The following is a 288358-nucleotide window of genomic DNA, read 5'->3' as shown; positions in this document are numbered from 1 at the left end:
ATACTCAAGATCTAACACCCAAGGGGGCATCAAGTTTTGAATCACTCTTAAAAACATCATTATGGTATTTGCTAAATAATTATCATGCATGTCAACAAAGGTTGAAATCACTAAAGGAAAGGTTTCCATGACAATATGGGGGATAATGTGCAGATGACTTCCCACCACACCATGTTACTTGACCCTCTTACATTATTCTCTTTGAAGATGTGATGTTCACTAACTGTATTAACCCTGAGGCACCTGATGTACAGTCACGGACACTTCTGGCTTGTAATGATCCCATTGAAAGTCAATAGGGTTGTTACAATCCAGAAGTGTCCGTGACTGTACATGCTTGGAAGTTCTCTGGATAAATTCAGGATAGGAACTAAATGGATCCATAATCAGAACCCAAGGACTGATATAAGATATGTGGTTTCGTAGTGCATTATTCCAATTGCCGGAAATTTAGGAACTTTGGACTTTTTACCCCCAAACTGTCACCAAGCACACTAGAATTGCCTTTTGTGCATTGTGCCATTATCAATTTTATAAAGGCAACTTGAAAGGAATGGCAAATTTTCATAATAAGTCTTGATATCAGTTTAAAGTACCTGTCCCCTATTTACTATAAACTAGTAGAAACCACATCACCTGTTTGAGGATTTTCTTTTGTATTGAATTTTTGATTGCTAAGCCTCATACAAGATATCAACTAGTGCGTTGTCTCTCTGACATAATTGACTTTCTTACACGAGTATATAGGAAAATCTCTGTGAAATTCAAGTGCCATAACAGGAGGACTTTTTAATATGAAAACTAATACTAAACACTGAGGTGCAACAGGGCCAGGGCCTGCCAAAGTGGCTTTTCATTGGGTTATGCGTGGTCAGTGCATCAGATACCATCACCCCTGTTTTTCTGGCTTTCGTGACCGGTTTATAAGAAAACTATCTTTACTATATTAATGCATAATCAAGGCACAATCAACTGAATGAAGTGTTCATATCATCTCCATCTCTGCACTGCAGTATAAGAAGGAAACTGTTCAAGGATTCCAATTGTACGTCTTACTAGCCAAGACAACTTATTTGCTGTGACGATCGACTTTGCTTTGTGAGGTGGTAATTCAGAAGGTCATAGTGAAAATATCTTCACAATCACAAAACGCTCTACAGTGCCCAAAATGAACGTTGATTGATATCACCAAAATAAAACAAGCAAAACTATTTCTCTCTTGACTCTCAGTTTCTACTGCTTGCATGACCCATAGTAGCTATTAAACTTCTCCTTTCCCTATTACAGCACCACCTATTAAAATATGTTGCATAACAATATCTTACGATTCAGTAAAACAATGAGTTAAATCATTCTGTGACCATTCACAAGCCACGATATTGAGTGCATATAAATGTCAAATGAGAAACTTGCAAGTATAGTTTGGGGGAAAAAATGGGATTGTTGTACTATAAATAACTTACTATATATTAAGCACGCTATCATTATTCTATAAACTCAAACATATAAGATTGAGTTTACAAATGAATGCCTATATGACGTAGGAATCTGACTTCTATTTTTAACACAATTGAATTATCACTAAGCATTCTGATTCAAAATTTTATGCATCAAATAATAAGTAGTAAGAACCAGAAGATCTTGCTCAGGATAGGGACATAAACCTTCAGGTTTAAGAAGGATAGAGAGTTAATTAGTTAGAACCAGAAGGTTCTGAAACTCTACATAAAAGTAACTACATAATGCATGAATAGCAACTTTTTATGTCTATGGTTTGTGCTTTGGTATTACATGTGATAATAGAAAAGGGATAATTTTCTAGTACAACAGGACCATCCTGAAACAATTGATGATTACATTATTGATATACTTTTTAGATATTTGTCACTTCTATAAAGGGTGGTCCAAAAGTAGGTATACCATATATACCACTGTCGACCTGGCATTGTTGTTTGTAAGTTCATTATCCTTTTCAGATATCTTGATACTGTGAATGATGGCTGGTAATTTGAAAGTACACAGTCGTAGTACTACCATAACTTCTTGTTGTTGTTCATTAATTGTTGATGAATAAAGTCACTGGTACTGTACACCTACTTTTTTAAGCCACCCTGTATAATTTGCCCTTGCCTACTGGTGGCTGAATTGTTACACACTGTGTAAGTGGATATTGTTGATATCTTTGTCATTGAAAAGTCTTGTTGTCTTATTGTTGCAAAATTGTGATTAAGAATTCTATTGAGTGCACTCATTGATTGTTGTTGCAGACAATGAAATTGAAATGCTAATCAATCGATGTTTTTTTTTTTTGTGTGTGTTATGGCTCATGGTCTTGAGACCAAATTAACTGTGCATTCAATTGTTATATTTGTCGATGCTCATGCAGATGCATCTGTAGCGGAAAGTATCGGTTCGAATTTATTTACCGAAAACAGGCCATACTTTTCCGGCATTTTGGTATTTTGCAAGGTCCGCAAAAATGCCAAGCAGCACTTTCTTGGAGTATCATTATCTTCAAAGTCATGCAAAATTGGAAGTTTATTTTATTTTGCACTAGTTTTGTTTGAAAAAACTGAATTTTGTAATAACATGTAATTTTATATGATCCTTGAATATTTTAAAATCTTGGTAAATTGATGCACATAATTAGAAGAAACAAAAGAAAAAAGGGGATAAAGATGTGAATTCTTTTGAATATAATACTGTGTAAATTAGCAGCTACTCAACAGGTTCATCTAAAAAAAAAAAAAAACGGCCAACGTTTCATTTTTGAAAAGTCTGCACATGCAAGCAATTGTGTGCCCTTTGTTTTGGTTTCTATACCTCTGGTTAGTATTCCTGTTGAACAAATAATACATTTACATATTTGTGAGTACGTCAATTATGAGCCTATTCTATTATCTTTTCAATGACTTGCACATATCGGTAATTTGTTAGAAAATGTAACTACATTTCACTCTTGTATTATTTTTCTTTCAGATACCTGAACAAGAACTATGTGGAAGGACAGATCCAAAATGTCCCAAGGTCAGTTATGTATTTGCTAGTATCTACAGGACAGTTAAGTGAAAAAGAGCAGCCAAAAGATGATACAGAATGTGTCAATAGAGAAGGAAATTTCGAGACTGAACCTTCACCAAAAATCACTGACTCCACAGCAGATATTGATGAGCAATATATATCCTCCATCTCCAACGAAGATTTCCCTGGCAAAGGACATTTCATGGCCCAACCACACTCCATGAGGGTTCACACCAAAGAGAAATCTTTCAATTGTTCTGTTTGCAACAAGGATTTTGCCCATAAACGTAATCTCAACGTTCATATGAAGCTTCACAGCACACAGAAGGCATTTAAGTGTTCATTTTGCAACAAAGGTTTTAATAAAAACTGGAATCTTAAAGTACATATGATGCTTCACACCAAGCAGAAACCTTATAATTGTTCAGTTTGCAAGAAAATTTTTGTCTTTGAAGAAGACCTTAATATGCATATGAGGATTCACACCAAAGAGAAACCTTTTAGTTGTTCAATTTGCAACAAAGAGTTTGCATATAAATATCGATTAAATATGCATATGAGTGTTCACACCAATGAGAAACCTTTTAAGTGTTCAGTTTGCAACAAAGATTTTAAACAAAAATGGGATCTCAAGATACATATGAGGTTTCACACCAATGAGAAGCCATTTAAATGTTTCATTTGCAACAAACAGTTTGCCCGGAAAGATAACTTTAATATACACATGAGGCTTCACATGAACGTGAAACCCTTCAATTGTTCAATTTGTGACAAGAATTTTGCCCGTAAAGTAGATCTTAGTATGCATATGAGAGTTCATACCAAGGAGAAGCCTTTTGTTTGTTCAATTTGCAAAAAAGATTTTGCACGTAAAGGAGATCTTAATGCACATGTTAGAATTCACACCGATGAAAAGCCTTTCAGTTGTTCAATTTGCAACAGAGATTTTGCTCGGCAAAATTACCTTAATACACATATGTTGCTTCATAGCAAAGAGAAACCTTTTAATTGTTCAATTTGCAACAAAGAATTTACCCGGAAATATAACCGTAATATACATATGAGAATTCATGACAATGAAAATCCTTGTTGAATTTGTGACAAAGATTTTGCATGTACAACATAAACTTACATGATGAGATTACAAAGAGAAACCATTGAAGCTATCTACACAGGATATACCCAGGCAATGATCTCTTGATCATTCTTGAAGTGTTTAGAAATCAAATGTTCAGTGCTTCTCAATGAAATTGCTTGGAAATCTTTTGAGTCTGTGCACATCTCACTCGCAGTAGGATCTTGGCATCTGTGTTGTAAAAATTAGTTGTTTAGTCTACAAGTCTGTAGCAATGTTTTCATTGTCCGGCAGGAATCTCACTCTTGCTTTCAAATGACAAATGTGTCAGCAGTAGTTCCAACAGAAGCCATAAATTACATAATGCTGATTTTATATATCTCCTATGTACACATGGCTTTTGATATGATTTGTATGGCAAAACATTCACACAACATTGAAAAATATTGGTCCTGCAAAAGATGTGTGTCAAACGAAATTCCTCCACCGAGAAAAATGGATAAGTAATATTTTACTCAAACATAAAGTTGATAATTATTAGTTTCATCTATTTTTATTATGTTGTCAGGTGTACCTGAGAAAATGGTGTCCACATGTTTACAACATAAACATGTTTATGTTTTCTGTTGTTCAGTAAAATTAGACTTTTTAACCAAAAAAATGAACAATTAAGGTTTCTGACTGTAATATCATACCTACTTTACTAAATGTCCACTAAAATCAAGTCCATGCTTTAGCCACAATACTAAAAACTTGTGGCCACTTTTAACATGGTGACCTGAAGATTTTAGTTTACATTTTTTTTTCTAATATTCCTAATCCCTTACATTTTGTGAGGCATATTATGTCAATTCATCTAGAGTAGAGGGCAAATATAATATATTGTTAGTGAATGACTACCATATGAAATGTGACCATATTGGCTTCACTCATTTGAAACTTGTAGACACTTCTTTGCCCTTTTTAGTAGTTTTCTTAGCTCAATGTGCATTGACAGAAATGATATAAACACTTTTGGTACTGTCCCATTTTTGCTTTAATTTAATTTGTATGGCTATATGAAATTACAATGTTTACGTTAATTTACTTTGGCTTTCATAGAAAAGTATATGGTGGTATCCTGATTTTTGATTTTCAGAATTTAGTTTTTTCCCAATATATATTCACTTTGAATGGTCCCAATGTAGCTGAATATCCCAAAATTTTCCTACAATTTTTTTTTTCACTTTGGTACCCAGGAAAGGTAATATCGAAGTTCCTCTGTATTATTCACAGTTCTAACATTATAATTTTAATGGACTAACTTTCTAGCCAAATTCCCTGCATGCTTGAATTCTTTAGATTTTTAAATAAAATTAGCTAATTTTACTGTACTGCTTATAGCCAGTTTGTAATGATTAAGATTAGTTTCTTGCTTTTGAAAATTATATTTTTTGTTCAAGTTTGGGTTGCTTGTAGATTTACTTTTTGTGTATCATAAAATAATGGTTTGTACTGGTTGAAGAATTCTGAAAGAAAATATATTTAAAATATTTTCCTTTTGAGAAATCAGAATTCAATTTCAATGAACTGGCAGAAACTTAAAAATATGTTCTTGTTTTTTTTTCTCTTCTGTGTGTAATATCATGTCTTTTTAATAAAACACTGTATGTAACTTCATTGTGTATTTTATTGTGGATGTACCCATCACAGAAGATTGGTGTTGAAACCCACATCTAAGCTGAGTAGCCTTTTGAATGCACACATTAAAACTTCCATGTATTGTGTGTGCATATGCATGGACGTCCGCAGGATATTTTCTAGGGAGGGGCAAGGAAGGTATTTTTTTTTTCCAGGGGGGCAAACAAGGCACAGTTTCCCCAATAATAGTGTTGTTTTCTCTAAACAACATTGCTTAAATTTGAATTTATCATATTCATGCAATAATTCACACATATTATTGTGACTGAAATGAAATTATATGTGTGAAATATATAATTTTAGGTTGACTTTCGTTTACCAGGGGGTGGGCACTGCCCCCCCCCCTTTCGGGACACCCATGTGCATATGATGTTTCACACTAAACAGATTTTACCCATGAAGGAACTTAATATGCATATAAGAATTCATAACAGAAAACAAATAATATGGACAAAATATGACCAGAATATAGAAAGGAGAGCATGAAACCACAATGGTGAACTTTATCTTCATAAAGGATTCATATTTTCTTCTTGAATATGTGGAATACTTGAGAATTGTTTTTTTGTGAGTACAGATACTTGGCAACATTGCTGTTCATTCTTTGTTTCATGCTGCTTCAGTAACATTGCGCCATGGGGGATGGGTAGAGTTGAATTCTTGTTAAATAAACATTTTCATCTTTTTCTACTTGATAGAGCAAAATTTGTTTTTGTAACCCTATCCTCGACTCATATCCCAGTCTTGTAATGGGGGTTCTTTGTGAGTGTTCCTTTCACATTTTCATCAATTTATCACTCATCCTCATCTACAAGATTAGCCAAAATTGGCATAAAAGCTAAGTGATACAAATCAATCAATTATTCTTCTGAAGCATTTCACTAGGTAGTCACAACAAATTCTCATCGATTTTCATTTGGATATTTTTGTATTTTTGTTTGATATGTTTAGATGCTCAGAAATTGGTTAATTTTATTTTTATATTTTTTGTTTGTCAGTCTGTCTTGTGTTGATCATTACAACACCAAAAGCATCCTTATTCCAGCAAGGGGCACAATATCTACGAAAGTCATTTTAGTCCATGTCTCGGGCAATGTAAACCCCAAAATCATATTTCAGATTCGTATTGTCCTGGCGAAACAGGCATAAAAGATTAACATTTTCGTGAAGTAGTTTTTGGGAAGCTTTGAAAATGTTTGAGCCAGATAAAAGAAGCCGATGCTCTGTGAGAAAGTTATGAATTTCATTTTGGATTTCTAAAATCAATGTGTAAAATATCACAACGGAGTTTACAACACATTTGTGGAGTGGTTTTACTTTGGACAAAGGTGGCATGCGTAATCCTTCATACAGTCTCATGTATTGGTGGTATTTGCATTGCTCTAAACTTCTTGAAAATACATACAGATGCCTGTTCTTCCAGTCGAGGAGCAAGTAGGAAGTTATTGATCAGCATTGTGGTTTTACCACAGCATGATGGACCAACAGTGAGGCAACAAATATGAAAAAAAAATACAGGAAGAGAATGAGGAAGAGTGACAGAAGGGCGAATAAACAAAAATGGTGTAAGAAACAGTAAACACTTACCACAAACAAAAGGATATGTCTATATTTCAAGGCTAGTACCTCATTATCACAGCAGAGTGGCCATATATATAATACACACACATACTTTTTATGTTAAGATTGGTGTTCTGCGCCTGGCATTCTGTTCATATGATCACGCTTCTGGCATCAATTGAACTGTCTGCCATGCTTGGCAAACACAACCAGTTAACTAACAACTTGCCTTTACTTTTACGCGAAACTTTTTCAATGAGTATGTCTGAATGTATACTTTTACTGGGCTCTTCTTCATAGAAGCCACCTTTCATCACATGTGCCTGCCACCATGTAGCAGGTAGAACTGTAGCCATAGTAAAAAGTTCAGCTGCAGCTTTTAGTTTCAAATATGCTTTGAAATTTGCTGATTCTTACTTGGTCACCTATTTTAAAATTTGTTTTTTGATATTTAGGACAGTATATGATGAATCAATCTCTGCTCATTGGAGGCTTTGTGAATATTGTCCTGTGAAGGGTGGTGTTGTAGGAATCTATCAAATTAGATAACACACTTGTAATTGCCTTGGAGCGTAAATTGTTTCCACATGCAATTTTTTTTAGAATACAGTTAAACATTCCATGATGTTACTGTAAGTTACTTAGTGGTTGATGTACTGATGCATCAAAAGTTGTAATGTCGAGTCTGCCTTGCTTAAAAATATGAATGTTTCAACTACCAGAGTGTCAGATTTAGCTTTTAAAGAAGCTGTCCAAGCATTTTTGCTAGAATTATCAATTACAGTAAGCAGGTGATTGTATCCTGCACTGTTCAGATTTTGCAAGTATGTGTTCGTAATAATGGCAAGCTCCTTTATGAAGTTCATATCTAAACCCTTGCCTAGGCATTGAGTAATAAATCATGCTTAAACAGGATCACCAATGCAATAGGGTTCTTTGCATGTAGTTCTTTTTTCTTGTTTTGTGAAAACATCTTGTGTCCACCCTCCACATCACAAACAGTCAACCTTTCATTACAAACCTTTTATATTGACATGTGGCATTGTCCCAATAAGCCACTGGAATAGTCTGAGCTTTGCTTGTTAATCAGACTCATAGTCAAGACTCATGGAGGTGAATCATAACACAGTATGAACCGTTGATAAGGTGAGGATGCAGTATTTAAAGTAATATGCTCTTAACAAAGATTGAATTTATGATGCTCTTGAGTTCAAAAGCTTTGAGTGTAAGTAATCTAATAAATCTCAAATCTATAGCTATCACTGCATGTCATTTCTGAAATCAATAAGATCCTTCACCATTTCCTGCCTCTGGCTGGGTCGGCATAGAAGTCAAGCCTCTTCATTTTTCCTGGTCTGCCATCACTCCTCCCTTTCCACGGTGTTCCAATATTGTCCTCTTCTCCTAACACTCTCTGCTATCTGCTCTTTCCACCAACTTCGTCTCCCCATGGCCTTATTCCCACTCCTTGTGAATTGTAAGCTCGGTAACATTATCTCAAATTTCAGAATGGGAGGGTTTTATCCGAACAGAGCAGTTTGTACTTATGTTTAAAGTTTGCAATTTTGTACTAAAAGCTGCTAGACTAGGCACATGAGTGGTGGTGTTTTCTTCATATAGTCCAGGAAATGAAGGCAAAAAATGGGGGGTTGTCGGAAATAATTAGGGGAAAGCTGAATTTTGGTGCATTGTTAGACCATCATAAGAGATGTATTTTCCCAAAAGTCCCTGCCCCTCACCCCATAGCTTCCCCCCCCCTGAACATTCAATATGCAGTTTTATGAAAACGTCCATATCTCGGAAACTAGTGGACATATTGGGATGTTCATTTTGTAATTCAGTGCCAACATTACTCCCCTACTCTCGCTGCATTCCGCAAAAGTGCGCACATTTTGATGTTTTTCGTTCATATGTGTTACATTTAAACAATATTTTTAATATTTTGTAACATTTTGAAGTAGCCCGTATGCTGTAGATGGATAGAATATGCAATTTTAATTGTCCTATTTTGAAAATATTAAAATGACCTGCATGCAAATATTTGTATTAGTTACCTCAGAAAAATATCATTGTTGTCTGTCATTCTCATATTGTTGAACTCTACACATGGCTGTTTCAAGTACTTTTTCGTAGCCTAGTTACACTCTGTACATTGAATCTGCAGAGCAGCACTACACAAGAAAGCGAGTGGACGGAACAAAGCAGTGCCCACTGCTGCAAACAGTTGGTAGCTGCAGCCACATTTCCCCTCCATGCACTCACGCACTCATTGGTCGAACCCTCTCAAGTCCTACTTGTGCAGAGGACTTGTTTTTGTTCAGTCTATTTGGCACTCAAAGCTCAAATTAGTACATTTGTGATAACAGGATAGAAGGTATGACCCTATTGTAGAACGGTTGTGGATTGCATCGGCTGCTGATGTAATAATAATCAAAGACACCCAAAAGATGGTCCATAGATCTGATTAACTCGCTTCACATGAATCAATAAGGTGTGGAGGAAAGAGAGCAGAGAAGAAAATTGGTTATGACTCTGTGTAGATCAATAGCAATAACTAATGTGATAATATCAGTTGTTAGGCAATGGCCATTTCAATCACCAATTGAAATTTCACTGACATTACCGTTCCATTGGCTGTATGGAGTTGGATGGCGTAGTGTAAACACTGTCGACTTATTCCAAGGAGGTCTAAGCCACGTGACAGGTTAAGTTTGCAGCAACTTTTCTCATCGTATAGACCCAAACGTACGCGCAGAATTTAGTTCCTCTACAATTTGCCTATTTTCTAACTGTCTATGATATGAACACCTCGACGGTTGAGGCAAGACTGGCACAGGATATGCTGAGTGCCGCTCTTGCGTGGAGTAATACATAAAACCTGCTGCAAACTTAATCTGTTAGGATCCTTCTTGAAACTGTAGTTCAGTCTCGAGTAGCCTTTCTGCGTATAAAGTACCCTTAAAACCAAACTCAAATAAAAACTCCAGTTGTCAAAAAGAAACAAAGAAAGCAGGATTTAAACGTGAATGAATCAAGAACTATAGAAATCTTGAAGGCATTGCTTGAGGTGAAAAATGTTATCTGGGGGAGCCATGGGGTTAGCTGGGGGGTGGGGGTGCTCCTATGATTTAACACTGTAACAATTAGATAGTTTTGAAGTTTGTAACTGTAGCTTCATAATTCAAACAAGCAAATCGTATTAGAAAGCTCATTCCAGATTTGGATGAACTGCTTCCAAGTGCATCAGCAGCATGTCAACATATTTTCAGGGCTCACATACAAATCAAGACATGGTTTGGAAACAAACTTCAACATACTTACTGGGGATTAAACGTGGTTTGAAACCAATAACAACCACCCAATCTGTTGCTATGACAGTCTTCGTCTAATTTCATGTGGCTGCAGGACACTTTGTGGATACTTCCGTGGTTGGCGGAGATCAGGATATAACTGCACTGCTATGTGCGAGCACTGCAACAGACTTTCCTGCCACAATTCTCTAATGTTTGCTCAAGAAAATTAACTACATTTTCAACATTAGTTATAGAATATCATAGATCCCTCTAAATATCGTATGTTTGTGTACATAAAATGAAGAATATTTTCAAAGAGGACTAGATATGTTGCATTCTGTCTCAGGAAACTCTGGAGAAAGAAAAACAAAAACAAGTCCTCTGCGCAAGTTGTACTCGAGAGGGTTCGACCAGTGAGTGCATGGAGGGGAAATTTGGCTGCAGCTACCAACTGTTTGCAGCAGCGTGCACTGATTTGTTCAATCCACTCGCTTTCTCCCCTTCTCTACTCATGTGTGCAGTGCTGCTCTGCAGATTCAATGTACAGAGTGTAACTAGGCTACGAAAAAGTACTTGATACAGCCATGTGTAGAGTTCAACAATATGAGAATGACAGACAACAATGATATTTTTCTGAGGTAACTAATACAAATATTTGCATGCAGGTCATTTTAATATTTTCAAAATAGGACAATTAAAATTGTATATTCTATCCATCTACAGCATACGGGCTACTTCAAAATGTTACAAAATATTAAAAATATTGTTTAAATGTAACACATATGAACAAAAAACATCAAAATGTGTGCATTTTTTGCAGAATGCAGCGAGAGTAGGGGGGCGGACACAGCGAGTGAAAGTGTGTGTGTGCGTTCAAACTTTACTCACTGCAGTGCAAATCTTAGTAGCAAGCTTGTCTTTATTACTATCAAATTAAAGATAATTTTATACTCTACAACTTTTGTCTCGATAATTTTCCAATATTATTGTTGGATCGAGAAATAAAAGACTCGCTGCTAATATCCTTTTGACTATATTCTCAAGAACATGTACACAACACAGTAAAAAACATGACAATCTTCATACTTTTTCTGCCCGGGAATGACAGTAATGTAACACAGCATAGAACAAACAAAATACATCACAGGCTTATTGTCCAGAAAAAGAGTAAACAATATTGCCAGGTGCCAACTCACATAATATCTAACAATTATCATTCATAAAAAAAATATAGTGCCAAGAAGAAAAAGCAAGTATAGAAATTTACATTTTTTTCATTTTGCCTTAGAATTACTCAAAAACCATTTGGAATATTTAAAACATGAAGAGGACCAAATTTATAGAGAGTAATGTTGGCACTGAAATTAAAAAAAAAAGCGTCCCTTTATGTCCAAGATATAGACGTTTTCATAAAACACTGCATATTGAATGTTCAGGGGGGGAGGTAAGGGTGAAGCTACAGGAGGGAAGGAGGAGGGACTTTTGGAAAAATACATCTCTTATGATAGTCTACTATCAATACGCTAAAATTCAGCTTTCCCCTAATTATTTCTGTCAAAAATCCTTTGTTTACTGGGCTATTAGCATGAGCGTCCGCAGAATTTTTTCCAGGGAGGGGCAAGTAAGGCAATTTTTTTCCATGGGGGGGGCAAAGGAGGCATATTTTCCCCCATAATAGTGATGTCCCTTCAAAAAACACTGCTTCAGTCTGAAATTATCATGTTCCTTCAACGTCCTTATAATAATTAACATAAATTACTGACAACTGAAATTATGTGCGAAATATATATTTTTTGTTGGACATTAATTTTCCTTGCCCCCCCCCCCTTTCATGGCTATTAGGTCCCAACTTCATCTTTAATGTTAATGAGAATTTGCTGAATGCTTTCGAACGTAAGTTACAAACTTTTCAATGTAAAATAATTTACTTGAGTTCTCAACTCTGTGAAGAGCATGTGTAGTTTTGTTAGACTCTGATTTGTAGATAGGACAGTTGAAGTTTCTTATAATTTTGCACACAAAAGGTTATCTACTACATATAAATTTCAATGGAAAATGCAACTCAATCAGGACTCAAACCCAAGATTCTGGCATAACCTGTCATTGCTCTACCAACTGAGCTACTGAGCCAGGCAGACATGCTCGAGCCTGACTTTCTCGCTGAAATTTCTACATACAGTGGGCACCCTCTTAAGCAGCCTCGGTTCAACTGGAGAAGGAACCTGTCACGACGTGTTGTCTATAGCCTCCAATTTTTTGTTAAATTCTCTATAAAATTCTCTATTCAGTTGTTATTGTTTTGTTCTAGCAGCGTACTGTACCAAATGTGGTTATTTTTACTCAGTTACTGTACAACAATTTTTGTTCGCAGAATGAGTGAGAAACGAAAATGCAATGTAGTGACAATGGAACAAAAATTAAATGCTCTAGAACATTTAGACTAAGACAGACCAGTGAAATGTATCTGTAATGAACTCTGTGTAGTAAAGAGTATGGCCAACAACTGGTGCCGGAATCGTAAATCCATTCAAGATTTTTGTGTACATGTTGAATCAGTGAGTTTTCTGCTCATTTTGTGAAGTGATGTACAGGAGTGATGTTTACTGTATGTATTCCATAGTATTGTATGTATTTTTAAAGATGTAGTCTACAATTGTTTAGTTTAAAAATATATACTGTGCAGTAGTTTTCTGTGTTAAATTTTTTTCTGCTCATCTTGTGAAGTAGTGATGTTTATTGTATTCCACCATAATTTGGTTTAACCTGCCATTTCATTATTCGGCCAAGGGTCCCGTCCTGTGGTGGCCAGTTAAGAAGGCACCCAGTGTCAGTGGTGCAGGAACGGGGGGGTACAGGGGTACATTGTACCCCCGCAAATTTTTGAAGGGGGGTACTGTACCCCCTAAATCCGTAAATCGAGTTGTACCCCCTGTACCCCCCTTTGGTAATTTGACAGCAGACGGAAGGTGCTACTGTTAAAATTACCTATTATCAATTCGCCCAATAAAAAAGTATTATTGTTTATAAATTTTAAGCATTATAGTCCTTACCACAGAAATTCAAAACATTTAATTGTAAACTTATTATACTACATTGTGCTTGCTACTAGTTAGTTCATTGAACTAAGTTCTTGGAAACCTCTTTAAGGAGATGAAAATTGTTTAAAATGTGTGTGGAACGAGGGAATCAGATTGACTCTCAGACAATTACGCTGCAGACGATTGCTGCTTTGCGTAAGGGGGGGGTACACATTTCTAAAGCAGTGGTCGCGTCGGTTCGAAGATAAGGTACAAATCTTCATCAGAAGAGTATATGACTGGCCCCATTTTCTTTTGAATATTTATAATGGAATTTTCCGAAACGGAACACTTACACGAACGAGACGAGACACGACAGACCAACTGGGGGAGTGTTACAATGCACTCCTGCACCTCACCCATATTTTTCATAAATTTGTAAGAGGGTGTTGGGAAAACTATACTTAAACCTATATATTAAGATATATATATATATATATATATATATATATTTAAAAAATAGAGTGCCGATTGGCCTATCTGAGAATGAGGTGAATTTGGAATAAGTTTTCATAACTTCAGAGTGGAAATCGAAAGAAAAATAAGCACAAACAAGAACGAGAAGGACCTCACCACACAGGAGACGAGATGAGGCTGTGACAATTCTCGACTCATCACATCGCGATATCATTCCTAGGTGAAATGAAATCTTTCCTAGACATTTAAACAGGGTGCAATTTGCGATTTTATCAGAGGGGGGACTATTTTTTACCTATGTATTAGGTATACTTATAATTGGACATAAATTGCTTAAAATCTAATTGTGATATCGAATGCAACACAAACACAACGCCATTTTATGTTAAACTCTAAAGTCAAATTGTAAGAAAATTACATTAGTCAGATGAATGCACGAGATAAATGAGACTCACTGCAGGTTCTATTGGTAGATTTTGGATTGGATTTACAAGGTCTCTGGGAGTAAGATGGGAATATTTGATTGATTGATTTGGTTTATTTTACTTCGCATTTCTGCCACTTTTGGCTAATCGCGAAGATGAGGATGAGTGATGATGATATGATGAAATTGATGGACACTAAAAAATAACACCCATGGGCAGGCCAGGATTCGAAACGGGGATCTCAGGCGTCATAGCGCGCTATGCTAACCCCTCCGCCACGGAGTACGGCGAGGTGGGAATGTGTTTTGGATTTTCTTTGTAGATGTGAAAATCTTTAACTGTGACGCGCACATGCTTCTGCTTACATTAAAGTTTACATTTTCACATGAACGAGAAATTGACATGTCATCCTAAAACACACGCATGTATCTGCATTTAATACCACTACATACAAAAATAAATCTTGGCCGGCTCTTCACATTGTCCACCAAAAATTGAAAAGAGAAAATAAACTTTTGAGCGTATGGCTTTCCTTGCTACTTCTGAGAGCTGAAGGATTTCGGTTTTGTAAATGTACCGAATGATACGTATTACTTTCAGTACTTGAAGAGCGTCATTAGGTACAGCTAATTATATTACAAATAATGATTTGTCAAATTTTTCACAAATATTTCAAAGTTAGACTTCTTACGAGTTGATTGGGAACCATCTGAACTCATTTTTTTCTTTTTTAATACAACACCCTATAGATGTCTGAGAAAATACCAAATACATGGCTTCTAAAAGGCATTGGATGTGGTACACATCTGCCATAAATTGTTTAGATATTTTTATGCGTAGCTATGGGACTTTTAAAATTAGAATGAACGGAACTGAAGTGGAACTCTATATAATGTAGTTTCTATATCCAGTGGGTGGGAGATGATTATTCCTGGTTGGGGTGGCTCAAGATCCCCCTCACTCCTGATTTTCCGTTCAGACCCACCGGAGCAGCCAGTGTTGTCACATCGGATTGGCAGAAAAGAGCTAAATCCCGCCTAAATAGGAATACAATTTCTGCGAAGCAAATAGAGGCAGAGCCAAGGCTGGATTGAACTACAACTGAGACCAGTTAGGTAATAGACGAAAGTATAGTTCCTTTGTGTGATTCGTGATTTGGACAAACCTTGCTCCAAAATACTAAGTTGGCAACAGTAGTACGTACAGCTGGGCTTGCCTTCCACAAAGGAGCGGAGTTCTGTCGTCTGCTCAGTGCTCACCACACAAACGTCAAACTGACCCGAGAAAAGTGTGGATCTTCTTCTTCCCCTTCGCAGCTCATTGCAAAGAAACGGAGACAGATGAACAATTGACAAGGGTCTACCACTATTCATTGGATTTTCGTGGTAACTGTCTCATGAGTGGTAGTTCTTTCTAGGAGTGTTTGTAGCTAAATCAATGTGCTGATAGCAAAACAAGAACGAAATGAACAAATATCTAGCTCGGAGAAATGGTTTCTTTACCGAAGGGGGGGGGGGGGGGTTGTAATAACGTCTAGCAGGTATAAATGTCGTACTGATAGCCGGCAACACTTTTTAAAAAGTCACGCCACGCCACTGGCCTTATATGTTTCAGAATTGTTATCTGATTTTAAAATCTGTTTTTTTTAAAACTTAAATTCTAACAAAACAATTAAAAATATTTATGCATATTTTGCATTAAATAACAGGACATTCGTGTGTGCTGTTCTAAAAGAGAATATTTCTCATGGCTTCACATTATACCTAGGTATCAAGGACGTTTTTGTGGGGGTCCAGGGGGTCCGGACCCCTTCCCCCAAAAAGACTTACCAAGTAGTAAAAGTAATTTATCAAAATATAATTGTTTAGCATTTGTTATACTCAATTTCCATCAATGCCAATACCATGCTTGAACAGCGTAACAATTAAAAGTTAGGGTGCGGCAGAAATATCTCCCGGATTTCATTTGTGAATAACAAAGCAACGATAGATGTTATGCAAAACTTTATTGCACAGTTAGAAAGAACAAGGTTTACCATTTTATTGCACATTAGCAAAGAACAAAATGTTCCAATTATTTTTTACAAAATTGCCACAAGTCACCATTTTGGGTGACATAGTTGACTTTGTTTTAAAATGATATCATCCAAATGCCGATCTGCACAGTGTACGCATTTCTGAAGTCTCGCCCTGAAGTTCTGCATTACCCTCCTAGTCATGTCTGGTCGGTATTGCCGCTCTTTCTTGTCTGGTACCATCTTTCAGATCATTGGCTGTCCTCGGCCTTCCTTGGTAAACTTCAGGTACTCCCACAGAAAGAAGTCGCAGGGTGCGAGCTCGGGGGAACGAGTTGGACATGGAAGGTCACTTCGAAGTGAGATCAGACGCCCTGGAAACATTTCACGTAGCACGTTCATCGATACGCGTGCTGTGGCACCATCCTGTTGGAACCACACAACCAATTTTCCACGTTCGTTCGATTGCGGCTGCAGGAAGTTGCGTAACATCCATACATAACGGTCAGACGTTACATTAACTGCGTGCCGTCTTCCTCAAAAAACTAGGGGCGTTCATGGAGTTGTCTTGGTACATATGGGAAACAAAATGGTAATCCTTGTTCTTTCCAACTGTGGAATAAAATTTTGCATAACATCTATCGTTGCTTTGTTATTCAAATCAATGAAATCCGGGAGTTATTTCTGCTGCACCCTGTATACTCGATGTTTTTTACCGCTGAACTTATTGGAAGGCAAGGAATTTGGCTCATACGGCTTTGAAGGATTCCAAAGATTTATGCACACTACTAATGATAATATCCATAAAATATTAATCAGGAACTTTACTTTTCGTTAATTGGATCTAACTCCTTTTTTGTTATTCAATAAATATTCAATTCTTTTTCTATCTGACATTAAATTCCTTGCCAGGGCAGTTGTTTCTATGCAAATCTTGGCGATTTTAACTACACGTAAGCTAGATAATGAATACTTGCTATTATATTTCTATTCTTTTACTATCTTTTACCTATTCATGTAATAATAACAATACAATATTAATTAAAGTACATATTTAATTAATTAATATATTAATTTAATTAAATATAATTATCCTAATTATTATTATTGCGACACTTGATTGGACATATATATATATATGGGAGGCTGAATTTTGTACCCCCCCAAATGAAAAACGTTCCTGCGCCACTGCCCAGTGTAGTAAATAACCCTCTGCCACATTATATGGCAATTTACAGACTAGTCACCGTTGACGTCAGCAATGTTTCTAAGGCAACAGATCCTGTTGCAGTATCCTTACAGGGACAATGTCAACATATGTAAAAACAGTGGAAGTGAAACCAGGACTGGGTCATTAGCCAAGTTCCTAGAGCAATGGCAAAGACCTTGGTTCTAGTCCTGGTTGTGCCTGCATTTTTTTTCTGTATTTTAATAATCTGCACTTGTGCTGAATTTTCCTTAGTTTGGCCACACTGCTTTCTGCACATGCATTCTTATCCATTTCAGAAACAGGGTACAAAGTTGGTCAATATTAATGGATGTGTCGTGTGTAGGCGTGTCATGCTGCTGCACATTTGTGCATAACACTTGTTTGACTTTTTGAATATCAATGCACATCCTCATGGAATAGCAAATTGTGAGGGAAGCCCTTGGAGAATTTCACCACTGATACACCTTCAGACCACAAAAACTAATCACTGCTCACTCTTCTTCTATGGTGCAAATGAAGAAAGGTATGTCCATGTATACCATGCAACATCAACAAAACATAAAAAAAGCAGTGATGAAGTGTTACGTTATGCCATTCACCAACTTAACTGCTTGGCTGCAAAAGTGTTTTAAATGTGAGGAGGCATAATAATAGAGGTTCTTGTTGCCCCTAACCAATATTTATTTAGGATTCACAGAAATCATGGGAGGGGGGGGGGGGTGGTATGTCCGAGCCAGATCAGAAGAAAATTAAACACTGAAAAAGCACTAAAATGTCTTTCTTACAGCTACCTCCTTAGGATTATATCTCTTTACTACCATTTTTACAGGATCCTCTTGGAGTTTGTGTAGATAGTGTTTGGTTTCCTTCTCTGAAGTTGTAGTTCACGAATATCTTACCAACTAACAAGAAATTCCACAACAATGTATTCACGAAATGAACTCTCTTTCTGTACCTGCGATACATGTGGATTCAACCAAAAATCACTGTACCTGTTGATGTTTCTGTGGTGCTAGCCCAGGGTTGGTGGGCATGGCCAAACCTCCTTGTGGACTCTACAGTGAACATACTAAGGTTGGTCACTTCCGACGACTCTCACCACTAACCCCTGACTGTCCTGGTGAACTCTCATCACCAGGGATGTGGTTGGTGTTTGCTGATTTACCACTCAAGGTCTGGCTCGTGATAGAAGATCAAATATGCACTAGAACAATGACAAATTCACACAATGTTGACATATGAATTCAGAAAGCATTATGGCCAACCTAAAGTAAATTACAGCAAAAATGCAGTTAATTATTGACTGACCCTAATATATTTGGTCTAAGTGGTAATAAAGTATTAATATTTATTCTTGTATAAATAGTATATTTACATTTTTACAAGTATGTCCCAATTAACAGTCCATTCTATCATCATTTCTTGTATGATTTGCACATATCAGTCATACCACTTTAGGAAGTGAAACTACATTTGCATCTTATATTGTTTTTTCAGATACCTGAACAGCAGCTATGTGGAAGGACAGATGCAAGATGTTCCAAGGTCAGTTACACATTTCCTAGTATCTGCAGCAAAGTTAGGTGAACAAGATCAGCCTATAGAGAATACAGAATGTCTCAGTGGAGAAGGAAATTTTGAGGCTGAAGTTTACAAGATAATTCCTGTCCATGAAGATGATCTTGATATCAATATGAGGATTCATACCAAAGAGAAACCTTTTACTTGTTCAATTTGTAACAAAGGTTTTACCCGGAAAACTAACCTTAATACACACATGTGGCATCACAACAGAGATAAACCTTTTAATTGTTCAATTTGTAATAAAGGTTTTGTCCGGAAACTAGATCTTACACTGCATGTAGGAGTTCACACTAAGGAGAAACCATTTAATTGTTCAATTTGCAACAAGGATTTTGGCCATAAATGTCAATTAAATAAGCATATGAGGGTTCACACCAAAGGGAAAACTTTTAATTGTTCAATTTGCAACAAGGATTTTGCCCATAAATATGATCTTGATATGCATGTGAGGGTTCACACCAAGGAGAAACCATTTAATTGTTCAATTTGCAACAAAGAGTTTGCCTATAAATGTAATCTCAATATGCATATGAACCTTCACAGGGAAGAGAAGCCATTTAAGTGTTCAATTTGCAACAAGGATTTTACTCGGAAAGATAAACTTAACATGCATATGAGGCTTCACAGCAGAGAGAAGCTCTTTAATTGTTCAATTTGCAACAAGGATTTTGTCAATAAATATCGATTAAATAATCATATGAGGATTCATACCAAAGGTGAAACTTTTAATTGTTCATTTTGCAACAAGGAGTTTGCCCATAAATATGATCTTGATGTACATGTGAGGGTTCACACTAAGGAGAAACCATTTAATTGTCCAATTTGCAACAAAGAGTTTGCCTATAAATGTAATCTCAATATGCATATGAAGCTTCACAGCAAAGAGAAGCCATTTAAGTGTTCAATTTGCAACGTAGATTTTACTCGGAAAGATAAAATTTACATGCATATGAGGCTTCACAGCAGAGAGAAAAGCCTTTAATTGTTCAATTTGCAACCGAGGTTTTGCCTATAAAGAACAGCTTAGTGTACATGTAGGAGTTTACTTTAAGGAGAAACCATTTAATTTTTTATTTGCAACAAAGATTTTAAATAGTTACACTGTTAAGCCTTGTTTCCATGTTAACAAATAATAAAACATTCAAATGCTGACTAAGGCAAAATTTATTGTATAAAAAATATACACTAAAAATATAACGTTTCCACCCTCTAACCAATAAATTGCACCTTGGTCAGCATTTGAATGTTTTATTTTAAATAGGGCTGAGCTGATACTGATGTATTGGTATTGGCTGATACCAGTAGTATAGGTATCGATAAATATTGGTTGAAATTTTCCCACTGATACCATTGTTTTTGAGTCATTAGAACCAAGGCCAAGAGCAACATTATATGTGCTTTTCAAAAGTTCATTCAACCTTCCTTGTGGCAGATTGGAAGAATTTTCGTATGTAGTTTTTTCAAAGAAATGCTGATCGCACCCCCACCCTCCTGAGAAGCAGATGATTGACAAGATCAAAGGCATGGGTAAAGGGAAAGCTGCAACCAAACTTCTTGAAGCCATGTACGAGGGTGGTTTGAAAAGTTCTCGGAATCACCACCAGATGTCAGTGCTAGGACAACGAGGTTCCTGCATAGTAATAGGCCATCCTTTATTAATAAACACGTGGCACTTCAGTGTTCTGGGTAGAGATCTGTGGTGCGGACGTCACTTTGTAGTTGTTCCCGTGCAGTGCTTTGTGAAGATGGAAAAAATCGAGATTCGAGCGGTGATTAAGTACTTCGTAAAGAAAGGTATGAAAGCAAAGGAAATTCATGCCGATTTTCTGAACACACTGGGGGAATCTGCTCCTTCATATTCAACTGTTGCAAAGTGGACAAACGAGTTTAAATTTGGTCGGGACAGCTTAGAAGATGATCCACGTAGTGGTTGCCCAAAATGTGCTACTACCCCAGAAATTATTGAAAAAGTGCATAAATTGGTCATGGAGGAGGCAAGTTCGTAAAGCCTGTCATTGTAATATATCTAACGAGTTCAGGGTTTTTGTATTTGCCCCACCATATACTGGGGCTGCGTAATCGTATAATGATCTAAAATAATTTTTATAAAATAAGAGCATAATGTATGTGTGACATCCCCACTTAGTGGTGGATATGCTTCGTAATATGTTAATATTTTTTTTTCTCTTTTACTTTGAGGTATTCAATGTGGGGTCGCCACATAAGTTTTCTGTCAAAAAAAACTCCGAGATATTTATAGGAGTCTACAAGAGGTATATTTTGGATACTTGGGATATTGTTTGGATAAGTTAAGGGTTGTCGGTAATTAAAAATTAAGATTTTTGATTTGGAGGGTGAGAAGGTTATTCCTATACTCCAGAGGTTATCCCAAAGTACAGCCCTTTTTAGAGCAAGGATGCCTTGAGTGGCATCAGAAGTTTGTTTATAACAGCATAAATCGTCGGCATATTGTAATACTTTAAAGTCAGCGAGATCTAATTGGTGGATGTGGTGGGTATATATATTGAATAGTAGGGGGCAAGGGGGGACCCCTGTGGTATTCCGGTTCGTACTTTTCTGGCCCCGTCCACTCGATCATCAACCAAAATACAAGATTTCGTTCATTATATAAATTCCAGATAATATTAGCAACGGAAGGGTGTATTGATAATTTGTCTAATACATTGCTTAGTATTGGGATGTAAACCGAATCATAGGCTTTCCCAATGTCTGTAAACAGGCTAAAACAATAGTCCTCAGTAATCTGACTATTTTGTATTGCTACTGTGAGAGTGGATACGGCATCTTGGCTGCCGTGATTGAGCCTGAATCCCATTTGTGTTGGGGGGAAAAATTGTTTCTTTTCCAGGGTCCAGTTTATTCGATGTTGTAATGTTTTTTTCAAAAAGTTTGGTGAGTACCGGAATTAATATTATGGGTTGATACGATTGGTCTTCATAAATATATTCTTGTTTTTCCATACTGGATAGAGCCTCACAAAGGTACCATTTGCTTTTTGGATTCGTTGAGAAACATCCTGTGCAGCCCTTTCCGTATTTTGCCACCACAGTACCCAGGTAAGTAAAGCTATCCACATTTTCAATAATCTCTTCACCAATATTAAACGGGTCTGTTTTTGTGGAGAACTTCTTGGAGTTAATCACAAGTCCTGCTTTTTTTGCACTTTCTATCAGATCTGCTAGTTTTGTTTGCATATCACCATGTGCTTCAGATAAGAAGCACAAATCGTCTGCAAAATCAAGGTCTTCTAGTCTGTTATTCAATCCTCATTGGATACCACGTCTTTTTCCTCCTATTACATTTCGCATCAGTGCATCGATCACGATCAAGAACAATGTAGGTGATAATATACAACCTTGCCTTACTCCAGACTGCACATCTATTGGTTCAGATACATGGCCTTCATGTATAACTCTACATGTATAATCATGATAAGTTTCTCGGATAAGATGAAGAATATTTGTGGGCACTCCATATCGTTTCACTTCCTTCCACATTGCATTTCTGTTGACCGAGTCAAATGCTTTCTCGAAGTCAACGAAAACTGTATAGAGACGAGATGACCAGTGCTGTGAGCATGTGATCAAAGTTATGCAAGACTTGCACGACTCCTGCCGCAACAAGGACAACCTCCCACTGAGATTCATCCTGTCCAATGACATTATCGTGAATAATTGACTTCCTTGTGTGTTTGATGACCCTATATAATGTTGTATATATGTGACTCTAAAGCTTGTTTTCAATTTTATATCTGCTTTGAGTGACTTCAAAAAATGGGCAAAAAAACTGATAAATAATTTTTTTTAAATCATTTTGTGCGTGAGTTTTTTTTTTTATCTAATCACCTTGAAAGTAAGATTTTATGTAATCTTTAATGAAAGCTCATCAAATTATGATACAGGGAAATGAGGTTGTAAAAAAGTCATCACCCTACTGTTCACGCTGAGGCCTTGGAGGAAGGAAACAGCTGGAATGCAGTGAAGAGAATTGCCGTCAGTAGGACCAGGTGGAGATGCTTTGTTGATGCCCTATGTTCCACAGGGAACAACAGGAATTAAGTCAAGTCGATACGATTGTGCGTTGTTGCAAGGTTTGGATGGTTTGAGGATAGGAATTACGATATGATTGTTCCAGGTTATGGGGATAATACCGGTGCGATATATTTCATTGTAAATTTGTACAATGAGGTGGATACCTTCATCCGGCAAGTAGCGAAGTACGTCATATGTAATGCCGTCATATCCTGGTGCGGTATTTTTGAGGGAGTCCAAGGTATTTGTGAGTTCTAATGCGGTTACTGCAGGAAAGTCATCTGTGAATGTTGTGTTTAATCTTTCGTCGTGTTTATAACCCGAGCTAACCGAAGGGGGTGTTAATAAAGATATGAAGTCGTTTTCCCAGGTTCTGTCTAGCATTTTCACCTTACTTTGGGTGGGTTTCTGACTAGAGTTAAATTTGTGCCAGATGGAACTTATGCCATTGCTGCGATCTAATGTATTGCAAAAGTTTTGCCATGCTGCTCTCTTCGCCTGGAGGTATTTTTTTTTTTGCTTTCGCTTGTAGGTGTTTTAGTTCAATCATGTTTTCTCGGTTGTGGTGTTGTTCATATTTTCGGAGTTGTTCTCGTTTTCTGATTTTAATGGTTTCGCAGTCTCTCGTCCACCAACTTATGGATGGGAATCTGGCCGGGGTATAAAAGTGGGTACGAGTAGCATTGTTGTCCAGCAACCATAATCATTTCGATGAGGTTGGAGTAAAGTAGGTTGATATTTCGGAATGATAGAATTGGCATGTATATCCATGAGAACATGGCTTTGAACGCATCCCAGTTGATGGAAACTTTATTTCTTCGCCATACTGCCATTCTGGCTGTTAGCCAAGCCTGGGGGTCGGAGATTGTGACGACATCTGATCAAGAGAATGGGTGTGTGATCGCTGCACCGTGGGTCTGAGTCTTTATGCCATGAACTGAGGGAATATTTCCGGAGACGTTATCGTCAGGTCTATGCAGGATGGGTTATTTCCGTTGAGAGGGTAATGGGTGGGGGTGCCATCGTTACAGAGAATGAGGTTATTCTCAGTGATCCATGTGTCAATTACGTTACCTAGTCTGTCATTATGTCTGTCCCCCCACGTTGAGTGGTGTCCATTAAAGCCACCTAAATGGGCAATAGGACCGGGAACGTGTTGTACCATTTCTTGAAGGTCTCGTGCTTGTATGCATTGGGAGTTAGTATTGGAAGGGATGTATATCGATATGACTGTGAATGTTCGTAGGAAGATAGAAACGCGGATAGCTACTATTTCTGCTTGGAAATCTTGTTTTAATCTTATGTCATTCGGAATCCGGACTTCTGTATGTTGAATTTTTTCGTGTACGAATATTACCATTCCCCTATTAGTTGTTGGTGTACCGTATATATTATAATGCGCAATACGATATGTTTCGCGTTTGGTACCTTTAACTTCCTGTAAACAGAGTATTTGGTGTTGATATTCGGCAATTAAGTCTAATAATTCAAGTTTTCTCGCAGAGAAGCTATTGACATTCCATTGTACTATTATTTCCATTTCCGGTATCTATCGGAAACCTTGTTCTGTCAATGCGTGGATTCTATGATAGCCAGGAGATTAGATGTTAAAGATCGGATTTGTTTGATGAGTTGAATGCGACGATTTTTGTTTTCTGTTTCCCGCACCGCGTCCCATAAATTGGGAATCATGTCTAGGATCGAGTTGTAGATAAGATTGTGCTCTATTGGTATATGAGCTGGGGTTGAGTTATTCGAGAACACATTTGTTGGTGGCCGAACAGGATTCACTCTATCTATCTCCCTCTTACTTGTCAAAGCAGCGGGCCGGGCATTTTGTCCTATCGGTTTGGAATAATTGCTTTCTGTGTCGGAGGTGGGGCTGGAGGTCATGATTAACACTTCATCATCGTCATGCCAGTTCCTGCTAGTGTACGTTTTGCGGGGTTGATGGTCGTCTTTTCTTTTTGTTTTGGATGAACGATGTCTATTGCGTCGCCTCGGCGGTTTAATGGCATCAGTAGGGGAAGTATTTTCTGATACTGGTTCTTCCCTTGTGAGCACCGATTGCGTATGATTCAATATCTGATAGTTATTGACCGTTTGTGTCGAATGGGGCAAGTCAAGTCTAGTGTTGTCCACCGAACGTTCCGACCTTGGAAGACGTAATGGGAGGAAATTAGCACCTGTGAATCTTGGGCGGAGAACTTCCTTCCTGGTGGGGCTGGGAATAAAAATCCCTTGTAGTTTGTTTTTTGCCTCGTGGTGTGAAATGTTTTCTTCAGCCATTTTGTTTTGTATGGCTGATTCAAGTCTACGTCGGGGGCAATATTTTGATAAAGAGGAATGGGGTTCCTTGCAGTTAATACATGAGGCTGAACTGTCGCACTGGTCTTCATGTTTATCTTTGGCACAATTGGCACACATGGGTTTCGAACGGCACTGTTTATGGTGGTGCGAATAACGCCAACATTGGGAACATTGCAAAACTGCTCTTGTTCGAGGTGTTACTTCGTGTATTTGGCTATTAATGATGATTTTATCAGGTATTTGGTTCCCGCGGAAGGTAACACAAAAAACTTTTGTTGGAACGAGGTCGAAAGTCCCATCTTCTCGCCAGATCTTTTTCGGCAAGCGTTTGACTGTGAGAACCCTAGTGGGGCATTCTATACCTTCCAATACGTCTTGTTCGGAGGTATCATGTTCGATACCAAATACCAGACCCTCCCTTTGAACTAATGAAAGTGGCACCCGCGATTGAACCAGCATTTCCCGATGTAAAGCAGTCTGCAGCATGAAATTATTAGCAGCCCTTGCTGTTTTGAATGTAACCCGGACCCGATTGATACCACATTGTTCTACCAAGTTCACGGTCACATTTTTTTTTCCTGAGAATGTTTCCGACGCTACCTGCGGCAAGTCTTTTCGCGTTTTTCTCAATGCCGTCCAGGAGGACGACATATGGTCCCGGCATGTCTTTGTCGTACCAGTATTCGGGAAGAGTGGGTTGAAGTTCGGAAATAGAGTCTCCGCGGGGAACTTTGTCGGGCTGGATCGATTCCTCCATTTCATCCCGGTGGCGCTTTTGGGTGTTTTTGTCTGCACTTATCTGAGAGGGTGGTATGTGGTTAGTCTTGGTTGTCGATGAGCGTTGTTTAATTGTGTCCATGTCGGTGTCTGGGGATTCGTTCCCATCCATGGCTGTTCGGGCCAGCTACCCAGGTGAAGGTATATGTATCACTGTTCTATTAAACCACGCTGTATGTGTTCCTATACAATACATGTTCACTACACTATCACCTGGTAGCAAAATCGCGAGAACTAGTTGAACGAGTAACCACTGCACGAGGATCTTCGTACGTACGTCTTGATCCTGTCAAGGTTCCAGTTGAATTCCCCCCTACTTGTAGCATGACGCTAAAATCTGTATTGTAAAAATTAGTTGTTGATGTCTACAAGCCTGTAGCAATGTTTTCATTATCCAGCAGGGATCCCCTCTTGCTTTGAAATGGCACTCTCCAACGGGTAAGCAGAGTTGTAAGATACACTATATTGCCAATAATGACTGGACACCTATAGGAATGTGCTTACCTGGAGCTGGTGTGGTGCCAGTATGTTGTAGGTCTCTCCTTCACTGCTGTCATAGCTTCTGCTCTTTGAGGAAGTTTTTCCACCAGGTTGCAGTAAATGTCGGCCGGTAGTCACTTCCATTCCCCCTGCAAAACTTGGTTGTGGTGTTTGAGTTGTTCGGCCTGGATTGCAACGGTGCTCTAACTCATCCCACAGATGTTCAGTGGGGTTGAGATCAGGGCTCTGAGGTGGCCAGTCGAGTTCAATCACTTCCATGTCATCAGACCACTTGCTTACGGCCCTTGGTTTATGAACAGGTGCATTGTCTTACTTGGAAATGAAAAGTGCCACATCTGAACTGTTGTCACAAGGTGAAGATCACAGAGTTGTCTAATATTGCATGATGGGCAGCAGCATTCAGGGTTCTGGGCATGAAAACCAGGTGCTGAACACCATGCCAGAAGAAACAGTCCCATACCATGATTCCACCCAAGCTGAACTTTATGGTGCGAACAATACACTCCAGTAAGAACAGCTCCCCAAGTATTCACCATGTCCACATTGCCACAACATGTAGCATGGTTTGTCACTTCACAGGATGTTTTTCCATTGTTCTAGGGACCACTGGCGACACTTTTTGCACCACTGTAATCAATGTGCCATGTTCTGGGTAGAAATAATCATTGGCTTATGTGCTGCAGCTCTCTCATGTCATGCCTCCCACCAAATATTACGAGCACTGGCATCGCTTCCCGATGCAATTTGAAAATCTGTGACCGCAACGTTCAATGATGTCCGCTGGTTTTACTTCACCGAACATCGGAGCACTTGCCAATCCCTCTCGGTCAAATTTCTTTGCTTCCCAGATCATGGTTGTGGTATTATCACACCCTCACGTTTCCATTTCACCATTACATCTCTGACTTGCACGTGGTATCTGGAACCTGTCTGAAATCTTATGGGTGGAATGCCCGAGTTGGTGGGTGCCGAATCATAACCTCCCGTTCAGCCTCATTCAGCTCACATCATTTGCTCATTTTGACTGCTAGCAGCAGTATGCACGTCTACAGGAGAGTGTTCACTGTCCTTCATGTGTCACTCTAGCGGCGTGTATTGGTACTGTATGGGGAATCCTTCTTACAGTTCAGGGAGTGTTCAATCATTATTGACATAAATTGCACAATGTGTAGCTCCTGCAAGAGATGTTTCTCTTAAGGGAAATAACTCCTTCTGTAATCCTTACTCTACTAATGCACTGAGAAAAATTAATATAAACCTAACACTAACTTAAAATTTATAATTATTATTTTCATCTGTTTTGATTTTTTTCTCAGGTGTACATATAATTATCAACAAAATCAGCACTGCCCAGAACTTAGTAGACAGTGTATGTTGTAAGAGAAACAAATCATTAAATTAAGTTGGTTTTCTTGGTGTTACTTGGAAAATTTTAACGAGATATAATAAACATTTGTACACACAATTTTTTTGGTAGTTTATTGATATTCAGGGTTAACCATTTGGGTATGGATAAAATAAAACATTAATAGAAACATAAATGTGATAGTAGGAAAATTTTCGTGTTGGTGTTTTCGTGCATGAAACATGGGAGTTTTGCTGTAGTGTGTTGGCAACAATCAAGTTTGAACTGATTCGTTATTGTTAAAATGGCGTTTACGAACCAGCAACAGGCTAAATGTGTGAGGACCAATTGCGTGGCCTCCCAACTCTCCAGATTGAACCCCTCCAGATTTCTTCGTCACTGTCTATTCACAGAAACCCAGACATTGATGATTTGAAACTCAAAATCACACAGGCTTTCGTCAGAATCACCCCAGAGATTTTACACCAGCCGTGGAATAAATTAAATCACCATTATGAGTTGTGCAGAGTTCGTAATGGAGGCCATGTAGAAAACTTAAAACTGTACTAAACTGTTAGTCGTGTATAAAAATAAAAACTCCCACCTTTCAGTCTTTTGTATACAATATTTCAGGTAATTACATTCGATGAAAAAAAAATCACATGCATTTTATTTTATCCATGCCCAAATGGATCACCCTGTATATTTTTAATGTTGACAAAGTTTAATAAGCTGATACATTGGTTCTTATCCATTGTTTACAGATAGTTTCCATATTATAGTTTATGTAATGTACTGCTGTAAAATTATACTGTTTAAAAAATAGGACAATGAAGGTATTCGGCTGTAATATTGTATTTACTTTACTAGTGAGCACATTTAAGTTCTCTAAAATCAAATTTGTGCTTCAGTCATATTGTTGGAAATTTGAGGCCAATTTTAGGTTCTTATCTCATAGTTTTAACCGTTGAAGATATTGAAAAAAGTTTGAAACAATTCTTGAAGCAGCAAATAATAAATAGGTTTTCTCAGGATGTCAGCCAGGTGATAGAATAGGTTTACGAGCTTTCAAGAGCTAACACCACCCTCATCATCAGGGATTGAAGATAAGAGTGACATTAGCTCTTGAAAGCTTCGAAGCCTATCCTGAAATCAACTGGCTGATATCCCAAGAAATTTATTTATTATAATGTTTTCATTGGTGTACTACATGTCTTCCTTTTGTACTAAAACCTTAATGAAATTTTAAACTGTAGTGACTTGATAACCTAAAGTGCTGAATAAGATAGGAATCAGGGAAGAAAACCTAGCCTTCACATCAGAAAATATAATTTGTTCAATAGTTATGAAGTGCTAATGCCCAAGAAAGGATTTCATAACTGTGTTATGTTGTTGGTTCAAAAATGGTTATTACTAAGTTGGGGAAAATTAATGCAAAAAATATGATATATTTAAATCAACTGAAAAAAAAGTGTCATCTTACTGGAAAGTCACCATACCGAACAAATACAATAACCCCTCCCCCACAAAATAATTCTCTCTAATGACCAATTTTATTTTTTAAAAAATCTGAAATTACTCACCATTCTTCACCCCTTTGTCATTGAATATAAGTTTGGGAATTTTGTATTTAATAATTAATTAATTTTGAGATGAAAATGTGCCAATGTTGCATTATTTGCAAGCAGTTTCAAAGGAAACTATAGGAAGATAATAATTAACTCTTTTTTTTTGTTAAATGTTCAATAATATTTCTTCACCCCCCTCGATGCTTTTAGAATTATTAATCCATCGGTGATTTACAAGACCACATTTTTCTTAAACTATAAAAATATATTTTATGTTCCCAGATTTTTAGAATTTTTACAATATACAAACTTTTCCCACATTCTAATTTCTTTTTCAAATTTGTACCCAGAAAAAGTAAAATTGAGAGTCCACTGTATTATTTGCTAATGTAACTATTCTAATTTTACTGGACTAACATTTCTTCTAGAATTCTTGCATGTTTGAATTTCTTTACATTTATTAAAATGTGAGCTAATTTTAATGTAATCATGATATGCCAGTTTATCAAGATTGAAATTGGTTTCTTTTCTTTGAAAATTATATTTTGTGTTCAAGTTCAGGTTTCTTGTAGAGTTACACTTTGTGTGTCACATTGGTTTATACAGGTTGAAGAATCCTTTAAGTAACTAAATATAATATATTTTCAAGCATTTCCATTCTTGAGAAATCAGCAATCACACTGGTTAATGTGAACTGGCAGTGTTGTGTTTTTTTTATCCTCTTTATGTAAAATCATGTATTTAATAATAAAGCACTATATATGACTGTATTATATATATTTTATTATACATATATCAGAAGATTGGTGTTCAGAAGCATTTTAAATGTACACATTAAGACTCTCGTATTATGTGCATATGAGGTTTCACATGAATAAGAAGGATTTTAATTGTTTGATATTCAAACATAGATATGATATGAGAATTAATAGCAAAATACAATTAACACAGGCAAAATATGACCAGAACACAAAAAGAAAGGAGAGCATGGTACAATGATGTTATCATCATAAAGCATTCATATGTTTTTTTCAAAAAGATGTTTCAATAAAATTAATGAATATATTATAACTTTATACTTGAACCTCATATTTATTGAATATCATAATTAGGGCAGAGTTGAGACAACTTCCATTAATCTTATTGTCTCCCACAGATCCTGATAGTTCAATACTGTAACAATTATACTTGTTCTGAATATTTATAAACACATGTGTTCTGTTGCAACTATACTATATCAACCTAAGTTTCTACTTCAAATCTTATATACGCCCAGATCTGTATCGCCAGATGTTTTTGCCAATGCCTGACATACATATTTTGCAGCAATAAGCACTGTTGTTTAGTATGAGACTTTAGGAATTAACTTTGACTCAGATAATGTCTTGAGATATATTTTTATTGCTAAATGAGCCTTGAAGTGTCATTAGTATTATTGGATATTAACTTGTTTCTGGCTATATTTGTGAGGGGGGGGTCATATTAGATGTGCACTTCTTTGTGTTTTTGTAATGGATTTTCAGAACACCACTCCTGTTCTTCCATTCTGTAGCCTAAACATGTGTTTTCCAATGGTAAAGTGATCTGTTCTTGTATGCAGACAAATGGGATGAGTGTCCTTTTCAAAGAAGATGAGTCCTAATGGAATGGAAAGAGATGGTCGGCATCATGTTTCAGCCATTGCAATAGAGTGTTACAGAATACAGCATGTTTTCACAGCACAGCTTGTCAGTATGGTAAGAGCATGTGACTAATGAGAAACAGAGAGGGGGGGGGGGGATGGAGCAGAGTAGAAAGTTCATTCTAGTTGCTTGGTTGAGGTCATTAACCAAACGGGACCAGTTCTTTCTGAAAGGTGTAAACACTTGAGAATTAGTTTTCTGTGAGTACTGGCATTTTGCGACATTCACTGCTTCATTGCTTCTTTGTTGTGTGCTGCATCCAGGGGAAATGGCCAAAAAAGTTGATATTTTTTTAAAAAAAAAAAAAATATTTGCATCATCTTGTACTTAATAAAGCATTTTTTTATGACTATAGGCTTATAGTCGAAGCTGTACTGAACAAAGAAGGTAAAACTTGTTACCATATTCTTATTAGTTTCTTATTATATGTATAAATACTTTCTTCTGGTTACTTTGGGGATATACTATGTTCCTTTACTTCGGAAAAAAAAATCCTCTGAAAGTATCAACAAGAAGTGTACAATTCATATGAAAATAGCAGTGTTGCCTCGATGGGCACTGGCATAGGCAGGGGCTTATCTGGATACAGCGCCTCCAAAAATATATTTGAATAACTTTTAAGAACAAAGAGGGGGAGAATTTCATGAACAAACAAGAGGGTATCTCCAAAATGAATTTATAGTGATGTTCCAAGCAGAGATTAATGCACTAGAGTGGTAAACAACATTGTTAATGTGTTCAGCATATAATGTTGATACAATTGGTTCCTTTCAACAATGAGTTCTGGCAAATTATTTTTGTTAATATTAAAAGAAGAACGTGTCAGTGTTGATGCTTACAATACAATAGTACCTTTACAGCTAAAAAGAGAATGCACTTTTTCTCATTGTATGGTGAGAGAATAAAGGACTGAAGTTAGATTGCTTCAGTGCATATCATATGGAATGTGAAGGAAGTGCCACTCATGGGCTTAACTTGGGAACTAACTTTGGGAGGAAGGAGGGGAGAATCATAAAGTTTTCTGTTTCATAAAAATAGCATCCAGGACTATTTTGCTGAATAACTGTTATATTTGCAAAATCATCAAAGTTGTTGTTCATTACTCTGCTCCTCAGGCCTCAGGAGGTTAACAAAAGTTGCATAATTTGCTCTTGCCAAAAAAATAAGAGAAATAACACCAATTTGGGAGAAAAATAATACTGAAAAATTGAAGCCCCTAATTATAACATGGGTCTCACCGATGGCACAGTGGTTGCATCGTTGCCTTGTAATCAAGGAGTCCCAGGTTCGATACCTGATGGAGGCACATAGTGGTTCAGATTCCATTTTAAACTGTAGGTCCAGTCCTGTTAGCCTTAATGAGCATAAAGTGGACTTAAAACTCCAACTCAATCCATGCATCAAACCTGATCAGAACATATTTGAGTTCCTGCATATCCTAATGGTTAGCACTCACCTTTGGAGCAAATAGTCCTGCATTTGCTCCCTGGTGGAACTCCAAAATTTCAATGTTGGCTCAGCACAATGGGAGAGCTACTTGAAAGCAAGAGAACGTCGGTGATTGTACAGTCACAGACACTTCTGGCTTGTAATGACCCCATTGAAAGTCAATGGCATTGTTACAATCCAGAAATGTCCGTGACTGTACATTGATGCACTGACCACATTTCAACCAATGAAAACCTGTTTACCAGACCTTGGCCTTCTACAACCTGATTGCACCATAGATTTTAGTTTGAATTGCAATATATTTTATATAGTTGTAAAGCTACATATTTCCTGTTCCCTTTGATACACTTAACTCTATAGCACATCAATTATATGGTGTTAGACATTTAATTGAATAGTCAAATAAGTCTCATTATTTCTAGTGAAATCATAGTCAATGCAATTTTCATTTTTCGAAAATCAAAATTTAAAATTCTTCACAAAAGAGAAAATTTAGTGAGAAATATATATAAAAAAACTAAACAGCAGGAACGAAATTCTTGTAACTATTCTCATTGCTTTCTCGGTTGTGTTATTCATTTTGAATGTGTCTCAACTCTTCAGCACAGCTGTATTTCTGATCCAGAATTTGCTAAACTTCCTATGTCTGTCTTCATAGATTTAGTATTAACTTGTGGTTATATGTTTGTCATGATAGTCATACAAGCCCAGTATGCTTAGAAATGGTTACATCTAATGTTCCTTTGTTTCCAAACTGAGCTATTGTATGTAAAAGCATTGAGATTGTGAGTGCTCGCAAACATTCAAGGAATTACAATTTCTCACAGGTGGAGATTTAAGAGAGACCTCATAGGTAAGAATTTCTTCAATGTTGAAGCACTGTGTGAGCTCTATTGTGCAGATTCATGAGGCGAGCACAAAAATTAGCAACAAGGCACACATTAAAGTACAGTTTGTTTCCTCTTAGCACCAAAAATTAATGCTATTCGCTTAATGTTCCATATACTGAAGATCTAACATGTAATGCAAACAAAAGAATATGTTATAGTTTGGATCGCTCTTAAAAAGCATCAGTATTTGCTCAAATTGCACATTTCATTTGGCTTAAGCAGTAAGAAAAAAATATTAGTATTTATGTGTTACCCTAGTCAACAACTCACTTGGTAATCATGGCTTGAATCATCTGAAGACATGATCTGTGGTCAACTCCACTACTTGAGATGTTTAAAATAGTTTATTTTTATCATAAATTTAAAGTTTTTTCCAGGCGATATCTTTGATATCTTGTTAAAAAAAAATAATAGAAGATAATTTGGCTTTTTGCATTATACAAAGAAATTGTAAAATATCGTATATGTTCTGTAACTATGTAAAAATAAACAAACTTGGTGTTGTCCAGGTTACATGTAAACAAATTTGGTGTGTAAAAGGGGCAATTTTTGTTATCTTGGGGGACAAACAAGGCTTGTAATTCAGATGATCAACAGGTAAGCACTTTAGCCGTTACTCTTAGGAGTAGGTTTGTTGCAAACCAAGGTGGATATTTCAAACCAGTTGCAGTATGGTGTGGTCTTTTGCATTGCCAAAATACTAGGGTTTTAAACTTCGATATAGCTAATAAGTCTCAGCCTACAAGCCAAATTGGATGAAACGTCTGAAAGTTTCCGTATGTCGTCAAAGCTTTAAAATAAGAAAAACTAATATTCTTCCATTCCCAGAAATTAAATATCAAACAAATTGTGCATGACAAACCGACCATGCAGAGGCTTGGTCCTACAAAACTTTCCCCTGAGAAGTCCAATAAGAAGTGATTTACAAACTAACCAAGGGGCTCAAAAGGCAGAAGGGACATGTTATTTAGTGTTGACCTAATAACAGTTATATATTTTTCTGTCTATTTTACTATCCTTTCCTTGTCAATGATATGCAAGTGTCACTTATTATTTAAGAGGCAAAACTACATTTGAATCTTATTCTAATTTTTTTCCCTCAGCTACCTGAATAAGAACTGTATGGAAGAACAGTTCCAAGATGTTCCAAAGTTATTTTTCTATTTGCCAATATCTGCAGGAAATTTAAGTGAACAAGAGCAACCAAGAGATGATCCAGAATATCTACATAAGTGAAGAAAGAATACTAGAGGCTGAACCTTCACCAAAAGCCTCTCAAACCAAGGGAGATATTGAAATGCCAAGGGTGATAACAGGTGAAAGCAATACATATGTTTCTTGTGCACCAAAAGTTTATCCAAAAAATAACTTTTCAATAAACATATAAGATTTAATCCAAAAGAAAAACCTTTTAAGTGTTCAGTTTGCAACAAAGATTTTGCTCGTAAAGATTGCCTTAACCCTAGAATGGACAGGCTGGGTCTGTGAGGTTATTTCTCTCAATCCCCGATAAAGTTCTCTGTACTGTCACTCACAGTACCTTCGGCCTACATTCTGTAGGTGTCACTAGTTGTATCATCGAGACCGCTATTGCATCAGCCATTCTGCTACACACGTTGAAACTCTGTCTGGGTCTATGATACCCAGCCTGTTTTGTTTTGTTTTGCAAAATAGACAATGTTCTCAACCCATTTGTTTCGTATGTTTTGTTAGTGGTATTTTGTAACATTGTGTGCTATAATTGGTGTTTACGAGAAAAGTTTTCTCCACAATGGCACGTCACCTGAAAGAAGAAGACAGGTAGAGTCTGACAGACCCAAAATTAAATTTTCGGTTCAGAGGTTCTAAAAACTTTTATTTTATTAAAACATATTCTAAAACAATATTATGCTCTATTTTATACACTTGTAGTACTAAAATTGAAATAAAGTTTTTTATAACCTCTGAACCAAATATTTCTCATTGGGTCTGAGAGACCTAACCTGTCTTCTTATGCTACTTTCTTTTACCTGTCCATTCGGGGTTAATATTCATATGAGGGTACACACAAAAGAGAAACCTTTTAAGTGTTAAATTTGCAACAAAGGTTTTGGTTATAAAATATTTATTTTGCATATGAGAGGTCACACCTAAGAGAAACCTGTTCATTGTTCAATTTGCAGGAAAGAATTTGTCTGAGAATTTTAAATGAGAACACATACAAAAGAAAAACCTTTCACGTGTACAATTTGCAATAAAGATTTTAACCGTAAAGATAGCCTTAATGTACACATGAAAGAGAAACCTTTTATTTGTTCAATTAGCAACAAATAATTTTACCCATACAGTTAAACTTACTAGGCATGTGAAAATGGTACACACCAAATAGAAACTATGAGAGCTATGAGCACATAGGGAATATGGTTTGGCACAAATAGAATTTACTTGGAATTCTCTTCAGGCTATGCACATCTAATGTGGGATAGGATTGCAATATCAGCATTATACATCATCAATATAATTTGTTCATGTTTATAACTCTGGTGCAATGGTTTTATTATTTGACAGGGATTTCATCCATGCTTTCAAATTAAGCCACAAATTGGGACAGTACCAAGAGCGCTTATGACATAATAGTTAATGAAATGTGAGGAACTTAAAATTATCTGCCACACTGCAGATGCAGACTTCAGTTAGAACTACCAGACATCCTCTTTCTTCCAAAAAAGTCCTACATTTAAGTTGTACATCCAGCACAGAAAGAAACGTCATCATACAATTTGCATCAAAAAAATTAACACATTCATGCCCAGCTCTGGTAGGGAGATTTAAATGGCCAGCCCAGGCATTTTCTGATTCAAAACTTACTTTAAAAAATATGGCCGCCATATTAAATTTTCAAGTTTTTCAAAATGTCACCATGGAGGATGCAAATTGCCCTTTTTCATTGACTTTTTCAGCCTGGCAGATAGGAGCCCAAACTTTTCGAGGGTTCCTGCTGGTGTCCACAACCATTGGTCCTCCAAGGATCCGAACGTGTTGGGCCCCCTGGAGTCCTTGGTGATTTGGCTCTCAGGGACCACATCGGACCTCCCCCCAGTCACATGGTGCACTCCTTGTTGTTTGCTAATCAACATGGGGAGGGGGGGGGGTGGAGATTCGAAAAAAAATGAAAAAATGTAAACGCAAGCACATACCTTAAACTGACCTTGGTCGTTTACAGGCGGTAATCTGTTAATATCAGTTTTATTCATTGATTGAATGATTTACTTTTTTTGCATCATTTTTGGCCAATTTCCGAAGATGAGCATGAGCGATATGATGGAATTGATGAATGGACACTCACAAACAACCATGCCCAGGCTGGGATTCGAACCCGGGACCCCTAGTGTTGTAGCACAATGTGCTAACCACTCTGCCATGGGGGGCTGGCAATATCAGTTTGAGAAACAGAAAAATCGTAGGGAAATTGTTTATTTTGTGAGTTAATTTATTACCCTACTGCTTGGCACCTGGTCCCCTTAAGGCAATTCACAAGTTCTGAGTGTTGTGTACAAACCTTACATGACGTATGCAACTGCTCTTATCTGTGAATCGCTTGGAGCAAATTATACAAGCAAAAGGTTTTTCACCACTGTGTATTATCAAATGTCTTTGCAAATGTGACTTAGATCTAAAGGATTTACTGCATGCTTTGCAAACATATTTCTTCACTTGTTGTCCATCATATACGAGAACACCTGGGGATCGGTTCAGGAGAAGATGTGTGGATTCAGTTGCATTCAGAATGCTTGATTGCAACAGTTTCCTGGCATTGGTTGTTCTGGTTGGGAATCTGCAAGATAAATAAATTAAGGTTGGTAAGTTATGACCTGTGTAAATTTTTTTCATAGATGTGTTCAAAATTAATGTCATAACTTAAAATAAACTATGAAATCAGTTACCCAATACCTAGAAAGCTTAACCTAGAGAACATTCACAACATGTACTTTGATTCTACTTGAATTTTGAGCACAACAAAAATTAAAATGTTATAAAAAAATTGTTAGTTCATTATTTCCCTGGATCTTTTTCAGCAACCTGCACAGAAAAACATTTCAGGATGGGTTTTGATGGGCTTGTATTTCACAAACATGATTTGTGTTTATGTGTGAGAGAGAGAGAGGGGGGAGGGAGGGAGGGAGGAAAGGAGAAAATAATATAAAAGGACAAGAAAAATAATTTTTCACATTTCCTATTAACATTATAATTTCAAAAGTATTTCAGGGACTTAAACTAGTTGTGTCAAACCCTTTAAAAAAACAACTGAAATTCCGTTTTTGCAGTTTTTGATAAAAATTGGCATGACATAAAACTGGTTTCCAGTTTTCGCAACCATTTTGTAGGTTTTTTTTTAAAATCAATTTGTGTTCTTTTTGTTTAAGCTTCATCCCCTCGTGCACCCGGCAGATTATTATTATTATTATTATTTTTATAAATATAAAGCTTGACTTGTCCTCAACGATTAGGCGTGGGCCACGGCAGTGGATGTATTCTCTAATTAGGCATTGTTCTGCAAGGTGTCGTCGAGCGAATTGCATTTTTTCGATGAGCCCTGAGGGTTCAGCACATTGCTAAAATTTGATCTGTCCAGTTCGAACGGCAGATTGCCGTCCGCGAGCGTAAGTGTAAACTTTTCTTCGGTCACTTGATAAAAATGTAAGTAAATATTTCAGTTTTTTCATATATATATCATTCTTTTTTAATTATTTTTGTGGTATAACTATGATGTTGTCATTTCATTATAGCTTTTGTATTCTGATACCTACCTATTTTGTACCAATTATTTATTTTTATGACAAATTGCTTTTTATCACAATTACGATGGATTTCCTATTCTTTTTTCAGGGAGTGGGGAAAATATGTTTGCAAATACCACTGTTCTATTACGTGCAACACATGCACGGAATGTTCCGATCCTGATGAAGAATGTACAGATACGGAATAGGTCTCAATTATGATCTCAATCCTCTCACGAGATCTCAATTATCTCAATTACGAGTACTTTCCTTCCAAAATGCATTTTTTTTTGTAGTGCCAAATGAAGTGATTTTTCCTAGACATCTTCCGAAGTTTTTCTAGTTTTTTTTTTTTTGGGCCAAAGTGAATTTGTATACTTCTTCTACTTTAAATTGTTTTGGAGTTTATATAATAAAGTTGTTTTTTTATAAAAAAAATGTCCTTTTGAAATTACTTTTGAAACCACTAAATCTAAATGCAGGCATAAAAAAAATTTCTATGTGCGAAAAACTCATGGAAATAAACAAATAAGTGACAAATGGCAGATAGCCGTAGTGCGAGAACAAATGAGATGGCAAACCACGCGAGTGGATAAAGGTTAAAAAAAAAAAACTTTTTGAGTTTGTTTTCAAAACAATTTTTCAGTTTTAATTTTCAAAAACTGATTTTTATGTTTTGAAAAATTCTTGAAAACTGAACACCAGAAATATCATATAATTTCAATAATACAAGTCTGAACTACAAAAATCCATCACTTGGAACATACCCTTGATCCTTGATGTAAAGGCTTATAAAGAAGATTTCAGGCGAAAACATTATAAGAATTTATTAAAAATAGTAATTTAATAAAACCGATTTGAATTTGCCAATAATATTTGCAACTAAGATAAAAGTGAGTACTAGTTTCTCCATATTTATATACTACCACGTCTCTCTTTTCCCAATTATGAAATAAGTAGTTTCAATGTCAATATTTAACCACACTTCAATGTGTTAATATTTAAATGAAGATGCAAATGGAGAATAACCTTTTTATTATTAGTGTTATGTATTGAATCTTATCACAAACACACTGAAATGATACGAGCAGTTCTGGTAACTACTATTACTCTTGATTATACTCATTCTCCAAAACTTTTAACCAAAATTTGCAATGTTAAGGAAGCAAACAATGAAATACAACACTTATGGGTTGTAACAAGCCCACTAAGAGTCGAGGAAGTTGTTACAAGCCAGAAGTGTCCATGACTGTATGGTGTAAACATACTCAGTTTCGTGATTATGTCTTTTACACGTTGAGAAATGATAAAGAAATTAAGGTGGGCACATGCATGGTATTCCAACACAAGTATACTTTGTATTGAGGCAAAGCTAGCTCGAGAAAGATTACAAAAAATGTCTGTCTGCATGCAGTTACATCTAGAACAGCAGTTCTTAAAAGGTGTGTGCCATAAACTTTCATGAATGTGCAGCAAAACTACAGCATTTTTTTTTTAAAATGGGAAGGCATGAACATATTCAAAACAGACATATACACATGAAATATTTTTAAAATGTTATTTATTAACCTTAGAGAACTATAAAAGTGTGACAAACTGCAGTAGGACAGGCACATGTATTACATATCTTATTAATATTGTTATTTATTAAGCCTTCAATTTGTTGTTAACTTTTACACAATTGTTCAATATGGAAGGAATCACAGGGAAACACACCCATAATTCTGGGTCCAGTGAAAGAAATCTGTCGTTTTTTAAGCTGGTAAATGTGGGGAATCCCAGTTTTCACAAGTAGGTTGTAGAAAACTCCAGGAGGACATGTTCTGTAAACACAGAAAACTTTTATTTTGCCAAAATTCAGAACTGAAGTACTGATATAAAATTATAAATGTTCCATGAAAAACCAAAATGGTTCATTCACCTCCTTAACCTCTTAAGTGTGGAATTTTCTAGGCAAGTCACTACTAGAAAATTGTTTTTTTTTTTAAATATATATATACAAATGATGAAGGAGACAGTAAACACTTACCACTTCTCTTTGTGTGGTAAGTGTTTACTGTCTCCTTCATCATTTGTATTAATCCGCCCTTCTGGCACCTTTTCTGATCCTATTCCTACAATATATATATATATATACAGTGGTCAGAAGTAGCGAGCTACTTGTAGCGTCGCTACTGTAGCTAGCTACAAAATTTGTAGTTGTAGCTGTAGCGACGCTACATTTTGAAAATTGTAGTTGTAGCGGTAGCGAAGCTACAAAATTCCTGTAGTTGTAGCGAAAATTTCGCTGTTTCGCTACAGCTACATTTTTTCTCAGCATTTTGAGGTGAATTTTGAATGTGACAACAGCGTCAGAAAAAAATCGACAATAACCCTTAATTTTGCATGAGGTTCATAAAGACAGTTTATTACATGGAGATACAGATTATCTAGATTGTAGATTAAAGATATCTGCTTAATTTATTTAATTAGTGTCTGAATAATTCAGATATCCAGATAACTAACTGATATATATTAATATATTTCTGCTAACAGCTACATTTTTTAATCTGCATCGCTATTTTGGGGAGAAACATGCCTCGCTAGCTGCACCACTGGAGAAAAGTGCCTCGTTTGCGTCACCCCCGGAACAAATCCTGTGGATATTCATGGTGTAAGAGACACCAAAATGTCATTAATTGCTGTGTAAGACGCAACTTGCAGTGCAAAAACGAGCGATGGATTTTCCACTGCACTGACAAGGGAATAGTGCCAGCAATAAATGGCTCAGTACGTTAACAGCATTGATAATCGTCAGTATATAGGATCTCGCCAGCAAGAAATTATTGTTACTAGAATGATAGAGTTTCTGGAATTACAATTATTTTCGCGATAGTATTTGTTCACAAATTTTAAAATTACAATACGTTTAGAACACTCAGGTTTACACGACAGTTTCCTCAATAATTTTATCATATTGCAGAAAGTATGTACGATTTATTGACTTTCCTGCAGAAACGACAATTTTCTTTAGTTTTCAAATTTATCTATTTCTCCTACTTTTGTGTCCCTTTTCTGTAACTTTTGCTAATCATGACATCATCATTATCATCCTTTGCTGTTTCCTGCCTCTGGCTGGGTCGGCATAGAAGTCAAGCCTCTCCATTTTTTCCTGGTCTTCCACCACTCCTCTCTTTCCACGGTGTTCCAATCTTGTCCTCTTTTCTTAACACTCTCCACTATCTGCTCTTTCCACCGACATCTTGTTCTCCTCTTTCACCTTATTCCCACTCCTTGTGCATTGTAAGCTCTTACTGGTAGTCTTTCTGCATCCATCCTCTTCATGTGTCCGAACCATCTCATCTGTGCCTTATCTATTCTGTCCTGAAGCTTCACTACACCCACTGTCTGTCGGATCTCCTCATTCCTTATTCTATCCCTTCTAGTCTTCCCCAATATACTCCTTAAAAATTTTATCTCCACTGCCTGCATTTTTCTTTTATCTCTCTCTGTCATTGTCAAAGTCTGCTCCTTACGTAATTATTGGCACATAGTATGTGTTTCATAGGTACATCCCTGTTCCATATTAATCTTCGAACGCTTTGATATAGTCCACCACCCATTTGTCCTCTTCTGTTTACTTCCTCATCTATTCTTCCACTTCTCTCAATCATGACAATGAGGATGAATGGTTTATTTAAATATTCTATTATATATAGTCACTTTCTACCACTTTCAGCTAATTGTGAGAACGAGGAAGAATGATGAATGATGAGCAGAGTGGGGAATGGAGGAGCAGGGGAATCTCATCCTTCTAACTTGGCGTCTTTCCTAGTTTTTGTTTTGAGTCCTTTTTATGCATAGATAAGCTGATCGAGACTGGATCCTAACCACTATGTGCCTCCGTTGGGTATCAAACCTGGGGCCCTTTTGTAGTCAAAGGGCTCCAGGTACTTTTCATCCAAAATGCTGACTTCATATGAGTCTATAAAAATGAAATATTTATTCTCAAGAAAAATATGTTGATGTGAACATAAATATTTAATCCTACCAAAATTTATTTGTGTATAGTTGTAATAATTAATTTGCGTAACACCCTAATTGCAATATTCATATATCAAATTTGAATTGATATGGCACTTGCATAGCTATGGTATTCTTAAAAACTATAGTAAAAATAAGTAACTGAAGTAACACTGCTATCAAAATTATGGAATGACTGGAATCATGATAATTAATAACAGAATCTATTTACCAGTAGTAGGGGATTTTTTAATACCCATATGGTTGTTTTCATTTTTTTATGCAGAAGTAGCGCAAAAAGTAGCGAAGTAGCGAGTAGCGAACAGGAGTAGCGTAGCGAGCTACTTTTTGGTAAATGTAGTTGTAGCTGTAGCGAAGCTACATTTTGGAAGAGTAGCTGTAGCTGTAGCGAAGCTACTTTTAAAATGTAGCGTTCTGATCACTATATATATATATATATATATATATATATATATATATATATATATATATATATATATATATATCACCCTGTTGCCTTCTGCACTGCAACAGCACATTGCAGATAAGTTATAACAATTTAACCACATGCCAGCTTGGCGGCTGAGTGCTTTGTCAAGTTGTCAACTTTTGATCTTGTCACCGAAATTCCCAGGTTCAAATTCCAGAGTGGTTGTTCTTTTTGCAAGTGGCCTTCAGCAATTTCATCATATCATCACTTATCCTAATGATTATCATTAGCCAAAAGTGGCATAAGGGACGCTAAATAATAGAAATACAAATACAATAAGTAACCAGGCAAATGTGATAGTCTGCAAACAACAGACGTTATATTCCAGAATTTTATAAGTGTATGTGTTGATTTATATAAAATATAAGATCCATTATTTTACCTCCTAAATTTCAAGATGTTCTGTATGAACAGAGAAATGATTTTGAAGTGGATGTTAATTATTAGTATGCAAGATGCATTTATTAACAAAATTTCATGAAGTTGACATTTTCAATCAAAATACTGATTGTCTTATGTTCCAAACATTTCAATAATACAATTTTTGAAATAATAAATATCAAAATTTTTACAAAACAAATACACCGCCACATAAAATAATGTTTATTATCGAAGTAACCAAAAACATTTTCACTCTTTCAAAATTAAAAGTGCATACATTGTTTCATGTTCTATGCTTGAATTTTATTGATGTTTTTTGTTGCTGTTTTAAACAAAATAAAATATTTTTTGTTCATGACTGAACACAGAAATTACCAATCATTTTGCTAGTGTATACAAATAATCTGAATTGAATTTTACTGCTTAAAATGATAATCAACTAGTATATAAAATAAACTTGTAATTAATATTAAATATTGGCAGTATTGAAAATGCTTATAAAACAATTTTTTTGTACAAATCTTGTTTCTGATACTTTTAATTAAACATCTGAAAAGTGTTATAAATATTTATATTTTTACCAACAAGACATGCTTTAAAAACAAAACATTTTTGTTGCTGTATTATATCTAGTGCAAATCTAAGGATCCATGTCCATTTGGGATTGATGAAACAAGGAGAAACAGGTTCTGGATTTTCAGTACACAATTTTATCTGCACAGATAGGAATTACTACAATTTTCTCAATTAATAAACAAATTAAATGAAATTTTCTTTCTGGAGAAATGTTCTTTCAAATATGATTAGCTCTTTTATATTGAATTAGAATAACAACAAATACATAAGTAGGTCCTTAATTTTAGGACAGAGCTTAAAATAACTTTTTGTGTGTTAGGTGTTTTGTTTGCAGTCAGCCATATGCCCTGAGAGAAACAAATTTTGCACACTCTCCACATGTAAGACTTCTTAACATGTATTTGGCTGTGAGCAGCTAAATTGAACTCATGGGTGAACATTTTCTCGCAGGACGAGCAAACATATCAGTTATCTTCAGAGTGAACTTTCAAGTGACGGTGAAGAGTTCCTCTCTGGGTGAAACGTTTACTACAGACTGAACATGCAAATGGCTTCACTTTGGAGTGAACTGTGCTATGTTGAACAAGGCGAGATGGGAAAGGGAAGACTTTCCGACACACTAAACATTGGAATGAACTCTTATGCTTAGGATGTGTTTCTTCTCTTGAAATACAGATGTCATTGGGGTTCCCTTGTTTCTCTTCAGAACTAGTTGGTCTCGTTGTTTCTGAACAAGATGGCTGCTCTTCACTCAACATTGATGCATCTACATTTTTAACCCATGCTGCATCATTTTGCATGATTTCAAACTTCTTCCTGTAACTTATGTTGAGGTGCCTGAAAAACAGAATAAAATTCATATGTAATCATAATTCTCAAGAGGCAACTAGTCACTACAAAGTTGACACTGAGATAATTCACTGACAGAAGTGAATTACACTTAATCTATAGTGAATTAATATACATGGAATCATCATGTGAAGAAATACTTTGCTAATGATTGTGGAATTTGACCTTATTTGTTTCTCACTATTATAAAAATGAGTAGTGGGTGACATTAGAATTGGTCATTATCATCTGGCATTCCAACTAATCACTTTTAAAACTAACAATAAAATGACATCTTCACTCACATTCATAAATAAAAGTGTATCTGTGAACTTCTCGGAACCAGTTTCCTTTTTTCAAAAATATAAAATCCAGATGAAAAATTTAGTACTCTTCTTCCTAAAGTAAAAGGGTAAGACAGATAGCAACTGTTCAGATATGTCTACCTTTGATGCATTGCTTGCGTGTGTGTAAAAAAAAATAACTCCTCTCCTTTATGCTAAAGTGCAGTGCCCGAGATGAGCAGGTTCAGGAGAATGGTATCTCCTCCAGCCAAGAAAATCTTTGCACAGCAACACCCTAATTAAGAATTTGCACTTCAAGGTCGGGTTTAGTTCTCATAGTGTTTTAGTGTTTTGTCACGTGGTGCATTGAAAAGTTATTTGTAGCCAAACAGTTGATCAATATGTGCAAAAACTAAATTAAACTCTGTGGGGGAACAGCCCTTTGAGGGCAGGCCCTTTTCATTGGATAAGCATAGTCAACACAAGTCCCATCACAGCTGTTTTATGAGTTGTCAGCCAGACGATAAGCGATAAATTAAAATTACGTTCATTCTGATTACATTCATTGCTTGTGCATATACTTCATATTGTCTTGTACCCCAATTACATTGCACTTTATGAAAATATTCAGCTATGTGCTGCTACATAATGTGCAGGTCTATCTGCAGTGAATGATTTTACCGGTATCCTTCTGTACATTTCATGAAAGTTCAGCTCCATTCAGTTCATGGAATGTGACTTCTGAAATACCATAATGAAATTCACATGCTCCATGAGAGGACTTTTCATATGACCTGTCTTACAACTGAATATTGCAACATTCATCTATAATATTTTTGCTAAATTTTCAGAGGTTATACCTTCAATCCTGAGCTAATCTTCATGAATAGATTTTTAATCTTGAAATGAATGGTGGTGCACACACGTTATTGACATATAAATTGTTTATTATGAAAGTTACTAAAATTCCATACAGAAATTATTTTCAATACAATACAGATTATTTCATGCCTCATATCGCTGGTGGCTTGTGGTCTGGCTCTATGGGTGTGCACTTTAGTGTCGCGTCTAGAAGTGTCATACCACCCCTGTCAAATACTCGCACCTGTTTTTGCTTACATAATGATGCTTAATATATTAGCAACCCAAGTTTTGATAACCTTTCACTGAAAATGAGGCTATGACAGAGTTATATTTCATGATTTTTTAACACTGATTTTTTACAAATTTCAAATATTTCAGAAATTATCCAGCCAATCATGAGAAGAGTGATGTTATTGTGCAATATGTAATTCAGCATCGATAATCTGACAAAATCACTTAAAGCATAGAAATACTGATCTATAATATCAATACCATTGTCGATTTGCAAAATATTTTATAAAAACTTCCTCCTCCGCTCCGCTGATATTAATGAACAAGGAGAATAATAACATTGGCGTACACCAAAGAAGCCGATCCAACTACCAGATGGAGGAAATCAATTGTAATCTATGTCGTTTATTTCTAATGACAGACTGATTGAACCAAGCAAATGAAGCGAAATCAAGAGAATAATAAATCTTAAAGAAAATTACAGTACTCACTCAGTTCACACTGCCCTGCTTTGTACTTCAGAATTTTTCCTTCCTTCCGCCAAATCCATATATTGCTGCAGTTGCTACAGGCTTTGTAGCTAACTTCCCTTAAATTCAACAACTTTAAGTATTAAGTCTCTGCTTTTGCTATGTACAGTTTCTCTATGCATCATGAAATCAAACACTTTGCACTGAAACAGGAACAACCTTTTGACAGTGCTAAACAATTTTGCAACTCAGTAACAGACACACACAATGCAAAAAAGCTGGCTGAATGATGTACACTCCCTCTGCGTTGATAATTCGGCTACTGCACCACAGAGACCATTTATTTTGGCCAAGATGCACTAAGCAAAGGCAATATCAGGCATGTTTAAAACACCCATCTCTCTTTTAGTTGCCCTCCTCCCCTTCCCTCTTTTCTTCCCCTGTCATGCTCGGGACAGAATCAGAGGGACAATATACCATCGAAATTTCCCTTTTCTAAAAAAAATCCCTCAATTTGCAATGATGTACAGGTTGCCTCAACTCTTTCACACGATCTCTAATGGAATGGGTTTGCAACACTACATTTGCTAGCATACCGATCGCTGCGTTCACAGCCTTCCTAATGATGCAACCTCCCCTCACACGGCTCTCAAACCAAAAAACCCAATCGGCGTCCTCTATGCGACTGCTGCAACAGCATCATAGGGAGTGAAACAAACATTGTATTTAAGCCCCGAGCGTGGCTCGGTCTACGCGGGTTGATATCACTGATCGCAGACTTCTCCACCATCCTTGCTGGAGCGGCATGGGAACACTTGATGTTTTGAAGGAGACAGAGTTCAATAAATAAATATAATAATAATGATTTGCATTACAGATTTATTTGGGTGTGCACGTGCAAATGTGCGAATAGGCAGAAGCCGCTACTGCCTCATATATGATTTGAAATGATACTTTTTGAAACAGTTGTTCATATATAAAATATAGTGTTCTTGCATACAAAATTATGCTATAAAAATAATTCAAACAATAACGTAAGCAAGAAGACATTCCTTCTCATAATTCAAACACAGACTCTAAGCTTTATTATACATTTAACTGTTGATAATGAAGAAAATTAAAACACTCATTACTATTTATGAGTCATCAATGGGACAAATACTTATACCAGGTGTTTCATAAATAATTGAGGAGTTACAAAAACTTATTGCAAGTAAAGTATTAAACTTACGTTAATGAAACCAGTCCAGAACGAACGAGAAACTCAAACATTTTTCTATTACACCTACAAATGTTCAGTGTGTGCACCATGGGCAACTTGGCACACATCGACACAATAGTCTAGTTTTTGTCACACTCGCATCAACATGTGCCTGTCGATCGCTGTGATGATATGCTTCCTTAGGGCTGCAATATCATGCGGCATCGGTGAGACAAATACCCTGTCTCTCATGAAACCCCACATAAAGAAGTCGCACGGTGTAAGGTCCGGTGATCTTTGGGACCAAAACATTGCACAAAACACTGTGAGTGATGTGGGTGTGATTGTGTTGCCTAGCAGCAGGGATGTGAACTCTGAGCTTAAAACATACATGCACAAACTGTTTGCATTCTTCGGTCATTCTGGACTGATTTCATTAACGTAAATTCTATAGTTTACTTGCAATAAATTTGTGTAACCCCTCGATTATGGTTTATCAAATTTTACAAAAATTCAGTGATGTTTTCTTTTCAAAAGAAAACATATTAGTACAGAGCAGCTGTGTACAAGGGTAGTTCAAGGTTGACTGAGACTTTTTTGTGTAAATAACTGATGAATAACTAGCACATTAAAATGTGTGTTTATCTGGGTTTATTATTACTCCTGTAAACAGTGGAAATCAATGTACCAGTCCTGCTATAATAGCAAATACTGCTCCCATGGATAGTACATGGTTTCATTAACGTAAGTTCTATAGTTTACTTGCAATAAATTTTTGTAACCCCTCAATTATTTATGAAATACCTGGTATAGTAACATATGAAGATATTTCAAATTTTACAAAAACTCAGTGATGTATTATTTTCAAAAGAAAACTTCATATTAGTACAGAGCAGCTTTGTACAAGGGTAGTTCAAGGTTGACTGAGACTTTTGTGTGTAAATAACTTATGAATAACTAGCACATTAAAATGTGTGGAGGGTGTAACATAATCCTTCATGAGTATCGAATGCCCAACGTAATGTATTTTGTGCTGAGACAAGCAGTGTGTATGTACCTGTGGTATAGCAGTGCATAATCAAACTTCTTGTGAAGGAAAACATTACACCAGCTGAAATTCTAAGATTGCAGATGTCATGGGTAAGAGTGTACAAATGGTATTAACATTGACAAAGGATGAGAGTTGGTGACAAATGAACTGCATGGATACATTCATCTGACTGCAGTCATGCCAGAGAATATTACACATATTGAACAAGTGATTCTTGAAAAGTTGCAGCCGAGGTGAATATCAGTACTATTGGCAATGTAGAGAACACCATTCACACACATTTAATCTTCTGCAAAATATGTGCAAGATGGGTCACACGACAGCTGACATTAGATCAGAATAGGACACAACTGACAATTTGTGAAGAGTTCCTGGAGCAGTTTTGAGCCAAAGGTGATGAATTTTTGCAGCCAGTCATCACACGTGATGAAACATAAAAACATAATTTCATCCACAAGACCAAAAGAAGCAACATAAGGGTTCCCTACCACCCAAGAAAAGCAATGTGCAGTTGCATGCAGAGATCTTGTAAACTGTCTTATGGGTTCATATTTTGTGCATGTGCGAATTACTCAATTTGTAGAACATTAAGTATTTAATAATATACCAAAAGTGTTTACTTACGATTTGTGAGTATATACAGTTTATCAAACAATGTTTCGGGAGTCGACTGCTCTCTTCTTCAGGTTACTTCCTTGGTTCGTGTTATCGCTTCTTGCCGTGTCAAATTGGTGTGGAACAAGGAGTAAGGTGATAGGTATCACTATGGTAAAAAAGGTTTGCTAAAAACTTGCCCATATCTTGATAAAACTTCCATGCCTCTTTCTTTCATTGTAAAACCCCAAAAATGTTAAAAGTCAAACTTTAAAAAACTTTAAAACTTAAAACGGTAAAAACAGCTCTCCTCCTTCACCCGTGTAGTGTCCGGTTTGCTTTCTTGCCAAAGGAATAGGGGCAATGTTGGACGATAAGAAAGACAAAAGTGAAGTAAAACAAAGAATTCATGATATAATTGAAGAACAGGTTAGGAAAGAAAATGTTAAGGAAATGGGAAATAAAATAGGAAGTAAAGGGGATAATAGGCATAAGAACTATAAAAGAAAGATAAATAATGTTAAGAAATGAGTAAAAGACAGTAATGTATTTTTGATCCCATCTGACAAAGATAATAAAATGGTGGTTATGGATAGGGATGAATATAAAAGAAAAATGGAAGAATGTTTTTGCAGTAAAGATTTTGAGGTGGTAAAGGAAAATCCAATTAACAAAATTAAGAAGGAAAGGAGTGGAAACAAGTATCACCCTAGCGGGAACAGTGAAAAAGAAATTAATTGAGGGTTGTAAGAAAGGTAGTATCCCAATAGCGTTTGGGATTCCTAAAACACATAAAGAAGGAACCCCCTAAGGCCTATAATCCCAATGTATTTGCATCCAGGGTATAATTTAGCTAAAACACTCGTAACACAAATTAAAGAAGTAGGGGAAAACACCGAATATAATGTTAGGAACTCATGGGAGGTGAAAAAAGAAATAGAGAAACTTGAAATATCAACTAAAGATAGGATCACGAGCTTCGACGTGGTTGCAAAGATGGCTAATGGAAAAAGGGTTAAACATTATAATTGCATGGGAGTATGTCAGGTGGTTTCATTTGTGCACCGGATATAACTACTTTAGCTTTAACGGCAAGATATACATACAAAAGGGAGGGTTAGCTATGGGGAACCCGATTTCCGGGATCATATCCAGTACATTCTTCCATTATATTGAGAAGGCAGCTGTGGAAAGGGGAGGTCAAATATTTTGGGAGGTATGTTGACGACACACTGATAATAGGTGAGGAAAAAGGTTTAAATAGTATGTTTAAAATTTTGGGGGAACAGGAAGATCACATTAAGTTCACAAAGGAGGAAATGAAAAATGATGAAATTAGTTTTTTAGACCTTAGGATTATAAACACTGGAATAGGAATTAGAACAGGTGTTTTCCATAAAGCATTAGCAGGGGACCTATACATAAATAAAGAATCTGAACGTGCAAGGCGAACCAAAAACAATGTATTTTTAAACTTCTATATAAGAGCAAAAAGGTTATGTAATCAGATAGAGGAATTGAAAAAGAGGAAAAATGGATTATGAGCATTGGTAAATGGAACAGGTATAAGGAGAACGAAATGGGGAGCATGCAAAATTTGCGAGAGAGAGAGAGAGAGAGAGAGAGAGGAACAGAATAAGGAGGGGGAAATAGTAGAAGATGGGGTAGATGTAGGGGAAGAGAAAATGAAGTATAGATATATATGGGGATCCCGTATTTTAAACGGGTTTCTGAAAAGATTGAAAAAGTAGTAAAGGATTATGGTATTAAATATGGGACGAGGGCTCCGCACAATATTGAAAAACATTTCACAGAATACAAGAAGGATGGAAAGGTAAAGGAAAATGACGGGGGGAGAAAAAGGGGTGTGTAGGATTAGGTGTGAATGTAATAAGGAATATATTGGGCAAACAGGAAGAAGCATGGAGAGAACACGATAAAGATATTAGGGAGGAAGTACCAAGAATGGGTTTATCCAAACACATTATTGAAGAACAACATAAAATTAAGAAAAGGGAGGTAATTAGAATTGAAAACAAACAAATACACAGAAATGTATATGAGACCGCTGCTTATATATGCAAAGATAATCCACGCTGTTCAGGAGTCTCGTGATTTCGAGTTGGAAATGATGGAGGGGAGGGGAACCATGCAGGAGGGGAATGGAATCAGGGAACTTCCTGCATTCTGCAAGAAAGCAAACCAGATACTACACGGGTGAACAAGGAGAGCGTGTTTCTACAGTTGTAAGTTTTAAAGTTTTTTAAAGTTTGACTTTTAACATTTTTGGTGTTTTACAATGAAAGAAAGTGGAATGGAAGTTCTATCAAGATATGAGCAAGTTTTTAGCAAACCTTTTTTACCATAGTGATACTTATCACCCAGTGGCGGAGCGTGACCTTTCCAACAGTGTAAGCCTATCATGATGAAGGTTATTTCCCGTTGTGCTTATTTTTGGGCTGACATGGTTAGTGATCTATCCACACACATCGACCCCCCATTTTTTCAGAACACTTCCCTGGGATTTTTCACCAAATTAAAAATTCTGGATAAATCCCTGGGATTGGTGTTTTCTTTGCTAGGCTGTGTACCTCCTACATTTCAACTGATAATGAAGTCAGTCTTATTGCTATCACAATGACTAACGTAACAATAAAAAATATGCAAAGTTAGATAAAATGAATAATAATAATAATAATAATAATAATAATAATAAAGAAATGAAAACAGAAGGAAACAGAAAAGTGCTGAATACTTTTTACAACCGCATAACCAAGTATCAGCTTCGTACCCTGAATCACAAAATTGGCACACTTTATTTTTTGTTTCTATTACTATGCCTGCTAGAGAAGGAAGGGGTGGGCCTACCTACATCCACAAGTTTCTTCTTGGCAGCAAAATCCTTGCTGGATAATGGTGTCTTCAACAAGTTATCCACCCCACCGCACAATCACACTCATTTTATTCCATAATGCACTTCACTATCACACCACAGCACAGGGCCAACAGTCCGCTTTCAATAGATGGAATTCACAATAGCATTACCTCAACAAGATCGGGGAAACAAAAAAAAAAAAAAAAAAAAACAGATCCAAAATTGGTCACTGCTCAAAGCAGTGATCTTTCGGACTGTGAGAGGAATATCCCTTTCGATATAAATAAATTCCCCCTCTAGCCTTAAAATTCTCTATATTTAGTAAAAAAAAAAAATACAATATTAATTATAAAAGAAATGCTCACTAATTGTAGGGACATATCCAGAAATTTATATCAAAGGACATGGACATGTAAGTGCTTTCCTAGGATACTGTAAAAGCAAATCTAGTACCTAAAAGATCTTAAACAGGCTTTTCGAACACTGTTCGAAGAGTGTTTGAATCACAGACTACGTAATTAATAATATTTGGTTCACATTTGACATGAGATTTGTCAATCTTCAGCTTTCATTAACATTTATTTATTTACTTATTTTTGCACTTTTTAGCTCAATTATTACCATCTGAGTTCATACATAAACGGAAAACAGATATCTTAATATTTCTGATGTTTATGTTCTCCTACAAGCTAAAAACAGAAACAAGAATTTAGCACATCAATGTGTATCTAGTTTTCCCGTATCCCACTCATTTATAGGTTTCTCCTTTTCCCCCTTCCTATTAGATTTTTGCTTCAGAATTCCTTGTTCCTGGAAAAAACCTCCTTGAAGCTCCACCGGCTCAAATTTCCTTTGCAGTCAACCATTCATACACAACAACGCTGGAGTCCCTCCTCTTGCAGGACCTGTGTCTCGCTGGCGCGCATTCAGTGAAGCCAACCCAAGCATAATGGTGCTAAATCTTGCACAAGTTTAAAAAGTCGTTTGTAAGTTGGGGATATAAATAAAACAAGAGGGCCACTTTTCGTTGTGGTTGAATTTTCACAAACTTTTCATGTATAACGTCGAACCCATGCTGTTGGTTGAACCATTCGAATTTATATGTATGTTTTTTGTTATAAATTAATATTAATAATATGAAAATCATAGAACAATTTAGTAGTATGTAGCATAATTTCGGAGTTTAAACGACACCATGGATGTCCAGAAGAGGCAAGGCAAGGAGACACTTCCTGAAAAATGAATGTCAACCATTTTCACACGCTGCTGTAAGCCGGTGGCCATAGGTTTACAAACCTAGGGTTTGGCCCGCTCTTCTCCCTGTATTCCTTGCTCTTCTCCATCCAGATACAGTAGGCACTGCTCCTTCGCGGTCAGAAATTTATAAGGCAACATTCAGACGGCTTACAACTTTCCGCAAGTAGAAGGTGGGAGTTCCCATGTGCCCCCTGGTGCTGAAGTGTTGCAATCTAACAAACAGGATCTCGAAGACTGGTATCGGGCCGAGTTGAACTTTGAAGTTTTTACGAATTTTGCCATATAATTACATACATTTTACTAGAACTAATAAAGTGTAAGCCCGGCTTACACGGCTTACATGGACGCTCCATGCCTGCTATCACCTTATTCCTAGTTCCATACCAATTTGATGTGGCAAGAAGAGATAACGCGAGCCAAGGAAGTAACCTGAAGAAGGAAACAGTCGACTCCCGAAACGTTGTTTGATAAACTGTATATACTCACAAATCGTAACTTCTGGTATTTTATTAAATACTTATTGTTCTGACTTGTGGGACATACATGATGTTACTCATGTGGATTTTTTGGAGAAAGGCATTATTGCACTTTGATTGAGCACTGTATGAAATCCCATTCGGAAGAAGATACCTGGGATGTAGCCTGAAAATGCAATTCTTCTCCATGACAACACCTGGCCCCACATGACCAATTTGACAGCAACAACTCTGGTTGATATGTCTGGAAGGTTTTTGTCGTTTGCCCCATAGCTTCTCTTTGGTGTGAATCCTCATATGCACACTAAGAGTTCTTTTTATGGCAAAACTTTTGTTACAAACTGAACAATTAAAAGGCTTCTCTTTTGTGTGAATCCTTGAGTGATCTGCGAGATGTCCTTTCTAGGTGGAAGCATTGTTGCAGATCATACATACTTATCGCTTCTTCTTATTATCACAGCTGGCAAGGTGAGTCTTAAAGGATTTTGATGAAGTTTCAGCCTCGAATTTTTCCTGTTCTGTGTTATCTTTTGGGTGCACCTTTTCACTGAACTTTTCTGCAGCTAATGACAGATGTGCATTTGGACCTGATATGTTTTGTATCTGTTGTTCCCAGGAGCTTTGGTATCTGAAAAATAATAAAATAAATGGCAAATGTAGTCTTCCTTCCTAAATAATGACTAAATGCTTAGATTTACTTTAAAGTTCCCATTTTAAACATTACCAGATTACATTAGCCATGGTGGTGACCTGACTTCAATTCCCAGGGTAGGTGATCTCAGATGGGAATTTGTCTGAAAATATCCTTGCATAGAGGAGCTCTCAAGCTTACCCACCCCTAATCAATGACTACATGGGAGCAAAGGCAGTGGTGTGTATGTGGTGCTGATCACGTCACCTGCAATATGGCTGATATTGAAAATCTGTGGGCCCTACCTCCACATTTCTATCTGCTTTCATGGAATGGTACTATGCACAAGGGGTAACTTTACCAACGCCATGCTTTATTGGCATATTTTTTGTAAGTATTGGGATCATTGAGTCCTTGACTTACTATCATGTTCTTACAGAGTAATGTTTGTGCAACACTGATCTTGTTGTTGACCAGGATTTGGACAATACTCTGTTTCCATTATTTCAATAGTTCAAAATTATTTAATTTCTTGTTTTCATTTTACATTGACTCAGGCAGAAGATAGTCACTGATGTTTTACAAGAAATACAATATGCCTGTGCACTAATGACATGTTCTAATCACAATCTGCATTAATTTGCACTTCACTTTAAGAATGTATTATACATACAGTAACTTCAAATAATAATAATAATAATAATAACACTGTTAAGCCTTGTTTCCATGTTAATAAAGCAATAAAATGCTGACATTACGTTTTTGTGTATATTTTTTTTTCTACAATAAATTTTGCCTTGGTCAGTATTTAATCGCTTTATTAACAATAATAAGTAAATTAATGAATAAAATCACATCCTGTGCTTACATAGGTGCACTAGTAATTCACACTAATCTGCCCCATTCGAAACAGTACTTTGGAATTACTCATGAATGGGGAGTAAAAGAAACACATAACATAAATATAGAGGAACATTTTCTTGAATTTAGTTTCGTTAAAATTTTGGAGCAAGAAATGGGACATTTGGGCCTGTGGTCAAGTCGCAGTGCCCTGAACCATGGATTGGGATGGTATTGAATCACGTTGTAATACAACTTTACCTTTATCTTTAATTTATTATGAGGCCTCCCCAATGGCACAGTGGTACCATCATCACCTTGTAATCAAGGAGTCCCAGGTTTGATACCCAGTGGAGGCACATAGTCTTTTGGATACCACTTTAAAATGTAGGTCCAGTCCTGATTAACCTTTCTGTGCATAAAGTGGACTTAAAAAAACTCACTCACTTTACCTTTATTAGATCATGCTGTTTCAAAATTGATGCAAAATATGACACATTATTTTCTTCTTCACATCCTATCTTATTTCAGAGTCACATCCTATATTATTTCAGTGTTCCCAGAAGTTAACTTTCATTTTGTATGAGTGTAAAAGCAGTGGCATATGCTGAGTTTGGTGAGTAGAGATTTTCTGACCAATAAGTAAACTGCATTCATTTTATACCATTTTCAAACATTGATTTAGCTTTATGGGGAAAATGTTCTTTAACATTGTTCAAGGGCCTCCCCGTCATCGCCTTGTATTCAAGGGGTCCCGGGTTCGATACCCGGTGGTGGCACAAGTGGTTCGGATCCCACTTTAAACTGTAGGTCCAGTCCTGATTAGCCTTAACGTGCATAAAGTGCATAAGTGGACTTAAAACACCAAATAAAAAAATAATAATAATAAACATTGTTCAAAAGAGGCTTTACATGATAAAAAAAACATTTATATTTCATATATATATATACAGGGTGTTGCAAAATACCTGTTACAACGCTTGGGAGGTGGTTCGACAAGTAAAAACGAGGAAAAAATGTCATGTGAAAAAATGTCGAAATCGGCACCGTTTGCGAGTGACAGGCGTGCGAAAATCGCCTCACACCATGCGTAAAGTACAATAACTCAAGAAGGAAGAAAGATATCAATGTCAGAATAAAAGAATACAAACAAAATCGTGCCTGACGAATACAATGGTGCAGCAATTGAGGCCCAGTGTAAATTGCGCAAGGTGACTCTCAAAGAAAGTGGGGAATCCCGATGGAAAATATAGGAAATTTACTACTATTTTCTACATAATGTTGAGATCGGAATGTAGGCAGTAAAAAATGACGACGTATGTCCACATGTCCCACTACTGCTGGGACACCGTCCCACACTCGGGAAATAGGAAATTCACTCGAAAATGATGCTATGCCGTCAAATTACGCTCAGATTGATTTCAGCTAATTGGTACAGAAAGCTCCACTAGAGGCGCTGTGAGTGTAGGTCACCTGTTACGTATTAGTGTTGGTGGATACTACGTAGAGACTGTAGTCGACCGTTGTTTTTCCTGTCTTGTTCTGCGTCTCGCAGCGTGGAGTTTAGTCTGGCGTGTGTGTATGGTTGAATTGCGCTAAGGAATACTGTACGTAGAGTACGTATTCCCGTGTTCTTTCTCGGTTTGCAACAACTGCGTGGACACCTGTGTGACATTACGTGGGTGCTAATCACGGTAGTTGTGATCCGTCACTCGGAGGGAAAGTGCCCCTGTTTCTGGGCAGTTCTCGAACAAGACAATGGTGGAGTACTCTACCCACGAGCTTGCTGATATGCATCTCGTTTATGGAGAGGCAAACCGAAACAGCCGTGAAGCACGTCGTTTGTATCACGAACGTTTTCCCAATAGGCGATTACCAGCACATGCACTCTTTCAAAGACTTGATGCTCGACTGCGTGAAACTGGATCTCTACTACCCCGTAGGTGGGATTGTGGAAGACCCCGCACTGTGCGCACTGTGCAATTTGAAGAGGACGTGTTGGACGCGATACGAGACCGTCCTGACACCAGCACACGTGTCATTGCTCGTACTCAACAAACCCACCATAGCAATGTGTTCCGCGTTCTTCAAGAGGAGGGATTGCACCCATACAAATTGCATAAGGTGCACCACATACTGCCCACGGACTTTCCCCTACGCATGGATTTCTGCCAATGGTACGTGCAACAAACTCTTTCCATTCCAGAGTTCCCAACAATAGTTTTGTGGACCGATGAGGCAATGTTCACCAGGGACGGCATGTTCAATAGCCACAACAGCCACGTCTGGGATATGGACAATCCGCATGCAATCATTGTGCGCCATCATCAACATAGGTTCGCAGTGAATGTGTGGTGTGGCGTAGTAGGTGACCACTTGATAGGCCCGTACATTTTGCCATCTACTTTGTGTGGTGGGAATTATCGGGTGTTTCTACATGACGTATTACCTGAACTTTTGGAAAACGTGCCACTGGCAGGTAGACAACGTATCTGGTTTCAACACGACGGCACCCCCGCACATTTCGACCGGGGAGCCAGAGCCTTACTCAACGATATTTTCGGCGATCGTTGGATTGGCAGGGGTGGACCTTTACCGTGGCCACCTCGTTCCCCCGACCTCACACCACTGGATTTCTTTGTGTGGGGAGAAATGAAAAGGCTCGTGTATGAAACCCCTGTGGAAAGTGCTGAGGATCTCGTTGCTCGTGTTAGTGCCACTGCTGGGACAATTGGTGACATGCCAGAGGTATTTGCACGTACCAGACAATCAGTGCTTCGCCGATGCCATCTTTGTCTTGAAGTCAATGGCGGACATTTTCAACAACGTCTCTGAGTATACCGGTGTTTGTGTGAGCCCCTATCAGCACCACATAGTGTCCTTTAGTGAAAGGTACGAGTGAAGATGCTGGATATCGCTGTACTTCATACCGTCGATCTGCATGTGCGGAGGTTGTGCGCTTCTCAGTGGAATCCCTTCCAGATGTGCTGTGCCTGGAAATGTTACATGCCATTGTGTGCGTTTTCTCGCCATTCTCCGTCTTCATTCCTTCGAGGATTACCCACTTTCTTTGGGGAGCTCTCTTGTAGTATATGTACAGCCTAACGACATGTGGCCATTGTTTAACTTTTGTTTTTCGTACTGCAAAGTAGTGTGTCAACATTAAGGGATTGAAAACTTTTTTTTATGATTTTCCAGTATTTTTTTCCATTTGGGATGGTGTCCCAGCAGTAGTGAGACATGCGACAAATTGGTTTCTTTTCTTCGAACCGCAATGTGAACCGTGTACAACAGGAGATTTGCAGTTATTTTCCTATTTCCCGGGTGTGGGACGGTGTCCCAGCAGTAGTGGGACATGTGGACATACGTCGCCATTTTTTACTGGCTACATTCCGATCTCAACATTATGTAGAAGATAGTAGTAAATTTCTTGTATTTTCCATCAGGGGATTCCCCACTTTCTTTGAGAGTCCCCTTGCGCAATTTACACTGGGCCTCAATTGATGCACCATTGTATTCACCAGGTACGATTTTGTTTGTATTATTTTATTCCGACATTGATATATTTCTTCCTTCTTGAGTTATTGTACTTTACACATGGTGTGAGGCGATTTTCGCACACCTGTCACTCGAAAACGGTGCCGATTTCGACATTTTTTCACATGACATTTTTTCCTTGTTTTTACTTGTAGAATCACCTCCCAAGCGTTGTAACAGGTATTTTGCAACACCCTGTATATATATATATATTTTAATGAGAACTGAAATTTGAACAAGGTATAATTAGAGTATGTTTATCTTCAAGCCCTGTAAAACATGATGTGTTAGAGTAATTTACTAAAGAAAATGCTTCATGTATACACACTCCAATTTTATCTGTTTAGATTGAAGAACAGATCTAATCACAATAATAGCACCAAGGTTTTTCTTCAAACTCCCACAACTGCCATAAGTTCCGCATGCATTGTTCTGTTCATCTTCTATGTTTAATAACAGTAATGAACATATGCACTGTATTAGGGAAGAGAAAATGGAGTGTTGGAAATGGCAATGATCGTCTACTGCAGGAAATGCAAAAAACTTGGGCTATCTATTCTGGAAGAGATTTCTCCGGCTTTTGAATGTGTATACTTGTAACATGGACAATAGATTTTAATGAAGCAACAGCAAAAGGAATTATTTAGATTCACAGTTGGGCTATGTCTGCTCAGTTTCTGTTTTGGCTATTTTATGTTGATTTTCTACCTCTCTGGGTTATTTATGACAGTGATGAGGAATAATGAAGTTATGAAATAGATGATGCAATAAACACAATCACATGCATGCCTTACCTGCAATTTAAAGCTAGAAGACCCAGCTTCATGTTATGCTAACCACTCAGCCACAGGACTAGTACATGATTCCAACTGATATGTATTTGCACTTCCTGAATGGCATAATGTTAACATTGTCACCTTGCAAACAAAGGGTCCACGGTTTTACCAGGTGGAGACACGTAGTGGTTCAGATCCCACTTTAAACTGCAGGTCCAGTCTCAATTAGCCTCTCTGCACAAAATTGACTTAAAACAAAAACAAACTTATTTGTATTTATATATTTGTTATTTTACATCTATTACACTGCTCTGCAGCAAAAATGAGGTTTTGAAATGAAAGAGTGTTCCTAAATGGAATTTTCACGCTGAGTTCAACGGTGCAATCCGTTTTTTCCTATCACGCCAGGTTTTCGAGGAAATCAGGAATTTGTGTTTCATAAAAGTCCCGTTTATATACCATAGGAGGACATGGAGAGTATTTAGAGTTAAATTGTGATTACACCTTTGTATGTGGTCTGGAAACACTAATTCAACTTTTTTTTGTTTCACGGGTGGTTGAGTGTGTTGTATTTCTAGTGCTGAACGGTTGCGTGAAGTGACAAATTGTGTATATTCGGACAACAATGTCTTCACGTGGCTGCAAAAACGACCCGAACACTTTCTGTTACATATGTGGGAAGTACATGTTGTGTATAAACAAAGACAAAAGATAACGCCATTCGTCAAAGAAGCCTACCTTGCATATTTTGGACTTGTGCTTGGTGATGAAAATAAACCATGGGCACCCCAGAAAGTATGTAAGACTTGTGTGGAAGGTTTGAGGTTCTGGATGAACGGACAAAGAGAGAAATTCTATTTTGCTCTGCCAATGGTATGGAGGGAACAATTAAACCATACTGATGACTGTTATTTTTGTCAGGTTCAAGTGCTAGGTTTTAGTGCCAAGAACAAAAATGACATAGTGTATCCACATTTGCGATCTGCAATGAGACCAATCAAACATGACGAAAGTCTACCTATTCCTTCTCGTCCATCTTCAAACTGTACATCGCCTCGAAAGGAAGTTGTAAGCGATACAATGGACATCAGTGTATCAGAAGTTTGCATTGTAAGTGGTGACTTCAAAATTATCAACCTTTTACTGGGACTACAAATGGGATACACAAAAATACCCTGTTTCCTGTGCGAGTGGGATAGTCGAGACGGACAAAATCACTGGCAAAGAAATGGCCAACCAGAGGACCCTTGACACCCGGAACAAAGAATGTTATGCATGCGCCCCTTGTGGAACCCACAAAAGTTCTTATCCCTCCTCTACACATTAAATTGGGTATCATGAGCCAATTTGTACATGCCATAGATAAGGACAGTGAGTGTTTTAAGAACGTATGTAGTGTTTATCAGACAATGACCCTAGATAAGCTGAAAGCAGGTGTTTTTACTAGACCTCAGATTAGGAAATTAATGTGTGACCCCAATTTTGAGGATACAATGAGCCAAACAGAAAAGCAAGCATGGGAGAGCTACAAAGATGTTGTAAAAACTTCCTAGGAAACTGAAGGAGTCCAGCTTAGAAAACCATTGTAAACACCATGTTGGAAAATTTGAGAAAACTAGGTTGTAACATGCGCTTTAAGTTACACTTCCTACATGCTCACATTGACTATTTTCCAGATACTTGTCTTGGACTTTACAGCGAGGAACAGGGTGAACGTTTCCATCAGGATTTGAAAGACATGGAAAGAAGATGCCATGGTGGTTGGACTGTGAACATAATGGCTGACTACTGTTGCTCCCTGAAAAGTCAAAGTACTTCTCATGCATATGGAAAAAGTTCAAAATGACGAAAATTCCTGCCTGTAAAATAAGTGAGGTCACTGTAAATAATATCACTTGTTGGTAGTTCTTGTGAACTGTACGTACATTGTGTTTACAATTACATAATTATAATATACACCACATTTTTAAGCATGGAAATTATCTTGTATAAGGGTATAAATATATGTCGGTAATGGTTCAATATGCAAATTTTGTTTTCATTTTTTTCAACAATCTGGACGTGATAGAAGAAAACTGCTTACATATTTGGAATCAGCGCCCCAAAATTAGGGGGAAACGACATTCGAAACCAAAACATCAAAAAAAAAAATTCAAATTGCAGATAATTATCTGCCATTTTTGGGTAATTGTAACAATGAAATTGAGTGGTGACTAGTTTTCACAATTAGCCAAAAGTGGCAGAAAAGCAAAGTAAAATAAACTAAATCAATCAATCAATTGGTGATTAGATGTACTTCAAGAAAGAACACTTGCAAAGAACATGCTTGGCCAGGCTGGGACTTGAACCTAGAAACTTCGGTTGATCATTTAACACACACAGCGACTGAGTTGTCTATACTCAAACTTAACCAAATATTAGTTCCATTGTGTGCCCTGTAACTATAGTGCATGAAAGAACAAAACTGCATTGAAAGTGTCTGACAGAACAGACAATATGATTTTTTTACATATATTTATGGGAAGAGGTATAACTTATCATCATATTTGGTCTTGGAATTAATTCGTGCGGTTGTTACGCACACAATGAAGCTGTAGTTCAAACACAAAATACATAAATACCTTAAGAAAAATATTGTCCATCGTGAGCCACCACTTTTGCCCATCTGTCAGGCAAGTTACGGATTCCGTGGCGAAAGAAGTCCTCATCCTTTGAAGCGATCCAGTCAGAGACCCATTTTTCGATATCTTCTGAAAAAGTGAACCGCTGTCCAATCACATCGTTATTCATGCAATCGAACAAGTAGTAGTCCGAAGGAGCAACATCTGGTGAATACGGCGGGTGGGGTAAAACTTCCCATCCGACATTTTCTAAATAGGTTTTGACTGGTTTTGCGACATGTGGGCGAGCGTTATCATGTTGAAAAATAAGTTTATGATGTCTGTTCTCCCATTCTGGTCATTTCCTGGCCAGAGCTTGCTTCAAACGCATTAATTGTCATCGATAACGTTCTCCATTAATAGTTTCACCCAGTTGCAGCAGCTCATAGTACACAACACCTTTCATATCCCACCATATGCACAGCATAACCTTTGCACAGTGAATATCTCATTTCGGTTGTGATGGACCTGGTTCACCTGGCTTCACCCAGGCCTTTTTTCGTTTCGGGTTCTCGTAATGGATCCACTTCTCATCGCCAGTAACAATGCGATGCAAAAACCCTTTCTTTTCTGTCTTTGAAGCAGCAATTCGCAAATGGTTTTTCGTCTTTCAACGTCTCTGTCTTTCAATTCATGTGGAACCCAATGTGACATCTTTTGAATCATTCCCATGGCTTTGAGGCGTTTGGAAACTGTTGTTTGCTCAACGCCTAATGCTTCTGCAAGTTCTTCCTGCGTTTGACACGAATCCTGAGCGAGCAATGCTCTCAATTCTTCGTCTTCAAATTTTTATGGCTGTCCAGGTCGCTCTTGGTCTTCCAGGCCGAAATCAACACTTCTAAACCGTGCAAACCACTTCTGACACATTTGCTCAGCTAGGGCATGGCCACCATACACTTCCACCAAAATACGATGACTTTCGGTAGCACTTTTCTGCATGTTAAAGTAATGAAGCAGAACACCCCGCAAAAACACTTTATCAGGCACGAACTGCTCCATGTTCAGTTGACTACAAAATGCTGTTGTTGACGCATCAATCAACTGCCCTATAGTACGAACGATGCGCGCTGACAGGAGTTTTCAACGCATGTGTGGATACATGGAACTGTGGGACGATACGCTCGCTACGCCATCTCTTGTCCAGGCACACGAATTAATTCCTAGACCAAATACATATTTACATACATACATACAAAGTTCTTCAATAAACACTTGCCATATATCTAGGCAAAATGTAGGTAAATAATTTCTAACAACTATGACACCAATCTCACATGAGTTCAGCAGCTACACAAAACTTTTCCATTGAATAAAACATACTGTGAAATGTATAAACTTTATTATTTATCATTCATATAATAATTTTCACATTAATTATAAAATTTATATTCACTGAATGTAACATATACAACTAAATGAATTGTAAAAACCATAGTAACTCTGGCTATCATGTGGTTTGAGGTTAATTTTCTGTACTTATACAACTTTGCCATACAAGTGAACAGCTTACAAAATATCTGTTGTTCAGTTTTGACATATTACTGAATGTTAACTAACACATAGTTCTCCATTAAGTTGTCAACACTGATAAGTAAATGTTAACTTATTTACTGAGTTTTAATAATCTGTTCACTGTTGTATAACAATTTAAATTCTCTAATTTAATGTCAAATTTGCAACTTTTATCCAATTTCAGTTGCCCGTGCAAGTTTCCCTTACAAAAATGTAGTTGCCTATTTTGCACATAAAATGATAAAAACTATTTAATAAACATTTTTGTTCATTAAACATATTCCCTACATTCATTTATGTTGTGCAAATATGACTGGAACAACATTTATAAACAAACAAAATAAATATATGTAAGAGTTATGTATTGACACTAAACATTACAGAACTGAACTGATACAGATGTAATACTGATAGCAATAACAGTACCTGACACTGTAACAATTGAAAGCTGTTCAGAATATTAATATAGGAATATTCTATTTGAAATAAATCTATTGGTTTCGTTTTACAATATTAATAATTTGACAAATGGGTTAATCAGAATGTTGATATTGCAGTCACTTAAACGCAAAATCTATTTTTTCACACAATATTTGAAAAAGTTTAATGTAATTATGCATATATCATAATTTCCATAACATTGTGTCACTCGACATTTTGTGGACTACACAAGATGGCTGGACTCTGGAAAAGTATTTGCTAGTATTATATAAGTGATTAAAATAGAATCAATACTTTCTGATACCTCTATGAGTATTGATACCATTCCAGCAAATCATTACTATCTTGTTCACAATATTTTGGACAATGTTAGCCAGTCATTATTGGGTGTTTTAAACATGGCTGCCCATCATAAGATGCAAATAACCTCAGGTGTCAGAAGTGAGCTAGTTGACTCCCAATTGAAAGCTCATATTAATCACAGATAATATCTTTAAAAATTCAATAATTATTCCAGTGCAAAAATCTGTGGAAAATTGACTGTAAAATGCAGGACCCATGCCAGAATTTAATGTTTTCACATTCTGCTCCTTGATTCAAAGAGTAAATCGTTCAATGATAGAGTTTTCTAAATCCCAAGATATTGTACAACCTTGGTGACAATGAAGTTCGACCAGAAAGGAATACGTGATTAAATGCACAGAGGCATAGGTGGTGGAATGGGTGACCAGCAGAAGTGACGCATGTGTGTAAGAGGAGGCGTGTGAGCAGGCAAGAATCGTGATCCCAGCATGTTGCACCCAAGGTCACGTAAAGAACGAAAACGGGGAACTATACGTGTGACATTGAACTTCGACCAGGCACCAGACACATACGAAAAATTCCAGATAGTGGCGCATTCGACGGAAGCATGACGTCACGGACACGATAAGGGAGTCCGCCGTATATAAGCGCGTGCTGTGCACCGAGGAACCGCAGTGCATCATCATCATGGCCAGGGGCAAACCTATTGACAACACCGTGAGGAGAAGAGTGGTGGAGTTGCAACAGGATGGACTCAGTGAACGGGAAATAGGGCGCCAACTGAACTTACCCAAGTCAACCGTCCACTGCATCATCAAACACCACCAAAATACAGGTACTACAGAGCCAGGTAAGGCCCCCGGTCGAAAACGCCTGCTGAGCGTGCTTGACCTACGGATATTTAGGTGCTATATCCACACCAATAATCATGTTTCTGTGGCCGAATTACGACTGTGGACTCGAGAACGCTTTCACATTGAAGTGTCAACCAGAACCATTTGCTGTTACCTACAGCGATGCGGTTACCGAGTGTACAAGGCGAAACGTAAACCCTTCCTTTCCATGTTGAACAAAGGCAATCGACTACGGTGGGCACGAATGTACCGGGGATGGACATTTCGGCAGTGGAACAGGGTTTTGTGAACGGAAGAATCCATTTTCAATGTTGTGTACGGGAAAATACGGAAAACAGTCATTTGTCGGAAGGAGGAACAGAATGAAGCAAAATGTTATGCACGTCGGGTACAGAAACCTGCGTCATTGATGGTATGGGGATGCATGACGGCATCTGGGGTTGGCCCACTACACGTCTGTGAGGGCATTGTGAATGCACACGCCTATACACGCATACTGGAGCGGCATCTTCCCACAGTGCGAAGGCACCTGTTCCACAGGCGGCGTCTCATCTTTCAACACGACAATGCCAGGCCTCATACAGCGCGGCTGACAAGAGAATGGTTGACTCGCCATCACGTGCAAACTCTGCCATGGCCACCATCGAGTCCGGACCTCTCGCCCATTGAGAATGTGTGGCGTGTTCTTAAGCGACGTGTGCAACAGAGGGGACCCACGACAGTGACTGCTCTTATCGCCTGCCTGCAGGAGGAATGGCACTGCATCGATGTGGAATACCTTGAACGACTCGTCCGCAGCATGCCCCGACGCATTGCCACAGTTATTCGCCGACGGGGCGGCGTCACACCATGGTAACAGGATCCCCTCTAACAGTGGTCGAACTTCAATGTCACGTGTAGATGGACAAAAATGTTTTATTTTGTGTGGACACCATACATTGCTGCGTTGCAGCGGAAATTTATGTTTTCCTTTGTTCCATGTAGCCTGCTGAATGAAATATGTTCAGCATATGCATGTGTTCTCCTTCTTTCACAACGCACTCCTATATTTGTGACTGGTCGAACTTCATTGTCACTAAGGTTATAATATAAGAGGGCACACAGCATAAACTTCATGACTAAAATACAACCCTATCTTAAAAGTTACAACAAAATATGAGAACTATTGTGTATTTCACTGTTTTAAGAATTTGAAATCCGAAAAGAAAATAAGAAAAACCAGTTACACCAGATATTCACTCATCTGGCATATTGAGCTCAAGGATCATCCTAAGAATGCAATAATATATTATTAGTAGCATTAATGTTTTGTTTTTGAGAAAAAAACTAAATGAGAAATAACACATTGTAATGTTAATTTTTCAGGTAGGTTTGTGAAAGGTGTGAGGTGCATTTACTTTTGTCACGAAATGATGTGAATTGAACTGCAAAATGCCAAATAGAGACTTAAACACGAAATTTAGAGTTTATTTACAGATGTGATACTTTCTGAAGTTTGAAGTATCCTGTGAGTTATGCAATTCATGGAAAATAGATTAATTCTGCTGTAAATATTTGAGAGGCAAAAATGGACGCCCTTATACAAGAATAAACTTAATACTCTGGTAACTACATAAATGTGCTATTAGAAAGGATATATTTATTTTGTATAATAAGTGCAGTTTTTAAATCAAATTTAGGGTTAGATTCACAATTTTAAAACCAAAATGTCATTTTATATAATGCTTTTGATCCGATTTTTCACCGCTACAACACCAAAATTTTATTTTACTTACCACTTTTGAACCCAAAATTTTGTTTTTTTAGTTACTAAAAATATGTGCCTCTATGTATTATTTAATTAGTGCATCCTTTCTTAAATCATCTCATGATGACAACCATGGTCAATACAATGTCAATAATGTCATGATATAGCCTAATTATATGTTCAGTTTCTGTATAGTTAGTACTAGAAAAGGCATGTCTGTGAGGTTGAGATGCCAGAGAAGGTGTTAACACACATGCTGATTTGGATGAAGCAGACGAGTGTGTTCACGCAATTCATTTTCTTCAGAAAAATTTTTCTTACAGACCTTACACAAATAAGGATGTGTATAATGAACCCTCTGGTGGACATTTAAATTTCCACGGTGGAGGAAAGTCTTGTCGCAAATGGGGCACTGGTAAGATTTCTCGCCTCTGTGACCTTTCAAATGTACCAGCAGGCTCCCCTTCTGAGAAAATCCTTTGTTGCAGACAGAGCATACAAAAGGCTTCTCTTTAGTGTGCACTCGCATGTGTATGGTAAGGAAAGACTTATACATGAAATATTTTCCACACTCAGGGCAAGAATATAGAACTTTTCTTCCAAACGATTCTGAAGACAATATGTTTCCCACAGTATTATGGTCTGCTGCTCGAATGTCTGTACTGTTGTCTGTTGTCTGTGTAGGCTGACTAGCAGATCTTCTAGAATTGACATTGGTTAAACACTGCCCAGTTGTTCCTGCATCTTCATTCCATGAATGCACAGTACTATTCACGTTTCTGAAAAAGAAAAGAAAAAAATATTGAGGTAAAAATTCACCTGCAGAATAAAATCCTTTATAATTTAATATGGTCATAACATAATAGAATGTTCTTTAAAATTTGCCAAAAAAAAACCTGTTGTAATTACACCTAACGTGACACCAGCTGACATTTTAATTTTTTTTTTGTATAGCACAGAGTGGCAAAATGCATCACACTTTTGCAGAGTAAATATCCTAAAAGTTATGCAAAATATATCATTTTCATTCATTTTGCACTAGTGATATCCACTTTAATATTTTGATTAAGTCATATGTGAAGTCATGAGTCATAAATAAAACTACCAGATAGTTATGTTACAGTTCCCAATGGGATGTGTACATATTAAAATTTCTGAACTACTTTTAGTTGTTACGATGTTTTAAGTGTCAACATTGGTGGGAATTGATAAGAATAACAGAATCAGTTGAAAGTGATCTTGAGCCATAAAAATAATACAATGAATCTTGTTTTGAAAGTTAGTTTTTTATTCCAGTTCCCCAGAACTGTTTTTGCTAGTTTGAGAGGATTAGGAAACTGTTACAAAACATGACTATGGGAATGAAATCCCTTTGAAAATAGGGAATGTTTATATTATTCTGTTGAATAAGAACAAAATGCAAAACTATTGCTCTCAATTATAGTCCCATCTATGAAAATTTTGAATCAGTGTTGGCATTTTTAGTGGTGTATCGGTGTAACTATCACCCCTGTGTGTTCCTACTATGCATATTGCACTGACATACTATCAGTCATTAGAATTCATATTTTATATTAATACTTCATCAGTATTGATGAAAATTTCATAATATATAAACATACTATGTGCCGATAATTATGTATGGAGCAGAGACTTGGACAATGAACACACAAGGAACACACAGAGAGACGAAAGAAAGATGCAGGCAGTGGAAGACTAGAAGGGATAGAATAAGGAATGAGGAGATCTGACAGCCAGTGGGTGTGGTGAAGCTTCAGCACAGGATAGATCAGGCACAGATGAGATGGTTCAGACACATGAAGAGGATGGATACAGAAAGACTACCAGTGAGAGCTTAGAATGCACAAGGAGTGGGAATAAGGCCAAGGGGGAGACCTAGATGCCGGTGGAAAGAGCAGATAGCGGAGAGTGTTAGGAGAAGAGGACAAGATTGGAACACTGTGGAAAGAGAGGAGTGATGGAAGACCAGGGAAAATTGGAAAGGCTTGACTTCTATGCTGGCCCAGCCAGAGGCAGGAAACGGCAAAGGATGATGATGATGATGGTTTGAAACTTCAGTAGACATCTTCCATGGTTTGAAACCTTAGTAGATATCTTCTATCTCCACAAAAAAAATAAAGAATTGAGCTAAAAAAAATGGAAAAGGAAACTCAAACTAAATTAATTAACAATACAAATTTATTTTCTACAAGTACTGGGCAAAGTAGTCTTGAACTTCTGACTGTACGGTGATCAGATAGTGTCCATTATCCAAGAATATTGTATGTCTCTTATCTTCTTTAAGCTCACCTTACATCATGATGTCTTTTATTAATTTACATTTTGGTGAAGTTCTTTTTTTGAGTAATTCCAAATGAGTAGATACCTAAGATATGTCGGTTGTTATTATAGGTATTGATCACACAGTCTATAATATGGTAATTCATGCAACTGAGCAATTGCCACTACTGAATGTGGTATCAATCACTTGGATGCTGTTGCCACTGTATCCACGTCATCTGGAAAATAAAGTTAAATACACCTTGCATAGCAGCCAAAGCAAAGAGTTTTCACACGATGATGCCTATTTATTTGCATTACATCAATTCAATGTTCATATACATTTGGAGCCACGTGATCTAGTTGGTAGGCTAGTCAAGAGACCTGGGTTTGATTTCCATGGTGGTGCAACAGCCCATGAGGGCCAGGGCCTACTTACTGACTATTGGCCTCACTCCCACCTCGGCAGGTGGGAGATCATCCTACCAGTTAGGGGGTGCTGTGTGGTCAGCATGACGAACCCCCAGTCATTATTGTAGCTCCCAATTTCCTCATGATGGTGGATGGTCACCGGTCCCATACACAAGTATGCTTCCCCAAGGAGACTTGACATGTGCGCATTCTGTAGCCGGAGCCCAAAGCATGATGCCATAGACCATACAGCCATGGTGCTGATCACATCACATTCAAAATAACCGAGATTGAAGAATGTGTGAGGCCGTACCCCCACATGCCCCTATATATGCCTGTGCAAAGTGCATTGGGTACTTTACCTTTACTAATACCCGTTCAGAACTATCTTCCTCGTCTGAACACAACCTGTGACAATCCTCACAGATGCTAATGAAAACAATAAAAACATCAGTGTCCAGAGCATTCGAAAAGTTCCTGCACTCAAAGTTTGAGAATTTTATGCTTATAATTTATTAAACTTGTCAATGTAATGAATACATACATTTGTTAACTATATCTTGAAATACACAAAAAAAATATTAGTAAACTGAATGTGAGTAATGCTGCAACCTCTGAGGTTGATAACACACTGACAAAATGGCAAACCACTTCCCGCACATTGAAACACACAAAAATAGTATTGATTCTAAATTTGAAACAATCAAACACTGTGCTTTTATCTGGTGCTGGGTCATCGGCAAATAGACTTCTCCATTTTTCCATACATCTTTCATATGACTTAGACTCAAAATATACTACCAACAAAGCGATTCGCTGTTCGTGCGTAAAAGGCATTGTTGACAAACTGTGATTGTATGTCTCACACCGAGGACTGTAACAGTGGCACTGCTTTAAACATAATAAACTCATTCTTCAAGGTCATACAAATCCCTACTGACAGGCTTGCCAACTCATCCAGTTTATTTGAAAGTATGAGTGCGGAGACTTTTCAAACGCTCTGTATTTTTTAGCAAGTGAATGCTGTTGGAGAACAACCATGGGCATGCAGCTTTCAATGGCCCTGCCAAGGGATGGTTTAGTAACTGTGGTGGCTTATCCACTGACCTTCTAAAGTTTTCATCTTCTAAAGTTTTCATGGGCACACCTCCTGTAAAGACACCTACAGTTTTGGCACAAAGGACAGAGTTAATCTCCATGGACTCTACTTCATTTAAAAGGATCTACATACTTGTATTTTGCTTACTTTACATCATTTTTCTACCTCTGTTGATTAATCATGGCAATGTGAATGAAGGATGATTACATGAAACTGTGAAAGACAAAGATATAAGAAAAATACACATTATTGGCACTGAAAGTTTTTATTTTTTACAATTATCACATTCGTCAACCTAAGATATGAAAAGCATCACTTCCATCTACTCCAAACCTCATTAGAAGTTTCCACTTTATGCACAAATAGGCTGATTAGGACTGGGCCTACCATTTAAAGTGGAAATGAAACCACAGTGAAGGTACATAGTGGTTCAGATCCCATTTCAAACTATGCATAAAGTGTACTTAAAAGAAAAACTCAGCCCATTAAAAGTTTCCTAATCTGATATGCAATTAGGAGAATGAAATTAATAACCTGAGGTGCAACAGCTCAAGAGGGCCAGTGTCTCCCTTACTGACTGCCGGCCTTTACGGGGTCATGTGCAGTCAGCACGATGAACCCCCCAGTTGTCGTTGTGGGTTTCCAAGACCGGGTTAAGCTACTCGTGATGGTGAGTGGCCACCCATTCCACATTAAATTTAAAGTGGTTTTCTGCAACTGACTCATTCTGATTACACCTGTTAGTAGTGCAGGTGTCCCGGATCACCAACCGAAAATGGGGCTCGGTGGGGCTCGCCTTAATGGATTTCTCTTGTAAGGCATGAGCCCCTATTTCTTGCAGTGTTGCCAACTCCTCACTCGAAAAAAATCACCAAGGGTTTTTTTTTGGTGTAACCTAACCTAAAGCAAGGAGCTGGCAACCTTGCTTGAGGCTTCTTAATGGTTTGCTCTTGTAAGGCATAAGCCTTATTTTCTCGCAGTATTGCCAACACCTTACTCGAAAAAAATCACCAAGGTTTTTTTTTCGGTCTAACCACCTAAAGCAAGGAGCTGGCAACTTTGCTTGAGGCTTGTCTTACAGTGCATAAAGCAAGGTTGCCAACCTACTGGTTTTGCCATAGCTTTTTACAAAAAAAAGAGAGGAGAGAAAGAGAGGGAAGAGTTAAACAACCGACAGCCTACCTACAACTTTTTTTTGGTCTAACCTAACCTAAAGCAAGGAGCTGGCAACTTTGCTTGAGGCTTGCCTTACAGTACATAAAACAATTTTTGCCAACCTACACACACTGGGCAAGGAGAGTTGGTACTGCCGTAAAAGAGAGAGAGGTGGGCGGATGGCAACACAGTATGTGTGTGCGTGCGTGTGTATAATATGTAGCATTATTAACTAGAGTGTGTTGGCAAACCACCCGCAACTAAAAAATAGAGATGCCAACGTTGCTGTAAGATGAAGAGAGAGAGAGACCTACAGCTGGCAACAGTAATAAGCGAATGCGCCATATCGTAATTTTCCAACTCCGTATATCGTGATTTTTGTAAACCTCTCTCGGGGGAACGATGTGCCACACACGCACGCACACACACGCGCGCGCACACACACTTATATTATAACAAGAACAAACAAACAAAATAATAATAATTGTTGTTTTTTAGGATTCCTGGCCCCCATAACCCCGCCAGGAGTGCGTGGTGCCCAACCAAAAAAGTAAAGGTTTACAAATAGGAATTGGCAACACTGACGAGGCTCGAATTATTATTTGAGGCTCGAAATCATTATTTGATGCTCGTCGGTGTTGCCTACCCACTCTACAAAAATTCTACTATATGATCTTTCACAGGCTAAGCTAACCTACAAATAGGAGTTGGCAGCACTGACTTATAAACCCACTGGGTCCTCTTGGCATGTTTTTTCATGATGTGTTGCTAGGCTATTGAGCATCTTGGCGTATACAATGTATATATTTTGAGAGGGGGGGTTATAGCTTTTTATGCTGTACGAATACTGGAAGCTTGACAGTGACAACCAACAGAGTAGGTAAACCTACATCCAGGAACTGGCAACACTAGTTTCTGACAGTGAATTTGAAATAAAATATTAAACAAATAGTACCAGTGTTATGCCCCCAACTCCAACTGGGCAACTGGGGGAAATAATTGTACAACAATTTGTACCTAATTGTACAATACTTGTACCTAATTGTACAACATACATATACACAGACATAAAAGAAAGAGCCTTCCCGTAACTTACTTCATGTACAATTTATATGATTTTACAACTGTGAAAAGAAAGCATATGTGTTCTGTATGCACATATTTATTCTTATTTTTCGAAGTTGAATGAAAGCACATGTTTTTACGTTCTCGTAATACTAACCTTGCTCCACTGATTTTAAATTGCTTCCATCCGCTTTTTTTTTCTGTGTTATTTCCGTATGCACGCAACATTCACTTTCAATAGTATAATGAAACACAGAAGGAGTGTTAGTATAGCAGGCTTCGAGTTTACAATTTATTAAATTAAACAATAATTTATGTAAGAATATACTTGTACTTACCGAACACAAAATAATAAAAGCACATGTGAATGTTTGCGTATGTTCATGTTATATGACGACTGAGTAAAAAAATAATGTTGACTCCCCGAAAGATAAAGTTCCTAGTTCGACATCAGATGCATGCAAATTTTATGGTTTGCTCTCCAAAATCTTGATTTTATGTTTGTGCTATTTGTCATACAGCAGAGGAGGAGGAGAAAGAGGGGGAGAGGAGAAGAGGGGGGGAGAGAGAGAGGAGGTACTATCAGCGCCATCTATTAGCAAACAATAGAAATAAAAAATAGGTCAAACTTTTTCAACACCCTAACATTTTAAACGTCTTCACGTAGTAATACGATTTGGCTGAAGACGTTTAAAAGAGTACTCTTAGTCGACGAAGCTAATTGCTAGGGCCCTTATATTACTAAAATATTCTTTAATTTGCATATTTCTCATACCGCCATATGTTGTTCTAGTTGACTTCTTCCAAAAAAAATGCTAATTAGCGAGAGTTAATTAAGCAAGGCAAGTAAAAGAAGCAAAATAGAACAACATATGTGCCGGCGTGAAAATATGTAAAAATTCGATTCAGAGGTGGATCGAATTAAAATTGGGGATATTTTGCATTTTTTCCCTATAATGTACAAAACATTTACCGTACATAATCTTTTCCATTTACAGTAGTATAAAATAAGAGGAATGTGTGACAATATCCATATTAATTAGGAAAGTATGTTGTATGCTAGGTTAGCTAATTGTGTCTTCTACAGCTTCACTGTATAGAGGGAAGATGGAAAAAGAGAGCTCTACGGAAACTGACGCTCTTAACAATATTGTATGCCCCGTGAAAATTATATATAAATAAGACTTAAGCGTATTATCTGCTTTCATGTCAGATTTTGCCAACCTGTGAGCTGTAGTGTTTAGGTGACAAGCGACCTGCTCAAATATGATACTGTTGACAATATTGTACGCCCGTGAAAATTATATATAAATAAGACTTAAGCGTATTATCTGCTTTCATGTCAGATTTTGCCAACCTGTGAGCTGTAGTGTTTAGGTGACAAGCGACCTGCTCAAATATGATACTGTTGACAATATTGTATGCCCCGTGAAAATTATATATAAATAAGACTTAAGCGTATTATCTGCTTTCATGTCAGATTTTGCCAACCTGTGAGCTGTAGTGTTTAGGTGACAAGCGACCTGCTCAAATATGATACTGTTGACAATATTGTACGCTCGTGAAAATTATATATAAATAAGACTTAAGCGTATTATCTGCTTTCATGTCAGATTTTGCCAACCTGTGAGCTGTAGTGTTTAGGTGACAAGCGACCTGCTCAAATATGATACTGTTGACAATATTGTACGCCCGTGAAAATTATATATAAATAAGACTTAAGCGTATTATCTGCTTTCATGTCAGATTTTGCCAACCTGTGAGCTGTAGTGTTTAGGTGACAAGCGACCTGCTCAAATATGATACTGTTGACAATATTGTACGCCCGTGAAAATTACATATAAATAAGACTTAAGCGTATTATCTGCTTTCATGTCAGATTTTACCAACCTGTGAGCTGTAGTGTTTAGGTGACAAGCGACCTGCTCAAATATGATACTGTTGACAATATTGTACGTATATTGTATTGTATAGGAGACTAGAAGCATATAATTTGGCGAAAAAAAACAAAAAAACCCAAGTAAGGTCATAGAGAATAGTTAAAAAAAAAGTGAACAATTATATTTTGCATTGCACAGCATTGGATATTAAATAACATACCCTCAAAAAATCTCTGCATTATACGTTCTGTAAAAAATTGCCCTACGTACCAAACTGCTGTGTCAAGTAAACATTTTCAAAGGCACTGTCATACTTGTGTGCCGGGAAAACAAATATGTGCGACCAAACTGTGCTCTAAGTGTGGAAAAAATATTTCTATTGCCAACTTCAAGCGACACCAGCTTACTTGCCACTTACACTTACTTGTAGCAAAAATAAGCACCACCCATATATAAATAAACCCCCCAAACTAACGCTAATTAGAATTAGCTTACAAAATTTTTCTCATAAGATATTTTTTCGTAAACACTCTACCACCAACAGATCACATATAAATAAACATACCCCAAAAAAAATGCGCTCCATGAAAAGTTGCCCTGTGTGCAAAACAACCATATCAAGCAAACATTTTGCAAGACATTGTCGCACCTGCGTGCCAGGCAAGCATTTGGCTGCCACCGAACTCTGTTCCGGATGCAATAAACGCATCACAATTGCGTATGCCAAGAAGCATAAGCTTACTTGTCTAAGCGAAAGTACATCTGGGGCTCAGTCTTCGACCTCCACCAAGAGGAAGGCAGAAGCAGCCTCCATCAATGCACCACCTACGAAACGCGTCAAGCCTGCGATGAAAGCGAACCAATCTGCTTTCGAGCGTTTGTTGGAGGATTTTGTCCTCACTTCGGAGGGCTTATGCGACGTTCGTAGCTTTTTAGAGGAGAAGCGAGCAGAGATAATTTCCATCCTCGGCGATGCGCTTGCAACGCACTCCACCAAATTCTACGCATCGCTACGTTGCCAGTACAAGAAGCCGTCCGATGAAATTTACAGCTTCTGCCACAACACCAAGGCGAAGACGCTGCATCTGGCGGATGTCGAAAACCTAGAGGTCATCTACAACCAGTTTGCCGAGGAGCTGGTGGTTAAACAAGAAGAACATGAAGCTGAGGGCTCGGGGGGTTCGCTGTGTGGGGGGCCTCACGAACTGTGCGTCAAACTTTGCAAGTTTACGCCTCTCTCCGCCTCCAGCTACGTCCTCTTACCACCTTCCATCGCGGCAAAGAAGGCCGTCCTGAACATTCAGAACAGTGACGCCAAGTGCTTCGTATGGTGTGTGCTTGCAGCGTTGCACCCTGTCCACTGGAAAAACCAACCACATCGAGTTAACCACTACCTACCCTACGAGTCGGAACTGGAAGATGCTATGGCTGGGATCGACTACCCGGTGGCGCTTTCGGACATTCGCAAGTTCGAGGCCCGTACACACAACCCTCGGTTGGCCATCAACGTTTACGGCCTCACTGACAAAAATGTGGTGTACCCTATCCGGGTGAGCGACGTAGACGACGATGGTGTGCAGGAAATTCACCTTCTGCTAATCAAGGACGAAACTCATCACCACTACACCCTCATTCGCTCCCTCTCTAGACTTGTTTCGAGTCAACGGAGCAGTGATAGTCACCACGTCGAGGTGTGTCGCAGGTGCTTGTCAACTTTTGATAATCGAGAACAGCAAGATTACCAGCGCATCAGAGGTCCCAACATCGCTGCAGAGAAGCTCGCTCGCCACAAACTTTATTGCGATGCCAACGAGCCTGGGGTGGCAGTCTTGCCCAAACCTGGCACCGTGGAGCGTTTCCACATGCACAGTGCCATGGTGGAGCACCCCGCTATCATCATCGCGGACTTCGAGGCCTTCCTCAAACCCCTGTCCACTTGCGATCCCGATCCCGAAGTTTCCTCCACCACCCCTTACCAACTCCACGAGGCATCCAGTTTTGCCTACGTTGTGGTGCGACGAGACCAGCACATCGCCCCCGAGCCCTACGTGTATCGCGGTCCCGACGCAGTTAAACACTTCCTCGAGAGGATGGTTGTCGAGGCCATCGAGATAGGGGAGGTACTGTTGGCCCCCAAGTCTATGCTCCCACTGTCCCCCGACGATCAACGTAGACACGACGAGGCCATCGCTTGCCCTGTCTGCGTCGAGGAGTACACTGCCAACAACCGTAAAGTCCAACACCACGATCACTTTAACGGTAGGTATGTTGGTCCTTGGTGCAACGATTGCAACCTAATGGCCCGGGACCCGCGCTTCATCCCTGTGTTTTTTCACAATGGCTCGGGGTACGACTTCCACCATCTGGTGCTTCACTTGGGGTACGACGACATGCGAATCAACGTCCTGGCGCAGAACGAGGAGCGTTACATTAGCTTGAGCAAACGAGTGTCGATCCCGGGATCACGCTCTACCGTCGAGCTTCGCTTCCTCGACTCCCTGAGGTTCCTCCCGGCCAGCCTCGATGCTCTCGCGGGGAAACTCAGCGACGAGCAAACACTCATCACCTCTGCGAATTTTCCGAACTTGGACGCCGGTCTCTTCAGGCGTAAGGGGGTCTACCCCTACGAATACGTCACGGACCCTACCAAGTTCGCGGAGACGTCGCTACCTCCTCGAGCAAACTTCTATAGCAAGCTGCGAGGCTCGGACATATCTGAGGATGACTATAACCATGCTCAGTCCATGTGGCGCGAGCTGGATTGCCAAAATCTTGGGGACTACCACGATGCGTACCTCAAACTTGATGTGACGCTCCTCGCCGACGTGTTCCAGGCGTTTCGTGCAACTGCGAAGACCATCTACAAGCTGGACCCTGCATACTTCTACAGTCTTCCCGGACTGGCTTGGTCGGCCATGCTTCTTCTTACGAAAATCAGGCTTGAGCTTCTTTCGGACGTGGACATGATGTTGTTCGTGGAACGTGCCGTGCGGGGTGGAATGGTCCAGGTGCCGCTGCGATACGCACGCGCCAACAATCACCACATGGCCACCGGTTACGACCCTTCGCAACCGTCCAGCTACATCATGCACACGGACGTCAACAACCTCTACGGATACTGCATGATGCGGCCGCTCCCCTTTGGAGGCTTCGAGTGGGCCGACCCCTCCAACTTCGACGTTGAAGGTTTCGACGATTCGGAGCGTGGATTTTTTGCCGAGGTGGGCATCGAGTTCTCCGAGAAGGTGCAGGATTTGTTCTGCGATCTTCCGCCAGTCCCGGAATTCAAATGCCCACCCGGCTCGAACCAAGCAAAGCTCATCATGGACTTTGCGCCCAAAGAGCGTTATGTCCTACACTACCAAAACCTCCGGTGGCTGATGAAGCGGGGGGTTACCGTCCGCACGGTACATCGAGTTTTGATGTTCGAGCATTCTCCATGGATGAGGCCATACATCGAGCTCAACACCGAACATCGCACAGTCGCCACTTCTGATTTCGATCGCGATTTCTTCAAGTTAATGAACAATGCGGTGTTCGGGAAAACTATGGAGAATGTGCGAAATCGTGTAGATGTGAGGTTAATATCAAACAAAGCACAATGTCGCAGGCTCGTAGCAAACCCGTTATTCAAATCAAGCACCATTTACAATGAGCAGCTGGCTCTGATTCACATGAAGCGAGGTGAGGTGAGGCTCAACAAGCCCATCTACGTTGGAGTCGCGGTTCTGGATCTGAGCAAGCTACACATGTTCGAGACGTACTACGACATATTACGTGCACACTACGGCCACAACATCTCGCTTCTCTACATAGACACGGACAGTTTAATATACCAGGTTCACACAGCCGACGCGTACAAGGATATGGCCACGGTTCCATCTTTGGTTGACCTCTTCGACACCTCGGGTTATCCCCAGCCGAACCGATACGGCATCCTGGCTCGCAACAAGATGGTGGCCGGCAAACTCAAAGACGAGAAGAAAGGTGATGTGGGTCTCGAGGATGTCGGTCTTCGCTCCAAAACCTATGCTATTCAGGCAGAAGGATCCATCACGAAAAAAGCTAAGGGTGTGGACAGGCGGGTCGTCCGAGAGTTACTCGAGATAGTGCATTACCGCGAAGCCCTTATAAATGGGACGTCAATTGCAGGAGTGGAGCAGCGCATCCAGAGCGTCGACCATGTGTTGACAACCAACCAGGTGAGAAAGGTTGCCCTGGACGCACGCGACGACAAGAGGTGCGTTCTGAAATGTGGGATTCACACGCTCCCATGGTGCCACCATCGTCTAAAAATTAGTTTCGAATGTGGTAAATGGCATGTATGTATGTATGTATGAAAAAAAACAATTTATGTAACAGAAGTTCTAATTTAATATAGCCAAGATATTAGAACAATAGTGTTTATCTTCAAATGCGAAAAAAAAAATAGGTGGAGATTTGGGATTTTTAGCGGGACTAACTCCCTGCCGCGCCCTACGGGGTGAATATGGGGCACACGCAGGGCCAAAGGGGAAGTTCCTTTGTGCGTTCAAGTGTGATTTATTATAAATGCATCAAAATTAATTTTTTATTATTATTATTTTTTTATTCCAGAATATTCTCACAAATGTAAGAAGGTGTTCCTCGCAGTACATCCTAAACATTGCGTTGCAAGTTAATCTAATATTTGAACCTACGGTCAGTATAATTTTTTGAGAATTATGTGATTTTTTTTACTTAAAACTGTTCGGTCACTCTTTCATTTTTGACATCATACACAAAAGACTTCTCTGCAATCAGGATGACGCTGCACAGAGTATCGGCAGGCAGCGCGTCGTGGAACTCGCACACGACCTTGATGTTGGTTCGATCGTTGACCACCACCTGCTTTCTCTTAGATGTGTTAATGACGAACATCGGCCTGCGTGTTTTGAATTCGCTGGGCGCGTAGTACACGTCCACGCTTCCCTCGGTCACGCGTTTGTAAGCCGTGTAAGCTTCGTAAAGTTTGAGGTAATCGTTTTTGGTCATGTCGAGGTTGTAATTCTCGCGCGGGCACACTTCGTTCCTACCGTTCTTCAGATAAACGTTCTTGATCTTGCAGTCGTCGAATTTGCTGGAATCTTTTTCCTGATCGTTATTGCGTCCGGTCTGAAAGAGCACCACGACGAAATCTGGCATGTCGAACTGTATGTTGTTGAACTGCGTCGTCACGTCGAATTCCATGTGACTTCCCGACGCCATCTTCTGCACGCACTGGTAACCGTGAAAGTGAATCGGCACCTGCGGACTTTTCAAGATCTCCGCTTTGTACTTGAGGGCGTAATTCGTTTCGTATTCCACCACCGGCATTCTCAATTCCATGCTCCGGATGACGCATTTCGCTGCTTCGGGTAAAGTGTTGGGCAGCGGCGTGGTGCCGTCCGGACCCAAAGTAGCGTATCGCATCAGTGCGTCGTTGTCGTTGGCCGCTCTTCGAAACGTGACGCGCAGTCCCCCCTTCCACATGATCTCCTTGTAGTCCGAGAAGAAACCAGGCAGCAGACGCATGGGAAAGAGCACCGTGTGACTTGTCGTCGATATTTTGGTACCGGCTTCGAATCCTCCCGCCTGATAGTACGCCGCATCCGTTTTGGATAATTTCAACGTTCCCACTGCCGTCGACGTGATGCCTGGATAATCTATTCTGTCGATGACGGTGTTGTGTTTCCTCACCTCCACCTGCGAGAACAGGTGAGGCACGAAGTTGTCCACGAGTATCAAGTTTGCTGCTGCGGGAAACGCGTCTCCGCTTTCCTTCTTCACCACGTCGAATTGAAGGTAGAGGTCCGCTCTGTGAGGATGAACAAACCCGTCGCCTACGTCCACGTCGTATTCAATCTCCCTGTTCGCTTCGTTGAGATTGGCGAACGTGCGACGGTTGGGAGGGAAAGATTGCAATTCGTAACTTTCGATTTGCTCCATTTTACATGTATGTTATTTATTATACGTTGATCTCCACGATGGCCGTCGTAGTGGCACCTGCGAAATCCACCACGTCTCCTTTCTCGTTCGTCACCACCAACTCTATGTCGTCTATGCGGTTGCGACATACTGGAAAATAGATCGGCGAAGAGGGCGTGTAGATGATCGGTTCCATGAACTCGGAACTTGGTTTGAAAGTGGCTATGATTCCCGTCTGCTTGTGACTTCCTAATAATCCGTCCGAAGATTTCGTGATCATGCCTTCCGCCACGTTGCAGTGTACGTTCAGAGTCTCTATGGCCAAGAATTTAGGAATGTTGGTTGCTACGTGCTTGATGCCAGCTTCGAGTTTTGGGTGGTTGTTCTCGAAACCTAAAAGTTCTCCCATGGTGCCCAGGTCCACGGTCTCCGTCGCGGATAGGATTTCCACTCTGTGCGTGACCGAATTTTGAGAAAAGTACGTGCCTTTGGGTAATTGAGCTTGCAAAGTGGAAAGATTGTATTGGCCTGGCGTGACGTTAGGTATGAGGTACATGCTGTAGAATGCACGCAGAGCCACGGATTTAGGATAGACGATGTCGTCGTGCAGCGTGAGTTTCAAGATTGAAGATTCGCTCGTGAGATGGAACACGCCCATCCTAGTGATGCTGTTTGAGGTTCCACAATGCTTTCTGGAAATCTTCGATCGTAGGGTTATTTATTTTAGAGAGAAACGCGAGCACGGAGAGGCAGAGATGACCGCAGTTCACGTCTCCGAAATTTTGAATGCGTTCGTCGTTGTAGTATATAGAGGTTTTGTTCGTTTTCAGATAATGAATTAAATTTGTAGGCGGAACACCTCCGAAAGAATCGAAAACGAATGCTTTATCATTATTTTTGTGGTAACATATCCAATGCGTGCCTGGATTTTCTTGACCGTCCAAGTTGACTACTCCGCATTCTCTTCTTTTAACGCTTGAAGGTAACGAGTCGGACATGAAAACTCCTCTGAAGTGTTTGATTTGTAACGGCTCGATCAGAGATTCAATATCTCGGTTGGTGAGTGCTGTTGTTTCTTTTTTTTAAACTTTTTCATCACGCCCTTGCCTCCTTTTTTCTCCATGGCCAGGTTGTGACGTTTCTGTTCTTCCAATTCCGCCTTGTTCTTCTTCGAGTCGATGACGGTTTTCGCGATGGCGGCGCTACCGCCGGCTAAACTTCCAACGGCCCCCAATGCTGCCAGGATGGCCGGGATGCTGAATATGAAACCTCCGACCTTTTGCTGTTTCCGCGAACGCTGCAAGCGTCTCAATTGAGGTGTGCTGAGAAGTAATTTCATTCCGTGTCCTTTGCTCAAGCAAGAACGTTTCTTCTCGCGTTGTTTCTTGGTGAGTAACCCATCGAGGGCACCTAGATTTTTAAGATTGGAGTATGGTATCTGGTACACAACACCCTTGGGCTTCATGTTGATGCTCTATGTGTTATTTTTACGGTATGTTATTTATATATATATTCTGAGATTTTTCTCGTGTAGTTTTTTTACGGTATGTTATTTATATATAAATGTTCTGAGATTTTTTTTCACGGCCTCGCAGTCGTTACACAAATTCTATTACGTGCTTCGTTTTCTTGCCAAGAAGTTCCTTTGTCCCCTTGTACACGATTCGAGTTTTGTTCTCGATTAAAATAGATAGCTTCTCGTCGGATAACATGTTAGCGTATCGATCTGGTAAAAATAGACTGTATTGTGCGTTGAGCAACAGGCGTACCTTGGGACCATACTGGGTAGAAACGATTGAACCGGAAGTTATCGTGTAAGGTTTGTCGACTTCCAATTCCTGAATTTTTACATACTCGACTGACAAATTTAGCATTTGTTTTAATGCTTGGAGATCACTCATTTTTTCAGTCGTCATATCAAAACATTTCAGAGTGTTAGAGAGAAATTTAATTGTTTTTCACGATGTGTGTTATTTATATATACCGAAGATTATTTTTTTATGATGTGTGTTATTTATATATCAAGTTTTTTTTGACACGTATATATATATTATTATTTTTTAACAGCGGAAGAAAATCCGTGCTTCGGAAACGCGATGATGTACGTAATGATATCTTCCGTCTCCTGCTTAGACTTGCGCCTACATCCTCACAATCGCCGTTTACTGCATGTTTAAATATTTTACATAGTAGCTCTGGCGGCAAATCAGTTATGCAAGCCATGTTGTTTTTTACTCTATGTTATTTATATACCCCACCCCAATTTTTGTTTCGTGTTCATGGCGATGGTGGTACCCAGTGCTGCAACTCTTTCACCCAACGAAGCGTCTCTGCTCACGAACCTTTCGAAAGCTGCGTGCTCCAATTTTCTGTCTGCTTCGTGACGTGCATCCAGATCCGTCTGCGTGGTGTTGTAGGCGATGTCGTGATCTTTGCATGCGGCGTCCAACGGATTCACACCCTTGTCTCCTCTCTCCAATCTTTTCTCGAGTTTGGTACCCGGTCCGCAGTACTGGTAGCCAGGTAGAAGCATCTCGAAAGGTAACTTGTTGATGATGTCGTTCACGAGCCCCTTTCCTTCGGCCACGTTCCAAAATTTCGGAGGCAGCGTGTTGATGATTTTGATCAGGTAATCTATGCCCTTGTCGTCGTTCACGATGAAGTTGGAAAGTTTCGTGCTGATCATGTCCACGATGCCAACCTTCTCGTTGTAGAAATTACGGTTGCCTGCATTCTCTTCGCCGGCTATCACCAACAATCGGTCCACGAGTTTCCTAACGTCGTCCACCCAAACGAATTCTTTGGGTAGCGTGTTGTAGCGTTTGACGCCGCTGCCTGTTTTGACCTGGTTCCAAATCGGTTTGATGAGATTCCTGTACTTCTCGCCGCTGCTCGATTTCACCCTATTCTGCGAGGCGTCGTTGTTTTGGTACAAGGCATCCGTCATGATCAAAATTTCCTTGTAACTTTGGTAATCTTCGTCGGTGTAATCTTTCGGCTGCTTTTTGGCAACGAGTTCCCACAGTCCCACCGTACCCGGATACCTGGTCCAACTATCCTTCTCGCCTAAATTGACTTTAATGTCGTTGCCTTCGAAGGTCACCTTCGATTTCCCAATCTTCCACACCACACCGCCGCCTTCGTTGGTTTCCATGCTGGGATACAATCCGAACACTTCATCCTTGTCGAATTTCCCCGTACTCAGGTAGTCTCGCGCCAAAGGTCCCAACTCGATTTTATCCGAAGACGACGACGTGCTACCTATGGCTCGACGTCGTGCCGGTGCATCCTTCAGTTCGAACGACGTCGAAGGAATGCTCGAAATGGGCGTGGGTACGGCGTAACTTTTAGCTGCGAGCGGTACGAGTTCGTTGATCAAATTTTTATTTTGTTCCGTGACACTTTTAATTTCTTTACCTAGACCGCTGATGGCATCGATCACAGGTTGATCCTGACGTTTCTTCTCTTCGTAGAATCCGCGATTCTCGGATTTCCAAACTTTGAAGCGTTTCGCGAGGTAATCGCGAAGCTTGAGATTTTCGTCCTCGATTTTTCGTTTCGTCATGACGTTATTTATACACGTCGTTTCTCACAACGTTGCAACGTTTAGAAAGTCGTTGATTTTGTTTCTGTATTTTCCGTCGTTGGGTTTCCTCGTCATGTCGATCGTCGCGAATCCGAAATCGTCACCGTTCCAGCAAGTAGAGCAGCAGCGTTCCGAAAATTGATTGTAGTTCATGTCTCCGCCTACGTAGTCATCGTACGCGTGCTTGAGGTTGGTGTGATCTTGACGAAACAAACATATGAAATTAGCGTTGTCGCGTACTAACTGTTTTGGAATTTTGGAAAACGTTTGAGCTAGGTAGAAACAATCCATTCCTTTGTGACGACCTTGCGTGAAAAAGTTGCGAATTTCATTTTGATTTTCCAGGATGGCGTCGTCGAACACAACAACTGAATTTTCACGACAATCGTCGAGTGGTTTTATTTCCGAGGCGAACGTTGCAATGTCCAGACCATCGTACAGTTTCATCAGTTGCTGGTATTTGGTTTGCTCCAAACTTTTCGAGAACACGTACAGGTGCCTGTTCTTCCAATCTAACCAATTCGGTGCGAGGAGAAAATTGTCCACGAGCAGTGTCGTTTTCCCACACCCCGAAGGACCTACGATCAGACAGCGGATGCTGTCGGGAAGCAACTCACCGTTCTTTTTCTTCGTTTGACTTTCCGGATCCGGTAGACGCTTCACCACGTTCCACGTACTCACAAGATCACTTCGTTCGCATCGATCCAACTCTTTTCCGGAAGTCCCAGCCATTTGACAAACAGTTTGTCACCTTTCCTACGCAATACTTTCTCGATGAGGTACGTGTCGGGGTGTTTCGTTTTAGAGAGTTCCTCTTCGTAAAATCTTCCTTTCAAAATCTCGCCGCTACTATCTTTTATTATATACGTGTGTCGGTTTCCGGGTAAAACTCGAACCACCGTAAAAAGTTCCGTGCTCCAATTTTTTGTGAATCCCTTCTCGAAGGTGCGTTTGAATTTGCTGATCCTCACCCGGTCTCCAATTTTGTATTTAGCTTTTTTTGTCGCGGGTGTGTACTTTGGACAGTAAACGGTAGAAATTAAACGCTGCTCGTCAGATTTCGTAACGTCAACTGGCTTCATGCCTATCGTTCTGTGTACCGTATCATTATAGGTGTCGACGAGTTCCGGCAGGATGTCGACCCATTTGTAATTTCCCCGAAGCGTGAATCGTTTCCACATGTGTGTTTTCAAAGTTCGATTGAATCTTTCCACGATGCTGGCTTTGATGTGACTGAAGGTCGAATAATGTCGAATGCCATGTTTTTGAATAAACTTTCGGAATACGGCGTTGTAAAATTCTTTACCGTTGTCCGTTTGCAGAAACCGAGGTCGTCTGTCGCTTTCGCGAAAAATTAATTTGAATGCTTCCGCGACGCACGATCCCGTTTTCGCCTTCAAAGGTAGAGCCCATGCGAATTTCGAAAACGTGTCTATGACGGTGAGAAGGTACTTGTTACCCTTGTTCCATTTATGTACGTTTTTCAAATTGCCGCTGCTCATCTCCACGAGGTCGCTTTGCCAGAGGTCGTCGATGCCCTTGGTTACCACAGCCAAACGTTCGTAGTTGCGGCGTGCAGGTTTATGCAATTCTTCGACGATGGCTTGCCTAGACATTTTTTTGTTTAGATATTACGTTTCAAGAGAAGCACCAGCGTGATGGGATTCAAAGAGGGTGGCACCTCGCTCGTGTTTTGAATGATCAGCTTATCGCCGGCACTCACGTCGAAAACGGTGAGATCTTCGTCTTCGTATATTTCATATATGTTGCGCGTTTCGTTCCAACGTGCCAGAGGAATGTTTCCCGCTTTCTGGACACCACGATTCGATATCAAAGTCATGGTGGGAACGCTAGCTTTTCTGCCGTGAGACCAGTACGAAAATTCGTTTATCTGAATCGTGCCATCGAGGAGAAACTTGTAGTACGGATGATAAGGATGCAACATGTACAGTTTGTTACCTTCGACGAACATGGAGATTCTCTATTGATTGGGAACGCTGTTGATTTCGATGGCTTGTAAGGTGAACAATTTGGCGAATTTAGTGTCGAAGGTGACGAGATTACTGTGAACTTGTCCGAGTTTATTTTCGATGGGCAGCAAATGCTCGATTATGGTATCCGTTACGGTAGAAAACGACGGTTTGATTTTCACTTCCACGTTCAACTGCTTGTAGTTTTCGTTGAGTTCTTGCAACTTGGCACCGAAAGAGGCCAGCGTCGATTCCTGCGTGGATTCCAGCACTCCAACTTGATCTCTGACGTTGACGACGATGTTCTGAAGGTTCTCGACTTGATTCAATTTCGAGCTCTTCTCGGTAAAATCGTTCACGATGCTTCGCATCTCTGTAAACTGCGTGTGAAGGTCGGCGACGCTCTGCGAAGTGGGCAGCGTCGACACCAGCGAACTAATTTCGTCTCGAATCTGTTCCACGTTCGCCGTTTCCGTTTCTAGTCGTTTCAGCATTCGAGATATGTTTCTTTTCAAAGCGTGCAATTCTTTGGAGGTGGGGAGATTGGCCACCCTACTCTCGAGATCGCTCAACGAACTTTTGATGTCGCTCGAATCGGATAGTGCCGTCACCGCCGTTTTCAATTTTTCCAAATCTTCGCTCGAAGGCACGCTCGTCCGTAACGATTCCAAGTCACCCTGTATGTTGTCGAGTACGTGATGAAAATGAGCGAGATTCGTTTCGACGTTCAAATTTTCTAAATATTCGATCTTCTGCTGAACCGTGCTCAACGTGTCTTGAATGCTCGTCAACGCTCTCGCTTCAGCGTGAATATTTTTAATTTCTTCGTTGATCAATTCCAGAGACGCCTGAAGCGTAGCGATGGTGGTTTGAATGTGTTCGAAATCTCGATACGCCTCCAATTGAATTTTTATGTTCGCGACGCTTTTACCGATGACCTGCAGTTCGTCTGACGATGGTAGGTTCGTCATGGTATCTTCCAAAGTCTGCAACTTGGATTTAATTTCTTCCAACGTGCTGGTGAATTCTTCTTGTAATTTGGAAACGACGACGTGCAAGCGTTCTGCGTCTATATCGTTCACAACGGTTTGAAGTTCGGAGAAATTCTTTTCTATTGCGGAAGTTCGTTCTTCGATTTCGAGTTTCAATTTTTCCAAATCTTCATTTTTCGATTGAAATTGCTGTAATTTGGCCAAATCATTTTGAAGCGAATCCACGCTCAACTGTATATTTTGAACGCTGTCGTAAGAAGGTACGTCGATATAATTTTTTATCAGCGTCTTCAGTTCGGAATCAATTTTCAGAATGGGGTCGAGACATTGCGTTTGGAGCGTGGCGATTTCCGACTCTAAACTTTTGTTTAAGGTCTCCTGCAAAGCGATCAAATCGGTCCTCAACTTCTTAACTCGAATGTCCAACATGAGAATCTCTTCTGCATGGTCTACACGCTTGGTGTTACCGAAAATGTCGTTAGGCATTTTTGGTTAACGGTTATTTATAATAGGATAAACGATTTGTAATTCTACGAAGAGAGGAATAAGTTTGTCGTAATCTCCGAGGAGTTCCACGTACAGGTAATCTCCTGCGGAAACATCGTACGTAATGTTAGAAAGCATCTTGTCGTGCTTGATTCGAAAAATATTCTTGCCGGTAGAAATTTTGATTTCGCCTGCGTTCACCGGATTCACGGTGATTTGAAGTTTCCCGTCGATCGGAATTTCGTAGAAATGTAAATTGTTATTAAAAACATAAAACATCTTGCCCACATCGTCATTCAGTTTCGTCCAAATACTGTTGAGGTGAACGATCAGTAAACCATTGAGTTTAGATAACACGGAAGGTAAGAGGTTATTGAAATTTGGCGGTGCAGTCTCCATGTTGATCTGTTTGCGGAAGCCAAAAAGATTCATTGTTCTTGTTAGTTATTTAAGAATACGGTCAAAGTTTTTTTTTTTTTATAATAACAGGCAAAGTTTTTTTTTTCCACATGTATGTAATGCATCACAATACAGGCGCGCGCGTGTGTGTGCGTGCGTGTGTGGCACATCGTTCCCCCGAGAGAGGTTTACAAAAATCACGATATACGGAGTTGGAAAATTACGATATGGCGCATTCGCTTATTACTGTTGCCAGCCGTAGGTCTCTCTCTCTCTTCATCTTACAGCAACGTTGGCATCTCTATTTTTTAGTTGCGGGTGGTTTGCCAACACACTCTAGTTAATAATGCTACATATTATACACACGCACGCACACACATACTGTGTTGCCATCCGCCCACCTCTCTTTTACGGCAGTACCAACTCTCCTTGCCCAGTGTGTGTAGGTTGGCAAAAATTGTTTTATGTACTGTAAGGCAAGCCTCAAGCAAAGTTGCCAGCTCCTTGCTTTAGGTTAGGTTAGACCAAAAAAAAGTTGTAGGTAGGCTGTCGGTTGTTTAACTCTTCCCTCTCTTTCTCTCCTCTCTCTTTTTTTTGTAAAAAGCTATGGCAAAACCAGTAGGTTGGCAACCTTGCTTTATGCACTGTAAGACAAGCCTCAAGCAAAGTTGCCAGCTCCTTGCTTTAGGTGGTTAGACCGAAAAAAAAACCTTGGTGATTTTTTTCGAGTAAGGTGTTGGCAATACTGCGAGAAAATAAGGCTTATGCCTTACAAGAGCAAACCATTAAGAAGCCTCAAGCAAGGTTGCCAGCTCCTTGCTTTAGGTTAGGTTACACCAAAAAAAAACCCTTGGTGATTTTTTTCGAGTGAGGAGTTGGCAACACTGCAAGAAATAGGGGCTCATGCCTTACAAGAGAAATCCATTAAGGCGAGCCCCACCGAGCCCCATTTTCGGTTGGTGATCCGGGACACCTGCACTACTCCTGTTACTATTAACCTCATTTGTACAGTATGTATATTGTCATTATTATACATTTATAATTGAAGGGCTTACGTGTAAAACATGGTAAGTGACATTTTGATCATTTCTGAGTTCATTAACAAAAAAGCTAATTAGAAGCTATGATTTGACATCGTTTTTACCAATTTCAGATGGCTTCACTGAGTCCAATGCAAATTGTATGACATGACAATTTCACTCAAAAATTGAAGAATAGCACATTTTACTTTGTAATTCAAAAATGACCAAAATGCCTCTTACAATGTTTTACACCTGAGCCCTTCATTTGGGAAATGAAGATGTGGTAGTAGATAAATAAATACCGAAAAAATAGTACTCACATTTTCCACGAAACTGTTTTATTTGTAGTTCTATTAATTTCACTGCCACCATCCTCGTTGGAAGTTCCAACTAAACAACAAGTAAACTAGAAATGAAACAGTTTCGCGGAAAAAGTAAGTACTATTTTCTCGGTATTTATTATACATTTAATTCAATGAAGCCACCATAAAAATATTTGTTATTGCAACATTATTACATAATACATCAGCATGAACATTGTACATAGTAGATTAAATATTGTAAAACATAACACTGAGCAATATATTGTGCACAGGCGTAGCGTCCGGCCATTGGGAGGTGCAGCGATCACCAAGCAAGATAATAAAAATATCTCATTTTAAATATTTTAGAGAAGAAGTAAAAATAATAGTCTGAATACTCGCATATTTGTGCAAAATAAGCCAAGCGACAGCATGGAACAGCTCGAAATACGCAAGAGATTCGCTAATCTTAGCGCATCGAAATGAGAGCCCAGTACTACGCCTCGTGCCGAACCCTCCCATCATGTTTCCTGTTGAAGGCAATGGTGTCAGAAGCCTCAGCTCATCGCAGAAATGCTGTGAATCCCTCTGGTCTCTGCCGGTGCAGAGAACAGCCGAATGCTTCCGAACAGGAAGATCTGGGTCATAACAGACCCTTTTCTTAGGCCCCATCCCCATGTTTACAGCCACGGCAGGGTTTCTTTGAAGCCATCAAGATTATTCCGCGTGTCCAGTGGCGTGCTCAAGAACAGGTTGGTGAGGGTCATAATCCCTGCATACATTCAATATTCTTAAAAAAGAAAAAAAAAGATCATGGCAGGCAGGGAAAGATGGCAAAATGATGAATTGATGAATGACTACTAAAAAGTACATGTAACCCCCCCCCCCCTTTTGAAAATCCTGGGCACGCCACTGCGAATGTCTGCTATTTCCACTTGGTAAGAGGAAAAGCACATATTGAACGATATGAAATCTGCTTTTCTTTATCAAAACAACAACTTGAGGTAGACCCGAAAGGTTCTTACCTTTAAACGTGACAATTGAGGTGTTTGCATTTCAGTTTCTATCATATTTAATAATTCTCATCCTATGGGATAGAATTATGTCTTATGTAGTCGTAAGGTCTGTGGTATGAGCTTTTACATTGAATTGGCAGTGACCTTGGCATTTATCGCAGAGAAATATTGTGCCCCCCCCCCCTCTCTCCCATAAAAGATCGTTTGGCAAATCTTGCAATGACTACGTAAAAATATCACACTTCGCCACTGATATTATGGAGTTTCATTTCCTGCAAGTAACTCATGCAAAATTCCCAGCGTTGCCAACATTTTCAGTACTTGCTGTTAAACTCTGCCAGGAAATGTGCTGAATATGTTTATTCTTCATCCAACTGCATTATCCTTTCATTTATATCTTCACTATTATTCGTATATATAATTTAATCAGCATTCCTGGTTAAATTCTCATGTGATCAAGGTCAAAACATAGAAAATAACAACAGTTACTTGTTTTTTTAATAACCCCTCCAGATATATTTCCTTTTGTATTTTATAACTTTCCTACTCTCAATAACACAATATGTTATAATTTGTTTCCCACTTTGTAAGCTGTTTAGTTAACAACACCTGCAAAACATATACAAATTGAAGTTTCAATATAAAATTAAACTGTTTTAAGGTATTCAAATTCTCTATATGATAGAAAGACACAAAGTTCCATATTTTTGTATTTGTATTTATTTTTTATTAATTTTACACTGCGTTCTGTCACATTCGGCTAATTGTTATGTTGAATATGAATGGTGATTGAATGAAATGGATGAAGGGACATTCACAAATACAAACACACATGGGTAGGACACAAACCCCAAAGAGAAAATACCAAGGATTATCTATTACAGGATGGGACACTGAGCATATTCTCCATTGACTTGTGCGAACACTTTTCTAAGGCCTTATAAACCACAGACTATTCATACCCAGTACAAGCGAGCCATCTGGCGGGGGAAGACAACATACTCGAACAGTGAGAGACTATCGATTAATACGCATATCGATGTTTCAACTCGATACTTGGAAAGCAAATTCACTTTTCTCATTGGAATATAATAAATTTAAAAAAGGAATAATTTAAATGGTGGATTCTAGTCTAGGATTGTCCAAAGGAAATATCTAGAAAATATTCTAATTTCTTATACATTTACTAAATATATATGATACTGGGTCATTTTCTGGGTTTCGCAAAATTCAAGACAAGAAACAATATTTTAATTCTTACACTAAAAATCTTACTTGATGGTTCTTTATTGTAATTGATTTCAGGATTTTTCAATTATTTATGTTGAAGTTTAATGATTGCAATCCACGTGATATGTAATGAGATGAACAATAATAGAACCTAAGTATCTTTCCCTTGCACTAAAATAACAAACTACCCATAACGCAGTACATTTACCACAGAATAAATATTGTACTGTGAAGTTACAATGAAAATTCATCGTATGCAAATATAGAGGAAGAATTAGCCACATAATGTCAAACGGTAAGAATTTGTAACATTGACTAATGACTATATACATTTTTTTTATTTGATTCGTCAACGCTGACCTTGCACATTGTCTTCTTCTTACTGGCATTAATTAAAAATCATTTAGACTACTATTCCAAAATGTTGTAAATATGTCGAGGTTTTCCTTTAAAATAATAACTATTCACGTATGCAGACAAAACTCATTTGGAGGATACATTAAAGATTTATTTTCCAACTAAACTTAAATTTAATTCTACACGAATTTATATTACACACACATAAAATATGTAGAGTTTCTACCTTTGCTTAGAGCGATCAAACTGAACCTGTGTGCTTTGAGACTTCTTAGAGGATGGTATTTAATCAATATAGAAGGTAATTGACACATGTAAAAGTTTTGTACTGAGATATCTATGTTAAAAACGAATACCAAATTCCTAGCATATTCTATACTATGCTTGACATAAGACATAAAACACATCTTTCACAGCCCCAGGCTTAATCACAAAAACCAACCACCACTGAATTCCTAAACATTCCAGGAATAGCATAATGGAAATCACAGAAGCTTTAAAATTCTCCACAATGAACCTAAATTTTGGTTCAGAAAATAAAATATAGGCACACTAAATCGAAATGTACTTATAACAAAAACGTGATCCAACTTTAAGAATAGTGAAATGTGTCACAATCCTCCAGGGAAGTCTAAAATCTTTACAACAGCTTTATCAAAAGTTTGAAGTGCTTGAATATGTACGATGTAACACAGTACTACATAATGTAATACAAATATACTTTATAATGTACATCACTAAATTTATACGATCGTTTTATCAGTTAGCCTCTGATCATGGACTAATGGTCCATCAGTTTAGGGCTGTTACTTTTCGTCCAAGCGGTTGGATGGCGCAAGCGACTTCCATCTCTAACGGAAATGTCGTATATCAACTTCCGTATCCTCTTAGTGATCGCCGCGTTCGCCATGGCTTATAGGGCTGGGTTATCTTCATATATATAATCCTTGAAAATACCAGCTGTGGATTCAGCTACAAGTTTCCATGATTAACAGTGGAATGTAAATTGTCCATCACCATGTATTTGCTCTGTTTTACAGTGAGCACTTCAGGAATTTAAACAAAAAGCCAAACAAGCTACTGACAACGTCTGCACCAGCAAATGTAAAATTTCATTCCTTAAAAACACGTACGGGGCAAGAGAAAAATGAATGAAAATAGTCGTGAACAATTTGCCTGGCAATACTTGTGCATCCCAAGATGTTGGCATTTTAGTGCCTTCTGAAAAAGTAGATTACAAACAAATATATCACCCATCTGAGGAATGGCTATTATCTACAATGCAAAGAAAAGCAGAATGAGAACACTGATATATATTTGAATTTTTTAATTTGTTGACCTTCAAATCTTCAGATACATTTACCATTTTCTCACCCTGGATATACTGAAATGTACATAAAACTTCAGTTTCAGAAGACAATGATAATATTAATTCGTATAAGCTCCAGAAACCTATCCAGAAATGACTTTGTTGATATTCTGAAAGAACTTCAGCATTTGCTGCCAGGAAAACTTCTAGGCAATGCAATACCTACAATTTTTTATGAAATTTTAAAATTCAATTTTATCATACAATATTCTTTGAATATATGTTACATAAATTGTATAGTACTTTATTCATCTTCATTGTAATATGAATTTTTATAAACTGGCATAAATACATTATATTTATTAATATATGCATGTAAGTAACAAGTTGAACACAGGAAGTTGACAAATATGACAATTCTATTCGATACATTTGCAGCAAATCATTAATCATGTTTTATACTGAATGTTTTGTAATGGTGTGCTGGTCCAACTTTTCCTGATGAACAAAACGTTTCTTGCACAGGTGACACATATATGACTTCTTGGTATGACTTCTCAAATGTCGGTTCAAGTTTCCCCGGTGAATGAATGACTTATCACAAATCAGACACTTGTAAGATTTTTCCCCCGTGTGGACTTTGAAATGAAGGTCCAAATTTCCCTTCTGGGAGAACCCCTTGTTGCAGATGGAACATACATAAGGTTTCTCCTTAGTGTGAACCCTCATATGTCTATCAAATTCGTATTTATATGGTAAAACTTTTTCACAGTGAACGCATGTGTAAGGTCCTTTCATTTCAGCAGATTTCCCTGGCAATTTCTCTCTAATTGCTGCACATGACTTCACATCCACTTCAGTTAATTCTGAACTATTTGAGCATGTCGGTTGTTTAATATTTTGGCATTTTTTATTTCCTGTATCTTCGCACCACAAGTGCTCGCCTTTAATTACATTCCTGAAAAGAGAGGAAGAAATAATTTGTACGTTCACAATTTTATAATCAAGTGATGGTATTCAAGACAAACATGTACACATTGTACATTTATTACTTGCAATTTATCAGTTATTCCATGTAGGATTTACAAAGACAATCATGAATTAGAGTTATATATTGGTATGGGAAAATATCAGTGGACCAGTATCGGAAAATACCGCGCGTTTCAGAAATAATTGAGGGGTTACAATAATTTATTGCAAGTAAAGTATTGAACTTACATTAATTAAACCAGTCCAGAACAAACGAGGAATGCAAACAGTTCTTTTTTACACCTAAAAATGTTCAATGTGTGCACCATGGATGACACGGCTCACATGGTTTGAAGGACAAATTATTACGGAGAACCCTCCGTGCTGCTGTTATTAACATATCCAGTTCTCTAGCTGCAGCTGCAGTTGATTTCTGTGGGCTGTGCACAAAACATGCCTGCACGCAATCCCAGTCTTCTTCGGAGCACCTGGGTGCAAAGGAAAAAGCACAGACAATCTGTTTTTGTAAACCACTTGTACCATACACTTCGAGCTGCAGCAGAACAAAACACTGCAAATGATGTGAGTGTCACCTAGTGGCAGGAATGTGAACTCTCGGCTTAACAAAACATACACCCACAAACTGTTTGTTTGCATTCCTCATTTGTTCTGGACTTACTAGCAATACTTTACTTGCAATAAATTTTTGTAACCCCCCAATTATTTCTGAAACACCTGGTGCACGTAAAATCATCACTGGCACTCTTGTAGTCAGAATGTCCTTCGAATATTGTATAATTTTAATTAATAATGAATTAAGTGAATTTCACAGATTAATTACAAGCTATTTATAAATTATTCAATTGGTAAAATTATGAGCAATTTTTCTGCTAACCAATACATTGACATGCCTATATCATCTGGGCCTCATAGTTGGTGTATTGGTAAAGCAGTTGCCTTGTAATCAAAGGGTCCCGAGTTCGATAACCAGTGGAGGCACACAGTGCTTCTTATCTCACTTTAAACTGTAGACCAGTCCCTATTAGCCTATATATGCATAAAGTTGACTTAGACAAATTTTGCTTACATCATCTGACATGTGCATTTGTAAGTTTTAAAAAAATGTACCGGGTGTTCCATTCGAATCTCCCTAATTTCAATTAATTACTGTGAACAAAGTACGATGAATTGTGAAATAACTGCAACACCAAATGAAAGGCCAGATCTTCAAGTTTTGTTTTCACGACTTGAAGTTGTCCGTTTGCTCACTACGCAGCGCCACGGTCGCATAAATAGAAATGGCGACTGTTGAACAACGCGCCCCGGCAGTGGTGTGGCATGCTGAGATAAAATCTGTGATTGCAACGCAACGAAATTTCAGACGAGTGTACGGAAGAGTGGCACCTGATGCTAAATCAAATAGGCTGCGGTTTAGTAGGTTTCTAAAAATAACGCATACTGCATGCCTTGTAGTCTTACTGGTGTTAGCATCAGGATAAAAGCACAATACATCACTAAATATGAAAATAAAAAGCACCAGGAGGTGTAGAAATTTTCAAAATATTAAGGCCACATCCGAAAGGTGCAAGACTGTACTTAAAGCAAACATCCTTCGAGAATGGGGCCTTGAACTGGAAGTAAAAGTCTTTCGAATTGCACTTCGGCTACAGCACCAAATAAGATCAGTAGATAAAACTAAGAAAACATTGTTTTTCCCACATTATAAATACTTGTTTTACACCATAGAAATCACATATATTTCTTATATATATACTTATATTTCCACACATTAGAAGAACTTCAACTAATATCTGGCTGACTTTCAACTTCTGTGATTTCAAACAAATGAACAACAAGTGCACAAGTTTTCAAGTCTGTAACAACGTGTGCTCCTTGCTATGGTCTCGATTGTTTGTTTAATTGGCACTTTCGAACTGCACTAGGTGATGTCATTTTGGATTTTTGGAATGGAGAGATGAAGAGGAGAGGGGAGTTTAAGTTCATCAGAGTCAATTAAGTGCATAAGTTTTTCTTTTAATTTAGCCTCACAATGGGGGATGCAGTATTACTGAAATGCTGGTAGCCACTTGTTGCCATTAATGATTTGTGGTGTGGTGTGTTTTCATGCTGATGTTAATAAGGTAAAATTAGAAACTTTTCTGTGCATAGCATCTTCTGCAAAGTAATACACCAATTCTTATTTTGAAGTTAATTTTGATTCCTTTCACGACATATCATTTCAGCTTCACATAATTTTCTCAAGCCCTGTCCCTTCTTCATTTACAATGTTGTATATAGCATACGTTTGTTTAATATGCCACAGCTTAAAACTATGAGGGTTATTTTTTAAGTAAGGTCCGTTTTACAATAAAAATGAAGTAAGTAAATGTTTTTCAAGAAACCATTTATTTTCTGAATTTACATACCCTTCTCTATTTTTCTACATAATTTCCTTGCTGGTTTAAACATTTATCGTAACGAACTACGACTTTTTGGATACCCTCCTCACAGAACTCTGCCGCCTGTGATGATAGCCAGTTACTCACGGAAGCTGAGTTAATTGTTGTTCCTTGCAGCAAAAAGTCCACTAACAAAACACCCTGCCTGTTCCAAAACACAGTTGCCATGATGCTGCTCAAAGAATGCCGTATTCACATACAGACCTTGCGCCTAGCGACTACCACCTCTTCCGCCATCTGAAGACCTTCCTGGGCGGTAAGCGTTTAGACACTGATGAAGAAGTGAAAACGACCATGAGTAACTGGCTATCATCACAGGTGGCAAAGTTCTTTGAAGAGGGTATCCAAAAAGTCATAGTTCGTTACGATATATGTTTAAACCGGCAAGGAAATTATGTAGAAAAATAGAGAAGTGTATGTAAATTCAGAAAAAAAATGTTTTTTTGAAAAACATTTACTTACTTTGTTTTTATTGCAAAATGGACCATACTTAAAAAATAACCCTCGTATATTTTTCTACCTGCTGACAACGAATACTAGCGTTGCCAAAAATATGAGACAATAAATTGAAGTTTTGGATTATTTTTTTAACACTATGACAGACTCACTATATAGTGAGTTATAATAACCAACATAATGAGATAACTAAAATTAACTAAACTTCATGGTACAACAGCCTCTAAGAGCTAGGGCCTGCCAAGCGACTATTCATTGGGTGATGTACAGTCAGCACATAAAGTCCCATCACCATTGTTTTCTGCCTGTCAAGAAAGGAGCCCACTACTTCTTTTCAAGTGGCTCCCCAATTGTCCTTACGATGCTGGGTGAACACAGACATTTTTAGGGCTCCCTCGAGGAATCGGACCCAGGGCCTCACACACCAAAGGCGAGAGCGCTAACCATTTGTCTACGTGGGAGCCTACATAATGAATGAGTTAAAATAAAGATAAAAAATGCATGAAACCTTAATTTCTCACTCCAATATGCATTTGTAGTAATGTGGCAAGGATAGGAAAAACATAGTTATTATTCTTATAACAGAAATGAATGCGATAACTAAAACTTTTACTGCAATTTAAAAAATGTGTACATATTATTACTGCACAAAGCAAAAAAGATATTTAAACAATTAACATTTACAGTACTGCTCTAATTTAAAAAAAATTACAGTCCATTTCCATACAAGTTTCTTAACCACAGCTGTCTGAAAAACATAATGCAAAGTTTGAATATAAATTTAGTGTTGTACCAAAAAGTGATATAGGAACATACATAGATGTCAAAAAGCTTTGTCAACAAACATATAGTCAAGTTTTAATACAGATTTGAACAGATAGTGTTAACAAATGTGACAAATTGTATCTCATTTCTCTATATGTAGAAATAGAATTGTAGTGTAGCACACTATCATAAATCTTTGAATGTGGAGTGTTCTGCAATAGAATGTAAGTCCAATTCTTGTTTCTCAATGAAGCATTTCTTGCATATGTTACACATGTATGGCTTTGGTGCATGAATTCTCAAATGCTGATTAAGGTTACCCTGGTGAAGGAATATCTTATCACAAACTGGACACTTGTAAGACTTCTCCCCTCTGTGAACCTTTTCGTGGAGTTTCAAGTTAAATTTTCGAGAGAAACGTTTGTTGCAGATTAAACATAAGAAGGGTTTCTCTTTCATATGGATTCTCATGTGTCTAGTAAGATAATATTTTAATGAAAAAGTCCTATTACATTCACAACAAGTGTAATGTTCTGTACTTTCAGTTGAATTTAACGGTGATTCTCTTCTCCGTGTGTTCTCTGTAGTCATCAATTGAACATCAGTGGTTGTTGAATGCAGATGCTGAAAACAGCCTGCACTGTTATCCTTTGCACATGATTTGCTGAAATGCCTGAAAAAAAGCAACATATAAACATGTAAAACTTCAAGAATAGCTTCAAAATCTATGACGAATGAGACATTAGTTCACTACACTTTACAGTAGTTCTACTTTTATTTTGGTTATTTCTAGGGTGACCAGATCACTATGAGCAAAAAAGTATGACACACTATCCGATAGTTACTAGGAAATGCTAACAGAAATGTGAAATATTCAGTTTCAAAATAACAAATTTTTAAATGAACTTCTGAGCACAAAATTTCCAAACTTACAATCAACAACCAAGCTTCACTGAGAAACCAGTTTTTCTCTGTAACTTTCCTGTAATTTTCTGTTTCTCTAACTGAAAGAAATACAGTAAAACATGTAACAGACACCTCCACATTACAGACATTTTTAAATTCCTGGCAGAAATACATGGGGTTTAATGGCAATATTACTTCTCAATAACGGACACTGAAAACTACCTCCCCAATGCAAATAAAACTTCTTAATAAAGGACAGCCTGAAAGAAAACGGTCGCAATCCCTGGAATTTGACACAACAATGGCCAGTATTTCAAACTAGCGTGCATTGTTTCATGTTACACCGAACATATTTCATTTTAAAAGTGCAGACAGTAGACAGTATTCGTTGTGGTTATCTTGAGAAGTGTGTCATTTTGAATGCAGTAATTTAACAAAGGATTACACTATGTGTACTGTATTTTCTTTTTTTAAATTTGTAATGTATGTAGGGATACTTTAGTAAATTTAAATTCACCGTATGTAGTACATATTTTGTTCTTTGAATGTAGAAAAAGAAAACACGTTATGTTCGTTAAGTACTGTAATATGCTTATCCAATTGTGTAACATCCTACACTTTTTTTCTGAATAGCGGAAACTTCTTAATAATGGACATTTATTTTTCCTCCAGGCCTGTCCATTATTGAGAAGTTTTATTGCATGTCACTGTTCAAAATATAGACCATGTCTGGGAAAAAGAGAGCATCTGGTACACCTAGATATTTTACGACACTATTAATCATGTCAATGACGTTGAATGATGAGCAGATGACAGGGGGTCATTTTGTCCGTCGACTCCGTGAATGTACAACATGCAATGGTGGCTATCTACCTGATTAAAACAAGCATATAAACCAGAATTTACGTAAATTATTTAAGGAACTTAGAGGCTGGTTTATGGTTTATGTACGTCAGTGATCATTCTCCAACACAACCTTTTGTCAACTGGGTTTCCATCCCAGTTGTATATGGGGAGGGTGAGGGACCTGACTAGAAAGTAAGTGAGTGGCTATTTATATATATATATATATATATATATATATATATATATATATATATATATATATATATATATATATATAAACAGGCACCATACATGCTTAGTTCCAACACTGCAAACAACTTAGGCAGCAGAATGGGCTTATTCTTTTCTGTTTCTGTGCCGCACTCGTTGATACCTGAAGGAAAATTTTCCCTTTACAAAATTTTGTGAAAAATAACAAAATTGCCAGAAAAATTTAAACTTGTCGGATTCCTGTTTTTGTTTTATTTATATGCCTGCATTGGTGTTTTATTTCTATTGTATCTAATTCATCTACATAAATACAATAAAAATAATTGTTGTGGTAAACCAGGTCAAATCCTCAAGATATGCCACTGGTGAACATCACTGAAACAGAAGGTTAAAGTAACTGCAATAAATTTAATGAAAAATGCTTTTCAACTTTCATTTCCTGTACATAAATGATTCAACGTAGAAACTTATTCACATGTTTTATTGAAAGTTAACAAATCATATGGTTTTTACTATTATTCGAGCTAACATAACAAATGAAGCAATTAGTGAATGAAAATGCAGTTGAAAACAAAGTGAAAGTAAAATTATCTTAATCCTTATTCTTGACAGTATTGTCAAGTATCAAACATTAATATTTTAAAATATTTTAGCAGAAGTAAATCATGGTTAAAAATTTCTTACACAGAGACATAAAAGTTTTATTTACTTTAGTGACATGTTCGCAGAGTCCACTTGCCACATAGGCATACATATCATCATTTTGTTATATACTCGTATAAAGGGTGCATGAGGTATTTGAGGACACGTTAGAGGCAGTACAAAAAAACATCAATATCTGACTAACAACGAAATGTATTGATGCAAAACTCGTTAAACAGATGCAGTAATGGTTGGAGTATAAGGTTATTCTATTTAACCACCTTCAGACATTCTCTGGGATTTTTTACCTCAAAAACAGTTATTTTGACATCCAAAAATCTGTTCACATCCAGCCACATCCATTCTGTATGGTGGTTGACTCACCCTCTGTGCAATTACCGTACATTACACTGCCATCTAGTGATGAGTCCAGGTACTGTGGGTGCCACATTCTTTGGGACATATGATCATATTGTGGTACCATTGTTTAATTTATTCTATACTTCTTCTAACTTTCAAATATTCTGCTTAGTAAAAATGTAGAACAAGCACTATAACAAATATGAACCAAAGTGAGTGTTTTTTCCAACTAGCATTATTGTTAGGCCTACATACATTCTATATAGCTAAGTACCCAGAATTTTCTTGAAGTGGGATATGAAGATTAAGGGTTGGGTTGCAAGTTAGGTTTCAGTAGTAGGTGCTATATAGTAGCAAAACCAATATCACTTTGACACAACAGCAATACCAGTGATGATACTCTGATTCCCCCAATATCGATGGCAATACTTGCAAATGGAAATAATTTAAAGTAGGTCAGAAAATTTAATAATTGTAATACAGACTTTTTTGTTGGAATTATAACATATCAATCCACCATAGTTTTTGTTAAAATATTCATAATTTGAAGCTAGATTTTTTAACAACAGAATCGACTTTTGCCTACAATGCTCTTGCCAGAACAATGAAAAATTATGCAGTTCTGAATAATTTCTAGGATATTTGGACTCAATGAAGTGTTGCATGGCATTTGTGTAAACATTGCGATAAACCCAGACTCAGAAAAGTATCAACTGGTATTGGTGATTAAATTCCAAGCAATATTTTCAGATACGCTAGTATTGGCTGCTCTCTATTCATGCATCTAGTGGTGAATCCAAAAGTGAAAGTTGGGATGCAAATTTTAGTGGGATACCTCACATCACCGAGAATCAATTCTAACCTACACACATACTCTTTTATGTGAACAATATATATAGTACTGTGCAGTGGAACAAAGCTGAGTTCCATGTTCTAGAGATTAGAGTATTGTTTCGCAAAAATAGGGGTCCAAGTGTGAATGTATGGTTATTGTTGTATGTCGTTATTATAATTCCTCGCATTGCCAAGGTAAACTGAACAATATGATATCAGGAGCAAAGTGAATTAAGAAAGAAAACAAAAACCTAGTATCTCAAAGAGGCACATTGAATTATGGTTCAGATCCAAATTTAAACTGTAGGTCCAGTTCCAATTAGCCTATCACAAGCATAAAGTGAACTGAAATCAAACTTTAAAAAAAAATTCTCGAACCTGTTGAACTTGGTGGTAAAAGAACAATGAGTCTTCCAAAATATTAGGCATAATAATATATAAAAATACTAGTCAGTTGGGAGGGGTAATATCACCTTCCCCATGGATCTGCGCCCGCATTCATCCTACTTTTCATAAAAAGGAGAGATAGGTGAAAGAAGGGATTAAAATCCTCATAAACCATTTGACATTATATTCTTGACACAAGATTCTACGAACAATAACTGATTTTAGCACTTTTTTTCTACCACTTTGACATCCAGCTATTTCACTCAGCAAACTGCATGATCAACATGATCATGATTACACTACACACTATATCACAAAAATATTAAAATTAATACACTGCACTTTTATAGCTTTCGAGCATTAGCTACTTTTCCGATGTACCACTTGAATCAAACCCCACAGTGGACATCGAATACAACTCACTGTGGGATTTTAAATGATGATGAAGGCTTCCTTGATGAGCGTACGCTTTCTTGCATACTGGGCACACAAAAGGCTTCTCCCCACTGTGGCTTGTCTTGTGTCTTTCCAGGAACGATTTAAATGCGAACGTTTTCTTGCATTCACCACAAGCATACTTTTTGTCAGCAGGATTCACTGATCTTTTGCATTTCTGTGACCGATTTCTTGCATCGGTACTCCGTATCTTTGTTCCAACTGAGCTATTTGGATACAAGGCATCATTTCCCAGTGCCAGTGTATAAAAGTCTCTATTGTTTACTATATCCTGTCCAGTTTTAGCGAAAAGATACCTGAAAAATGAAGAAGACAGCTTTACTGTAAAACTTCTACATATAGAGGGAAGAAGCATTAGAATAGGTCAGAATTCCATCTAGGATTTATTTCCATTAAATACTACATATAAGAGAAACTGAATCAAGGTTTCCTGTTTACAGGAACATATGTTAGTCTATGTTGAGGTGCTGGATGCCTCATTTGCACTTGTACTTTTCTTACTTTAAGTAGTTTTTCTGCAATTGTAATTACGATCAGGGGTTGGCAAAACTAAAAATAATTCAGGTATGCCAACCTCTTTTTCTCAAGAGCCATATGTATATATAATACATCTAAGAAAGCCATGAATCCAACTAAGAAAAGGTTACACATTTTGAAATGTGATCTAAACACATTTATTTATTAATACAAGGCGGCTCAACTATACAACACATTCTAATATATGGTCCCTCTACCGTATTACTGTATATTTTAAAATTAGGGTACCAACAGTGAAAAGAATTATAATGGCAAGTTTATTACTCTGATTTAATCATATACGTGATACAGAAAAAACACAAACAATGAAAAACACATACTGTACTTGTTATTTTAAAAAAAAAAGGTAATGGAAATTTCCATAAGCAAACATTAAACACTAAAAAAAATCTTAGAAATGAATTTGAAAATTCAGGTGCCATGGTGACTGGGCACCCTTTATCATTATGATGAATGATAATTAGATGCTGACAAAGAACCCCTATGCCAGGCCAGGTTGAACTCAAACCTGGAAAATTTGTAGGTGAGTCAAGCAATCAATGGACTTGACCATCAAGTCAGCATACAGGCCTCGTGAGTTAAACTAGTGTATTAACTTTTAACCTGCTTTAATATTTTCTCTCTTTCCTCTGATGTTCCATTCAAGATTCAGGAAACAGATTATGGTGTGTGTCCATGAAATACCTCTCCCCTCTCCTCTCACATAAACGCACACACACAATATCTCTTCAGATGCATTAAATAACTTAACGTGGCAAAGCAGTACATGACCTAATTGTCTGGCATTTTTTATGTTATAACTGGTGATGTATTGAGGGTTGAATCATGCCCATGGATGAGTGCAACACTGATAATCCATCACATCAGCATTAATGTGCTTATTGAAGCGGATGACTTAAGTTGCTTTCTGCTAAGGAGAGGTTGGTGATGAGTAGTGCTCGAAGTAAGGAGGGAAGCAGGGTATGGTATCCACCCAGCTAGCAAAATTTTCGCAGCTGGGTGGATACCCAGCTGTCTCATTGTCACCATGTTGAACCCTAAGAGCATGCTCCAAGCTAACCACAAAGCTTGACCAAACATTCTGTCCGGTAACAGTTTTTACTTCAAGCTCTGGTGGTGAGTGTAGTGTACGGACATACTTACTAAGAACAGACAACAAGAAGCGCACAATATCCCTTTAGAAAATGGCTTAATAAAACTCCGCTAATGTAAATGACAACCTCTCCTCAATAGAAATACAACTCGCATTAGCCATTTCAAGGAGCACACAGACACTGAAGTGAAGGGTAACTGTATTGCATTCGTGGGCATGCACAACTCATACAAATGCAATTAGATTTATTTGAGCCATAGTGACTCAGCAAATGAAAAAATTCTGATAAAATTTTGTTTTCTTTCTTCTCCATTTTCTAAACTGTGCTTATTGGGACGGAATACGAAAATATTTCTCTTTCTCAAGATCATGGATTTCCCTTTTTTAAAAAAACTTCAACTCTCTACGATAAATAGTTTCCACTCAACATTTTTTTTTTGTACATCTCTGCACAAGCATAAAAGGCCCATCCACTAAAGGTTCACTTGTGAAACGTTTCCTAAGCTTCAGTGTTGCTAAAGAGCTTGTCTATGTATATTGTGATGCATAAGAAATAGTCTTAAGTGTTAACACACACACAATTGAAGCAGCCCACCGAATAACGCTGTATGGCACTTTTGGGAATGTGCTGAGTTACCAGTTGAATCATGCTGAGGCCCTGCGGCTACAGGCTACAAGCTGGCCAGTCATAAGGTCGGATGTTGCTCAAAGATTGATGCTGTGTTTGCATAAGGTTTTATGTTTTTTCTACTGTAGTCTAGTAACATACAACAGGTTTTTTCCATTGCTCTCGCATTCACTGAAATGTGCCATACAGCATTATTCGGTGAGATGCTTCAATTGTAATTTGAACTGCATTGAATTGAATCACTCTTAGATATATTAAAAAAGAATTAACATAATAATGCCATCTCAATATTTTATTAAACACTTGAACACAGTATATTACATATTCCAGGAAAATAATTAATGAAAAATTTTAACACTGTAAAATATTTAAGGTTTTTAACTCACTTGGCCAAAAAAATATTCCATTTAGTAATGTATTACTTTACAATTACATAATCAGGTATTGGTATCCATGAATTATGAATGTGTACTGGAAAAAAACAACTAATGATCCGATACATCCTTACTGTATACACACTAACATACAATACTGTGGATTCTCAATCTTAAGGAGATTTAACACCAAAGTGACACGAGTCCGGTGTTACTTTACAATTTCCACAATCGAATGAAGGCTTGTGTGAATGTTGCTGTTGATTGGTTTGTATCCAAGTGTCACATGTTGCTTTGGTGTAAAATCTTCCTTAAAGTAGAAACAAAATTTAAACTAGAACTGAATTCACCCTTCACTGATAACTTCATTTCGTCTGGTTATCTTGAGGTATTATGCAATGCACTCTCCTTACGTGCATATTAAGATTTGATGTCTGGGAAAATGACTTCCCACATACTGTACATGGGAAAGGCTTTTCACCGGAATGCATCCGGAAGTGCCTTGCAAGGTACGACCGTTTGGAGAAATGCTTGTTGCAGACGGTGCAGCTGATAACTTCCATATTCGAAGCATTGTTCCTTCCTTGCAGCTCGTGCAGGAGTGCTTCTGCTGTTGCAAATCCTAAAATGTTCTCATCCGATTCTGCCATGCTGGAGCCTTGTGTCGTGCTGCCTTCGCTTGAGCACTGAATATATGGAATTTTGACTGACGGCAAAGTTGTGGACATCAAACGCTTTCGAAACTTGCTTCTCTCTAACCCTACAACTTTATGTGACCTGAAAACAAGATTTTTGCATTTAGTATACTAATAATAAAGACCTCTCATTGGAAACACACATAGCCTTAAAAATCATTTCTAAGTTTCTGCATTTCAGAAATTGATGAGAACGCTCCAGTGTTCACACACTGACATGATATGGTGCAGATACATGTTGAAACCTGGCATAGACACTAACATTTCAGATATTTGAATGTGCTAATCTGTGTAGGTACTGTACCATTACAATGTAGAGAAGCACACATATATATAGCATATCTACATATATCATTTTATGATCTATTCATGTTCTTTTGCATTTCTTCATTATAAAAGTATGTTTTGACATCCGCTCTAACGGTGGTTAAAATTTAGGACTTGTAATGACAAATATCCCTAGGTCACATTCTATCTAAAGATATCTGTTTTGTTGTTACATGGAGATAGGTAACTTACTCTGATAAGCTTACTTTTTGTTTTTCCGCACAAATTTTCTTCACATTGAATGAAAAGTAAGCTTATCAGAGTAAATATCCAGAAGTACAATTCCTGGTGAAGATGTTGACTCAGCATGACAAGGACAATTCTCCCAACAGACCCTTGAGGACCAAGGCGTACAAAGTCCCGTTCGTTTAAATTAAGGGATCGTAGATAGGCTATGTGAAGCCTGATATTCGAAGTTATTTGGCTGCAAGAGGTGTATCGTAAGAGGAGGTATAACTCTGAAAAGCTACGTCTACACTTGACCAAGCAAGGGGGCTAGCCCCGTGAAATAAGAACAACACTCACGATTAAACTTTAAACACTACAATTGACTGGTCTGGCAGGGGTGTGAGAGAATGAAAGACAAGGATAGAGGAACGTTTGTTACCTGTAGATCTCGAAGTGTACAAGGGTGGGTGTAGCGAAGGGGGTTACGTGTGGATGTATCACCGTTGAGTAAAGCGAGACAGTCTTTAAAAATGGAAATAGATTGCACTGGCAACCTTGGTTTGGCTCCGGCCAAAGATCATATTTTCCGGCTGGAAAGGATCGGCCGTCGCGAAAGCGAGCGGTGCGGTTTCCGTGCGTGATATCTGCAGGGTGCACGATGGAAAGGGGGGGAGGTTTTGCTGCCACGGGAGGTGAGAAAATGTGCCGGGGAACAAACGAATGTACTTTGAAAAATGTTTCGTTCTTGAGAGCGAGCTGGGACGGCAGGCGCTCCCGGCGTGGATTCAAATGGAGATGCCTCCTGATTACCAACACGGGGTCGAGAAAATTCAGCAGAATTTCAGACGCTGTTCCATGCAGTTCTAGGTCACTATGCTTGTTGTGAGAAACGAACGCCATCTCTGTTTCCTGAGTCAAGACATAACAGGTGTTGAAAAGTGGGCCGCCGGAACGACTCTCTGCCCATCAAAAAGGATGGTTTAAAATAGGGACAGGTCATCATACGAGGGATGGGTGATAAATGAAATAGGCCTTTCCCCCGCTTGGGGAATGTGAAACGGCGGTCGGAAATCCAGAACCTCGTCCTGCATGCAAGCGTTCACGGGAGGGTGGATCTCATTGAGATAGGAGCGTGGAGCGTGGTGTTGAAGATGCACTTCCAGCTCCGAGTGTGCACTGACTTGGAATAGTACGCTAATATGTATGGCCGCATTTACTATGGTAAAGCCTATATTTTCATAAGTGTGATAAGTATCGATGCTATTTTCGCTTATTATATGGTCCTAGTAATATAAGCTGCAGCAGGAGACTGCGTGAAAGCGGGTCGTGAGCGGGAAACGATGAAGCAGGCAGCTTATAAGTAAAAACAAATAAATCACTATTACCGTTATAAAGATGAAAGTACCGAACTATAGTGATAAGTACGTGCTTAACGAATTATTTCTTTAAAACTTAACGCTTGCACCGTTGAGAAAAACAAAGTTAAAACTGTTATGATACAAGTAACGCCATATTGTAGGTCTATGCTGTCAGTAACTATATACTTATTCAGGTGTGGGAGCAAGCCACAACTCTTCTGACTAAACGGGATAATAATAATCTAACCGTCGCTTAATTACTTAATGAAGCTGACTTCGCTTCATACACTGATTTATTTATTCATTGTCTCTTCATTGGCGCAGCACCTTTAAATCTCTGTCGTCGTTATTTATCTCTCTATATTTAATGTAACTGGAATGAACTCTGAGCACAATTATTACGAAGGTGCAGTGAGGTATAGTTTCCCGTGCAAGCGACAAAGGTACTATTTGTATAAAATCTATTAAATCCTTCCACTGTAATGCAAAAAAAATTATATACATAAAAATGTGAACGTATTTTTAACATCAGTTTCATCCATCCGCACACCAAACTCGTGAAGAATGTACTTCGTGTAAGTCATTTATCGTGTGCTCAGCACACGACTTGATAAAAAATTCAAAAGCCTTCGGCTTGCGTCGTCCTTTCCCCTCTGTTAAACAGAAGGTGCCCCTGGGGGGACTTGTATATAATATAATAAGCGCATATTAACTGAATTGTTAACTTATTGTTGAGACTACTACACTGTGCGCTACATAGAAACACTCATAGTGTTATTTAACATCTCTTACTTCTTCGTGACCTTAATTTTTCTGGTGTGGGTGACGTACAGTCTGCACTACGTGCAGCTGCGGTGATTGGCGAAAAACAATACCTTTCACAACATTTTCGCATAAGAGAAGGGAGATATTTATTTATTAGCGATGCATGTATGAAGTTAAAATTATTGTTGAAAAAAAAAAATTTCCTGTCTGATCGTTGCTGCTCATTGACCACGGAACTAAAAAAGTTATAGGTGACCGTCGGTAAGTAGCAAAAAAGGGCGGGGGGGGGGGGGGAATATGGCAACCTTGCCTTATTCCCGGTGTTCGCTAATCTTCATGGGGCGGATGATACAGTTTAAGATGCTGTATCCCGATCTCGTCAATAATCACCTGACCGCGCTTATTTGTGAATTGGACCCGATACGAATTAGGGTGAACGCGTTCGATTACAGTACCAGGTCCGGTGAAACGTCCAGAAAATTTTCTAGAAGTTCCGATGCGCTGGGTGGCATCGAAAATAAGGACTTCATCGCCCTTATTAAACAAGATTTGAGAATGTCGTCGGTCATAAGCTGGCTTAACGGCGTGGTGGCGAGCTTGGAGATGTTCTGCGGCAGCTGCACGTGCCTTATCCAGGATTTTAAATCTCATTTCATTCTGTACGCTTGCACACACGCTCCTATGGAGCATCGCGGACCAGGGAGTACGGGGTTCGAAACAATGCAAAAGATAGAATGCCGAATAACGCATATTCTGCTGGCAGGCCGTATTATAAGAAAAGAGGGCGGGGCCAAGATACATTTCCCAATTAGTGTGGGATAAATTTACATAGTTCTTGAGAATCTGTTGCAAACTGCAATGTCCTTTCTCCTGAATACCCAAGGAATTATGACACGCCGTGGGCGCGAACTTGAGGTTTACTCCGAGCTTTTCATTCAACTCCTGGAAAAGCTTAGAGGTAAACGTGCTTCCTTTATCGGTATGGATGTTCTCCGGGACCCCCCAACGGAGTATAATCTCTTCATACAGAAAGTCGGCCGCCGTTTGAGCCGACACGTCGGGAGTCGAACGTGCGACCATATACCGGGTTGAAAAGTCAGTCGCAGCGAGTATGTATTTATGTCTGAGCGGTCCTAAAGCGGGATAAGGGCCACTGAAGTCAATCGCGATGGATTGGAATGGTTTTTGCGGCGGATAAGTTAATAACTCGCCGGCCGGATAACCGGGCGGCTTCTTATTCGCTTGGCACTCTGCGCATTCCCTGATTTTCCGCTGTATGAAGTTCTTCATAAAGGGAAAATAAATTTCTTTGAGGGCTCGATTGTAAGTTTTGGAAAAGCCCATGTGGCCGCCTCCGGTCGGCAATGAATGGAGAGATTCAATCACCGTGTCACGTGTCTGTGCACCCGACGCCATTCGATGGAGCCGATAGAGCAACCTATTTTCGATGGAATGGTAACACGCCTGCCGTTGGAGGGGGGCGGGGGCTTGGCTGCCCTTCCCCTGTGGATCCTCCAAAATGCGAATGATACTGCCAAGGGTTTCATCCGCGCGCTGATGAGAGGCAATATCAATGGTTTTATCCTGCATGAATAAAACCTTGGTCTCTTCCAGTTCTGGCGCGTCGTCGGTCGGTTCGATACCAGTATCCCAGGACAAGGGGTCCGCCGGATTTTGAGTACCGCGGCAATGGGAAACCGTAAAAAAATATTCATCTATCGATAACGACCAACGTAATAGTTTAGGGGAGAGAGATTTCGCGGTGCGCAGATACGTTATACTTTTGTTATCGGTAAACAAAAAGAAATGGCATCCTAAAAGATAGAACCTGAAGCTCTTTAACGTATAAAGAATGGCCAGCAGTTCAAGTTCAATGATCCCGAGCCTAGTCTCGTGATCTCACAAGGGAGCCACGCCCCTTCAGTGTTTTGTTGCATCAATATCCCGGAAATCGCGGTAGTCGATGCATCAGTATAAACCCGAACTTCTTTGTCAGGCTTATACGGCAAGAGAACGGGGGCCGTACACCCACTCTTGTATAATAGTAATTTTATTGGGGGTTGGTGTAAATAAATTGTCTTCTAGAATTGACTGGTATGGTCGGGCTCGCGTTACTTCCCTGCGTGAATTTAATTTTTTGCCCCAGGCAGGTGTGTCGTATCATGCCCAAGGCATGACTCGAATCCGGGACCCTGGGCGCCATAGTCCGATAGCCTAATCATTTCATAAAAAGGGCCCGAGTATGAAAGAAGCTGGAAAGAGCTTCTTTCAAGCAAATGCCACATGCGATCTTCAGCGGATGTAAAAATCCGCTGATACGAATTCTTCCGGAATTGCAGGGAAGATACTGGAAACACAGGTTTACGCTGAAAGCACCGTTATTGAGAGATGCGGTCACTCAACGGCCAAAGTTTGAATTTCGTTTAAATAGTTTGAGAGAATATTTCTCCCCCCAGTCGGTATCTGAAATCTATCGCGTGCACAGTCGGTGCCTTGGAATTATACAAGTTGTTGAAATAAGAAAGTTATGGCATGAATAGTTGTTACCAAACGTTACAAAAGGAGTTACAGCGAGGAGTAGTACAATATCGGAAAGGAGTTTTATTTCAGGAGAGTTCATCAGAGTTTCATCAACGTCGATCGTCACTTTGAGATCTACAGGTAACGAACGTTCCTCTATCCTTGTCTTTCATTCTCTCACACCCTTGCCAGACCAGTCAATTGTAGTGTTTAAAGTTAATTGTGAGAGTAGTTCTTATTTCACGGGGCTAGCCCGCTTGCTTGGTTAAGTGTAGACGTAGCTCTTCAGAGCAATACCCCCTCTTACGATACACCTCTCGCAGCCAAATAACTTCGAATATCAGGCTTCACATACCCTATCTACGATCCCTTAATTTAAACGAGCGGGACTTTGTACGAAGGTGTGTGATATGGATTTTCGTTGATCAGCATATACTATCCTACCACTCCTGTTTCCTGTCTGGAAACAGAAGACTACACATGTTGCTTTCAAATCACTTCCAATGATGTTGTGTCAACATTGACATTTTGAAGCTCCTACTGGGTGTAGAATCCAGGACTGCTGAATTGATTGGTTTGATTTATTTTGTTTCACATTGCTGCCACTTTTGGCTAATTTGAAAGATGAGGATGAATGATGATACGATGAGGGACACTCAAAGAACACCCATGCCAAGGCCAGGATTCGAACCCCTAGCATTGTACAGTGTGTTTCAAAAGTCACGCAACCCAAACTTTGAAAATTTATATCACAATAACCGTAAGAGATATTTACATCGGGTTTGATGCATTATAAAGCCTCATCCTTTGAGATATTTTTCAATGCTTAACATTATCAATTTATTCCATACAGAAAATTAAATAAATTAATAACTGGTGGACAACAGCATAAATTTTTTTCCAGAAAACTATATAAGAAATTATGAGAGAGTTAATTACACATCTGATGACTGATCCCATGTTAATCTGTCATTTGCGACTAATAATGATAATGTGCAGCATTTGATTGATTTATGGGTTGAGTGAAAAAGTGCCATTTTTCGAACATATCTCCGTAGCTGGCAACACTAGCACGTCGAAATTTTGTCACCAGACGCACACAATATGTGCCTAAGTATTGACCATACACTTACGTGTAAAATCATAAATCATGATTTTGTAGCGAAATTGAACTCTTGAGAGAATCCTAGGCTGCCCCTGGCTACCCTGAATTTTCTTTGCTCATGCTTCGCCACTACAGTGCCTGGTTGATTCAGCATGGCATATTCTTTGGAGAAGCGCGTGTGCATTGTTGAAGAGTATTTTACTACTCATTCTTACACTCATGTGCAAGAAGTTTTTCAAGATAAATACCCTGCTTCTGCTGTACCTCACAAAGCAACTGTTTTACGACTAGTGCATCGATTTCGAGAAACTGGAAGTGTATGGGACAAAACAAGAAATGGTCGCCATCGTTTTTAACCGATGTGCGTACATGCCTGGAACAATCTCCAACCAAAAGCCTGAGGAAACTTGCATCTTAAGCGGACTTGTCACTTTCCAGTGCTCATAGGGCTGTGAAGAAAGCTACCCTAAAACCATATCGCGTTCGCGCTGTTCAAGAATTGCGACACCTTGATAAGGATACACGTTTGAAGTACTGCAGGTTGTTTCAATATCTCATCGAAGAAAATGGCATCATTAATTAATTCCTTGTTTTCCACTGTTGAAGCTTGGTTCCATTTGAATGGTTATGTCAACATCCAAAACAGCAGAAAATGGTCTTCTGAAAATCCTCATGCGTACCACGAGGTACCGGTCCATCCACAAAAACTTGGAGAATGGTGTGCCGTATCCCGACGACATATTGTGAGTCCCATTTTATTTGAGTGAATAGTCGATGATATTGTGTATCGAGGTATCATCACTCAGTTCATTTCCCTGCTTTAAGAGAATGAACGCGATTGCTGGTTTCAGCAAGATTGAACCTATGGCATTTTTCGTGAGTTTTTCATGAAAGGATTATTTCCAAAAATTTGTGGCCCCCAGATCACCAGATTTATCCTCTCTAGATTTCTATATTTGGGGTTACCTCAAAGGAGTAGTTTACAGGACACATCCAACCACCCTGCAATAATTCAAGACCAACATTGAAACTGCAATTTTGAACATTAAGGAGGAAACACTTCACCGAGTTTCAACCAACATGCTTAAAAGAGTGTGAGCATGTATCCATGAGAAGGGATCCCGCTCTGAGCATCTCCTGTAAAAGTGACACATTTGCTATTGTTGTCAGACTGTTTCTCTTTTCTGACTTGACAGCAATCAACAATATCAAACACCAACAAATGATCCCACAAATTGTTAAGAGTTGGTATTTACAGTTGAAGATCAATTCCCGGATGTTTTCAGCAAATTAACAATGTTTATAAAATATTGTAATTGTTTTTGTTCGGATAAATGATAACAAATTTATTAACCCAGTGATAGCCTACATGATTAGTTTAGTGATTTAATCGGAACACTTAATGTCCAAATTGTAAAAATAATAATAATAAAAAAGTAGACACAAACACAAAAAGCCTCGACAAAATCCGGACGTGTAGTAGCCGCACTTATGACTCGCCCTTACCATTTCGTAACAAGCTCTCGTCAGCCTTGTTAGAATGGCAGGTTTGTCAGGAGCGTAGAAATTTACACTTAAAAGTCAAATTTCGGTGCAAAATTATGATTTTGATTTTTCACATAAATGTATGGACAATACTTAGGCACATATTGCATCCATCTGGTGACAAAATTTCGACCTGCTAGTGTTGCCAGCTACAGAGATATGTTCGAAAAATGGCACTTTTCACTCAACCCATACAATCGCCAGTCATAAATTAATCAAATGATGCACATGATCATTATTAGTCGCAAATGACAGATTGACATGGGATCAGTCATCAGAAGTGTAATTGTGACTCTCCAATAATTTCTTATATAGTTTTCTCACTCAAAAGTGCATTTCTGGAAAAACTTTAACGCTGCCATCCCCCAGTTATTAATTGATTTAATTTTCTGTATGGAATAAATTGATAATGTTAAGCATTGAAAAATATCTCAAAGGATGAGGCTTTATAATGCAGCAAACCCGATGTAAATATCTCTTACGGTTTTCGTGATATAAATTTTCAAAGTTTGGGTTGTGTGACTTTTGAAATACACTGTAGCATCATGTGATAATCACATTGCCACGAAGGCTGGTAGGACTGCTGAAGCCAAATATGAGAGCACTAACCATTTAGCAGTTTGGGAGCTTTTCAATGTGAAGCTGCTTGACAGGACTTAGCCCTCTATTGACTGTTGGGAAACAGACTATAGTATCCGAGTACCAAAATGTAACAAGGCAAGATACGGATCAAAATCCATATCATCGCTGGCAAGTAAGGCTGTAGCCTGGAGAAAGGAGAGAAATTTGGCCAAATTTAAACAACAAATTAAGATGTTAATCTACGAATACTGACACCCTGCCTCATTTGCCTCATTGCCTCCTTCACATATACTTACTTAATTTCTATTTATTGTGTGTTTTTATTCCCTGTGTATTTTTATTCCTTGTGTATTTTTATTCCTTGTGTATTTTTATTCCTTGTGTGTTTCAATTATATAGGCACACTTATATTTTTCCATATTTATACATTTATAAACAGTTAGCAGAATTGTATAGCTTAACAAATTAATCCATGTAGGGCAAAAAGCTGTTTCTATAGTAAGATAATCCGTGTAAAAATACTGTAAGCTTAAGTGTAATCCTACTTCAAGTAACAAATAATAATAATAATAATAATAACAATGAGGAGAGGTGTAACAAAACACAACTATAATGTTTGTATATCATTTACTTTGCAGAAAAGAAAACATACATTCTAAGCTTTCACAACCAAACTTGAACCACAATCTTAGAATTCTTCAGTTCCAAATGCAACTTAAATAGCTGCATAATTCTTGAATGTGTATGCATTTACATTTTCGAAAATTCTACATTTAATAATAGGGTACAATTCCACTTAGCAAGCAATGAATAATCATATACAAAATTACCAAATTTCTGTTACACTGTGAGCCTTTTGGTTTACCCAGCACTTCACAAATATCTTGTCCTCAAAAATCATGTAAATAATTAAGTTCTACAACCTCTGACAATAAAGTTCGGTGAATGATCCTGAATATCGAAAGTAGACGAATTCTTAATGAAACCTACCTTACTGTCCTTCGAAGTAGTCCCCTCCCATGCACCATTGAGAACGGCTGTACATGTCCTGGAAACTTTTAGAAAAGTCTTCTTTCGGGATGGTGTTCAAGACCCTCATCACGTTCCGTTGGATGTCCGGAATATCCTCAAATCTCTGACCTTTCAAAGCGATTTTGAGGCGTGGGAAGAGAAAGAAATCTGGAGTATTCAGATCCAAATTTCTTGCAATGCATTGCTACAGAGGATGAGAGCTGGTGTGTGAGGTACGACCCTGAAACGTAAAAATCACGCATCAAGACGATGCTTATCACTTTCTTTGACAGTGATGGCATGATCCACAAGGAATTCCTGCCGGAGGGAACAACAATTTTTCCACCTTGGCCTTCTTCCGACGGGGTGACGTAGAACGCCATTCCATGCTTTGGCGTTTCGTTTCAGGGTCGTACCTCACACACCAGCTCTCTTCCTTTGCAGCAATGCATTGCAAGAAATTCGGATCTGAATACTCCAGATTTCTTTCTCTTCCCACACCTCAAAATCGCTTTGAAAGGTCAGAGATTTGAGGATATTCTGGACATCCAACGGAACGTGACGAGGGTCTTGAACACCATCCCGAAAGAAGACTTTTCTAAAAGTTTCCAGGACATGTACAGCCATTCTCAACGGTGCATAGCCATGGGAGGGGACTACTTCGAAGGACAGTAAGGTAGGTTTCATTAGGAATTCGTCTACTTTCGATATTCAGGATCTTTCACCGAACTTTATTGTCAGAGGTTGTACCTATATATGTTTTGGGGAGTTTTATTTATGAGCTCTTACGTGCTTTACATAATTGCTTCTATCAGAAAATGCCTTCTGGCAGATAGAACAAGCATAGGGTTTTTCACCTGTATGTACCCTGAAGTGTTTCTTAAGATCAGAGCTCTGCATACACCATTTACCACATTCCTTACATGCATATTTTTTAAAACTGCTATGATCGACTTTCAAATAATGACCTTTCTTTGAATCTCCAACTTCACTTTTATTTCCCAAAACAGACCCACGTGTCCTCCCCTGTGAGCCTCCTGAAACACCAAGTCTTCTTGGCAGAAACCTGCAAATGAGATAATTCTTTTCTTATGAATGGATACTTGTATGTATGTTGACACTAACTACTTTTAAGAAAATATTTCAACAAAGTAAGTGTAAAATTAATAGCACTGAATATACCTAACATTAACAATTTTCAAAAGGAAAAAAAATAGGACACATCAATCACAACGATCATCACTCTAAATATCCCACAACATAAAGAAATCTATTTTACAGCACTTTTCTGTCAATTTTTGCTAATTGTGACAATGAGGATGAATGTTATAAAAGTGATGAGGACACACTTGCAAAGAACATGTGTGTAGAAAAAATGGCATCATACTTCAGTGTAGCTAGATAATGGGAGAAGACAGAAAGAGGCATTAGATTAAAAGATGCTTTCACCAGTGTTTTAACTATTTGCTGAATAATGGGTAGGTGGGACAAAGCCTTAGTCAACTGTGGCTAGCTCCTCCACCCCCAATAAAAAAGAACTTGAGACCAACCCTCCTGTTTTAGTAGTGCAATATCACTCAAAATCAAACACCCCTTCCCATCCTCCACAGTGACCCTGACACTAGGGATGTCTTCCCCAGTAGCCCTAGAGTGATATTCCATTGCTCACCCAACCTCAGAAACATCTTGTTCCGAAATACATACACCCACAGTTTGCACACTTACCCATAGGTGGACAACCTAACAGATTTGCATCACTTCCTCACCCTTTGTATTCACACTGCTGCAGACTTCACCCTCTACCCAAAAGGCACATTTTTTAAGCCAGGTCCGTTTGCCCATAATTTGTTATATTACTGCACATGCACACCCCTTCCACAGAAGCAGACACTATTTGGAGCCACGTTGTCAGTGCGTATGCTTCGTACTGTGTGATTGTAATGTTTAAGACGATCGAGTAGCCTGCTGACTGTGAGATACATTCAGTGATTCAGTTCTTGGCAGCAGCAGAAATTCATTGCCAGCTTTGTGAAGTGCATGTCGCAAATGCAATGAGTGATAGTGGAAATGGGTGAGAATCTTCAAGGACGGGTAAGAGAATGTGCATGATGAGCTATGCTCACCTTGGACATCTGTAATCAGCGACAATTTGGTGTGTGGTAGATGCCAAAATTCCTTGCCATCTCTTTTGGCATCTAAAAAAAGTTCCTTGGTGGCAAGCGTTCCAGCAGTGTCGAAAAAGTGAAAACGAGAATTGACGAATGGCTTACCTCATAGGCAGCTGACTTCTATGAGGAGAATCTACAAAGCTCATCGTACATTATGACAAATGTTTAAATAACCATGGACATTATGTGAAAAAATAGATCAAGGCATGTAGAATCTGATACAATATAAATTTTCACTAAAAATTTGACAGTTTTCTTTTTTTCCCTTTAATGAACCTTACTTCAAAAAAAAAAATCCCTCGTACATTCTTATCTGATAGATCTGCGGTGGCTTCCATCTGGGCAAAAATTCATCCCCCCAAAGTTCAGAAATAACCATCAGCTCATCCACCCAAATCTCCAGCTTCAGCATCCTCACACCAACAACCACAACACTAATTCAGCACTTTGTGAGGCATGGTTCTTCTTCATTTCTTGATTCACACCACCTTTAAGTGATTTCTAGCCAAGGGTGCAACCACTCTTCCTCAATTGCCATTATTCACCAATTAGTCCCACCCACCGATGCATCATTTCGGAAATGCTGGTAAAGATCCTACATATCAGTTATGTATGCAAACACAGGCCGAGACTCAACATAGCAAGTCAGTAACCACCTCAATCTGTATCCCCCTTTCTGATCCCAGCTATATATTTCTGACATTATCTATCCCTCCCACCCACCACCAGCAAACAGTTAAATGCTGGTGGAAGCAGCTTTTCATCTAATGCCTGTTGCTATCCTCTCCCATCGTCTGGCAACACTGAGGTACAATGTCTCTTTTTAAAATATAGATAGTTTCATTTTGTGTGGTACGTGTTTATTGCATTTAAATAACAAAGTTCATTGATTATGCATACACTTCAGCAACTCACCAGCAAATGTGCATTTCCTTTTTGCCATTTTCTTTGACATGGAACAGCACTTAAAACCAGAAATGGAACTATATGAAAACAGTGTTGCCATATACAAAAAAATATTTTCAAACAGCATGAGAGAAAATCAACTCATTTTTCTTTCCTTCCTCCATGGTGCAAATAGCTCATTGAATCCCACTGACACTGTTCTCTGGATCCTTAGACCAGAGCTTGCAACTATGGTGAGTCCGCACTGAAATTTTGGAGCTTTCTGTGGGAATTCATGTCAAAGGCAAACCGGATAATCATTCACCTAAACAAGAGCTCACTATGATAACTGGCGTACAATAATAAAAACAACAACAAACATGGATATATTAATTTAATTTTCAAAAATCTACTTGGACAGAAATTTTAAATAAAAAAAGAGAGAACATATCTAAAGGAAATAAATCTGCAGTGATCTGAATTTGCCAATGTTGAGAACCAACAGTGTGCCACGTCTCGTATACAGGGGGGCCTCCCCGATGGCGCAGTCATCGTCACCTTGTAATGAAGGGGTCCCGGGTTCGATACCTGGTGGAGGCTCATAATGGTTTGGATCCCACTTTAAACTGTAGGTCCAGTCCCGATTAGCCTTACTGTGCATAAAGTGGACTTAAAACACCAACTCAATCAATCAATCATATATAGGGTGATTCATATAGAACCAGCCTGATGAATTTGCTAATAATGCTGCAGGTGATGCATATAACAGATCACAATTACGACATAATAATCCGTGCACTGTGCTGAGTCGAATGGTGTGCAGATGATCTGACAGGTGGCAGCACTTATGCCACAAGGTTAAAGGACACATAGTGGTGCACATACAAACGTGTGTGCAGTGTCCAGGCATCAGGACACCAAGATCTACCAGCCCAGATTTTTCTTGTGGGGTTTACTGAAGGACAGGGTGTATACAAACAAACCGCGTACATTACAAGCATTAAATGACAACATTTCGGCTGAAATCAGGAACATCACCAGAGAAACACTGTGGCGAGTCAAGGCAAATATGCAAATGTGGGTGGAGATGTGCCTTCTTGAAAATGGCGGACACTTTCAACATATGCTCTGATCACAATGAACAATCAACGGCACACTATCCAAGGTACGTCATGTATAAATTATGTTAATATCTGTACGGTATATTTCATATTATGGTTCATTTTGTCGGGCTGGTTCTATAAGAATCACCCTGTAAAATGTCAAATATTCCATGAAGCACATTAATGATTCATTCATCCAATAAATTAACATATATGATCTTGAATTTTGTTTCAGAAATGTATTTTACAAAAACTGGGTTGATTGAAAAAGTTTCATGTTTTGAGAAGCAGTACAAGTGAAATGTTCCTACAATTGTATACTTACATAACACACACTTGTTTTGGTTCTTCCAAGAATAATGTAAGTACATGCTATGCATGCATGAGAAGTAAATTTGATGACTTATAACTTCGGCTTTGGGTAATCCATACTAGGTGATACAATTATTTTCCTTCACAGGTTTTTCTAATTTACAACCTTTAACAATCTCAACCAAAACCATTCAAAGTGGAGGAGGGGGACATTAGTCTCTTAAAAACTCAATGTTTAACATTTTGGAAAAATATCAGGAAACTATTTCTTCCACTATGATTTTTTCTGTATTTTTAACATGTATAAAGTCAGTAAAATAGGAAAATACTAGATTAGGTAATCAAATATGAGATTTTTTTTTATTTTCGCATTTTATTATATATCTTATATTCTAATTATTTTAGCTAGGTCAAGCTTTTTCCATTTGTTCCTATCCTACATGCTTAAGTTGAGAAGAACTGAAAGCTATTTCTTCATCATAGATATATATTTTTTTATTTCTTTCACAATACAATTAACTTGATCAATTTTCAAGAAATCAAGCGACAACTCATTGTTTTGATGCCCTCCTTACATCTCTTAAAAAAAATTAAGTGTTTTCATGCATTCTATTTTTCACTTTATGGGCTCGTATATGTCTCAAGTAATTGCTTCTGTCTGAAAATGCTCTGTGGCACGTACTACAAACAAAAGGTTTTTCACCAGTATGGACTCTGGAGTGTCGTTTAAGGTCACAGGTTTGCCAGAAACCTTTACCACATTCCTTGCAAGTGAACTTGTACTTCGTGCTATCCTTAACCTTAAAGTACCTTGATTTCGTCGTATTTCTATGTTTATATTTGTTCAGTTCATAATATTTATCACCAGCAACAGCCATGTATGCACTTCCTTGATTTCCCAGTGATACAAGTTCTCTTGACAGAAACCTGTAAATGAGATTAATTCTGTGTGAAGAATGGGAACTTCTATTCAATTAATATACAGACTAAACACTTAACCCGAACAATAGCACAATGGTTATTGCTAATTCCACTATATACGAGGTTTAACAATAAATTCATCGCCATGTGACTGCCATGGTAGAACTGCACAAAAAAGGATGACATTGGCACATCAATGTTTCACAAGTGCATATACAGGGGAGGGCACATGCACCCTCCGGATGCAATGTATTTCAAAATAACAGAAAAATTAAATTGACAGGTCAATATGAAAATAAATTAAATGTAGGGTAATGGACAAAATTAAAAACTACAAAACGTATTGATCTCAGAAAGTATCAGTAAAGATTATATTTACTGATACTTGCCGATACTTTTCTGACATTTTGATCATTTGTGGGGTCTGAGAAAAATCTCACACGGTACTAATTATCCCGGAAGTTATGCAAAATTCGAAGTTCCATTGATTTTGTATCAATATTATGTGAAAAAACTGTATCAGTACGATTGATTGATTGATTTAGTTTATTTTACTTGGCGTTTTGTGCCTCTTGGCTAATTTACGAAGATGGGGATGAGTGATGAAATTGATGAATGGACATTCACAAACAACCAAGCCAGAGAGGGATTCGAACCCAGGACCATTGGCATCGCAGTGCGATGTGCTAACCACTCGGCCACAGGGTCCGGCTGTATCAGTACGAGTGTCAGTATAGGTATCGACTCAGCCCTAGAAAAGATTCACTGATGGATCTCACTTTGATAAATGTAAATCATTAGGTTGATGTTCAAGTGGATGCAGTTATAAACCGATTTGCTAACAAAAAAAATAATAATAATGGAGATTCAAGTTTGTGCTGTAAATAAGAGGATTGAAAAAATATTTTTAATATATAATGTATGTTTTACTTCCAACTTTCCAAAGGTTCACGAGTTCATTCATCAGGAGGAAATAAACAGAAATGTGATATTTAACACATGAGCCGTTCTCACACTAATGCATCAATGCAAATGAGGATATTCAAACCTATCTCTCTGATAACAATTTCAAGAATCTATCCTTGATGTTTCACAGCTTTGCTACTGTTGACCTGAGGCACTCTCTTTCCAGGTGGCATGGTGTGTTTTTGTGGGTCATTGAGAGGTCAGAACTTTATTCTGATAATTATAGCGAAAATGCTATGAAGATACAAGCAGTTTATAAGTGAATGAAAGAGAAAGTGTCTCCTATGATGAAAGTATAAGGTATGGCCAAATGAAAAGGAGACTACGATTATATCTAAAGAATATCATATTACAGAATATTTGCATTACATAATATGTGAAGTACAGTTAATGTGTAACATGATACCTACACATAATTGCCATTGAAATTGATGTACTGGTCCCAGTGCATAGGAAGGGAGTGGATGGCTTCAGTGTAGAAACTCCTGGGTTGCTTACGGATCCAGTTCTCCACGGTGTTCTGCACTTCCTTGTCACAGGTGAATCGTTGACCTTTCAGTGATTGTTTTAAGGGGTCGAAGATATGGGAGTCACATGGGAAAATATCGGGGCTGTACAGAGGATGTGTAAGGACTTCCCATTGAAATGTTCTCAGCAGGTCGAGGGTCCTCTTGGCCACACGTGACCTAGCATTGTCCTGGAGCAGCACTATTCCCTTCAAGAGCTTACCTCTGCGCTTGTTTTTGATGGAATGTTTAAGCCTCAACAACGTGTTGCAGTACCCTTCAGAGTTCACTGTTTCACCCCATTCCAGACAGTTGATGAGTAGAGGTCCTTCATTCCAAATTGTATTACAGCTCGCTGCGTTGATCTGGAGGAATCCATAATGCACCCGTCCACGCAAAACAACTCTCGCCAACTGAGGAAACGGCAAGCGAAGCCATTCGCTACACCTGCAAACTGGGACAGACACTGCACCATCTCTCAGCAAACATATTTACCTTCTTCGATTAGATACAATGCCACTACAGCAAAGGTCTCCTTTTCATTTGGGCATACCTTATACACAGGATGGACATGAATGAGTGTAACTGAAGAAAATGTTACGAAAGTTCATCAAATTGTGCATGAGTAAAGTTAACTAAGCGTTAAGAGTTTAACAGAGCAAGTGAACACTGACGGAGAAACAGTTACGAGAATCTTAACTAAAGTTCTCGACATGAAAAAAGTGTGTGAAATCAAAAACAGCTAAACACACTGCACTCTCTGTGAGGGAGTTTTTTGCTAACAAAAGAAAAAAAAATATCTTAGAACACTCTCCCTCTTGACCAGATCTAGCCCCCTATCTTTTTGTTCCACCCCCAAAACCAAGGTAAAGGAAATATTGATAGGAAGGATTATTGATGACATGAGGAGTAATATGACAGCAGCTCTGAAGGATGGACTAGACGCTGCTATTTTGAAGATCATTGCAGAGATTGTGCCTAATATCGAAGATATTTAATCTCCACAAAAGTATCATGAACTAATCTGCGAACCCTACAAGATATCCATACTCCAGAAAAGTATCAGTTCAGACCCAATTTTTAATATCATTGGTAAAATTTTCAACATGATTTTGCATTATTTATGCTTGTCTTTGGTAAAAGTTAAGAACACATTCTACCAAAAATTACAAATGGTGTGGGAAAGACATGACAGAGTACAACCTATCGGTGTTTAAATATTGTTTATTTACAGCAATGAAAAAGTACATAGCAACATATCAAAATAAATCAAAGTATTACTCTTATAATATACTTACTCAAGCTAAATGTAGTTAACCAGAAATTTGACAACAGTTTTTTGACTGTATACATTAAACAAATATAAGTAATCACATACAAAATTCCCAAATTTCAGTTCTACTTCATGCCGTTTTGGATTATCCTATTTTCACATACGCCTCATGCTGAGAAACACCACTCTGAATGGAAATTCCTGTTCGTCCTAAGGGATTTGATTGCTGCCTATATGTGTTACCAAATGCCGCAACAAGTTGCATCGAACAGTAAATGTCTTCTTGCAAACATTACATTTATATGGCCTCTCTCCAGTATGTACACGCAAGTGTCTTTTAAGATCAGATTGTTGACCACAACACTTTCCACATTCGCTGCACACAAACTTGTCATTTCCCTTGTTTACCTTTATGTACGTCGATTTTCTTTTGTTGCTATGTTCATGTTTATTTGGATAACAATTTTTATCATGACATATAATTGCTAATGTACTTCCGTCTTGTTCCTCTGATGTATCAAACCTTGTTCCTTGAAGCCTGTAAATGAGATAAAATTTTGCTCGATGAATGGCAAGTTGTATGGATTTTCGTACTCCAATTTATAATTTCAAAATACTGACAAAAGTACATAAAACATTATGAAGAACTATAAAAATTTAAATCAACAAACTTTACATGCAAATATTAAGTAAGTTATTAAATTTTAGGAAATTCTTATTTCCCCTAATACAGTATATCATTTGCATTGTCTGCCCTCTCTTCTCAGATACTGTTTTTTTTGTGGTACATAAATTTAACTACTTAGCCCATTGATAGAATAGATAGCCTACTTGGGAAAAGTTGGCTATACTAGATATTTTTTCCTACTGCATAATACATTTTTTTTTTTAAATAAAGTGTACCAATTTTAAACTATACTTTGCACAAATGTAAATACATAGCAGTGCTACATTATGGAATTTTTCTGTTCACTTTGATTAAATATGTGTGTGAGGGGGGAGGAGGGGGTGGAGCTCATAGGGCTCCCTGAAAAGGGATTTCTTAATTAAATTACCCATTTTTTCTTATTATTATTACTGCACTTATATCGAGATAGAATATCAACATTTTATTTCTTGGGAAAAATACTTTCATCCAAAATAAGATATACAATTCGTTGCAACAAACGGTTCTTATTCTAAATTTAAAAATGTATACATGTAAAAAGTTTCAAATTCAAATATTTTTTTAAAAAAATAAAAATAGCTCTTGCCACACATACAATAATAATAACTGTATTGTACTGTAATTAGAATATGTCATACATTCATATGTATACAAATAATCAAGGAAAACAGAAATGTCTGTAGTTTTGGAGAAATTATGTGTTAATTGCTGTCACATATACTGGTAGATATATGCACAAGGGATCCTGAACCATTTGCATGCAACAAAACTCAAGTAAACTGATGTGGTATAATTGTAACAGATACTTATATATTAATATGTATAAATATTCTGAACACAACTTATAATTGTTACAATGTTAAGCATTGGTATCAGTGAGAATTAGTATGAATATAAACATTGGCATATACTCATTTGCATTAAGAAAACTACAGTAGACTACTGTGTTGGATTCTTCTTGAAAATATGTTCCATAATCATTAAAAAAAAAATAAGATTTTTTTTACAATGCATAATGTTTTGTCCAAACGTTTTGTGTAGAAAACTAGCATCCATAATGAAAATTTCTAAATTTTTTTTAGACCTGATTTACTGCCTGAAGTGACGTCTTATGTGCCTGTTGCAGTTGCTCTTGTCAGCAAATGTCTTGAGGCACACTTTACATTTATATGGCTTCTCTCCAGTGTGCACCCTTACATGTTGTCTAAAGTTAAACATTTTTCTGCAACGTTTCCCACATTCCTTGCAAACAAACTCGTTTGTTCTTTGATCAACCTTTAAGTGGCTCGATTTATTTTCTTCCCTGCGTGCATGTTTGATAGGCTCATAATTTCTAGCACCTTGAAGTGTCATACATCTACTCCTGTAATGAGACAAATTGTGTCTAATGAATAGAAAACCTGGATAGGATTTGGTACTGGAATTTTAACCTGTTATCACTTGCACCTACTGTCCATAACCAATTGAGCCCTTGGTTTACATGCTTATAAAATGTAAATCTGAAAATTATTATTCATTCTATTTTCTTATTATAAAAAAAAATATATTAAAAGTGTAAGTTTTTCTTACATTTTACAAGAACATGAAACTTAGCACTGTACAGTTCTTAATCAAGAGTACATATAATATTGAGATTTTGTGTACTGGATGATTTTTGCACCTCTATGGAGAAAACTGAATGTGGATCTTTACTAGAACTTCAAAATGGAAACATTACAAACTTGAAATGCATCATTGCAGAATCCATGAAACTGCAAAAATGTATTAGGAAAATGCATGATAAAGTACAACCTATTAGTGTTCAAATATTGTTTATTTGAGCAACGGAAAAGTACACAGCAACATATCAGAAAATTCTTCACGTATTAACTCCTATAATCTACCTTCTCAAGCTAAATGAAACTTAATCAGAAATTTAACAATATTTTTTGATTGTATACATTAAACAATTGTGAGTAACCACCCACAAAATTGCCAAATTTTAGTTCTAGTATGTGCCGTTTTGGATTATCTAAACTTTACATAAGCCTCATTCTGAGAAACAACACTCCAAATGGAATTTTCTGTCTGTCTTTACGGATTTGATTTCTGCTTATGTTTTCTCCTCCAATGCCGTAACAAGCTGCTTCCAACAGTAAATGTCTTCTTGCAAACAGGACATTTATACGGCCTCTCCCCACTATGTACACGTAAGTGTATTGTAAGATCAGATTTTTGTCCAAAACATTTTCCACATTCCTCACACAAAAACTTGTCAGTTCTCCTCTCGTTAACCTTTATGTAAGTTGATTTTCTTTTGTTGCTATGTTCTTGCTTATTTTGAGAAATAATTGTTAATCTACTTCCATCTTGTTCTGATACATCAAGCCTTGTTCCTTGAAACCTGTAAATGAGAAAATTTTGCTTGATGAATGGCAACTTGTATGATAAAATTACATAAAACATGCATTAAGACTTATTCGTTATTTCATGGAAACACAAATGTGAGATTGGACACTGCAATGTTCATTTTTAATTGATTTCAAAAGTTGGTAATTGTATTCTTCTACCACATTAAGTCATGAAGTGTAAAATGCAAAATATGAAATAAACACTTAATCACTAAATTCACTCACATTTTCTGAGCCTTGGTTATTCTGCAAGTTATGCACAATCTTAGAAATTTGCTACAAAATTGTGGTGAAAAATTGACTTCCTTAAGGAGGAATAAACTTTATAATATTCCATGCCTCCACATAGTTGATGAAAGCTGAAGATTATGAATATGCATATTAGAACGGAAATTTTTATTTTGCATAATGAGTGAAACGTTTCCAAATAAAACATGCAATGTTTATTTACCTTAATAACAACAACATTCAAGGAATGAAACACATGTTTTTATGTATAAAGTACCAGGTTGAATCAAAATTCCGTTCCTTTCTTCAAGTGGGAAGCAGTGAAGCCGGACAAAAACCCTGGAAAGCCAAGCGAACACCTCGCAGTAGGTGCATGACGTGCATACCTCTTGGTACATACATTCACACAGGCACAACGCATTTCGACAAGACACAGTGCAATTATGGTGGTCTGTCATGGAGTTCGACAAATTGGCCATGCATATCTTGTTACGGCATTATTGGAAAAAATAGGTGAAAGCTGCGAGGGAAATTTGTGTGGTAGAAGGTGAGGGCACAGTGAACATTAGGACAACACAGATGCCCTGCTACAGCACATGACAGCCGATGCAAGCGTCAGTACACAGCAATTGGCACGACAGGTTGGATCGTCCCAAAACACCGTGGTAAGCTCTCTTCATCAAATGGATTTTGTCTCTCGACGGCCTCGACTTGTTCCCCACAAGTTGACACCACAACAGGCTGAAGGATGAGTCTCCATTTGTCAACAATTGCTTCAAAATCCACAGGACACAGGTTTTGTCATCGAATTGTCACAGGTGATGTAAAGTGAATCTTTCTATGATATTCTGTTAATGGTAAGCAGTGTTTGCGGCCACGGTAAGAAGCAATGTCACGGTTTGAAAAGAAGGTCATGTTGTGCATATGGTCGAATATCAATGGTCCAGTATTCTTGGAACTCGTACCAGATGGTCGTGCTGTTGATCGAAACCTTCGGAACCTTTACGCTGTATAACATCAGCGGGTTCATAATGCTATGCTCCAGAAGTACCACACATTGATGCATCGAAAGAAATGCTCCATGTCACCGGTCACGAATTGTTACACAGAAACTGCAGGACTTGGAGGGAATTTAAGTCTTGCCTCATCCCTGTACAGCCCTGATCTCGCGCAATCCAATTATCATTTGTTTCGCTCTCTCACACACAGTTTGACACATTGGATGCTGTGGAAACAGGGGTGCACGAGATTTTGGCTTCGAAACTAGTTGTACCCGGTGGAGGTACAAGTGGTTCGGATCCCACTTTAAACTGTAGGTCCAGTCCCGATTAGCCTTACTGTGCATAAAGTGGACTTAAAACACCAAATCAACCAATCGAAACCAGTTGTATGGTATTATCGTGGGATCATGGCTCTCACAGAACGTTGGCAGAAGACCATACAACAGAATGGCCTACAATTTGCCCCGAATAAATTTAATGTCACACCATGTATCTCCAGTCTGAATATCCATGTGCAAAAACGAACAAACTTTTGACATCCTGGAATAAGAACTAATAAAGGCAAAAAGCGAATGCTAAGGTACAACTTGATAATATTCAAATATCATTTACTTTGAACCAATAGAAAAATGCACAGTATTCCGAAGTAAATAATACTTATATATCATTTACCCACTTAGCAATATTACAACTTCAATAACATCTTAACATGTTAGAGTACTGTAAATAGCAATGCATTGGTGTCAGGAAGTATTAGTCTGCAATAAATGCCTAATATTGCAATTATTTCTTACATAATTCTTTGAGCATTTTAACCTTTTGAGGATGAGACACAACTTTTACATTCTTTACGCTTTTAAGCCTCTGTGCTTTTCACATGTGTAGTGATGCACAAATAATAATAATAATCATCATCACAAAACAAAAATAATTATCCACAGACATTTGGGGGTTGTTTCATATTTAAACTACGGCTGAGCCAATACCACTTTGAACCGATACCGAAGCCGATACCCTCACTGATACCCACTCAGATAACAATACTTGTAAAATTCGATTATAAAATGACAAAGGCAAGTCATACTAACTCATCACATCACATTCGTTCAATGACATTAAATAACACCCAAATTATTCTCATGTAGTACTAAACACTTTAAAATGTCTTGAGACATTTCGTTATTTTTTATTTATGTGAACTTCTCTGCAGACCCAGAGGATGCAAAGAAATGGCTTTTTGAAATGTGGCAAGACTTATTAACGTATTGCAGTTTTAAAAAAAAATTGTAAGGAGTGTGTCTCTTCTTCAGTTTCAAGAACACTACTTATTCTTGTCATTTGGGTTAACCTGGAGAGAGAGAAAAGTGACATAAAATATATACACAAATACATTTATTAAAATATCCCCTCCTTATGCTGTACTGTCCACCATTCTCTGTTACTTGCAATAACAGGGTGGCTACTTTAGACCCATGATAAAATTCAAGTATAATTCCTGGTTTTCAAGGTGAACTTTCCAAAAATTCAAGGGTACAAGTAAATATTTTCTTTATTTCAGTTATACGTATTACCATTTCTGACACATACACACTCGACTATATAACAATATAAAGTGTGTGTGATTCCAATGTACACAAAAATTCTAATTAAATTAAATTAAACGGTATATATATTCAAAATATTTAATGTGAGTTGTTTACATCTGCCATTTCACATACTCAGACTCGAAATACATCTACAAATACAAGTCATAAATGTTACTGGATGTTATAATCTAAAAAAAAAAAATTGTCATTGTATAAGAATTTCAAATTCAAACTTACCTAATCAACTTCAAGATTATCTTGCAATAATCTTGCAAAGGACACTAACAAAGTAAACAGATTGATAGAATTCTGTTTTATTTTTCCACGCAGTTTTCTCTTCTTTTATTGATAAAAATAAAAGATAAACTGTGAAAACTTACTACAGGGCATTTATAAATATGTTCTTCTTAAAGATTCGCATAACCACTTTTTATAGATGTGAAATAATCTAACACATTTATTTTTAGTGGTTTTTATTTTATTTCATCTGCGATGTTTCGTTCTGGTTTCCCAGAACTTCTTCAAGCTACACTAAGATATTACACATACAATGACACAACCTCACATGGCTAGTAACTCTACACTTGCAAAGTGTCATCTGGCAAGTTGAAATCTTCCATTTTTGTGCAGAAAATTGAAGGTGCCTTGGGAAACTTGACTGACTTACTTTCCACATGCTTTTTTTATCAGTTCCACCAATTTCATTCCAATTTCCCCTTCATTTTTGTTTGTTTTCTCTCCCCTGTTTATGCATATGTGCTTTGTTTCTGCCACTTTTCTCCCTATTTTATTTCCCCTATTTGTACCTTCTTAATCTTGTGCCCATATGTCGACATATGCTTACTCAATGCTCTTCTTGGATCTTCCTCTTTAATTAACAAAATATGTATAAATATGTATCAATTCAATGGGATTTCCACAAATAAAAATCACAATTTTCCATGTCTACGGAGAAAAGTTCACGCAGAATTCCCAGAGCCAATAATAATTCATGCACAATTCCTGGAATTCAAGGAATTCCCGGCAAGTAGCTACCCTGAATAAATACATAGCAATACTGTCCATCTTTCTTACTGCATGAGTTTGCGAGCAAAAATTGGAAACAAATTATGCCTTTGAGAAGTTTGGTCGCAACTTTCAATTTGCTTAGGCTTTTGATAGTCTCAATAATCTGCTTCCCAGGAGGTGTGGGGGGGGGGGAGTGTTCAGTAATTCTCGGACATACAACTTCTTCCAATATGGCACAAGGAAGGGTGAACGAAATTTTGAAAGGGGCAAATGTTGCTCTTGGCCTTGGATACCATTCATCGGTATCAGCTCAGGGCTAATTTAAACATAATCATGCTCTTGTGGGAAGGAATTTCGGTATTTCTTTTCCAACGAATACAATTCGAGAAAAAAATAATTAAATTTTACACAAATAATCATATTTGGAACATGCCTGTGGCCCCTGCACTAAAATCGAAGTGAATACAATACAACCCAATGCTTAATGACATAACAGGATGGAAAAGAAGAAGAAGAATGCAATACTCTTGTTGTCCTACAAACATGCAAAGTTGTGATGATAACAGTACATTAAATATTTAATTGTAGTCAGCAATTAGTTTAGCAGAATGCTTGGTAAATTTGTAAATACTCTGTACAGATATTTTATGTCACGCAATCACAAACTGTTTTCTCTGCCCCTAAACAGAGCAGACAAAAGTATTAAAAAATTGGGAATAGTTGGCAACACTACTCTTTTTGCAAGTACATACTTTACTTTAATTCTCTTTTAGGATGAACTATGGGCCAATTTGCAACTTCACCTGGCAGAGCTGTAAGTACATAGCATTTTGGATTTTTTCTGTTCACTTTGGTTTAATGTGGGTGGGCAGCATCTCAGGATCACCCTGAAAAGGGATTTCTTGATAAAATTGCCTATTTTTTCTTCTTATTACTACTTCACTTATAAAGAGATGGAATGTCAATATTTTACTTCCTGGGAAAGTACTTTCTTAAAAAATAAAACACATTTGAACTCTCTACAAAAAAAAAGTTCATATTCTACACTTTTTAAAATATTTCTGTGCATTTGAAGTTTCAAATTTATATCAATTTTAAAAAATAGCTCTTGAAAAACATACAATAATTGTAGTGCATTGTAATAAGGGTGTGTCGTACTATCACACTTTACTTACAAATGAACAAACAGAAATGAAACATCACCTGTACTTTTGCTGTCATATGCAATGTATCATTTACATGCAGCAAAGCTCTAGTAAACTGATGTGATATAATTGTAGCAGATACTTATTTATTAAGATGTATAAATATTCTGAACGCAACTAACAATTGTTACAATGTTAAGCACCAGCTGAAATTAATGCAAACATCAACACTGCATATATTCATTTGCATTAAGAATAACTACACTAAACAATTGGGTTTCATACTCTTGAAATTTATCTCACATGTGAACAATCACTAAAAAATTAAGAACATTTTATTTTCTACTGCATGATGTTTGCCCAAAAGTTTTGTATTGAAAAGTAGCATCTATAATGAAACTTCACGTTTTTAGGGCTCTGATTTACTCTCTGAGGTGTAGTCTCATATGCTTGTAAAAATTGCTTTTGTCAGAAAATGCTTTGAGGCACACATTACATTTATACGGCTTCTCTCCTGTGTGTTTCCTTATATGTTTTATAAGGTCAGACATTTTTCCACAACGTTTCCCACATTCCTTGCAAACTAACTCATTTGTTCTTTGATCAACCTTTAAGTGGCTCAATTTCTTTTCTTCCCTGTGTGCATGTTTGATAGGGTCGTAATTTCTATCTCTAGGAAGAGTCGCACATCTACTCCTATTATGTTCCTCTGATACATCAAGTCGTCTTGGTAGACACCTAGAAATGAGACAAATTATGTCTAATGAATGGTACTAGAATTTTAATCTGTTTTCACCTGCATCTACTGTCCACAAAATATTGAGCACCTGGATTAAGCTTATAAAATTGTACTCTGTGGAAGGAATAAAGCAAAATGAACCTCATTGGAGAGCTTCAAGTATATGTTCTCTTAATATGTTATGGAGCTACATAAGTCTATTAAACTATTGATATCGACAACAGCGAAAGCAAACCACATGGACATTCATGCGAGTGTTCTGAAGTAATTCTAAACATTTGTACTTTTTAAGATTTTGAAATATTTTGGTTTTGCGAAAGGAGCGAAAATTTTTAAACAGCTGACATGGCATCGGCCAAAAGACCAGCCGAGCCTTAAAGTCTGCATTATCCTGACCATATTGTTGGAAGAAGTAAACAGCATTACCTTCAATCAGTTCAAATGAGGACTGAACCAATTGGTTAACTTGGAGACCTAGTAAACTTTTAATGCAAGTCTATGTATTATATTGGTTATAAAGTAAATAAATACAGAAATGTTGGTATAGTAGTTAATACATGTCATTTAATTTCTCCACTATATTATCTATGATGATGGGGAAAACACATGACACCAAAACACACTGCTCATCATAAATGAAAAAAAAATGAACATCAGGCAGTCAAATGAAAATGAACACCAGCCTGGTGCACATACTTGTAACTGAATAAACACTTCATGGATGACGATCTTGATTAAAAGCAACAAATCATGGGACACTGTTGCAGAGAAAATAATGTTTCACTGATCTAACACACAAGTGGTCAATTCTATAGATACACAACAAATTCACCACTAGAGAATATGATCACAGCAGACAGCAACATACAACTCACAATGACACTCATGATGTTAATAAGGGCATTGACCCACTACATCTGCATTTGGATTCATTGTTGGAGGAGAGAGGCCTTTGAAGATCTTGCAGCTTTTGTGAAGGAGGGACAAGGCTAGAAAATCATTGATCAAGAACATGCTGAATGTGCTTGATAAGATTCAGGTCTGGGACCTTGCAGGCCATTCCATTCTTCAGATATGGTGCTTCTCCCATTGAAAATGTGAGATTGGAGACTGTAATGTATAAACAAAGAGTTCTCATTTTAAATTTTTAATAAACATTTCTGTACATTACAAAAGCCTGGAGTTTACAATTCGTATAAATTTTAAAAAAATTAAAAAGATTTTGACAAACAGAACAATTGTATTGCATTGTAATTAGAGTATATGATACCTTCATAGGTATATAGGAATATATAGGAATAGGATGAGCAAAGGTACCAGAAGGGCAGATAAACACAAATGAAGAAGGAGACAGTAAACACTTACCACATGAAAAGAAATAGTTTGATATTTATTTTCGTGTGGTAAGTATTTACTGTATCCTTCTTCATTTATGTGTGTGTGTATATATATATATATATATATATATATATATATATATATATATATATATATATAATCTGTAGTTATGGTGAAAATGTGTGTTAATTGCTGTCACATATACATCCTGAACTATTTACATGCAGCAAAACTCAAGTAAACTGATGTGGTATAATTGTAACGGATACTTATATATTAATTGTACAAATATTCTGAACACAATTTACTACTGTTACAATGTTAAGCATTGGTATCAGTGGGAATTAGTACGAATATCAGCATTGGCATATACTCATTTGCATTAAGAAAACTTCAGAAAACAACTGTGTTTGACTTCCCCTTAAAAATATGTTCCATATATGATTGGTTGGTTGGTTGAGTTAGTGTTTTAAGTCTGCTTTATGCACAGTAAGGCTAATCGGGACTGGACCTACAGTTAAAAGTGGAATCTCAAGCACCATTTGCCACCACCAGGTATCGAACCTGGGACCTCACGATTACACAGCAACGAGACTATCACTTCACCATCAGGGAGGCTCTGTTCCATATATGAATAATCACTAAAAAAATAGATTTTTTTACATTACTTGATCTTTGTCCAAAAGTTTTGTATTGAAAACTAGTACCTGTAATGAAAATTTATGTTTTTCAGGATATCATTTACTGCCTGAAATGGAGTCTCATATGTTTGTTGAAATTACTATTGTCAGCAAATGTCTTGAAGCACACATTACACTTATATGGCTTCTCTCCTGTGTGTATCCTTAGATGTTTTTTAAGGTCAGACATTTTACCACAAAGTTTCCCACATTCCTTGCAAACAAACTCATTAGTTCGTTGATTGGCCTTTATGTAACTCAATTTCTTTTCTTCCCTGTGTGCATGTTTGATAGGGTCGTAATTTCTATCTCTAGGAAGAGTCACACATCTACTCCTATTATGTTCCTCTGATACATCAAGTCGTCTTGGTGGAAACCTAGAAACGAGACAAATTATGTCTAATGAATGGACACTTGGATACAATTTCGTGCTAGAATTTTAATCTGTTATTACTTGCATCTACTGTCCATGACAAAAATATTGAGCACCTGGATTAAGCTTATAAAATTGTATTCGAACTTTCACACAACTTATCACTGAAAAATGGTAAAAATAAATGGATTTGGGTAAAATGAATATCGAGAAATCCATGTTGCCAGAGGGGTTAACGCTTGGGTTAACGCTTGCTTAAGTAAATGTTGACCAGGCAGGTGCAGGAAAGTAGATTCTCAATATGACTGACTAGAAATGTGCATAGCTATTGAGAAAACAAATACATTTTTTGCCTGTAAAAAATCAAGCTATGTAACCTATCATTTCTTCCCTTCTTCACAGCTTAGTTTCTTGCAAATTAAATTTCTTCTGTGCATAGCTCTTTGAAACTCTTGCAAATGTTTTGATTACTGGCAATTATCAAGTGAGTGAAATAAGTCACCCATTACCCAAAATGCTAGGTTAAAGATGATTTCTCATGGATCAATGTTTCTTTTCATAGCATATTGAAATAATGCAAAGATATTTTTAATTATTTGTTTTGTTGTTTTTAGATATTTTTAATCAAATGCTGTATGATTGATTTTGTACTCCCATCTCAGAAAAGATGCACTTTGGCTATAGCCACGGAAGTGTTAATTGGATCCCAAGTCTTATGTTTCAAGCTTTAAAGAAGGGAAATGGTTAATTTTAAATTCAGGTATTATCCATCTCCTACAATTTTCATTATCATACTCAGTAAACTAATGTAAATACAAAGACAGTGAAACTTCTTACAGAATAATATTACGCGAGCCCCTCTGGTACCGATAATATTCACAAGACATAGACCCCATGGTTTTTTTTTTTAAAGTTGGTCCATTGTCATTGCTAAATAAAGAAGTATTGTAAAGATAAATCTATCAAATTAAAGCTACGTGTTTCATTATAATTACTTGCAAGTTTCATGACTTTAAGCTTCATAGCAACAGAACTATAGACAAATAAACAGAACAACATCAGTCCGGGCTTGTCGTGTCTGCTTGGAAATAATAGTTGGAACAGATATGGTAGGAACTGGTAATATTTCCTTGTCTCTCTGAGACCTTGTGCATCGCTCGAAGGAGTTCTAGTCGACTGCAGGAGTCTCTTCGACTTTCAGGTTTGCTAATCCTGGGTGTCGTAACTGGTGTCGACGGAGAGTGAGAATGAGACACGTCTCTGGGATCATTACTCTCATCACCTGCTGAGCCTTCATTTACAATGAAAACATGGCTGGAAATGCTGGCCGAATTGAAAGTTTAAACTCTGCAAGCTCGAAATCCAGCCAAGCCATCTCTCAGTGTTGAAGCTTTAGGCCAGGCTTGACACGGCAACCAACCAAACTGCAGGCTAGTTAGTTTACGACAAGGATTTGACCCAATCCAATAAATTGTAGCCAAATAAAAGTATGTATCTAGGGTCTTGAAAAAAGTTCGATCCAGCGACTGAAAACAATGTGTAGTATAGCTTGGTAGCCATAGATAAACTACATTTTCTGAAGCATAATGAAGAAGTTCAGTGCTATTGTTATGAGAATAATATCCGTCTAATATTAACACTTTGCCTTGTTCTTTACGTGGTAGAAAATGTTCCTTGAACCACAAAAAAGAACAATTCACTGGTAACGTAGGATGATTTAGGAGACATAACTGTGCCGGCAGGCAACATGTGGACTTGAAGATTTCGCGAATGTTTGTTCGAGGCACTGTCTACAGCAAGAAAGGGGAGAAGCTCATAAGCTTTTTTGAATACTATCACATATACGTGGGTTCATTTATGTCTAAGAATAAATAATACTGGGTTGGTGCATAAGTTCGTAGCATTTCATAACATACGTTAACAGAAATACAATAATTCATTAACCCAAGAGCAGGTGGTAAGATGAAACATTGTTATTATAGTCTAACAATACACAGTCACAACAACACTCACTCAGTCTGTAATGTAGTCGCCTCCATTGCCAATGACCATCTGCCAACGTTGGGGAAAAGTTCAATGCCTTGCCTGTAGAACTGCTGTGGTTTCAGATGGCATTAGCCCCGTACACAGCACAAATTGTTTTTGAGTTGAAAAAATCAGTTAGCCAAGTTTCAAGAGCACCTTCATTAGAAAAGACTTCCTACTGCTGCACTTGATCCTCTGTTAAACTCGGTTAAACTCGAAGAGCAGAATGTGCCAGAATGTTCAACATTGTCCACTTGACATCCCATCTTGCTTTGTCCACAAAATAGACAAAATGTGCTCAGAATTAGAATAGACTGTGTTTTCACGAACACAAAACTACAAACTAAGCAATAACAATGGAATAACAGACAACCAACTCTTGGCAATGCAGTGTTACCAACTTATGCACCAACCCAATACATTGCTCAAAATGATTGTAGCATATAACAAATAAGAAATTTTAAATGAGAATTTGCAGTAATGTTAATAGTTTTGTTATGATTGGGTGAAATGCCCATGGGCACATTACACTTGATTTTGGTGGGCGCAACACCCCATAGCTATGAGGAAATAATTAAGTCTCTGAGATTGCAACACTAAGTATATACCAGGAACATTCATATTCAACTTGGTTATCAGAACTGTCATTCGTACAGTAAAATATAAATCATTTTATTTGTCATTCGAGAAAACCATTATATTCGCTTAATACAAAAACCGTCAAAAAATTATTGACTCAAAAATCGTCTACCTCATACAATTAATCCTGGTTACTGTTTCAGTGTAAAATGGTTATTCAGTACTGTATCTGAAACTTTAGGTAAAATAAAATAAATAAATAAATTCGTCTCATAGCACCTTATTTGCATCCTTCGTCTCAGTCGTAATGGTGCTTTCAAAGATTGACGTCAATATTACCAAAACATCATCGCTTGTGCACGAAACGTGGAGCTGGGGATTTAACCCCCATGGGCATTTCCTCCCCGAGTGAATCTATGTGCACGGAGTCAAGATAAAAATATATTTTTTTTGACGCTATCATTATTTTCCTAAATACTTACTTCTTGAATTTGTTCACGTGGACAATCGGGTGGGCAGAGGAATTTTTGGGTGGGCAATTGGAAACTATGGAACTAACTCTACTTTCTAACCAATATAATACATAGACATTTAATCCTTGCAATATAGGGATGGCTTCCTGGATCTCATGTCACACCTTATGCATGTGAAAGATAATTTAATTTTGTGTCGATAATGCCAGGGAGAATCTCTTGTCAATTGGAGAAGCACCATATCTAAAGAATGGAATGGCCTGCAAGGTCTCTGGACCTGGATCCCATCGAGCACGTTCGGCATGTACTTGATCAATGCTTGTCTAGTCTTGTCCCTCCTCCACAAAACCTTGCAAGATCTTAAAAGGGATCTCTCCTCCAACAAGTGAATACAAAAATTCTAAAATGTAGTACTGTTGTAATCCTACAACCATGCTGAGTTATGTTCTTAATGGTACAATAGTTCCTCACACAAAAAATTGTAGTACGCAATTCTAAATAAAGCAGGTTTGGTGGTGATAATTACTTTAGCAGTATGGTAGGTAAATTTTGTTGGATTGTAAGTACCAAGCATAGATATTTATGTCATACAATCACAAACTGTTTTCATTGCCCCTAAACAGGAGACAAACAGGAACATACAAAAGTTGTTCTTTTTTTCTTTTTGGAATCAGGGATATTTTGTATATTTTTTTTTTCTAAAAGAATTCTTTAAAAGTAACATCTTCTCAAACAGTACTCTTTTGTTGTTCAAGTACCTAGCCCACTGCTAATACAGATAGTCTACTTGGGAATAGTTGGCAACACTATTCATGTTTAACTTGGCACAGCTGTAAGTACATAGCACTGATACATTTTCAAATTTTTCTGTTCACTTTGGTTTATTGTGAAAGGCCTCAGGAAGCTCTCAGAAAATCTATTTGAGCAAATTACCCATTTCTTCTTATTATTTGCATTTCACATATGTTGAGATGGAATGTCAATATTTTATTTCCTGGGAAAGCCCTTCCATCAAAAATAAAACACACATCAACTCTCTACAACAAACAGTTCTCATTTTACATTTTTAATGAACATTTCTGTGCATTTCAAAAGCATGGACTTTACAATTCATATCAACTTTTTTAAAAAATCTTTTGACAAACATTCCTTAATTGTATTACATTGTAATTAGAGTATATCATACCTTCACACACATATGATCTGTAGTTTTGGTGACAATATGTGTTAATCGCTGTCACACATGCAGCGAAACTCAAGTAAACTGATGTGGCATAATTGTAGCAGACACTTATATATTAATATGTATAAATATTCTGAACATCACTTACAATTGTTACAATGTTAAGGATTTAGTACAAATATCACCACTGGTATTAAGAAAAACTACAGTAAACAACTGTGTTTGAGTCTCCCTGAAAATATGTTGCATATATGAATAAACAATAAAAATTAAGATTTGTCTGTATTTAGGGATCTGATTTACTGCCTGAAGTGGAGTCTCATATGCCTGTTGCAATTGCTTTTGTCAGAAAATGTCTTGAGGCACACTTTACATTTATATGGCTTCTCTCCAGTGTGTATTCTCAGGTGTTTTCTAAAGTTAGACTTTTCTCCGCATTTCCCACATTCCTTGCAAACAAACTCATTTGTTCTTTGATCAACCGTTAAGTGGTTCGACTTCTTTTCTTTCCTGCTTGCATGTTTGATAGGATCGTAATTTCTATCACTAGGAAGGGTCATATGTCCACTCCAATTAAACTCCTCTGATACATCAAGTCGTCTTGGTGGAAACCTACAAACGAAACAAATGACGTCTAATGAATGGAAACTTGGATACAATTTGGTTCTAGAATCTTAATCTGTTATCACTTGCATCTACCGTCCACGTCAGAAATATTGAACTCCTGGTATATGCTTTTAAAATTGTACTCCATGGCAGGAGTAAAATAAAACGAACCTCATTGGAGAGCTTCAAGCCCCTGGGTACATATTTTTATAATCGTGTCTACGTAAGTCTATTAAACTATTGATAATATGTAAACAGCAAAAACAACCCTCACAGAGAGTCACGTGAATGTACTTTTCTAGATTTTGGAATATTTTGGTTTTTCAAAAGGAGAGAGAAAATCTAAACAGCTAACATGGCCAAAGGTTAAATTAATTTAAAGCCCTCCAGGGTTGCCACACTTCTTCTAAGCTGCTCAGTCGACACTTCATGCTTTGTACGTATGATGATGCAAGTCTATGTATTATATTGTTTAGAAAGTAAATAAATATGGAATGTTGGTATTATAGTTAATACATGCCATTTAATTTATTTCTCCATTAGTTTATAATAATAATACATTTTTTTATTAAGCAAGGGCTTCTCTGCAACCTAAACTTTGTCAATATGATAATACATACCGCACGTTCATTTCGATCTTCAGCCGAGAGATCGGGAGAAGCGTGGCGGGCGGCGCTGAAGGAGATGCCGACATTTGCGGCCTGTAATGCCCGCTTATTTTTATGGACATATGCAGACATTTATATAAATATTGCAAAAACGAGCACTAACCTGTGTTATAACACGCAAAAGTTCTTCTGTAATTCATCCAAGTTCTGTCCTTATATACACAAATAAATACGCTGTAGAAACGATGTTTAGAGCCACAGATAATAAAACATTTTAATCATAGTTTTGACCAGTAACGTCCTGCTTAAGTTTATATCCTTGAAAGAGTTTTGTGTCGATGGGGATCGTTTGGAGGTTTAGAATGTGCAACACTGTATCAAGATTACGCTGCAGACGAAACCGTTAAAGTCAATGGTTTTCGTGAGCTTCCTTGCAATCCGAAATCTCCGAGCTCGAGTTTTTTGTTCCTTCGCGACTAGATGAAGACAGAGCTGTGAATATAGTGGCGAACAAATGTAAACCAAGAGCGTGCTAATTTCGTACTGTGCGCAAGAGTGATATTCTTGGATACTTGCCGTTACTTGTCTGTGTTATTGCAGTGTGTATGTGTGTTATGTCAGTGAGACGATTGGAATGCCAGCCGCAAGGTTCACGTTAGAACAAAGAATTCTTATGTATGGCACTTACGTGAAAACAGACTCGTGTCGAGAAGGGTGTAGGTAATTTGTGCAGAAATTCCCAGGCGTTTCACCTCCACATAGAGATACGGTTAGAAATCTTGTCCTTAAATTACGAGAAACTGGATCATTAAATTTTAAAACACCTAAGCAAAAAGGACGGATTCTAACCGAAGTAAAACTCGATTAAATTGGTGCAGCGTTAGAAGGTTCTCCAAACAAACCTCTACGCCGTATTTCACAGGATATGGGCGTGTCAAAATCATCAGTATATACAGCCACTAAGCTACTAAAATTAAAACCGTACTCTTATAACACAGGTTAGTGCTCATTTTGCAATATTTATATAAATGTCTGCATATGTCCATAAAAATAAGCGGGCATTACAGGGCGCAAATGTCGGCATCTCCGTCAGCGCCGCCCGCCACGCTTCTCCCGATCTCTCGGCTGAAGATCGAAATGAACGCACGGTATAAGATGATATAAACTGTGTATGGACCAGTAAGCTAAATGTAAGATAATACACAGATACAAAAAAAATGAGAAAAGAACAAATACATACGAATTAGTTGCATACAAAAAAGTGTAACTAGAAATACAAAAGACAATAGTAATAATAATACAATAAAACAATTCCATATAGTGAGTGACTTGATACCTTCAGTATGTGCCCCGACTCTGCCATTGTTCCATTAACAGGAGATCTTTTCTCTTTTATCTATGATGATGGGGAAAACACATGACACACATCAGGCAGTCAAATTAAAATTAACACCAGCTGGTGCACAAATGCTTCTTGTAACTGAATAAACACTTCATGGATGACATATCTTGATGAAAAGCAACAAATCATGGGACACTGTTGCAGAGAAAATAATGTTTCACTGATCTGACACACAGAAGTGATCAATCCTAAGGATACACAAAAAATCCACCACCAGAGAATATGATCACTGCAGACAGCAACATACAACTCACAATGATGCTGATGCTGTTACCAAGGGAATGGGCCCACTCCATCTACATCTGGGTCCATTGTTGGAGTAGAGAGCCCTTTGAAGATCTTGCAGGCTTTGTGAAGGAGGAGGGAAGAACATGCCGAATGTGCTCGATGGGATTCAGGTCCAGAAACCTTGTAGGCCATTCCATTCTTCAGATATGGTGCTTCTCTAATTGACTAGACGTTCTCCCTGCATTATCGACACAAAATGAATATCTCATCCCTTTCATATGAATAACATGCAACATGATGATCCAGGATGTCATCTCTATATCACTGGGCTGTGATGATTCCATGCGGGAGCACTTAAGAGTTAGTTCAATTTGTCCTAAAAGAGAGATGCCACCACAAACAAGCATGTCTGCACTTCAATATCTCTTGATGTTGGATGGATGGTAATGTGCCTCTGCTTCTGTGGTTCCATGTACACCTACAGGGCTAATACACTAAAGTACCCGCCACAAAAACAGTCCAGTCAAAGTCGGAGCTTCCCCTTGCCTCCTCCACACCCCTGGCCCTCCAGGGTTGCCACACTTCTTCAAGCTGCTCAGTCAACACTTCGTGCTTTGTACGTATGCGGTTGATTGCGTCTTCGTTGGTGTATTGTGTACAGATTATTTGGTTTTGCATTCATTATGAATGCCATTGATGAGCAGTAACCTACGTGCGGTACAATAGCAGGTGCAAGTGATAGTGACGTACATGCCTGGTGAACAGACATTATAGAACAAAGTAAGGTAATCATTGGAAAAGTTTACAAGTTTTTCAGAAATCTTGGCTATAACAAAGAAGTGAGGAAGAACATCAACTTTGCACAAGTACAGAAACTGAAGGCGGGATTTCTGAAAAGTCTGTACAACTTATCAGCAGTACTTTAACTTTGGCAGGGGCTCGAGGTGTGAATGTTGTCTTCAAGTCACTAAGAAAGAGTTATAAACGTTAATGCAAAATCAATGAACTGGACCATCTTAACATTTGCTTTGATGTAGTAGAGGCGGTCTCTACAAAGATCAGCGGCTGCTGTCTCTCTTTCGCCAGCTTTGTTGTTAAGACTTGTTTCTCATTTTGTTTATTCAGCTGGCCCATTTTCGGTTTACATTTTCTTGAAATGTAAACATAATGTAGTATGCCATTGGCCTTCCTTTGAACAAGCCTTGTTTGTTTCAAATTACAAAACATGTTTGTTGGTTGTGGTAGAATCTTGCAAAAATGAAACACTGCCTCAGTGGCACAGTTCAATAAGTGATTGAATTTTGCTCTCGCCACTAAATTTCACTGGTTAGAGTCCCGGCCTTGTGTTCTTTGTGAGTGTCCATTCATCACTGTCATCCAATCATTCATCCTCATTGGTCAAAGGTGGCAGAAAATCGGTGCTAAATAACACAAATACACAAAAATTAAGTCAATTGCTGTAGTAGAATTCACTTTCAATGGCATATTTTTATGGAAACCTACTAAAAGTTGATTGGAATTAACATAGGTACATATTTGTTTCATGTTGTCTTTATTTTCAACATTGCACCTCCTTAATTTGATTCTGCATTCCCCTCAGTACCCCTAGATGATTAATCCTGGTGCCGTCACTGTGATAGAGAAAGAGAGAGAGATTGTGATGATTCTTACTGTGGACCAAGTACAAATATATGGACTAATGGGAATTATTTTGTTCCCCCAGCAAGTAAATGTAGGTGGGCTCACGTCATAGGCGCCGGCGTCAGATGAGCGCAAGATCGATGCACAGCAAAATTCGTTCAAATGAAACATAAAATATAGCTGAGATGTCACTCTAAAGACACTGTATATATTCTTAAAATTAATTTCAATGTTTTATTACAAACTTTCTCGCTGAAAGTTTTTACGTGATCAAATTACACGCGAGTTAGCCAGCCACAATATTTTACAATACATGACCCAAATGTTTTTGCAAATCTTGGAACATTTTGCTTTTTTACTTCACATGCTTATACATTTTGTGTATAAAATACATACTGTAGATATCTATGAACCTTGAGAACGTTTCACTATTTTTTCAACCCTCTTGTGTCACTGCTTCCATTATTTTTTACAGGTTGAAGTAAAAAATAAATATTTCCTCGCAAATTTCATGGAAACATGTTTTCATTTCTTTCTGAATGGCCAACAAAGTATTTAAGTGTAAAAAATACCTCGTAATGTTCTTTACATTAAGTATTATTTTCTAACATCTTTTTTTCATTATTATTGAAAGTTGAAATAGTTGCTTATTGGCAACACTGTAGGTGGGTGGCATGACCTTGACTGGACTGTTTTCATGGCGGGAACTGACACAAGTATTGCACCACGTGACTTCAGAATACATTTATCATTCATGCTGTCATAATCTCACTTAGTTAAAGATTCTCAATTGACATCATTGTGGCATCAGATCTGTTATGATTTAAGCACCTGTATAAATACATTTCTAATGTATATTTTTGCCACATACAAAATGTATCAGTAGAGACATGTGTCCATTCTTAATTGATTCCAAAAGATGAGAATTGTATTATTCTACCATATTTTGTCACAAAGTGTGAAATTGTAAACAAAATATGAATCATTAATTTTACTCACACTTTCCAAGTCTGGATTACCTTAAGAGTAATGCACAATCTAGGAAATTTGATCAATTATGCTGCAAAGTGAATATTATGAATATACATCTTAGAATGGAAATTTTTATTTTGCATAATGAGTGAAAAGTTTCCAAATCAAATTTGCAATTTTATGCACATAAATAATAATAAAATTAAATTTTAAATATCAAATTTGAAATTAAAAAAAGTTGATTATTTTACATACAACAAATGAAATATGTGTTTCTATTCTTTTATTTTTTATATAATTAAGATTCATATTACATTGCTTGATGTTTGTCTACAAGTTTTATGTTGAAAACCTATAATGAAAATTCCTATATTTTTTTAGATCAGATTTTCTGCCTGAAGTGGAGTTTTATATGCTTGGTGCAATTGCTTTTGTCAGCAAATGCTTTGAGGCACACACTACACTTATACGGTTTCTCTCCAGTGTGCACCCTTAGATGTGTTTCAAGGTGAGACTTTTTTAAGCAACGTTTCCCACATTCCTTGCAAACTAACTTATTTGTTCTTTGATGTTCTTCACTGTGTGCATGTTTCATAGGGTTGTAATTTCTATCAGCAGGAAGGGTCATATGTCTACTCCAATTAAGCACCCCTGATGCATCAAGTCTTCTTGGTGGAAACCTAGAAATGAGACAAATTATGTCTAATGAATGGAAACTTGAATATACAATTTGGTGCTAGAATTTTAAGCTTTCATCACTTGCACCTAGTTGTCATAATGACTTGAATGTTGGATTTTTCTTTTGTACATTAATTTGCATGAATAGATATGTTTAATATACGTTTAATATAGATATGTTTAATATACGAGCACTTCTGTTATAATTCAGAATTATGTATGTAAAGAATAACAAACATAACGTGCAATACATTCATGATTTTTCTGCAATAATATGGTGATGTGATACACATACAAAAGAACAGTATTCAAAAAGTTTTTTCATTATTTATACTTTTCACCCCGTCTCTCACTCTTTTGAGTAACTACAACAATTTTATGACATCCAAAAACATTACACCCACACACTAGGATGTGTGATGCAAGAACGTGCACCGCTAGACATCATCTAACAATGAACACCACTCTGAATATATTGCCATTAACAGGTTTGCTTTGACCACAAATAATTGTTTCAATTATACAAAGTGATCCATCAAAGTGTAACCGCTACGTCAGTGTTTGCGCTATCGGCAAGCAAGGAGTCATGGCCGTATGTCAACACTGTAGACTGTTCGTGAATCAAGCTCGAAAGTTTCCGTAACTAGTTTAAAGAGAAATTCATTTACTTACCAATTTATAAAAGAAGGTGCTGAAACTGGCCACCTTCGTTGTCCACACATTTTTGACACCTCTTCATGAAGTTATCCATAATTCGATGCAGTTCCCATTGATTAATGTTGGCAATTTCTTGCCGGATGTTATGTTTCAGTTCTTCCAGGGTATACGAATTTGACTTGTATACAGAACTTTTGAAGATAATGTAATTTTATACTAAAGAAACAACGGAAGGAGTATTAATGGAATTTGAAACCAAATAGGACAAGATAGATCCTCCCCATTAATAGAACAAATAATATTCTTCCATGAGAAAAAATCCGCAAAATACCATACCCCCCGAGCCTTAATAGAATTCCAGTCAATCCACCCCCGGAGATGGAAATCCCCTTTGAACTTCACGTGCCGATTGAGTTACACACGAACCATAAATAAATACATGCTGTGCAGTAGAAAACATTTGCTGAGCCATAACACACTTTGCAGTTGAATACACTAGAAAAAAGGACAATAAGTAAGAAGCACCCTATCACTTCACAGTCACCAGACTAATAAACAGGCCACGGAATGCAAAACAAAGATCCTTATCACTTCACAGACTCATGTCTACTTTCAGGACATCTGTAAATACTGGTTTCTAGCCCCTCCCCAGCTTACGTTAGTGGGTGTCTTCATAAAGATGTATCAAGTATGTGTGCGCATCGAAGATGACTAGTTTGAACCCCTCCCTTTATATATCTGGTAAGTACATCACTTCTTGAAATGATTAAGAACTGTTGGCGCCTGCTTCATCTCTTCGGTGCTGACATACAGGCACGAGTGCCTCGCTTGCCGATAGCTCAAACACCGACGAGGCGGTCTACACTTCAATGGATTACATTGTACGTGACAAGTAGAGAGATGGTTGAATGCATTGCTTGCACATGACCTCCACATACTAAAGAATATTCAAGACCAGTAGCGGTGATTAGGGGGGGGGGGGGGGAGGGCACCCCAACTTTTTATCACTTTTGCCCCCGCACCATGCTAAACCTTATCTACAAAGGGAAATAAATTGCCTTTGCCCCCCTCCCAGTTTTGGCCCCTTGCCTCCCGGTTCTGGAATCCAATCGCCGCTACTGATCAAGACATAACAATAAGTCCAGAATTGTTAGATTTTACCTAACAATGTAGGCCAAAGCAGGTTACACAAAGAGAGCACGATGTACTATAGTGTTCATTTTATGTCACACAAAAAGTTGGAAGTGCATTTTCCTATTATATTTTGTCATGAAATGATGCAAAATAAAATCTTAAACACTAAAGTTTATTTCCTAATAAAATGCTTCTCCAACTTCTGATTATCCTGTGAGTTATGCAAATCCCAAAATACTGATTTGTCTGTGATAACATGTGGCATGAGAAATAGCTGTCTTAAAAATGAACTACTTTACACAACATTCCATAGACTTCAATAAAGTTATTTAAGGTTAGCATGTGAATATGTCTATCAGGATTGAAATCTTTATTTTGCATAATCAGTGTAAAATATACAATTCATAATTTGAATTTTGTAATGGCACCATAATATTTTTGTACTGTAATTTAAATTTTTATTTACTACAAATATCATTCTACAAATAAATACAAAGTTCCATATATCTAATCGAGACAAAAAATCTTTTACATTCCACAAGACTGTTTCACTTCGCGTACCTTCTATTTGATATGATTTTTTAGGTGCCGCACACAACTGCTTCTGTCTGAAAAAGCTTTGTTGCACTTATCACAGACATATGGTTTTCTTCCACTGTGTATTATTAAATGTCTCTTAAAGTTGCTCTTGTAATTAAACAATTTACCACATATCTTACAAACATATATTGCCACTTCAGAACACCTTGGTGTGTTGTTTAATTGGTTTGGGTTTCTCTCGTCACACACATTCATTGCACAATTGTTGATTGCATTTGTATTCAATTCCAACAGACCATGTGCATCTTTCGTCCTTGCTGGAAACCTGTAAGTAAGCCAAATTTTCTCTAGTAAGTGGAACCTTCTATGACTTACTATATGGTACATAGTGGTTCAAAATTATCTGTTTCAGTGGATTATAGTTTTCACACTGGAAATAACAAAATAAAACTGCACATGGGATTAGAAAGGGCAACTCAAAAACTATTAGTTACAGAATCATCACCACAGAATGCTAAACAGTGAACCTTTTACAACATGATCAAGTAACAATCCATTTCTCTCGAGTGTTCTGCAGCGCTAAGTGTTTCTATCAAATCACAATTCTCTTGGAATTGTTTAAACAATGGTGGGTAGCATTGTCAGACGGTGAATCTTTTCCACACTTGAGTTCTATACTGGTGTTGCATTGTGATAATGAACTATGTATTGAAACACCAAAGTATGCATGTTGCTTTCTCTTGAAATATGTCTTCACATCTCCTAGATGCTATCAATGAAGTGAGTACAGAATTATAAATACAGTGAGAGTCCTCTTAACCAGCCGCTCAGCTGAGGAAGTGACTCATACGGCACCTCTCCCGACTGTGTTTGTCTCTAGCCTCCAGTTTTCTTGTTAAATTCTCTATTCAGTTTAGCAGTGGAAGGAAGTATTGTTGTGTGGACGTTGTTATTGTTTTGTGTGAGCAGTGTACTGTACCGTACATGGTTATTTAAATGCAGTCACTGTACAGTAATTTGCATTGGCAAAATGAGTGAAAAGAGACAATGCAATTTAGTGACCAGTGAAATGTATATGTGACGAACTCCATACAGGAAAGAGTACGGTGAACGACTAGTGTCAGATTCATAAATCTGTATTCAATTACATAATTCGGTTTAACTTGCCATTTCGTTATCCGGCCAAGGGTCTGGTCCCATGGTGGCCGATTAAGAGGGCACCCACTGTAAAATATTTTTGAATTATCCTTTCACATTCTGTCTTGTTGTTTCCAATCTTCATTAAAAACCACAGAAATCAAAAATAATTTTGAAAAAACATATAATCATTCTTGACTTACACAGAAGAGCAATGTAACTCTAAACATATTTGTAAAATTCTGCATTTCCAAGATAAAGTAATAAAGTGTAGGAGTTTATTTGAGTGTTACAAACTTAGGATATTAGTCACTAAATCATCCCAACCTTTCCCTTCATACATGTATGAAATAATCAAACATTTATTTTAGATAGAATTTTTCCCTTTTCCAGCACTCGGTTCGATAGCAGGTTGTCATGGGATGATTACAACTTGGAGCTGTTTTACAAAATATCGATCCTGAAACTGATGATTGAGACAAGGCTTTACTATTCCAAGAATATTACACAGAACTGTAAGAATACATAATTTGTTCTTTTAGGCAGCTTTCTGATTGAAGTGATAAGCAACATGTGGCTAGTGACATGAAGCTGAAGTGACAAGCAACAAAGCAACACGACCACAAACTGCATGCACTGGAATAAACACTTTTCCCTCCAGTTTGTAGGAAAACATTCCCATGCATTGACAACCAACAGATCAAGGTCACATGTTGTAGGCCAGAGAAAATTTCCCAGTATGAATGACACAAAAGAGGCATGTGTGTCTTGTTGTATCAGTTCAATACCAATGTTGCATTTATATCTGAAGGTTTATTTCGAAATGACATGTGTAGCTTGTTACTTGCCATGTCATTTCAGCCTGAAAGCTACCTTAAATCAGGAATGACCGATTCTTATGGAACTCGCAACTACTTCATTCCAAGTGCACTGCAGCCACAGACAGAGGGGGTGCAAGGAGTGCTCCTTCCACGTAGTGCACCCAATAGTCAACCTCATTTCCATGTAGTACACCCTGGACTGCAGACTAACGAGGCTCTGACGACTGGCCCCATAACCAGTAAATTCTGTGTTGTCCTGTGTTTTGTCCTTATTTGTGCTGAGCGCCCTTTTTAGCCTCAGCTTTTAACCAAGGTAAGGAAATTTTAGTTTTCAGACATGCTTTTATTTTTGTATGATAAGGGGCTGGACCCCGTATAGTGTGACGGGTACAAAATAGCTCAGTGCTGACGCACCCAAAAATTTTTAATTGAAATTCAAATGCAGCCACAGACCTCTAGATACAGACTAGAAACAATACACTTCTGTATGAAGCTGCACATCTTTGCTCGCACACAGCCAGGGGGATAGAAATATGGCAGAGCTGCGCATTGTAGCTTGTTATTGTTTTCATATTTATGAAGAAATTCTTTGTTCTCACTTGTGGGGTGGAATATATCCTTACTAGTAAACTTAAAAATTGGTGCGATGACTCACAATCTTGAAAATAGTTGTTGGAAATATGAAGGTATGCTTGCAGCCATGATAGTATCCCCTGGCTTTGAAATATTTGGCATCAAGATGACCATGTTTCAAGTCTGGTATCTAGAGGTCTGTGATTGCAGCTGTGTAACTGGAGAATCAATTATTATCAATTATGAGGAAGATTTCATGGTGGATGTATGTAGTGAAAACTGGCTAAATTCAAGGTTAGTTTCATTGAATAAGCTTGTTTAAGTTGTTTTTGTATATTTTTCAAATACCATGACCCTTTTCAAGTGTAGTTTCACATTACGTCGATTCATAAAATATACTATTGTGAAGGCTTGCGTGTCACAAATGACAAAATAATGTAAAAACACAGTTACGTTTATTTTTTAAAGGATTAAGACTAAGTCGAGAGCAAGTGAGTGGTTAATTTCCCTTCAAAGCAAAATGTCAGATTGTAGAGAAATATCAATAAGCATCTACAGTCCCGTAGTTTCATAAGAAATTCGGTAACAACTTGGAAGCTGAAAACTTATCATTTAATGTGAAATGCTGAAATGATATTTTCCATGTAAGAGACAAAATTACAAAAACTAATCCCCTTTAAATGTTTTACGAGCAAGTAGGTTGTGCTTTCATCGGATATGTTGAAAAAGTGAGCATAAATACTACATTTCTCACAAACATGATTTTCCTGTAAACGCAGTCCACAGATTTTGATTTGGGCATTGATGTTAATAGTTGTTTTTCACTTACGTTTATGAAACTCACAGAAAGATCACTTAGTATACTTTCTCTTTCACAAGAAGTGTTTGCTATTTCAAAAGATGCTTCAAATACATTCTCAGAAGATATATTCACTTTCCTGCAAGTTACAAGTAGTCTCAAAAAAAGAGTTTTATCACGTCCGCTTGCCGCCATATTGTCCATGTCGATATAATTGAAAACGTAATACGCGGCATTCTTTGATACACACATCAAATACAAATTCAAGTGAGTTTCTAGTCACAAAGAATCGATCATCCCTGCTTTAACTTGGGGAAAAAAAAGGAAGTTATTTTTTCAAACAAACAAAATGAAAAAGAGTACTATTGGAGAAATTTCATGTAATCTTTATTTCCTTTAGTTTCTTTTCTTTATTTGTTGACAGAAAAGAAACTCAATCCAGTACACTTTCATAGATTTTTCTACAATTTTGCAGAATTATTGAATTTCTCGTGTACCTGTGTTAAGAACTTTTATGCTCTGTTAATGAATACAACAAAAGAGAGCACTGATAGGTCTCCACTGGCTAATACATAAATTACTTATTGAAAAAAAAAATTACAAGCACATCAATTACAAAACTTCAACTTTTTGAGTGAATCAATTAAGGCTTGATGAAGATGGCTGTCCTGTTATACACATTTGGTTCATATACAATACGAGGTCTGGCTAAAAAAAAATAGACTGGCAACCCTGTTGAAAGTACACGTGCAGCAGTGGGGGGGGGGGGGGGGGGCACATGTGCAGGAAATAAACCTTGAAACTTAAAGAAGCTGATGATAAAACCCTGTGTCACTGTCACTTGTAGTTTGTCTGTAAGCGGTGCTTGAAGGTGGAGGTCCGCAATTGTGTTGTCGTAAAATGGCAAATATGATACTCGAGCAGCGCATTACCCTCAAATTACTGGTGAAATTGAAGAAATCACAGAGTGAGTGTGTGAAACTGTTGCAGCCACTTCACCGTGGAATGTGAGGACATTGAAGACCGGGTTGCCCTGTCACGGCAACGAAAGAAGAAAATGTGACAAAAATTATTGACAATCTTTGGAATTATCGCTGGGTCAGCATTGAAATGACATTAGACATGGTGGGCATTTATAAAGAGTCGGTGGACACTCACTCAGAGATTTCTTCAATTTCACCAGGAATTCCGAGGCTAATGCGCTGCTCGAGTTTCACAGTTGCCATTTTACAGCAACACAATTGTGGACCTCCACCTTCAAGCACTGCTTACAGACTAACTAAGAGTGACAGTAACACGGGGTTCTTTCATCAGCTTCTTGAAGCTTTAAGATTTATTTCCCGCACTTTTGCACCACACTGTTGCATGTATACTTCCAACAGAGTTGCCAGTCTAATTTTTTAGCCAGACCTTGAATTTTGCCAGTTTTAAATAATATAAGGTATGCCCAAATGAAAAGGACACCTTTGCTGTAGTGGCATTGTATCTAATCGAAGAAGGTAAGTATGTTTCCTGATAGATGGCACGGTGTTTGTCCCAGTTTGCAGGTGTAGAGAACGGCTTCGCCTGCTGTTTCCTCAGTTGGCGAGAGTGATTTTGCACGGACGGGTGGATTATGGATTCCTCCAGATCAGTGCAGAGAGCTGTAATCCAATTTCTTTGCTCAGAAGGCGAGCATGCTTCACAAATTTATCGCAGGATGAAGGACATCTACTCATCGACTGGCAGCACTGCAACACGTTGCTGAGGCTTAACAGGCCATCAAAAACAAGTGCAGAGGTAAGCTCTCGAAGGGGATAGTGCTGTTCCAGGACAACGCTAGGCAACATGTGGCCAAGAAGACCCTCAACCAGCTTAGAAAATTTCAATGAAAAGTCCTCACACATTATCAATACAGCCCCGATATTTCCCATGTCACTCCCATATCTTTGGCCCCTTAAAATAATCACCGAAAGGTCAACGGTTCACCTGTGACAATGAAGCCAGAACACCATGAAAACTGGATCCGTAAGCAACCCAGGAGTTTCTACACTGAAGTCATCCACTCCCTTCCTACGTGCTGGGATCAGTGCATCAATATCAATGGCAATTATGTGTAGGTATCATGTTACACATTAACTGTACTTCACATATTATGTAATGCAAATATTCTGTAATATAATACTCTTGAGATATAACTGTAGTCTCCTTTTCATTTGGGCATACCTTATATATTTTTCAATATCATTGAAGATTCTTCAGGTTTTCTTTCTTGATCGACACTTATAAGTAATTTTCAATGTTGATCCTTCGCAGTTTCATTTTTTATTATTTCCATAGCTGTGATCTAATATGGCGCAGGCAAGCACTCTGATCAGAAAATGCCTTTTGACATATGTTGCAAACATAGGGTTTCTCTCCACTGTGTATTCGTGAATGCTTTTTAAGGTCCGAGTTCTGTCCAAAGCATTTACCACACGCATTGCAAACGAATTTCTTAGCTGATCTTGATCCAACTTTCAAGTATCTGCTTCCTTTATGACTGTGTTTTGAAATTTGATTTTTTGCAGCAGAAGTTTCAGTGGAGTTGGCTGCGAGAAGATATTTTCGGTCAAATGCACTTACTGGCTGCAATATGTGTTTGCCAATCCCTTTCAGAAGAAACCTGTAAATGAAATTTTTCTGACTAGTAAAGCAACAATAAGATGGACAAGTTAAGAAATACCCTCAAACCATAAAAAGTGTTGTTAATAATAACTAATGAAAATTATTAAGAATAGTACATATGCTTCATTTTTTAAGTTAGTGGGCTAGTCACTAGCACTTCCAAATTCCACCACTAGGAGTGCTGTTGTTGCCAAGTGTGAAAAAAATGTTAGTGCAGATTACAGCACAGTGAGTTGTGGATATGTCAAGGGTGTTAAGTTATTACAAACTGTGTGGTGTCAGATAAAATACTATTTTCACATTTGTATGTCATCAGAAGTGCTTGAAGCGACATGGAAGATATGTCCCACGAATCTGGAGAAAACTTTTTAAATCTTCCATGTTCCTCTGGTGGACGTAGGCACACATTCTGTATTGAGAAAATAGAAACCACTTTTCTTGCCGAACTGTACAGACACACGCACACATATGCATCTTCCAAGATTCATTTTACTTTCTGTCCAATGTGCCACATTTTGTACTGCAGTGTGTTCTAGTTAACTAATTTTACCTGTTCATTAGTATTTTTGATATTTAGCGCCACTTTCCTGCCATTTTTGTCTAATTGTGATGATGATTGGATGAATCTGATGAAGGGACAATCACAAAGAACACCAATGCCCAAGGTGGGAGTCAAACCTGCTTACTTCAGTGGTGAAAGATCAAAAGTTGACCTCTTAACTTGCTCGGCCATCAATCCAGCACCTAATTTTACTTTTCTACTCGGTTACGTTAAATCATTGGTTAGAGTAAGGTAACAAACAGGTGAGTAACTAGACATAATACTTTTGACAGTAAAAATACTCTAGTTATGGTCATAATAAACTTTCTTTTCAGCATTATCTTGTATTTTAAGTAGCTTTTCTACAGTTGTTTATTGATTACGACGATGAATACGAATGATGACTTGATGCACAGTTATGTTTCTGAAGTGGTTTGAAATACTTATTCCTAGGGAACATTTGTTCAGATGCATCTTATTCTATAAAGTCCAAGTACAAGATTTGCAACAATCCACACTTAAAATTCTTTAAAATGATTGTATTGGCATACGTTTTCCCATGTTCATTAATGTTACTGCAGAAACAAAATTTATTTTATGTCACTTCAGCTCACAAACAAATGTGTTTATTCAAATATAGCGGGTGGAGACACATAGTGGTTTGGATTCCACTTAAAACTGTAGGTCCAGTCCCGATTAGCCTTACCGTGCATAAAGTGGACTTAATACACCTTGTCAATCAATAAATCAAAGATAGCAGGCAACGTCTAACAAGGAAAGTTCCTGACAAGAATCGCCATGAAATGTGCAGAATAGGACAATAATGGGACCAAAGTTACAAGTGTGCAGTGCCACATTTTCAACTGGCCGGAACCCCTTGAACTTGGTCAATATATTTAGGGGCGTGCCTGTAATGTATGAAAGCTGTGATGGTCTATTTGGTAGGGCATCTGACTGCCATATTGGAGACCCAGGTTCAATTCCCGGTCGATGATCTAAGGTCAGAATTTTTATGGCATTATCCTCGCATTAAGCAGCTCCAGGGCTCACCTAGCCTCAACTCAATGGGTACCTGGGGGAGGTGGGTAAAGTTGGTAAGAGCATGGTGCTGATCACATCAAGTCCAAAATGGCTTAGATCAAGAATGTGTGGAGCCCTACCCCCACATCCCCTAAATATACCTTCACGTCATTGTGCTATATGCATGGGGAACTTTGCCTTACCTATAATTTATGCAACCACATATAGACACACAGTTATCAGCAGGGAAAGGATTTATATGTAGTTAAAATGTGCTGCATATGTAAATACATATTAATTTTCACCAAAATATGGAGTCCAATATGGACTTAAAATTGTAAAAATTTACCTTTATAATAATATAAGACACTACACGAACTACAAAAATACAGTCTCGGCGTTGTAACTATTATCGTGACTGGGTTGAAGAGAAACCAGAAGCGATTCCCATACGTGTGCCACAAAATCGTTGCTCCTGGTGCTGCTGTCGGGTGCACAACCAGTATTGCGATGGTGGGTTTAGCAATAGGCTGCTCGACTTAGGAATCTCTTCCAATGTTGCCAAAATAATGTGTGTAACAAGCAGGAGCCGATGCTTGAGCATTCATTCTCTATTGTTGACAACAATTGCAAATAAACAGGAATTCCAAGTGTTTTACAATAGCAAAAGCAAGCAGTTGGGAGGTGTAATATATATATAAACATTATTGTTCGGATGACAGAAAACTTGTAATTAACGCAATTGGAGGGTATGAAAAAGGTCGTAAACTTTTGTTTGCTTAATGTCGCTTCGGACTTTGTCAGTTATTTGCAAGAAATTCGCCCAACTCTTTTGGTCACAAGGGGAAATGTCATTATTGCGTGAATATGGAGTATATGTTGAGAAATGTTCAAATATTGAAATAATATTCTTCTTTGTAGCTGATGAGTGGTAATTCATTCATTCTTAGTTTTCGACTTTTAACCACTGTGTGAATTTTAAAAAATACCAATGTTTCGGAGTCTGGTTCTGCCTGGCACCTTCATGTACAAGAGGTCCTTGTGACCGGCAGACAAGGTGGAGCCTTGGCCACCGAGAATAATCCTCCAAGGCAACCATTTATTCTCACTCTTCATATAGACACCGTCCCCAAACACACCATGTGTCCAGGGATTGAAGTATGATTTAGTATATTACACACTACCCTGAAGACGGAGGTAGAATCAGTGGTTAAAAGTCCAAAACTAAGAATGAATGGAAATAACATGTAAAAAGAACTTAAATATGTAAAATATGAGCCAAAACCAAATAAATGTACAAATATGAAAATAAAAAACTGAAGTTTTCGAGTGTACATGCCATGATGCACAAAGATAATACAAAATATAACACATTTCGGCTTCATACATAAATATGTATTTATATATGAATCCATTCGCTGGTTATCAGCCAAGTATATGAAACCAACTGAATACCTAAGTGGAGAAATCTTACAGACCCCCTACCTGCTTGAATTTTCTTTATACCGAAGTGAGGAATGGAAATTATAAGCGTGCAGCAGCTGGAGTGCAATAGTTGAAAAGTTTTATCAAGAAAATAAATAAGTAAAAAGAGGACAAGCTTTGACACCTGGTGAACATAGATCCTTTGAAAAACGTAACTGTTAATAGGCGACTTTGGTAGGTGCGTAATTAGAACTATTACTAATTTCTATGCAGATGATCCTGAGGTGTCAAAAACGAGTAAAAAAACATTCAGATACAGTAAAACCTGTGTATCCCGGAACATGATGGTTCCGAGCAAAATTTTCCATCTTAACAGTTTTCCTTCTTATACAGGGTTGACTTTAAATACAGTATAGAGCGCTGCAGGAAATAATGGAAAGACAGATTTACATTTCACATTACTTATAATGTAGAGTACTAATGCATGTACGTACATGCAATAAGCATAGCAGAGATTACAATTATGTAACTACACAACATGTTGGTACACTTTTTACTGTATTGTAAGAACGTACAGTACGTACTTATGTATCTTTTCGAACCCGGGACCCCTGGCGTCGTAGCGCGATGTGTATAGAGGGAAAGAGAAAGATTGAAAGATAGAATAAGAAAGGTGAAGAAAGATTGAGATAAGTGAAGAAAAAAGAAAGAAACAAAGAGAGATAACAAGAAAAATGACGAAAGAAGAGAGGAGAAATAGACAAAGAAAGGTGGAGAAAGAGGGTAAGAGGTGAAAGAAAGAAACGGGATCGTAACAGCTATGAGTATTGTAGCGCATTCTTTCATATCGACAATGTTACCGATAAGCGATTGGCAACAGAGGCATGTTCCACCTACAGTATTGCATTGTTTTCTTGCGAATGAAGAAAATAAAGGAAGAAATTTCCATCTTACTGAGAATAAAAACATCTCGGTGGTCTTTAAATGATGTTCCGTTTCCGCGTTAAGGAGGTTTCCGCCTTAAGCAGGTCATTTTCAGGTATAAAATCGGTCCGGTCTGGGGACTTTTTTTTCCGTATTTACAGGTTTCCTTCTTATAGAGGTTCCGGGATATGCAGTTTTTACTGTAATTGTAAGAGGCTTAGACTGCTCACCACAGTAAATATATGGACAAATACATAAAACACATGTTAGTTACACTTGCATGGGGCAATACTCTCTTACTTCCAGTGCAATGAATGTGGCCACACAGGGCTGACAGGCACAAGAGAAGGGAAAGGGAAAAGAAAACAGATGACTGTGCACTTAGTTCCCAAGCCTGTCATGGGTCTTCTCATCTTGGTTAAGCTGTATGATCACAAGCGGACTTCAAAGACCAGTAGTAAATGGTTTCATGAAAGGTTCACTTTTTAACAAATAATCAGCAGTGTTTAATGATTTTGAAATCTTTATTTCCCTCTCCTTTCATTACCCGTTCACAAAAGATAAGTATACAGGGTGTTTCCGTGACCTTGTTCCAATGCAGGGTGGATGAAGAATGACCCAAGTACCAATATGAGATAAGCAACCTCCGTCCGGAAATGCACCATTAAAAGTTATGAGCCAATACTATTTGGAGCTTTATATGACAGTGGAATACGACAACTGAAAGATGCAGTTTGCACATTTAATACAGACGTTCCTAGTGTATCGTAGCACTCTATGATGAAAACGTTACAGTAGGTGTTCAAAATGGCGGCCCCCAGTGTCGAAAGAAGCTCCGTCGTATCCCCTCGTGAGTCATTCTGACGATAAAGCAAGGATTCTTGCCAACAGGTCCTCCTCACTCAAACGATTCACGATTGGGTGCTGAGCCGGGGGACACCCTTTGCAACCGCTCCTGGCAACTATCCTTGCTGCCTGTAATATCGTCATAATGACTCTGGGGATGTTACAGCAGATGCGGCAGAGCTTCTTGTGATGTTATCGTGCTTGCATCGACGTTTGGGGCTGCCATTTTGAACACCTACTGTAACGATTTCATCGTAGAGTGTTACGATACACTGTAGTAACTTCCATATTAAATGTAAAATCTGCATCTTTCACTTACACTGACATAGCAAGCCCCCAAATAGTTTCGGCTCATAACTTTTTAAGGTACACTTCCGGACCAAAGTTCCTTGGTACTTGAGTCAGTCTCCATCATACCTGCAAGTTTGGAACAAGGTCACGGAAACACCCTGTACATCAATTCCTGATAGAAAAATGAGAACATGCTGCTGACATATTACACATACAGTACATGGAGCTAAAAAGTATTACAACATTCAATGATTATGAATAGGGCCCGGGACATTATGTCCTATAAAATTGTAAAATATGTATGTAATTATGTCATATAAATTGGAAAATATGTCATGAAAAATTACAAATATGTCAGAAAAATGCAGAAATATTTCCAGTAAAGCCAAAAATATGCACAACAGTACTCTCGAATTTTTCCCATACCCAATAGAGTAGAGTAGGGGCTGTAATGTACCGAATTTTATTTTTACTTTTGACTGATTTTTGTGAAAAGCTAAAAAGGCAAACAAATGAGAACGAAACTTCTTTACTTCCCATGCAACAATGAGAGAGAACATTTTCCCTCAATAATGTTTGCATGGCTACCAATTGACGGCAGGATAAAAAAAAGTGGGGTATTATTGTTCTGTACTAAGAAAAGACTGCACCTTTCTTCCTCCGTAATTTCCATATCCTGCCATTGACAATATGAACTATCCGTTGTGCTAAAGCTATGAAGGAAAAAATTATGAAATAACCGATTATGTGCGAGAGAATTACGCAATTATACAGAAATATGTCTTATTACAACAAAATTGAATAAATATGTTGTAAAAACGTGAAATTGGTGAAATATGTCAAAATATGCTTTGTCAAGTTTGTCTATTTCGACTGATTTTCATCAGATATGTAAAGATCTCACCCCAATATTAGATCCAAAGCCAAATGAAAAATATGTTGTAACATAAAATCCCGGGCCCTAACTATGGATTTCAAAGTTGTTATACCTTGTTAATGTTTATATTGCAAAACTGAAGATTTTTCTTGTATTATTTTAATTGTTGTTTACTAATAATTTGTCTTGAATAGATCTCATCAATTATTCTTCATATTTTTGTTAAGCATTTAACTTCTTCTTTGGTAATGAAAAATGAAGTAGAAGATGTCGCCGACAATGACTTGCATCACTAAAAGCCTTGCTGCATACTTTACAAGCATAAGGCTTCTCACCACTGTGTACTCTCAAATGTCTTTGAAGGTTGCTTTTCAGTCCGAAGCATTTGCCACACACATTGCAAACAAATTTCTTTGTTGTTCGTATTCCTAATTTGTTTGAGTAGAAGGTACTTGATGGTTGCATCATATGTTTGCGAACTCCACATTGAAGAAACCTGAAAGTGAGATACATTTTTTGACTAGTAATGATGAACATTTTGATAAGAAGTCCTGCTATGAAGAAATAAAAAAAATTGGATAATAATTTATCCATCCTATAAAATAATAAGTTGTCCAGGAATGTTTGTATGGTTAGCATAACACATTAAGATATCAGACATGCTAGATTCAAATCTGCATACAGCATCACGACATTTCAATGTGTTCATTCTGTCATCTGTTTCATCAATTTATTATTCATCCTTATAATCTAATTAAGGAAGCAGAAAGGTAACATAAAATAACTAAAAATACAAATTGCCCAGAAAACTACAAAATTAAGTCCCCTGGCCAAAAAACTTTCTCTTCTGAATTTGGGCATTATGTTTTGCATCTATTTTTTTAAGTGAGCTATTTAAAATTTTGTACCTGGATTCAATATATTCAATATTCTAATTCTGCAACCTGTGGACAGATAGCTGGCCCATAGTTCTCAACACAGTGGCATATACTCGTGTGTCAGGAGTCTCTCGAGCAAGTAAACAAAAACAAGTAACAAGTTTTCTGCATAAGTAATGATGCAAGAGGGTTTGACCAATGAATGCATGAGAGGGAAAGGGATTGAATGGAGAGGGCAATGCGACTACAGTTGCAGCAGTGCCCACTGTTTTTCTCTGCCCATTCACTTTCTTCCTTCTCTATCAAAACACGTGGCATTGCTCCATAGACTCATGGCACTTAGGATAGCTATACGTGCATGCATATTTTGCTTTTGACAAAACACGAAATATTAAACAACTCATTGTAATGTCAATTTTTCATGTTTCTGAAAAGTGTGAGGTGCATTTTCCTACCCTGTTTTGACATGAAATAATGCGAAATGAACTGCAAAATGCGAAATAGACTATTGAACATGAAATTTAGAGTTCATTTACCAACACGACACTTTCTGAAGCTTGATTTATCCTGAGAGTTATGCAATTCATGGAAAATTGATGAATCCTGCTGTAAATATTTGAGAAGCAAAAATGGACCCCTTTATACTGGAATAAACTTAATAATCTGTTAACTACTTAAATGTGCTATTAGAAGGGATATGTTTATTTTGTGTAATAAGTGCAGTTTTAAAATGAAATTTAGGATTATATTCACAGTTTTAAAACCAACATGTCATTATATATTCTGCTTTTGATCCGATTTTTCACCGCTATAAAACCGAAATTTTATTTTATTTACCACTTTCTAACCTGAAATTGATTAGGTTTCTCTACCAAAAATATGTGACCCTAGCTATACGTTCATTGACATGTATGGGATATGTTCAGTGTAGTGCTGTTCCCTGCAGAAGTAGATTGATTATCTTTTATCCCAGGACAGAATTTTTATCATACCAAATGTTATGGTTATTTTAATGTGCGTGACTTACTTAAGACATAATGTTCTGCATCCATGCAAGGTTCATCTAACATGATTAAACGTGCTTGTACCTCTATTCAAATCCAAGGAGGATATTTTTGGCAACTGTTACAAGGGGGGTTATATAATAATAATAATATAGTAACCCATGGCATAACAGCCCATAAGGGACAGTGCCCACCTCACTCCCACCTGAGGGGAGGGGAGAAGATCATCCAACCGTTACAGGGTGATGTGTGGTTGGCACGACGAACCCCCAGTTGTTGTTGCAGGTTTTCTACTACAGAATTACACAACTCGCTCGTGGCTCCCCAATTTCCTCGCGATGGTGGGTGGCCACAGGTCCTGTACACAGCCTGAAATCTCAGGAGAAATGTTTTTACACTTCCTCAGGAGACCTGCATGTGTTTTGTAGCCCAAAGCTTGCATCTTAGACTGCATGTCACGGTGCAGGACCTCTTATAGGGGGTTGCTATTTCAACATTTTAAAAAATGTATGCAGGGAAGTGGTAGTTGGTTGCTGAGCTGTTATGTCAAATGGCTACTTAAACATGATTTCCTTATAAACATATTCAGTATGTTCATGTGTGTCTAATCCAAACATCCATTACACTTCAGTCCGTGCATACATCACACAGCATGAAAACTTAATTTTTTGCCCAGTGCCTCTTACCATGCCATGAAGATACTAAGGAGCGTGGAAGTAAGGTTCCACATATTCTCAATCGGCTATAGTGGTGGTAACATGTTCAGCACCATGCTCTAACACCCCCATGGGTGAGTCCTGAACTGCTGAAGCAAAGACACAGACAGAAAAATTCCTACCTGGGATGACCCACTCAGGGTTGCCTGCATGGCAGACAGAATATAAAAAAAAGACGTTAAAAAATTTTTAACGTTAAAAACTGTACTTAATTATGCGAGTATGTTGTTCCTATTTTTCTTTATGTAGAACTACGTTTCGGAGATTAACTATCTCCTTCTTCAGGTTCGTATGAAAAAACTAGGTACTTTTAGTTCATACGAACCTGAAGAAGGAGATAGTTAATCTCCGAAACGTAGTTCTACAGAAAGAAAAATAGGAACAACATACTCGCATACGTAAGTACATTTTTTAATGTCAAAAATGTTATATATTCTGGAATTGTGAGAAATATGCACCAAACCTACAAAATGCTATGGCAGACAGGCACCCTCTGAATGGACCACCACTTCTCTGCATGCAACCTCATACAAACAAACTTTATTGTAAGTCTATAACTTAGTCTGTCACTGGGACATTTTTTCAACTAAATGCCGACAAATGTGAGGATCTGCTATTTGTTTTATTGCACCACATAGAAAAAAATATGAATATTTTTTTCACTTTTTATTATCCCTGTCCGTTGTACAGAAGTGAGGTCAATTAAACAGTTGTAACATCAGATATTGCTTATCACAAACAAGATATTACAATCTGGTAGCTGTAACCCATTAGTTACAAAACTAGACAAATTCTACAAATTGTAATGTCACATAAAAAAAGAAGTGACTAGAGAAAAATGGCAGTAATTGTAGAAAAATTCTAGTAATGCACCAGAAATGTTAACAGAATACACAGAGGTAATACAATAGCAAAACATATACTGAATCCAGTACCATATTATTTTATGTGTTGCTACAAAATTGCATTACCACAAGAGTTTACAGGCTTGGATGTCTTTTATTATCAGGAGCAGTAGTGGATTAATGTGCATTTATTAAAAATAAAAAAATAGAAAACACTCAAATGCATACTTCTCAATACAATGTTCATGGCAGGATTTATTCAGATTCAACTAAGTTTGAATGGCAACATGCAATGTGCTTTTTAAGGTTTGAACTTTGATTAAAAGCCTTGTTGCAATATTTACAGGTGTATGGCTTTATATTTTTGTGTATCAGCATGTGTCGTCTGCAATTGCTGCGATCAGAAAAGGTTTTCTTGCAAAAACCACACATAAACGGTTTCTCTTTATTTATACTTAAATTTAAATGACTTTCACAAGATTCACTTCCACTGGAGATTATGGTGAATGTTTCCGTGCATTCATTTGCTTTCCCTGCAACTATACTTTCACGAAAGGAGTTAATTTCCAAAGAATTGTTTCGGAATGGAAGCACAGAACTAGAACCTGTTGGAAGATCATTATCTCCAGAACCAGTAGCAGCTTTCATTGTTCGTGTTGTTTTATTTGAGTACAATCTTCTGGGTGATAACCTGGAAACAAGATAAATTTTATTTCACATATGAGTCCTGAGATAATCTATTTGTGTACTGAAATTTCCAGATTACATAACAGAATGTGAATGTGTTGGATATATTATTACGAAAAACAATATTTCACACTTAAAGGTGTTTTTAAGGTAAGGTTTTGTCCTGTTTGCTGCATGAAATACATAAGGGTTGTTCAATAAGTAAAGTAACAAGACCTCTCATGTCCACATTTTATCTTCTTACATTTATTGAACAGGCTTTTTCCTTTCTTCTACATAATCGAAAGCTAAGTAAAAGAAAAATGTACATTTTGCAAAAATCTCCAGGATATTTTGAGAGCACTTTGTGTATTCCATTCCACCAATATTGATAAGTTTCGAAAATATGAAGTAAATTGTATACACACACGCATGCACACACACATACACACACAACACATACAGGACCTCTCTTATGACAGTGGTAACATCATCTCGTAACCATGGGGTCCTTGGTTTGATAATTGGTGGAGGCACATAGTGGTTTCGATCCTACTTTAAACTGTAGGTTTAACTAATGTGTGTGTGTGTGTGTGTGTGTGTGTGTGTAACAACATGGGTGCATTTATCATTATGAATAAGTCCCAATATTTTGAGTAGTTCTTATGATGAACAGCATAACAAACTACCATAATAACAAAACAACCTGAAAAGTACTGAAATCTTTCTACTCTCTCTCTCTCTCACACACACACACATAAACACTGCATAGAGGTGATACAATAGCAAAACATATACTGAAGGCAGTATCATATTTTTTTTTTACTATGCATTGCTACTGAGCTTCTAAATATTCGATTACATGCCCCTGATGCCTTGATTATCAAGAGTAATTGTGGATTAACGCAGATTTATTAAAAATAAAAAATAGAAACCACTGAAATGCTTACTTCTCAATACAATGATCATGGCAGGATTCATTCAGATTCAATTAATTTTGAATGCTGAGACACAAGGTGACTTTTCAGGTGCGTGCTTTGATTAAAACTTCTGTTGCAATATTTACAGGTGTACGGCTTTAAATCTGTGTGTATCAGCATGTGTCGTCTGCAATTGCTGCGATCAGAAAATGCTTTCTTGCAAAAACCACACTTAAACGGTTTCTCTTTAATTATACTTAAACGACTTTCACAAGATTCACTTTCGCTAGAGTTTATGCCCGGTGTTTCCATGTATTCATTGGCTCTCCCTGTATCTTTTCTTTCACGAAAGGAATAGATTTCCAAAGAATTAGTTCGGAATGGAAGCAGAGAGCTTGAGCCTGTTGGAAGATCATTATCTCCAGAACCAGTAGTAGCTTTCATTGTTCGTGTTGGTTTATTTGAGTACAATCTTCTTCTAGATGATAACCTGCAAACAAGATAAATTTCATCCAATAAACTGACTATATTTATTTTCAAGTTAACTAGCATTATTAGAAAAAAAAACACAAGAATTCCACTTGTCAGTTTGGAGATAATCTAGTGAGTTTGGAGATAATATATTTGTGTACTGAAGATTTCCAGTATATAACAGAATGTAAATGTGTTGGTTAAATTATTACAAAACCCAGGTGTTTTTTAAGGCAACTTTCTGTCCTGTTTCCAACATGAAATACATGAAGGTTGTTCTATAAATAAGGTAAAAAGGCCTCTCATGTGCATATTTTGCCTTGTTCTCCTATTTATTGAACAGACTTTGTTCCTTTTCTACATAATCCTGGCATAGAGTTAATGAAAAATGAAAATTTGGCAAAATCCCCAGGATATTTCAACAGCACTTTGTGTATTCCACTCAGTCAATATTGATAACTTTTGCAAATATGCAGTAAATGTGTGCCCCTCCCATTCTTCCCCCCTACACAAACACAATTACAGAGCTAATCATTAAATGACGCTTTCAATAGTAACTGGGAATGCAATGCATTTTATTAATTTTTTATTACTAATATTTATTTATGAATATAGGGTGTTCAAATTTCAATTATAATTTTAATTGTACCTGTTTCTCTCTTTTTTGTAGGAGAAGCAGCAAGAAGTTGTGCGAGTGGGGAAGGAGGGACCTTGCGTTGAGTGAAAATGCAACGCTACACCATTGAACGTGTCTTCATAGGGAAACAGTATTACAAATGTGGGGAAAGCTGTGTACAGCTGGCAGCCGACGAGAAGAGCGCTGGCAGAAGAGGTGTGACGTACTGCCAGGCGACTCCACTCTTTCGCATGGGGGAGGTGCTCTTCCGCCAGAACTCTTCTCGTCAGCTTGACAATGACCCGCCAAGAAGAAAACAAGACTTCCTTCTCACCGACCACCCCCAACCACCCCTAAATTCTGCAAATGAACCTGACCCTCCCTTTCCCTCTGTGCCCCGTCTCCCTTCATTCAGCGATCTTCTCGTCGGCTGCCGGCTGTACAAGTTGGTCGAAAACTCCGTACCAAATATGGAAGACAAAGTTGTCCATCAAACATGCAAATCAAGAGAATATGTGCAAGTTTGAAGAAAGTGGTTCAGTGAGGGATGAAGTTAGTCGTGGTCGCTTCCAGGAAAATATTGCAGCCGTGAGTGCAAGTGTTCAAGAGGACCCAAACACATCAATTTGTCGCCTTGACCGCAATTGGACAAACACCTTATTCAACATTTTACACAAAGATTTGCATTTAAAGGTGTACAAAATACAGTTAACCCAAGAGTTGAAACCAAATGATCACACACTACGTCGTGAATTTGCAGATTGGGCCCTAGGGCAAAAAGAGGACAATGGCGAATTTTTCAACAAAATCATCTTCCCTGACGAAGACCATTTTAACCTGGGTGGATATATGAACAAACAAAACTGCCAGATATAGGGTACAGAAAATCCACGAGGAGTATTCCAGAAACCATTGCATCCACAAAAGGTAACAGTGTGGTGTGGGTTGTGGGCAGAGGGTGTGATTGGTCCATATTTCTTTGAAGAAGGTGCTACTGTCAATGGAACTCGATATCGAACGATAATTACACACTTTTTGTGGAATGCATTGGAAGCCATGGATGTTGCCACCATGTGGTTCCAACAAAACGGTGCCACTTGTCACACTGCGACCGCAACAATTGATCTTTTGCGTGAAAAGTTTGGGGGGGGGCATAATTTCACACAGGGGGGACATCAACTCGCCACCTAGATCATGTGATCTGACACCCCTAGATTTTTTTTCTGTGGGGTTATTTGAAAGAACAAGTGTATGCCAACAAACCACAAACAATGCAGGACCTTAAAGACAACATTATCGCTGCTATCCCAGCAATAGACGTGCGTTTAAGTGCAAATGTCATTGAAAATTTTGATAAAAGACTGATTGCTTGCCACAATTCCAGAGGAGGTCACTTGTCTGACATCATCATCTATTTTTAACCAGAACATGTGTTCTTTTCGTTCCAATATTAAAGTTTTCACTTTCCCATTCTTCGTGCATTTCTTTAGCAAATTAAATTAAATTAAAAGTAACATTGAAATTTAAACACCCTTTATATAATTAACAATATATAAATATTATTTAATTTAGTTACCAAATGTTGGATGGCCTGTTTCATACCTCTTCTTAACAAGACCACCACCTGATACAATTTGTGTTTTGTGATGGCATTCTCCCAACTAGTAGGCACGGTTGTGTGTATATTTAAGAGGCCGACACAGCAGTCTCTACCACGGCGCAGATACCAATTTTCGTTTCATGTCCCTCCTTCTTAGCATCGCGTGTTTTACCCTGCTCGCCCACCTTCGACATTGTTGCCAATTGTCATTCCATTCCTGGACACACTCGTGCAAACATAATTGAAAACGATTGAATAGCATTCCAGATCACGGTTCACACCATTCGACAGGGACTTTAATGTGACAATATAGCATGACGTAATGGTTGCTTCTTTTAAACAGTATCTACAACGCAGAAGGAATAACTTGGCAGTGACGTCATCTCCCACCTTCACCTCTCCTTCCAGAAGTGAAGGTTCATTCGCTAGAGCGGACGACAAGGTGACGTGCAAACAAATTGAAATCATTCCGAGAGGGGTGATGCAGGCTTGCAAACCCCCACACTGCTACGTTAGTCTTTCGAAACAAACTGCAGCTACGAGCGAGTGATTAGCAGGCTTTGTTAGTGAGGGTTTTTTTTGCTGGTTTTGTCACTGTTGTACAATGAGCAGTGGCGATGCAACAGAAATAGTTTTCAATGTGTATAAGTACTTTGATTGCGATGAAAACAAAACCACAGCTGTTCACAGAACATTTCATCACTTTAGAATTGCTCAAAAGAAAGAAATTATGTGGATGCATTAGAATTTCAACTCTTGGCTCCAGCACGTCTTCTTGTACGAATTGTATGAACGAAGCTGTCATTTTTGCTGCTTAATGCTACGTATATTGTTTTCTTTGTTAAAATTTGCATGATCTGATGGGTGACAAGTTCATAACAAAAGATAAAGCCATGCGGCTTATCGTCTGGTGGCAATATATGTACTTTTTATTATTGTTATTGTTGCGGAAGTCTGCATAGTTTGTAAATGTACAACAAAGACAGCTGACTGTTGCCCATCACAGAGAGGCAATAATGCTGCTTAAGGAGGAGTCCAATTGTCGCAGTTTAACATGTTCGCAGGGTATTACTTCTCAAACCAGTGGTAGTGTCAGTCGTGTTGTTGCAGTTGGGAGTGAACAGTTCAAATGCCACCAGGTCCATTAATGCAATGGAAAAATAAGGCATTGTTTACTTTATTTGAAACCACACAATTAATGAATCACTATGAAGAAGTCTTCTTTGCATAATTTTGGGTAATTTTACACATGTGTTAGTCCATACTTTGTGAATCCATACTTTGTGAAGTTTTAGTCCATATGTATGTACATATAAAGCCACTTGTTAGTACATATTAATCCCAGCCCTGGTTATAATGCATGGCATTTAAAACTCAACGTTAGATAGAGATCTCTAATTTCCTGTTCCTCGGTGCAATGTAGCAATTTTTCTCTGTTTCATTAGGCAACACTGGTTCTCGCGTTGTGTTGCGTAGAGCACAGCAGACTCGTGGGTCAGGCTCTACATTTTGACAATGTAAACGTGAAAAAGTTCTGGGAAACCAGAATGAAACATCACCACTAGATTAAAAACCACATCAAAAGTTGCATTTATTTAATTATTTAGTAATATGTGGCACCCAGTAATTAAATTTGATCAAATGCTTTTGGATAATATTACTAATATCGATGAACATATAAATATCACATCAGCACAGCCTAAATTATCATACTTAATAAGCATGGAGAAACTAGGAAATTTAATGTTTCAACATTTATAAATATGTAGTACTGAAATGTTACTGAAATGTTCCAGGTGCTGGTATTACCAGAAATCTGTGAGAATATCAAGTTTGTATCAATCTTCTGGGGCTAAGATTTTTTTTTACAAAACAATAAAAATGTAACATTTCTTTCAACTTATTACACATTTAATATATGTACACAGTACATTTGTTACAAAGTTTACAAATCGATTCACAGATTAATGTGCAGAACAGTTGACAGTTACTTTGTGTCTATCAAGATGATGCTTAAGCGGAAAAGTTTTGCCACAAATATTGCATTTATGAGGTCTCTCGCCACTGTGTAACTTGATATGCCGCAAGCAGGTACTTCGATATGGGAAAGTTTTATGGCAGATGGTACATCTGTAGGGTTTTTCGCCACTCTCAACTCTCAAGAATCTTAGTGTCTCCAATCTGAATGCATTAAAATCAGCATGCACACTTCCTGGGCTATATTCTTGTTGGTTAGAATAGGTCTTCTCTAGAAATGCTCGAGTAGACATTGGTTCGCTAAGCACTTTTTCACGCACTGGCTCACAATATGACAGAGAAGGTCCAACCCTGTAAATTAGATAAATTTCATTCTAAGAGGCAAAATAAAATTTGTTAAATGCACATTGCTCCCATGTCCATACGTCAAATCAATTGGATTAGAATTAACAGTTCAGAACCACTAAAAAACGCCAACAATTCAGGAATCCACTTCAAAATTGGTTGGAAATATTTTTGTTTATACGAGGGTTAAGTCATAAGTCATGGCAACTATTTTTTTTTTTTCTCGTGAACATAGGACAACACGAAAAATCTATAGGTAGATATTAAAATTGTTAGTATTAGAAATAATTCTAACAAATGAAAAAACAGAGCCTCCCCTATGGCGCTGTGGTAGCATCATCATCTTTTAATTAAGATATACGTTCGAAAGTGTATGAAATGAACCTTCGAATGAAGGCACCGGATGAAATCTGGATGCAGGAGACTCTCATAGGGAACATTGGAAAACAGTATTTTATTATGACATGAACAACAAATACACAAGACTACACTTTTTAGCAACATTCAAATTATTCACCCAGGTTATTCACTGTTCAATAGGGCATGGCATGCACACCCAGTGCTTCCCGTAGCTCTGTATGGCATTCCCGTGCATTTCTGCCACGGAGAACTGCTATTTTAACGTACGAACGTTTCCCCTGCTTCATGACCTCCATTTTCCAAAGCTGTCACTCACCGACTGAACTTGAGTGCATGTTTATTACCCCACCTTTGTTCACATACGCCATCTGGTGGCTTCTTTCAAAAGTACATTCCATACACTTTCAAAACATATATCTTAGATTTTTAGTGTTGTCCCCTGTTCGCGAGAAAAAAAAATAGTTGCCATGACTTATGAGTGACTTAACCCAAGTATCAATAAATGTGTATAATGTATCTCAACATGTTTGTAAAAAATACGTGATTTCAAAATGCCGTTTCGAAGAGAAATTAGTGCACTGAAACTGTTACGCATGACCTTTATACAAACTTGTACTTTGACATTTCTCTAAAACAAGGAAAAATCACAGATATACAATAGAATTAATGGGAGTTCAAATGTTCTAATTCCTTCAATTTACCCCTACAATGTTGTGACATTAGAAAATACAGTCAAATAAAGGAAACCCCCATGCATTAACGCATTTATGTGGTGGGCAGTGGCAATGTGCAGCTTTATGCCACAACAGACAAGAGGGTCATTGGAGCCATCACTAAACAAGGCTCAGTGTGGGAAGGAGAAGAGAGGTGGGACATTGTCCTCATCTGACTGACATCTCTGAACTGACCCTACAACTGCCATAGTTGTAGTATCAGGCTCACATAGATTTTACAGTAGGCATTGATACATGATACTTTTAACGACCTGATATATCTAGCCTTAATTTTGTGCAAAATTCTGTCATTTTGTTATTGTCTTTATGGGTAATTCATGTATCCTAGTTTTGCATATCTAAATATGCAGTTTCTTTATTAAAGGTATAATCCGTTAGTCATCCATTAAGAGAACAATTCAAGTTCTTCATACAACATTTGTCATTTTGTATTGGATCCATAGAATATTGGTTATCTGTATTGGCAGAAACTGCATGTGGATCCATCCCTATTAGAATGTAATCTCTTAATTAGTGGTACATAATCACTAGATCCATGAGAACTAACGTCATTAGGACAGAGCCAATACAAATTGGAACCAATGTCGATAGTCATACCAGCTCATGCCAATACTATTACTTGAATACTGTAACAATTAAAAAGTTATAGTTATACCTAGTCACATATTTATAATGATAAAAAAAAATAATCAGTCAAAAAAAAAACTCCACACATTTCAGGATCAAAAGCAATATATAAAATGGCATTTTGGTGTTCAAATGGTGAATAAAACCCTAAACTTGATTTTAAAACTACACTTATTACACAAATAAACATCCTGCACATTCATGTAGTTATCAGAGTATGTATTAAGTTTATTCTTGAGTAAAGGAGTTCATTGCTGCTTCTCAAATAATTACAGCAGAATTAATCAATTTTCATGAATTGCATAACTCACAGGTTAATTCAGACTTTAGAAAGTGTCGCATGGGTAAATATAAACTGTAAATTTCATGTTTAGAGTTTATTTTGCATTTTGCAGTTTATTTCGCATCATTTTGTGACAAAACATGGTAGTAAAATGCACCTCTCACCTTTCAAAAACATGAAAAATGAACGTTGCATTGTGTTATTTCACATTCCATCAAAAATGAAATATGCATGCCTCTAGTTATACCACATCAATTTACCAAAGTTTTGCTTTAAAGTGGAATACAGGTGTATATAAAGTGAATCCCCTTTTACCCATTTGTTATGCAAATAACATGTTACCAAGGTGATGTTTTATGACTTACAAGATGTTCAGATTTAACAATCCTGACATTACATTACATTGCCTCAATATGAGTGCTGTGTGTGACATGACAAACATCGATGCGAAAGTCCCAGACTCTGCTCAACACTTCAGGTGTCATTGTTTTTACAGCTTCTTCAATCTTCACTTGCAGTTTTCACAGGTCATGTGGCATAGGCAACAATAAAATCACATTGTCATAAATCTGGGGATGTTAGGAGCCATGCATCAAAGCATTACAATTTTCCTATCCAACATGCTGCGAGAACATGATTGGGGTAGACACAAACTTCTTTATGATAGCGTGGCAGTGCCACATCTTGATCACCAGTGGCGTAGCATGGACATTTCGGGTGGGAATGCCAAGTCCGAAGGAAGGGTCGGCCCTCTCTTGCTTAATAATTTACTTATGGAATTAGTCGCCACAGGTATTGTTTATTTGCCTGAAGTCAGCTGGGTTTTAAATAAAACATCATCCATGCATGTTTTAGCTAGAAAATTAGATGCCTCACTATGCCACAAATGTTTTGAACTCTGGTGTTTTATACCTTTCTGCATGACATAAGTCATTGAAAACCTATCTGAAACACAAGCGCCTCTGCACAACAGTAGACGTCATTGTTGTGGATAATCCAACTACTGATTGATTTGGTTTATTTTACTTCGCTTTTCTACCACTTTTGGCTAATTGCGAATATGAATACGAGTGATAATATTGATGAAGGGACACTGACAAAGAACACCCGTGCTCACGCCGGGATTCGAACCAGGGACCTCTGTTGTCTTGGCACACTGTGCAAAGCACTCTGACACGGAGGTGGGTGGATGATCCAAATATCGTACACTCTACTGACGTAACAGTGCCGATTAGTAATTCAGACCACTGTTTATTACATCTTGAGAATATTGATAAACATTTTAAAATAATTTTGTCCAGAGACCATTCGATGTTAAGAGTTTTCAAATGAATGCTAAACATTTCCATTGACACAATATTAAGCAGTTAGATAATGAAAAAATAATAACAATAAAAAAAAGGAATAGTTTTGCAGGTTAAGTGGCAGAGCAGCCACGGGCTGAATTTCTACCACGAGGACTTCACCAACTTATTTGACAAAAACGGTTTTAGTTTCTAACGCACATCGCTGTTCGTGCGATAAATTATACAATACAGTGGCCATTAAGAAGCGGTATATTTGAGATTGGTAAAGTTACGTCAGTCAATATTGCGTATTGTAGCATCACATAGCATGAGTTGCATGAGCGCGAAAAACCGGGTAGGAATTAGCGCTGTCGTCTGCCTCAGAAGGCAGGAAGGGTCACATGAACCAATCACGGTAGACCTCTGTTCCGTACGCTGGCGTACGAGAGAGCATTTGGGCGCGTGCTGTAGAGATCGAAGCTTTCCCTCCAGAAAGGCAGCAAGGAATATACAGTCCTTTACGCCGAACCTGCTTGGCATCCGGCCAGGAAAGGCATTGAAAAAAGATGCTAGAACGAGTGTTGAGAGTGGAGCATTGCAAGCGGATCGCGAAAAATAGCTATTATAATGCCAAGAAGGTAAAATATATATGAAATTAGTCACGTTTTACTTTATATTCACAACATTTACGCATTTTTGAAATGTTAAATCTGGGAATGCCGGGTGTACGGGCGTACTATAATGCTACGCCACTGGTGATCGCCAGAATCCTCATTCAGTTGCAGCATTAACTAGTTCTGGAGCATGTCGGCATAGCATATTCCAGTAATCGGGTTCTCAATGAAAAAGAAAGGACCGTGCACCTTTCAGTGTGAAATAGCACAGAACACATTAAACTTGGTGAATCACACTGGTGTTTAATCACAATGTGTGGATTCTCAGTACCCCACATTTGGAAATTGGGTGAAATGATGCATCTTTGCCCAACGTGAGACACTCACACATGCACAAATTAAAGCAATCCTCCTTGTGGCTCGTGAGCATTTGATGCAGTTTCAACTTATACAGGTCAATTTTCAACCATTTCCTTATCATTTCGCATTCCTTAACTGCTGCATTTGCAGTTCACGAGAGGCTTTGCACAACGACTTCTTACGGTTATGTTGAAACAAAAAAAAATAATTACGTGTAGCATTGGTAACGTTAATAAATTATTACTATGTGCACTATTAATTTCATGCCCGGCACCTCCTCCACGTTACGAGCTAAGGTTCCTGTCCCAGAGCTGGTTCCTGGAGACACAATTGGAGGCGTTAAAACCTTAGTCGTACTGGATTTCACCCTCTGTTTAGAGGGTAGGACCCGTTGACCAATGGGCAACGAGTCAGAGGTAGAGCAGTTAAATTAAAGAAACACTAATTGAATAGTTAAGTGACCGAGTTTATTTTGGCAAGCACTCCAATAGATTATTAAGAGGGAGAAATTAGGGGAGAAGGATTAGCACCATAAAGGGGTAGATATATATCTTCGGATGGGCTGGACGCTGGTCCCGCTGGCTGGCCGGAGGCGTCTCGCCTCTGGACAGGCCCTAGTTTGGGCCCCACGGCTTCTGGGCAGCCCTGTAGACAATTCTCCCTATCCGGCACTGTCGCACTCTCGCGAACCAATCTCAATCCTTCACGTGCTTATTGGCTTCCCCTCCTGAGGCAGGTTGTTAAGCCCATTTAGAGTGCTCTCGGGAGTTAGGAAATGCTTAGCGTAGGTTTTCCGGGTATGGCCGGTAACAGTACCATTTTGCAATCGACTTCCTGGTGGGTGCCTCTGTTTCTGAAGGGTGTAAAAATCTTTCTGAGCACTAGAAACACCATATCGCTTACATCTGGATACATCGGCCACGAAATACCTAAGATTTAATCATGGAATTTCCCACATAATTTTTGTGCATAATTAAATACAATTATGCATTTTACATAATTTACAGGTTAATTAAACTATGTGGAAGTGTTGCATGGCATTCTTATGGACTCCAAAAACTGTTGGCCAGAACGGGTGATTAAATTTGAACAAATATCACTTTCAGAACACGATACTTTAAATGCCAGTTCATGAAGGTAAGCCTAGATTTTTATAAAAGCTAACTTATGCATAATATTTTCCCAAAGATGACAATATTTCTTATATAAAGATGAACTTAACACAAATAATATTAAAGAGAATAAATGAGTAAAACAGTATTTTCCTTTTCTATATTTATTAACTTGGATTTATTATTACATTAATAATGAACAGATATGCAAAATATAATATTTACACAAAACACCAAGGATGTGTTTTGAGATGATGTGGTAAATGTTTTTTGAGATTATACTTAGAAGTAAAGCTTCTGTTGCAAATGCTACACTTAATAGGTCTCTTGACACTATGCATTTTTGTATGCTTTGCACAATTACTGCGATCCGTGCATAGCTTGTGGCAAAGGGTGCAAGCAAAACGTTTTTCACCACGTTCATTTCTTACAAGTTTTACATGACTCTTACTTATGTTACTTGTTTTACATGGAGAAAAGTTTCCGGGTTGAATTTGATAAGAGCAAGATTCTCCCAACACAGTTGAAAACCTGAAAATCAAACACAAATCATTATGTAAACTTTACTTTTCCTTCAGTTCATAAATTAATGTACACAGAAGGTTTCATTATCAATGCTCTTGGTGATTTGCACCAATACTACAACACTGTAACAATTCTGTAGAAACTTTTAGCAAAAAATGCAGCCTCAACCAGAACACGAACTCGGGTCTCTGGCATACTGTGCCATTGCTCTACCAACTCAGATACCGAGCAAACGCTGGTTTCACCTACTTTTTCACTGTTGGTGCTAACCCAGAGTGACCACTCTCGGACCGATTTTCAACGATAACTTTCCATAACTTCCATAACCGCCTCTCACCACACACACAAACACAGGAATATATTAACAATATATAGGGCATGTGTGATTCCAACTTATCCAAAAATTATAATTCACTTCGATTAACAATACATACAGGGTGACTTATAATTAGATGTATTCCCTGAAAGGGGTTAAAGTAGAGACAATTTGCAATAAATTTGACCATATGATACCCCGTCCGAAAATTAGTAGTTTTCGAGATAATCGAATTTCAATTGTTTTTTTAAAAAATGACAGTTTTCCACATAAAAAGATGAAATGAGAAAAAACTGCTCATTGTATGGCACATATTTCAGCGTTTTCTAATAGCTAACAAATAAGTGGTTCATTTAAAAAAAAAGTTTTTCCCCAAATAACAATCACATGTAAGTAACGGGTGGGTCTAAACTTACAAGTGATGATAAAAAAATGCACTCTTAGTATACTTGGCAACGTATTAATAACAAAAATGGTACGACACGAAGCGTACAAATTACATAAATTACTTCCTTGTGACATCTGCTATCCAACAAGGTACAAATGTTGCTAACATTCACATTTGTGTACAAGAAATAATACTTCATTCATCTTCATGTGAATGGAATCAATGAACAATACAATTAAAGAACATTACACATCTTGATCAAAGTGGGCACCTCTGTTACGAATGCAGGCACGCAGGTTTTTACGGACATTTGGTCTCTTAACTTGTGATGTGATGGTGTCCTTGATGTGTCGACTAGCTGTTAAGATCCTCTGCTTGAGTTCTTCTTGCGAGTTTACCGGTGTCTTGTCATGTGGCTCCAAATGTAAAAGTCGCAAGGCTTCAAATCGGGGAATCGAACCGGCCAGGGAATCGGGCCACCTCGGCCAATCCATTTCTTTGGGTAATTTTCATCCAGCCACTGTCGCACGCTCAGGCAGAAGTATGGATGGGCGTAATCAACAATCATTTGATCGAGCCATTTTTCCTGCCCCAAATCTTAAATGGTATCACTTATGAACATTTTTTGACGAACGGGATGGCAATGTTGTTGTAGAATGTGCCTCTAGCTACAAGACGTGACATGATTTATCAGCATGATGACTGCCCAGCTCGATCCCCCGATCGATTTTTCCCCAAATCATGCTAGAAATGGACTCATCATAAATAAAAAGAATACTGGGTGTCCCAGAAGTCTTTCCCTGATTACAAACTTTATTCTTATCGGCTATATGCAATGTAGAGATGTGAAAGTGGTGCCAAAATGTTGGAAAACTAAGGAAGTTTATTTGTTGCAGGTTTCAGTAATGTGGCTGGAGTGTAGCAGTGTCAGTGCCAAGGAATCCGGAATTAATGCTCTTGACATCGGGTGGCATCTTTCCATACAATGTTTCTTGGACTTGACAGGATTTGGGAATGAAGATAAATTCCATTTTTTAAATACCAACTTATTGATGGCAGATATTCTAGACAAAAGAATTCTGTACATCTGAAATTTCCTCTGCACTGTTATTGTGACCGGGTCTCGTGATACCAGAGGACATGCTGAGCTTTTTCCTGATTTGTGAACATTTCTAGTTTTCTGGGCACTGACACTGCTATACTACAGCCACGTTACTCAAACCTGCAACAAAAAAACTTGGTTAGTTTTCCAACATTTTGGCACCACTTTCACATCTTTACCTTGCATATAGAGGATATGAATAAAGTTTGTAATCAGGGAAAGACTTCTGGGACACCCGGTATATATATCCAAGAAACAAAAAAGATAAAGTGACAGACATTTTTAGATAAAACGTTTGCTTTGATTGATGCAACATAGTTGAACAAAGCTTATAATTTTGAATTGTGGTATCATTTGGGTCATTCCATGTCAAATCAACCAACGGTCTGAACCTTGACATCTCAGAAATTTATAATGTTTGGTACCGAGATAGGTAGCACCAGTAGAGTTGACAAAAACTGCCAAATTGCAGATTTTTGGGGCTCTTGGTTTTTGAGTTATTGACTTTCTAACAAGCAAAAATCCCAAAATTTTACGACATTTTGAAATCTTCAAATAGCTGTAGATCAAAAACTATTTGACCTAGAGAGATCAAATTGGTGTCATTCTCTTCTTCTTTTAATGGGCTTTAATTTGAAAAGCAACATGGGGGTGTTACTTGCATATTGAAATTTTCCAGAACCCCGTAATTTTTTCTTAAAAAAAAGATGTTTCAAATGCATCAATTGACTATGTGGGTGCAGAATTTCTTAATGGGACAGCAATGGGTTCCTATGCAAATTATTGTTTTTGTATTGTAATGTGTGCTAAATTTGTTGACTTCCATGTTAAAGCCATAAGTATAAGGTGAGTGGTTGGTGTTTAAGTGTTGATGTACGAGGGGAAGTCATTAAATAACAGGAATTTTATTCTAAACTTCATGGAGATTTATGCACAACGAAAATTTCTGTTTCGGCACTCAAAAAGGTTCCTTAGCAACATGCCAGAAAGGTGTCGTGACGATCGAGCAGTATGCACCTTCGCAGTAGCTCGTACAACATGGCTTCCCAATGTTAACTTGCACCGTAGAAGAGCAAGGAAGAATTATTCGTTTTTTGGGGTCAGAGGAAGTGAAACCTTCTGAAATTTACAGCAGAATGAAGATTCAGTATGGAGACAATTTTTTAAGTTGGGGGAAAGTGTCCTTCTGCTCTTCTCAAAAACATAAAAACGTCGGTTAAAACTCGGACATCGTCATCCAACATGGATGATTCGGAGCCGTGTTAAGATCACTTCTTCACGGTGCGAGGGATGAGACGAGGAACGCCAAGCACCAGTGACGGGCTTGATAGTTCAAAGCTTAACCCCCCTTGTCTCATCCCACTTGGCTTGCCACGTGTTAAGAATGGAAAAACAAAAAACAATTAAAAGGTCCTTAGCTGGCAGGAGGTGGATGAGAACATCGCTGTCTGCATCAGCAGACTTGGTGGCAGCATAGGCTGCTTCGTTCCCCTTGATGTCCACATGACTAGAGATCCAACAGAAGCACACTTCAGCTCTGGCACACAAGGACACTAGCCATCGAAAGATACGCTGCACTACAGGATGTCTGGAATTTGATAATTCCAGGCTCTGGAGCACACTGGTGGAATCTGTGCATACAAGGACTATCTTAAGAGCGTGAATATCTGTGAAATCCAATGCCTTTAGGACAGCATACAGTTCTGCATGTATGTGTAGGACGAAACTGTGTCTTTCGGTCTACGGAGTGCTCAATGTGCCACCACAAAGGCGCATCCCAATGATTTCGCAGATTTGAACCCATCCATGTAAAACACATTAAAATTCGGGTACTGAGAGAAAAGCTCTAAAAACTGATGATGGTACTCGACCATTGGTGCTTCTACCTTTGGGAGAGCAGTAAGTGATATGTCGATCAAATGTGCAGGAAACTCCCAAGTTGAGAGAGGCACCATGAGTGAATGTCCCAAAAGAGTATCTTCATCAATATAAAGATGTTCAGAATATTCATACATTGCTCGCACTAAAGTAATAAAATGTGGAGTCATACAATGCCCATACTCTAATATATGTGAGTCAGACAAAATTTTTTTGGAGTCAATATATTTATATTATTTTAAAATTCGCACATAACACACTATGTTCCTGAACTCGACCTTTCTCCACTCGTATCTCCCACAGCATTGTTAGTCATTTCCACTATTTTTCCTGCAGTTTGTCATTCTTTTCCATTCGTTTCAGCCTTACGAATTTCAAATAGAACTTTTCTGCAACGCTTCCGCTTCTCACGAAATAAATAGATGTACAGTGGAAGAAAAATTTAAATTTTTCTGGGGACCAAGCTGAAAAAAAATTAAAATGAATCTATGCCAAAATGTAGCAAACTTGTGCAACCCTACATGCAGAAACATACTATTTGAAAAACTAACAAACAGATTAAAGATTTCATTTGACTCTCTCGTACTACATTTCATCAATGTTTCACTCCATTTTGCATACATCTTAAGTTAATGCTGCAGAGCAGGGGTTCCCAAGCATGAAATCGAGGAAAATTTCATTTTGCAATGTTGGGACCATCAATATTGACCGTATAATGTGGGAAAATGTACAATCTGGGAATGTAAAATCGGGGTTCCACTGTATTTATATCTGCAGCCAACATCAAATGAATGAAACTTTAATTAACTCATCTAAGAATCCAAAGCTTCTTTAACTACCGGCCCACTCACTCCCGTGTAAAATTTCGTCTATAACATATTCCTTGTGCTCAATGGGCCAACAACTTAATCATTTTCAAAATATTAGACAAACTCACCAATGAAAATCACCAAGCCATAATCATTGCTTATCTACTGACAGAGTAAAAAAGTCCAAGTAACGCCACAGCAAGAGGGTTAGCAACTCTACCGAACTGGCCAATGTGCAGCTTATTTTTCTAGCAGAAGCCGTCTGGATTTACGCCAACAGGTAAAATGGTTGCAACACTTCTTACGTACAAAGATAAGACTGCTTGTAATGAACAGTTCCATAACCCGTAACCATGGTAAAAATTGGACATTAATGCTTTTTGTGTGTCACGGACCGAAATTTGGGTGTAAATTACGCACAAATGCACACCAGTGCAAGCCCTATTTATATATAAAAGTACTTCCATATCAATCCACCACACAAACTTTTGTTAACTTAAAAAAACAAAAAGGAATCACACATAAGAAAATCGGAATGTTAATTAAAACTATCTGTCAATTAAACATGTAAAATCCACTTTTGCCGCACAATGATGGCACAAAAGTAACGACAATTGTGCACTTTACATAAATAACATGATAATTTTACTGCATTTCATGTGACATTTATTGACCCTGTGAGATACCCTGGCTTTAGAAGAGTTTTGCTTGGTGGATACTGTCTTGACTTGGTAGTTGCAATATTTGAAGTGTTTAGCTAGGCCATGGGTGGGTTGGGTTCATTTGGCAAAGTTACAAGGATATATTTGTGTAAGAATAGAATTCAACCATGCTGCAGATAAGAAATTTAATTACTATTTACTTTACTAACTTAGAAGCAAAATTTCTTATTAATAGTATTATTTACAGGGCAAGTAAAAAAAAATGAAAACAACTTTATGACGTAACTGTTTACGTTAGAAAATCAAACAAGGCATCAAGAAAAACTCCGACACTTTATTCCTGCTTTACCGATGCTTCACTAGGATCGTCAGTGTTTCAAAATGGTAGGTGATTAGCAGGAATATTGTGTGTTGGAGTTAGTGAAGAAGATTGGATCACAATGAAGCAAATACATTTCTGCATACGTTTTGGTAGGAATCCAGCGTCTCAGAAGAACATCGAGTTTTCTGGGACACAGTAAGTAGATTTTCGTGATCTTCTTGTGAACACTTCACTAATTCTGTTCAAAGAGCTCAAATTGGGAATAAAACTTCCTTCTCGCCTACAGCTTTGCTCGCACCTATTATCTTGGGACGATAGAGACCATACTGAGATACAGGTGATTTGTTTTAGAAATGGTAGAAGTCTCGTTCCATACAATTTAAGAATCCACGAGGATGAATAAAAGGGATTGTAGAGATTGGAAAGGCAATTTGACTCACCTCGCTCCAGCTTGGGTTCCACTATGTCGGCTACTAATCGATATTGTTCACTAATCTCTCACTGATAATGAAAGAGCAATAAAAAAGGAGACATTGCTTGCACCGTTGCCTTTTATACTTGGAGGTGTGTGACGGCCCGAGTTGATGCAACATCCTGCCAAGTTGGAGATGACATCTATCAGTGCTGACTGCTGAGGAAGGACCGCGGTTTACGTCACTCTTTTCATACTACCATCTATACTAGTGTGTTGCACTGAGAGGATTTAGCTTAAGCACCAAATAGTTTGCACGGATGACACTAGAGAGCATACGGGATTGAGAGCTTCTTCACTCGAGTGAATAATGCTTGAACAGCCAAAAGAAGTGGTATATGCTCGAAGCCCAGTAGTACATGTATAACTGTAATTTATCTGTTGTAGTGGACCCTTAAATATGGATCGTCAAGTGGAAGATGCAGTGAAATTCAAACTTAAGTGAACACAGTCATCATCTCCTACATGTATGATTGTTGTCAGATTAAAATATTTCATTGTATACGCTCGAGGGTAGGATTCTCAAACGAATACAAGCCAGCAAAAGTAATCCCCTGCAGTACTCTAATCTACACACACAAGCAAGCTGAAAATCCAACATTGCGTGGACTTCTCATCTGCATTGTCATGGAGGTGGAGCAGAAGATTACAGTAGGTATGCACAGGGCCGGATTAAGGTGGGTGCTATTGATGCTGCAGCATTAGGCCCAGATGAAAACAGATGAGAATTTTCTGAAAGCTGAACAGTTTTCTTTTGCTATATTAACCTGAAAATAAATCTTACAATGACATTTGGAGCCCCAATTTCGGATGCCTAGACACAGCGTTACTTATTATACAGTTACTATTATTCTTTGCGCTGTGAAGTAACTATAACATCGTTGTTTTTATTGTTCACCGAAGATTTCAAGCATCAGGCCCAATTTCATCTTAATCCAGCCCTGGGTATGCACAGTGTGGAATGCAATAAAGTGCTAACATTGGTCTTCCTTGCTGCTGGTAAATAGTATCATTAAGGAAGCTTTCAGACCAAAGTGACAAGAACAATGTGTCATTTGGTAACGAACCTTAAGTAATAAATGCAACTTTTCATACCAAAGAGACACAACAAGCTGCTCATGCCACTTGTCACTTGTGTGTCGCCCAGATTGAACCGTTTTCTCAATAGCTTTCATCATGTTGCCTTGGTGTGTTGGTTTCACATGCATGACGAATGATTTCCGACAGGCTGGAGGCGTGAAATTCCCATGTCACTGTAGCCTGAAAGCTACCTTAGGAATATGTCAGTTGCAGTTTGCACTGGCACCAGGTTCTACAGAACTTTCATTTGATTAATTTTCTATTTTGAATATTGTATATTCATCTGATTATAGGTACCCAAGAATAAGCAAATGTGGCAACTGTAGTTCATTTGTGGGTATCTACAATTAGACAAGTCTAGGTGAAATAGGTGTGGAAGTAAGAGACAACATGAAGTGACATTATTGGAAAAATTCCCACCTAACATCATCCACCCTTGAAATAGAACCCAAAACTCCTGTATGGCAGTGATATGCAGTGGCGGCGACTGCCCCACCCCCCAGTTTTGAAATCCCAATCACCACCACTGGTGATATGCCTTACCAACAGGACCACCATGACGCAATATATCTACAGACAACATTCAACACATACAAAAGGAAAATTGGTACAAAAACTGAACACACATTTTTATCCTATGTATACCTGTTATAACAATTCACCCCTATTTCATTCTAATCCCACCCAAAAAAAGCAAAATTTTCTGAAGATATTTGCACTGTATCTAACCTAGAATTTATACGACCATCTGATCAAAGGGAAATTAATGAAATACTTACTTGTAAAAAATCAAAGATTCCTCATCTTCTTTGTCAGCATTCAGATATTAAATTAAAAGTACTCCACGCACATGATATAAAGAAACATTCACCAGGTTTCTTCTTGGCATATTCCTATTTGCACTGCAAGTCACAATCAAATCACATCACCTGTACAGTTATCAAAGCTGCCTCTCTTTCCAATAATCAAATCCGTGCCAGATAAAATTTGCAGACAATGGAGTACCACTTTTATAAAGATCAACCAATTTGACAATTCGAACACCTGATTGAACATTAAATTGATTCCAAAACACCTCAATACCTGACAACTGAAAACAATACTCCTTCAGATGTCTAAATGTCACCACACAAAAGACATGAATGAGTACACTAATCACTTACAAAAATCCAATTTCTCATCTCTGTTAATGTGTGTATATATGTGTGAATGTAATGTGAACAAACGCAAAACCACCAATCAAACCTCTGTATCAATAACACGTTTGATGTACCAGTAATTTGCCTTATTCATAATTTCTGGAGCAATATTTTCTTATCCAGATTACACAAGAACACATAAGTTTGAATAATCAAGTAGTTCTTTGATTCAATCAATTGTGTACAAAAGAAAAAAAAACATCAAAACAACAAACTACATAAAACAACTATACTTCAATGTAAAAAGAGTGAAAATTATTTATTCTTTGAAAAAAAAAAGTTATAATATTTGAAGATGGTCCAAATCACTCGAATGAAAATTACAATATGCAAATGAAATTACAATATACAATGATTTAACCTTTAGTAGACGGCTGGTTTTGATCGAAACTACCTCCACATGGCAGTAATTGACATGTCATATCTTGAAAACTACACATATTTGAGTTGTCTTTTTTGTTCATTAGTCTGCATTAGTCTGACATACTCGAATTACATAATACATCCATTGTTACTCTTATTAATAAGTGGAGATTGAAAAAGTACTTTGTGACCCTTCGTAATATTATGGGATAAATAAAACATGGTGCAACAGCTCGTGAGGGCCAGGCCCACCTACCGATTGCCGGCCTCACTCCCACCTGATTCTACGCACTCACTCACCCAAGCTGGGAGACCATTCAACAAGTTAAGGGGTGATGTGTGGTCAGCACGACGAACTCCCAGTCGTCGTAAACAAGGTTACACTACTCAATTGTAGTTCCCCAATTTGCTGTGTATGGGTTGCCACCGGTCCCATACACAGACCGAGAAAAGTTGTTATGCTTTCCCCCGAAGACCCAAACCTGCATGTGTCCCATAGCCGGGGCTCAAAGCATGATGCCTTAGACCGCACGGCCATGATGCTGGACAATATTGTGGGTAGATTTATAAAAATTGCTATAACTTCTAAACGACTGCAGTTGTTTTGAAAAAAATAAATTTTACGTGTAATTATGTGTCAAAAGTAACACTTTAAGCAACGTGTGGCGACTAAGGGTGGACGTGGGAGCAAAGGCCCGATTTTAAAAATTTACCCTGACTACGTTGCAGCAATTCATACATAATTTCTTTCAAACTACACACAATACTTGGGTTCTGTTTTTTGTTCATTTGTATGCCTCTTAACGTATCACATACTCGAATTACAAAACAATATATCCATTGCTACTGTTGATATTTCGAAAATTGTTTCCGTAAACTGGTAACACTGATGCTCTTATACATTGTTATTATTTTTTCCACAAGAATTGTCATTCTATTTTCAACTAAACTTTGCATGGTTGTAGGAGTGTACCACTGCTACATATTACAATTTTTAAATTCTCTTCGGTTTAGTGTGGTGGCCACAGGGGCATGTCAATTTTCGTCTTCTTCCTCCTTTAACACTAATTATTGGGAGGCACAATGCATAAATTTCACCTTTGAAAAGTCTCTGTCTTTTTCCGAAGAAAAACAAAACCGATTTCATATATCTACTACAATTAGTTATTGAGCTATAATCTTTTTTGTATATCACGGCAAATTTGAAAAGCACATGCTTGAAACATTCCTGCTCAGAGAGGCTTCCGCCTCCTAAAGGTTAAAACTGGATGTTAATCCACTTCGATACACACAAAATAGAGAATCCTTCCAAAATCTAATTTGGTTTTTGACTGCACTTTATCTAATTTTTTTTTTTTAAAAAAAAGCTAAAAATGTTGCAGTAATTTTTATTCTTTGCAGGGTTATTTTCACTCTTTTCAATTGTAACAAAACAATGAGATTAAAACTGAATATGACAGTTATTTATTTCTTAGATTTTAATAATATTTCACAGGATCCTGATACGCAATAAAGTATTTTGGGATTCAAACCTCAAACTTTCACTCACAAGATCGTATGTCAATGACTCAATGTGCACTATATTAGTTGTTTAAAAGTAGCTAACATAAATGTGTCTGCTGTGCATTGTGCCATACCATGATGGCATGCAGGAATTGTGTGGAGGAGTAATCAACACAATGCTCTAACAGTCTTAATTCACATAGCACCAACTTATGTAAGTCTGGCTGACCTACGTGGCAAAGTAGTTAGCCGAACATGCTATGACAACAAGGGTCCCAGGTCCAAATCCCAGCCTGGGCCTGCAATTCTTTACGAGTGTCCCTTCATCAATTTCATTATATCATCACTCATCCTTAGAGGCACATATTTTTGGTAAATAAAAAAGCAAAATTTCGGTACAAAAACAGACTCAATTTTGGGTTCAAAAGCGGTAAATAAAATGAAATTTCACCATTATAGTGTTGAAAAAAGCGGTATATAAAATGACATTTTGGTTTAAAAATGTGAATATAATCCAAAATTTGATTTAAAAACTGCGCTATTACACAAAATAAACATATCACTTCTAATAGCACATTAAATCATTACCAGAATATTAAGTTTATACCAATATAAAGAGGTCCATTTTTGCTTCTCAAATATTTATTTATGTTGGTACATAAACGGTAAATTTTGTGTTTAAGAGTCTATTTTGCATTTTGCAGTTCATTTCGCATCATTTTGTGACAAAACAGGGTAAGAAAATGCACCTCACACCTTTCAGAAACATGAAAAATGAACATTACAATATGTTACTTCACATTTTGTGTTTTCATCAAAAACGAAATATGCATGCCTCCACTCATCCTCATATTCACAATTAGCTAGCCAAAGGATGCCGAATAACAAATTAAAATAAACCAAAACAATCAATTATGTGAAGCTGTTTGAATTGATTGACTTGGTTTATTTTTGCTTTGCTTTTCTGCCACATTTGGCTAATCACAAAGATGAGGATAAATGATGATGCAATGAAATTGATGATGAGACCCACAAAGAGCACCCTCGTCCAGACTGGAGATTTGAACCTGGGGGCTCCTGGAATCATAGAACGCAGTGCTAACCACTCCACCCTGGAGGTCACCATGAGGCTGTTTGAACCCCACAGCTTTTACGAGGGCCACTATTTATATTTTGAGCCTTGGCAACACTGATTGAAGTTAGGCGCGATTTGACGTTTGCACGGAATTGTCTGGCATTATTGACCATAACGTACTTCAAATGTTTTGTCAATAACTTGATTTGTGTTGTTTATGTTGCCTTGGAGATTGCGCGACAACAATAAAATGGAATTAACTCGTGAACATTTTCGTGCAATGATTTTTTACGATTTTCGACATGGATTATCAAGATAAGAGTGCATCGATCAACTTAATTCCACATTTGGCGATGAAGCCCCATCCTTTGCCACTGTGAAACGCTGGTATAACGAATTTAATCGTGGCCGCCATTCGCTCACCGACGAGATTCGCGAAGGTCGTCCAAAATCAGTTGTTGTTCAAGAAAACATTGATGCTGTGCAAAACCTAATACTGCAAGATAGTCATGTGACATACTGTGAGATTGAGGCAACCATAGGTATTAGTTCCACCAGCATATATAAAATATTACATGATCATTTAGCTGTGAGAAAGGTATGTTCTCGTTGGATCCCACACAATTTGACAAAAACTCAAAAAGACGCTCGTGTCAATTGGTGCAAACAAATGCTCAATAAATACAATCGTGGTGCTTCAAAAGACGTATATAAGATTGTAACAGGTGACGAATCATGGATATATGCATATGAGTCGGAACGTAAACAGCAGTCGACAGTATGGGTGTTTCAAGATGAACCCAATCCAACAAAAGTTGTTCGCGCTCGAAGCACATCGAAACAAATGGTCGCCTGTTTTTTTGGGAAAACTGGTCATGTGGCAACTGTGCCTTTAGAGGAACGTAGAACAGTCAACTCTGAATGGTACACAACAATTTGTTTGCCAGAGGTCTTCGGTTAAATACGGAAAACAAACAAACGCTGTCGGATCATTCTTCATCAAGACAATGCCAGCTGTCACACATCTCGTCTAACAACCGACTTTATGAACAGTCAAAAAATCAAATTGATGGGTCATCTGCCATACAGTCCTGATTTGGCACCCAATGACTACTTCTTGTTCAAGAATAAATTGCGTGGACAACGATTTTCGTCGGTGGAAGATGCCGTTGATGAGTTCATAAACCATATTATGGAGGTGTCTCAAGAAGATTGGAAAAACTGCTTTGACAAATGGTTCGAACGAATGCAAAAGTGTATTGACCATAAAGGAGAATACTTCGAAAAACAATAAAGCAGTTTTCAATGCCAAATTCCTGTTTTTTCATTGTTAGGCTCAAAATATAAATAGTGACCCTTGTATGCAGAGACTTAGACCTAAAAATTCTAGCCAAACCCAGAGATTGGACTCAACCCTCACACATGACATTCAGACATCCAACTAGTCACGCTAAATTATACCATAGAGCGACCACAAACAAAAGAACATTTGGCTAAAATCTTTCGTGCACCTTCCCCTTGATTCGTTCAGCTTGGGCCATAAGGAAGCATGCTCCACTATGCTCCTCCCCTTGTCCTGGGAGTACAGTGCACAGGAGTCGCGGGTCTGCACAGGTTCATTTGCTGGTGGTTTCACAATAGTATTTGCATTACCTAGCATCACCCAGAGAAGATGCCCAGGGTATATTTTAAGGTACCTAGGCATAAGCGCATACCTCAAAATGTATGCAAGTGGAGGATGGGCATCTTCGGGGACTTCCCCCCTTTCAAAAAACCACAATGATGAAAAATGGTTAGATGAAATTAATGAAGGGACACTCACAACGGGACACTCATGCCCTGTGTCTAGGGTTGAACCGGAAACAGTAAGTTTAAAGCAATGGCATTTAACATTTTTCCAATAGCAGGTCATATTTACATTCTATAAAGAACTGACAGGCTTCATGTTCGTAGATGAGCTTTACAAAAAACTACACGGTTTCTGTTGTTTAATATACAATGCACTCTTATCTTATGAAACATGTTCTGAATTGAGGTTAGTCACTGCAACACAATAAATAAGCATAATGAAACAATGTTGTGTGATATTTGCTAAGAAAAGATGACATTTACCATTCATACACATGAATTGTCATTTACCCCTTCAAAGACAAGACTGCAATTGTTTTTTTGGCCCAAGTTCCTTTTGTTTTATTGCAATTTCATCATGCTACAAATGCAGTTTTAACATGGTTTGATTTCCATTTACTTTTGTTAACACATACTGCAGAGTTTTAGCGATTACTTAAGATTTTGTTCAATATATGCTTTTGCAGTTAGGTTAGGCAGGCCAGGTTAGCTTCTCTTAGCATTAAAATAAACTCCCTAAATGCATTCTACTACAGTTCCGATTAACTTCTACATTAATTCTCACCAGTCTACGATACTTACAGTCGCTTGTCAATGGAAAATACATTGGCCATGGGAAGCTCACATGCTTGTGTAAGTTACTTTTTAAGTTGTTTTTTCAACACAAATAACTTTTTTCCGAAATGCAAACAGATCTCATTACTTTAAGGAAGGTTCAAATTTTGTGTCACAATGATTGCCAAAATTCTATGATTATTAGTAGGGAGCGGAAGTTGATGAAATGTCATCTTCTTTCTGACATCTCGGACACGATGCCCATTAAATATACACAATATTACACTTCGTCTAGAACCCAAAAAAGGTAATTTTAAAGTGCATTTTATGCCAATTTTCAGGTTTTAGGTCATTTTCCCAGATTTTCGGCATTTTTCCGTCATTTTTCGCAATATTCGTTGTATTGTTTCATCATATTTTGTTACTTTTTTTCATTTTGGTAATATTCTTGAGTATTTTCACCAAGGTGAACATAGGCATATATATATCTGGCAGGATTGAATGCTGAACTGATGACAGTCTTTGTTCTGTCAGGGGAAACTACCAGGTGTCCGTCTGGGGCAAACTCAGATTTAAGATCAGTTAAGGAGAGGCTGGAAATACCTTGGCCAGATGGTGAAAGCCACGGGGAATTTTTTCTGGAGCAAGCTGCGATGCTCGAGCAGGGCGGGGGGCAATGGGGACGGACTGCATTTTGTTTAATTTCCATTTCATTTCAATTTTTAACCGGAAACTAACAAATTTAATGCTCATTTTTTGCATTTTTTACGTCATTTTTCCCCATTTTTTAGGACATTCTATAGGTCATATACCTATATTTTTTACGTCATCAACTTCCGCTCCCTAATTATTAGTCTTCCTGCTAGGAGAATTTGAAAGAAATCATAAAACAAAAGGAACAGTTACAATTTTTTCTTCACTAGCATGTCAATATTTTACTTGAATTTGGATGAGGAAATTAGTTTTGAAGATAAGTGTCGGTAAGTAGATTCTTCAACTTTGATTCTACATTATTCGTTTTGGAAAAGTGCTGTTTGAAGGCGTAAGTGATACCAGGTAGGGGATGATTACACAGAACAAGAAATTCTGACTCTTGCACATATTTTGATTTTTAGTTTTTAAGTTTTCTGGTTTGCATTGTTCATTATTCTTTTCATTATGGTCTATAACGGGCCTCTAAATTACAGCCAGGAGGTCATATGCAGCCTGCAGGCCAAAGGGTTGAAGGCCACTTGTTTAAAGGACTGGGCCTACAGTTGAAAGTGGTATCTGAGCCACTGGAGATTGAATCCAGGGCCTCCTCACTACAAGGCAACAGCAGGTTACTTCTTTCCTACTATTATTTTATGGTACCCATTTTCATTACTTTTCGTGCCTATTCGCCTGCCTATCTTAGAGGTTTTTAGTGCCTACAAATCAGTTCCACTATTGATCACATTTCAATATGCAGTACAAGAATGAGGTGTAATTTTCTTGCGTACCTCTAGTACCACCACTACTTATGAATGAAATAATTAACTGTCATACTCAATTTTCATCTCCATAATAAAAAGTTATTTCACCTACCGTTCTCCAGCTGCCGTTGCTTGACTTCCAGACGGAACAAGATTTGCTCCTCCGCTATTCCCCGTGTCGTCATCATCACTTAAAATGAGCACTTCGTCATCACTGTCCTCCGCTGACACTGTCTCACCAAATTGTCCCCCATCATAAGGATAATATCCTTCACTTCCAGGTACATTTTGTCCACTAGGAACACTTTGGGTTGCACTCATTCCATCAAAGAGCATCTGACTAGGATCACTCGCACTTCCAGCTCTACTGGAGTCTGGTAAAACTGAAGCTCCTTGGATACACTGACTGGAGAGCCTCGTGTCGATGGAGGTCGAAGGCATGGCAATGTTAGGAGTCACAAAATCATCTTTCACTTCAGTTTTAACATGAGGTTGTTCTTGGGGCCATGCACTTGGCACATCAGTCTCTTCCTGAATCTCCGCCTTCACGAAAACTGGCTGAGAGTAGCCCATGTTACGTGGTGTTATGGTCACTGTTTCTTGAATGCCAGGATTCCGTTTACGAATTGGACTTGAAGACCAGGATATGGCAGGATTCTGAAATAAATATTTGCTATTTAGTAATCTCTTCTTAAATGGTTAAGGTTTATTCAAACAGTACTGAGATTACTTGTTAAAAACTACACAAAATGCACAAACAGCATGATAAAAGACACTTTAAGAGTTTGTCCAAGCTTTCGATTCCATCCTGAGATCATCATCATCGAGAGAGTGCGAAGGGGACATGGTTGAGTTTCTGCTGGTGCTACTTGCTGTGTCTGCCAGAAGATGTCCTTGCAGTCTCGCAGTGTTGGTTGTCGAGATTGATGGCTGAGGGAGATGGGTTTTTCAGTTTGACCATGTTATACCATGATAAATAAAGATGTCCACATAAATTGTCGTTGTACTGAAATACCAGGACATATAGCCTATATAGGAAAATGCAAAAGACCTATCAAAGACAGATTCGCAGACCACATAGAACACATACACAGGAAAAAAGTTCTTCTGGGTTGGCCAAACACGTTATAGAAACCAACAAGCAATTACCACAGCATTGTGTTTCCTTTTTGGCACAGGCTAAAGGAAAAATAGAAAAGGATGTTAATGAAAGTGATTAAAAACACAAATAATCTCAATGGCAATTTATGTGGAAATCTTTATCATGGTATAACACGGTCAAATTAAAAAACCCATCTCCCTCTGCCATCAATCTCGACAAACAAGAACTTACCAACACTGCGAGACTGCAAGGACATCTTCTGGCAGATACAGCAAGTAGCGCCAGCAGAAACTCAACCGTGTACCCTTCGCACTCTTTCGACCAGCCCTGATAATGATTCAAAGATGGAATCGAAAGCTTGGAAAAACTTTTAAAGTGTCATTTACGAGGGTCACTATTTATATTTTGAGACTTGGCAACACTGATTGAAGTTAGGCACGATTTGACATTTGCACGGAATCGTCTGGCATTATTGACCATAACGTACTTCAAACGTTTTGTCAATAGCTTCATTTGTGTTGTTTATGTTGCCTTGGAGATTGCGCGACAACAATAAAATGGAATTAACTCGTGAACATTCTCGTGCGATGATTTTTTACGATTTTCGACGTGGATTATCAAGACAAGAGTGCATCGATCAACTTACTTCCACATTTGGCGATGAAGCCCCATCCTTTGCCACTGTGAAACGCTGGTATAACGAATTTAATCGTGGCCGCCATTCGCTGACCGACGAGATTCGCGAAGGTCGTCCAAAATCAGTTGTTGTTCAAGAAAACATTGATGCTGTGCAAAACCTAATACTGAAAGATCGTCATGTGGCATACTGTGAGATTGAGGCAACCATAGGCATTAGTTCCACCAGCATATATAAAATAGGCTATTACATGATCATTTAGCTGTGAGAAAGGTATGTTCTCGTTGGATCCCACACAATTTGACATAAACTCAAAAAGACGCTCGCGTCAATTGGTGCAAACAAATGCTCAATAAATACAATTGTGGTGCTTCAAAAGACGTATATAAGATTGTAACAGGTGACGAACCATGGATATATGCATATGAGCCGGAACGTAAACAGCAGTCGACTGTATGGGTGTTTCAAGATGAACCCAATCCAACAAAAGTTGTTCGCGCTCGAAGCACATCGAAACAAATGGTCGCCTGATTTTTCGGGAAAACTGGTCAGGTGGCAACTGTGCCTTTAGAGGAACGTAGAACGGTCAACTCTGAATGGTACACAACAATTTGTTTGCCAGAGGTCTTCGGTCAAATACGGAAAACAAACAAACGCCGTCGGATCATTCTTCATCAAGACAATGCCAGCTGTCACACATCTCGTCTAACAACCGACTTTATGAACAGTCAAAAAATCGAATTGATGGGTCATCCGCTGTACAGTCCTGATTTGGCACCCAATGACTTCTTGTTCCCGAATGTCAAGAATAAATTGCATGGACAATGATTTTCGTCGGCGGAAGATGCCGTTGATGCGTTCAAAAACCATATTATGGAGGTGTCTCAAGAAGATTGGAAAACCTGCTTTGACAAATGGTTCGAACGAATGCAAAAGGAGAATACTTCGAAAAACAATAAAGCAGTTTTCTATGACAAATTCCTGTTTTTTTCATTGTTAGGCTCAAAATATAAATAGTGACCCTCGTATCATGCTGTTTGTGTTGCTTTTAACAAGTATGTATGTTGTTGACACGCGATGTAAGAAGTTTTTTATTCTCATAGTACTGAGAGTACTTGAGCTAGATCAACATTGAAGGTTGTTGCCAGAGTCATATTATCCTTGGAAAAACGTAATAATTACGTAGATGCATATTTCATCTTTGACAGAAACACGAACTGTGATATTACAGACTTCAATGTTTTATTTTTGAGGGTTTTGAAAACTATGTGGTAAATTTTCCTACCATTTACCCATCGGTAAAAAACCCTAAATATTGTGTTTACAAGAATTTGTATTTGCACTTGATCTATCACCATTTTCTGTCAAAATATGATTTAAGATCGTTCCATGGGGTTGTATGGCCAGTTCTTGAGCACATGTTGTCTGCACCTGCTAATAAAATCCTAAACTGCTAGTATTGCTAACTGAGACTACAAGCAAAGTCATTTTCAGACCTCCCCAATGGTGCAGTGGTAGCATCGTCGCCTTGTAAACAAGGGGTCCTGGGTTCGATACCCGGTGGACAACATAGTGGTTCGGATCCCATTTTAAACTGTAGGTCCAGTTCCGATGAGCCTTACTGTGCATAAAGTGGACTTAAACACCAAATCAAATCAAACTATCTCCTTTTCACATCACCCATAAAAATATTATTTCCAAACTCAAGTGTTGTACATGACATTTGTTAGGCACAAACCAAAGATTAGCATGGTGTCAATAACAAAACTGCAAATTATGATGTTGTGTTAATTTCTTACAATTTCTTCTCTCCCAAAAGTGGCATTCTGGAATAAAAATTTCCTTGACTTGAATCGTTAATTAATTTCTACAGTTTCCTACAGGGACTGATCTGGCCACCAAAAATATCTCAATGGATGTAGTTTCATAATGCAAAAACAACTCAAGTGTGAATATTTCTTCTAATTGATGAAAGTTGTACCTGAATAACTTTCACAATACACGTTAACTATTTTATGACATTAAAGAACTTCTTACGACAACGTGATGGCAAAATTCTTGTTAAACAACATGCAAAATACATAAACAGCACGGGGCCTCCTTCATGGGTCCAGTCTTGATTAGCCTTACTGTGCATAAAGTGGAATTAAAACACCAAACCAACATAAACAGCACGATACAAGACACTATAAAAGTGATTTTTATGTATTTTGTTTAACAAAAAATTCTTTTATTTCCTCTAATAACTACATCATAACATACTGGCCGTGGTGGCTCAGTCGGTAACGCATCTGACTACCATGCTAAAGGTCCCGGGTTCGATCGCCGGCTGGTTCAAATCCGGGAACTTTTCTAACAGTGGAAGCGGCCCCGGCGCCCACCCAGCATCGAATAACATGGGTACCTGGGGGAAACCCTGGGGGGTAAAGGTGGTCAGGAGCGTGATGCTGATCACATCACCCCCTACTCACGACCGGATCAAGAAAGTGTGGGGCGTTAGCCCCACACCCCCTATACGCCTTCATGGCGTGGTGCTATGCACAGGGGAACACTTTACCTATTTTTTTTTTTACTACAACATAAATAATCTTAATCAACATAACATTATAGACTGATCTATGAGCTTTAATTGGTAACTTTCCTGTTATTCATTTCCCCCAACCATTCAATTTTACTCAGAGTAATACTTTAATTTCAATTTTTTTTAAAACACTGACAATGCCGTAACAGCCTGGGGTCCAAGAGTTAATGCCATATTATCAATATTTAGAGGCACATATTTCTGGTAAATAAAAAAGCAAAATTTCGGTACAAAAACCAATTTAGAGTCAATTTCGGGTTCAAAAGTGGTAAATAAAATAAAATTTCGCTGTTATAGCAGTAAAAAAGCCGTATATAAAATCACATTTTGGTTATAAAAAAATGTGAATATAATCCCAAACTTGATTTTAAAAAATGCACTTACTACACAATATAAACATATACCTTCCAATAGAACATTTATGTCGTTGCCAGAACATTAAGCTTATTCCTGTATAAAGGGGTTCATTATTGCTTCTCAAATATTTACAGCAGAATTCATCAATTGAATTGAATTGCATTACTCACAGGATAATTCTAACTTCAGAAAGTGTCACGTCGGTAAATAAACTCAATATTTTGTGTTTAAGTCTCTCTTTCGTATTTTGCATTTCATTTCGCATCATTTCGTGACAATACAGGATAGGAAAATTCACCTAACACCTTTCAGAAACATGAAAAATTAACATTACAATGTGTTATTTCACATTTTGTGTTTTCATCAAAAACGAAATATACATGCCTCTATCAATATTCTCACGTGTTTAAGATATATTCTGAGCCTCCATGATGGTGTAGTGGAACATCATCTTGTAATCAAGTGATTTGATACCCTGCGTAGGAACATTGGTTTAGATCTCACTTCAAACTGTAGATATGGTCCCGATTAGCCTATCTGTGCTTAGAATGGATTTAAAAACAAAAACATTGAACTTACATTTGAAAATATTTAAAAAGCGTATGAAATGTAAGAATTCAAAATCTAAACGATCGATTTTTACATAATTAGTAATTCTTACTTTTCAAACTAAAGTACACAAATAGCACATTGCAATAAAGATAAAACATCAAACATAGAGTGGAACTTCAATTATACATTTATTTTCAGGGCAATAAAGTTTAAAAACTTTAAAAGCATGGAAACAATTTTAATGTTCAATTCTATTGTGAAGGAAAATGGAAAACCAGGATTTCAGTGATTTAAGGAATAATCAGGCTTACCTCAAAGAGTGCTTTCTGCTTCCTCCTCTCTTCTTCAGACGATACGTATGCATTGAGCAGATTTTCTGACTCATGGCAGAGGTCTCTGAAATCCTGAAAACTTTCCAGCTTATCTATACACGAATGGCACACGTTTTTAGGTAAATTGTCATCTTCTGAGACCTGAAAACCAGGAAGTAAAGAAATGAGTAGGGCTAGTATGTTATGACCAAAAATATATAAATAAATATATAATATAAATAACAGTCTAGCAAATTTAATACACTTTGAAAATGGTTGAGTTTTTTGAAGCAAATGCTTGATTCTTGAAAAAGAGGAAGTTTACCAAAAAAGGTTAAAATACTCTCTATCAATGTAGATTTTCAGTGAAAAATGCAGGCTCGACCAGGACTCGAACCCGGGTCTCTGGCATACCGTGCCATTGCTCGACCTCGTTTTTCGCTGTTGCCATTTTACCTGTGTGGGATTGTCTCTTCTAGTGTTACAGCAACAGCATATGTTGCCTTTGAAACACTGTAGATGTTGACGTTGCCTAGTAGAGCAACGGCACAGCATGCCAGAGACCCGGGTTCGCGTACTGGTCGAGCCTGCGTTCACGCTGAAAATCTACGTAGTACATCTCCTGTGTGTCACATTTTTGTGAGATCACTAATGCCGGAATGCAATACATATGTCACATGATGTTTTTGACTTTTTGAGCACACTGTGACTGAACATCTTGTTTGTGATTAGCAAAGTTTAATTTGATATATTTGTGAAGAGGAATTTTAAATTTTCCACCAAATACAAGCATGGTGGAAAAAGTCTGCAAAATAGCCTAAGTGCTGATGCACCCAAAATCTGAAATTCAATCAATCAATCAATGACCCATGTATAAAATGCCTGTGTACCATGATTAATTTTGAATTAAACAATTGGAACTTGGATGCAAATATTTTCACACTTTTGAGAAACAAAAGATTACAAATGGACACAATATTAATTAATCTGTAATGCAAAACTTCAAAGCTTCATATGTAAAGCAAATTACGGAAGTTGTAACTATTTGTGTCTATTGTAATCGTTATTATCAACTAAAGTAACCAGATATCCTGATTTTCGCAGGACAATCCCTTTTTTTAGGGTCATGTCCTGCAGTATGTGATGCTTCTCCAAAAAACCAAATACGTTCTATCTTCCAACAGCATCCTGCAAAACATCCAGACGATTATTTACCTCTTTGAAACGTTAGTGCCTTTTAAATTAATACATTGTTAGTTCGCATAGAAATACTTGTAGATCTAAAAATTTTCACGCTCGCTTCGTTTGCGACCTTAATCTTACTGTAAAGCTTATATTTAATGCTTAGTAGCAGATATTGCATGCAGTCTGTTCATGATATAATATGCAAGGTACTGAGTGATAACTGAAAGTACCAGGTGGTATCAAAAAGTTTCGAGGCTAGTTCTGTAACATGCCAACAGATGGCAGCGCAAGGCTGCATGCAGAGGCACAGGGAGCACCAACCTTCATAAGTCAGTGTGCCAAGAGACATCGTCCTGTGTACATCGTGAGCTGTGCAGCTGGTGCTCTTCTGACCACGTGCGTTACCACATCTGAAATTTCATCATGGACAGCAAGTTAGAACAACAAGCGAACGTGAAATTCTGTGTGATACTGGGTAAATCCGCCACAGTGGTATTATCATATCTGAGTGAAACCTGCTAGAAAAGTGTTGTTTTCCACACTATGTATTCAAGGCGCTGGATCGCAAGCCTGCCTCATTTGCGAAGGATTTCTAACGAAGGTGGTTGTCCAGGGAATGGAAGAGGTGATAATCTGTTGGATCAAGGTCCAGGAAGTACCGTGGATGGCACAGTGTCTCCCAGGCCAAGTCACTGTATGGCATCCCTGACCACCCATGCCACATGCAGCTTGGCATTGTCGCGAAGAAGCAGTACACACAATTAGCATATGCTGGCTCCTTATGGTTCAGTGCCTGTTGCGCACGTTCCAACTGCTGCGAGTAGAGATTCCCAGTGATGGTTTGGCCAATTGGTACCAGCTCATAGAGCACCACTTGGCGACTAGTCCACCATACAGAGCATGATCTTGCAGGGTGAGTCACAGGGTCCCCGGGTTGACAACCAATGTCTGGTACACTTGGGAGTGTCATACAGGACCCACTTTTCATAACTGGTGAGCACTCAACTGAATATGGGTGTGTTGTGGTGCCAAGAAAGCAACGAGAAACAGGATGTCACTTATTGTTGCACCTTCCGACAGTGCATGAGGTACCCTCTTGCTCAACTTGAACATCTTTCCTATGTGGTGCAGGTGCAGGCTGGCTGTTTCATCAGAAACCTGGAAGTGGTTGGCAAGCTCACCACACCTTAGGCTGCTGTCCTGTATCGCCGCCTTTAGGGCCTCGTCATCCAGGACCTGTGGTCGGCCACTGCGGGAATCATCACAAAGTGACAGATCTCCCGACCTGAACATCTGGAACTAATTCCTATCTGTGTGTTCATTCACAGCATTATCATCAACGGCCTGATGTATTCAGCGACTTGATTCTGCTCCGGACAAGCCAACCTTCAAGTCATAAAGCAGACAACCCTGAAAGAGCTGCTTCAACACTTCCATTTCTCTTCACACCTGCTCCAGCTATGGCTGCTATGAGGCCACAATGTGTGAGTATTGGGCAAGACCAATGTCTCCACTCCCACCACAACCATTTTTTCAGGCACCACTTCTTCCCATGTGACGTTAAAAACGGCAAGAACTCTTTTGGTTACCTTGTATATGCAGGGGTGTTTTGAAAATAACCCAATTCTGGGGATTTACATGTTTGATTGATTGATTTGGTGTTTTAAGTCCACTTTATGCACAGTAAAGCTAAGTGGGACTGGACCTACAGTTTAAAGTGGGATCTAAACCAATGTGTGCCTCCACCGGGTATCAAAACCAGGAACCCTTGATTACATGTTTGATGCATTGATGAGATGATTACTACAGCTGCGGCAAGAGGCAAAGATATTCACAGTATTGATTAATATTTTAATATTATTTCACAATGTATGGATGTTTTATGGTAAGAAAGTAAGGACACACACACTCGAAAAAATCTGTAAGATCAAGACCTACAGGAAGGTTAATCTGTAATATTAAAAAGATAAGCAAAGGGTGGAACAAAAATTAGAGAAATTAATGTCAGGGGTCCTCGGGTCGAATCTCAACTTGGACATGGATGCTCTTTGTGAGTGTCCATTTACAATCATATCATCACTCATCCTCATTGTTGCAATTAACCAAAAGTGACAGAAATGAGATGTTAAACAACAATCACATCAAATTAAGAAGAAAACAGGGTAAACATCTGATATTCTGTAACTTCTTCGTTTTGTCAATTTTTGACATTTGTACTTACCTATCTGCTTCGCGGAACATTCTTTAAGGTGTATTCACGTTTTTCGTCCCGGAATCGGTGGGAAATTTAAACTAAAAAATGATTTTTGTTTGAAAATTTTGAGTCCACATTTCCCACCGATTCTGGGCTCCGCCCCTTGGGTAATTGACCTACCGCCCCCAACCGCTAACGCGGCCCCGCATCCTCTCTGCTCCAGCTCCCCAGCTTTATCTATAGAGTCCCTGTAAAAGCATGTTAGAAATTGGCCAGAGTCACCTACTCCCAAATGAGCCCCAAACTTTTAAATTTGAAGAAATCCGTTACATCACACAAAACACCTTCCACATGTTAGACAATGCTACAGGAACTTATTTCCGTAAGTAGTTTCTTCTGTAAAAATGAAGAAACCTGTCCGGGGAATATCAGATTAGTACCAAAAACAGATTAAATTGTGTAATATGCCAGGGCACATGTAAGCAGCATTACTTTTCCTTTGCGAAAGAAAGGGGGGGTGCACTTGATGTGCTCTTTTAGTTATAGCTGCAGCCCCTCCGCCCTCCTAGTACGCATCCATGGATGTCCTGCTTTTCGTTTCAGAAACTCTGGTCACCCTTTATCAACCGACAGGAGCATATTCTAGTCCTTCAGATGAACTTCAGGCAGCGTCGTGAAATCCTCCACCCTCAATTTCTAGCACATTTGAAATTTTTTTGTCCAAAATGAAGACTCTTCTAAGAGTGTTTTTAACTAGCGCAAAAGGACATTTTTAGAGATATACGTGCTACGAAACTTACATCTTTGTAATATTAAGTGTTGGGCAGGTTCTAACATGCCATTAAAGGGACTCTATAGAAAAAGGTGTGGCCGTGGTAGCAATAGGTCAATCACCCCCTGGGGCAGAGCCCAGAATCGGGGGGCAATTTTTACGGAAGTTTTTGTTTAACCCTGAAAAAGCGACTGTTATATATCCATCGGTACGGGTGCAGGTAGCTGCTACAAAACTGACATGGCCGCAAGTAGACTTCCACCTATCACATTTAAACGGCTGTATCTCCACTTTCAACAGTTGTACATTCGTAAATATTTGTTTCCATGCTCGAGAAACTCAATTCCGTAAGTAGTTTCTTCTGTAAAAATGAAGAAATGTGTCCCCCATATAGAAAACTGTTATCAAAAAAAAATCCTAGCGAAATCGAGGGTGGAGGATTTCACAATGGAACCGACTTCATAACTCATTGATCAATTACATGATTTTCAAAGAGTATTTTATATTTTTGAAATTTCCTGAGCTTTCGAGGTGTGGGAACCCTGACTTCGCTTCCATATATTGACATAAACAAAATTTAAAAATTCCAATTTCATGTTTGCAGTATCAAACCTTGGTAACACTTTACTATACCGGAGACGGATTTCTTCAAATTTACAGGAGAAAGTACTTACGCAAATCATTTTCTGTAGCGTTGTTGATGTTCGGGAATGTAGTTTTGATCCATTTTAATGCGAATGCATGTGGTTTTCTACGAAAATCTATTTCCGACGCGCTATTGCTGCTGCCGCCATTTGCTTTCTGCACGAGAGCACAATACGCACTATTGCTGCTGCTACAACATAATGTGTCAAGGATGCGTCGTGAAGTTGTTGCCGGGTGTGGAAGATGCCGTGGAATTTGTAATTCCGACGTTGTCTTTATATGCTAAATTGAACGAAAGTAGTGCTAATGGAACCTAACCTAACCTAGTAGGCATACCTCGTCCCCGGATGGTTCGTGGGGCTATCGTATGTAAGAAATAGACATTATTTTCGTTAGAAATTCATTATTTCACCTAAAGAAATGTTCTGCAACACAGAATACAATGTAAAAGATTGCGAAATAAATCATTGATAGGTGTCTCCGGTATAGTAAAGTAGTACCCAAACCTTAACCATGGTTCTAAAGAAAATACTATATCACATTCACATGCAAGACACGCAACTTACAATAAGTGACAAGCAGTTTAGTATTAATCCTTGAATATCTCGACGAATTCCTTCTTCAAGGAACAAATTTAACTTCAAACTTGTCTTAGCCAAGCACAATCTGCACAAATGTTTGTAATCACTTCCAATTTCGATCGATCTGTTGGAAAGTTTCGGGCTCATCATTCATAAAATTGGCACATCAACATTAACTAACGAAATAACAATTGCAAGGATACGATCAATGTCACATGTATATTATTTAGCATCTACTTGTTGAAAAACTCGGAATCTTATTAAATGTTTGTCAATCACACATATCAACAAAATAACCATGAAGCCGCAAACAATAACCGACGCTGACGGAAACTTTTATTCAAGTTTTGCAAATTGTCCCTTAAAACTTAAAAAATGGTTTTGGTTCTAGAGAAAATACGTGTTTGACTTTTCGACAAAACCTACAAAAGTAGCACCTTTGAAAATTATTTAACAAAAATTAATTAACAATTTATTTAACTTACGCTATTTGTATGGTTATTATTTTTAGGGTAAATATGGGATTTATCGCATTACCAATTGGAAATTTCGCAGATTGTTTCTTTATACAGCATATTTGCGAAGATACAATTTATATCAATATAATGGAGATTGTTTATTGGTTTATCTTTAGATTATATCGGTAACCAAATATTGTAAAATTTTGTCTTAGAATTTTTGTATTGTTGTGGTTACAGCGCGAGTTGTGATGTTCTTGTTCCGCCGCCCCTTTTCTTGGCATGAACAAATGACTATCACATTGCTCAAAATGTTGAACGTGGCGGATATGAATGGAAAAGTGTTATTGCAATTGTTGAAAAAACCAGGAAACAATGTATGTGCGGACTGTGGAAGTGAAAGTGAGTGAATTTTTTTTGTATAACGGTTATAAAAAATAATACACAATTTCCATCTTAATTTGCATGTAGTCCAGGGATGTAAATCATCGGTCTTTTTCTTCTCCATAATATTTCAAGCTACTTTCGAACTAATTTTAAATGGCTCGGAAGTTGTTTTTTTTATTATATATACATATAATTATAAACAAATATGATATTAATAATTCCCATAGGATTTGCTTACAAACAATAATATCGTACGCAAGTGACAGATGTTTGATCCGCCTACTGACAAGGATAAAGTACGTAGCGAATTATTACTAAAGTGTTTTCGTAAATGCATAAATAAATGGCTAATAAATAATTGTATTTAAAGCATAGAAGAATTTGAAGATACAGTTTGTAATATAACCTAACTCGCTGTACAATTTGATTATTTCGCTATGGTGTAAATTTATTTTGTAATAACATTGTATCCTGTACTATATTATATTTGTACGACACTGTTTATTGCAGTTTGTGGTTTGTTAATGACAATAAAGCATTCTATCTATCAATTTTCCACACATTTTAAGTTTCTGGTGGAATTAGCATAGTCAGTCACTTCTGGTGCATACACAAAATGTCTAAAAATATTTGAGTTGCAGATGTAACCCAAGTATATGTAATTGAAACTAGGAATAGTTTTTCAACAGTATATCAACAAACTAAACCCCTGGAAACATATTATTCTCTTCAGGTTCATGAATTAAAAACTGGCGATTTTTTGTTTTACTCTGAAACACCATAACTAATCCATACAGGAAACTTAATATTTCTCACAATTTCATATCTTCACAAAGTCTACCAAATAGTTGAATTTCGTAAAAATCCAGATTGTTGGGTCCGAAGTCACACTTGTACCTGTTAGTTTCTCATGTATCAAGTTATGTTTATATAGAACAGTCAAATCTATAAGATCAGTATCTAGCAATAGATGATATTCATCAAACAACTTCCTATACAATTCAGAACGACTTGAGATGACCGGACCCCTCTCCGATTTTCTTCATATTTGGCATACTCACTAATTGAGGCCTCCTAATCACGAATCTGAAGTTAAAATTTGTCGGAAACGTCTAGAAATTGCAAAATAAGCGAAAATAAGGCATTAGTTTTCGGAATGGAAACTGTTGATTTTCGCGAAATTTTTTGTTTCACAAGCAAATATATATGTTCCTGATACTACCATGACACCAAATTTTAACTATGTTTGCCTAACAATGGTTCGTGAGGCTAGCGTCAATGGTTTGCAATTTCTAGACGTTTCCGACAAATTTTAACTTCAGATTCGTGATTAGGAGACCTCAATTAGTGACTATGTCAAATATGAAGAAAATTGGAGAGGGGTGCGGTCATCTCAAGTCATACCTACAATTCATTGTACAAAATCACACCCTGCTGCCATATTTTGGGCAAACCGATCAGATCCTGCATTGAAGACATGCTGGGTAAGCATTGTACGTACGTATGATCTTTGTGAAGTGATTCAAGGTATGGTTATCATGATCGTGTGAGGAATGTGTACATGTAAAATACCACAAATTTCTTGCTTTAAGGTTTCTCATACGCTTTTCTTAACACGAGACTTTGTTTACCTGGTAAATGTCTGTTATATCGGAGACACATTTCTTCATTGTTACAGAAGAATCTACTTACGGAAATGAGTTTCTGTAGTACTTTGAAAGTTCGTGGAGGTATTTTCTCACCGTAGAATGCTGGGCAACAAGAAATAAGCACTTTTGATATAATAAACTTGCATTTTGTGCAAAGCGACAACATTATGCCATTGTTTCCATTAAGTACCTGCAGATGGCGCGAGCGTCGAAAGTCACGCGGTGTCGCCAGTATTTCCAAACATGCCTTTTTTTTACCAGAATTTTTTTTTAACTATGCTTACCTAACCCAACCTAACCTAACCTTGCTGGAAATGGTTCGTGGGGCTATCCGTCAATGGTTTTTGGGGCTGTCTGTCACTGGTTTTTGGGGCTATCCGTCAATGGTTTGTGATGACATAATGAACATGAAAGTAGGTATTTTTCAGTTAGGAAGGTTGAAACACTGCATACCCACTCCAAATCGACAAAACACAAGCACGACGCACGATGATCCACAGCTGTGCGTGCCATATTGTATGTTCCGCAACGGACGAAAGGACCTGAAAGAATTACTCGTACTGTGAAAAATCGAAATTATTTTCGTGTAAAAAGCATAATGGCAGCTTCAACTATGTTCCGCAATACACAGTTGGTAAGTACGAACCATTTAAAACTGAAAATATCCGATAGAAATGTCTCTCCGATATAACAGACATTTACCGTTTACCTGACATCATGCTGCCTTTTCCCAAAATGCACTGCATTATGACGTCAGTTGAATACCATCCATTGAAACTAGAGCCAATTTCAGTCTTTGTCAATATGGAACCTTTGAATAAGTAATGTGTTTAAGACATTATTTTATCTCAAAGATTGAAAGTATATTTGGATGAGTTGTGAGGAAATATGTTGGTAACACTTTGAACTAGTCAAAACGGATTTCTTCATTTTTACAGAAGAAACTACTTACGCAAATCACTTTCTGTACCATTGTTGAAGTTCCCGAATGTATTTTCTGTCATTGTTTCATCTTTTTTAGCGATAATTCATGTTTATATGTATAAAAATATCGCAATTGCCATTCCTTCCATGTACTTCCTCTACGAGAACCGGATGTTCCGTGTGTTTGATGACATAACCCCAAATTTTAGCTATGCTTGCCTAACCTTACCGTGAATGGTTTGTGGGGCTACCTGTTCATGGTTCTATGACCCCAAATTTTAAATATACTTACCTAACGTTACCGTACCGTGACTGGTTCGTGGGGCTATCCGTCAATGGTTATACAACCCCAAATTTTAGGTATTAGCATAATTTCAAACACGGCAAAAAATAGAAAATTAATAACACGGAAGTAGGTATATTTTGGTTTAGAAGGTTGGAAACACTGCATACCCACTCCAAATCGACATAACACAAGCATGTCGCGCGATAATCTAGAACGCTCGCACCATATTGTGTGTCACGGAAGCAAAAAAAAGGAACAACAATAATTACTCGTAATATGAAAAATTGAAATTATTTTCGTGAGAAATTCATAATTACGCCTTATAGAATGTTCCGCAATGCAGAATAAGTAAGTAGCTTTTTTTATAAAGGAACGAAATAAATAGGTGTTTTGACTAGATCAAAGTAGTAATAATATTTTATATTTTATAAAAAACAACACAATACCTCTGCTAATGCACGGTGTTTTCTCCTTCCCAGATCCAGAATGGGCATCATACAACATCGGAATATTTGTTTGCACAAGATGTGCAGGTGTACATCGAAGTTTGGGAGCGCATATTTCAAAAGTAAAACATTTGAAGCTGGACAGATGGGAGGATAGCCAACTTGAACACATGAAAGAAGTCGGAAATCAAGCAGCTAGGTTAAAATATGAGGAAATAGTGCCTTCGTGTTATAGGCGACCAAAGGAAGATGATCCACAGTGAGTGTTCTCAAAGTAGAGCTTCTTTCATAAACTTTTTTTTTAACTTTTTAAATTAAAGCTGTGGTTTCCATGTACCCAGTGATTAGTATGTTTGACTTTAAGTTAGCAGCTTTTCGTGCAAATCATATGTTTATATTGTAAATAAATTTGGGTTAAAACAGAAACGTGATTTTGCAAATCAGGGTTGGCTGAGTTTGTTTTAAGGCCACTTTATGTGCAGAAAGGCTAATCAGGACTGGACCTAAAGTGGGATCCAAACCACTTTGCAATGTATTTGAACGAGTTTGTAATCAAGGTGTCCACATTTCAATTCTTGGTGGAGGTACATTGTTCAGAAGTTTATATCCCACTTTAAACTGTAGATCCTGATTAGCATATGTGAATATAGAATTGACTCGAAACCACGGCTAATTCAATACCACTGCCTTATACTCTTCCGGATTCCCACTGATACCAATACTTGAAAACTGTAACAATTCAAAGTACTTCATAATGTTTAAGATTTTAATTTATAGATCTGTATCATCACAATGTACCAGAGTTTTGCTTTAAAACTTCGCATGAAATAATCAGTATCACAAAATCAATTTCTCCCCATAATTTTGTTGAAAAAATAATAAAAATTAATTAAAATTTTCCTAGTGTCCTGGGTATTTAGACTCCACAGAAGTGTTTAGCAATACACTTTGCACACTCCATTAGATATTTGGGCACTGGAAAATAATCGACCTGTATCAGTAATTAAATTCTAACCGATACCACTAGTATCAGCCGATATATGTATCTGTATCAGCTCGGCCATATTTAAAACCTATTTTGACAAAACTTCGATAAGTTTTGTAAATATTAAATACTCACATGATGTAAATCACTAAGTTATAAATGGACTTATCTGCTTTTTTTCATATTGCAGAGTTTTAATAGAAGAGTGGATACGTGGAAAATATCTTAGAGAGGAATTTTGCCATCCAGACAGACAAGGGTACACATCAGGGTACAAATCTGGGTTTCTAATGAAACGGGGCAAAGATGATAGCAGGTACTACTCCAGGAAGTTTGTACTTTCCGAAACTGATGACACTCTTAAGTATTATGTTAAAGAGGTAGGTATGCTCTTTATTTTTTTCATTTCATCTTTGTACCTTCAATTGTAAATACATATTAGTTAGGAATTTTGCAATGCTTTCATTTAAGGGGGAAAATAATTACTTTGTTTATACTCCCTTAATGTGCCTTCATGGCACGGTGCTATTTGCAAGGAGAACCCTTCATTGGGACAAGAAAAGTAAAATGTAAAATTTGGGAAAATGAAAACAATTTAACTGTATATAATAATTTACAACCTGAATGCAACACGTATGTCATATATAGACCTCGGATTTTTATGTTCCTAAAGTAGGCTTGAAAAATCTTTCAAGTTTGTTAAAAAAAACTTAAAATAGTTCAAAATTCCTGAAAATGCTGATTAGGTATAGCCACCGGCAATGAAAATGAGACACCTACATCCTGAAATACGCACTATCTTGCATAATATTTTATGTGTTGCCTAACCCTATTGCGATGGCAGAACGTACCGTTGGAAATTTGCTATTAAACTCCACTCTTCGCTGTATAGTTAGTCAAAAATCTTTTTTCATATTATCTGCAGCCAAACTTCGCAATTTTGTCTGTGAGGATCATCTTATATGCTGAAAATAATATTTCAACAAAAACATAGTCAGTGGTGCAAACTTCAATGCTGAAATGTTAGTTTGCAAGGCGTGAATGTCACAAAGCACCGAAGTAATGCGAAAGTGAGCAAGACCACACAGATCAGATTGTGAAACCTTTAATAATATATAGAAACCTAAAAAAAAAGGCCTGATTTAGGCACATAAACATAGGTTCAAACAAGCAAAATAGGTTTTTTAGGCACTATAAAACTTTATCAGTTGTTGCATTTTTTTAATAAAACACTGACATAACTTATTATTTCTTACATACCTGTAAAGGAAAAAATAGGGTAAAAACCTAAAATCCGAAGTCTGGTCATATATTTATTGCTAAAACCTCTTTATTTTATGTGTAAATATTAAATAATATACATTTCAGCATAAGGACGCTAAAGCAGTGCTTAGGATATCAGATCTGAATGTGGCTTTTGCAGCACAAAAAATAGGATATCCAAATTCTTTACAAATATCATACATGAAGGATGGTGTAACACGCCACATATATGTGTACCATGACGATCCAGCAGAAATAGTGAATTGGTACACAGCAATCCGGTGTGCCAAGTTACACAGGCTACAGATAGCATTTCCAGGTGCCAGCGAATCAGAGGTAAGTGTTAGAATATCATTAATGTGCTTCTTCCCTTTAATTTTGTCAGTTGAAAATTTTGAAATAGTAACAACTTATGTCTACATCCACATATTTATGGTGAATAAAAGATCAAGATATTGGTACCAAAACTGGGCTTATTTCTGGATCAAAAGTGGTAAATAAAGTGGCATTTTGGTATTAAAATGGTGAATAAAACCCTAAATTTGATTTAAAAACTACACCTATTACACAGAATTAACATTTCCCTTTTAATAGAATGTTAAGTTTATTCCTGTGTAAAAGACTCCATTTTTGCTTGTCAAATATTTACAGCAGAATTAATCAATTTTCCGTGATTTGCATATATCTCAGGATAATTCAGAGCTCAAAAGGTGTCCTGTTGTTAAATAAACCCTAAATTTTGTGTTTTAAGAGCTTATTTTGCAGTTCATCTTGGATTATTTCGTGACAAAACATGATAACAAAATGCACCTCACATCTTTCAAAAACATGAAAAAAATAACATTAGAATGTGTTATTTCACATTTTGTGTTTTTGTCAAAAATGAAATGTGCATGTCCCTACTTATGTCACATGTGTCGTCTCATTACTTTGTATACAAAAAGTTATATATTATAAATTAACAAAATTATGTATTATTAACATACAAAAGTTTTACAAAATATTTATTATATTAGTGTGTAAGTATTCCGTTCCAGTTATATATCAAGAGTTTACCTTTAAAATATTGAAGAACTACATGAGAATATTAAAATATGTGTCACATAATCACAAAATGAAATTTTGCATAATTTCCCAAATAATTAAAATCCACAGTCATGACTAATGCAATGCATACATACAAGAAAAACTATTATGACTAATTATTATGAACCATCTGTAGAAAATTAGATTGATATGCTTCTGAATGCATAGTTGAGCATTTTGTAATAAATGAGCGATGGAAATATTTTAATATAGAATATGAATCAAGGAAAATGGCAAATGTGGATTGCAGTTAGTAGAAGACTGCATTGTGTTGTCAAAGACAAACAATTGATAGAACAAGCTTGTGAACTTTGTGCTAGAATATGTCTTCTTCAGTAGATCCTCGTCAGAAGTGTTTATTTTGCCATAGAATATTCACAGAATAGCTGTGAATTGTGATGTTCGTGCTTATTTCACGTTCACCAAGATTTTTATTTCCTTTTTGTCTTGCGTTTCACAGTTACTTGGACAACTTAGTCGAGATTTTGCCAGGGAGGGCTGGTTGTGGAAGACGGGCCCTCGAAGTAGTGACGGGTATAAGAAGAGGTGGTTTACTTTGGATGGAAGAAAGTTAATGTATCATTATGATCCTTTGGTAAGTTGGTTTTGTTAGTATTATGTTTGCATAAGATCCCACCGATAGCTAATCGCTCAATTTGATTCAATTCCTGTTTTTCATCTAAAATGTAAATCAAATTATCCAGGTATTGTAATACTCCCTCTGTCCCATAATTATAGTCCGGTATGCCAAAATGGTGACTTTTTATTTATGTTCTTTTGGATACTTGATCGGCAAATTTGTACTGATCCTTGAGTAATAACGTTGTATGACTCATTCCCGTGTTTAATTTTCTTCTTCTGTATACACCAATGTCACAGTTTGCCTATCGGACAAATATTATGGGACAACAAACAAAAGTGTACCGGACAATAATTATGGGACAGAGGGAGTATTCAATTACTATTCAGAGTTTCCGAAATGTCATTTTTGCAAAAACCTGGAACAGTTAGTTTTCCCTCCCGTCCCCCCCTTTCTTTCTTTCTTCCTTGTTTGGCAGGATTATGGACTAAAAAAACATATTTCACAGAGCATACAGTCTAAAGTGGGATGCAAAGCACAATGCACTTCTACAAGAATTCACACCTGGAATCCAATCACATGTTCTCTCATGTTATCTGGTGTACAGCAGGTAAACCAACTTTCTTCATCTATATACAGAAATGGCCAGAAAAGTTGAAGTTGTTAGGCTTCTGTTTATGTTTTACTTACGTGCCTGTGTTAGTGTTTTATTTCTATTATATATAATAAATATGAATTGTTGAGGTAAACCAGATCAAATATGATACTGCTGGAGTCTTGATTACAAGGCGACAGCATAGTGGCCCTCACATTTTTATAATTTTAATGTGTACAGTCACGGATACATATAGGTTGTAGAGATTGGTATTGGAAAGTGTAAGTTAGAATGTAATCACCAGGGAGACAAATTTATGGTAAATAAAAACTGAGGAGAGCGGTAAATAAAATGTTAGATCAGCGGTGGAAAAAAAACAGACTAGTCTTATCGCTGCTACAGCTAGCAAGTTCAATGAAACTGGAAGTTGAGTAGACATTCGGGGGAAGAAAGGGATACAGCTTGACAGGAAGCGAAGTTTTTGAACTGAGATTATGTGCATGGGAAATCCCAATTTGCAGCGTCTTCCTGATGTGATCGAAGATAAAACGTTCTTCAGCTGCAAGTGGTAGGAAACTTTAGGCAAATGTTTCGTTACAAATCGACAGTTTGCACGCACAACCTCGGTTGCCGGTTTTTGCATGTTTTCAACTTAATTTGATGATATTTCACGGTTATTTCGCGAAAAAGCGTTCATTTCGTGGAAAAGCACACATTTCGCATTACTTCATGAATAAAACTCATGTCATGCATATTTCATCATTGGGGGTGTAGTTACGTGCAGAATGTTCAAAATTGCATCTTTTTTTTTTCACATTTCGCGCATCGCGAAAATTCAATGTCCCTACTTATAGGTTGTAGAGATTGGTATTGGAAAGTGTAAGTTAGAATGTAATCACCAATGCCTGCTGATTCTTTCCCAGAGTGTGGGTGTTTTGCATGATCTGCAAAAATGCTACGTGGCACTTTTGTGGAGTCAAAAAAAATTATGAATATTTTAGGGGTATAAGGTAAGTAACCTCACTTCCATAGTACACCCGGTAACTGCAACTCTGGCATCTGGATCTATGGCCAGGATAATCCTCTGTAGGACTGTTGTGACCTTACATACTGTGCTCCTTTACAGCCTCAGCTTTTAAGATTTTAATCCTCAGCGACCGATATTAGTTATGATAAGTGGCTGCATCTTGTATAACATGACAGGTAAAAACAGTCCAACTGCTGATGCACCCAATTTTTTTTTAATTCAATCGATCAGCTTTTAACAACGTAAGGAGATTTTAGTCTTCGGAGACACATTTTTTTTAGGTATGGTAAGAGGCTCGGCCCTGTATAATGGGATGGGTGCAAATAGCCCAAGTGGTAACACATCCAACATTTTCAATTCAATCAATCAATCATGAATATTTTAAAGCAAAAATCCTGAATTTCTACGATGTACTTCTAAACAACTTTGAAGTACAGTATCAATGGAAATCTGCAAAAGGATTGACAGTGGAATTAGTATTGGCTCAGCCCTATGCAAAAACATAAGAAAGAAAAAAAGTAGTTCTAGAATCTGTATCAATTCAGAAATTTAGATTATTTTACCAGTTATACTTAGAGCTCCTCTATATATATTTTTCCATGTTTTCAGGATGCACACCCAAAAGGGGAGGTGTTTCTAGGCCACATGTTGGATGGTTACAGTGTACGTGTCGGAGTACCGCCAGGTGCAAAGGACCAGGGTTTTTCGTTCACGCTCCGAACGCCCGATCGAACGTACCACATGTCTGCATCCACCGACGACGACCGGGACGAATGGATCAGAGTCATCAACGAGGTCTTGGGGCAACCGCTGACACCGCAAGACAACAGCAGTAGGTTGAAAATGAAATTCAATAGGCGTAGTGGGCATCACTGATGGTTAAGTAAGATCTGCACTGGCTTTGCGTATGGATTTTGGAGTTAGCTTTGGGCAAGAAGTAGATGCTTTTTGCGAAGTGATTTGATGTGCATGGTGCATGCTTTCAGTGTGTACTTTGTTGGTTGTGGAGTATTGTGGTATGGTTTCCATCGTGCTGTAGTAGAAATAAAGGTGGTATTGGTGGTGTTCGCAAGTTCATTAATACCATTAAATGTCCATGTTTGTTGTGTTTGATTTTTGTTTTAGTAGCAAAAGCTGCTCTTTTTGTCTTGTTGTGGCAAGTTTTATATTTATTAGTCCATGATGTAGAATTCGTAACAATAGAGATTATGGCAATCAGTGTTTATTTGTTTTATCTTATTAATGGATCGTAAGATCTCTTCAAGCATGACACTATGTGTAATAATACTGCTGAAATTGTTATTATGGTATCAATGAACTTAATTTGTAGTATTTACATTCCAATTTTAATGTTTGCATTTATTACCTCTATAGACAATAAAAGTGGTGTTGGAAGATACTTTCATAGCCCCTGCATTGTTTTGAACTTGAATCACTTAATTCGTATGCAATTTTAGTACATTTTCATTCATTGCAAACATTCATATTTGGAAAAAAAAAGCATGGGTGAGTCATGTTAATGGGTATTGTATTGGTATCAACAGATAAAAACCGTAAAATTGCTAATATGTGATTTTCCCAATCCAATATTTCTATATGTAGCTTGCAGTTATAAACTTTCTGCCAACTCATTGATTGACTTTAGCTCTTGCTACAGAAGTTGCCATGTTTGAGTCCTGGCCTAAACATGTTTGTTCTTTGTAAGTTTCCCTTCAACACTTTTCTTATTCATCACCGTTAGTCAAAAGTGACCTAAAATAACAAAAATGAACCGTACCAAAATTAACCTTTAGCATCCGGATGGTTGAAATTTGAACACGGCCACTTTATATAATGTTATTATTTTTTACCCAAGAAGTTTCATGCTTTCAACGAAACTTTGCACGGTTGTAGAAATGTACCACCACTACATACTACTTTTTTCTTTCACTTCGGTGTATTGAAAAAGGGGGAGTGGGGGTACAGGCGGTAATTGCCAATTTTTAAATTTAAAAAAAAAAACTTTCTCCTTCTTCTTCCTTTAACACTTATTTATTGGGAGGCACAATGTATAAATTTTACCTCCACTAAAAGCCCAGTCTTCAAGAAAGAAAATAAAATCAATTTCATCTCTCTACGACAATTAGTTCTCAAGTTATGATTTTCTTGTACTTCACGCCAAGTTTGAAAATTCGCCGGATAAAATTGGAATACAACTCGCATGAGGATCCAGCGACTAAAGCCTAAATGGCAATCTTTCCATTAAAATCCTAAAATTTGCATTCATCTCCGTAATAAATATATGTAAACAGGTACTTGCAATGAGTTTCACTTAAGAATATGAGATTGCACTTGAAATTTACTTTACTAACGTTTGTTAAGTTTACTTCATGCTCAGACAGGCTAATTGGACTAGACCGACAGATTAAAGTGAAATCTGCCTACAACAGGAATTGAACCCGGGGCACCTTGAGTACAAGACAGGCTCCGAAATTTCCTAGACAAAACCAGGGTACATGACATACATTTACTTACAAAAAATAATGACATACGTTATGGCCATGGTGGTTCAGTCGGTAACGCATCTGACTACTATGCTAGAGGTCCCAGGTTCAATCCCCGGCCGGTTCAAATCCGGGAACTTTTCTAATGTCAGGGGTGTGGTGCAAAGCACAAGGGAACACTTTACCCTTTTTTTTATACATTTACTTACAAAAAATAACATCAAAAATTACATAATTGTGCAGTCAATCACAAGCTATTTATAAAAATATCACACCTGTTAATTTATTAGCAATTTTAACAGTGAACTATTACATGGGTGTGGTCAGATCTAATGATACCAATTAATCATCCCATTTTGATTTTTGTGAGTGCCTTAGTTTATTCACATACAGGATAAATGTATACTATGAAGCTTCTTTTTCTAATGCAAAAACCCATCCGAGTCCTACATTAAATGACCGAATTACACAGATTAGTGAATTATTGGTAAGAATTTCATACTGATCAATAAGTTTTAATAAACTTCTTGAGACAGAGAAAATTAGGCATGGACAGGTGTGAATGGCTTTTGCCAGTATGGATTTTAAACTTGTACATGAAATTTGCCTAATCTGGTAACCAACCAGACATAAAAATGGCATATATTTCTCATAAAAATTCAATATATTGTTTACTCGTTCATTTTTGGTGCCTGTCTCTCAAGTTTGCCTTATAAAATGAAACTGGAGATTAAAAACTTTGCAAAGATTTTGACATTGGAGCAATATTCTGATATGCCAATATGAGTTGATAATGCGAAAGCATAAATGAATTTGTGTCATGAGTTCTGTGATTCACCATTCATTTCAGCAACAACATGATACATTATATGACAGTCTTTTTAATGATGTATCCCTCCCTTATAGATGATGACTATATCACCATTACTTATTTTTAAAAAATACAGGGTGTTTAGAAAAAAGGGTAACAAACTCAGTCCTCAAAGCATTTTCAGTTACCTTTTTTTGAAACACCCTGCATAATGTGATAATTAAATGAGTCTCACCCTACTCAAATACAGTATAACCTGGATATTATGTTTTTTCAAGGTGCTAGGCTGAAAAAACTTAAAATGCAAGAACATTTACAACTCAGGAAAATTTTATAATATTTTGCTATGTTGGGACCATCAAAATTGAGTGTATAATGTGGGAAATTGTAAAATCCAGGAACGTATGATCAAGGTTCTGCTGTATTAACTAAAACTAGGGGATTGGCATGCTAAATTTAGCATTAATATTTGTTCTTAAACTTATAAGCAGTTTTAAATTGATGATATTAGCTTGGTGTGCAAATAATAAATTGAGTGTTATTTATCCAGAATTTCTATTGTACTTTTGTGGTATGTGTGCGTGTGCATGTTTTTTTAAATACAAGTTCATTTAAAAATCCAGCCTTCATTCAAAAGGACATTACAACTTCAAAAGTTTAGACAAATTTATTCAGATCACTTGCCTTTTTTTTCTTTCTTCCTTTCTTCCCGCATTACTGCACAATTGAAAAGCATGTGCTTGCCTGCCAAAGGTTAAGAGCAATGAAGTTTTGTTTCAAAGCTGTTAAAAGACTGTTACAATAAAGAGAAACTTGTTTCCCTCATCGTTATCCCTGGAACACACTTACGCTAGAAATTTTGTTACCTACCCCCATGTTTTATTTATTTATTTATATATATATATATATATATATATATATATGCAGGCACAAGTCCTGTTGACCATGTACTTGATATTTGCACATCACCCCAATTGCACCTAGTGTCATGTCCACACACATAATGGCCCATCATACCACCACGCATGTGCACCAGTTTGTACAGTAATAATTGTTATTGATGTTAAGGACTTGACTATGTATAATAATGCTTATATATATCTTGCTGATGACATTTCACATCACAGTTGAAATAGATGTGTGACTAATAATTTAAACAAAATATTGTTTCTTATTAGTTTTTATGTGCTACTCAGTAGTTTCTAGTTGTTCATTTGTATTTATGTTGGTTACAGTAGTTTCACATTATGTGTTTATATCGTGTTTACTGAAAATGGCACATTTGCTGTACATTTCCTGCACAGACTTTGGTTATTGCTTTTGTTGACTTATTTTTTGCATAGTGAATATGTTGCATAGCTTTTGTTGTATATTTTTACCCTGAAGCAAGCACATAAGATACAGTATACACCACAAAAAAGAAAAATGATTATTTTCTTTCTAAAAGCACCCATGTAATTTTACTGTGTGATGACAGAAATCTTTGCAATCTTCTGTAAAAACAATTGACTTATATTGCCCATTAATTCCATAAGAATATTGTTCTGTATCACAACATTATTTATTCTCTGTGAAAACATGGTCTCACAATTTTTATGTAAAATGTCCCAGAAATTGCAGTACATTTACAACATTATTGTCAATACTCTCGCATTAATAGTAGAGTTAAATTAACTTATTGCAAACTACAGACATAATATTTACATTTGTTTTCCTGTAGTGTAGTACTCTCTGCAGATATTTTGCTCTCTTATTTTATGACATCCCTGTAGAACAGTAACAATATTTTAGCATGGGAAAAGTTAGAGCACAGCTGTGTTATTTACCATTGGTTTATAAGGAATTATTAAATATTACTGGTCATATGTTGGCATTTCATAATTTCTTTTATGTAGTACTTAATACTCTAGAAATATTGTAGCTCAATATCATTCATTTTTGCATAAAGAAAGTAATCTCTCTCTACTTACATGTTGAGATTTTTTATATATATTTAGAGACATATGTCTTCATGTTTACATCAAATATTGCTTATATGCTTTTGTATTGTTGAATTTTCATATGTTTATTTTTACGTGGTAGGTTAGTTTCTGACAGGCATTGCTTCTGAAATATATTTTCATTACATCTTAAAGTTCTTATTAAACTTTTGTATACAAATATTTTTGTTTATTATTTATTTAAAACCTTTGTTGCCTTTTATTTCTTAATTTACTTTTAAATTTTCAAGCTTTTTATAAAAATGTATGTTTAGTATACATAACAAGACATTTAAGGCTGGTTTTTCAATGTCTGGTCAACTTTTTGGTCAGCCAACCTCCAGTCTCAACCAACACTGGGTTTTTCAATGTAAAAATAACCAAAGGTTCGTTGACCTTTAGTTCGGCACGTAACAATTGTGAGTTTGCAATGCCGAGCGAAAAATTTGATCCCACTGCCATCTAGGTGTGTAAATTCAAATCAAATTTTGCCTGGTGTGAAAAGGGAGAACTACAATAAGGCACATGCAGTTGTTGAAGTTCATTGTTTACATTGAAAATACAGAACCTAACGTGCTATGTATTTCGTTTCTACAAATAAATACACATGAGGAGAAAACACTTACTGCACATTTGGCTTTTTTCTTGAAACGGACAGACTTCACAAAATGGTAATATGGTATAAATAGTTACTATTTTTCTTACGAAACGAGAGATCAAATACAAATAACTTGCTATGTAATAGGAAAAAATAAGTTGACATTTGCACGTATATTATGACTAAAATTTTATTCCCAGTTTGTACACCTTTCGTACCCGGGAGAACGTCGCATCACAGAGAAGTTAAATATCTTCATTGAACATTCAAACTTTGCAGCCAACTTTTACACAGTATCTTCTCTATGTGACAATATTCCAAGCAACGATTTTTTATAATTTTTTATTTTAAGATTGCGCAAAATAAAATATAGAATCAGTGTCCAAATCGTGATAAATGAACTATATATAAAAAAAAAGTCTGCAGCAGGACTTGAACTGGCAACATAAACAGGAACTTCCACTACCACTACCTTTATCCACTACACCAACTTGCCACTTGCAAACTGGCTTCACGATAGGATAGACGTCTTCGGTGCATGTACACAAATGAAAGTCTGGCGACATTTTCCTTTGTTCTACCTGTTACTATGCACTTCATTTGAACTCTGCCAAGCACAACACGTTTATTTTTGCACCAATGTAACTTTTTATTTAACTATTTCTCGTTCAATGTGCCTGAGAAATCGTCTGGTGAAGATCGATCTTCTGATGAGGCAGCCATGTTCGTTTGAAACTACCAGTCATCTCGCTGACCTCCGGATGAAGCACGGATCAACTTAACCTCCAGTTGAGGAGTTGACCGCTGATGAAAAACCCAAAATTGCTGTAACCTCTAGTTATTTGCCCAACCCGAACTTTGATTGCACATTGAAAAACCGGCCCTTAGAGTTTGCAAAGATCTACGAAATAGATCAATCTGGTAACATAAACTTTCCAGACTGTTAGGATGGTAGGGCAGTATCATTGTAACCGCACGTAAGAGTGAAAACACAATGAACTTCGGCAACAACTGAGGCCTGGTTCCGACACTCGTAAAACAGAGAGGATCCAAACCAAGAACCCAAACGCATTGTATTCCCATACCACCCCACAACATCAGGCAGACTCCAAGGCACTCAAATCATTCAACATGAAAGTAGCACACAAAGAAGTATTCCAGATTGGAGGTACTAGTTAACCAAACCTTGCATAAGACCACATGCCAATGCCAACCTCACTACATGGGCTGGACCATCTGCATAGTACAAGAACAAAGAGAACACTTAAAGAATCGCTAAGATTAGGCCATTTCATCTTCAACACATCATCCAGCAGAAACCGAAATTCCGTAAGTAGAAGGATCCCGAACAAGAAAAATATAAACCTGTCGGGAGTAAACAAAGCAGAGATACACTACCATCTCCATCCTACATGTCATAACTTGTAATTGAAGGCAGTGGTCCTTCAAAATTAATGGGACAATGAAATGAAACAGCAATGTGAAAATACAAATACTTTAACCATGTTTACCATGCAAAAACCACCAACCCCAGTAGCAGAGTAGTTAGCACACTGCACTACAATGCCAGAGGTCCCAGATTCAAATCCTATAGTCGTTTTCACGTTCAGAAGACACAATGGGCTCTTATGGGCAATGCTTTTCTTATGGGAAATACGAGCGCGCTGTTGTGAAATTTCTGGATTTACAAATTTAGCTTAAGTAAAATCGGTACCTGCAGTTTTGCAGGAAATTTTGTAGAGAATACGATGGTGAACACAAAAAACTGTTAACTTGCTTACATAATTTTAGATAAATTAAAAACGCAAATTTTCTGTGAAAACACAATTTTTACATTGTTTTAATTCCTAACGTTGAAACATGCCGTAAAATTGAAGCATTCATTATTAAAAAAAATGACACTGTTTTTTAATTGTCATAGGTGACGGTGGTACTCAGAATTTATCAATACTTTAAAGCATATTTGCATTAAAAAATATTCAAATAAAGTATGTGGAGATTTTTTATATTCGTGCAGTAGAAAATGTCGTCGCTGGCCATTTTTTGTTCTGTAATTCCAAGTAAAAACTTCCAGGGACAAAGTTGTGAAGAAAATAATGAAATTATTTTTTATAACCACTCAAAGGTTCCCAGAAATATTACTTCCATGCATTTGGAGTTTCTTTTTAACCCGAACCGCGCGCGAAGTAAGGAGACGTTGTCTGGTCATCTTGAGCTGACTCACCGCAGCATTCCGGCTATCACCACCAAGTTTTCGAGTTGTTATTTTATTTCCATTCAGTAAAAATATGAACTTCATGCAGTTTGTTATAATAGAATTGAAATTACTTAAATTTAATAATTGACAATTATTTCCAATGCTGCTATTGTGAGCAACATTAGTGCTGTCGCAAATACACGTTGTTTTTGTTTACATTACTGTCGACATTAATACTGAAATGAAGATCACCTTTCAGTTTCCAACGTACACATAAATTCATAGACACCATATTAACCTTTGAAAGGCTTTCCAACACGTGACAAAATATGGGGCTTCAAGATAGAAATATGACGTGCCTTGCTTGAGTCATTCACGTCTTATCAGTTCACGTGGGCCATAACTCATTTGTTTGTTTGGGTTGCAACTTGAATCTAACCCATGTGCCAGGTTCTCCTTACTTGAGTGAGAGATCTGCTTTGGTCTGTTTAGACTTTTTCCCCTCTCTCGAAAAAGTGTTTTCAGTTGTGTGAGCTCTCTGATTTTTACTTTTTTAAGTGATTTCTGAAGTGTCATATTCGTGCATTACACTCGCGTGTGTAGTGATCGCAATGGATCATAGTAAAAAGGGTAACTGTAACATTCACAGTATAATATTAATATTAATAATTACATGTAATTATCATTATATATACACAAAATATGTAACACCTTCATTGTGAAGGAAGGTCATCATTTCCCGGTGACATGAGCTAGCGCTGTATTGGCAACACTGTGCGGTTTCTCCATAAGCGCCGTTGTGTCTTCTGAACGTGAAAACGACTTTAGCATAGGCATGGGTGTTCGTGAGTGTCCATTAATCAATATCATGACTCATCTCCATCTTCACAAATTAGCCAAAAGTGGCAGAAAAGCAAAGTAAAATAACCTAAATCAATCAACCATGTTAAAACCATGAATGAGAACAAGTTCATAATTGGGAAAAGAGACTTGATAGTATATAAATATGGAGAAACTAGTACTCACTTTATCCACAAAACTGCCACCATCCTCGTTGGAACTCTCTGTACTGTTGCTTGGTGTGCGTCTTTTGTTCGTAGTTCTCCGGCTGCCGCTAGGTGCGCTGTTGTTAACTGTACATCTGCGCCCGTGTTGTCTGCCGCTATTTCCCGGTGTTAACTGTTGTAATAGGGGAATCCAAGCGTGGTGTGCTTGTCCGCTAGCGATGTTCAGCTCGTGCGGGAAGTGCATTATGGCATGCGTTTCTTTGCTTTTGGTGTCTACGAGTGTGTGCGCAGTGTGTTTGACTTGTACCTTTTGAATTTATGGCTATGGTACTTGATGTGTTTGGCAAGACCAGTAGTGGGTTGGGCTTTTTTTGCATCCGTTAGGTGCTGTTGGATTCTTTCATTGACAGATCTGCCAATGTAATATGCATTGCACTCTGCATCGTATACACAAGTTATTTTCAAGCCAATTAATGAATTAATTCACCAGGATTTCTAAAACTGAATATTTAATGCCTAAGCTATGCAGACCTTCTATTATCCCTGCACTGGTCAATGTCACTCCAATCTACCATACTTGCCTGTTTTCTCATGCCAATCAGTTGTCTTTTCATCCTTGTTTTGGGCTTCCCATAGGTTTCTTACTATGAGAAAAGTACACATCAATGCACATCGCTCAACGGAGAGTGTCATGTTAACATCTTTATGACTAGCGGGTGCCACATGGCATTGTCATCCTAGATGAGGTGTCGGTCTATTTCACCCAGCGGTCCAACAAGCAGATACGTGCAATTTACTATCGCCATATTGATGGAAAGGATCACAAAAAGTGGATTCAGACGTGCAAGGAAAGTTTCTCAAAAGGGTTTATCGTACTGGAAGCTTTCTGTTCCAAAGGGAACAAGTATTCAACATTGGAGGTACTGGTTGTTCCGTATACTGACAACACGCCCCTGCTTTGTATGGCAATGAGACGACCAAAGTTTGCATCCACCAAAATAAGGCCAGCAGCCATACTGCCAAAGCAACACTGGCCTACATGGCTCGTATGGAACAGGAGACATGTATCAAGGCTATTCCATTTAGACATATCCCTGTTAATCGCCCATGGACTTCTGTGCCTTTGACCTACCAAAACAGAACATCCAAAAACATCAAGCCACAACACTCGATGGACTTGAAAAACTTACAAGGAAGAGTGGGCTAAAGTGGATCAGGCTGTGCTGAATAAAAGCCGCAGTCTATGGAAGCTCCGATGTCATGCAATAGTTCATCGACAGGGCCATCACATAAAACATGATTGATGGTGGAACAGGGGTTTTAAAGCCTACGACCGAGGAGTGAACATCACTACCATAAGGGTGAAACAACTGTGTGTAATCCCCTTCATTCATCAGTTTCTTCATCTCTATGAGTTCAAATATTTTCATGATGATTTATTTCCAAAATTTCTTAAATTGTTAAGAATAAGTAATAGGAGTGATTAGCCTCCACTTACTTCAATTATTAATTGAGACTCGTGTTTCTTTTCTTAAACACAATGTTTCAAACCTAAACAACTTAACCATAAAATTTAACATACAAAGTAAATAAGGAAAGATTAAAAATAACCAGAAATAAAAAATGAAGAATCAAAATTTGTAGCCTTCACAGTATCAGATTCATTATACTTGTTTATCTCACCTCATAAAAACAGTTTGACACTGTGTGCATATTGTGTTTACATACCACAAACAATAATAAATGTAAGTGGAAACTGATTAATTCTCTTATTTATTCATAATAATATTTGCACATGACATATGCCATACTGTAACTGAAGTTATGTTCCTCTCATAGTGCAAGAGGTCATGTTCCACATCCAAATGATACTACCGACAAAATTACATCCCTCCCATCTTCACATGCTGACATATGGATCCAATTTTGATGCAGGTGGAAGGCGGTAAATTAAAATCATCCCTTTGCACATTAGTACTAAGAGGACGTATTGTCTCATTCCTTGGCAGTTTGGTTTGCATACCAATGTGAACTTTGGACAAGTCTCATAATAGTTAATAGGACGAATGTGATGATGACAGCCGTGATGAGCTTTCATTGAGTAAAGCAAATTTTTCTGTGTTTTTTCCAGTGGCTGTAATATTGGCAAGGAAACGTACATCTACTATGAGCATCTTTACATCCAGGTAATACTTCAATGGAAAGTGAAGCAGGAATATAACTTCCTTTTTACTGTACTTGCAGTTATTGCAGAACAATTCAGCAGTTACAGTTTCACAAGTAACGAGGCATGCAGTATGTACAATTGCTAGTAATGCAGAACATAAGGTTGTTGGAAACATATCTAGTCTGGCTTTAAAAAAAAAAAAAAACTGGCAACCCTGACAGAAGTATACGTGCATCAGTGGAGAGCTCATAGATGTGATTGAAGCTTCAAGAAGCTGGCGAAAGAACCCCGTGTTGCTGTCACTCATAGTTAATCAGTGAGCAGTGCTTGAAGGTGGAGGTCCACAATCGTGTTGCTGTAAAATGGCAAATGTGAAACTCGAACAGCACAATAGCCTCAAATTCCTGGTGAAATTGAAGAAATCACCGAGTGAGTGTCCACAGACTCTCTATCAATGCCCAGTACATCTGCTATCATTTGAATGCTTTCCGAACAATGTTCAATAATTTCTGCCACATTTTCTTCTGTTGTTGCCATGACAGGGTGACCCAGTCTTTCGTCATCTTCAATGTTCTCGCATCTCCAGATGAAGCATTTGTGCCATTCAAACACACATGCACGTGACATTGCATTATTACCATATGCCTCCTGCAACAGTGTCACACTCACTCGGTGATATCTTCAATTTCACCAGGAATTTGAGGGTAATGCACTGCTCGAGTTTCACATTTGCCATTTTACGGCAACATGATTGGGGACCTCCACTTCAAGCACTGCTCACTGACTATGAGTGACAGCAACCTGGAGTTCTTTCATCAGCTTCTTGAAGCTTCAAGATTTATTTCCCGCACATGCGCTCCTCACTGCTGCATGTATATTTCTGACAGGGTTGTCAGTCTTATTTTTCTTTAGCCAGACTTCGTATGCTAAACATCTATTCCTACAACAGGGTATGCTCAATCTCTGCAAACTTCCTGAAGTGTAAAGAGAGTCAAATTTACAAACATTAATAATGCATTGGCACCTAATGTAACTGTTGCAGTGCAACACAATGATGGTTATGCTACCCTTCAATTTGCTTTCATATTTATGTTCTTGTAAAGCTATGTTCTGTGTGTGATAAAATGTATGCGTGCCATAGTAAACCACATTTTCTGAATCGTGGTCAATATATTTATATTGTTTTCATTACATATGAGATTATTAACCTTTAGATGCTGGGTCTTTTTTTGTGTGCATTACTATGATGGTAGAATTTCAAATCACATGTAATTTTAAAATTCTTTGTAGTTATCTGTGTTACCACAGTGTTCATTCCATGTACTTTGCTTTGTTTATGTATATGCTGTAAATACATTCCTTCTTTGTTAAAACTTCAATATATTCTCAAAGTGCAATGTTTCAAGCATGTATCTTTTTCAAAACCTACAAGCTATGCACAGAAAGTAAATATAGAATGGTCGACATGCATTCACATATTCTTTATTTTACAACACTTCCACTACAAATGAATTAACTGTACACACTTTACCTTTCAACGTAGTTGCCACTATTATCCACTTATTAAATCTGGGGACGAGATTCTATATCCAAGAGTCATAGAAGCGTGTTGAACATCATGACTTCTTCTTTCATTTCACATCTAATCTTTCCCACCGAGATGTTTCTTAAGTGAACCCACAAGTGAATCCTACCGAGATGTTTCTTAAGTGAAGACACAAATGAAAGTGGCTCGGCGTGACGTCCAGAGTATACGGTGGATGATCCAAAACATCCCGCTTGAATTTCCAACAGTTCAATGTTAACATTTGTGGTGTGGACCCAAGCATTAGCGTGAAGCAGGCAGACACCACACGTCACCATTCTCCTCTATTTTTTTTTAGAATTACGCATTGAAGGTGTTCCAGGGTCTGACAATATGCAATAGCATTAATTGCTGTGCCAGGAATGCACCAATGTGCAATGGGAAACACAAGTATTGCTTGGCAAATTGCCCACAACTATTTTCACTAATTTTTCTTTTGCATCCTACATATTTTTAAGAAATGGATTCTTACATACGCTGGAGTAGAGGTTGTTAGCAGCTTGTTTCGTGTTTTGTTTCAGTTCTTGAAACTCTTAATGCGTGAAATAAAGAGAATAAACGTGCTGATGGAAAATCTGCTTGCTAATATTTATGCATCCCACTGTACAGGTTTAACAAACAGGTATCATAGAGATAACAACGAAACTTTATTGTTATGTGTTACCAAACAAAATACAGTGAAACCCCAATTTTATGTTCCTTGAGTTTACATTTTCCTGCATTATACATTCAATTTTGATGGTCTCAATGTAGCAAAATGCTGTAAAATTTTCCTCGATTTTACATTCTCTTACATTTTAAGTATTTTCAGCTTGGTCTCCTGAAAAACGTAAAATCGAGGTTTCACAGTATGTTACAATTATATTTTTAAATTTTACATATTTTTTTGTCCTTTTATATTGTTTATAAAGGGTGTTCCATTAATTTGGAACGATTTGAAATGTGAAATAAGGTTAAGTTTGTAATGTTTTTTTTCTTTTTCTTTCAGATTTTAACAACTTCAGCCTTTGCCAATTGCAACCATTGAAAGATTAACAATCGAGCAACGTGTTAAAGTTATCGAGGCGTATTACGAAAATGGACGTTCAAACAGAAATGCATTTCGGGCACTTCGCGATTTTTTGGTGAACATAATCGACCAACTTAGAGTGCAATTGGCAAAATTGTTCGTAAATTCAAACAAACTGGGTCGGTGGCAGATGTGAAAACGCCAATGCGTGCTCGTTTACGCCGTTCAGCTGAAAACATTGCTGCAGTGCGCGAGAATGTAGCCACGAATCCAGACACCTCTATTCGTCATCGCGCGCAGGAATTGAACCTCTCCACAACAACGCTACATCGAATTTTGACAAAGGATGTCTCTACACGCTTACAAAATTCAATTGACACAAGAATTGAAGCCTGCTGACCATTTGAAGCGCCGTACATTCGTCAATTGGATGCATGAGCAAAAACAAGCCGATGATGATTTTTCGCAAAAAAACATCTTTAGTGATGAAGCCCATTTTCATCTTGGTGGTTCGTTAATAAGCAGAATTGTCGCATTTGGACTGATGAAAATCCAAGGAACATTGTTGAAAAGCCACTGCATCCACAAAAGGTCACTGTTTGGTGTGCATTTTTTGCTAGCGGAATCATTGGCCCGTATTTCTTCGAAAATGATGCCGGGAATTCTGAAACGGTCACAGGCAAGCAATACCGTGACATGATAACCAACTTTTTATGGCCTGAATTGAATGCTATGGATGTCGAAGATTTGTGGTTCCAACAGGACGGCGCCACAAGCCACACAGCCAATGCAACAATGACTTTATTGAATGAGAAGTTCCCAGGTCGCATCATCTCTCGAAACAGCGATGTCAATTGGCCACCACGATCGTGCGACTTAACCCCATTAGATTTCTTCCTTTGGGGTTGTCTCAAAAGTAAGGTCTATGCCAACAAGCCAACAACAATTCAACAGCTGAAGGATGAGATAATAAGGCATATTGGCGAGATCGACGAGCAACTATGCAGAGACGTCATCAAAAATTGTGACCATCGAGTGGACGTGTGCCGCCGAAGCCTTGGCGGACATTTGGCCCATATTGTTTTTCACACATAATTGTCATGCCTCTAATAACATGATCCAAAAGTGAAATCAATAAAGTTTCACCAATAACACTGTTTTATTTACTGCTAACTTTGATCCGTCTTAATGGAACACCCTTTATATAAGCAAATCAAAGTACATGAAATACCTAGTTTTGTTCAGTACAATTCAGATCAAGTCATGCTCATAAATTTATATGTTTTGTAGAATTACAAGCAGAAGGAGAAAAATGTGATCAAATTAACACACTTTAAAAGCTCACATAATACGTATAATGGAAACATGTGAAATTATGTCACTTCATGGCACTTTATACTATTGGCATTAGCGAAATACCTGTATGATATATATGGTTTATGATGCCGTGTAAATGTTAAAACACACTAATACTTTCCTAAGTCAACAACTTTTATTTTTTCTGTTCATTCATAATTGTAATTTGAATGTGTTAATTCTGACTCTCGAAATATATTTTTTCACATTCCATTAACTACATTCAATCCTGCATTCCCACAAAGTAAAGTGTGTGTATTATGTGAGCACAGAGTACAACTTTTTTTTTGGTACAATTTTTTGTATAATTAGCATGAGTTCTCAAGTACAAGCTTTATGTTTTTATGTAACAATTTATTTGTCATATTATGTACAGGATTTGTCAGTTACATTTAGCACAGGGATGTTATAGGTTTAGAATTCCCAGAACATTAAGTTTAGAAAATAAGAAGACAATATATCTCATGGAATTTTCCCAACAATTACGTAGTATATTTTTATAACGTATCTTACCTTGGAAATCACTTTATAAGAAATAGCTAAAAAATTACTAAGCCCATTTTAATCTTCTTTGGGAATTCCACTCGTTCCATATGAAATATTATTTGCAGGACTTAATATTATGAAGTTTTTTGTAAATATTTTGCACTGAGTGTATATTATACAAATGTTTTAAATATTACGAATGCTACATACCAAAGGTCAAGTTTCATACGCCAGGGAACACAGGAATTGTACTATATTCAATTCTATTGCTTGTTATGTTGTAATTTTTTTATATGATAGTTTGTGTTGCAAATGAATTGTGTTGATATGTTATGTAGTGTGGTATAGAATACTTGAATTCTCTATGGCAATTTTTATGATTATTTTTGCAATATGAAACAAAACCGAAGGCATTTTTTTTGTGGTAAGCAACAGTTCTTGCAAAATGCTACGTGTCTGTAATTATAAACTGAGAGAAAAAGAGAATTTTGCCTTACAGTTGTAAGAATGGTGTAAGATATAAACAGTGTGACACTTTTGTCAAGTTGAACGAATTGCATTGGATGACTATAGAAATGCTACCCCAAGTTATTGTAGGTACCGTGTACTATATTTGTACACATGCACTTGTGGACATAGAGTACTATTACTCACTCTGCTCAAAGTTTATGGAAGAAGTCCTAGATTTTTGTCTCTTATGCTTGTACTATCATCAGCATAAATATTCTATAAAACCTAACCGCAACACACACTACACAACTATCTTGATACAATATCATTAGTCAAGTTGCCTAATCTCAGGCGTGTGAATGAAAATGTAAGAGATATGATCTGACTAGTTAGGTTGATACAATCATTTCACAGTCTTCCATGTGGTACCGGTATTAAATTTGGATTGTCACCTTAGTATGATTGCATATTTAATATCTAAAGTAGGCATCTTCAGTCTTTTGGAAGTAACAATTTTGCTTTGTGATGCACAGTCACTAGGTTGTTCCTAATGGCATATTTGAATAGAAACCATGAGATTTACATCTTCCAATAATAAACTAGCATTTACAAGAAATGGGTTGTGCATTTCTGTTCTAGAGTTTTGCCACATCCAGGGCAAATAACAAGCTGCTTATGTTATATCCCAGTAGTGTGTGTAGCATACAGAACTCTCGTAGCTATTGTATGGTTGGGAAACAATTAAGAGATGACCACATTAGAATATTGGATGTTTATGTACAGAGATCTCAATGGATAACTTCCACCCCAACAATCAAAATCATATAAACTTAGTTTATGGCCAGTTGACAACATAGAGTACCTGGATCTTTTGTAATTATTGTAACATCTAAATATTCTAGTTGTCTCCAATGAAAGATTTAGGTCTTATCTTCTATGTGCTATTTTGCTATAGTTCTGATATAAAATAATACACTTGTTTGAAAGCAGCTTCTATCCTTCTGGTATTTATTATATGAGCCTTTAGGAACATCCATGGTTTTACTCTATGATATCGAACAATGTCTGAATTAGAGATCAGAATCAGAAATTATTGATTTGAACTTAAATACAGGTACCAGATATTACTTTCCAAGGTTTGGATATCCCAGAGGGTATGCAGATGTCCAATGATACTAACCGCCTGGGAATTATGCAAATTTGATAATATTATGTGGATTTCATCATTAAGCAACAGTTATTTTATCTATCTCATGCGTCAATCTCTGAATCTTTTGAGGCAAAACTATAGGGGGAGAGGGGGGTGATATGTATAGTTACAATTCTTTACAAATATTTGTTTATGTTGATCCCTATACAATTGATTAAAAAATCGAACGCTGAATGATACCCTGTATGTAGTGTGATATAAAGAAAACACTATTTGATAAAAAAAACTGTGCCAGCCCTCGTGGTGCAGTGGTTATCAGAACGTGCTACGATGCTAGGGGTCTCAGGTTAGAATCCCAGTCTGTTTGTGAGTGTCTATTTATAAATTTCATCATATCATCACTCATCCCCATTCTTTGCAAATTAGCCAAAAGTGGCACAAAAAGCGAAGTAAAATAGGGCAAATCAATCAATCGATAAAAATACTGCATTGCTCAGTCGGAAATATTTGCTATCTCTATTAGTTATATTGTATGTGTGTTGGTAGTAGTAAGTGATTAAAGTTTGATTGGCTGATCAATTTGGTTTATTTTACTTCACTTTTTATTCCACTTCTTTGCTAATCATGAGGATGAGTGATGATATGAAGATGATGAAGGGACACTCACACAGAATGCCCATGCCAAGGCCCAGATTCTAATCTGGGAGCCCTGGCATCATAGCATGCTATGCTAACCACTCTGCCACAGAGGTTAGACAAAATTGGTTAAAGTGCACTAAGTTCAGTAAGGTAAAAAATGATGCATGTGCATTGTATCTTGCAATGTAGGTACATAGGAAATATGAAAGTATATTCTCGATCTTGGCCATGCATTGAGTGATGTAATCAACACCATATTCCACTCACCTTTATCCCCCAGAGTTGCCACCATGTACCCACTGATTAGAGACTGGCTGAGCACCATAGCCACTTTATACAGGGGCATTGTCTGAAAAATTCACACCTGAGGAATTGAACCTGGGTCTCCAACATGTACTCAGACTCCATAATCTCTGGACCAATGTGGCTCCTAGTAATTAAGTTTTCAAAAATTACTACAGTAGACTCGCGATTATCCGAGCTAATTGGGACCGAGACTACCTCGGATACGGAAAAACTCTGATAATATGGAGATAATGTGATAATAGGTCGTAAATGACAAAACAACACTTAAAACTATATAGTAATTATTTATTACTAGTACAACATAAATGAGAAGATTACTTTTTCAGAAAGTCTTTCATAGTTTTTTGGACACACCTTTTCAATTTGCCACTCATACTACATTACTGGCTTAGAATAGGCCTATACACAGATTTAAATACCACCGTAACAATTGGATACACCGACAATGTAACAAACACGTGCAGCGTGGGGGGTGACTTGACTCCAACTTACTAGTAAACAAACAGGGGGTGTGTTATGAAGCGCGATGTTTTCCAACCACTCCCTCTGTTAACCCAGAGCCTCGGTTAATCGCGAGTCTACTGCATTTCATGACAAAATAACTGTATTATTTAGTGCTTCCCAGATGAAATAGTGGTAAAGTTGTTACCTTGTAATCACGGGGGCCCAGATTCGGTGCCCGGTGGATGCACATAATGGTTCAGATTCCATTTTAAACTGTCCAGTCGCAATTAGCTTCTCTGTCCACCACGTGGGATTAAAAGTGTAAAAAAAATAATAATAATAAAAAAATCTCGGTGCAATACCATAAAAAAAATCATAGTAGATACTAAAAATTAAACATATTACAGACAGTTAAATCTGCTTTTATATTTTCAAAATATATTTATAGCATTATAGGTAATTGGGCAAAAATGAACAAATTGGTCCTTGTATACAGCATGTTTTCATGGCATTTCTTGGTAGATAAAGGTATTCTTGTTGGATTTTCTCTTCAATTCTGTGAAATGTGTATATATTTGTTGAAATTTTATTCAACTTAAGAAAATAGTTATTACCTGTAATATGGGTGACATTATTTTAGAAATAAGTTACATAACATTTATACATCAAAGAAATGTAGTGAGGGTATTATTTGTTATATTCTGTACACTTTGTTCTGCCAAAATATAATTAATTTGTGCTATATTTCCAAATAAGCATAATTATTTTTTATACTTTTTAATTAATGTTAAATATTTTTTAAAGATTTTGTGTAGTATGTGAATTTATTGTAAATATGATGTCCTGACGAAGATTTTTTATTTTGCATTATCTTTCATGCAAATATTTTGCTAGTACAACCATAAGTTAAAATACTTTATCTTAATGTGTTACAGCGAATCTCTAAGTGTCTGATTATGTCTTTAATTAAATAAGTATATATTTTTTTAAAAAGAGAGAGAATGTAATAATTCGTTAAAATATCAGAAAAAATATTCATTCAAATTTCATTCAATATACAAGTTTATATGTATATATTGCATGCATCGTAAGTTATAGGTTTTTATCTCATGGAAGATCTTGTTAACACTCATTTGCGAAAAAAAGTTGTAAGAAATATTATATACACATATGTTAAAATATATGGAGTTTTTGCTTGTACAAATTAATTTTTAAATGTTTATTGAATAAAAAGAATAATTTTTCAAAACTTTCATGATATAATTGTACGTAGAAGTTACCCAAATAAAATATATAGGGTGTTTCTAATGTCATGTTACCATTACAATCAAACATCACTCTGAAACCACATGACATAGAGCAGGGCGATTTTTGCAAAATGTTCTACAGCACAAAAAGTTTTGTTTTGTATGTCACTGCACTTCAACGTGTGCCCCCAGGATGTCAAGGCAATATTCCACTTCTACCCATACATGCTGTAGCATATCAACTGTTTGCACAGCTGCAATGATTGTTCTGCGAAGTGTAACAAGATCTGGAACAGGGGTTTGGTATGCACAATCCTCGATGTACCCCCAAAGGGGAAAAAATCCAAGGGGGTGATATCAGGAGAGCATGGGGGCCAGGCGATGGGTCTGTCACGGACTATCCGTCTTGTTCGAAAATAATGGATGGCTGCAACTCATTCATCTGGGGGAGAAGGTCCTGTTAAAGCATATAGCAGTAAATTATCCCTGTAATAAAGAAAATGGATCTATCACCCTATTGTACAACACTGACAACAACAAAAAAAACTTTTTGAGCTGTATAATATCTTGCAAAAAAAAAAAGCCCTACTCTATGCCATGTGTTTTCAGAGTAATATTTGATTGTAATGGTAACAGTACTTTAGGGACACCCTGTATGTAAAAGTGAAAGATGTTGACCTCACAAGTCATTGAACTCACAAGTTTTCCTTCCATTTTGGAAGCAATGGGTGTCCAAAATATTGGCAGATACCAATATGTTACACATTGGAACAAGGAGAGATACTTTCCAGTACATGGCATGTAATGGCAATTGTCCAAAATTAAAAATTTGTTTAGTCGGTACACATTTAATGCTCAAATACATATTTGTTAACAAAATAAATTAGTAACCACAACAGATTTCGATCCATATTTGTGTTCACAATTTGATCCCAATTCCTGTTAGCTTTCCTATGCACCAAGGCCTTTAAACCAAGCTCCAGCATTTATGTTGGAATCATTACATCCTTTTCTAGCAAGAAAAGATCATGCAAATTAGCCATTATCTTCTTTACTTTTCAATGAAAATTGATAATTTTTCTCTACCTGCTTTGATCACCTCACTTCATCCGAAACTTTCCTGTAGCTGTCAGTCTGGTCAGATAACCATTTACACCATTCTGTAGACACCTCTCTCTCCAGTGTAACCTCTTGAAATATGCTGCTCCTGGACACCTAAAAAGATCAAGAGAGATAAATAAATGTATAGTTCCCCACACAAGTTCTCTTTTTATTGTATAAAGTTATAATTCCATAATATGTACCTGGGGGCATCAAAAAGTTTTGCCTGTTGAGGTATAATTTGTTTCATAATGGAAAAATTGAAACAATGAACATACATATAGTTTGCCTGTAGTGTCCTCTACTCAGAGTTACCATTACACATAGTTCCCATCATGTTCGAAACATTTGAGCGAGCATTTTACCTCAAAAAAAGTTTGGAAAAATTCCACAGAACACACTGCCCCGCTGTTCAGAGCTGTTTCAACCTCCTGCAGGTCCTGCAATCACATGCCACGAAGCACAGGCTTTATGGTATCCCAAACTCTCAACCATTGCCTGAGCTGACCCATAGGACATGTGCACTGCATCAGAAATTTCCTGGATTATGATGCATCTATCCGAAACTATATATATTTATGTTCATTGTTTCAATCTTTCCATTATTAAACAAATTATACCTCTTTTTCTTGTATGTACGCATTGCTTGCATTATAGAATTATTTTCCTGTAGTTTACGGTTATTACAAGCATAAGAAAACAGTTTTTCTTTGTGACGTTTCAGGAGAACACACGCTCCTTTCATCAGACATTTATTTTCATTTTGATTAAAGATACAGTTATAACAATGGTTAGTAATTTTTTAAACAAAAATAATCTGTTATATAATGGATGTTGTCAATGTTACATTGTTGTAATATAGCAACTTAACTGTGAAAAAAGCAGTCTGTTTTATTTTTATTTCAGATTTTTTTTAAAAAAAAAATAATTATGAATCCAAAATATCATCAGGTAATTCAAATTCATCATTGATTTCACAAAGTCTCTTGATGTTTTCTGTTACATTAAATTTTAAAGATGGTGGCTTACTCCATTTGTGAAAAAGAAAACTCCATACTGGATCTATGTTACCATTTTCATTATTTAATTTATTCCAGTGTTCTTCTGCAATGAACGAAGCTTCCCAGACATTCAACTCTGTGTTTCCCGTTAATCTTTTTAAAACCCTTCTCTTTTTAATCAAATGCTTCTCTTCGATGATATGACTTGACAAACCTGTTCTTGGGTTTAGATTTATAATGTCCAAATCGTGTTCGTGCCATCTTATTGCCATTTTCCTTGCTGTTTGTCCCACATAATCTTTTGAACATGAACAACTTATATTATATATTCCTGTGGTTTCCACATCTGGTAGAGAGTTTCTCATTTTGAATTCATTAAATGTACATTCCAAACTTCTTGGTGATCTAAAAACAATTTTGAAATTAAAACTTCTAAAAATTTTTGCAATTTTATGTGAGAATCCCTTGTGGAATGGAATGCACACAAATTTCTTTTCAACAGATTTTTCATCTTTGTCTGTATTTCTCTTTTCCTTTAGTTTTCTTGCAACTTGTTTTTTGATTTGGTTTATTCTGTTAGTGTGAAAACCATTTTCTTTTGCTATATTAAAGAGCCTTTCTTCTTCATTTTTGATATCCTCATTATTAGAACATAGTCTTTGTGCTCTCAGGAAAAAATTAAAAAATATGTTATCCATTGTTATACGCGAATGTTCTGATTTGGCATGGATGTATTTTTCCCCCGCTAATTTTTTCTTATGGACTGATGTTTGAATTGTTGAGTTAGTTGTCTTAATTTGCAGATCAAGGAAAGAAATTACATTGTTATTCATGGGTTCACAAGTGAATTTTATGCGACGATGTGATTCATTTAACAATTTAAATACGTCCATGATGGTGTTCTCATTTTTAGCGATAATTAGCACATCATCCACATATCTGATGTAGAGTTTGATATCCGCACCTATGGCATTAACAATTGGAGATTCTATGTAATGAAGGAAAATGCTGGAGATGATTCCGGATACTGGGTTTCCCATTGATAGTTTTATTAAAAATAAAACAGACTGCTTTTTTCACAGTTAAGTTGCTATATTACAACAATGTAACATTGACAACATCCATTATATAACAGATTATTTTTGTTTAAAAAATTACTAACCATTGTTATAACTGTATCTTTAATCAAAATGAAAATAAATGTCTGATGAAAGGAGCGTGTGTTCTCCTGAAACGTCACAAAGAAAAACTGTTTTCTTATGCTTGTAATAACCGTAAACTACAGGAAAATAAATTATACCTCAACAGGCAAAACATTTTGATGCCCCCTCGTATATTCCCCTTGCCATAACTAAATTAACATATGTACTGTTGAAGAATTAAAATATTCTTACTTTTGTTAAAAGCTGAGTAGTGGAAGTGGCCGGGTTCTAAGCCCTCATTTGGGGCTCGAATCATCATGTGGGGCTCAGTGTTGCCAACTCACCCCACGAAAATTTCACCAACTGATATTTTGAAGCCTTTCACGGTGTATGTTAACCTCACAAGCAGTGTTGCCAACTCGGGCGAGGCGTAGCTTTTTATGGTGTATGTTAACCTCACCAGCAGTGTTTCCAACTCGGCGTAGCCTTTCACATTGTATAATTTTTTAGCTTTTTTTTTGTGTGTGTGAGTGTACATGTGTTCGGGCGAGGCGTAGCCTTTTACGGTGTATGTTAACCCCACTAGCCTCAGCGTACATGAGAGTTCTGAATCTTTTTTTGAGGCTCGAATCATTATTTGAGGCTCGTCGTAGTTTTTTATGATGTATATTTTGAGGGCACAGAGTTGGCAACACTGTGGCCTATTACTGTAGCTTTTTATGAGGGGCCTATGTGCGCCCAGTGTTGCAAACTCTATGGACCCTTGTCATAGTTTTTTATGATGTATATTTTGAGGACAGAGTTGGCAACACTGTGGGCCCTTACTGTAGTTTTTTATGAGGGGGGTCTATTGCCCTCTGTTTACATCTGGCAACACTGCCGTAGATTTTCTGACAGTGTTGTTAACCTACTGGGTTTTTCACTGTAAACTTTCATCAAAGGGCCTGAGGGGCCCATGTACTTTTTATGTCTGGCAACACTGTTGGGGGCCTAGTGTTGGCGACCTGTGGGCTCTTACTGTAGCCTTTTATGAGGGGGACCTATTGTCCCCTTTTTATATTTGGCAACTCTATTGGATGTTTTTTTTGAGGCTTGGGTTTTGCCAACCCATCCGAAGAAAATTCTACTATATGATCTTTCACTGGCTAAGATAACCTACAAATAGGAATTGGCAGCACTGACGAGGCTCGAATTATTATTTGAGGCTCGAATCATTATTTGACGCTCGAATCAACATTTGAGGCTCGAAATCATTATTTGACGCTCGTCGGTGTTGCCAACTCACTTCACAAAAATTCTACTATATGATCTTTCACAGGCTAAGCTAACCTACAAATAGGAGTTGGCAGCACTGACTTATAAACCCACTGGGTCCTCTTGGCATGTTTTTTCATGATGTGTTGCTAGGCTATTGGGCATCTTGGCGTATACAATGTATATATTTTGAGGGGGGGGGGGGGTTATGGCTTTTTATGCTGTACGAATACTGGAAGCTTGACAGTGACAACCAACAGAGTAGGTAAACCTACATCCAGGAACTGGCAACACTAGTTTCTGACAGTGAATTTGAAATAAAATATTAAACAAAATACATGAGTAAGCACTGTGAGTACAAATAGTACCAGTGTTATGCCCCCAACTCCAACTGGGCAACTGGGGGAAATAATTGTACAACAATTTGTACCTAATTGTACAATACTTGTACCTAATTGTACAACATACATATACACAGACATAAAAGAAAGAGCCTTCCCGTAACTTACTTCATGTACAATTTATATGATTTTACAACTGTGAAAAGAAAGCATATGTGTTCTGTATGCACATATTTATTCTTATTTTTCGAAGTTGAATGAAAGCACATGTTTTTACGTTCTCGTAATACTAACCTTGCTCCACTGATTTTAAATTGCTTCCATCCGCTTTTTTTTTTCTGTGTTATTTCCGTATGCACGCAACATTCGCTTTCAATAGTATAATGAAACACAGAAGGAGTGTTAGTATAGCAGGCTTCGAGTTTACAATTTATTAAATTAAACAATAATTTATGTAAGAATATACTTGTACTTACCGAACACAAAATAATAAAAGCACATGTGAATGTTTGCGTGTGTTCATGTTATATGACGACTGAGTAAAAAAATAATGTTGACTCCCCCGAAAGATAAAGTTCCTAGTTCGACATCAGATGCATGCAAATTTTATGTTTTGCTCTCCAAAATCTTGATTTTATGTTTGTGCTATTTGTCATACAGCAGAGGAGGAGGAGAAAGAGGGGGAGAGGAGAAGAGGGGAGAGAGAGAGGAGGTACTATCAGCGCCATCTATTAGCAAACAATAGAAATAAAAAGTAGGTCAAACTTTTTCAACACCCAAACATTTTAAACGTCCTCGCGTAGTAATACGATCTAGCTGAAGATGTTTAAAAGAGTACTCTTAGTCGACGAAGCTAATTGCTAGGGCCCTTATATTACTAAAATATTCTTTAATTTGCATATTTCTCATACCGCCATATGTTGTTCTAGTTGACTTCTTCCAAAAAAATTCTAATTAGCGAGAGTTAATTAAGCAAGGCAAGTAAAAGAAGCAAAATAGAACAACATATGTGCCGGCGTGAGAATATGTAAAAATTCGATCCACCTCTGAATCGAATTAAAATTGGGGGATATTTTGCATTTTTTCCCTATAATGTACAAAACATTTACCGTACATAATCTTTTCCATTTACAACAGTATAAAATAAAAGGAATGTGTGACAATATCCATATTAACCCATCCGCATACCATTTAAATGACAATTTTTTTGCCATGAAATACCATTTAAATTTGGCTATCTCCCGTGAAGGTTGCACAGCAAGACAAGATGTCAAATATTGTGAAAACTATTCAAGCAATTTTATATATTGAAGTGGAAGTACAGTAATAAGTTTGCACATATGCAGTTTACTTGAAAGATAATTAGAAACTCACCTAATAAATTTGATCACACACACACCTTTGCATTCCATTTCCATTCCTCAACCTTTTATATTTTTCCTGCCACAGCCACCTCTTCCTCACTTTCACTACATTCTTCAGTTTCACTAACACAAAATGAACCCCCGTGTTCACCTCCACTTTCAAAATCCACATTTTCCTCTTCATTGCTATCGAAAAGCAACTTTTCAATCGCAGAATCTTCTACAACATTCTTATGCAACATGTTTGCAAGACGTAACAAATGAAGGTTTGTTTACATGAGAAATTACTGAACAAAACACACTTGAAATGGTATGAAAAACTTAGCAGCCCAAACATACACGTAATAGATTTGAAAGCTCATACAACCTCTGCCATCTATTGAATGAAAAAGAAACTACGTGATGAAAATCGGGAACCCGTCAATTCGACGAGTAGGTAAGCGGATGGGTTAATTAGGAAGGTATGTTGTATGCTAGGTTAGCTAATTGTGTCTTCTACAGCTTCACTGTATAGAGGGAAGATGGAAAAAAAGAGCTCTACGGAAACTGACGCTCTTAACAATATTGTACGCCCGTGAAAATTATATATAAACAAAAATTAAGCGTATTATCTGCTTTCATGTCAGATTTTGCCAACCTGTGAGCTGTAGTGTTTAGGTGACAAGCGACCTGCTCAAATATGATACTGTTGACAATATTGTACGCCCGTGAAAATTATATATAAATAAAACTTAAGCGTATTATCTGCTTTCATGTCAGATTTTGCCAACCTGTGAGCTGTAGTGTTTAGGTGACAAGCGACCTGCTCAAATATGATACTGTTGACAATATTGTACGCCCGTGAAAATTATATATAAATAAAACTTAAGCGTATTATCTGCTTTCATGTCAGATTTTGCCAACCTGTAAGCTGTAGTGTTTAGGTGACAAGCGACCTGCTCAAATATGATACTGTTGACAATATTGTACGCCCGTGAAAATTATATATAAATAAAACTTAAGCGTATTATCTGCTTTCATGTCAGATTTTGCCAACCTGTGAGGTGTAGTGTTTAGGTGACAAGCGACCTGCTCAAATATGATACTGTTGACAATATTGTACGTATATTGTATTGTATAGGAGACTAGAAGCATATAATTTAGCGGAAAAACCCAAGTAAGGTCATAGAGAATATTTTAAAAATAGATTTTTTTTAAAAAAAGTTAACAATTATATTTTGCATTGCACAGCATTGGGTATTAAATAACATACCCCCAAAAAATCTCTGCATTATGCGTTCTGTAAAAAATTGCCCTACGTGCCAAACTGCTGTGTCAAGTAAACATTTTCAAAGGCACTGTCGTACTTGTGTGCCGGGAAAACAAATATGTGCGACCAAACTGTGCTCTAAGTGTGGAAAAAATATTTCTATTGCCAACTTCAAGCGACACCAGCTTACTTGCAAAAGCACTGGAACATCTCTACCGCAACCTTCCAAGCGAAAGGTAGAAGTAACCTCCCTCGATGCATCGCCACCTGCCAAACGCGTCAAGCTGGCGAAGAAAGCAGACCGATTTGCGTTTGAGCATTTATTAGAAGACTTTAACATAACATCAGACAGCTTCTGCGATGTGCGTAGTTTTCTGGAGAGCGAGCGAGCTAAGATAATATCCATCCTCAACGATGCATTGGCTACACACTCCACTAAATTCTATGCTGTGCTATGCTGCAAGTATAAGAAACCGTCTGATGAAATATATAAATTCTTCCATGCCACAAAAGCAAAAACACTGCATCAGGCAGATGTCACTGACCTCGACAGCATCTACGACAAGTTTGTCGAGGAGTTTGTGGCAAAGCACGAGGAGCATCAGGCTGAAGGCTCGGGCGGTTCGCTGTGTGGCGACCCCCACAAACTTCGTCTGAAACTTAACAAGTTCCTGCCACTGGCAGGGTCTAGCTATATTGCCCTGCCACGCGAGGTTGAAGCAAGGAAAGCTGTTCTCAATATTCAGAACAAAGACACCAAATGCTTCCTCTGGTCGGTGCTGGCAGCGTTGCACCCCGTGGACTGGAAAAATCATCCGCATCGCGTTGGCCACTACAAGCAGTATGAGTCGGAACTGGAGGATGCAATGGCCAGGATTGCCTACCCTGTAGAAGTCTCGCATATTCGCAAGTTTGAGGTTCGTGCTCGTGACTTGTTGGGCCTGCAATTAGCCATCAATGTTTATGGTCTTACCGAGAACAAACATGAGGTCCACCCCATCCGGGTGAGCAACGTGAGCAACAACAACGAGGCACGAGAAATCAACCTCCTGCTCATCAAGGACGAGACACAACACCACTACACCCTTATCCGTTCCCTCTCTCGGCTTGTTTCGAGCCAACGGAGCAAAGGCAAAACCCACATAGAAGTTTGTCGCAGGTGCTTGTCTACATTTCATAATCGAGAACAGCAGGATTACCAGCGCATCAGAGGTCCCAACATCGCTGCCGAAAAGCTCGCTCGCCACATGCTCTACTGTGGTACCAACAAACCTGCACAAACTACTCTGCCCGATCCTGGTGAGACAGAAACATTTAGCATGCACAGTGCCATGGTAGAGCATCCTGCCATCATTGTAGCAGACTTCGAAGCCTTCCTCGAACCCCTCTCCACCTGCTATCCCGATCCCGAAGTTTCTTCCACCACCCCTTACCAACTCCACGAGGTCTCGAGTTACGCCTATGTTGTGGTGTGGCGAGACCAACATATTGCCTCCGAACCCTATGTGTATCGCGGTCCCGACCCGGTCAAACACTTCCTGGAGAGAATGCAACAGGAAGCCATCAAAATAGGGAAGGTGCTGTTGGCCCCCAAGCCGATGCTGCCTCTGTCTCCGGAAGACAAGCATCAGCACGAAATGGCTCTAAATTGTCCTGTTTGCAACTCGGTCTTCACTAACAATAACAAAAAAGTCCACCACCATGACCATTATGGGACCGGAAGCTACATTGGCCCGTGGTGCAACAGGTGTAACTCGAGAGCCTGGGACCCGCGCTTCATACCGGTCTTTTTTCACAATGGCTCGGGATATGATTTCCATCACTTGGTCACACATCTAGGGTACGACAATGCAAGAATCAATGTCCTGGCACAAAACGAGGAGCGTTATATTAGCGTCAGCAAGTGGGTGCCGATCCCCGCCGACTCAAAAAGCAGGAGCATCGAGCTTCGGTTCCTCGACTCTCTGAGGTTCCTCCAGGCAAGCCTGGATGCTCTTGCTGGGAAGCTCAGAGACGACCAACTAGCCATTACCACATCAAGTTTCCCGAACTTAGATGTCGCACTCATCAGACGTAAAGGGGTCTACCCCTACGAATACGTTACCGACCCTTCCAAGTTCGAAGAAGAGTTGCTGCCTCCCCAGGATAAGTTCTACAGCCAGCTGAGAGGTTCAGGTATTACCGACGAGGAGTACAAGCATGCTCAGTCTATGTGGGTCAAGTTGGGTTGCCGAACTTTTGGTGATTACCACAATGCATACCTGAAGCTTGATGTGACGCTTCTTGCCGATGTGTTCCAGGCGTTTCGGGCGACTGCGATAAACATTTACAACCTGGACCCTGTATATTTTTACAGCCTTCCTGGACTGGCATGGTCGGCCATGCTCCTGCTGACTAAAATTAAACTTTCACTTATCTCCGATATTGATATCATGCTTTTCATCGAGAAAGCTATCCGGGGCGGCATGGTCCAAGTGTCGCAACGCTTCGCACACGCCAACAATCACCACATGGCCACTGGTTACGACCCCTCCCAACCATCAAGCTACATCATGTACACTGATGTGAATAATCTTTACGGGCACTCCATGATGCAGCCACTCCCAACAGGACAGTTTGAGTGGGTTGATCCTTTATACCACGACATCGAAAAAGAGTGCGACGAGTTTGGGTTTTTTGCCGAGGTCGACCTTGACTTCCCCGAGAAGCTGCAGGATACATTCTGTGACCTTTCGCCTGCTCCGGAATTCAAGTGTCCACCTGGCTCGGATCAACCGAAGCTCGTCATGGACTTGGAGCCCAAAAAACGTTATGTGCTACACTACCGGAACCTCCAGTGGTTAATGCAGCAAGGGGTCTCGGTCAAAGCAGTTTACAGCGTGCTCTTGTTCAGGCAGTCTCCATGGTTGAAGCCGTACATCGAACTGAACACCAAACATCGCACTGCTGCCACTTCGGAACTTGATCGCGATTTTTTCAAATTAATGAACAATGCGGTATTTGGGAAGACCATGGAGAATGTGCGAAATCACGTTGATGTGAGGTTGGTGACGAAGAAAACACAGTGTCGTCGACTTGTTGCAAGCCCGCTGTTCAGCTCTCGAACAATTTACAACGAACAGATGTCTCTGATTCGCATGAACCGGGGCGAGGTGCTACTCAACAAGCCCATCTATGTGGGAGCTGCAGTTTTGGATCTGAGCAAGTTGTGCATGTTCGAGACATATTACGACATACTACGTGCACACTACAACCGCAATATCTCGCTCCTCTACACAGACACAGACAGCTTGGTGTACCATGTTCGCACGGCCGATGCGTATGGTGATATAGCCAAAGTTCCAGCTCTTGTCAAGCTCTTCGACAAAAAAATACCCGGCAAACTCAAGGACGAGAAAGACGGGGATGTGATTGTGGACTTTGCTGGACTTCGTGCCAAAGCCTATGCGATCCGGGCTGAGGGTTCTGTAACAAAAAAGGCAAAGGGTGTAAGCAGGCAAGTGGTTCGGGAGCACCTCAAGTTTGAGGATTACCTCGAGTGCCTCAGAACAAAATCGCCCATTCTACAAAAAGAGCATCGTATCCAAAGCGTCGATCATGTGCTTACAACTAATATTGTCAGGAAAGTTGCTCTGGATGCACACGACGACAAGAGGTGTATTCTTGAATGTGGGGTCCATACACTTCCGTGGGGCCACTATCGCCTCCAAACTAGTAAGGCCTGCCCAGAGTGTAACAAAAAGTAATAGGCAATGCGAAAAGAAAAAAAACAATTTTAATTTACTTCCACTTCCTCGATTACATGCATGCATGGCACAGCAAAATTAAACTTCTGGAAACTGCTAATTGGAATTTGTACTTATATATATAAAATTCCACATTTCTTATTGTGTGCTATTTTTTTTATTTATTTAAAACTGTTCAGTTACTCTTTCATTCTTGACGTCATACACAAATGTTTTCTCTGCAATAAGAATGACACTGCACAGAGTATCTGCAGGCAAGGCGTCGTGGAACTCGCATACGATCTTTATGTTGGTACGATCGTTGACAACCACCTGTTTTCTTTTAGATGTGTTGATGACGAACATGGGTCTGCGAGCTATGAACTCGTCGGGGTTGTAGTACACGTCCACATTGCCGGAGGTCACTCTCTTGTAAGCTGTGTACGCCTCGTAAAGTTTCAGGTAATAGTCGTTCGTAATGTTTAAGTTATAATTCTCGCGTGGAAAAACTTCATTCCTTCCATTTTTGAGGTAAACATTCTTAATTTTGCAATTATCAAACTGGCTAGAATCTTTCTCTTGGTTATTATCTTTCCCCGTCTGGAAGAGCACGACCGCAAACTCAGGCATATCGTACCGGATGCTGTTGAACTGCGTAGTAACATCAAATTCAAAATGGCTGCCGGAAGCAGGTTTCTGCACACAGTGGTAACCGTAAAATTGGATGGGTACTTGGGGGTACTTCAAAATGTCGGCTTTGTACTTGAGACCGTAGTTAGATTCGTATTCCACCACAGGCATGCGCAGCTCCATGAACTGGATGACGCACTTGGCTGCGTCGGGTAGTGTGTTGGCAAGTGCTGCACCGTCTGCACCCAAGGTGCTGTAACGCATCAGCACATCGTTGTCGTTGGCGCTTCTGCGAAAAGTGACGCGCAAGCCACCCTTCCACATAATCTCCGTGTAGTCGGAGAAGAAGCCTGGAAGCAAGCGCATGGAAAACAGTACTGTGTGGCTTCGAGTTTTGATTTTTGTATCTGCTTCGAATCCCCCTGCCTGGTAGTATGCTGCATCGGTCTTGGAGAGTTTCAGTGTTCCCACAGCTGTAGAAGTAATCCCGGGGTAGTCAACCCTATCGATGACGGTGCCATGCTTTCTAACTTCCACTTGCGAGAACAGATGCGGCACAAAATTGTCCACAAGTCTTAAATTTGCATTGGCGTTAAATGCTTCCCCGTTGTCTCTCTTCACCACATCAAACTTGATATACAAATCAGCTCTGTGAGGGTGAATGAACCCATCCCCGACGTCCACATCGTATTCAATCTCCCTGTTCGGTTCGTTCAAATTGGCGAACGTGCGACGATTGGGTGGGAAGGACTGCAACTCGTAACTTTCGATTTGCTCCATGATTGTTATTTATTATACGTTAATCTCCACGACGGCGGTGGTAGTAGCTCCGGCAAAATTCACCACCTCATTTTTTTCGTTTGTCACTGCCAATTCTATGTTGTCTATGCGATTACGAGATATGGGGAAGTATATCGGTGGTGAGGGTGTGTATATAATCGGTTCCATGAATTCAGAGTTTGGTTTGAACGTAGTGATGATACCTGTCTGCTTGTGGCTGCCTGGGATACCATCCGAGGATTTGGTGATCATGCCTTCTGCCACGTTGCAATGTATGTTCAGAGTCTCGATGGCTAGAAATTTAGGAATGTTGGCACCGATGTGCTTGATGCCAGGTTCGAGCTTTGTGTTGTTCTCGAATCCCAGAAGCTCTCCAACAGTGCCTAGGTCTACTGTTTCCGTAGCAGACACAATTTCAACTCTGTGAGTTACAGAATTTTGAGATAGCAGTATATTTCTTGGCAATTGGGCTTGCAAGGTAGACAGATTGTACTGTCCTGGCGTGATAACTATTTTTTCATTTCCAACAGTAATTTTGTTATTGTGCTCCGTGACATTGGGTATCAGGTACATGCTGTAGAATGCACGAAGAGCAATAGATTTAGGATAGATGATGTCGTCATGCAACGCGAGTTTCAAGACCGAAGTCTCGCTGGTGAGATGGAACACTCCCATGGTGTTTTAGGTACCACAATGCTTTCTGAAAATGTTCCACTGAGGGGTTATTTATTTTAGACATGTATGCGAGAACGGAAAGGCATAGGTGGCCGCAGTTAACATCGGTGAAACCCTGGATGCGTTCGTCATTGTAGTAGAGGTTGGCAACACTGAGATACTTCACCAACCTGGCAGGCGGTGTGGCACCGAACGAATCGAAAACAAATGCTTTGTCATCGTCAATTTTGAGGTAGCATATCCAATGTGTACCAGGATTTTTGTAACTGTCCAGGTTGACCACGCCATACTCCTTTTTCTTCACAGCAGAGGGTAGAGAATCGGACATGAAAACACCCCTAAAGTTCCTTATTCCCAACAGTTCGATCAGAGATTCAATATCGAAGTTGGACAGGGCTTCTTCTTTTTTTTATATTTCTTCAAAGCATCGAGGTTGTTTTTTCGCTTTTTGGTCACACCTTTCCCCTTTTTTTCCATAGCCAGGTTGTGACGTTTCTGTTCTTCCAGCTCGGCCTTGTTCTTTTTTGCATCGATGACGGTTTTGGCAATGGCAGCACTGCCTCCTGCCAAGCTGCCCACTGCACCCAAAGCTGCCAAGATGGCCGGAATGCTGAATATGAAACCTCCAATCTTCTGCTGCTTCCGCGAATGCTGCAACTTTTTCAATTGTGGAGTGCTGAGCAGCAATTTCATTCCGTGTCCTTTAGACAAGCATGAACGTTTCTTCTCGCGTTGTTTCTTGGTGAGTAACCCATCGAGGGCACCCAGCGTTTTCAGATTCGAATATGGTATCTGGTACACGACGCCCTTGGCCTTCATGATGTAATTTTTTTTTTACGGTATGTTATTTTATATATGTTCAGAGATTTTTTGTTTCCCTCCCGTGTAATTTTTTTACGGTATGTTATTTATATATATACTTTGCAGCTATTAAACAAATTCGATTATGTGCTTTGTTTTCTTACCAAGAAGTTCTTTTGTCCCCTTGTACACGATTCGAGTTGTGTTCTCGATTAAAATGGATAGCTTCTCGTCGGATAACATGCTAGCATATCGATCTGGTAAAAATAGACTGTATTGTCCGTTGAGCAACAGACGTACTTTAGGACCAAACTGGGTTGCAACAATTGAACCAGAAGTTATTGCATAAGGTTTGTCCACTTCCAATTCCTGAATTTTTATATATTCGAATGACAAATTTAGCATTTGTTTTAATGCCTGGACGTCACTAATTTTTTCACTCATATCGAAGAAATATTTTTTTTGGTCTCGTAGATTTTTTACAGTATGTTATTTATAGAAAAAAATTTCGGCATTGCCTAATGCGATCAAGTGATCGATGATCCTGCTGGTTTCAGGATTTGAAGCATACCAGTCGTCTGTATATCGTCTCCTCCCCTGTCTCCACTCGTGAAGTTCGTCCATCTTATCAGCCAATTTTTCATCAGCAGCCCGAAAAAAAGCATAGGGAGAAGAAGAAGATTTTACACCGCTTATTTTTCTCAGATGATCCAGAAGTAGCATTTCACAGGGCAAGCGAAATTGTGGTGTTATTTTAACTAAATCAATAAGCTTTTTAACATCCTCGTGACTATCGTCGAAAGTAAATATAAATATTTTGTATAACACTTCTGTTGGTAAGTCTGTTATATGCGTAGACATTTTTTTTTACTGTATGTTATTTAATTACAGCCCCCCACCCCAATTTTCGTTTTGTATTCATGGCAATGGTCGTGCCCAATGCTGCAACCCGTTCACCCAGCGAGGCGTCTCTGCTGACGAGTCTCCCGAACGCGGCATGCTCCAATTTTCTATCAGCATCGTGACGCGCATCTAAATTCGTATATGTGTTGTAAGCAATGTCGTGATCCTTGCATGCAGCATCCAGCAGATTTACCCCCTTGTCTCCTCTCTCCAGTCGTCGTTCGAGTTTGGTACCCGGTCCGCAGTATTGGTAACCTGGTAGGTGCATCTCGAAGGGTAGCTTGTTGATGATGTCGTTCACGAGACCTCGACCCTCGGCCACATTCCAGAATTTGGGAGGCAGGGTGTTGATGATTTTGATACGGTAACCTATACCTTTGTTGTCGTTGACAATAAAGTTGCTAAGCTTGGTGCTAATCATGTCCATGATGCCCACCTTCTCGTTGTGGAAGTTGCGATTGCCTGCATTTTCTTCGCCTGCGATAACCAGCAATCGATCTACAAGCTTCCTTACGTCGTCTACCCAAACAAACTCTTTAGGTAGGGTATTGTAGAGTTTGACACCGCTGCCAGTCTTGAGCTGGTTCCATATTGGCTTGATGAGGTTCCTGTATTTTTCTCCACTGCTTGATTTTACGCGATTCTGTGTTGCATCGTTGTTTTGGTACAGGGCATCCGTCATGATTAAAATTTCTGTGTAACTTTGGTAATCCTCGTCTGTGTAATCTTTAGGTTGCTTTTTGGTGATAAGTTCCCACAGGCCCACAGTGCCAGGATACCTAGTCCAGCTGTTCTTCTCGCCCAAATTAATTTTCACGTCGTCACCTTCGAACGTAACTTTTGACTTTCCAATTTTCCAAACCACACCCTCGTTAAGTTCCACAGAGGGGTACAATCCAAACACCTCGTCCTTTTCAAATTTCCCAGTGCTCAGGTAATCTCTCGCCAACGGACCTAATTCAACTACCTTGTCCGAAGAGGTACTGCCTAGAACCTGACGTCTCAGAGGTGCAGCTCCAAGTTCGAACGGGGTAGTGTGAATACTGGATATCGGCGTAGGCACAGCATAATTTCGAGCAGCAAGTGGCACGAGCTCGTTGATTAAATCTTTATTTTGCTCGGTAACATCTTTGATGTCTTTACCTAGTCCACTTATAGCATCAATAATAGGTTGGTCCTGTCGCTTTATCTCTTCGTAAATTCCGCGATTCTCTGATTTCCAACCCCTGAAGCGTTTGGCCAGGTAGTCGCGCAGCTTCAAGTTGTCGTCTGCGAGTTTGCGTTTCATTATTTGTTATTTATAATACGTCAAGACGTTTCTTGTAACGTCGCAACGTTTAGAAAGTTGTTTATTTTGTTTCTGTATTTTCCGTCATTGGGTTTCCTCGTCATGTCTATCGTGGCGAATCCGAAATCATCTTGATTCCAGCATGAAGAGCAAAATTTGGAAAACTGATTGTAGTTCATGTCCCCGCCTACATAATCATCGTAAGCATGTTTTAAATTGGTGTGGTCTTGACGAAACAAGCAAATAAAATTAGCGTTGTCTCGGAGAAGCTGCTTGGGAATTTTAGAAAAAGTCTGAGCAAGGTAGAAGCAGTCCATGCCTCTGTGCTGCCCCTGTGTAAAAAAAATGCGAATTTCGTTATGGTTCTCCAGGATGACATCGTCGAAGACCACCACCGAATTTTCATGGCAGCAGTCTAGTGGCATTACTTCGGAGGCAAAAGTAGCTATGCTCAGCCCTTCGTACAGTTTTGTCAGCTGTTGATATTTTGCTTGCTCCAAACTTTTGGAAAAAACATACAAGTGCCTGTTCTTCCAATCTAACCAGTCGGGAGCAAGAAGAAAATTATCAATAAGTAAAGTTGTTTTCCCACACCCTGAAGGTCCGACAATAAGGCAGCGAATGTTGTCCGGCAACAGTTCGCCGTTTTTTCTAGCCTGACGCTCCGGGGGAAAATCTGGTAGTCGCCTCACCACATCCCAAGCACCCGTTACACAATCACCTCGTTTGCGTCGATCCAATTTTTTTCCTCGAGTCCCAACCATTTCACCAACAGTTTGTCACCTTTTCTACGTAATACTTTTTCGATAAGATACGTATTGGGGTATTTTGTTTTAGAGAGTTCCTCCTCGTAGAATCGCCCTTTCAAAATTTCGTCGCGATTATCTTTTATTATATACGTGTGACGGTTACCGGGTAACAATCGAGCAACAGTGAAAAGTTCCGTACTCCAGTTTTTGGTAAAGCCTTTTTCAAACATGCGCTTAAATTTACTAATTCTTACTTGGTCTCCAATTTTGAATTTCGGTTTTTTGTTAGTGGGCCGGTACTTGGGGCAATAAACAGTAGAGATCAATTGTGCCTCATCAGACTTGCTGACATCGGCAGGCTTCATGCGTATCGTGCTATGCAAACTGTGATTATAGTCGTTTACGAGTTCCGGAAGCACATTGACCCACTTGTGGTTACCTTGAAGCGTGAATCGTTTCCACATGCGTGTTTTGAGAGTACGGTTAAAACGTTCCACTATGCTGGCTTTGATGTGACTGAAAGTCGAGTAATGTTGAATATTTTGCTTCTGAACAAACTGTTGAAATATCGAGTTGTAAAATTCCTTTCCGTTATCCGTTTGAAGAAATCGAGGTCGCCTGCCACTTTCATTGAAAATAGTTTTGAATGCTTCCATTACGCACACACCTGTTTTAGCCTTGAGGGGCAAAGCCCACGCAAATTTTGAAAATGTATCTATAACAGTAAGAAGATACTTGTATCCTTTGTTGATTTTATGTAAATTTTTTAGGTTGCCGCTACTCATTTCCACAAGGTCAGCCTGCCAAAGGTCATCCACGCCTTTGGTCACCACCGCCAGTCGTTTGTAGTTTCGTCGTGCAGGTTTATGAAGCTCGTTCACGATACCCTGCCTAGACATGGCGCGAAAATAAGAATATAGCCTGGATGGGATTTCTGGCTGCAGACAATGCTGGGTTTTCTATATACAGCTTGTCACCTATTTCTATGTCGATAATTTGAGTGGCATCTTCGGCATAGGCAGTCTCGCGACTTTCGGGGTGTGTGAAATCGACCAGCTCAACTCCTCTTATTTTAGGCTCATCGCCAATGTTCGTCACGGTCATGGTTGGGTAGTGGGTTGCGTGAGGCAAAGACCAGTAGGAAACCTTGACGAACTGAAGTGTGCCAGCGAGGAAAAATTGATGATAGGCTTTTGCAGGAGTCAACATGTAGAGTTTGTAACCTGGATTGAAAGGGGAGGAGAACTCTCTGTTTGGTATGCTGTACAGTTCGATGACAATCGTAGACTTGAGATTGTCGATGCTGGTATTTAGAGTGTTTACGTTGGTTCGAACCTCAGTCTCCACATCCTCCAATCTGCCGTTTACCGATTCCAGGTGTTCCTCGATAGCATGAACAACAGTGTCGTAGTTTGGTTTGATCTTTACATCGACAATAAGGCTCTTGAATTTTTCATTTAAGTCATGTAGTTGGGTGCTGAAATTAGCTATAGTCGATTCCTGACTTGCCTCGATACTCCCAATTTGCTCTTTCACGCTTGCAATAATCTGCTGCAGGCTTTCTACAAGCGTCAACTTGGAGCTCTGTATTACAAGGTCGTGGACCTGGGTTCTAATTTCCGCAAACAATTCATGCAGCTCGGTGATGTTCTGGTTGGTAGGTAAAGTCGCGACAGACCCCCGTATCGATTCAATTTCGGATTGGATGTTTTTGATGTCGTCGGATTTGAGTATTCGGTTGAGAGTTCTCTTCACGCTTTTCAATTCCTGAGAGGTAGGCAGGGTGGCCACCGTGTTTTGGAGCGATTCCAAAGCTTTTTTCACCGCGTCCAAGTCGGAGGCATCGGCAGCAGCACGTATGCCTTCTTGCAGTTGCGTTATGTCATCCTGGGTGGGAGTAGATTGTTGCAGGGTTTCCAATTTAGTCTGTATGTCGTCGATCAAGTGATGGAAATGAGACAACTCGGATTCTGCATTCAGATTTTCCAGTTTGGCGATTTGCTGTTGAACGTTGGCCAGTGTATCCCTGATGCCCGGCAGTTTGGTTTCCAGCTCATCGTGAACGTTCGCCAGATCATTTCTAATGACAGCAAGTGCATCCTCAATATGGGTTATGGTGCCTTGCAGCTTCCCGAAATCCTCGTAGGTCTCAAGTTGGAGTTTGATGTTGGCCACGCTACGGGCAATGGCGTTCAGTTCGCTAGACGACGGTAAATTGTCGATAAAATCCTCCAGTGTTTGGAGTTTAGTTTTTACTTCGTTGATGGCCGCATGCAAAGCGTCCGTTTGTAGCTCAGCCTTGATGCTTTCCAACGTAGGGATTTTAAAAGATTGAAACTGATCGCGTAATTTAGCAATACTAGCGTTCACGCGATCGTAGTCGTCTTGTGTTTTAATGCTCTGGATGATAGTTTGCAGTTCGGTCTGGATGTTGCTTGTTTGGTCCTGCAACCGTTGTTTCAGCTGTTCAACGTCTGAGGTTTGCGTTTGTTGCAGCTTCAGAAGTTCGTTCTGCAGATTGCCCACACTCAGTGCCAGCTTGTCGAGATTGTCTATCGACGCAAGGTCGGTGTATTTTTTGCAGCAGCGATTTTAGCTCTGCATCAATCTTGAGTACAGGGTCCAGGCACTGAGACTGCAAGCTGGCTATCTCGGTCTGGAGGCTGGAGTTGAGCGTGGACTGGAGGGCCTGCAGGTCGCTTCGCAGCTTTTTAACCCTGACGTCAAGCATGAGAAGCTCGTCGCCATGGTCGTCGCGTTTCGTGTGGCCAAAAATATCGTTAGGCATTATTGTTATTTATTATAGGATAGCTAATTTTCATTTCTATGAAAAGAGGGATGAGTTTGTCGTAGTCGTCCAAGAGCTCTATATACAGACGATCGCCAGCAGATACATCGTACGTGGTGGTACTGTTCATCCTATCGTGTTTGATGCGATAGATGTTCCTGCCAGAAGAAATTTTGGCCTCTCCTTTATTCTCGGGATTCATGTCAAACTGCAGTTTGCCGGAGATGGGGAATTGGTAATAATTCAAGTTGTTGTTGAATATGTAGAAAGTCTTGCCCACATCCTCGTCGTACTGGGTCAGAATGCTATTCAAGTGTATAATCAACAAACCGTTGAGTTTAGATAATAGGGAGGGCAACAGGTCCAAGCTCGCAGGTGGCGACGGTGCACTTTGGGCGAATGCCTCCATAGCCTGCTTCCTGAAGCCAAACAGGTTCATAGGCATTGTTATTTTATTTTATATTTAGCGATTCGATTTCGAGCCTCAAATGTTGATTCGAGCGTCAAATAATAATTCGAGCCTCAAATAATAATTCGAGCCTCGTCAGTGCTGCCAATTCCTATTTGTAGGTTATCTTAGCCAGTGAAAGATCATATAGTAGAATTTTCTTCGGATGGGTTGGCAAAACCCAAGCCTCAAAAAAAACATCCAATAGAGTTGCCAAATATAAAAAGGGGACAATAGGTCCCCCTCATAAAAGGCTACAGTAAGAGCCCACAGGTCGCCAACACTAGGCCCCCAACAGTATTGCCAGACATAAAAAATACATGGGCCCCTCAGGCCCTTTGATGAAAGTTTACAGTGAAAAACCCAGTAGGTTAACAACACTGTCAGAAAATCTACGGCAGTGTTGCCAGATGTAAACAGAGGGCAATAGACCCCCCTCATAAAAAACTACAGTAAGGGCCCACAGTGTTGCCAACTCTGTCCTCAAAATATACATCATAAAAAACTACGACAAGGGTCCATAGAGTTTGCAACACTGGGCGCACATAGGCCCCTCATAAAAAGCTACAGTAATAGGCCACAGTGTTGCCAACTATGTGCCCTCAAAATATACATCATGAAAAACTACGACGAGCCTCAAATAATGATTCGAGCCTCAAAAAAAGATTCAGAACTCTCATGTACGCTGAGGCTAGTGGGGTTAACATACACCGTAAAAGGCTACGCCTCGCCCGAACACATGTACACTCACACACACAAAAAAAAAGCTAAAAAATTATACACTGTGAAAGGCTACGCCGAGTTGGAAACACTGCTGGTGAGGTTAACATACACCATAAAAAGCTACGCCTCGCCCGAGTTGGCAACACTGCTTGTGAGGTTAACATACACCGTGAAAGGCTTCAAAATATCAGTTGGTGAAATTTTCGTGGGGTGAGTTGGCAACACTGAGCCCCACATGATGATTCGAGCCCCAAATGAGGGCTTAGAACCCGGCCACTTCCACTCGGCACACATAAGGACAAAACATACGGTCCTACAGATGATTATACTGGCCGTAGGTCCAGATGCCTGAGCCTCGTTAGTCTGCAAAATGCAGTCCAGGATGTACTACGTGGAAGTGCTGTTGACATTTGGGTGTACTATATGGAAGGTCACCCCTTACACCCCCAGTTTTGGTTAACTGCAATGATGATTGGATCAAACTGATGATGAGTAACCCCCAAAGAAACACTCACGGCCAGGCCATCCATCGAACATGAAATCTTTGGTGATCTTGGCGGTTAATGTATCAAGTGCTTCTGGGGGTCACTTTGCGGAGGAATGAAGATTAGTTGAATTGTTGAAGAGACTCTCACAAAGGAAGTACTAGGTTGTGATTCATTACTTTACTTTGCATTTCTGCCACTTTTGGCTAATTGTAAAAATGAGGATGAGTGATGGTATGATAAAATTGATGAAGGGATGCTCACAAAGAATGCCCAGGCTAGGATTTGAGCCTGAGATCCCTGGCGTCATAACGTGCTGCGCTGACAACTCCACCACGAAGGCCAGGTACTAGGTTGCGACTTGGAAGTTGAGTGAGTCAACTACTCAATTTGCTGGGCCACCAAAGCTGCCAGAGTTCAAATAATGAAAAAAAAAACATGGATAGCTCGATTTCATGTTTTTTAGGGGACCAAATTGAAGAAAAAAATTAAAATGTGGGAAAATGTAAAAATCCAGAAAAATGTTGACATAGGACCATCAAAATTGTACATTGAGGCAAAATGTAAAATCCAGGAACGTAAAATTGAGCTCCCACTGTATTTCTTTAAATTTGTTCCCTCATTTATTTCATAAATTACGTATTCCATCCTCACTGTTACAATTAATGTAACAGCATAGAAGTAACATATTCCAGTGATGCACAGTGCAGCTAGGAAGTTAAGCAACTTAACTGAGTCAGCTAACATCATCCATATTCTGCTACAAAGAAGATTCAATGCTTTGTGTTGTTTAGAAAGTTGTTAACATACCCTTTGGAGTTTTGGAATGAATTCCTATGAACTCGAGTGTTGAATTGGGACAAAACATAGGTTTCATTCACCTTAAATCAATAGCATATTTCGGGCCTCCCCGATGGCATAGTGGCAATCAAGGGGTCCAGGGTTCGATACCCAGTGGAGGCACATAGTGGTTCGAATTCCACTTTAAACTGTAGGTCCAGTCCAATTAGCCTTACTGTGCATAAAGTGGACTTTATACACCAATTCAATCAATAGCATATTTCAATTGTTATTATTTTTTCACAAAATAACTTAAAATAGGAACCATAAATAACTATACTGTAGTCCCAATAAAGTACGAGGGTCACGATTTATATTTTGAGCCTTGGCAACACTGATTGAAGTTAGGCGCAATTTGACGTTTGCACGGAATCGTCTGGCATTATTGACCATAACGTACTTCAAATGTTTTGTCAATAGCTTCATTTGTGTTGTTTATGTTGCCTTGGAGATTGCGCGACAACAATAAAATGGAATTAACTCGTGAACATTTTCGTGCGATGATTTTTTACGATTTTCGACGTGGATTATCAAGACAAGAGTGCATCGATCAACTTACTTCCACATTTGGCGATGAAGCCCCATCCTTTGCCACTGTGAAACGCTGGTATAACGAATTTAATCGTGGCCGCCATTCGCTCACCGACGAGATTCGCGAAGGTCGTCCAAAATCAGTTGTTGTTCAAGAAAACATTGATGCTGTGCAAAACTTAATACTGCAAGATTGTCATCAGGGTGGCTACAAACAAGCAGAAATGAAATTCCCTGACTTTTCCAGGTTTTCCAGGACAAAATTTACATTTTTCCCTGACAATTACAAACTAAACTAAACTAAAGCAAATGGAAATATTAAACTCATACAGATTCAGGTATGAATTTGTTAAGTACCAATATTATCTTCTATGAAATTGACTTAATTTCTCTATTCTCTATGATTTGAATTCAAACAGCAAAATAGTGAATTTGGAAAATTGTTACAATTCACAAGCTAGGGAAGGATTACGGAATTTTATCATACACAGTAAGTTTAAAATAAAATACTTGATTATTTTTAAAGTTACGACTAACTGAGATAAGAGTTAAGAGTGATTGATTAAGAAATACAATTTGTAATTTATCAGTCTCCTTATAAATTCTCGGTATTATATGTTGATATTTCCACTGAGGTTTGGTACCCTCTGCTTGCAAGAACCATGAGTGCGGACTCATTTTTCATTGCATAAAGCTACTTCTCTCTTCTCTGTAAAGCAAACAACTTAACTCTTGCATATAAGTGAAACAATTGAATCGAACAAAATAAAGTGTCATATTTCCTTACATTATCAATTGGATTTCTGCTTAAGTACAGTATATCCAAGTGAAGTACTGTGAAACTGACAACATGCAGTTATACCATTAATGCTGACGAAAAGGGTATGTAGGTATTAGAAATTTAACGCAAGGAATTTATAGAATTGCATTGTATAGGTACCTGATTCAGCTAACCACACATTAAAACAGGAAAACTCTAACAATAAAAGATTCTGAAAGTACATATGCGAGGGGCATCCTGAAAAAAGCTCCAATGGTGCCAATACGCAGCACTTGTGGTCGGCGAGCGACACACACACATGCAGGCAGGAAGAAGTGGCATGTAGCTGTAATCTGGTACAGTTGCAATGCAGCCGTTTTAGGACAGTTCTAGGTTAAAGATTGCAGCTCTCATACAGTCTCCCGCCGACTGCGATGTAGCCTACATTGCACGCTCAAAAATTGGCACAGAGCTACCAGCAATTGTGTGAGGTGTGCAGACCGGACGTCGTGAGTGATAGTATGGTCAGACGATGGTGCAGACAATTCACGGAAGGCCAATCGAATGTGCACAACCCTATACAGCTGAGTACACACGGGCCCTTTGCATCACTTCAGGTGAGACATCTTGGACCACTCCCTGTACAGCCCTGGACTTGAATGTACCGACTTTCATCTCTTTGCTTAACTGAAGAGGTTTCTGGCAGGGCAATGATTTGTCAGCTACACTGTGGTAGAGATAGTTCCAGTCTTTGCTGTCAGACCCATATACCATGGGCATACAAAATTTAGTGCCATACTACGACAAATGCCAGAACAACGGTGGTGATTATGCCGAAAATAAGGTTAGGACTCACTGTTACTAATGCAATAAATTACAACTTATATTCATGTTTTATTTATGCCTAATCGGTAGGGACCTTGATATTTTGTTATTTTTTTCTAAATTGGTGTATTTTCTTATTTTTTATTTTTTACTATACGGTGTTATTTTTTACAAAATTCACATTTTCATTTTAGTGCATTTTCTGGCAAATATCTGAAACTATACCTTCATGGTGTTTTTAAACTACTGTTTCAAATTGTAAGTCACATGGCCTACGCCTCTACGTGAGAGTTTGATATCTTGAAAGTTATTTTGGGAAAGTTATTTTCCTTCCCCTTTTTTAATTTTAAGGTAAGGGTTTTAGATAATGGAATTTTCCCCGAATATACTGAAGGGTGCATAATGACCATAAGTGGCGACGAACCCAAAAAATTAAAATCAATCAATCTCACGTGACATATACAGATATATTATGGCACCAAAAATTGGCATTATCTTTTTGTGACTTGTTAGTGTTACGTTTTCCAAAATTCGCGTTTTTGTTTTAGAACATTTTTCTACCAAATATACCGAAACTTAATACTCCATTGTGCTTCTAAACTATTATTTTAAATTGTAGTTCACATGGTTTACGTATTTTCGTGACTGTTTGATATGTTGGAACAGATTTTTGAGGAAGTAAAAGTAAAGTGCTCCCCTGCACTTTTCCATGAAGGTGTATAGGGGTGTGGAGTTAGAGCCCCACACTTTCTTGATCACGGCTGAAGGTGGGGGTGATGTGATCAGCACCACGCTCCTGGCTACCTTTACCCCTCAAAGTTTCCTCAAGGTACCAGCTTCATATAATGCTGGGTGGGTGCCGGAGCTGTTTGAATAGGTGGAAAACATCCCGGTTCTCCCCCGCAGGGGATCGACCCCGGGTCTCTCGCATAGTAGTCAGGCGGCCTAACGACTGAGCTCCATTATTACTCGCTCGACAAATGCCGATGGTGCGCACTTAGCTTGGTAATTCAAAACATATCTCGTGCGACAAATTCGAAGATGTGGCTCCCGTGTGACGGTAGATACGCACTCGATCTCCTGTTAGAACCCTGCCACTTTGCTCTGTGATGCAAATGGTTTTGATAGAAGTTGAAAACATCGTGGGAAATACATGATTTAATGTGGCTGTCGGAATTATTCCATGTACGTATAACTCTATAGTTTACTCTTGAGTAAAATGTTGGAAAACTTGCATGTTCTATGTACACAAACATGGCCTAGAAAAGACAAGAATGTTGGATTTCATGGAATTTTTCGTTGTTTTAGGACATTTCTTTTTTAAAAAAATTTCTAAAACTGCCAACAATTCGCATTTTATGCCAAATTCGCATTATTTCGATATTTCGAACGGGCGAAAAATGTGTCCAGACATCACTGCACATTCCTAAACATAACTTCGCAGCAATTACCATTTTTCACGGTTTTTGCGTTTGCGAAAAATCAATGTCCCTACTATACCGCGTTTGTTACAACCTGTCCCGGTTCCCGCGCTAGCTGGTCGCTGGCTTTTCTCCGTGCTGGGGAAAGTCAAAGCCAGGCAGCCAATTAAAATACGCAACGTCGCAACAGCGTCTACGTAAGCGCCTCTCTTCTGGCTTCCATTCGCTCCTCGCTGTCCAGCAGACGATTTTTTCCTCGTTTCTCATTGGCACCGAAACTGTCGAGCGATCGCTAACGCGGGAAAAGGGACAGGTTCTAACAAACGCGGTATAATTGGAAATTACTTTCTGGCCACCCTTCGTATAAATCAGTAGATGGAAAGTACAAATTTAGCAGGGCTGGCAGAGAAAAGTCAATTCTTGAAGAAAGTGATTTGCTTTTATGATTGAATGATTCGAGTAAATATGATATTAAAATATTTACGTATTTATTATTAGTATTTTATTTCATAATATTGGACATTAACTTGACTCAGTGAGAGATTAATGACCATCTCTCACGAGTTTAAACAGACAGGACAGAGAGTGGCGTTAATTTCATTGCAATACTAGTGTTGCAGTAAATTTGAGGTTGGGAGCATGCACTTGCCAATTTTTATAATGTTCACCAATGCAGATTTATGTTTCACTTTTTCGTGATAGTATTCAATATATATATATATCCCATTTTGTGGGATTCTTCTTGATTTCTAAGAATAGTGCAATGTCATTGTAAACGTATGTTAACTTGTGCGAAACTAGTAATACGTCAGGATGATGAAAGAAAACCTTCGTAAGCACTGCTACATTAAATAAGGTGAAGTGAGCCAGAAGAGTAATAATTTCCAGCAGCATATTTGCAGTTTAAAGGTCTTCTTGTTTATGCATGCGAATTTGTTGGATGTTGCAGTCCATGCAATTTCTGTCGCATGTTGTAGTGAGATACTTTGTCGGGTGGCGATATTCGACAAAAATCGAATGTATCAATGGAACCTATTTGTTTCCATGTTCTTTCAGTTTGCCCAACAAAATGCCTTACTACGACGTCAGACAACTATTGGAAGGCGCCACCCGCTCTTATCCCCTCCATCTGTTGACAAGTCCCCTTACTACTCCCATACGGACAAGAAAAAATGATAATTCAGTGCATTTTCCACGTAATATTTAAAGGCTTAACCATTACTCCCCCGATGATACCATATGGTATCACCAGAGTAAGGTCGCACTCGTCCGATGATACCATATGGTATCATGGTGCTGATTACGAAATAAATATGCTTTTCGAAACTTCATACTCATATTTGGGTGGAAACTGTGACACAGGTCTGGAGCAAGCCTGGGAAATTCATACTGATGACCAACCTCCCCCCTCTCCCAGCAACATATCCATGCCACATTTCCGAACAGAGTTTCACATTTTGGTTCATTATTCAACTTTTATGGCACCCAGGAACATGAAATGCTTGAATCTCTTTGGAAACGTCCATTTTTTGAAGAGAATACTAAGGTTTGCGCCTTCTCCCTAAAATAGCGGGAAAAGAGGGGGCAAACTTCAATTTTTATGTTGTTTTTTTTCCATTGAAATTCGGTGGTCGGGCTACCAAACCCCCCTTCCTCTGAATTGTACACGGTTGCATGCTATGATGTTTTAGCTGCAAAACAAAACTTATCCGAAGTAGATTGCTCCCATAGTTCCCGAGTTATAACAATTTTCTGAGCAATATGCAAATTACCTATTTTTCGTAAAAAACAGAGTTTCACATTTTGGCTTATTATTCAACTTGTATGGCACCCAAGAACATGAAACATTTTACGTTCTTTTGGGAAATGTCCATTCTTTGAAAAAAAATACTAAAGTTTGCCACCTCTCCCGAAAATAGCGAGGGAAGAGGGGGCAAACTCCAGATTTTTATGTTTTTTCATTGAAATTCGGGGGTCGTGCCCCCGAGCCCCCCTTCCTCGGTCCGGCGTTCTGAATTGTACACGGTTGCATGCGCTGATGTTTTAGCTGCAAAACAAAAGTTATCCGAGTAGATTGCCCCATAGTGCCCGAGTTATTACAATTTTCCTCCAAAGAGTGTTCGAATTTAAAATTCCCGCCGAGAAGCCCGGGCGAGAGAAAGAGAAATTTCTCTCTCTCTCTCTCTCTCTCTCTCTCTCTCTCTCTCTCTCTCTCTCCTCCTGCCATCACTGGTTTCTGGCGCCGTGGTTGTGTTGCGCATAAAAGGGGCCTAAAAGTTGAGGCCGAAACTTACGAACGAGATTTCCTGTTCCCGTGCAGAGTTCTACAACGATATATTTAAATAAATAAATAAAAAAAAGTCAATGCAGACGAAATTCCCTGACATTTCCCTGACTTCTTTTGACACCTCAGATTCCCTGACTTTTCCCGGTTTTCCAGGTTTTCCAGGTCTGTCGCCACCCTGGTCATGTGACATACTGTGAGTTTGAGGCAACCATAGGCATTAGTTCCACCAACATATATAAAATATTACATGATCATTTAGCTGTGAGAAAGGCATGTTCTCGTTGGATCCCACACAATTTGACAAAAACTCAAAAAGACGCTCGCGTCAATTGGTGCAAACAAATGCTCAATAAATACAATCGTGGTGCTTCAAAAGACGTATATAAGATTGTAACAGGTGACGAATCATGGATATATGCATATGAGCCGGAACGTAAACAGCAGTCGACTGTATGGGTGTTTCAAGATGAACCCAATCCAACAAAAGTTGTTCGCGCTCGAAGCACATCGAAACAAATGGTCACCTGTTTTTTCGGGAAAACTGGTCATGTGGCTACTGTGCCTTTAGAGGAACGTAGAACGGTCAACTCTGAATGGTACATAACAATTTGTTTGCCAGAGGTCTTCGGTCAAATACGGAAAACAAACAAACGCCGTCGGATCATTCTTCATCAAGACAATGCCAGCTGTCACACATCTCGTCTAACAACTGACTTTATGAACAGTCAAAAAATCGAATTGATGGGTCATCAGCCATACAGTCCTGATTTGGCACCCAATGACTTCTTCTTGTTCCCGAATGTCAAGAATAAATTGCGTGGACAAGGATTTTCGTCGGCGGAAGACGCCGTTGATGCGTTCAAAAACCATATTATGGAGGTGTCTCAAGAAGATTGGAAAAACTGCTTTGACAAATGGTTCGAACGAATGCAAAAGTGTATTGACCATAAAGGAGAATACTTCGAAAAACAATAAAGCAGTTTTCAATGCCAAATTCCTGTTTTTTCATTGTTAGGCTCAAAATATAATTAGTGACCCTCGTAGCATGTTATAAAACTGTTCCATTGTATAAATGTACATATTTAACATGACTAAGAGCACATAAAAAAGGTTCCCCATGGTCATTGCACTACACCATGGAGGCACAGGGGAGGGAACGTGGAGGTAAGGTCCCACATGTTCTCAGTTTTTGCTATTTTAAGGAGGTGGTGTGATCAGTAACATGCTCTGGCCACCTTTACTATAGAGGGTTGCCCCCAGGTACCCATTTATGAGGGGCTCGGTGAATCCCAAAGCTACTTTGTGCAGAAAAAAGGCTAGGTCACCATTCACCCTTCCCTCCTACATGTCAGTCGGATACCTGCACCACCGCAGCTCCTAGAGACATTTTAAATAACTGTATTAAAGTTCCTTCATGCACAGATTTCAATGGAGACAGGACCTACACTCCACATGCAATTTGAATACCTAAATATTCACCTAGACTCAAAGACTCTGATTATCTTTGAGGTCCAGACACATAACTACAAAGTTTGCCCATAAAAAAATGAACTTTTTTTTAGGAAAGAAAACAATTACCTTCAAACGACTTTATCACCTTCAAAATAATCACCAGAGGAGGCAATACACTTTGACCAGCGTTTGTACAGGTCTTGGAAACACTGTTGATAGTCATTGATAGTAAGTGTTCACAAAATATGCATAACATTTAATTTAATGTCCGCGACGTCGTCAAATCTTCACCCTTTCATAGCTACCTTAAGCTTGGGAAAAAGGAAAAAATAAACAGGTAATATGTCCGGAGAATATGGAGGGTGACTGATCACTGTCATTGAATGCTTAGCAAGGTATTGTTGTACAGACAATGCAGTATGAGGCCGAGCATTATTGTGTAACAGAAACCATTGGCCAGAATCACAAAGGTCCTTCCTAACCTCCTTCATCCTGTTTCTGAGTCGACCAAGATCTTTCTTGTAATACCACTGATTGATTTCTTTGCCGATATGAAGCATGTCTGACAGTTGCTGCGTGGTTAAATGTCTATCACCTCTCACCAGTGCACGAACTTTCTCCACATTGTCACCATTCCTTGACGTTGAAGGCATCCTGATCTTGGTCCATCCTCGACACTTTCACGTCCACCTTTGATACGATTATACCAGTCATACACCTGGGTTCTTGATAATACTGCATCACCATACACTGCCTGTATCATCTGTAACGTTTTGGTAAACAATTTACCCAATTTCTAACAAAACTTTATGCTGTAATGTTTTTCCATCTTGGGGTGCGTATTTTGTATGCTGCCTGCACACGACCTGCATCTGACGCACGCTTGCCGCAATACAGACTGCCTGTAACAGGTTGAAACATGCACTGATGGGAAGTTTAGATATAGCTCTTTGCAGTGTTGCCAGAATACAGTACCTTTTTATTTGGTTTGGTTCTTTTCTTTTTGGACAGTTCGGTTTCTTTATGGGTGGACCTTGTACTTTGTTCCTGAATGAGTATAGTTGCAAAACGGACATGACATCTTGAAGCTATTCTGCTGATGGATGAAGAAGAGATTTTGATGGGAATTGACCAGGTGAGCAATGATTATAGTCACCTTTTTATACTGTTTTTGCTACATTAATCGGCAACTCTGGTTAAGGCATGAGAGCTAGCTCCCAAATGCTTGGAGACACATCCAGTTATCCCTCATTCTGAATCTAATAGTACCTTGTTAGCTCTTACCTCTTGGAAATCCATTTTCTTGAACATGGCAATGCTCTTCGAGTTTGAGCATTTTATCTTAACTAAATATTTCTTCACCAGAAGCTCCTCTACACCTGTGGAGTGAAAGATTGCAGTTACTGTAGACATCCACATGAATTTGCATATCAGAAGAAAAAAGAAAAAGAAAAAAATAATTATGGAATCAGTTCAGACACTTGTTGCAGACTAGTAAATTTTAAACTGAATTAATAGATATTCGAACATGAATTTTGCATTAAATGACAACACATATTCTTATAATTGTTTACATCTATATATAGATAAATGGATGTATGTGTGTGTGTGTGTGTGTGTGTGTGTGTGTGTGTATTTGTTTGTTCCGGCATAACTCTCGAACGCCTGGAGCAATTTCAACCAAACTTGGTACACGTATCACTTGCAATCTGGAAATAAATACTGTGGTGGTCTGGCTCTATGGGTGTGCACTTCAGCCTTGGCTATTCATTTGTTTGCGTTTATTTTTTAGATCCACGCATAGAAGAGCAGACACGATCTACAGTTTAAAGTGTGATCCCAACCATTCTGTGCCTCCACTGGGCGTGTGGCTATTTGTTTTTAAAAAAGAGTTGGATTTATTATTATCAAGAATTAATTGAAGTTACTGCTGAATAACTTAATAAGCATATTGCAAAATCATGTAGCAATTTAAGCTAAGTGATTACTGTTACTTTGATGTCATTATATATGTATTAAATAACACATACAATAAACATGTTCTTTAACAGTAACACTCAAAGTATTTTTAAAATAAGGCTATTATTTCTCGTCATCAAAACTGTAAATATATACCATGACCATGATTTACATTGGAGCAAGGTGGAAAGTAGAAGCACCAGGGTGCAAAAGAGGGGGAGGGAGGCAACACCTTGCCCCGACGAAAATTTTATCTGAGGCCGTTACTCCAAACAAGGTAGCCGATCCAAAGACAACATGCAGAAAATCAGTTGTAATCTTCTAACAGTTGTTTATTTCTAATGACCGAGTGACCAAAATAACAAAATCACGCGAAATCAAGAGAAGTATGAAAGAAAATAACAGTACTCATTTAGTCCACACTGCCCTGCTTCGTATTTCAGATGTTTTCTCCTTCCGCTGTGTCCGTATTATTACTGCAGTCGCTACACGCTTTGTAGCTAACTTCCTTCCAAATATTAAACACCGTTAAATATTACGTATGCTTTCGCTGTGTAGAGTTTTCCCTTTCATTATGAAATCAAACAATTTGCATTGAAACAGGAACGAGCTTTTGACAGTGTAACAATTCTTGCAATGCATGAACAGGCACACAATGAAAACAGCTGACTGATCAATGATCCCCCCGCTCGCGTTGATCGACTACAGCGCCATAAAGACAGTTTATTATGACCAAGCTGCTGCACTAAGCAAAGGCAATGCAAGACATTGTTTAAAACACGCGTTTCACTCTAAGCTGCCCCCCTCCTTCCTCCCCTTCTCTCTTGCGCCTGGCATGCTCGGAACAACAGTGTGGGCGAAGATACCATAGAAATGTCCCTTTTACAAAAAAAAAAAAAAAAATCCCTCGATTTATGATAATTTGTGGGCTGTGCCCACTCCGCCACATGATCTCGAATGGAATGGGATTGCAACACTGCGTGAACACAGCATTGGTGGTGCTCGTCAAGCCCATAATACTTCAAGCTACAGGCGCCAATCCTTCTCTTCCCTTGTGTCCTGCAAACAGCGACATCTGAGCGCACTCCCACTTGTGCAAAACGAAACGAACCTCAGTCTGGAGTCACTCATAAAGTAACACGAAGATAAGGTCGCCGATTGGGCATGGGAACGTTTGATGTTTTGAACAAGATAGTATTAAGTGAATAAGTATAATAAAAATTAATTGCATTACAGATTTATTTGGGTGTGCACGTGCGAATGTGCGAATAGGCAGAAGCCGCTACTGCCTCTACGGGTGGGATGGGAAGGGGTGACATGTAAAAATAATAGAGAACCACCGATATTAAATTCCGCACAAACAGACATCCATGACTCTATGCAATCTGCACAACAAGTGTTTCTCAGGTTGTCTAACATTCAGGCTGTGTTGCGAATGGAATCCGTAGTTTTCGTGACACTCCCAATACAGTTCAACTCCAAGTTCATCACCTATCGGCATCGGAGGTGAGAGGGGGTGAAAAATAAAATGCCACAAATGACCTAGATTAGTGTCGAATCCATAGTTTTCGAAGTCGCTAAGCTAATTGGTGACATTCACAATCTCACATTTAAAATTAGTTACATTTTACATTATAGTTAGAATTCATTATTTTCCTGTCTATTACAAGATTGGGATAAATAAATACTGGGTAATCAGCTAGTATGCTATAATAATAGCATTAACCTGATTTTAAAATACGTTAATTTTTCCATGGGTACACCTAATGTTCTGGCAATTTACAAAGCTCAAGACAGACAGAACTGAACTCAAAATCACAATTTGTTTATACACACACATACATGAAAAAAGAAAGAATAGGGTGAGATAAATAAAAATGGAAGGAAATTGTAAACACAAATTGCAATGAAGCCAGTCAACAGAAGATAACAAAAGAAGTGCTTTTACCAGTTTGACCGTTTGCTGGATGATCATCGAGTTATAAGTTGGGATGGTTACTGAGCAGCTAGGTTTCATCTGGGGTCTATGCTTGCATGCATAACTGATATATAGGATCTTTCCCAGCATTTACAAGAGGATGTCTTTGTTGACATGTTGGGAGTAATACTAACAAATGAAAATGATATTAAAGAGGAAATAAAATTCAGGAAATGCATGTTACTTCTCTCTTCATAAACTTTTATCTTCTTGTATAATATCTAAGAAACTAAAAGTTACAATAAACAAAACAGTAATTTTGCCTATAGTATTATATGGCCGTGAAACTTGGTCCCTTACATTAAAAGAAGAACAAAAATTGTGAGTATTTGAAAATAAAATCCTTAGAAAAATATTTGGACCTAAAAGGGAGAGGAGACAGGTGAGTGGAGAAAGTTACATAATTTTGAACTACATAATTTGTATTCATGTCCAGATATTATTAGAATAATTAAATGAAGAAGACTTAGGTGGACAGGCCATGTGGCATGAATGGGAGAGGAAAGAGGGGTTTACAGGGTTCTTGTTGGGAAACCTGATGGTAAGAGACCAGTGGAAAGGCCAAGACAAAGATGGAGGGATAACGTTGAAATGGACCTAAAGGAAATCAGTAAGGATGGAAAAGAGTGGATAGATCTTGCTCAGGATAGGGACAGATGGAAGGCCTGTGTTGCTGCAAACCTTCACGTTTAAGAAGGCTAGAGAGATACAAAGGGTGGAATAAGTTATGCAAATCAGGCAAGTCTTGCACCTTGGTTTGTTGCATTTATGAGTGGGAAAGTGTGAGGTGTACTTTGAGCCAAGGCATTTTGGTGGTTGGGTGGGTGATGGAAAATGACTAAGTCCATTAAGGAAGACATCCCTAGTGTCAAATCAAAACCTGACACCAACCCTCCTGTGTTAGTAACCAAATACAGCGGAACCCCGATCTTGCGTTCCTCGGTTTTACATTTTGCCGCATTATATATTCAATATTCATGGTCCCAATAGAGCAAAATGCTTTAAAATTTTCCTCAATTTTACATTTTCCTGCATTTTAAGTTTTTTTCAGCTTGGTCCCCTGAAAAACGTAAAATCGACATTCCACTGTATCATTATTTTCCTGTAGTTTACGGTTATTACAAGCATAAGAAAACAGTTTTTCGTTGTGATGTTTCAGGAGAACACCCGCTCCCTTCATCAGACATTTATTTTCATTTTGACTAAAGATACAGTTATAACAATGGTTAGCAATTTTTTAAACAAAAAGAATTCGTTATATAATGGATGTTGTCAATGTTACATTGTAATATAGCAACTTAACTGTGAAAAGAAGCAGTCTGTGTTCTCCTGAAACGTCACAATGAAAAACTGTTTTCTTATGCTTGTAATAACCGTAAACTACAGGAAAATAATTATACAATGCAAGCAATGCGTACATACAAGAAAAACTATTATTCCACTGTATCATCTATGGCTTACCAAAATCACACACACCCTCTATTCCCTCCACCCCATTGTCCACAGTGACCCTGATATTGATATATCTACCTTACTCACACCTTTGTGGTATGAATAAACATGTGAGTCGCATACAAAATTGTTACCCCATGTGTAAAAATTGTAAGGAGTTCTGTTTTCAGCATTTAATCTTATGAAAAGCACTTGGTTTTCTAGATATATTTCTGTAAGAACTGCTGCAGTAAGTGCTAGCCATGGAGAACTACAAATACATAACTCTTGCATTTATGTTATGCAGCGTTTCTTTTATATCACTTTTGAAAATGATGTAGAGACAAAAAGAACATCTATGGCCAGGCTGGGACTTGAATCTGGAACCTAGATAGTGACATCAATATGTTGGGCCACTGAGGTGGCTCTCACATACATAAACTACGAACATTCGCCAATAAATGATCGAGAATTATGTGTAAATATTGTGAGTAAATCAGATTTCAAATGAAGAATCCATGAATGGACACATATAAGAATCAAACAGAAAAAGCGTATAAGGAAACTTTACAAGACAAGCACTACAATCAAATCCAGGTGGCAAGATTGTGATGTATCAGCACATAGGTTATTTTGCCTGTCAAACAATATGAGGATAAGCCCATTAACTAAAACAAAATTACACCCCTCCAGGTGGCATGAAGATAGCAGGAATATAACACCTTGACTTCAAAGAGATTGCTTTCAACATAAATGTTCTGGTTAACAACTTCACAAAAATATCAAGTAACACAGGTTAACACACTTGACTTTTGTCAGCTTCCTAGTACAAGACATTAACTTACACCCTTAGCATTCATTTACTCTCACCATATCGCAGCATCAGAAGCATAGCCTCCCACCCTCTGTGTTTGCCTCTCGAGTTCGCATCTGCAATCATTATCTCGGCTTCAGACATCTTCGGGTCATCGGTGTTGAAGAAAAGATTTGTGTCGCCAATCATGGAACCTGGAAAATAAATGTCTGCATTGCACACTGTGTTCTTATGTACATCTCATCAATTTTCTACAACAAAAATTGTGTTTTATGCTTGTAACAGCCGTAAACTACAAGAGTACCAATTTTCTATCTCTTTAGGTTAATAATGGAGGTGAGAACATTAAAAAAGGATGATCAAAGACCACTTCATGCTCCAATGGATCTAACTGAGACTGCACCCAGAATTTAAAGTGGGATCCAAACCACTACACAATACAACTCATCAGACCGTTGCTATGTAAAGATGTCAAAATAGTTTTCCTTATTTCAAAGTGGCTGGAAAACTTATGGGAGATATCAAATCCAAGGCCCCTTTACTAAAAAGCAACAGCGTTTGGCCATCTGGGAGGCCTGATGTGAACCCACAATCTTCAGAGGAGAGACTGAGAGTCAAGCACTGGACATTCTCAGTGATCGAAGAAATGTAGATGATGTAGTGGTAACATCATCACCTTGTAATCAACGGGTCCTGAGTTTCAGTGATTTGGGTTCTGGGTTCGATACTCGGTGGAGGCATATACTGGTTCGGATCCAACTTTAAACTGTATGTTGTCCCGATTAGCCTTACTGTGCATAAAGTGGACTTAACGCACCAACTCAATCAATCAATCAATTAAATCAGTGATTTAAAAAATTCACTTGATTTAAAACAATTTACCTTGGAATAAAATGGACTTAAAACAAACAAAACAAAAACTCAAACAAATACGTAACTCCGAAGAACAATCATATCACAGTATTGCAATGTTTGGCATTTAACACTGAAACACTGTCATGTTCCCAATTACAAATGCATTTTATGTTTTCATTATTTTGAAATGTAAATTCAAAAAGTGGTGCACTCGAGTAAGAAGAACTTCCTTTCAATAAAAAGAAAAAAAAAGAGACAAGCACAATATGTATTTCTTATTCTTTATTGTGCAATCTAAACAAAACACCCAGAATTATACTCACCAATTTCATTACCTGATGCTTCAAAATGAGCCTTATCTAGTACTATGAAGGTGCATTCTGTAAATAACAAAAATAAATTAATAACATGACGGCAAGCAAAGGGTAGGGGAAAACAATGAAAATCACATCAAAAATTCAATTTTTCTTAAAAATGGAATGTTTTAAACTTTTTTTTTACATTTATTAAGCAGTCTTCACAATTTCCTTGAAACTTTGAGCAAATAAAAAAAATGTATCCTGAAGTTATTATTATAAATATTATTGGTTCTGTTATGAATGAGTTTGCAAGATTAATCTATACATATACAACACTTAAAAATAGACATAACATTTAAATGCTATTTGTTGTTTATGAAACTTTATATCCTTTAATTCTTGTGTTTTTATTCTAAGTTCACTTTATGCACAGAAAGACTAATCAGGACTGGGCCTACAGTTTAAAGTTGAATCCAAACCACTATGCGTCTCCACCAGGTACTGAACGCAGGTACATCCTTTATGTTTTATTTCAAACTATGTGAGAGGTAAAGTTGTTGGTGTCTAAGAAATATAAGGTACAGTTTCAAATGAAAAAGTAACAGCTTTTCGTGCACCTACAATATCTATTACGGTTATAATGCTATTTGCTACCATCATTGGTTGAGATCAGAATTTGATTCAAATATAAAAATTCTACTTCAAGAAATACAATTTTATTCCAGGGTATCAACAATGGAAGTCTTGGTTTTTGATGCAGAATATAATTTAGAACCTGAGTAATCTTTTCAACAATTTCTGTCCCTACTAGAGTGCTGCATCGGGGCCTTTTCGCTCGATCATCTATTAGTTGCACGGATGATGCTAGATGGCTTACGGAATGAACAGTTTCTTCGCTCGAGCGAATAACGCTCGAACATCCAAACGATCGGTATATGCTCGAATACTAGTAGTTCATGTGTAACCGTAATTTTTCTGTAGTAGTGGGCCTTCAAATATGGATTGTGAAGTGAAAGATGCAGTGAAATTGAAACTGAAGTGAACATAGTCATTATCTCCATGTTAAAATGTAATTTAGTCTATTTTACCAATACATAGCAAAATATGAAAATGAATAGATGATTATAGGCTGAAACTACCAGAATGATTTTTTACACATATATTTGTACAATTATTGTCCCATTGAAATGATATTTGATATTCAATATACAGGCTTTGTCCAATAAGGATTGATTTTGACCAGCCAATGGGAAGGGGTGGAGGGCGGTCTCTGTGGGTGGGATCGGTGTTGCGGGATGTCACGTGAGCTAGGAGACCCAGCTCAGTTGCCTCCGAGCCTTTGGAGTTTGTAGGTCGCACCTGAAGTGAAAGTGTGTTTAGTGCTCGCATCGAGAGTCAAGATGCAGCGAACCATTGAGCAGCGTTGTGCCATCAAATTTTGCGTTAAAGTGGACAAATCTGCTACGGAGACTTGTGATATGATCCGTGAGGCTTACAAGGAAGAAACCATGTTCAGAATGAGTGTTTTTGAGTGGCATCAAAAATTAAAAGATGGCAGTGAAGACATCAAAGACAAACAACGAGCTGGACGTCCGACATCGATCTGAAACGCTGAAAATGTGGCCAAAGTGCAAGAACTTCTGAACAGTGATCGCCAGTTTAAGTGTTTGTTTGATAGCACATGAGTTAAATTTACTGAAATCCACTGTGCATTCAATTGAGACCAATGATGATTAGGGTCTGCCTCGTCCAAAGGAAGATCGCAGATTCCTGGCTGCTGCATCACGACAATGGTCCCAGTCACACATCGCTAATTGAGAGAGAGGCACTGGCCAAACATTGTGCACAATACCCTACAGTCCAGATATGGCTCCCCCTGACTTCTTTTTGTTCCCTCAGATCAAAAGGAGCCTGAAACAACATTGTTTCGGGACGATTGATGCGGTCATAGCGGCTTCGATGGGGTGCCTGAACAGCCTTGCGATTGCAGACTTCCAGGGAGCATATGAAGAGTAGAAAAAGCGCTGGCAGTGGTGTATTGATGCAGGAGGGTCATATTGAAGAATATTAACACACTGTACATATATCTTCAAAAAATTTATTTTTACGACTTCAGTCCCAAAAATTACTGGACAAACCCTGGATTCAAGCGAATCATGCTCAAGCGTGGGAGATTCAATCGAGTATTTTCGAGCAAAAGTGGTCCAATGCAGTTTATTCAGTTATATTATTTTATATATATATTTCAACATGTTAATTTAATAATAAGTGTTCAAAGCATACTAACCAAGTAATGTGGGTTGCATGAGAAAAATTATGTCAATGGTTGTTCACGGTGCCATAGACTGTTTTTTTTTTAAATATGTCTATTTAAAGGTCTAAAGTGCCAAACTCTCAATTATTATGATTAGATCATTTCTTGCAACAATTGAGATTCTATAAAACTATAAAAAAGGCAATCTTCGTTAGTTGGGCACGAAACAGCAGACCGGATCTTCAGTAAAAACTAGGTACGCCTATAGTTGCACATGGACTCAGACAGCAAGGGGCGTCAACGAACCCCCACCCCCCTAACAGCTAGACACAGACAGGGTGCTGACTAAACAATCACTGATAGATTATAATATAAAAACTACACAACACCCGGAACTAGAGACCATGCGCAACAAATGCAGGGTTAACTTAAACTTGAAAGGAAATATTAATGTAACAACATTTACTTTTAAAAATGGAATCTTACTGTCATTATCTTCCAGCCAGCTTTGTTGCATTTTGTACTCCTCTTCTAAGGTCAGGGGCTCTGACCCTGTTAGCTCTTGAAGCTCTGCTGACTTCATCCATTCATGGTATCTAGAACAAATAAAATTACATTTTAAAACTAGCAAGTAAAATTGCTAAGCCCAGGGGAGCACTTTACCTTTACCAAGAAAAATTAATTACTTTATATTCTTCTGCAAATGCATGCAATACATATCAAATACAATGCCTCAAAAACGAATACATCCAATCTTGGCATTTATATTGAAAGATGGTTGGAACTTTTAAGGAATATTCGTAACTGGCGAGCAACAGGTTTATGGAGCCTCCATCTCCAGGTAACCAATTGGCATAAAAATGCAATCCCCACTCACGACCGGATCAAGAAAGTGTGGGGCGTTACCCCCTATACGCCTTCATGGTGTGGTGCTATGCACAGGGGAACACTTTACCTTTTTTACCTTTTTACCTTTCACACTGGAGTGATATGACATGACATACTGCATATGTGACTTGGGTATCACCCACATTGGAGCTGTATTCTCAATAGCATGCATAGTGTATCTTCGGGGAGTTGTCATGCATGCACAAAGATTCTTTACACAGTGGGGGGGGGAGTGCATATTGCAGTGTCTGCACATCAGAGAATAGTGTTTCTTGTAACTATGGAGTGAAATGTCAATGTCATGAGTCACTTCAATGTCAAATTCCCCTTAATGAAATGAAGAAAATTCACATTTAGCAATTAATAATGCCGATTAACAATCTTGTACATTAGTTTTCCAGCATATCAGTCAATTGATTATATTTAAAGATTTAGTGGACCTTGCACTAATTTCAGCAAGAACCTTTTGAAAATATTTCAGCAGAAAGGTGGCCACGGTGGCTCAGTCGGTAACGCATCTGACTACCATGCTAAAGGTCCCGGGTTCGATCCCCGGCCGGTTCAAATCCGGGAACTTTTTTAACGATGGAAGCGGCCCCGGCGCCCACCCAGCGTCGAATAACATGGGTACCTGGGGGAAACCCTGGGGGGTAAAGGCGGTCAGGGGCGTGATGCTGATCACATCACCCCCATTAACGACCGGATCAAGAAAGTGTGGGGCGTTATCCCCACACCCCCTATACACCTTCATGGTGTGGTGCTATGCACAGGGGAGCACTTTACCTTTTTTTATTTCAGCAGAAAGACTAATTATCCTAGAATTGTGTAAGTCATTGTCACATGAAATTTGAACCTTCCTTAAAGTAATGAGTACTGTTTGTATTCGAGAATAAGTTATTTATGTTAAAAAAAAAAAAAATTTAGAAATTACCTTATGCAAGCATATGCGCTTCCCAATGACAATGTACTTTCCATTGACTGTCGCAGTAAGTATCGTACACTAGCAGGAATCATGGACGCCCACAGAATTTTTTCCAGGGGAGTAAACAAGGCATATTTTCCACCAATAATACAGTTGCTAGCTCAAAAAAACATTGGGTACTATTATAGTATGGGGGTGACACCTATAAATCATATATTTTGCACTTTTTTACATTGCTAACGTACTATTTTGGAATGCGGAACATTTCCTAAGGTGAAATAATGCATTTCTAACTAAGATAATGTCTATTTCTTACATTTACAAGTACTTACTGTTACTTGTTATTTCGATTCTAACACATTATGGCGGGCGATAGCGTACTGGTTCAGGGTGCGTTGTGTGAGTGTTTTGTCGATTTATGCAGTGTTGCAACCTCGTTCACCGGAAAAGACCTACTTTTGTGCCCAGATTTGAAATTATGCTAATACGTCGCAAACCATTGACGTTAGCCTCACAAACCATTGATGTTAGCCCCAAAAACCATTCACGTTAGCCCCAAAAACCATTCACGTTAGCCCCAAAAATCATTTTCCGTAAGGTTAGGTTAGGTTAAGTTAGGTTAGGCAAGCATAGTTAAAAAAAAATACTAGACACGTCATGTTTTAGTGAAAATACGGCGAGGCTGAAACACTGACTATGGGGTTGCATCATCTTAACACACAGAACATTGTACTCTCATGCAGAAAGCAAATGGCGGCAGCAGAAACAGCATGACGGACAGAGATTTTCGCAGAAAACAACATGTATTCGCATTAAAATAGATCAAAACTACATTCACGAACTTCCACAACGCTACAGAAAATGATTTCCGTAAGTACTTTCTCCTGTAAATTTGAAGAAATCCGTCACCCCTATACTATAATGTTACCAAAACATTGTTCAAGTTTGAATTTACCATGTTCGTGCAATAACTAACACATATTATTGTGGCTGAAATGAAATTATATGTGTGAAATATATAATTTTTGGTTGACTTCCATTTTCAAGGGGGTCACGACACTCCTTCCCCCCCCCCCATCCGGACACCCATGGTGGGAATGAATGTACAAGTAAATCGGAAGCTTAGTAGAATGGGTACAACTTTACTAGACCGGAGACACCTGTCCCTGATTTATTTCGGACTTTTTTTACATTGCTAACGTACTATTCTGCATTCCGGAACATTTATTTAGGAGAAATAATAAATTTCTAACGAAAATAATGTATGTTTCTTACATTAACGAGTACTTACTGTTGTTCCTTATTTCCCACAAAGCATCCACAGGTAGCCCACAAAACCATTGACATTAGCCCAAAAATTCACGATAGCTCCACGAACCATCACGGGGACGAGGTATATATACTAGGTTAGGTTAGGCCTGTTAGGTTAGGTTCCATTAGCACTCCTCTCGTTCAATTTAGCACATACGGACAATACGAGAGCGTATTGTGCTCTCGTGCAGAAAGCAAATGGCGGCAACAGCAATAGCACGTGGGAAATAGATTTTCGTAGAAAACCACATGCATTCGCATTAAAATGGATCAAAACTACATTCCCGAACATCAACAACGGTACAGAAAATGATTTGCGTAAGTTCTTTCTCCTGTAAATTTGAAGAAATTCGTCTCCGGTATAGTAAAGGGTACTATTATCGTATGAGGGAAACACCTACGAATCATATATTTCGGACTTCTTTACATTGCTAACGTAATATTTTGGAATGCGGAACATTTCTTAAGGTGAAATAATGCATTTCTAACTAAGATAATGTCTATTTCTTCTATTTACGAGTACTTACTATTACTTGTTGTTTCGAATCTGTAACACATTATGGCCGTGAGAGCGTACTGGTTTAGGGGGCGTTCTGAGAGTGTTTTGTCGATTTATGCAGTGTTGCAACCTCATTCACCAGAAAATATCTACTTTCGTGCTCGGTTTTGAAATTATGCTAATACGTCGCAAACCATTGACGTTAGCCCCAAAAACCATTTTCCGTAAGGTTAGGTTAGGTTAGGTTAGGCAGGCATAGTTAAAAAAAAAATTAAAAATACTCAACACGTCATGTTCTAGTGAAAACACGGCGAGGCTGAAACACTGGCTACGGGGTTGCATCATCTTAACACACAGAACATTGAACTCTCATGCAGAAAGCAAATGGCGGGAGCAGAAACAGCAGGTCGGACAGAGATTTTCGCAGAAAACAACACGCATTCACATTAAGATGGATCAAATCTACATTGAGGAACTTCCACAACGCTAAAGAAAATGATTTCCGTAAGTACTTTCTGCTGTAAATTTGAAGGAAACTTGCAGGAATCCGTTTCCAGAATGCATTTAGAGATATTATTTTGGTAAATATGCGATAACGCCCGGACACCTTTCACTCATTTATTTCCTTAATTTTACCACTGGTACTTACCTATTTTGCCTTGCGGAACATTCTTTAAGGTGAAGTTATGCCTTTTTCCATAAAATACTGTCAACTTTTCATATTACGATTGATTATTTGTCTAACTTGTTCCGCTTCTGTAATAGACAATATGGCGTGCACTCGTAATGGATCATCGCACGTCATGACGCGCCAGCTTGTGTTTTGTCGATTTTCAGTGTGCAAGCAGTGTTTCAAACCTTCATGACGGAAAACTATGTACTATTTCGATTTTTTTTTCATGTTTACCTCCACAAACCATGCACGTTAGCCCCAAAAACCATCCACGGGTAGCCCCACAAACCATTGACGTTAGCCCCACAAACCATTGACGTTAGCCCCAAAAACCATCCACAGATAGCCCCACAAACCATTCACACAAGGTTAGGTTAGGCCTGTTAGGTTAGGTTCCATTAGGACTCATTTCACCCCTAAATTCATCGAAAAAAGAAAGCGCGGCGAACATAGTTAAAAATAGAAATTTTCGTAAAAAGAAGGCACGTTTGGAAACACTGCAGAGATCGCGTGACTTTCAACGCTCTCGCCATCTGCACGCACACAATAGAAACAATGGCATAATGTGGCAGGCAATGCCAATTTCTTACGTAAAAAAGTGATTAATTCTTGTTCGGCAGCATTAAACTACGAAGTTTTTACTTTCTGTGAAAGAAAATACCTCCAAGAACGTCCAGAATGCTAAAGAAACTAATTTCAGTAAGTACTTTCTCCTGTAAATTTGAAGAAATCCGTCCGGGCGATATCCCATATTTACCATTATTTTAATGCTAAGGGAACCAAACCTGACCTGCCTAACCAGTAGTGTGCCCAGGATTTTTGAAAGGGAGGGTTATTTATACTTTTTCTTGGTAGTCAGCCCTCATTTTGTCATATTTTCCTACCTTTGAACGTTCTTTTTTTTAGAATACTGGGCCAAAGGGGGGGGTTATAACCCCCACCAACCCCCCTTGGGCACGCCACTGTGCCTAACCAAACCACGAAAGCACATATTGAACAAAATCTTAAGTAATCGCTAAAACTCCGCAGTATGTGTTAACAGACGTGAATCGAAATCGAAATCAAACCATGTAAAAATTGCATTTGTAGCATGATGAAATCACAATAAAACAAAAGGAACTTGGGCCGTCTTGAATTCCCAGGTCACTGTACATTCAAGAAAGTTATTTTACAAAGAGAGTAATCAAGATAACATTACTTTTCTACATGTTCCCTTCTGTAAGGCACTAGAATGACACCTGATCCATATATCTTAGTATGTTCATTTGTTCGCATTTTAACAAGTTGAAGTGTAAACAAATTCACGCTCACAGGTTGAATGAATTCGATCACAGATTATACTACGAAAAGAGGCTCGGCAAAGTGTCCATAACTATTTTCAATAATTTAATAATTTCCCTCCCGCATCATTCGTATTTTAAGAGACTGATTTTTATATATGTTGCATAAGTTGACATCGGTTTGTTTGGATTTTCGTTTGATTTCTTAACGCTCTCATTGTATCAAACAAAGAAAATACGCACGGTAGCGAACAATTTGCTTGGTAATACCTATGCATCCTACTCCACAATTATTTAGGACTTGCTAATTGTCCCAAACCACACATACAACGCGAAATTGAATTTTATGGTTGAAACCAAGAACTATTTACAGAGCGATTAAATGAAAACTAGCCTTAGTACTAAATCACGTAATATAAACTGAATAGTGAAGAAAAACAAAGACAAATTAACTAGTTCAGTTTACGCTGTGCAGTGAAGGATTGTTTTTAATACCACACGCTTGATCTGAATGACACGAAATCAGGTGTTTTTGTTTGGAATTTATAAGTGAATATGTCTAAATACAGGAAATGAATGTATCAATTTTCTACTTTTCGTCATTCAGAATGATTCTTTGTTCTTCAGCACGATTTCAATCCACAAAGTTGCGGCATTTTTGTAGGAGAATATATAGTTGTGAAACACCGGTTTTATCAGTAGCTAATTCTAAGTTAGAACGAATTTCGTGTTTGTCAAGTGGTATAAATAGTGACGCTGTAGTGTCCGTAAAAAGAAACTTGAGTAATAGCTCTGGAACAACACAATTTAATATTGAAACAGATACGGAAAAATCATTTTTAAAATCTTTTCTGCATCCTCCTAATGTAATTCAAGAAGGCAACAATGGCAATGAAATACCATATGTAGATGATATTACGGCACTAGGACAGGAGAGGAAAGTTTTTATCCAAGTTCATGGGTGTCAAATGAATGTAAATGATACGGAAATTGTGTGGTCGATTTTACTGTCGCATGGTTTTATTAAGGCAAAATCTGTGAGTGATGCAGATGTTCTACTTCTTATGACATGTTCCATCAGAGAAAATGCTGAAGAAAAGATCTGGACTAAGTTACAGCAGTTTAAAGCAATAAAGAATGCAAGGAAAACTGCATCTGGTGTTCCCTTGATGATAGGTGTGTTAGGATGTATGGCAGAACGTTTGAAACATAAACTTGTGGAAAAAGAAAAGTGTGTTGATGTTGTAGCTGGACCAGATAGTTACAGGGATTTGCCCAGGTTACTAGCTCTTACAGAAAGAAGTGAAGCATCTATAAATGTGTTACTTTCATTGGATGAGACCTATGCAGATATAATGCCAGTTAGATTGAACCAAGATGCAGTTACAGCATTTGTGTCTATAATGCGAGGTTGTGATAATATGTGCAGTTACTGTATTGTGCCATTTACTCGTGGACGTGAACGTTCAAGACCTTTGAAATCCATAGCAGATGAGGTACGTTATTTGTCAGATTCAGGCATAAAAGAAGTCACATTATTGGGTCAAAATGTAAACAGCTACCGTGACATGTCTGAGATCCATCACTATGGAACACTTAAATCTGATGAGGAAACTCGCTTAGCTAAGGGGTTTAGGACTGTATATAAACCAAAGAAAGGAGGTTTGCGTTTCTGTGATTTGTTAGATGAGATCTCATTAATAGATCCACATATGAGGATAAGATTTACGTCTCCCCATCCAAAAGATTTTCCTGAAGAAGTCCTTCAGTTGATAGCAGAGAGAAATAACATTTGCCAAAGTCTGCATATACCAGCACAAAGTGGCAACACTGAGGTTTTGCAGCGTATGAGAAGAGGTTATTCAAGGGAGGCTTATCTAAATTTAATCCAATTGGTGCGAGAAATTTTACCATCAGCTGCAATTTCTAGTGATTTTATATGTGGATTTTGTGGGGAAACTGAAGAAGAGTTTGAGGATACACTTACACTCATGGAAGAAGTGAAGTATAATATGGCATTTCTTTTTGCGTATAGCATGAGAACAAAAACACATGCTTATCATAAAATGAAAGATGATGTTCCACAAGGAGTTAAAAATGAAAGATTAAAGAGAATGGTTTCGTTATTTCGACATGAAGCTGAGAAACTTAATGAAATGCAAATAGGGAATAAACAACTAGTATTAGTGGAAGGTTTTAGTAAGAGGTCAAAATCTGACCTAGCAGGGAGAAATGATAGTAATATCAAAGTAATATTTAAAAATGCCGACATACCAGGTGATACTGATCCTAGTAATTTACGATCTATCAAGCCTGGAGATTATGTAGTGGTTCATATTGAATCAACAACTTCACAAGTACTGAAAGGAAGGCCATTGTACCACACTACATTGACTGACTTTTATTCTGCACAAACTGGAGAAAGAATGGTGCAATCCACTTAAATAGCTGTGATTGATGCATTCTTCTTAATGGCAGGACTAGTCAGTTTCTAAAAACTTGCTATTGAAAAGCAATTTAGTTTCTTTTTCTGAGTTCTATCATTGTAGTGTAATTATAGTGCCTTTAGTTTTCATTTCTAAACATCAGAAACAGCTCTTCAGCATCTTTCACCTGCAAGATTATTGGAGTGGTGAAGGCTAAATGAAATAATGAATTTTACAATTACCAATCTTGAACCTTTACATACATAGGGTTCTTTCCTATTGAAAAATATCCATACCTCACTGCCACTAATTGTACACAGCCAGTCTGTCGCCACTGTATAATTGTGCATGGACCTTTGCAACACACACTGCCTGCTGGGAGAAAGCTGTCTCTTGAACAGGTAATATTTTTTTTTATTTATTCGACAATTTTTTGAAGTGCCGCACATTTTATATTGTACTAAAAAGTAAAAGTAAAGTAAAGTACTCCCCTGTGCATGGCACCACTCCATGAAGGTGTATGGGGGGTGTGGGGGTGATAAGTTCAGTTTTAATTTTAAATGTAACATTGGTATGAGTTGGCTGCAAAGATGGTAGTACAGTGGAACCTAGATTTTCACATTTTTCAGGGAACCAAGATGAAAAAACTGAAAACATGGGAAAATTTTATAAACGTCATGTTCTATAATATCTGGGAACATAAAATTCGGTTTCCACTGTATCACATTTGTTTCGTGTTCTCGAGAGCTTTTGAACATTGAATTTTGAAAATAAAAAGAAAGTGAAAAGTGGGAGCCTTCCAATTTTCAGGGTTACCAGTTGGTTGCATATTTTCCCTTCTTTTAAAAACAAGAAAATCATCCTCAAAGAGTGGTCTTTATTCGTGCTTCCCTTCAAATTTGATCCATTCAACTTCCATAGGGCTAAAAGTGATTTTCCAGAATTTTGTTTTCCGTAAGATGGGAACACTGCTTTTCTTATAGAAGTATCTATGTAATTTCAACAAGACTTGCTACATATTACATTATTTTGTTGGTCTATTGTCCTTGCCATAGGGGGATGCCAAATATGAATTTTTGCATAAAATTATGTTTTTCTTCTTTTTTAACCTTTCATTATTGATAGGTAATATGTACAAATTTCACCCCCGCTAAGAATCCTATAATTTTGAAGAAAAAAGAAAATCAAGTTTCTTTTTACTGCTAGTTTCAAAAGTGCACACCCGAAAGTTCCCATCTCGAGAGGGAGAGTTTAAAGAATGAAATTACAGTTCTGTGCAAAGTTATTGACATTGCATTTAACTCTTGAAATTTGCTTTCTGTGATTGGACAATTTGCCTTATATTTACACATCCATTCACCCACTACATGTTCCTAGTGCATGGAAAGTAAAATTTGATCTTTTACATTAGGGGTAGACATGTATTAATACAAGATTGGATTAATTCTTGCTCTGGAGAGGTCTTCCTAAATAAGGTTCAACTGGTAACAACATGAATAACTATGCAATACATTTTAATATATGGCAAAAACTACATCCCTGTAGATATTAAAATTTAGCAGGCAGTGCAAAAATTTATAATGGCATGTTTATTATTCTCATTTAATGATGCACATGATTCAGAAAACACACAAATATTAAAGAACACATCTGTACTGTGTTATTAAAAAAAGATCATGGATATTTCCATAAGTGAACTAAATATTATTTTAAAGAAAAAGGAATTTATAAATTCAAGTGCCACGGCAACCGGGTGTCCTGTTGTAGATAATTGGGTCCATATATTTTTGCCCTTGCAACACTGAATAATGACCATGTTAATTGTGGGAACATCTAATTTATTTGTTATCTAAAAAATACATATACGGGATTTTTTTACCACCATTCAACAAGATGGAGCCGCAATGCACACACCAGGTAACAATGGCACTCCTTTGGACCATTTTTGGGCATTGAATCATTTCACGAAATGCAGACACTCATTGGCCTCTATGTTCACCAGATTTGTCAGCAGCAGACTTTTTCTTTGGGGATACCTCAATAAAAGGGTGTATGTAAACCAACCCCAGACAATCCAGCAGCTCAAGGAGAACATCCATGCAGAAATCCAAGCTATAACACTGGCAACATTGACACGTGTAATGATTAATATTGTGGCAAGAGCTGTTGCGTGCGAAGTCAATAATGGTGGACACGAATTTTTCATACATAGGTAAAACAAATCACCTGGATGTAATGTGCAGTCACAGTTACTTCTTGGTTGTAGCTACTCCATTGGAACTCAATGGGATTGTTACAATGCAGAAGTGTCCATGACTACAAATTAACCAGGAAATCAATTAATACCATTGTCATATGGCAAAGGTATGTTCTGTTGAAACCCCTTCGTGACATATGGCCCACCCTGTGTAAATAGATAATAAGGGACTACGGGGCTAATTGGGAAGTTTACAGACCTAAAGACTTGCCACTCTTGCTGAAATGCACATCAGAGGAACATCAGCATACACCTTCAAAAGCAAGACTACGAGCCATTTACAGTGTTTGGCAAGACAATCATAATTTAAATTTCCCAGAGATAAACACATGAGAATTACCCTCCCAAAGCTCTTGAACCAAGTGTCTACCCCATTTCAGTATTACACACTCCATCCTCTTCTTCCAATACAAATTTGTAAAGATTATCGCACAGAAGTCAGATGAAATAATATATTTTTATGCTCTATTTGAATGTGGCCACGGTGGCTCAGTCGGTAACGTGTCTGACTACCATGCTAAAGTTCCCGCGTTCGATCCCCGGCCGGTTCAAATCCGGGAACTTTTTTTAACGATGGAAGCGGCCCCGTTGCCCACCCAGCATCGAATAACATGGGTACCTGGGGGAAACCCTGGGGGTTAAATGCGGTCAGGGGCGTGATGCTGATCACATCACCCCCACTCACGACCGGGTCAAGAAAGTGTGGGGCGTTACCCCCACACCCCCTACATGGCATGGTGCTATGCACAGGGGAGCACTTTACCTTTTTTTTCTCTATTTGAATAATTCACTAATATGATTGTTTATTTCAGAATATGTACGGAAACGAGCTGATGGTGTATCTATGAAGCAAGTACATTGGACTAAGAATGAAGTTGTTAATCATGAACATAGTTGGGAGCAGCTGTTATGGAACCAGGAAGATTATTGTGCCTTAACATTATTAATCAATGACAAGCTTTGAACAGACTTGAAATATTCAATGGTCCATTATGCCAGTGTGTGCAACTATCAGTATACCAGTTTTGGGTAACAGTATGGTATAGTGAAAACACATTTCACTCGTTTATTTCCTAATTATTTACATTTGTACTTACCTGTTATGCATAGCGGAACATTTTTGAACGTGGGATTTTGCTTTTTTTCACTGAAAAAAGCGTAATTTTTCACATTTCAAGTATTTATTGTTTGTTGCTAATTCGCTTTCGTTACACACAATATGGCGGGCAAATCTTGACTCACATTGTCTATCGTCAGCTGATATGCAGTGTTTCCAAACTTATTAACCATAAAATGCCGCACAAACTATTCACAGAAGGTTTTTAAGTGAAAATTGATCCACAAACCATTCGCGTTAGGTTAGGTTAGGCAAACAAAATTAAATTGGGGGAAAAAAAAAATGGTGTTTCACTTTCACTACACTTAAATGTACTGCATGGTACCGGCTTGCTTAAAAAATTCGCTTACATATACTAGAACATTTAGGACATTCCATTTCTTCCTTGACGATTCCATGTTCAATTAAAAAATCTCGTGGGTCTTCAATATCCAGGAACATTTTCACAATGCAACCTTCACACGTCATCTTGTAAAACTACCGTGTGGTTGCTACACTAACAGGGGGTTACACAATCAAACGCATGGAACATTTGATTCATGTAGTTGACGGTAATGGTGGCAAGAGCTATCGTGCATCGGAGGTACATTTATGTTGAAAAATACATGATTTACCAGCCATATAAGTTGAACAAAGGGAGAAAACACTTCCACGAGCTTCCAAAAGTCTACAGAAATTCAGTTCCGTAAGTAGTTTCTCCTGTAAATTTGATGAAATGTATTTTCACTATACCATACTGTTTTTTGATTGTTGTAAAATATCCCCATATTCTAAAAGTCATAGGTGCTATGTTAAACTCATTTTACTTGTCCGTGGTGATTACTATGAATATCTTTACATTCAGACATTTGGTATATTCATGTGTTTAGAAAGGGATATTAGCAGAGCTAGGAATTTTAGGTGCAAAAATTTGCCAATAAAGGTGCAAAAAAGGTGCCAATTTTTGTACAAAAAAGGTGCTAAAATAGGTGCTCATTTTCAGATGTAAAATTTATTGTGAGCAGTGCATACATATATGATTCAACTTGTCTGGATAAACACAGAGTATTCTTTGGTTTTAAATCGTTTAATATAACTAAGCAAAGAAAATTCTCTGATACATTAGAAAGCGACATAAAGGAAAACATGCTCATTCTTACTTGCTTAGAATTAGTCATCTAGAAAACTGTTAAAATAGATTAAATTCAAAATTTCTATGTTCTTCTGAGTGAGGCTACATCTGCGGTCACTAAGCAGATACTTGTAAGTTGAAAAAGAACGTTCAACGTCAACAGACACAAGTGGTGCGTATTTTGTTTTAAACCGGTAATCCACATCCTTGTTGGTTACAACTTCTTGAATCGGGGTTTTTGGCTAAACTTTGCAGCTCTCGTTGCACATCCATCAAAACAGCCCACTGTGCTTCCTTTTCAGAACACTGCTCCTCCAGTTTTGTGATTTCAGTAGTAAGGAAAGAGAAGCCATGTACAATATAAGAGTTCATCTTGAAATTCCTGTCTAAGTGCAACTTTTTTGGAATCACTGAGGAATCACTAGGCAAAACATCTAAAAATGTCGATATTGTATGGAAATAATTGCAAATAAACACTGCAGCTTTTAACCATGTACTCCATCTAGTGAGGATGGGAGAGGGTGGTAGTGAAAGTTTCGTAATTTCTACGTACTTCTGTATTCTAGAAGGAGCCTTTTTCAGTATTTTCTTAATGCTAGAAACAAATTCATTCACATATGTATATTCATATTTAAGAGCTTCATAAACTGGATGCAAAGCATGAACAATGCAGGCCACATGTTTTAAGTTAGGATACATATTCTTCAGATTAGAAAATGCAGCTAACATGTAAGATGCTTGGTCTGTAAGAACTAACCACACTCTATCATATTTTACGCTCTCCGGTCACAATACAAAACATGCATCATTGAAACTTTGCATTACACTTGCATTATCTGTTTTGCCAGGAAAATAAGTTTTTAAAAGCATGGTTTTCACTTATGTCCATTGAGAGGTGCCTGGATGGTCAGCTACTACTTGCCTGATCTGCGAGATTTTAGCTTCATAAAGAGGTTGAAGGTAAAGATTTCCTTAAGGTGCTCTCATCTGGAACAGACTTCCCAGTATATTTTTGCAAATATGATTTCATGACAGGATTGTTAAGTTTCGAAAGAGGTATTCCACTCGCTATAAATGTCCTTGCTGTCTCACTGAAAAAATCGTTTGTATTTCTGGAACTCGAAGATGCAAGCGCCTCACCAATGAATTACTGTTGCTTCCTACCTTTACCATCTCGTAGTTCTTTATTCCTGACATGCTTCCCACTTTGTAGATGCTGCACAACCCAAGTGCGTTGGTGTTTGTCATCAACAGCAACAGAAATATGACACACATCACACCTCAGAACAGATCCATCACTCTGAATGCCGTCACCGCTAAACTGTTTAACAATGTCCTGCAGTTTCCCAACATTTACTTTATGTTTTGGCATGGTGAACAAGCAAATCCGATGCATCGATCAGTCGATCACACACTGCAGTTGCCTTGCTCGCTGAGATGGGAGAAGGAAACGAAAACAAAGCAGCTTTCCTACAACAATTCGTAAACAATACAGTATAGGACAAAAAGAGTACAACTTCTAGCAATTGTAACGCGTCATTGTTGGCACTGTTTAAAGTCCGAGCGCTTACTACATTAATGTCCAAGAACGGAAGAAAACCGATTCATTGTTGTGCGGTAAACAAGAATCGCGTGCCAAGAAGCTGTGTCTCGAATGTGGGTGGGGTTAAACAGCATGCGAGTTGTATTAAAAAAAAAATGATAAAGATGCAAAAAGGTGCAAAAGGTTCTGAGATTGTGAAAAAGGTGCAACCGAAACACCATCAGTAGAGTTAAATAAGTGCTTATTTTGGGGATGAGTCACTTTTTTACCCATTTTCACACAAAAAAATTAAGGTGCAGCACCTAAAATTTCTAGCTCTGGATATTAGATACCCTGTTGTATTGATTTGTTGGCCCTTCTGAAAGTGCTTTTTAGTGGCCTTTTAAATATTTAATTGATAATGTCCCAATCAAGTACTGAGAACAGAATACCAACCTGACATTTGTGAGATTTTTGTACAAGGAAACAATTAACCATGCCATACGAAAATGTTCCATTCTTTTATGTCAACACTGACTATTTGTATGCAACAGAAAATTGGAATGTTAAAATTAATAAAAACTTTATCCTCTGAATCTTGTGTTTATTCAAATTACGTAGATATAGCTTATGATACCTCTTACAATGTTCCGCATTGATCATAGTAGAACATGTACTGAAAAGAGATTAGTGTGTAGAGTATCAGTAGTGAAGAACCATTGAGAATAATTCACCTTATTTTATGGTGATAATGCTCTTTTTACACAGCCCTTTTTACACATATTTGCTAGTTATGTTTCACATTCTTCACTATTTTGTCTCTTAGAATTTAGCTTATTATAAACAAGTTTGTTAAAACAGTAGCTTTTTGTATAGATGTAATGGGGTGGGAGGTTGGGCCAATTAAGAGGGATGAGGTGAAGTTATAAGTTTTTAGAAATGATGGTTTATTAAAATCAAAAGATGCCAGTGTTAAATGGAGTTTTAACTTTTGCTCCATCTTAATATAATTCACTAGTTACAGAAATATTTAGTTTGTAAGCATAATTGAATTTTTGTTACTTTACACTATTTTTCTGCACTTTTGGCTAGTCTCAAGTAAAAGGATGACAAATGTAACAAAGCAACACCTATATGAAGTCTCTTGGGTCCACAGGTCTCCTCCTCCCCTCCCCTGTGCTTTGCACCATGCCATGAAGGTGTATAGGGCGTGGAGTTAGGGCCCAACACTATCTTGATCATGGCCGAAGCTGGGGGTGGTGTAATCAGTACCATGCCCCTGGCTGCCTTTACCCTCCAGGTACCCACTTTATATGATGCTGTGTGGGTGCTGGAGCTTGAACAGGTGGAAAAAATCCTGGTTCTCCCCCCATGCTAGGGATTGAACCCAGGTCTCTCGCATGGTAATCAGATGCCCTAACGACTGAGCTACCGCAGCTCCTCCTCCCCCTTCCTTTTCCCCCCTAAAATACAGAGTGCAGCAACTGAACCTAACTGTTTTTAAATACAAATAAAAACAAAACTCTTTCATGCAACGAGGTCAATTTCATACATGTTGTACTACATCTCAAAGTATTTTAGGAAAATAACACGAGTTGCAGTTTCTTGACAAGGACCACTTCAACCCTGATGATGAGAGTGATGTTAGCTCTCGAAAGCTTGGAATATTTTCCACAACTCACCTGGTCGATACCCCGAGAGAATCTATTCATCATTTGTCGCAAGGAAAGCTTCAAGTCTTACTTTGAGCTGGCCAGCAATAATTTGAGGCCAAATGCACAATCGGAAAAACTTGAAAACGGTTCGTGAATGGAAATGGTTTTTTGTTCACTTGTCAGATTTAGGTGAAATTTAAAGGCAAAAATAAATATAAAATAAGTTAATGTACATCTATTCATTTCGTTCACACTTTTTAAATTGTTTGTATTACTTAATGGCAACAATAACAGCATCACTAAATAAGATTTTCACGAACCATTTGCAAACTTTTGTTCACGGGGCCATTTTTCATGTAACATGTATGTTATAGCATGGTGGCATGAGTTGCCGATGCACCACAAGGCTCCCAAGGGAAAGAGACGTGTGAGTTAAATAGTAGTACCTCTGAACCTAAAACTTCATTTTGGGTCTGTGAGACCCCACCCATTTGCTTACGTTACTTTTTTTTCCCCACCAGAAATCACTCTAAAATTTCATCGATCTCTTCTGTCAGCTGACATGCAATTGTGGAGAAATCTTATCTCATACACACCAATTACAGCACACAATGTTTACAAAATACCACTAACAAAATGTAGGAAACAAATGGGCGGAATGTAGGAAACAAATGGGCGGAGAACAATGTCGTTTTCGCAAAACTTGCAAAAAAATCTTACACGAGTGAACAGACTGTCTCTCCTAGACCTGGACTGAGTTTCAACACATGTAGCAGAATGGCTGATGCAATTGCAGTCTCAATGATACAACTAGTGACACCTACTGAATGTAGACCAAAGGTACTGAGAGCAGATGTACAGTATGTTGAAAACTTTATTAGGAATCCGTTCTAGGGTTAAGCACTGCAACACAAAACGTACACTTCTTATTTCTTTCCTCCTTATGTTCATTTCTGTCTCTTTCGACTAATTGCGATTATTACGATGAAAGGACGCTGACAAAGAAACTCCATCAGCCACCATGGTAGCTGGCACACTGATGATGAAAATTTAGAAAATAGTTATGCATAATGGGTAAGCTTAGGCGCATACTGTCTCATCACTTACCTGCATATACAAAGAACACCAGCAATAATATTAAGCTCTCCTGTCATACATATTATTGTTTCTTGCCCTTTATACTGTTTAAGATGGTGGTCTTTGGATTTTGGTCTGCTATTACTAAGTTTTATGTTTATTTGGTTTTGTAATTTTCATTGTTTCAGTACCATAGGAAAGGTATTAATTAAGTGATCAGAATGCTATATTCTAAAATCTTTGCTACAGCTATTCCTGTCTGCTAATTGCTACTTATGCATAAAAAAGTTAAAACCACCATATGGAGTACTTACTATGTAATAGCTTCTGTTATTTATTATCATGATACCCATCATTTGATATATATTGACAGCAGTGTTATCATCTGACTTATTTTTAATATAAGATGCCTCTATACGTGGCCTATCAATTCAGCTTTGATATCTGACAATTGCAATTATGATGCTACCCAAATTAATGTTTTCAACTATACATAAATAAAATTTGGTAGGATTATTTATGTTTATATATCAACATGTTATTAGGAATAGTTGTTTCATTTTTTAATAAACTAAATTGAAGACATTATTTCGAAAAAGAAAAATATACAAGGTAACAGTGATCAACCAAATGAGAATAAGCTACAGATTTATACTTTGTGCGAAGAAACAAAGTAAACATACTGTGTTACACAGTTAGGTACATGACAAGATTTCTTCCTTTTCTGTTTTTCTAGTGATGCAAGAGAAAAAACTATTACTTTTTGTATCCCATTCCCTCTGCTGTCTATGTATTCCAGCCAGCAGGAGCAGGGTGTCTACAACTTCATAAAGGTAAAATTCCATGACTTTTCCAGACCAAGAACAAAAATCTTCCACATCAAATCATTAGAGCAATTGGCATACAGAAATATGTCTGGAAGGAAATCACAATATTTTAGCTACAACACACACTCGGACCCATTTCAGACAAAAGCATTTTCCTTCGCATTTGTTTTAACATTTAAGCCACGACCAAAAT

The 288358-nt window shown here is 37.9% G+C and overlaps 5 protein-coding genes across 17 annotated transcripts; 3 read left to right on the top strand and 2 right to left on the bottom strand.

The window, feature by feature from the left end:
- The first annotated feature begins 2983 nt into the window (after window positions 1–2983).
- On the top strand, window positions 2984–20600 carry LOC145999606 (uncharacterized). Its single transcript, XM_083136666.1, has 2 exons — window positions 2984–3027; window positions 19270–20600. The coding sequence occupies exon 2, from the start codon at window positions 19301–19303 to the stop codon at window positions 20336–20338; it is 1038 nt and encodes a 345-aa protein (XP_082992792.1). The 5' UTR covers window positions 2984–3027; window positions 19270–19300; the 3' UTR covers window positions 20339–20600.
- Window positions 20601–94353: 73753 nt separating this feature from the next.
- On the bottom strand, window positions 94354–202164 carry LOC145999604 (uncharacterized). Of its 12 annotated transcripts, none has more exons than XM_083136663.1 (5): window positions 201833–202164; window positions 196471–196632; window positions 191043–191587; window positions 134994–135343; window positions 132565–132947 (listed from the first exon to the last, which is right to left on the bottom strand). In XM_083136663.1, the coding sequence occupies exons 1-4, from the start codon at window positions 201995–201997 to the stop codon at window positions 135028–135030; spliced, it is 1188 nt and encodes a 395-aa protein (XP_082992789.1). In that variant the 5' UTR covers window positions 201998–202164; the 3' UTR covers window positions 132565–132947; window positions 134994–135027. The 12 variants fall into 12 exon arrangements, with proteins under 12 accessions (XP_082992779.1, XP_082992780.1, XP_082992786.1 ...); XM_083136658.1 differs by lacking the exons at window positions 132565–132947; window positions 134994–135343 and adding exons at window positions 164069–164099; window positions 165025–165484; XM_083136653.1 differs by lacking the exons at window positions 132565–132947; window positions 134994–135343 and adding an exon at window positions 94354–95010.
- Window positions 202165–202620: 456 nt separating this feature from the next.
- LOC145999603 (arf-GAP with dual PH domain-containing protein 1-like) lies at window positions 202621–225468 on the top strand. The gene is made up of 8 exons (XM_083136652.1): window positions 202621–202707; window positions 206031–206256; window positions 207173–207362; window positions 208351–208581; window positions 209792–209926; window positions 212143–212365; window positions 222740–222794; window positions 225349–225468. The coding sequence occupies exons 1-8, from the start codon at window positions 202635–202637 to the stop codon at window positions 225353–225355; spliced, it is 1140 nt and encodes a 379-aa protein (XP_082992778.1). The 5' UTR covers window positions 202621–202634; the 3' UTR covers window positions 225356–225468.
- Window positions 225469–230102: 4634 nt separating this feature from the next.
- Mnat9 (microtubule-associated Nat9) lies at window positions 230103–276214 on the bottom strand. 2 transcript variants are annotated; one of them, XM_083136651.1, is made up of 7 exons: window positions 276092–276214; window positions 271087–271196; window positions 268371–268427; window positions 267249–267386; window positions 262295–262389; window positions 232534–232662; window positions 230103–231933 (listed from the first exon to the last, which is right to left on the bottom strand). In XM_083136651.1, exons 1-6 carry the CDS (start codon window positions 276166–276168, stop codon window positions 232543–232545), a joined length of 597 nt encoding a protein of 198 aa, XP_082992777.1. In that variant the 5' UTR covers window positions 276169–276214; the 3' UTR covers window positions 230103–231933; window positions 232534–232542. The 2 variants fall into 2 exon arrangements, with proteins under 2 accessions (XP_082992777.1, XP_082992776.1); XM_083136650.1 differs by lacking the exon at window positions 230103–231933 and having other exon boundaries at window positions 232106–232662.
- Window positions 276215–276663: 449 nt separating this feature from the next.
- On the top strand, window positions 276664–285202 carry LOC145999601 (mitochondrial tRNA methylthiotransferase CDK5RAP1). Its single transcript, XM_083136649.1, has 2 exons — window positions 276664–279000; window positions 281669–285202. Exon 1 carries the CDS (start codon window positions 276746–276748, stop codon window positions 278615–278617), a length of 1872 nt encoding a protein of 623 aa, XP_082992775.1. The 5' UTR covers window positions 276664–276745; the 3' UTR covers window positions 278618–279000; window positions 281669–285202.
- The last annotated feature ends 3156 nt before the right edge of the window (window positions 285203–288358 follow it).

This window comes from Lepisma saccharinum, chromosome 15, assembly GCF_977018435.1.
Source record: "Lepisma saccharinum chromosome 15, izLepSacc3.1, whole genome shotgun sequence".
Taxonomy (NCBI): Eukaryota; Metazoa; Arthropoda; class Insecta; order Zygentoma; family Lepismatidae; genus Lepisma; species Lepisma saccharinum.
The sequence above is the reverse complement of the archived record's forward strand: the minus strand, read 5'-3'. Positions and strand labels throughout refer to the sequence as shown.

Bases quoted from the DNA above. Each gene is read 5' to 3' on its own strand.
- LOC145999601 (XM_083136649.1), top strand. From the start codon at position 276,746: ATGAATGTATCAATTTTCTACTTTTCGTCATTCAGAATGATTCTTTGT.
- LOC145999603 (XM_083136652.1), top strand. From the start codon at position 202,635: ATGAATGGAAAAGTGTTATTGCAATTGTTGAAAAAACCAGGAAACAAT. The intron at 207,363-208,350 runs GTAGGTATGCTC...TATACATTTCAG, and splicing joins TTAAGTATTATGTTAAAGAG to CATAAGGACGCTAAAGCAGT. The intron at 208,582-209,791 runs GTAAGTGTTAGA...TGCGTTTCACAG, and splicing joins CAGGTGCCAGCGAATCAGAG to TTACTTGGACAACTTAGTCG.
- Mnat9 (XM_083136651.1), bottom strand. From the start codon at position 276,168: ATGCGAACAAATGAACATACTAAGATATATGGATCAGGTGTCATTCTA. The intron at 271,197-276,091 runs GTAATGTTATCT...TATTTGTTCTAG, and splicing joins AGAAGGGAACATGTAGAAAA to ATACCATGAATGGATGAAGT. The intron at 268,428-271,086 runs GTAAGATTCCAT...TGTTATTTACAG, and splicing joins CTGGCTGGAAGATAATGACA to AATGCACCTTCATAGTACTA.
- LOC145999606 (XM_083136666.1), top strand. From the start codon at position 19,301: ATGCAAGATGTTCCAAGGTCAGTTACACATTTCCTAGTATCTGCAGCA.
- LOC145999604 (XM_083136653.1), bottom strand. From the start codon at position 201,997: ATGATGAGCCCGAAACTTTCCAACAGATCGATCGAAATTGGAAGTGAT. The intron at 196,633-201,832 runs GTAAGTTGCGTG...CCTGGTTTTCAG, and splicing joins TAAACTGCTTGTCACTTATT to GTCTCAGAAGATGACAATTT. The intron at 191,588-196,470 runs GTAAGCCTGATT...TATTTATTTCAG, and splicing joins AGCAGAAAGCACTCTTTGAG to AATCCTGCCATATCCTGGTC.